Source organism: Anabas testudineus, chromosome 16, assembly GCF_900324465.2.
Source record: "Anabas testudineus chromosome 16, fAnaTes1.2, whole genome shotgun sequence".
In the NCBI taxonomy this organism is placed as follows: domain Eukaryota; kingdom Metazoa; phylum Chordata; class Actinopteri; order Anabantiformes; family Anabantidae; genus Anabas; species Anabas testudineus.
In genome coordinates, this window is record NC_046625.1 from 18,862,092 (window position 1) to 19,087,547 (window position 225,456).

The following is a 225,456-nucleotide window of genomic DNA, read 5'->3' on the forward strand; positions in this document are numbered from 1 at the left end:
TTAATTACTGTATGTATGACAACACGTGTATATGTGTGCATATTAACTGGCTTCTAACCCCCGCTTCATCATTATCAGGCCGCTCCATACATTATGGTCTAATTCAACTGGGGCAATTATTGCTTGGCTAACATGTACGGATGGATGTCTGAGAGCAGCAGGTCATAACAGTCATATTGTATTGGCCATATTAGCGAGTCAATAAGAGCCGAGGGCAGGTTGATTTAATTACACTAGTAGCTTGATTAGACTGCGTTCCCTGGAGTTAAGTACAGACTATATGTCATAATCATAATAATGGTGCAAATAATGAACAGGTCAAAGTAGTATCCCTTTGTGGTTTGTCATTGCTAATCATTGTGGTAAATGATTGCGTGATGATATGTATTTATACTGTGCCCATGGTGTTGGATTTATTGGGTTTTGACAAACTGTAACAAGAGAATAAAAAATGACTGCAGTGTGTTTTAAATATGGGAATAGCGGCACGTTTTTCTTTCCAACTAAAAAATGAATTGAGATTCTGCTTCGATTTGTGACACGTGAGAGTAAGGCATGCTCAAACGGCACCCTGGAGCTGAGATGGTCAGACCTCCTGAAACCATGATGGGGAGAAACAGCGCAGGAAGTGATTTGTTCTGTTACGCTCACAGACATAATGAAGTATCTCAGTCACAGCGAACTCCACATTCAGTCCTTTTCTTAAAATAAGTAAATAAAGAAATGAACGAGGTTAATGTTTATGTTGTCCCTGTTTGAAGATGAAGGATTACACACACCAAACCTGGCACAAAAGAATTAATTTGGAAATGTTATTTAGACATCATTTACATATAAATGTGTTTTGTATTAAAATAAAGAAATACAAATACACCATTTTGATTAATGACACCCTCAAGACTACAATTTACAATTAAAATGTTAAACAAGCTGATTATATTCGAGAACAATTTCTTCTTGACCTTTCCTCATTCAGAGTGTTGTTGGCTCTCAGCTGAAATTTCCCCTTGTCGTGTTTTACGTTTCTTCATATGTAACTACATTACACTATGCTTTATGTTAAAGCTGATAATGCAAGAAAAATTACAGCTGATCGCTGTTGTAATTAGATGTGAAAAGAAACTAAGTACATTTACTCAAGTACTTTTATTAGGTTGATATAGTTTTGGCATACTTGTACTTTATAGGTAAACAAAATGCATGCTGCTTCATACTTATAGCTCACTTCATTTTAGTGGTTAATCCTCATTTTTTACTCTTTTACTCTGATACAAGGTTCATAGTTTTTGCTTTTTTTTTTAATCAACTATCATGTTAAATAATCGGGTGTATTATTTTAAAAGAAACACCCTGCACGTTCTCGCAGATTTTAGATGCTGTGGCTCATTAGACCTACTCAAGTTGTCCATGTGCGACACTCTGGTGCTAATTAATGTGCTCATAATAAGAGAAGACTAAAATTAATATGTAGCACAAATAAATCATAACAAGTGTGAGGTGTGTTTCAACACTGAAACAGATGCTAAAAGACGTTTTACATCGTAACAGTGATGCTTTTATGTAATTGGTATGTTCACAACTTATTCTAATTACAACATAGAAGAATGAAAACAATTTGCTGAACTGTAGATAAATATGAAAATACCATGTCATGATAAATGAGATGAACTAACAAGTAAGGTCTGATGAAATAGTCTTAGCAGCTCCTGTGCATGTTCTGCATGCATAACTTAAATCTCTAATAATGTTCCATGTGTACAATAGTAGTTCTAGATTAAATCCCTTGTCTTACGTGTTTGGATGGAAAAGGACGACATTCCATAGTTGCTCACACAGGAAGGTGCGTCATGCCGTATCCACACGGTGGCAGCAAAGTTACAGATGTGCCCATCTGCATGTGTTCACATACATCCAGTGTGTCTCTGTAGGTGTGCGCATTTGGATGTGCATGCACACGTGTATACTGTCATGTTTGACAGCGCTGATCTGACCCATGCTAATGAACATCGGCGACGCGGCTGACACAGAGTGACACCAGGACAGGAAAAAGACCCTCTTCTCTCCAACGCCTCCATTTCTGGGCCTTTAAATAGCCCCACGTATCCTGCTGCATGTTTATTAGTCATGTATCAGACCAGCGGCTGATGGACACGGATGCTCATTACCAGTTAGTGTTGCCTCAGAAGAGACCAATCTGTGCCCCGTTAGGGTCGTCACTCAGAGGCAAACAGGCTTGACAGAGGCATGAGTTGAGCTTCAATAGGAAATGTTGCAGATTACATTTCACTGAATAAAAAAAGCTTTTTTTCTTATTTTCACAGAGAAATACATCCAGCATAACAGGCATACTGTTCCCACGAGAGTTTTGACTCATAATAATGTCTGTAGCTGTACTTTTACCCACCTCTTCTGCTATTTTCTCAGTAGGTCAGGTTACCTCACATCTGCATAAGTAACACACACACTGAGAGGGCCTGAGAGGCGGACCTGCTCCCATATTCTTCCTCGCATGACATCACGATGTCTGCTCTTAATTAAAAAGATGCGAATTGATAGTTCACATCTTATATATAATATGTGAATTTCAATTTTCCCTATCCCATTTCACTCATTTCAATGCAGCGTATCCAACTGTGGGATCAGTCACTGAGAAGTGGGCCCTGGGAGCAGAGCAGAAGGAACAGGGCTTTACAGTTCATGCACAGATTGAAGGATTGCAGTACAGTGTGAGGCAGCAGGTGCTTCTTATTAGGGAGGCTTCAGTGTGCAGTGATGGGGACACACTGAGCTGACGCCTCTGGGAAGAATCTTTGCACCAGTCATTTATACAAGGAAGAGGTAAAGTGTGGTAAGAGAAAGACATTGCTGTTAACCCCTCGATCATTTTTAACCTGTGAAATTTAGGTGCTCAACAAATACTTGGTGAATGTTAAATCACTCACTGCTGACACTACATGCTACATAACATCTACTAATATCTGTGTTCTCCACCAGATGGCACAAGACTCCATAACTCCATAAGGAAGTGCCTTTCCTTTTTGTAGTACGTCTCATTTTATGACTAAAAAAGATTTTATTTTATAGACATAATAGATCTCCTATACTCCTATATATACCTAGGAGTATATATATATAGGACTATAGCACTCATACTGTTACTATCACACGTAAAGTATGTTTTAATTCTCTATATGTCTTCAATAATTCTTTATGCTTTTGGATGACAGTATATATATAAAATAAAAAGTAAAATAATTAGTAGTAAAATAAGTTACTTCCCACTGAGCACTTAAAAAACATTTGTTGTCCAGTCTTTTCATTATGACATGTAGCTTGTGCAGTAGAGGAAAAACCACTGTGCAATACATTAATATTCCAGAAGGTGGTAGCAGCAACACATAAACTAACATAAGCAGTATGACAACGTAGGGAGGAGGGAGGGGGAAATTGTTTTGCAAATACCTGAAACCATTTACTGTTACACCCTTTATAACATAAAAAAAACACTTAAGTCTATCAACAATCAATAGCTGAAAGAATACAAAAACTGACTACTTTAACTGATGATGGTCATATTCTGAGGTGAACTCACGCGCAGTTGATGCATGAAAAAAGAGTTGGCAGGGCTGTTCCTAATGTTCTTGATGAATTTCTTTAGTATGTTATTGTGCAAGTGTGTATGCACGTGTGCCTAAATATGAAAAATATGAAAATAATAGCTTGTTTGTCAAATTCCTGTTGTCTCCGAAAATGTGTTTATATGTAACTACTTCTATTATTTCCTCTTTTCTAACTTATCCTCACATTGTCTGCTGTCTGCTGAACGAGTTTGCATTTGGATTATTTATTGGTGGCTGTATGCACAATATGTTTGTTATTTAGGGACAGGAAAAGTTTAAACAAAATGGGAACAAATTGATACAAGATGCTGCGAGGAGATGTTGCAAGAGTTTTGCACTTTTGGACAAATCTTTAAATACCATAAAGTTCTACTGAACTACGTTGGAAGCTCAGAATTCAAATAAACAAATCAATGAAGAGAAGGAACATTTTTAATTTAGTCAAGGCAAATTGTTACTGATTCTGATTGTACTTTTCACATATTAATAACAGAACCAGTCTGTTCAAGAGGAATAGACACCTAAAAACTGTTATAATAATTATATTAACTGTTATAAGAATATATATACTGACAAGTGAACTCTCACCTACAGCAACTCCATCCATGAAACTCTACTATTTAGTTTTACAGTAATACAGTAATTAAAAACAGTGCTTGCACCAAAGTCTAAATCAAATCATGACATCTGGAAAATACCAGTTTCTGAACCCCTCTCCTCAATCTTTGCCATGTGACTAATGTCGCTTCACAAAGGCTTTAACCACTAAAATAATGTCTTGATGAAGTTATAATACAGTGAACAAATATTCTGCCCCAATCCTGATTTCTTGTGTGTGTGTGTGTGTGTGTGTGTGTGTGTGTGTGTGTGTGTGTGTCTCATATTAAAACTGGTTCAACTAAATGTACCATGAAATAAAGGCAACCTAAGCAGACACAGCATTTTAAAGGTTAAGTGATGACCTGGTATGCCTGTTTAGGACAGTTGAATTCATGTTTCCCTTAATTATAGCAAGTTGTTATATAGTATATATACTATGTCTTCCAAAAAGTTCAACTTTTGACTAATCGGTACATTCATACACAATCCCATGAGGTGGGCCTTAGCAGTTGTTTTTACCTCATCACTGTCCCATGGGTGCCATTTCTACCCAGTTCCACACACAGCTGCAATGTCCTCGGATGTTTTCCTTGGATCTTTTGCGACTTCCTGGATGAGTCGTTGCTGGACTAATTTTCTAAGAGCGGCCACTTCTGGGAAAGTTCACTATCGTTCCAAGTCTTCTCCATGTGTGGACCATGTATCTCACTGTGGATCTGTGGAGTCCAATAGCTTTGTAACCCTTCATCTCTCAAGAAGGCTTAACAACTGATTATACAGCTAAGAAAATGGTTGGCACAGACAAAAACAACAATTTAAGGTGAACTTCTCATTTCTAGTTTGCCGGCTCTGGTGGGCTCAAGACGAACTCCTTGTTCAACACCAGACTTCAAAAGCTGAATCCGTCTCGAGCCACATCATGGAACCATAACTGAGGTATAACAACCTATCTGCTCCATGAGTTTCGTAACTGTCTGGATGTTTTTTTTTTTTTTTTTTTAAAGTCACCGCAGCAGACAGTCTAATGTGGAGTTAGGACGCAGATCTAGTTCATGTAAATACTTTCAGGGCAGATTTTCCACCTTAAGAATCTTGGACTTCGGTAAAGCAGACACGCGTACAGATAGATCCAGTAATGTGTTCCGTCGGGAAACCAATCAAGAGCCTGACCAACAAAAAAGTGAGAAATCTCATTCGTGCGGAGATCTCCACAGTCATGGCCTGGCATGGTTTTCTGGGAAGTGCGGGAAGCTGAGGTATTGAGTCACTCTAGACGACGGGTCAGGGTGGTTTCAGGCTGTTGGAAGAGAATTATGTCGGAGGGGCCACGGTGGAGTGTGTATTCTCAGCTGGGGTAGCAGGGATTCCCTCTGACAAGACCTTTGCTTTATTTTCTTATGGAGCATAGGGGGATGGGATGGTGCATGTGTGGAGGTGACGATGTGTGAAATTATATTGTCCAGATGTATTTACACATACAGCCTCGATTGCGAGCGTAGAGAGGACCATTATATTTGGCAACAAACTTGTCTTGACATGTGTGCACGTGTGTGAAGCATACATAGCTTTCTCTTTAGCTGTGCACATGTGGACGTTTCTCGGCATGCTTGTGTATTTTTCTTTGGCAACGTCGCGGCTCCTGATCTCCGTTTACTGGAGGATGATTATGGGCCCAGAAGGTTTCCCAGAAGCCATAGCCATTACGTAGATAGAGACGAGGTTGTGACACATGGGAGCTGTTGAGTAGCACTGCCTCCTGCTGCCGGGACGGACAAGCTAAAAAACCATGAAAGCATGCAGGCTTTCCACAGTCTTATATCTTTCAATGGAGGGGATGTGTCATAATCCCAAGGCCTACTGTGCCTCTATGGTATACAGTAAGGCAATATTGCACCATATCTTCTGGTAAATACACCGCATGCAGGAACGATGAACCCACCATACACATTTGCAGAAGAAAAAAAAAACATATGTAATACTTGTCAATAAACTGTACATCCAGACTAATACTTGAATGAATGAGAGCTGTATATTTAACGATCTTTGTGTACAAAAAAATGACTTTAGATGTGATTGGCAGCCAAGCCCTTTTAGAAAACACAGCAGTGTGCTTAGAGTTACCTGCCTTGCAATCTATGCCTGTCACTGTCAATAAGAAAACGCCCATCGCCAGGCAAGTGGGCACGCAATGCCGCCCTGTCCATTGAAAGTCAAGCCTGTCAGGGTTAATCCAGGATATACCTGGTGCTTGCACAGGACAGGAGAAGAGCATCCTGTTCATTGTATGAATGCATATGACTGTTGTTCACCACAGCTTTGCCCTAAATATTTTATTACACACACACACTCACAGGACAGTCCAACCAACACTGGTCATTGTTTTCTTGCTGGAAAGGATTTGGAGTACATGAATCCCCACATTTTGACTCACTCTGGAAGAAAATATGACAGAGTTTTAACTGAAAATGCTGATTTGTACTGCGGGGAGCAAATATGACTGTAACATTGGCAGGCACGAGTAAGAAACAAATAAAAAAATGAATCCCAGATCCCTGCAGTCGTTGAATACAAACTGGTAATTTGTAAATTGAGACTATTACTTACTGAAATTGTGCTTTTATAATAAACCATGCAAGTTATCAGCAGACACAGCAGCCAGTTTTCCTACTTGAGTTTGTTTCCTGGAGAGGGATCCCTCATTACACCATTATACTATTTGGTTTCAGCACAGAGGGTCCAAACTGCAGCATCAGGGTATTCCTCCTAGTTGGGATCACTGTCTGAGGTCAGGAACAGCACTGCAGGATTCAAGTGAAAAACATGCCACAAGATTAGATTTCCAGAGACTGGGGAGTTGCTTAAGGCTGCAGGGTGGAAGGGAATGACTTCAGATGGATTCACAGCAGGGCAGCGTGTTCCCTATGGAGCAGCACTTTATTATGTCTGGTTTCATCTAAACAGTGTTTTAATGGTGTAAAATGGACTGAGAGTAAAGGAAAACAGTTCCTCCACTCAAGCTGATGTGTGTATGCATACAGTTTGTTCGTTTGTGGAATTCAGACACCTGTGAGTCATTTTGACCTGATGAGTTTTTCATCCGGACACACGTGCAGTGATTTAGCCCATGTGTGTGTGTGTGCGTCGTGCACATGCAACGCATGTCAGTGTTCAGTGTTTGTCTGGTTGAACCTTGTAAAGGCCTTAAGGAGCAGAAAACCGCCCGAGGTAAAGCTGACATGCATCAGTGCTAGCAGCACACAGGTGATGTGAGCGACGTGAAGGTCAAGCTGAGTCGTCCACCACTTTAGCGAGGCACTGTGTGGCTTATTATTCATGTGATACATTGTCGACCCAGTCATATTAGCGCCAGATGAGGGTGAATCAAAGGAGTGGGCTGACTAATAACAGTGTGAATCACAGCATTTTTAACAAGGGTTTGAATGTGGTGTTGAATATTACTAAATGCAGGGAGGATTTTCTTGCTTAGGTAGCAGAGATGTCTTAGTGTTTTACACTGAATTCTGGATAGTAGTGTTTTTGATATTGATAGACTGGTGGGGATTTGGGTTAAACATCAATACTTATCAACACCTTGTATATATAAAGTAGTGAAGCGAAGCCTCTGGGTCCCATTTGAGAAGTCACAAAACCTCATTCAAATTGCCTTTGGCATTTGTAATAGTGCAAATGACTAAATATCCAGACTCCAGACTTTCTCTCCTCCTCTGCTAAACGTTTCATAAGGTTAAATAACTAGTTGCAAACTTTGTGTGTCTACTGTTTTGTTTGGTTTAAAGAGCTTTTTGCTGATAACAGGTGCCTGCAGTGGCTATACCAAGCAGAGTCAGACATAAATGAATATTGGAAAGAACAATACCAAGGCAGAACAAAATATTTCTTCAATAGAATAACTCTTTATATTGTATAATTTAAATACTAGTTAAAGTCAGTTAGTTACAGATTATTATGGGGTAAAACAGGGGCATTCCACTTTGGTGTGACAGGGAAAACATTTGGCCCATATAACAAAATGCCAATGTAAAACCTATAAAACATCCCACCCATATGCTGACACCGTGACCTTCCAACACCACCAGTGACACCAGTAAAAAGAGAAAAAATACCTCCCAACTGGACAGCGGCCATGGTTTCCAAGCAACTCGCACAAACAGCAGGAAACAGAAGAAGGGATCCCATCAGAGGGTCTGTAAAAAAGGAAGGCACTGACTAGAGACAGGAAAAGGGAGAAAAAAGAGGAAGAAGATGGGGGTTGGTCTTTCAACTGACCCCCACCACGAAAAGGCAGAAGGGGTTTTTTTCTTGACTCCTCGGTCAGAATAACTTTTGGCTGGTCTGCAACTGGAGTGTGACTTGCAGCACTGTGAGCCAGGATCAAACTATTTTTAATCTTTTTATGACATGTCAATACCAACACCAAGGACAGGTCACACAGCAAAATCGGTGTTACCGCGGTGCAAGCGGCCTGGGCCAAGCTTTCTCTGGATCAGTACATGTTTCGGCCCTGTACAGTAACTCGTTCTGCAGCAGAACTGAAGGGCGCTGGCTTCAGCTGACATCTTCCTGCTGCCAGTCAGTTGTCACACTTCTAGATTCTGTGAACGATATATTGCGCATGTTAAACTTGAGCTATAGTGGTAAAGAATGCAGCACTATGAGTTGATGGATAGGGTCCTATTTGAACTTGCTCAAGAAAATGTGGTCGTCTAAATGCCCTACCTGTCTGCCGCATGACAAAGTTAACACAGGCAGATCCCCTGAACTGTGAAAGTGCGCATGGATGGTTCAGAAGAATCCGGTGATGCATAACTTAGTTTGACACTGCATCTTGTCAATATCAACACAGTATGAGTGAATATGTTGATCTTATCTAGGTCAATCAAGAGAAAACACAGTGAGTCACCTTTAATTGAATGAATACTCTTTACAGGGTCAGTACAATTGACTAATAGGTGTTTCCATTATATGAGAAAAGAAAATCTGAAGATTACCAAGAAAATCCATCAAAGTACATTGTGTTGTGTTTAGAGCGGCCTTCCAGTAGGTCACTTAATTCAAACCAGCAGAACAAGACAGGCCTCAGTATAATGAAGGCCTCCACCTGGGCCTGGGTTACTTTCATAGTAAACAAAAAGTGTAAATGACAGAGTAGTATGGCAGTGTAGACGTTGGTTTGGTCAAAGTTTGGCATGTTGTTAGTACTAGAAAAAAAAGGTAATCAAAATCAATATATTTCTTAGAGCTGGGAGCAAGAAAGCACACAGCAAATATTGTGTTTTATGACCAAAGGCTCGGGAGATTTAGCCCCATTTGAAATCTGAAAGGTTGGCTTGATATGGAGCTAGTAAGAGAAAGGTCATAAGGGTCGCCAAAATCTTTTACCGAGTACAGCAAAATATCAGCAAGCTATGTTATGTTTGGAGGTAAATATGCTTCAAAGCTCATGTTAATGTGGAGACCCGTGTAAAGATTTTACTTTGAGCCAGTCACCAGTCAGAGAATTTTAATTATTATTTTCCCATTTTCTGTGATTTCATAGCGACATCTACCTGAAGCACTGGGAAGACTGTGGCAAAATGTAGAGTCCGGAGAGGGAGAACTGGGCAGAGCAGAGTGGATGGAGTTTGAGTCTCATGCTGATGTTAGTTTAAGTTGCATATCGTTGCTTCCACTCTTTGCCTCCAGACTTCGTGCCGTGCTAAGCTAACCATCCCCAGGCTCCAGCTTCAAACTCAATGAGCACACATGAGAGGGTCTCAATCCTCTCCTTTGATAATCAGCAAGAAATCTAATATATGAGTTTCCCAGAATGTGGAACTGGGTGTGGAATCAGAATTAGCTGAATGCGTTATAGCATATCACTGAGCCCCCCCAGCATGTCGTCTTCGAGTTGAATGAAACCGTAATGGAAACGATGACTGCTTGTGACAAATCGCCTCTCAGTATTTAGTTGACAAAATGATTCAAGATGCAGGGAGATTTGTGCAGCTTGGTGAGTGACCCTTTCACATAACCACGACCCTGGCTGTGCAGGCTGTGTTTTAATGTAGAGCAGCCAAGCTGGAGAACCCTGCAGTAAAAATGGACTTGGCATATATGCTTGGATTTAAATCACTGTAATGGACCTGGATGTGACAGTCATAGGCTAGAAAAATGAAACCATCCGACCTTATAATCCTATAAGCATTACTGGGATTGCAACAAAACTGAATGGACACACATTCACATACATATAAAAAAACAACAAAAAAAAAAACTGGGCTTACATCATACTGAATTGTTTGAAATTGACATTATGGTGCTCCTCAGATGTCTTGGCTGAATAATTATCTGCGTTAGAAGTGGTGCTGGAAAATTGTCTCATAGGTTATATGTCTTTGACCTATAGAAAGTGTTATTGGCCACAGGTTTTGAATTATCTACACATGTGGGTAAGATACAGTACCCATGGTGGAGCTCTTATCACAACTCACGCTGTCAGCAAAACAGGTCGTAGAAAAAACACTGACAGGGTGCAGTAATAGGCGTTAAGTTAGAAAAACAAAGTGCAGATATTTCAACCCTGTGGAACTGAATTTAATCTAGACGATAACAAACAGTGGAAAGCATTATCATACTTTCATCATTTTGCTGTGGTCTTATTTTTGAGGTTCTTGTTTTTTCTTTTCACTGTTTTCATTACATCTTTTTTTTTATTGTGTGGTTAGTTGAACTGACTTTGTGATAGAACTCAGTTGCACTAAGCAGGTGTCAATAGCTTTAAGTGGTGTATTAATCTCTCTTATGAGACAATTACATTTACAAAACATCTATCTTCAGTACATTATGTAAACAACAGTGACAAAGTACCAGCCCCTCACTGTTTCTTCCCTATTTTCTACTCGAATACAATCTTAGTCAACGCCCGTGTGACAATGACAGCCCTGCTCCTTTGGTTTACAAGCCAGACATGTACATTACTTCCTATTCATAAGAGGAATCTCTGAAAAAAGCCAGGGGCTAAACATACAGCAGTGTCCAGACATGCCTAAGATAGCTCCAAGCAGTTCTCCATTGTGAGCACAAGTATGCATTGGCATGCGTCTAAATACTAACAAGGGTGGGGGGGGGAAGCAGAAGTGAGGAAGTGTGTGTAACTGGTTGTGCGTGTGTGTCGTACTCATGCAGAAGGATGGAGCTCACCGCAGCCATTCACAACTTGCGTTGATTAACCGCTCACTTCTTCATTTAGTGCCAACGCCACTCACATCAGACGCCAATCAAAAGAGATGACTAGCGGCCACGTCTGCGGCCGCAGTAGCTGTCGCTGATGCTGTGGTGTTGTACGCGGCTGAGTAATAAACTTGTATCAACAGGGTGCATGTAAATGAGTGTTTACAGCTATTAAAAGCTGCCTGCTTCAAGTTACAACTCATAGAAAAAAAAAGAAAAAAAAACTTAGAAAATAGATAATAATAGTGCAGGGAACTCGAGATGCCAGAGTGCACATTTCCCCGGATATGTCAAACATGAATTATATGTTGTGAAAAGAGAGGATTAACTGTGCATCTTTGGGGAAAGAGCTTGGGTTTGCGGCCTTGGGTTTGTTGTATCACAAAGGTACATTTCTCCGTGTTTACCAGTGTTGTTATTGCCCATATCCACATTAATATTTGCTGCGTGCTGCGTGTTTTTTAGCATTCCTTTTATTTAGAAAAACAAATATGACATAGTTAAGATATGATAATTAATACTTATCAAGTTTCTTTCGTTTATTATGACTAACTCTTTTTATGAAAAGTTCTAAATAAACAGTTTGACCATGCCAAGATGGCTCCTGGGCCAAACCTCTAGTAGTAAACATTGCAAAAGTTGGCGTTTAGTACAAATCCACTCCTCTAATTTATTATATCATCAGTGATATTGGCAAACATTTCCAGTCACAGTGATGCACCACAGTGAAGCAATGTATCAAGAGAAGAAAACAAGAGCAGAACCTCAGGAAAACAAGAGTGAGGTTTGAACTTTGCATCAGATACTCTTAATTTGGACTTTGGCAGATAATGATGTTTGTGTGTGTATGACCAATAGCCTCGCCTTATGGAATGTCAAAATGAGGAAAAGGAGCAAAACACGGCACCAAACAGCCACTGCCCGATGTGTCTAAATGTAAAAGCAGCATGTGTCTGTTTACAGGCACGAGCGATGATGATATTCTGCGAAACGTGCAAACGGGGAGCAGGCCGCTCATAAATCTCTAATGCTCTCCGCAGACGTGTTGTGGCTGCTCGGGACACGCGGTGTCACAGGGCCAGATGCAGTAGCGCTATAAATTATAGTGCTGCATTTCTAGAAGTTGTAAAGTGAAGGCAAATTCCTCCAGATGCAAGGTAGATAGACCTAAAGGCATTTTGGAGCGCAGGCACCAAAATGAAACGCGGTCACGTGAGCATGGAGTGACAGAGTGGAATGAGAAGTTAGGATTTGGCACTTAATGCAGCTGCAACACTATGGACTGTGTAGTTAAACTGCAGCAGGGATTTAAACGTGTGTCTGAGTCACGCTACTACAAAAAGATCCATCCAGGCTTGTGAAATGCCACAGATAAAAAGGCAATGTTACTGAGTTAGTGTAGTTTTTCTACACATGAGAAGCGATACACCATCAGGTTTAAAGTTCTTTTAGTATTAACTCTTTAAGGCTATAATGTCAGTTCTGGTTTGAAGTGCCCTGGTTGTTGTCGACAGGCGTTGCAGCTAATGGTTCTTTACTCAGCAGCACAGAATCCATCAAGATAAGCCTTCAGACTGCCGTTGAACCGTGTTTTAAAACAGTTCAACAACGAGTGCAACCCCAGTCTGCTGACAGTGCCAATCAAGTTGTGCCGCTTACTCTTTCTTTTTTTTTTTTTTTTGTTGCTGTTGGTTTGTATCATAATTCATCTCCTAAAGTATGTGATGCTGCTTTTTCATCTTTGAGCTCACATGTGCACATCAGCCAAGCCACAGCCGACGCCAGAGAGCTACTGTAGGCAAAGAAAACACAGCGTACTATTACTTTCCCCCCCGAGCAGTCTGCTTACGCTTGCCCCACAGGCAACTTGCCCCCAAAAGGCGGTCTGCTTCTGATTATGTGTGATCATCCTCAAGCTTGCCAGCTACATTACAGACTCATGGGAGTTCTTTTTTTTCCCCTGAAAATCTGGCTCCCATTCAAAAGGAATTAAAGTGTAGCTTGTCTAAACCATTGTTGATTGCGTTTATGGAAGCTACCAGCACTCAACAATATTCCTCCTCAATTTGTTTTATGTTGCTGATTTATATTCCACAACACACATCAGCCATATCTAACCATATCTTGTCAAACAGCACGGCCTCCGAGTGTTTTGACCTTTCTGCATCCGTGTCATCAATGTAGAACTATCACCCTGATAAATGATAATAGGGGTGCAATTAAGAAACTAAGCTGTAGAGTGAACCTCAGTATTTTCCTTCAACATAGAGCAAAGCACAAGACGCTGCACCCGCAGATCGACTCGGGATCGGCTTGACCTAAAGTAGTGGAAAGCACAGATGAGGAACACAGGAGTGTTTGTGCTATCAGTGGTTCAGGATGGTTGTTTTGGGCGCAACTGGGAAACCGTATTTCCCTCAAATGCAAGGAAAACACATTTGGAAATGATATTTGATAGCGCGCAAGTTTTGCTTTCAATCACGGGCCTAAGGGTTGAATGTTCGAATAATGTTAATGATCATATAATAACACCACTGCCAACGTTAATGCGAAAGGTCATTATAGTCATATCAGTAGATGTGCTTAATTCCTGCGGGGAAGTTTATTGATAATCCAGAGAGAACACGGTCTAGTGTGGAATTACCTAGAAATAACATTTAAACACACGTTAATATGTTTAACATTGAAGCAGTGATGCAGGACAGATTATTAAAGAAAAATGTGGAATTTAAGATGTTAAACCAGCTCCATCCAGGATGTTGGAGTTTACCCACTGGAACTACAGCAACTTGTGCTTTGATCAGTAAGTTTCTATTATCAGTTTAAGAATTTAGGCTATAAAAGCCAAATTACTGTGTGTCTTGTTGTGAGTCTTTTTAATTTAAGACCATAAATAAATATTGTCATAGATAGATTTGACTGTAAATAAGGTTTACTTCAGTCCACGGCTGGTTAGAGTCTCTCTCTCTCTCCCTCTCTCTCTGTCTGGCTGTGTTTATATTTGAGTCTCTCTCTCGCACACACACACACACACACATGCGGAAACGCACCCACACACACACACACACACACATCTTACCCACCTCCCACCTCCTGCGATGGGATCCCAGGGTGGAAGACATCATCAGGCGGTCCAGGAGCTTGCAGGAGCCGGCCGCGTCATCCCTGGATGGGCGGCGCACTGAGCGGAGGACGGAGAGGGTTTTTCCAGCTTTAAAAGCACGGGAGCCGGCCCCTCTGATAAACCGCGCTGCGTCATCGACGTGGGGAGACTCTTGACAACCTTCTTTTGGCTGAAGAGAGCCAAACTCACCTCAGCCGCGGTCCCCGCAGCAGTCCCTACCTGCGCCCGTCTCCAGAGCCTTTAGCGTTCTCGTTGACTCCTCTGCTGCGCGCAACCCGCCGCGTCTTGGTTCCAGAGTTGTGCGCTCGATCCGCTCGAACCTCGCCGCGAAATTATGCTTTTATCATAACAGGTTAACAAACTCTTGCACTCCTGTCATCGGCTGAGGCGCCGCGTACAGTGTCACAGCCGGAGAAAGCGCGTCGCTTGTTGAATGCAGGATCCCCTCCGCCTGAGCGTTCATTCCAAGTTCAGCTTTGGAGCAACAGCTGGTAAGGAGCGGGGACTCCAGCTTCTCACCTCTCTATCCGCCGAGATGACGTCTGCAGAAGAAGGTACAATCTGATTCACTGTCATATGAATTTGCAGTTATTATTAATGTTACTACTTCTATTATTATTAATGTTATAATGTGTTAAAACCAGGTACTGCAGATAATATGAAATGACAGGGACCTTGTGCACGACTATAAAGTGTGGAAACATATGGAAAACTTCTATTGTAGAGTTAACGAGCTGTATTAACAAATACAACTTGTAAATAAATCTCTTTAAGAGGTTAGAAATTTGGAAAAAAAACATCATATTTCCCTCTTTTTTTTTTTTTTTTTTTTTTTTTTGTGGCACATTTTACAAAGATGTCACCAGAATAATAAATGACACTTGACTTTTTGCTCTTCTGTACATTAGCACTCACTCTAATATATACTGAGTGGGTACACTGAGCACCCATTTTACATCCACACCATTAGGTGTCTCCAGCTGTCTTCGCAGGTGTTTTTCATCAAGTGCAATAAATGTAGATGTGGTTACACTGCTGCTGTCACCTGCGCTCCTCTTGATAAGAGCTTCACGTCAACTTTAAATACTTTGACGGTGATGTTGAAAATTGTGGAATGTGTAATTCCCTATTGCAAAGAAAGATCAGAGGTCAGGGGTCAACTATAGAACAACCTCCAGAAGTAGCTAAAGATTCTGTGTTTTGCCTACAGGCACTTCAGCATGGACGATGAGCTTGTCAATAAAAGGAAAAATCTACCATTTGGGTTCTTTGATTAAGCATATATTAAGCAGTCACAAAAATTAGATCTGGTCCATCAGAGGTCGACTATCATCGACCTCTGATGAGTCTTAATTTACAGTCTTCTACTGCTGATGTCACTGGCTTCTTGTGGATTTTTGGAATTTCATTTTGTCTTTGAGGTTTCAGACGGACGGGTCTGATACACGGGCTGTATTATTATTCATTTCTGCTTCTCGATTCTAAGCCTTATAATTGGTAACAGATGCATGTGTGGAAGAGAGAGTGCTGTGATCTGTGCATTCACAGATACCGGGCAGCTTGCTTGACAAGGAGACGTGCTTAACCACACACAGCTTCAGCAGTATGCTGGGGGCTGCTTTAGTATTGCACATAAACATACAGTAGACACACTAGTGCACAGGAACACACACACACTCTACTACAGTAGTGTTTTGCCATCGCCCAAAGTCAGTCATGTGCATTACGTGCCCTCAGGGTTCTTAGTTCCACAGGCTGCAGATGACTTGTGCGGAGACCACCTATCTCTGCCTGAGGTCCCGTCAGTCTGAGCCCAGCCTAGACCACAATTCCTGTGGATAAACCCATCTATTCTTTAGTCACACTGGTTTGATTGTGGGAAGAAAGTGTTTTGAACGTGATAGTATAATTGAGAAAAATTGTAGAGACCAGAAAGAGCTATAATCTGTGTGATAATGTTCTCAAATCAACTCTGTTTACACCACAATTTGAATGCATCGCAAACAATTGTAGAGGCATTGCTTTGAGTGCAAGAGTGAGTCTTTTTTTTTTTATTCTTTGTTTCTCCCCGCAAATTATGATCTGGTATAATTTAGTTAGTTCAGCAGACATGACGCGTGTGACCTGGAAAAGCCAAGTTTCATGATCATGAAGCACACAAAAGTGAAAGTCCCAGTGTGTTTGAGTGGGTGTATGAAAAAGTGAAGTATGCTGCTTTGTAGTGCGCTGATCACACATACATTCAAAACAAAAAAAGAAAAAAAGAAAAAGAAAACTAACAGCTGCAACTCTACGCAAAATCAGTCAGGCCTTAAGTAAGGAGGTGTGTCACACCGGGTTGAGTGGGAAGAAGATTATCATCTGTTAGCGCTAGAAGTGAATAAACCAGACGACAAAAGCATCTCGGAGAGAACCGAGGGCTGACTAGTTCAAACTTAGTGTATAACCATTGGGGTGGAGATGAGTTTCCAGCATGAAGAGGAAGAGTTTGATTTCAGCTATATATTTGAGTACGGACAAGATGTCCAGAAAGAACCTGAGAGAGGTGGGTACTGCACAGCTGAGGTTTCTTTATTATACTGGGATCATTAGGAAAATGACTCGATGGCGTTTTCTGTGTTCAAACCCTGCAATAGAAGCTAATATGTTGCATTCTTCTATCCAAAAAACTGCATGTTAGATGTAATTTCAGTGAAAAATATGTTTTGCAAAATTTCAAAGAGTGCAAATTGCACTGTCCATAATGTGTTTGGTTGTTATTTACTTGATGCCTGTAAAAAGAGTGCTGGAGGCTTCATAGAACTTGAGGTATATTGAAAATAGAATAATACTCTCTGAAAATAGACTCTCATAAACTAATTTTAGACTGCTTGCCCATATATTATGTGGTGTGTGTGTGACAGATTCATCATTTCATGTGATGCACAGCGTTGTGGTTAACAAATATAGCACACTGCGTCAAGGGGAATGCCCCCTCGCTCAGTTTCAGGCTGAATGGTAGTCATTGACATTATCAATAAAAGACCGACATAAGGTTTACAACCATTGACACAGCAGCAAGTTACTTCAAAGCTAACCGTGGTATACCTGCCAGTCCGTATGTGCTCTCGCTGACTGATTATTGTATGACAATGCAGTTGCTGTCTGCTTGTGATTTTTTTTTTTTTTTTTCGTCTGCTTGCTGGTGCGTGCCCAGGGTGCGTGTACCACATTGCATCTGTGTGTAACGCTGGAGCAAACTCTTTGACTTAATCACAAGCTCAGAGCAATGTGAAAGTGCTGTCAGTTTTCCACAGGGGAGGGCCTAATTCACTCACTGAGTAATGCAATCAATCAAATAATGCAACCATCAGCGCTGCTGGAGGAATTCCTGTGGAGTACATATGACAGCAGGGTGTGCCAAATAGAGCCTTAGATGAACTGATCAAACAAACAGTGGCTGTGCAACTTGTGTCTATATTGTTACCACATACAGTTACAGCTTTGAGATAATTGCTATCCCCTCCAGATGTACAGTATATAAAGAAGGGAGGCAGTCAGTAGCTCCAAGACATATTGGTGAGATTTGTATAGGAGTATTGTTCTAAGATTTATTACTACCATAGTTTATAAATTGTGTGCTATACTTCCATACACTTAAAATTTACTTCTTTTTTTTTCAGATGCATACAGCTACACACCAAATGTAAGCCTGTCCCTACCCCTGGGCGTGGGAAACCCCTGTCTGGCCACCCAGTACCACACCTTACAGTCCAGTCCAATCATCTCAGTTTCATCATGCCACCAGATGGGCTACAACCTCCAAAATGACAACCATGCAGCATCAGGCTATTACTTTCCTCACAGCCTGAGACCCAACGGTGCCCCAGCCCTGGAAAGCCCCCGCATTGAGATCACTGCCTACAGCCAGTGCCCCGAGAATGAAGTAGAAGAGAGCAGCACTGAGGACCACTTCATCAAACGAGGTGTTAATTCCATTGTGACGCTGACACTGCCCAATGCAGACGGCTACCGTGATCCCAGCTGCCTTAGCCCTGCGAGCAGCATTTCCTCACGCAGCTGTAACTCAGAGGCATCCTCCTACGAGTCTGGTTTCTACAACTATGACAACTCTCCACAGAATTCCCCCTGGCAATCTCCATGTGTTTCTCCGAAAGGCTCATCCTCGCTTCTGTCCTGCCCACATTCAGGTGGACCTGCCGGGTCCCCTTACCACTCACCCTCCACTTCCCCTCAGATAGGAGCTATGGCCGAGGAAGGCTGGCCGGCTCAACATCGTGGCTCCAGGCCTAACTCTCCTTCCTGCAGTGGAGGCAGTGGGGGCACTGGCGGTGGTGGCGGCATGGGGAAGAGAAAGTACAGCTTTAATGGCACTAGCTACAATCAGACATCCTGCTCACCCAACCAGTCTCCAACCCCTTCTCCACATGGCTCACCCAGAGTCAGCATCACAGATGAAAACTGGCTCGCCAGCACTAACCAGTACACCAACTCCGCTATTGTGGCTGCCATCAATGCTCTAACCACAGATGGAGTGGTAGACATGGGGGAAGGAATCCCAATCAAGACTCGAAAGACCATGTTGGATCACTCACCCTCCATGAGCCTGAAGGTGGAGCCCGGTGGTGATGAGCTGGGTCCTGACGGGGAAATCTGCCATGAGGACTACCCATCCCGACTGGCCCTCAAAAAGGAGAACTACTGTGCAGGGTTCCTGGATGTGCCCCAGCATCTGTACTCCTGGTCCAAACCCAAGCCTTACCTCAGGTGGGTGGAGCTGCTCTGGCCTCTGCTGTGTCAAATAAACTCAGCAGTCCTGTACCAAATGTTCTCATACAAATCCACAAGATGAAACACTTTGTGACTTCAAAGATAATTGGACCAGCCAATGTAAAAAAAGAACCTAGAGTCTTGCCCCTGAATTTTTCTGAGGGGACGACAAGGTGCAGGTTCCTGGTTTTAGACATTCTGCTTAGGGACTGCTATTTTCCAGATGGTGCAAAACCGTTCAACCAATATCAACCCTACTGTACTGTGTTGTCTTTACGTTTCCACATTTAGTGTTGTTTATTTATTGTGAGGGAAATATTGTTTTTTGTTTTAATCTTCAAAGGCCATATCAAAAGGCAGAAATCCAAAGTTGCATGCTCTTCACTTCCAAAAAGAGTTCTCTTTGAAGATCAAAACTATTTCATAAATCATATTTCACAGTGAGGGATTGCAAAGCATATGTGTGCCACTATTACTGTAGCAACCCATACACAAACATTCACGCGCGCACACACACACATATAACACATAAAGGCATGCACTCAGCTATGTCATTGATTATTTTTTATTTTTGAGCAAGGTAATCTTTTTTCTCTTCCACTTGTCCCTTGTAGCTTCTTTTTTTTCCAAGTCAATAGCACACTTTCCTGTCGGAAATCAAGTGTTTGATTAAGATAGTGAGCAACAGGAAGTAATGGTGACAGGCCTGGCTGAAGGGGAAGCAGTCTGTGGGCTAATCAGCTGGCTCACTGCTCTGGTCTGTCGCGCCATCAGTCCATCTCTTTCTGTGGTGCTAACATGATGTCATGCACTGACTGGGCAGATAAAACCCTGTGGGGGGAAATCAGTTCGTTTTGGGTCAACAAACAGCCAGCAAGTTCCACAAAGATGCCCAAGATTGGTTTCAGTCGAGCCACCCTTCAGGTCAGGGATTTGCCTTTACCAGGCATCCGGCATAGAGAAATATTGTCTTGCAAATGTTTGTTTTGGTTTAGATAGCCCCACGGTGTTCACGTGGGAAGCTCTGCCCCTCCATCTTGAGAACAATGATGGTACAGGAGGTCTGCTCTGAGAAAGAGATACCATGCGCCAAGACAGATGCGCTGCTGACTTTTTATTCCACTGTATAACACAGTGTTTTCAATATCATATTTTAACAGATAATAATTGAATCACAAGAGAGACACTGATTACCAGTGTGTGTGACATTTGTTTTTGAGCTCTGTCACTTTCCTAAATGTGTTTCCACCTGGCCCACCATAATGTAAAACACAGTTGTTTCTAACCCAGCCATATTTATCTCCCATTTAGATTTCACGAGAAGGGCCACTAATTATTATACAAGCCCAAAGAAGTAAAAATGATGAAATGGAGAAAAATCAAGCCATTTGGATTACATGAAAGCATCCTAATTTAAGAATAATTTAAAGCAAGTTTCAAACCTTTTGATTTAGACTTGCTTGGCAGTGACAAACCATGGAAACACTACAACCTCCAAGGTTCTAGCTTGATAAATCAAATTTTAAGTATACAAAAATTAAAGGAAAATTAGGGATATGGATAATTGTCAGTGATTTTATTTTATTATTTTATGGAAATTTAAAATATAGCACTGACCAGAATGATCTACTGTAAATCTTTCATGTACTCATCAGTATTGTATCAATCTTTATTTTAATCATGTCATCTTATTGCAGTCCATCTCTGCCAGCTCTTGACTGGCAGCTTCCATCCTGCTCTGGTCCGTACAACCTACAGATCGAGGTGCAGCCAAAGTCCCACCACAGGGCCCACTATGAGACTGAAGGTAGCAGAGGGGCCGTGAAGGCGTTGTCTGGGGGACACCCAGTGGTACAGGTATGTCACCAGCACTGTGTCCAAACACAGAGTGGCATTTAAATGATATCTAAGACTCACTGTGCACATTAGTGTTTACAAGTTTAGATTTGTTCAGTCATATTACAAAATAGTATTTGAATCATTTGAAAATTTAATTCAAGTATTTATAACATTTTAAAAAATTAGGACCCATTGTGAAAGTAACCTATTTTATATAGACATAGTGTTCAAACTTGTTAAGCTCAGTTAATTACTGTATAGATTTTAAAAACACATCAGCCTTTTATGTAAATTTGCATAGCAGCCGTGCAGTACATACTGTATGTATGTTCCTGCTTACGCTTGTATGCTGTGTTATTAATGTTCCCTGAAGCCGGGAGTCAATCTACTGCTGCAAAAGGTCGCTCTGACTAGCAGTGCATGCTGACTCAATTAGTATAGAGCAGGACCATCGCCTCTCACTATTGTAGTTGGCAAACGCTTAAAGAGCACACGTCAGTCTCACCAGCAGTACAGAGCTCCTTTCTCTGTTATACTGTCATCACACTTCACTGACATCTAAGTTTGCTCAGGGTGGGGATTTAGTGGCGTGCGTGTCCTTAACGCTGAGGGTCAATTTTCATTTAATGCAGTCAATTCAAAATGAAAGCGTGTTTAATCTAATAATTCATCATGTTCATTTGCAACAGTTAAAGATTTCAGGTGGCTGATCTGCTGTTTGTCGTGCTAAATGAAAGCCAAAGCAAAGACTGCACCCACTGCGCATTAAATTGGACAAATGCAGTTTTAGGTTGGTGGTCAATGTTTGTCACTAATTTAGCATTTGATGTTGTTAGCACCGCAGCTCTTTTGTAAATAGATGTGTCAGCACATCCTGGTCTGTTCGATGTCAAAAGCACTTGACAGCTGTTGGTCAGTGTAATGTTATAAACAGGCCTGTCAACCTCCTGGCTTTCTCTGTAAATACAGGTAATGATTCATTACCTCTGTATATCAACATGCGGGTGATTCAACATTTTATCCTCACACCTCCCTGTGGGACTGACGGAGCTCAGTCTGCCACGCACAGCTGGCAGGTGCGACTGGTTTTGATTTAGTTTATGTCACTTTCTGACTCACTCTGGGGGCCAGAGAAAAAAGTCATGCATAAGCGTTCTGTGTGCATACACACTGTCCACATTTAGATTGATGATTTGGCTTGTATGTATCTATACTGCACAGGCACCAAATGTATTGCCAACTTTGCAAGGATGTTTTCAACATGTTTTTTGAGCAATTATTAGTAAGTAGTAGTCATGGAGAAACTATGATGACAGCTGCTTAACTGCACATCTCCCCTACTCGCATAGCAGGTCTTATTCTTGCTTCTTTAGCGAGGAGTGATTTATGCCTCTGATATTGCATGTGCAGTCAATTGGGATATCTGGAGGGTTCTTTAGCAGTGGAAACCACTAGAAGCATGGCAGTTGGCAGAAAGATAAATCTACAAGGATTAGGCAATCATCTGTACATGCTAGAGGGTAAAATAAAATAGTACTGTATGTGCAGAGAGTTTTTGCAGCATTCTAGTGCAACATTTCTCATATATCTGACTGTCTCACTCTCTCAATCTTTGTTGTAGTGTTGTGTGAAATTGTGTTGTTGTAATCTTGGAGCATAGGGCATGCTGTAGTCCCCTGTGCCCTGAGGTAATGAGTGGCAGCGCCTAGATGAGTGAAGTGCAGTCAAGGAGAATGAGTCAATAATGACACGGGGACTGCTGTAGGAAGCAGCTAAGGATGTGTGTGTGTGTGTGTGTGTGTGCTTAAGACTGGCTTGAGTAGAGAGAAAAAGAGAGAGAAGGGGCAGAATGAGGCACCAGGCAGCTGGGGCTTGGCTTGGCCGCCCCTGGAGATGCTTCTGTATCCTGCTGATTAGGACCTGGGTGGCCTTGAAGTTGCCTTAGCATGGTGGTGGTTTGGGTGTTGTGAAGGGGTGGTGATGGATAGGAGTCAGAATCCCAGCACCCACTGGACTCCACCTCCCCTTTTCACGCACTGCTGTCTCCCTCCCTACCCTCCCTGAAGAGCCTAAGGATGTCACTCCCTGTGAACCGTTCATCCCTCAACCATCTCCGAAACTAGAACCAGCAGGCCGCCCTGAGTTGAAGCCCATTCATCCACAGCTATATTGTTTTTTTAGCTCACGGATGATCAGACACACGCCGAATGAGTGATGGTGACATGTGTTGGAAAGCAACACTGACTGAAGGAGCAGCAAGATGAAAAACATGAAGGGATAGACTGTTTCTGCTGGTTACAATGTGCTCCAGAGACAGCAACTGACTGTCAAACCAATGTGCTCAACTGCTCATTTACTGTTGTTTTATGATTCAGTAACAAGAAGCAGTGTTTCTCTGACAGAGACATGGAAAGTCCAGAATCTCTTTGGTCTGACATCATCTTATCTGCAGCAGATCAACCACAACACATTCAGTGATAGCCACCATGCAGCATGGAAAGCTCATGGGTTGAGTGGGTGGGAAGAATGAAGTGTCTAAACTTTGGCCGCACACTGATGAAAACCTCTAGATTATGGGTTACCTTGACCTATTATCCCTCTACTGCTTGCACCGGCTCTCTGTGTCATTTATTCTGGACTCACTGTCTGTCTTTTCCTTCCAACCTAAGTATCTGCAGCCTTTCAACCTCCTCTCTCATTGTCGGTCCACGTTGTGACCCCCACTGCTGCTTTTCCACTTTATTTACTGCAGCAGACCACAACGCCATTACAGGGATCTAGGGTGCTCCATCGGCTCCTCTCACACTGTTCCAGACTCTCCCTTCTTTCACCACAGATATGCCAAATCACTACAGGATGATTTTCAAAGCCGTGCTCAGGAAAACCAGCAACCTGGTCTACCTTTGCTCGCAATACTGCCGTGACACTGATTGATGGCTTTTTCCAGAGAAGAACAGTGGGAAAAAAAGTCAAATTGTGCTAAACTACTTTCAGTAAGAATATATTGACCGAGGATGTGACCCAGCTCTGATGTAAAATGTGGGTTTAGCTGAAGATGTTGCACAAGCGTTTTCAGGGTCAGCCTCAGTCAGGAAGCATAAGACACCCACAAGGTTTTTGGTAACATCAGACATCAACACCTGTGGAGTATTAAACCTATTGCATGGCACACAGCACAGTCCTACAAATGAATAAGAACCGGCCTATAGGGCTTTCTCCCTCACACACACACACACTCTCTCTCTCACCCACTCTCTCATTAAGTCTAAAGCAGCAACAGGCATGGTGTAATTTCAGCAGGATGTGGCCGTCATCCTGATTAACATGTGCGTGACTTAATACCTATCTCCCTTCCCCTGTAACTGCATTTAATGCACATCAAATTTGCACCATGTTTCCACCACGACGACATAAAAGACCTTGGCAAACATGTGCTTCGTTCTTCATATGTGCGGTTTCCCTTTGGGATCCGGTGCTTGCCGGCTGCGTAATGTCTCAAAGAAAGCGCCTGATCTACAGCACTCTATACTGTACTGTAGCTGCTAATTGCTCATTAAATCTACTGCCGCCTCTTGTTTGATATTCAAAAGGCTTGGTTTACCCTGTAGTGCTGTTAGAGCTTAGTCAGGGCTATTATTCGTTACCCAAAGGGGTATTTATGCCACTCTTAAATTGTGGTTCTCCATCTGCGGGGCTTGCCGTACACTGGTATTGGGCTACCACTAATTACCAGCTAATAACACAGCAAAAAGTGCATCGTTTTCACTGGTTTAAGGTGATAACCAGACAGCCCACAGATTTATGAGGTAAGACACTGTGGGTAGTCATGCTATTGGGGGGCACAGTAGTTGTAATGTATCATCTTACTCTTATTCTCTGTAGGATTAGATGATATTTCTAATGGCAGGGGATCCTGGTAACAAACTCATTCTTTTTTTATATGGAATTTGGACCCTCACTAGTCTAGACATGGGCTAGTGCTTGAAACTATGCCCTAAATGACATAACACCGAAGTGCTCAGTTCAACAAAAACTTTGGGGGAAATAGCTGTTGGGTTGCTTATAAAAGGAGCAGCATTTGGAGCTATGGAAACACAGCACAATAAAAGATTGCATATGTTGCCTTATGCATTCAATTTGAGGCACTGGAGACATAGCAGGGTAGGAGGCTGATGGAGTAAAGTCTGGAAGGAGACAACTTGGATGAGTGTATATTTAATTGGGTACAGCAAAGACTGGCTGTGTGACTGTCAGCACTTGACAGAGAAAGGGAAGCATGATAATAGGAAAAAGCCTGAATCTGCTGTTGTAGTTCTCCTCCCCTGCTTGAGTGCCCCTCACCCCCCACCTCTCCTTGGCTTCTTTCAGTCATCTTCTCCTTCTCCTCTCCCCCAATTTTCTGCGCCACGTGGACTTCTACAAGTCAGGACATTTCTCCAGGCAGTGATGAAATCACTGCAGAGGGATATTATACAGCCCACTGCAGGCCTGTAGATTGTATTCACACTCAATTTCTAGCCTTCAAATTTACCAGTAAGTCATTATTAACATTAACTGTTCAAATCCTTTCTTTGAACAACTGAGGTCAGGTGCAGGCTACACTGAGAATGTCACTGTTACTAAAGAAATTGAGGAATAAATTATGCTATGGAAAAAAAAAAATGAAATACACATAATAAGCAGTTGAAAAAACACCCCCTGTCATTATTTTATCACAACTGACTTTTATTTAGTAAAGCAAATGAAAGACAAAAGGGGGGACTGTATCCCAAGGGCTGAAGCGTTACATCCCAGTGATGGATCTGCAGAGGTCTAAAGGCGACTGGGAGATAAATGGTGGAAAGTAGTTAGAATGCACCCTCCTCTTGCTTTTTAGCTCAACACCCTTCCACATCATCACAACTGACCCAGACAATACAGCTGCATGCAATTTAACAATTAATGCATCAGCTGCCATATCCACAATATTTTGCTTAAGATTCAGCTATCAAACATGTTGCCTATTCAACGGTGGCTTGCAGCAGAAGGTGTAAATGGACCTCTCTGACACAGTGGCAGAAGTTGGCACTCTGAGACAGCTGCAAATCAAGCCACCATTTCAACTCGGTTTAGAATATCTGAAAATAAATATACAGTACGTGTGCCAGATACAGCTCCAGCAAAGGAAGCTCATCTGGTCAAAATTAGCGAGTCTCTGGTCCAACCTCACAGGCTGAATTAGACACAAATTCAAAGCTGAGGTCACAGGTGTGTGTGTGTGTGTGTGCGTGTGTGTGTGTGCGTGTGTGTGTGTGTGAAGCCTCTGTCATCAGCCCACAATTAAAGTTTAAAACACTTTCCCCCAACTTATTCTCCCTTTGAGAATAAAACGAAGAAGTACGTTATACGCTCTGCTTGTGGTGTGCATTTGAGTAAGCACCACAGAAGTGTAGTAGAAGCGAACGTGGGGCCTTAGGGAGAGGGTCAGGGGAGCACATATGGTATAGGAATCAAGGGAGGTTGCCCAGGGGGGACAAAAACCGCCATCTTTTTGCTGCTGGGAAGACCAGCGTCACCAAGAGGATGATCTGACCTCATTTATCACTTCCTCCCCTCAGTGAGGTCACCACAGCTTTGAGCGGGGATGCCACTATCATGGTGTGCTACCGCAAGACTATAGCAGGGATAAAGGCACCCCCCACCCCATATCCCTCCTGTGTTTCTTGTGGGCCTCCTTTCAGCCACGTGGCGGCTGAGGTAATGGTTGGAGGTCACCGAGAAATTTAAAGAAGTCTACTGAGGCAAGACTGACAGACGACAAGGCTTTGTAGAAAGGCTGCCCGCATTTTATTAAATCATAAGGAAACGTCATGCAATTTAACGGTACAGCGTTTCAGATTTGTACCTCATGCTCAGCCATAGCCCTCTCATGTGTCGATACACAAGTAACTGGTAGCATGTGCAGCTTATGGATAATTACCTTTGGTGACACCGTAAGTAAAATATAACAAGCAGAGCGGGGTCTGCCAGTGAGATCACTGCATGATGAATTGGTCCCTCGGGATGCTAAGACTTCAAGACGCTCCTGACCTTGGCCTAACTCACTGATGATTAGCATGTGTGACTAGCTCACAGGTCAGGACAGCTGCTAGAGACAGTATGTGGAGCTGAAGAGAGAAAAACGACAATTGGAACTTAAGATGAATGACAGCCCCAGCTTTACCATTCCCTTTGCACACCCTTAATACCTGAATCAAAGGCCAAAAGCAGATAACCACTGGTGTTTAGATTTTTAAGACATATGGTTATATGCTCTACTCTGGCGACTAGAAGTATCCTATTTTTATTCACCATAATTAATACTGATATTTGTTTAACTGGGAGGAAAATAAGTGCATCCTCTGCCTTGTCCCAAATCCAAAAGATCTGTCATCGAGTGCAGACCAAAGGCATTTATTCTTCAAGTGCATTATCAGGCCAGACAACTTCTAATACAGTATCCAGACAAATTTGTTCTCAAAGTCATTAGGTGTCCATGACACCGTAGCACTAATTTCCACAGACTTCTAATGGCGTAGCTCTCCAGTCTTCCACCAACCTTCTTCTTCCTCGCACCCCTATCCCTGACCACCCTCACAAAGGTAATTATAAACCCATTAATCAGATTATGTCATAGGTTACATGTGGTCTGCATTTTGTTATATGACTCAGTCTGTTAGATAAATAACAGGGGTCTTTTATTCCACTCGACAACATCACTGTTTTCCCTCTGAGGGAGCTCAAAGAAAATTGGTCAGAAGCAATGTGTAATTGACCAATTTTGATGAGCCCTGGACTTGAGAAAGTGATCCCTCACAGGAAATGTCAAATGCGGTCAAACAGCCACCTGGGTGGATACGCGGTATAGGTCCACTTGATGAAAAATTAGACCTCTCGGTTTTCTGTGTACCAGATGGATTCTGCAGCTTCCTGACAGTTTTTAGGTTTGGAGAGATTTTTAAGGCCATACCAACATCTGCCCACACGACCATGGGACGACTTTGCACTGCAAAAAGAAAGCATGTCTTGGGAGGTCTTCAGGGGATGACTCCATTCTACCAGAAATCCACATTTGGTTGGCAGATTATTCTGGCCAGAAATGATTCACAAAGGATCACTTGTCCTTCACCACACTTTGGAATTTGCAACCCTGTCTGTTTAGATTTTTGAGCCATTGAACACTTAAATCATCACAATATGTTACTTTAGAGATTATCAGAACATGATCCAGGATGCTGAATATAAATTGGCAGTTATAGTTTATATTTGAAGTGATGTTGACCCCAAAGACAACAGTGCTTTTTTAAACTATGTATGGCTATAGAGTTTTTCTTCCCCCTTTTTTAAAGATTTGATCTTTTTATTAGTTCACCAGTAGCAGCTAATGGAGGCCTACTAGAGGAAGTGGTAGTTGTTTGAAGTGGTGGTTCTGATACAGGAGTCTCTTTCATCACAGTGGGACACTGTGTCTGAGTTTTAATGGAAATCATAATGCATGTTCATAATGCCCAGAGGCATAGGGGCTCTATCCTGTCTGCATGCCAAACTCCATGAAGTTTTTTGGTGTTACTTACTTATCACGTCAAGGTGTAAAGTTTGCTGAATTTGACAACTTCTGCACAGACAACACATGTAAATGTTGTATCTATTTGATGAAAACAAAAACAATAGCATGATTTTATTTATTATTTATACGTCGATGATTATTCCAAACAAGATCATATTCTGTCATACTGTATTTACACAAGGAAACTAATTTTAACCCAACCATCACTTTGATAATTGTTAAGGACTGTGGTGGATCTGACATCACTGTCCTCATTTCTTATTTTGTCTCTTTAAGACTGTCTTCCGAATGACTCATTATCGACTTTTTGGCATTTTTAAATAGCAGCAGTGAGTTTTTAATGACAAGTCAAGGGATGGAAGCCAGTCTCTCCATCAGCCATGTTTCTGTACCCAGGAGATGCCTTCCCCAGACAGACTCATGCACATCAAAACCTTTTTTTTCTTTTTTTTTTTACTCTCCCCTAAAGGAATGTAAAACCAGCAAAGACCAAAGAAGCAGGGTCTCCAAACCAACCAAAAAACAAACAAAGAAAAGGGGTTTATTTTTGCAGCCCGTCCACCATAACAGAACTATTACTAAAGGCCCCTTTAACTATCAGTAGTCGATGTGCTTACAATCTGTATTTCCTAAATGAGGGGTTGCCTGAAATGGGGCTCTTAAAACTTGATGTTGCCTCTCACCTGGGTCCCTTTGTTCTCCCGCCAGCTTTATGGCTACATGGAAAGCGAGCCGCTCACCCTGCAGCTGTTCATAGGGACCGCAGACGACCGCCTCCTGCGACCACATGCCTTCTACCAGGTTCACCGCATCACCGGCAAAACTGTCTCGACCGCCAGCCATGAAGTCATGCAATCCAACACCAAAATTTTGGAGATCCCTCTGCTGCCTGAAAACAACATGAGGGCCATGTGAGTGCTCCTAGACCTCCACACGTAGCCTATCCATCTTTTTCTTTCTACGTTTACTTCTAGTAACCCCTACTTTAAAATATGTACACATACTGTAAAGCATTCTTTCTCTCTGCACCTTTGCCATTGCTTTAACTCTACAAACAGAATGCCTGATGATAGGTACTGTGCAGCACACACTTCTAAATAGGCCTTCAAAATAGAGAGCTTTAGTCCTATGAGATGCTTGAATACAGAGGAGGTGAGATGGGTACTCAAAGTTCATGGATGACTTAATTCTGTCCAGTATGTGCAGGGATTTTAAAGGTAAAAGGTGAATATCCAAACTGGAGCCCACATGAGTGAAATAATAGTATTAGACCAGACCGGTAGGCTGCTGTATAACATTGTCCCATTACATTACGCTCAGCTAATATATCCATATTTCCAGCATGTTTTATTAAAAGGAACACAAAAGCCTAAAATTCATTTTTTTTTTTTGTTTTGTGGGTATTCACGGCCCTGGAGCCTGCACTGAACAAAGAAAGACCTTGCAATTGCATTAGGAAGTAGAGAACGGGCAAAAGCAAAACAATGTCAATTGATGGCCGTTAAAATGTATAAAGACATGAAAATGCACAGATTACTTCTGTTGCATAATTTATGCCTTGCACTCAAATGCTTAGTAAAACCATAGTGAATGTAAATTTTTTTGCAGCAGGTGTTTTCATAGTAGAAGTGAGAAGACGTGTAGGTGTTGTGATATTAATGACGGCAGGGACAGTGAACCAGCATTCACAATACCAGCATCCCCTAAACCCAAACAGCTAATTGGACAGCATTATTGTTATTAGACTCACCTGTGTTTATCCCACTGTGACATGTCAAACTGTCATCTGTGAACAAGGCCTGTTTTTTATTTTAAATTACCAACCAGCCTACCAGCAACTAGGCTAATTAGGGCAGTTCTCTGCTCATTATGACTAAATTAATGAACAGAAATGAACAGGAATTCAGTTTATTTCTTGGAAGTGAGATTAGAATCACATGAACAACTCAATTAAATGTAATCTTGGTTTACCTTGAAAACTGTAGCATTCGTTTGCTAGGCTAGGCTGAAGGAAACGAGCCTCGCCCAGCCCGGACATGCAGTAATCCAAGGACCTGTGCTCTGTGGTTTGTCCCGGCAATAGCCCCTGTCCTGGGGCTCCGTTCAGACTAGGCAGCAGTGAATTTATTGGACGTGGTCCCAGAACTCTGTGTTATGGATAAAGCAAATGTGTAGCTTACATAAGGTCCATACCTCTTATTGCACCACATGTTTATCCATCACTGTTTCAAAATACACTACTTCTGTTTATTTCTAAAATGAATTAATAATGATTCAGTGCATCTCTATCTTTTTAAGATGTGTTTTATTTTTTGTTTAAATGTTGACAATTATGAAGACATTTATGGGACATGGTTGTTTCCTGCCTGGACAGTAGCCTTCTTTGGTTGAGCATGATCGACTTTAACATTCATATTGCCTTATAATATAATTTTTGACAATACCACAAAATTCAAATATATAGTATCATATTTAAGGGCGCCCCTAACCCTTCCGATGAATATGATAAAATAAAATAAAAACATTCAAGGGTAAGTTTCTTTTCCCCTTTGCCAGCAGCACACATGTTAAAGGAAGACTGAAAGTTCTCTCCATCTCCCCTGACTGTCCTAAAGGTCAAAGACAAAGAAAAGCCCTTAACTGTCTCTTTCCACTGAACTGTTATACAGTCGTCTTGATAACGCAGCATCCATCTCGCTGCTCTTGTGCCAGCAATCATTTGCTCACTGTGTGGGATGCAGACATTTGAGAACTAGAGTCAAACTTTCAGACAGTTTTAGTCTGTCATTTGTTTTTCTCCTCAAGGAAAATGTACCTCATACACAGAAGGTAGCTTCATTTAAAGTAGCATATTCCTGTCCGCAAAAGGATCAGCGTACTGTATGTATGGTCATACTGTATCCGTCACTTTATCAGCAAGATAACCATTAGAATAACTGTTTGACTGCTATCCCTACTGTTACTACGAAGGTGTTGAATATTTAACTGTCCCACATTTCAGTTTATATAGCCCATGAAAACTAATCCATGACGTGCATTATTTTGTATTTAGCTCAAAACCAAGTGCACAACAGAATAGTTAAATCATGCAAGGCAGATAAGGAGTGTGTAGTCCATGATTTCTTTTTTTTTATATTCAGATTGTCCAAACCAAAGACAGGGGAGGGGAAAAATGAACTGGGATAAAACCTGACATTTACCATGTTCCAGGAGCAGTGCCCAAATAGCTACCATGTAAAATAACTGAAATGCCAAACCATATCCCATTTGTATTCCCTTACTTTTTTACCAGCCACATTAGCTTGTTTTTAATTCACAAAAGGCCATGTCTGAACATTTTCCACCAAGAAAAGGGAAAGTAAATTCACCCCTTTACCTCCCAATATGTGAAATGTAATAAATAAAGACGGACAGCTCTGAAAATCGTCTACTGCTACACGTGGCAATGATTAGGCTAACAGAGCTTTAAACTCTAAATGGATGAAGTGTGAGGTTTGAATGGTGTGAAGGGACTGGACAGGATTAGTGTACTCTTACAGCTTTAAAGTGACTTTGTGTATAGTGTCTGCAGCTGATGGAAGATTGTATGACAGGGATAAGCCAGTGACGTCCAATGATGTTCTCCAGAGAACTGCTAATTCTTGGACCAGTGTGACCATCTAAAACTGTGATGTGAGGTCACTGATGTCCAACTCTGCCTTTGATGATATGCTGGATTAATAACGACATGGTCACGCTCTAGTCAACTTCCAGTGCGTGATCTGTAACAACAGCAGGAACGTCTTTGCTGCTCAGCGCCTCTGGGACAAAGAATCAAATCTGGTCATACCAACCTTTGTCCACATTCTGTAGAAAATATCCTGTGCGATTATAACTTGTTGAATAGCAGAGAAAACATTGATTGATGCCTTTCTGAATAAATTGCTTTGCAGTAACATACAGAACTGCCTAGAAACCAAAAACACAAAAACACTGCATTGTTTATATAATGTCATCTTTGAAATATGATGTTCATTTTTTTCTCTTCACTGCCTCTGTCCCAGAATTGATTGTGCAGGCATTCTGAAGTTGCGTAATTCAGACATTGAGCTTCGCAAAGGGGAAACAGACATCGGACGTAAAAACACACGTGTGAGGCTGGTTTTCCGAGTGCACATCAACCAACCCAACGGCAGGACAGTGTCCCTACAGGCTGCCTCCAACCCCATTGAATGCTGTAAGTCTTAAACCCTAAGCCACAGAAATAAATTCACAAACTGGTATGCCCCTTTTCTGGGCTTTTCACTTGAGCAAAAGGTGGCATCTGTTGCTGTAATCCAATAAACCGAGCTACTATTTTATTACCTGCTGGGGCAAATTCAGTGGCTCTGCACCCAAAAAGCTTTATATGATAAAACCAATTTGCCAAAGCAATAGATGCATTGTACATGGTGCCAGACACACGTGTTATCTATCTCAGTTTACATTTTACAACTCAGTGCACAAGCCATTGTGGTAAGACTACCCAATTAGCACGGATTCCATAAAGGTCATTTGTCAGCCCCAGGTTTGGCACGATTGAATGAGTGCATTGAAAGACATTGCTGTTTCTTTGTCAATTATTTGTGTGTATATAAAGTATTTGTAATGTTATTTGCACCCAAGGAAGCCAATTAAAACTTGATGGCGACATTATTTTATTATGGTAGACTTTCATTTGAGTAAGTTCCCCATAACAGAAGCTTTCTTAAAACAGTTTATTAGTGCTTTAGAGAGCTCCTATCTTTAATTAGGCTATGGGATAATAGATTAAATACATGAATACGCGAAGATTAATGTACAACAGGGCACAGCGCTGAATGCACCTCGTTTGATTGTTGTGGTGGACAGGGGTCAGCATGGGAAGATGTTAATCTGTGTATACAGTGCATTGCATTTAACTGTGTAGTGGGCTGCATAGCCGCAGACCAGTCAGTCAGAGTGCTCATGCTGACCCGTGTCTACCACAAGACCAGGAGGATTTAATGTTGTGGCTCATCAGTGTGTGTGACTCTAGCTGGCTCATCAATTCCCAAAGGTCAGCATAGCTAACCACATTTATAGAAAGTAGAGACAGGTGGTTGGCCGTAGGCTTTTTAGTGGAAAATAATAACAAGCAATCTGACCGTGAAAATGTTGTTGATCAGTTTTCCACCTTTTTCTATGTAATTTAAAGAGCAGCTGTTGGCTAAAAACCTCTTAGCTAGGGTTCATGATATCATTATAATAAATTTGATTGCCTGTTTAGCTAACCAAGAACTGCTGATTTGCTGGCTGTGAACAGGGCTTGTGCTTCTCAACGTGAATGGAGAGCATTGAGGTTATATAGGTTCACACACTGCATTCAAATATATGTGTTTCCTTTTTACAGCCCAGCGCTCAGCACAGGAGCTTCCCTTGGTGGAGAAGCAGAGCGTGGACAGTTACCCTGCCACAGGAGGGAAGATGATGCTCCTGAGTGGCCTTAACTTCCTCCCTGACTCTAAGGTGGTGTTTGTTGAGAAGGCCCAGGGTAAGCTGCATCCCCATACCATGTGTATTGCCTCTCAATTTCCCCTCTTAATATCTCTTTCAAATGTCTCTTTGCCTTTCTGCCTCTGTCACATTTCCACAGTCTCTCCTCTCGTCAAAATAGAGCGAGCTTGCCAGAGAGCCACATGTGGTGTGCATTAAGCCACTATATTTTTAACCAAAGCGTATTTACATTCGCTGAAGTTTCCATTGCCCGTTCACTGGTGCTCACCACAAGTTAAGGAATGAATCACAACCAGGGCATGTGCAAAGTCTCCTTCGCTCACTTTCCCTCTCTACTTTACTGTCTCTCCCTCCCCTGACTCCCTTGCTGTTGACGTTTAACCCTCTCACTTGCTTTCACTAGCTCCCTCTCCCACCCGTATTCACCCTAGCTGCCTTTTACTGACTCATGGTTAAGAGGTTATTCCTTCCTTTGTCCACATTTTTTCAGACATGTGTTTCCTCTCTGCGTAGGAGGTAACAATGGTGAAAACACTGCTGATCAAGTTTGCATGAATGATCATTTCCTTGATTAAACCCACTAAATCAAAACAGTGGTCAAGCACAGTGGTACCTCTGAAGTCGTGTTGAAATAGGTCAGCTGCTAATTAAGATAATGAACATGTAACAAGTAAGAAGGCATAATGGAGGTGGTTGTGCTTCTTGTCTGTGGTAGTAACCACCCATTGATTTATTATAGATTTTATATCACCTGTTATTGGTGTTATGACACCACAAAAAATCTACCCCCCTGCATTTTCCTTCCTAGACCACAGTCTCTATAAGGACTTGAATCAATTTTATAAAATTAAAAAGAGAACATAACCTTCTTTGCACGTCAGAGAATGAATGTGTCTTATTCTTGCATCATGCACGCAGATATGTCTAACTCATTTGGGCTTTTATAGGCTTACAAGCTAAATATAGAGTTTGTCGTATACATTTTCAAACAACCATAAAAAGGCTCAAAACATGCAAGAAACCGGTTTTCCATTTTCTATAAATCACTGACAAAAAACAAAAACAAAAAAAAAAAAAAACAAAGAAGAAAATATGGTACCTGTGTACATTGAAAATAATGCCTTTCATCGAAAGGTTACGTTCTTAAATCGTGATGGTATGAATAGTATAGAAGAATAAAATAACACTTAACTTTTCAACTTGTTACCTGTTAAAGTTTAAATGAAATTTGATAATTACTTAGAAATAAGAAGACTGTCTGTCTGTCAGTCTGTTACTCTTTTCCTCACCTCTCCTTGTGGGGAAGTGGATGAACTTGGTAATATGGGGTCTCCCTCCTCCTGGCTTTACTTAGTCATGGAGGGGGACCCCTGGACAGGAGAGCTCATTCATACGCAACACCTTTTCCTCTCCACCCCTTGTAATATGAGACATATGACCCCTTGTAGGGCTCTCTCTCACTCTCTTCCTCTCTGTCTACCTTGGGTACTCTGTTTCCTCTTTTGCACTTTTTCACTCCCTCATCCCCTGTTCTTCTTACCTCTGCCCTCAATACCCGTTAAAGACATTAGCCGGGGGGAGCTCTGTGCTAGTGGGATCCCCATGCTCGTGCCTGCCATCGACATTTCAGTGGTTTGTTGTCCGTCTCTGTGGTGTCGAAGAAGACAGAGAGATCAAAAGCGAGATTGACTGTCTGCTACTTGGTCTGCTTTTATGTAAACTTTAATGACCCACCACTTCCAGGGTCTCCTAAGTCAAAGAGCCCATTACAAACAGATCTACATGCATAAAAACACAAAGGAACACACACATTCTTCACTAATAGCAAATATCTATGAGCAAGTATGAGTGTGGAAAATTACTTATGTCTAAGTATATGGCAAAGTATTGTCTTTTGGCATTTTAATCTGAGAATCCTGCTGTTTCATGAAGGTCTCGGACTCAATATTTCTCTGACTATTGATTTAGAAGGACTAAAGTGGGCTGAAGAAAAACAAAAGAGTCCAGTGAAATTATAGTTATATTACCGATTTATTCTATAACTTTGGTTTTATTTTCCTCTGGAAAAGTTCATGACTAAATGCACTCATGAAATACAGAGCATCTCATCACAATAATTAACACTTGCAGACATGTGCTCACACACACAGTGAAACACACACATGCGCAGATACGGCCAAGCTCTTTGTACAGCACAACACCAATCACTGCTTTTGCCACAGTGGTGACAGCCATTACTGTTGCTGCCATCAAAGGTCAGGACAGCTGCTCACTTTCCAAAATTGACTCCAATAAACACCTTCCAGAAAATTCCACAAATCCAAAGGAGCAACAGACGTTTTGTGAGAGCCCCAATCCAACTTGTGTGAATAATTATATACAGTTAAAATCATCCAAGTTGAGTCAGAGGGAGATCACACACAGCACAAAACCTATTAGCACAAATGAGACAACCATAAATCATAAAAACATGCATTTCTTAAACTGTTTCCATTTGCTTTCATACACTGTTTTTGCACAAACAGACCCCATTGCCGTTTTCTTTGAAAAATCTGTTGAAAATAATGGGACTCAACCATCGGTTTTCTGGTTAAGTAATGAGAACATTGACAGGACACCCAAAGAAATCCACTAGTCTTTGGCAAATCATTTCCACTTACTTTATATTATAGTTTTAAGGATTGGAACATTATTTTAAAAGTGACTAAATAAATGCCCGAAAGATAAACATCCACTAACCTCTAATGGAGATTTGGGGGAAAAACTACGCGGGACAAATTTGAAAAATACAGGTAATGACAGATTGTTTTTAAGCTAGATAATAAATAATAAATAAAGGGACGGGCTAATGAGCTGGCATCAGTGTTTCCAGCAAATTCCCCAAATGGCACGTTTGTATTCACCATAACCGTCCAGCGGTCAAAGTGATTACGAAAAGAGAACGTTAAAGGCAGGTGATGTTGTTGCTGAATGTGAAAATGACATCAAGTTAGGTATGAGAGAGAAGTGGATGCTTAGCTCGACTACTGGGCGATGACAATCGCGGCTGGCGAAATTTTCTTTTCAGGTTGTCCATTTGTCCCATTCTCATTAACGAGATATCTTGGGAACACATTTAGGGAATTTCTTCAAAAATTACTCACAGATGAACTGATTAGATTGTTGGTAGTCAAACTTTAAAAGTCAAGGTCACTGTGACCTTGTGTCTGTCCCATTTTCAGCGTCATAATATGACAGCAACATATATTGTGTCACTGAAGGCACACTAATTCAGAAAACACTCTGTCAATGCAACAAGTCAGCTGTATGGTTGATAGTTGGAGGACATGTTATAACCATAGTGTGAACATACAGTAGCATGTGCTTTTACATCTTAGACCAGTAGGTTTTCTATCTTTAAGAGAACTAGATAAATTGGACACACAATTTGTTTTTCACCTGTTGCATTGCTAAACTATTGTTTCCCTTCTGCTAGTCCTTAACTGCCACTTTAATCTCCCTTTCCTTCTCTATGTTGTTTTGATTGTGTATCTGTTCCCCCCCGAGATGTCCCTAGTATCAAATGAGCAGAGCTCATAGCTGTTGCTACTGCAGGAGACCTTAATTTGCCTTGAAAAATAATTACTTCAACTTTTCAAGTGCCGCATCCATCCCCACTGCTCCACTTCATCACCCACAGGATAACTGATGCAAACTCTGCGCATCCTACACATGAGTGCACGTGTGTGTTTGTTGTTGTGCATGTGCGTCCTCCGTCCCTGTTAGCCTGCGGGGCCTGTTTGCACTGTGCAGTAGGAAGTGTTTTCAGTGAGTCATCTGCAAGGGATTCCCTGTAGAAGGGGTGAAACGGAAAAAGGTAAGACCCTCAGAGGCCAGACAGAAGGAAGAGGGAGAGGGGAGGAAGAGGAGAGGCAGTAAAAGACAGTTTCCTTAGAAATCCTGCCTGAGACACCAGAGCACTTTGACCTTAGTTTAGTGAATAAACATTTTGGTCCTAAACAAAAAGATTGATGTATGCGACTTTTATAGATAAACATTATGTATTCTATCAGCGGATTATTTGATATTAATGCTTCCCTGTATTTTGTAGTTAAGATTAAGTTAGATAAAGACAGACTCAAGAACCTCAAGTCCACATTTTTGTTTTACTCATTATTTTCAGCCGTAACTATTGTTGACATGTATTTTTAATAGGCCATATCTTTTTTTTTTACTTTTTGTGAATGCACTATAAGAGCATTTACGAAACATTCCATCTTCTTTTGCATTGTTGTGCTTGGTTTCCTTTTTCAGTCATTCTTTCTTATACTTGTGTCCTGAGGTTGTGTCAGTATTTTGGTTCGCCCAAACTGTTCCTTTGGCACAGGAGTAGGAAGACATACCTGGCGCACCTATTGCAGTGTGTGTTCTGGCTTGCCCTGCTTTCCATGGATGGAATGAGTGCTAGAGGCAGGGAAAATATATATATAGAGAGAGACAGACAAATAGAGAGAGAGCGAGAGATGGGGAAAGCCTACACTCTGACTCAGAGGGGAGGTAAGGGAATTCCCTGGTGAGCTGGATAGTTTTTACATCTGGTTGGATTGGAGTGTTGCCTGGAACTCGGCAGCACCACACAGCCTGTGTGGTGGCTGCAGCAAGGAGAAGTCTGGTCTTCTCCACCTCTGCTTCAGGCAGGTCGAGCTCACAGCCAAGACCAAGATAATTCAGAGGTGTAGTGTAATCTCCAACATTAGGACAGTATGGTCCACAGCATTCCACAACAACAGGCTGAAATATTTGGATTCTCATTCCTTCGTACTTTGAGCAACCCTGGCCTTACGGTCTGTCATCTGTACGGTTAGAGCTCACTCACAGATTGTTTATACTTCACTGAACGCGTCAACCCTGGGCAAGTCTAAACACCAGACTTGTTGCATTGTACTTCTAGCGGTATGTCTAGACAACTTTTGGCTTTATGCTTTACACTTGGATAACCTGCTTGAAGGTTTGTAGTTGTGGCAGTGTAAGGTCAACCTCCACCCATGCCTCAGGTCACATATTAGACAAGTATGAGTTACAGTATTGTATCTTAGGTTGGAATACCACACCACAATCAGTGATAATGTATAATAATTGTTGTTCTAGGGTTTAATTTTTCATCCTCTGTTGTCTTCTCCCATGAACTCAAGCTATTTTAGACCTCTGGGAAGTGGAGAAAAAACAAAATATAGCCTCACTTCCTGATTAAAGGGGGGGATATATATTATTTGGCTGACTGAGTCTGTATTTTACTAATTTTCAGTGTCTACAAGAATAAAAAGTTAAACCTATCTGACTCAATAATAGAGTGAAGCATAAGTGAAATACAACAACACAACTACATCCTTCACGTCTATACATCAAAGCAATATATTGAGTCATACCTATACTGTAAAACTAGAATGCCTAGATTGTTCTGTGGCCTCCACTCTTTCGTCAGACCTGTTAGAACATGTTATCAAAAGTTGGTTTAAGTTGGAGAGAGGCTTTTTTTTTCCACAGTAATGTCACCCATTATATGATATGAATAGTGATAAATCTTCATGAAAAGTGCATGGGTTCAAACAGATGTAGTTAAATAGACCCTGCTCAAAGCCAAAACAGCATCTACCTGCAGTCCTCTTCACTACACAGTAGCTTCAAATTTGCAGCTAAAGGTTTGTAAGTACAATTTTTGCTGTTATCCTGGAAAATACGATGGAGCATACCATGGAGAGCACCCAAATCTCCTTCATGAACCATAGCTGTTGTCAAAATATTATACCATTGTAAAAGTCTGGAAGATCATCACTTCCGGTCTTTAGATAATTTGCAGACAATACCACACAGCTGAAGTCTTGATCATCCTGCTCAGTCTGCACCCTCAGGTCAGCTTACACGTTCCCTGTTGTACACCAGATATAACTCACTTCCTGACCGTAAATCCATCCCAAATCTCCTGTCAGGTCATAATTTATACAGTAGCCTCTCAATCCAAAGCAGACCCACATTTCTCCAGTTTTAGCTGTCCTCAGATTGGCAGAGACCAGGTGCGTCAGAGTGGAAAGCAGCTGTACCTCTACGATCAGTCATGGGGGAACCCCTTTGGCCTTTTGGCTTTGCTCCTCATTGGACAACAAAGTAATTGCCATGAAAATATGTGTAAAATTACTGAGGAATTTTCTGTCTGGGGAGCAGCAAATCAGTACTAAAATGGAAAATAAACTTGGCATGTGTAAACAGGAGTGAGAGAAAAATGCTCCTGAAAAGCATCTCTGGAAAAGCAACACAGCTGCAAAATATGTGTGGGTTGTTTTAGAAGAGAACTTCTGCAATTAAGCATATGAATCAAACTTTCCATTCTCAAAATATTAACGCGAACACTTCTTGGGCATTGGGAGCTCGTGTGCACAATACAAGACTTTTTAGAAAGGGAAAATCATCCCTGGCTGTCAGTGTAAAAAGAAAAAAAGAAAAAAACAGATAAGGTCACTGTGAGGACATCTAGGGCACTGCTCAGCTGGATGTGGCTTAAAGTAAATGAAAGCTATTAGTCTAATTGGGGTGTAGTTAGTATAAAACTACAGCAGCAGGTAAAAGCAGGCTCTCATTTTAACAATAACCAAAGTTATGTGACAAACGAGATGATTTGTTTCTGGGAGATTTGATCTAACAGCAACTGCGTTGCCGTGTTGTCTTCACATACACAGCATTGTGTTGTCAAGAACTGAAGCAAAGGTGAGTCCAAGTAACCTCGCCCTGGATGCGGTCTAATTGCCAGATGAATGAGTGTGTTGTCCTGGATGTCTGTGTTAGTGTTAGTCTTTGTGGATCCCATTTGCTCAAGTGAGTCATGTAGAGCAACAGGCAGATTGTAGAGTTGAGCCATAGAAAATAAAAGTGTGTGTTTATACGGTATGTGCTTGCACGTGTCCGATCGTTTCTTTGTTCTATTGTGATGAGATTATACCAAGACTTCCCAACACAGCTCCCATACCCCTTATTGTTTTGTGCGTTCCCCTCTTATCATTCAAACTGAAGGCCAGAACAAAGGTAGAGGATACTGTGGTTGCATGTGTGCATGTGTGCATGTGTCTGCATCTCTGCGTATGCATTTTGTGTGGGTGGAGGCTGTGTGAAGGAGGAGGTGTTGTCGGGAACAGAAGTGTTTTGCAGATGTTGCAGGGAAGAAGTAGTGAATGGAAAGTCCTGTGGTTATCAGCCGTACAGAGCTGTTTGACTCGCTAAGGTATGCCGCGCGTGGCCCCATCCCAACCTGGTCTTACTTTTAGATTTAGATTTGCAAAGTATGAACGAGCAATCATTAAAAAGTTTGGAACTAAGTGGTTCAGAGGTATAAAAAGCGGGATGAAAGATCCAGAGGAAGGTGGAGACAGGAGAAGGAGAGTTAGAAAAGCATGTTTACTAGTAGAGGTTGGGGCTGATGTCGTATTCTAAGGTTTCCCTCTTGGAGTGTCTCCCAGAGCGGAGGCGGGTGAGATTCCCTCTTGGTTCCCCTAGACGTAACATGAGGAACGCTCATCTCTGCCTGTCTCTCTGTCTCTCCCATTCTGCCTGACCTTCCCCTTCTCTTTGCACTCTCTAATTATCCTTCCATACTCTCACAACATCCCAGCACTACCTGCGCCTTATTCTTCGGCTCATCGCAGTCACCTGCCACGTGCACCGTGTCATTTGCGGTTCTATAGTCATATCACTGCTTTTATTCCCCCGTGATCCACAACATCCCCATCACTGCTTGGCACATTTCTGCATATGCAACTCTTTCCTCCCCGTTAAATAAAAAACCCTTATCTAACGCATCCACCATCTGTTTTTCTCTTCCCTTGCATTTTAATATGGCCATTTTGAAAAAAGATATCTACTGATGTTCACTCTCTGAATAATAAAGCTGACCACCCGCCCCCACAACCACAGTTCACCAATAATAAGCCAACCGCGACCAGGATCCTTTTATTCTTTCACTAGCCCCATGATGTGAAAAACATAATGCTTTGGGGATAAAAAAAAACAAGGGTTTTACATCTTCCAGAGCTGGTTCCAGAGCTATCAGTTATTTGGAAACTGACTCTGATTATCTTATCTGATGGCTTCCTGTCCCAGAAGCAAAGTGCAGCATATGGCTGTATCCATAAAGGCGCAGCTGCTGCTTAACCCACCAGCGTGCACAGTGCCCATACTACTGCCTCAATTGGTGTGCCACCGACACAAAGGTTGTTTTGTGTCACTTCTATTTCTGACAGCTCTAATGAGTCATCAGTTCTGAAAATCATGGCGCTGCGGTGGGTGCTGATTGCGCTAGCAGAGCCCAAAGCATCTGCTCGCTAAGGTGTGGCATAAAATCACAGAGAAAACCCAAAGAATGTGAGCTAAGCCTTTTCAGGCATCCAACAGCTGCAGTAGCTCACAGGGCTTTTACTGCATGGCAGCAAGGGAAGCCTCCTTACCACAACACGACGGAGATGAGAGGAAAGGGAGAACAAACGCTGCTGCGTTTTGGTGTTTTTTTTGTAATTTTACTGAACTGAGTTAAGAATAGACATAAGGGAGGAGAAAAAAAGTATCTAAACACACATTTAAGGAAGGGATCAAAACAGTGTAGAATTTAATGGAGACACTGGATAAGGGAGTGGGCAGTCTCAGCTAATGCATTTATTATTGTTATGTTACAAATCTAATATTATGTATTTATTATTGAATTCATAAAATCATGAATAATCCGTTTTTAAAACTTGTTTTAGTTCCAAACTAGGAGTTTAAAGAGCGGACGAAGTAGCAGAAGTCGAGACTAGCAAATGGTTTTGTTTGATTCATGATAATCAATATTAATCAATAATCTTTACTGACAATTTCTTTTAATGTCTTATTGTTTGAACATTGCTGTGTACTTTGATTTGCAGATTATATCCACTCTCCATTTCAAGTCCATCTCGTCTGTGTAACGATGCAGTTTATAACGAGCCATTGTATTTTATTGTGCTGTTAATAGATGGGCATCATCTGTGGGAGACAGAAGCCAAAGTTGACAAGGACTCCATCAAATCAGTAAGTGCACTTCACTGACGTGACTCATTGGAAATGCTCCTGCTGTCTTCAGTCCCACTCTCCCTTGACACTTTCTCTCACTTTCCTCTCCCTGTCTCCTCCTCATCTGTCCCCTGTAATGATGTAACCTTTGCTGAGGCATTACCAGCTGCAACAGAGACAATGAAGATTAGCCCATGCAATCCTGAATGGAATTTTCACAAAATCTCCGTACCCCCTTGGAAGCAAACAGAGGCTTGTTTTTGTTTTTTTTTTTGCATCCGACACTCTCAAAAACACACACAGGTTACAAAATGGAAGCGTGCCCACACTCACGCCACAGGCCTCCCAGCATAGCCAGACGTTTAGTTCACAGCAAAGTGTTGTGGGGTGTTGAGTTGGACCTAAACACCTCGTCTGCTGTGGACTCGTGCAGCCAAGAGTGGATTACGCCCTTGCGTTTACCTGCTGCTTTTCATGAGCGCTGTAATGAGAAAATGAACCGGCACTCTTATTTTACTGACTCTTCAGTCACACATTGAAAATGTGTTAATACAAAAAAGGAATCATCGAGAGAGGGAAGCAAATGTTGTTCTATGTGTCACAGATATTTGCTCGTGCTCTGGACTTAATTAAGACTTCACTGAGGTTTGTTAGGTCTGCTTTCAGTGTGGAGACTAAAGTACAGGATTGGTGAGAACCAGTTTGCTTGTGTGTGTTGACACTATGTTTTTTTTTGAATTGCTGATGCTTTTCATAAGTGGTGTCTCATCCTCCCCCCGTTCCCCACACCCTTCCCATTTTGGTGTAAACTAACTGAGGTAATTTGCACTCAGTCTAAAATAAACCATGTGAATCTAAATGCTGCAACTTGAGGGTGTTTTTCTCCTTGTTGATGCTGTTATTTCACTCAGGTAAATGACTTGGTTGCATCAGGAGAGTAAATATGGACTCTGATGTCTAATTATCCTGATGTGCTGTGGCTGGAGTCCCAGATGCTGGAAAATTAGCAGGCGCGCAAGGCTTGGCCACGGGCAGCGGTGTGGAGAGGCGAGGTCAATGAAAGACAAATACTGCAGTGTGTTTATTTGTAGATCTAACAAACAAGTGGGGAGAGACTGCAGGAGAACACTAGCTGCCTTCTTAGGTTGCCACCAGACTACTTTAAAGTGCTCCAGCCTGCCTTCCTGACTGTGTTTTTATTGCTGTCCAGAGTGTGCTTTCTTTCAATGGTTAGGATGGAGAGAGAAAGCCATGTGCACACACCTAATACACTCAATCAGCCACCTGCATGTTTTCATTGTCGTCATCTCGAGGGCAGACAGATCCCCACCCCCGACCGTGGCTGTCACCTTCCACTATGCACAGCTGTCACAGACCTAAAACCTGCTTCCTGTCTCATTCTAGCTTTGTTTAGACCCCAGAAAGAGAGAGGGACATCCCAGTAATTAGACCCAAAAGCTCAGACAAACTATCTCCAGGTTCTTTTGTCAGGAACAAACCAGTCTAAAGTTCACATCCGTCCAGACTTGCCGAGGTCTGGCCTGGGGGGGGAGGGGAGCAGGCTAGCCTATCCACAGGGAGGCACGGCTGTGCAAGCAAATAAGCCAGCTACCTCTGTCCTCCCGTGCTGTACAGAGACAAAGCTTAAGCCCTAGGGTTTTCTCAGACAAACACGGGCACTGGACCAACATCATGGGCTCTACTGCTGCGTCTACACAATTCAAACGAGCTCATCTAGACCAGATCCCAGGCCATCCTCTTGGAAATAAACATAACAGTTGATTAACTGATTAACCAGCAGGTAGTCCTATAGGGAACGTGAAGTAAGATGAGTACATTCAAAACTGTTTTCTTTTCTAATGGCATCAGCAACTGTCTTTTGCTGTAATAGGGGGAAATATCTCACTGTATCCATATCTGCATTTTAGAGTACTCTTGTTGTGGAGATCCCACCGTACAGGAACCAGAGAATATCCAGCCCAGTGAATGTTAACTTCTACGTCTGCAACGGCAAGAGAAAGAGGAGCCAGTACCAGCGCTTCACCTATCTGCCCCCAAATGGTAAGCATCATAAATATTTCCCATTATTATTAACACGTTGTCATTACCTCACATTGCTTTTGCCAAGCTCCACATTCTACTTACATAATGTCAAGTGTTTCTCCTGGTCTTGACATCCATTTACTACAGTTTACTGTAGCTGTCAACGTGCCATGTGAAATTTGTGACCAGTTTTCAGCCTGTGTTTTTGACATTATGGCTGGCACCACTTAGCTGCAGCCGGTGAGTGAGAGCTGTGAAGATGTGAAGCGTGTTTATTCTGTAGTGAGACCGCGTTCCCAAGCAATGAGGTGTACCTGCTGAGTGACACAGCCTCCAAGTGCTGTTGATGTAGTGAAGTCAATCCCCCAGTGACCTGACTTTCACACCCAAGCACACACAATGCCCCCCCAGTTCGCCATCCTAACACACATTTAACAGGTAGTGCTTTGCCCTGTCAGTCTTGTGGCAACCTGAAAACCCTCTGTGTGTTTATCATGTGTCCCTGGCCTCAGTGTTTATAGATGGCTTTCATGTTGGAATTTGAGGAATGTATTGGTGAGAGTTTAGAGAAGAGCTCAGCTTCAGCATTACTATTGACTGTGAGCTATTAACTTTTCACGTTGCACATATAAAATATCAACTCTGGTGTCCGTTTCAAGGATCCTCCTAGAGCACCATTATTTTATCTTTATGAATTCAAATATTGCTCAAGTAAACCTATAGTTTTTTGCCAGTTGAGCAGCCGGGACATGAGTGTCTTTCACCAGGATCTAAACAACAGTTTTTGGTGCCTGATCAATTAAAAGAGGTTTTAAATAACTGCCCACCTAAATTGTACCAGCTGGTTTAGAGACTCCAACCCTTCAGTTTACATGGCCCACCCCCCCCTCCTGTGATAATCCATTAGATCAAAACAATAGTATCTTGTTTTCATTGATCAGTCTAATGGGTCTAATGCTGCTGGGATATCATACCATTGTGTTTTAAGCCTTCAGCTGTTAATAAGATGTGGCATTTAGATTATCAGCACATGTATTTAAGGCCACAGGAGATAAGTGATGGATGTTTTGGAGGAGGTTCTGAGAGAAAGTAGACTAAGGCCCTATTTGAAGATGCCTGATTATATGATAATTGATTGCATGGTTGGTAACAAGACCAGTGCAGAGGAGACTAACTGTGGCCATATATAGCATATCAGTTTCATACACTGTATTGCCACAAAAAGAGAGAGAGAGAGATGTAGAAGCTTATCAGCCTCCACTATGCATCTCTAAGTCATTTCCCTGAGCATAAACACAGCTCTAATTAGAAGATGACTTGTGTGTTCTCTCTTTTGCTGCCAAGTAAACCACAAGTACAGCGTGGACCACACAAGCAGGGCCGATGTCCTCTCAAAGGAGCATAATTAACTCACAAGTGTTACAGCCAGAGAGATCATGCATTCCGGGCTCTTGAGTTCAATTTACAGCACGTATTTACTCCGCTTTTGAAGATGCACATTAAAGTATGCAACATCATGGTTTTCAAAAGAAATAGTCCGTTTTAAGATCAGCTGATGAGACAGACTTTCGGGGATGAAACAGTGGCAGGTGACGCCAAAACACACCAAGCAAAGCTGCAACAGGCTCTACCTAACATTAAGTCCCAGGGAGACTAAAGGGCTGTATTATAATCTAATGTATCATTACAGAGATTGAGTCCGGTGGTTGTAATTATAAATATGCATAGAAATATAAATAGTAATAATGTCATTTTTATTTCTTATTCATGATACAAGCTGTCATTGTGATTAATCAGTGCTTGTTGACTGAAAAGCATCCACAAAGAACACTGTATAAAGGCTCTAATCAGTGTAAACAGGCCCTCTGTAGTGATGATCACCGTAATACTTTCATGGTTTCAATACGGTAACAAAGAATGCGGAAATCCGAGCGAAGCTGTTTGCTTTTGAGGGTTTCAGTGTGTGTATCAACACAGAGAGAAACAATCAACATTGTGGCCAGGTACTTGGGGTGGGCTGGGGTGGAGGACACCCACACACTTGCGTATGCACACACACACACACACACACACACACTGTTGTCAACACCTTTTTGCTTGCTCGTATGAAAAGACTCTTCCGGCCTGCTGTCCCACTTCAAGCACAGTTGTGGTCTCAGATGTTGTTTAGCGAGAACATTTCTTTCACACTCTGGTGTCTGCTCATCTATAAAAAGGCAAACCCAAACCTTTAAATAGCCTGACTTGTTTGAAACAGCGGAAGGATGAAGCAAACACTCTGTGGGACACAGATGCGAATGAAAAACCACCTTCATTTTCCATTCAGATCACGTGACCACCCTGTTATTCTTTGACGCTAATACAAATGTAGTTGACACCTACTGTGACTGAACACTCATGCAGGCATTTACTTAAACTAAACGTGCAGCTGAAAAAAAAAAAAACTTTTCTATGCTGTATATTACTGATTATACTTAGAGACTATAGTATTGCAATAGAGATTAGACACGTATGCAGATTATGACATTCTCTCATCTTGCATTGGTTTCAGAATTAACAAAATGACCAGATATTGTCTGTAGTGGAAACATAGCTGCTCCCACTTCTGCTAGCTGACATACAAGGATCAGCTTCAATCATGCAAGTAAAGAAGCGTAGCACACCAGTTGAATCATTGCCATAATACGCAATGTGAGGTGAAAACAGGCTCTGAGCCATTCAGAAACATTCGTTTGTCAGTGTACACTGTCAGTAAGCTCATAGGTCAAGTGTCTTTAGGAAGAAAGCAGTCATTAATTTGTACTACAGTAAACAGAAGACCTCTAAGTCTCTAGAAGCATAACTTCTTAATCAAAAGGTCAATTAAAAAAAAGTTAAATATATAACATGTACACAGCAGTTGAGTCAAATTTATGTTTCTTATGAGTAATTGAGTATGAAGTGAAGCTGTCTTCAGCCTGTGGATCAAGAAGACATTTACTGTTGAGATGTACCATCAGCACAATTTGTGGTTCAAGCCTAAGTGGTTGTCTGTAATGTTGAGATGTACAAGTGTCCTCGTCTGGCTCCCTGAATGAGCCTCGCTTTTCCAAGCTCCCTTCCAGTCATTCTTGCGTGAGTAGAAACGTGACGTGTTGCTCTTCAAATAAAAAACAGTTTTTCACCAACCACATTAAACAACAAATGCCAAAAAAGTGCTGGCAGTAACGTAAGCTTGAGCAAAGAACTTCTCGGAACCCCTTTATTTTTACAGGCCGTTTGGAGATTCCTCTGTAATATCAAGTTCTATTCTTAACACAAATGGGTGCCGACTGCACTGGTTTGTGGTCAGAAAGCCAGAAACATGTTCTCTGACACATACAGGAAAAGTTAATGAACCTCACATTGTTCTTTTTTTCTAAATACACTGTCCAAAAAAAAATTCACCACCTGGATTTAACTAAGCAAATAGGTAAGAGCCTCCCACTGGATAATTACTGCATGGATGACAATGTTTCAGCTGCCAACAAGTTATTTCACTTTAACTGATGCAGAGAGTAGCTTCTTATTTCTTAAACAACCATGTCTGAAGACACATCCTGTTAAAAGAAGATGGAAAAGATGTTAATCTGTCTCAGAAGGGTCAAATTGGCATCAAGCAAAGAAATCATCTAAAAACATCTAAGGAGATTAATGAATCTACTAAAACTGAATGAAGAACTGTCCAGTTGAAGGTCATGTGGTCTGATGAGTCCAGATTTAGCCTGTTTCAGGGTGATGGGCGAACCAGAATAAGAAAAGAGGCGAGTGAAGTGATGCACCCATCATGCCTAGTGCATCATGCAGCTGACTACCTGAATATACTAAATGAGAATCTTTGAAATGTGCTGTAAAAGACTTAGTGTGACTTTCCCATCATTTATAAAAGATCTTGGCAAAAAAATCTATGCAGTTCTGGATGAGAATAAATGTTGTGACATTGCAAAAGCTTATTGAAATGATGCCACTGTGAGCGCGTGCCGTAATCAAAGCTAAAGGCGGTCCAATTAAATATTACAGTGTGTGACTTGTTTTTTTTGACCACAGTATGTGTAGTGACCAGATTGCCTACACAGTGGGACATGGTGCACCAGGTACCTCTGAGTTAATGAACCACCACCTGCTCCATGGTAAATGTCATTACTGATTCATGCCGTTCAGCATTTCTGCTGCGGCATGAGAACGTTGCCTGAGCTCTCAGAAAATAGAATCAAAACCTTTTGAAACCCAAAAGCCCCCATGTCCAGTGGCGACATGTACTTCTTGTGTGAGCCCAATTTGCTTGAGAAAATATGAGTGCTCAACAAAATACCCAGATTAGGCCTGATCAGTTTAATATGAGCAGGCAGAGGGGGGGACAGCCAGAGGTACAGAGAAACTATGTGCAGTGCAAAAACTATCCATGGGCCATAACCCACAGGTTGGAGGGAAACAGAAGCCAGCTGAAGCTGGGAGTCGTGCGGTGATTCTGTTTTCTCAGCTCACTTACAGTGTGGAAAGGAGACACGCAGATGGATGAAGCTGGAGGGAGGCCTCTGTTTACATCTGTAGCAGCTGAGCGAGAAGCTTGTAAAAATGTTTGAAACTGTTTGAAGAAAGAACTTTCAGTAGTCCGAAACGGTTTGATTCCCTATTTTGCCAGTGTTGCTCATAGTCAGATAATCAATCCACATGTAGGATGGAAGAAAAATAGCTGACTTCACGGGTCGTGAATAACCAACTCCTCACTAAAAGTACAAATGGAATACAAAGTGAAGCTGCAAATGACAAATGCATCGCATCCCTTCTGAGGTACAGCTGACCCGTCCTATTTCCCGAAATGAAAAGTTGGGTAAGATCACAGGCAGATAATGTTGTGATTAGTTTCGTCATCGTTTGGGAACCGGTGAACGCTACAGCAAGAGGAAGAGAATTGCTGAGGAAAGCAACTGTGGATATATTCCACACCATGTGACTAGCGTGTTATTCCCCAGGTTGTGTAGAGGAGGCCCGTGAATCATGGGACTCACCTTACGATTCTCCTCCAGACACCGGGCCTGGTCCCTGGGCTCCTAACAGCAGACACGGCTGACGTAAATGTGCTCCCCGCTGCGTTATCACCGCTCTACAGCTCAGCACCCCAGAGGCGACAGGCGTGATTAATGTCTTTTCAAATCCAACTCCTACAAAATAATAACAAATCGCCAAGGGCACACTAAACGCTTCATTCATCTCATCTGCACCCTTTACTTTTACTCTGGTTCAAAGGTTCTTTTGTTTACACATGCAAACACAAAGTTTAGAAAGACTTATTCATATTGACATCTGACGCCTTTGAGTAAATGTCACTTGGGCAAGTAGAAAGAAGAAAACCTCTTATTGGCTGGCATCAAGTGCTTACAACACCCATTAACATTTTAACAATGTGTAGAAATAGAAACAGTGCATTCATTGTGACTGTGGAGTATTTGCTATTCATCTGGGTATCTTAACACTACCCTGTTGGCTTACTCTGTACTTATATATTAACTCAGCAGTGAGCTTGTCCCTCTTCTTTTCTACATCCAGGCCATATTTTCCTGTATGTTACTGTTCTAACTTGAGACTGACTGAATTTTTAATTCATAATAAAAAATAACTTTTGTGTTTTTAATAACTTCTGTCGAGGGTGAACAGGAAGGATGTGATACTTATCAGTCCGAACTGATCAGGATGCAGTGCAGACAATCTGTGCTGGGTTTGAAATTAGAAGAGGCAGGATGATCAAGTGGGGTCATTGCACTCGCCTGCATTAGCTGAGGTTTGAAGCTCCTGAAACCACAGCTCTACAGTTCCTTTAGAAGCTCAGGCAGCCCAATCAAAATCTAATCATCTCCTTTTTTTTTCTTTTCTTTTTTGTTCATGCTCTCCTCCGAGCTTTTGGTCCTGAGAGAAACAATTACGTCTAGATTTGGGAGAAAACCTAGGGGTCCTAGGCTCCTCGAGCAGCAGCAACAGCAGCAGCAGCAGCAGCCCAGTGTTTTAAAGTAGTCTTTTTTGGATATCAGAGTTAGAGGAGAGTCCAAAGAAAATAGGTCTTATTCATTATTAGAGCCAGCTGTGGCTTTCCACACTGATGACTCAACCATTTTTCTTTCCCCACCATTCTTTTGCTTTTTTTTTCATGATGTGGTAAAGAGGGGTGGCGGGTGGGAAGCGAGAGGGTTTCTCTTCTAGAGGACTCTGCCAAGTTGACACCAAGCCCATATCCACTGGTGGTTGTTTGTTTGGATTATGGAGGGTACTGTGGCTGCTCACTGCTTTACTCAGCCTCACTCGTGTGCTCACTGTGCCACGTGGATCCCCTGCACGTTTTTTTTTTTTTTTTTAATATCTTCACCTTTCTTTCTACTTTTTTTTCCACCAGTGCCGATGATAAAGACAGAACCCAGTGATGAATATGATTCACGGGGGACTGCGGGCCTGCCCATGCATTCAAAGCCCTACTACAGCCAATCTAGGCTCACTCCCATCATGCCTGTATCTGATTCGGATGCCTGCCTGGTTGGTGGCTACTCTCCCTGTCCGCCTCGCCATGCTGCAATGCCAACATCATCCCCCAGCTCCAGCCCTACCCTGCATGACCTTTCCCCTGTGGCATACAGCAAGTGCCTCCCCAGCAGTCCCAGCCATGCAGTACTACCAGGTCCCATGGTTGCCCCAATTCAGGAGACCCCTGGCCACCCCAGCCTCGCCCATCCAGCCTCACCAGACCACAACACTTCCCTAGGGATGCTCCCTTCCCAGGGCAGCCCCAACCATCTCAACAGCCCGGGACCCCATGGTTACCACCCAGTCTATGCCAAGAGTAGCCCCTCGTCCTCCCCAGTATCCCACCCTTCAACTCCCGGTGGGACTGCTGAGAGCCCATTCATGCAGGCCTACAGCCCCAGTCATGCAGCAGCCAACTCAAGCCACGCTGGAGGGAGCTCACCTAGCCTTCTATCTGAGGATGCCAGCCCCCCTTCAATGGCCATCACCGTCAAACAAGAGCCCCAGGAACTGGACCAAATGTACCTAGATGATGGTGAGTGACCAGAAACAAGGTGCACATGTATTGTTTGCAAGCTTGATTTGATAATTTGTTCTATAAAGAGATGAAAGCTTATCTTGATGAGCTTTCTCTGCTTCCTCTCTCATGTCAAAAATGGCTGTTTACGTAGCACATTTATTTAACACCTTGTGCTTATCTGCAAGCCCCCACACATAGCTGCACCTCTCAGTATTTCCTGATGAAATTCTGGCAGCAGATTTACGTCAGATTTGTTTAATTTTAGACGTGGCAGATATGTTTGCTTTTCATGTAACGTGTGGTTGAGCTCATGTTGTCCGACCGGCTTTAAAACACTAAATTGCCTTGATGGGATTTTGAAACAATCTGTCAAAACATCAGAGCACCGAGGTCAGCCGGGGTGCAGCCGAACAAAAACAGTGGCACACGCTTAGAGATCCAAACTGTTGACACAACGACTAATGAAGGAAGCAAAACAATGGGTAGGGGTTTCCTGAACCAAGCCAGCCCCCCCTTCCCAGGGATGCTGGGAGGCAGGAGACAGAGGTTTTGTTTTCCCGTCTTTTCCCCGCGGAGTCTGCACCATGCGACTGTCGTCATCAGGGGAGACTGTGGGGTCACTGGTCTCCCTCTGGCAATGAAACCAGTCACACCCAAGAGACCATATGGTCGAGTTTATTGCCTCCCGTGTCCATCTCACATTATGTCTCTCAGGTCACCAACCTGTTATCTGTGTTAGCAGAGGCTCCACTTGTTGGTAGGATATATGTTCAGAGAACAGCAGCATGATTGCGTCAGTTTGAAATGTTAAAATCCCCCATCATCCTAATAGAGACGGGGGGAGGACAACTCCTTACTGAACTCATCAGTAAACCCATCCTGTGCACCTTTAGTTCAGTAAACTGACATAGTGTGTGCACGCTCGTGTTTATGCATGAGTGTGTGCGCGCACTTCACTCAACAGCTCTGGGAGTAGAAGGGTGATAGGCATGAGGGGACCAGGGGAGTTTTGCTGTGGAACTGTAATTGAGTTGAAATGCAGTTGTCAGCATATCTGTCAGCCCTGATGAGTCCCAATAGTCCTCACCTCATAAACACACAATACAGAGACAGGGGGTGTCTGTCTGTTATCAGCTCTATAAACCGATTTCCAACTTTTTCTTTTTTTCTCCATATTTACTTATCTCCTGTCTTCCTTTCTTAGGTACACAGCAATACTGAACACTCGGAAAATCTAATTTAAGCTATTTCTGACTAGTTTAATAGTGAATGCAGGCAGAAGCTTTGATTTCAACATAAATTGAATAAAGTGAAACTGTAGCTTTATTTTGTGTTTTCATTAGGTTTGGCAGGGGGTCCTTTTACAGCAATAGTATGAAGATACACCAAATGTACATAGCAGTGCTAAGGTGAAATCATGTAACCTTGTTTCTCTTTCCCATTACTCCATCCACTGTCACTTTAGCAGGCTCAATCTTCCTGCAGCTCAGTGGCCAGATATATTCAACCTGTGATTATAGTTGCATTAGGGACGCACAGGAATGTGTATTGATTGACCAAGGACAGTGAGGCAGCCCCTCAAAGTACCTCAACGTGCTGCCATTTTGCATCACCTAATGTCTGTGCAAGTATCTGTGGTGAGCTCCTGGAGTCCTGGTAAGTATGTGGTGGTAATACCATACTCCAAAAGCATCTGCTGCTCCCGGGCCCAGCCCTATACCAAACCCCTCAAATGAGCCCTAAGCTAAAATAAATAAGATCGGAAGGCAGCTCATGGCGCGTCCCGCTCCCCATCCACACGCATTACTGCTGTATGTTAGCAAGTTGAGCGCTCCATTAGAGAAGGAAGACAAGCGGATGACCTCACCACAGCAGCAGTGATTTAACGCCAGCCATGTAGAGTAGTGTTCCTCCTCAGCAATTGGGGTTGGTGATTTTGGAGTCTGCGGGAGCACACTTGATCTTCCCCAAGAGTGGAGTGCCTCCCACGCTCCAACTCCAAGGCCTCCGGCTCTCATCAGCCAGAGGAAATGTCTCTCTCTGGCCAGTCCCAGATTTTACACTGCCCCTGAGAAATCACTTAACTTATCAGTGATGGGCTACTGTACTGCAAGGAGTACGGTAAGTATGCAGGGAGTCTGCAATGTAAACCTCCTGACTGCCATACACAGTCCCCATTGTAATCTGCTGAACTTTTCCCTCTGCTGTGATTGAGGCCTACTAACTACAATGCAAGGCATGAAGTGAGGACTGTAGCGTCTGCAACAAGCTTTTATGGGAAAGAATCCAGTTGGCAATCAGATCCAACTTTGGAGCAGCCATTTCCATTCAGTGGCTCTCATACCTGGAAGTAAGGAAACAAGTTGAGGGAATGGAAGCAATAAGATGAAAACACCCAACACTGCAGAGAGACTCTGCCTCGTGGCATTGTTGACTCACCGTCGTAAACAATGCTTGATGGGGCCCAAATAAAACCAGACATTTCAGATATTTTATGCTTACTCACGGCCCACTCTCTGTGTTTTACAGGGCAAAGTGACTGTAAGCAAAACACCAATGAAATTACATCAGTGTATATAATGATAGATTTGATGAAAAACCCTAACGTTGGTCTTGTTAGCCATAGTTATTAAGCCAAAAAAAAAAGAAATGCTGAAATGATAACTGAGGCCAATTCTGCTTACATCATTCTTTTGTCTTAAACATCCACTGACACACAGGTCCATCGACATAGGCACATGAACTATGTTTTTGTGTTTGATCTTAGACCTGGCTTTTTTTTTTTTTTTTGCATTGCAAACCAGTGGACCCCTAGCCCTGGTGTTTGTAGGTATTTTGCAGTGGATATATATGTGTGTTTTTGTATGTGTGTGTATGTGTGTGGGTGGGTGCGTGGGTGTTTGGTCCTCTGAGGCTGCTGCCGTGTGTCCTGTCTCATTAGTTGCTGCTGTGATGGGTGATATCATGAAATGCAGCTGAATGCAACACACAGCAAAGCAACTAAAGCTAATCAGAGGGCCAGATTTCTACCAGCTGCCTCTCTGGGAAACAGAGGGCCCTTATTCCACAAAGTAAGAAAAACACAGAGTGCAACACAGCCTCTGCCGATTTCTGACATTTAACATATGTTAAGTGTTCTCTGATTGCCTCACGTTACTGGGTAGTTTTCTTTGTGATTGTTTCCTCCTCATTTGAAGATTTGTGCACTTGAACCTCTATCAGGATTGTTTTCTCAAACTGAAAACAGAATTGTTGTCGGGCCTCCTTTCCTACTTTACTCCCTCCAGTAGCAAAATAGACATTCTAACCTTTCAGAGGATCTCTGTCCACGGTTGATGCTTCAGAAGGCAATTTGAGGCTTTCATCATGGAAAATTTTACACATCCTGGAAAGTTGCCCAGACCCCAGGACTCCACAAAAACCCTAATGATGATTGAGAGCACGTCCACACCATACTGAAAACATGAAAACATGCTGAGTCGCTAACATTGGATGTGCCGCAAGGCTGGCTCTGGGATTGGAGGCAGAAGAGAGAGAGGATTTAGGGGGAGGGGTGTTCATTAAAGTGGATGTTGAAGTGTCTAATGGGACTCGCTAAAGTAGAGCTGCTCCTGTAGCTTCACACTGTATGTATTTGTGAGTGCGTTTGCCTCTGATAGTTGGTAGAGTCAGCGAGATGTTGAAGCACTGTCAGAGCCAGTGACAGCCTATGCTTTCACAACACTCCACCTCTGACACTGTGGCCTTTTGGGAGCAGGTCAAGCCCCAGCTAATAGTGTACAGAAAGAAAGGCTATCTTGTGGTTAAGTGCAATGCCAAGAACATAGTCTCCTTCTAGACATAGTGATATTGACAAGTACAAGAAGAACGGCAATGGCTTTTTTATTATTTATGACTAGAAAGTGGATGTGGATTTTTTTTTACTACTTGTTATTACTACCTTCTCATATTAGGAACCCTGTTTTTTTGGCAGCTCATGACATGGTGAGGTATAAGTAAATGTTTGGACTTGCTGGAGAAGTTTTGTAGCAAAAACTAATAGGCGGCTGAACTCTTGGTTTGAGAGTTCGGAATCAACGATCAAACTTTTGGGATCAACAATAGATTTGATTTAGTTTCTTCTCATTGGGGATCAAAATAGGCTCACATGTATTCTCCAGTATCAGTACTTGAAGGAGTGCCCTCACATGCATAAATGTAGATCTATGTACGGTACATTGGAAAAGATAAGCGCAGCCAATATCAGTGGTAAAAACAGACATTATACCCTGTAGCAGCACACAACTGGAAACTTGGAGTCATTCTTGTAAAGCAGATAACAGTCATGCTGAAACACATGAGTTTGTCATATAAAGGATGGAGGTTACAGTGGAAGTATAGTAATGGAACCCAGAGAATGTCTTGGTGTCCACATCATAGAAGACAAATACCTTTGCAGTTGAGCAGAAGTTCTCTGGATTATTTAAGAGCCCTTTGTTTCCTTCTACGTCTCTTTTATCTCTGTCCCATTGGCTGAACATGAGAGATTTGAGATTTCTGGTTGTAATCAGATTTTTGTTCTAACACATATTATGAGACCAACTCAAATTTAAACACTTTTACCCAAGATTGCTCGCAGTTTAGCAAATAATTGGACCCAATGGGTTACATCTGACAGTGGCAATGGGGTCACAGTATTAGCACTTTGATTTTCAGCTCTTTGTAAAACCATTTGGAATATTATTAGTTTTGATAAGTGCAGCAAGATAGCTCTGCGAGGTTTCAGTCCATTCATTACTGCAGTGTTCTGACTTTTACGCATATGTGTGTGTGATCTCCAGACCCTGGCAACAGAGCTAGGGGATCTGGTCTGGTTTCAGTCGCTCCGTCATAATATCCACAGTCACTGAGAAAGAATGTGTCTGCTGAAAGAGTGCAGCTAAATTATCTAAACAAATTGGGTTTCTTTTGTGTCTGGGATCTGATGCACGCACTTTACACTTTACATACATTTAGACTTGGATTCGAAACTTTAAAAGACTTTTTGGTTTATTTTGTCCAAATGTCAGAAATTACAGCGATCTGCTACTGTTAAGAACTTAAGAGTGTAATTTTCTTCCATTATTCCACTCTCTATTGCATTCTGGCATCACTAGCAATATGAACTTGCGTAAACTGTAAATTCAAAATATACAATACAATACAACAAACGAGGTAAAGCACATGCTTCCCAGTCCAGACTCATACTAGTCTATTGATTAAAGCTATATTCTTCCAGTTCATCATATGTCATTTATTTCATATAGATTCTCCTGACACAGCCATTTAGGGGCTCGGTTTATGTGGCTCACATTCTGAGGTTTAGGAAGCACGCGTTGAAAAGCCACCGAGCCACACGGCTCACAGCAGGTCGGGACTCAGACAGGGCCTGTGGCTTGGCTGGGATCGTCCTGTGTATGTATCTGTGATCATGGAGCTACCACCTCACGCCAGACACTCTCATTACTGATTCGTAATATGACAAATGTTAGTGTGGTTGACTGCTCTGACAGCATGATCACTGACTCTGTCTCCTACTCATAGAAGGCTTCAAACTCGTTATCTCTGCTTCGATTGAGACTGCATTTAGAATAAGCATCAGAATAAGCCTGTCTTTATCAGTGTTATCAGCTTGATTTCAGAAGTTATGGTAGGATAACTGCATATTATTGAGGTTTATTTGGGATTGAAAAGGATCCTCAGTCTTTGTAAACATTACATCACTGCTGTACCATGTTCCTCTATGGAGAAAAGTGATCCTACTGTGGTCGCCACAAACGCTGCACTGTCACAGAAACTGTAAATTTGCCTTGAATCTGAGATATTTGTTGCAGGCACAGTTGAATGTGGTTCAAAGACTGGATCCTCCATTTGACTGTAATAACCACACTGAGACGCTTGCCCCCTAACTGTTGCACTGATTTTGGATGTTATTTAGAGGATGTAAATACCTGCGGCATCAGTAAACAGGAGCAGGTCTCCGTCCCAGACCACTTAATAACAGCTCCCCATCTGAAATTTGTTAGCTCAGTGAAATAGTATCCTGTAGCGACGGATGTCAACAGAGAAGTCTGATCTAGCCCGGAGGGATGGGGAAAGCCGTTGGGTTTTGCAATCCTTGGCAGAGTTTGCCGTCTCCTCCATGTGCAGATACCTCAAAACGTAGAAGGCGGGGGAGACGATCATAAAGACAGGAGGAGAGTGCAGGGGGAAAGACAGAAAGCCACATGAAATAAGGATGCAGATAAAAAATTTGAAATAGTGAGAGTCCCAGCAGAATCAGTCTCAAGACTATAACCCAAAAGCACATGTCCCATTTCAGCGTTAAAGCCTGTTGACAAGCCACTCTAATTACATGTAGTGGTCTTCAGACAAAATAATGAATCTGTCAGATATATTTCTAACCATGTCTTTATCAATCTGCTCCATTTTTGTTCTTTTTTTAGACCCAATGGGTCACAAGTCACAAAATACTTTGGGGGATTTAGATTTCGGGGTCAGGAGATTCTCATCATGTCCTCACATCCAGGAATATTCAGCGAGCATGACAAGAAGCAGGTCAGCCATAGAAATAAAGGAGACAGACACACAGACAGACAGACAGACCGAGGGAAAGAGGGGAAAAACTGAGGTGGAAGAAAGTAGCATGCGATCTTGGTGAGTTTTTTTTTCCCCTGGCAACTTCTCTCATTGCCCCTGTTCTTCACACACACACACACACACACACACTTCATGCTCCTTTAGCAGCTGTTAAAACCAAAGCACTAAAAGTCAAATAAAGATAAACACTGCCAAAGTTAAAGATCACATTTTCTTCCTCTCCCACCGGCGGCTACTCGCAGTGCAGAGACTTACCAAGCAGTGGGTGAATGGGTTTACTTCAGGGGAGGGAATGATCATAACCACTGAACTGTAAGTGTCCTACTGTTGACATATGACCCTTGGCAGTTATAAACCTCAACGGGTCCCCCGACTACCCCCATTGTACTCAGCTGAGCTTAGTTCCTCTCCAAACAACAGCCTAACAACGAGGGAAATCCTTTCACGCTCAGTAAGCCTTTTTTTATAGTGTGAGGCATTGAGTGATTAAACGGTGAACGCGTACAGTGGTCCTACACAAACCTCTAAATTAAGGGCTTTAGCTCAACGTAATTTGAACTAACTGTTTAGTTGCGCTGAGATATCCCAGCTTTGAAGTGTTTATGCATTGTGAGCATCTTAAATTCACTAAAGGTTCAGGTATAACTGGAAACGCTTTATTTTAACCACCAAATCTAACCCCCACATCCCTTATTTAGCTTTTCCGAGCAGTAGCCCATATAAACACATGCTATACTGTTTATAACACACTTTGACATCATTGTAAGCTCATATAAGGTATTTATGGATTCAACTGCCAGCAACTACAACTCCCAAAAGTCATATAACAATTATAATAAGAAAACAAAATGACAACATAATGAGTAGGAATCTTTAGTTGGCGTCTTAAATATAGTTATGAATTATAAAGCTATTTATTAGTGACGTTGATTCACTATGCATATATACATTTCATCCATCTTCACGCACTGATGAAGGCAAGAGATTGCATTAATAGTCCCAGGAAACATTTTAGCAGAAGCTGGTGTAACTGACACACCAATAACACAAAGCCTAAATAAATACTTAATATTTGCTTGGAACAACAGTATAGTGTGTTATGAAGTATTTATTATTATACTTAATGTGTTCTCTTTAGATAGTTTATTATTAATAGCGTTGAAGTTATTAAAAGTTAACCTGTACATTATTTATCAACCATTAATAAAGCCAATCATTGCAATTTAGAAACACATTGATGAGGCCCTGCTAGAGATTGATATTGTTTTATGCCCTGAAAGTGACACTGTCAGGCCCCTCAAATCCATTCTGTCTAGTATAGAAAATACAGGAGTATAAAACAAGTCTCTCTGCCTACACAGTAAATCAGCCATGGCAGATCTGCAGGGAGCTTAGGCTGGAAAGCTGCGCTCCTAAACACTGTGTGAATGAAAATGTCACGTACGTTTTAATTAAATCAGTTAGATTTACCGCATGACAAGTAAGTAAAATAGCAGGTTCTTGTTTCTGTTAAGACGTTCAAGTGGCAGGTTCCCTCCCGAAGCCCCAGCAAATCTTAAAGAAATGAAGCAGCGCGAACAGAAGGAGGCGAAAATATGGTTCTATGATTTACAGGGGACAGAAAATGTCTCCGCTACTATCTGTGTAAGAATACCTCTGGATTTCGTCGTTAACTCTGAGAGAGCATACACCGTCTCCAGATGGACCAAAGTTTGTCTATAAAAATTTACGTGGTGTCAAAGTGGTGGTGAGGAGATAAGTGGAGCCTTTCTCCTGCCCCCCAGGCTGGTCTATGTGTAGAAGTCCACAAGTTGCCCTGAGGCGACCTCCTCCTCGCTCTCTTTGATTCCCCACAGAGGCTGAGGATTTAAAGTTATAGGGCAGCTCCCGGGGTCAGCAGACAGAGTTGATCAGATCACACCCGGCTGCAGTACAGAGTCACGTCACGAGAGCCCGGCAGGGTTGTTGGAAAGAGAGAGTCCATGTTCTTGTGTCCAGCAGCAGGTGATCTTTGAGATTCAGTTACCTTCAGTGTATAATACACTGCCTTTGCTGTGACAGCACAGTGAATCCTGCCCGCTGTCCAGCTTTCTAAGACTACTCAACGAGTGGGGATGTTACTTTAATCAGACAGGGATTTCCAATGTTGTAAATTTGCACTTACTGTAGTGCGCTTGCTTGATTTCCATAGAAAACAGTGAACGGCTGCCCAGCTTTAGCATCGCTGCAGCAGAAGACAGCGGACAACATGAACACTTTTACATGGATAGCACAGCAGAAGGTTAAGTAAAGGCCATAATGTGCTGCTACACGCACACACTCAAAAGGCAGACATGAAAAACAGGAAGGATCTATCTATGATGGATATTGAATAATAAAGCTCACATTGATGCGAGCCCTTTTGGACACAGAGAACAAGTTTCTCTTTATATAAATAAAATAAAACAATTCTGAAATCCCACGTTACAACTGACAGGCGACAGGTGATTTAAAGGAGCAGAGTACGAATGCGGCTATAAATTGTGTTATATGCAGGTGCACGGCCAAGTCCTCACTCAGACAGCTGCAGACCACTGACATATGATTCTTTCAATATGCTCTTTTCCTTTTTTTTTTTTTTTTGTGTCTCCTCTTGAAATCTCAAGCAGCCTGTATCGGTCTCAGCAGGAGCATACGTTTCTAATTCTGAATCAATCACAGCAAGTTTATCAGACGGCTGAGTTATTTTACCATAGCCATTGGTAATGAGCCATGCTATAAATCTGTCTCCTTTCATATCTCAATCACAAAGATGTGCGTGTTTCACACAGTTTGATGTACGCGCAGGCTCTGGTGTTTGCTTTATGCGGTTTATGCTTCACAATTGTGTGAAACTGAGCTTTTGATTTCTCCCAGCCCTCAGTCATCGACACACACTTCATGTCAGAAGTGCTTTGACTTCTTACTTTTATGTTTGCCTTGGATAAACACTTCTGAATCCAGCAGCTAAACAAATGCATTACACAGTCAGACTCAACTGTATAATCACAAGAAGTGAAAACATCATTTTGGAAGTATCTGCTCTCCACTTGTTGACGTCGCTGCTCAGTCGAACAGCACAGGCAGTAGCTACTTTGGCATCCTTTCCTTTTAACTGCTGCAAAAGGACAAGTGAATGAACAAGTGCACCTATAGTAGTTAGCATATTAGATATGTAGTTACCTTGGGGGTGACAAGATGATAAGTCTGGACAAATCTCTTTTATGGCATAGTTTATTGAATTGTGGAAAAAGATCCCACATCATTAAAAAAACGTGTGTTTTTGGATACATTCTGGAAAGTAGAATTCATTTTGTGTTTAAATATTGTTAATATACAGTCTGCCCTATATTCAAAACACTGTGACAATATATTTAGATTTTGTTATTATTTGCAATCCAGTCTGGACCAACTACGTCACCATTTCAGAGAAGTCAGTGATGAGGGCACTGGAGAGCAGCTCCAACCATGTAAACACCTCCCCTTCATCCTCCCTGGAGACCGACCTTGAGCAAGCACACCCGCAGCCTCCAGGGCCCAGAAGGGAAATGAGAGGAGGAGGAGGAGGAGGAGGAGAGGGAAGTGGCAGGCTCCTAAAAAGAGAGACAGAGTAAGGTGAGATAGGGAGAGGCACAGCACACCATGCAGGATCAAAGACAAAGGTTAAGCATGGCTGCAGCCAAAGTAAGCACATCAGCGGTGCTCCCTGTAAAAGCTGTTGTCTTTAGGTTTCCAATTTTGGACACAGCTGTTTTATTGTTCTCGACGCTGCATCTGAGGATTTCTAGTTCATTTTTTTTAATCTGTACAAAGCAGACGCCTAAAACTTTCATGAGTCAGGTCATTTGGTTTGGCGACGTGGTCCAACTCTTCTGAACAAGAAGAGAGCCCGAAAGCGTGTCCTCTGTAAAGCGAGCCACGTCGGAGACTCGCAGGTGGAGTTCCGAGCCCGGCTTCACTTAGTCTCTCCACATGAGGCTCACAGAATATGTCATTGTTGCTTCTCAAGGCTGCTCCAGCGCTCTCATCCAACTGAGGCCCCGGTCTAAAAACAGCAGCAGACGTATTGATTGGAAATCTCTTCAGTGACATCAGCGCACTCGCTGTTTACATTCCATACCTAATTTCTTCTTTTCCCTTTTGTCTCGAGAAGACAGATCAGATCACTCCTCCTTCTGGCATCCTTTTTCTAGCGCCTCGTGAGCGAGTTACGTTCTGATTTACAGACACACAGCGCTTCTGCTCCAATCTCTCGTACGTCCCATCTGTCCCAGCTCTCTTCTTCATTTTATCCCCTGTCAAAAGGGATACAAGATACAACATATTCTTTTCTGTACACTTTATATTTTTCACAAAGAGATATTTTTTTGGAGGAAATAATAAAGCAGATTTGTTGACAGACTTGTTGACACTTACCGTGTACTGGGACCATCTGTGAGGTTCAACCCCCAATGAGATCCAATGTGCTGACTGCAATAGGTGCACTTGTTTATTTCAAGTTCTTTATCTTGATCTGATGTTTAGCAGCATCTTTTAAGGGGCATACAAACTATATAATAACAGACATTAAATAGTTTTTTTCTCAAATGCCATACAGTAGACAGTAGCTTTGCAGCCTGCTGGTCTTTCTCTCAGGCTCTATGATTCTGCCAATCGGACGATAAGGCAATAGATACGGTAGCCTGAACCATGAGGCAAAAAATCTCCATGCATTCCAAACATTTCTATCAACTCCTCTTGACTTTGGCAGCCTGACAGTACAAAGATTCTCTTTAGGTGGGGCAAAGACAGGATTTTGATAAGTTAAGGAGTGCACATCTCCACCATTCCCATGGCAATTATGCCGTCACCCATGAGGTGTTGTTCACTCTTTCTATAACTTTACATCAACATCGTAAATTTCATTGGCTCATCGTTCTCCTCAGCAGTGTGAGACGGTGATTGGCTGTTGTCTGTGGCACAGCGGTGTGTCCACAGCTGCAGCTGGGCAGCTGTAAAAGCTCAGCTCCCAGAGTAAACTCAGATTTGTTTGAAAACAAGCTCTCGCTCCGCCCTATCTTGTTCACCTCTTCTTCTTCTACCTCTTCTTCTTCTACCTCTTCTTCTTCTTCTTCCCATTTCCTCTCGTCAGTTGTGGAGTGGTTCCACATGGGAGAGCCCAGGGGCTTCACACATCCACCGAGCCGTGGGGACAATATATGCTGTCGGTACATATCATCACATCATTAGGCCCAAAGGGATCCCTGCGATGGATTAGAAGCTGTCTACCTGCGGGGCTGAAATGAATTTATGAAGTACTTTATCATGATGAAGCATTAGTGGAACACTCTGTCTCTTTCCGTTTGTGTTTATCTGTGGGAATAATGATTGTGTCTCGCAACGTTCCGCTCTTTCATTTTCAGTCACTCCATCTTTATTTCTGTGTGTGTTCTGACCTTTGACCCCCCCCCCCCCCCATCCTTCTTCTGTTTTTCTGATTCTGGTGGTTATCAGCACAATAAAAGTGATGTCCACGCCTCTCCGTCCAGCCGTTTGAGCTGCGTGTGGGAGGCAGCAAATTGTCCATTAAGTGTTTCTGCTGAGGCAGAGAGAAGATTTGATATATGGGAAAACAAAAGGAATATGTAGAAGGAAATTCAATTGTCTCTCTCAAGCAAGTTTGAGCTTTAGTTTGGCTTCCACGCCGAATCAATTTCACATGAAAGCACAAGTTCAGATGAGGTTTAACTTTGAGTCTGTCTCGCTGCCTACTCTCGGTGAGCACTTGCACAGATTTGATGCCAGTGTTTATCTGTGTTTATGTGAAGGAGCTGCTATGACTCAGATGTACTTCCTCACATGCTGCGGGGAGGCTGAGTGCCACAATAGAAGGAAACTGCCTCCTCGTTCTCATTAACCTGACTTGCTACTACAAGAGGTGCAAGCGAGCAGAGGAAACGTTCCCCTTTTCTAAACTGTCAAAGTCCTTGACCCTGACACAGATGAAGTTCATTCACGCAGAGAAAGTGAGAGAAGTTCAGGAAGGTGTCCACCACTTCTTTAACATCAAAAGACCCCAAAGGAGAACAGACGTCCTTGGCAGGAAGTTTCCATTACAACCTTGAGTTCAGAGGTTGTGTTGTGGATAGTCAGCTGAGGGAAGCCAGGGGAAGGTGAAGTCACTGTGTGCCAGCTCGTTGCCAGTCAGACCTGATTTGGACGAAGCAGATCATGTTACGACAGCAGGAACCTCCGAGCTGCTCTCAGGCCTCGAGGCTCTGCATCTCGTCAGACCACAGGGTATCCTCTGTTCTGTGAGGAAGCCCAAGTGTTATTGAACCCCAATGCACAGTGCTCTCCTCTAACAATACTAACTAAATCCCCAGCGCAGGTCAGGTTCACGCTAAATTCTCAGAGCGGCAAAGTGAAGTCACCGTGCTGCCCAGAAGTTGCCCTAGTGTCTAGCCATCAAAGCTTCACGGTCAATATACTGTATGTGTAGTAGCAGTGTCACTTTAATTTGTCAGCACAAAAGATCATCCTTCATAACCTGTACCAGCACAAAGTACAGGTTATGAAACCTGGCAGGTTTACCTCACAATCGTACCTGACTGAGGCTAAAATCCTAGTTTCCAGGTGCTTTCTGAAGTGTTTGCAAAATCTTACCTCATATTGTTATAAAGCCCTTTAAGCTCAAAAGACCTGCTGCCAAGAAACACTGAGATCCTCAAGAGGCAGCTGCATTGTGCATTGAACTTGTTCGGCATGGCTGTACGGCATAATAGTAAAGCACAGTATGTCTGTGTCACTCTCACACCTGCCTGAAATAGATCCCCCAGCCAGACCAGCCCTAAGTATAAGTCCTGACAGGTCCGGACTGTATTAGCTCTACAGCTAATAAAGGATGTCACTCTGTTTAACTAAGACAAACCCTTTTTTTTTTCAGTAGGGGAATACTTGGAGCTCAGTTTTCCACTGTTTTGTTTATTCATGAGAGGGTACCCTCCCAGCTACAAGTTTCCATTATTAACCTGGCCAAGTGTAAAAAGAAAAAAAACATAACAAAACAAAAGTTTCCAGAGCTATGGAGAGGGATGCTAGGCCACCAAGAGCTATTTGTTTTTACATATCTATGAATCGTTCGTAGCACAACAATGCTGCATTTTTACAGCAGCATATACAGTTTGTGTGAGGAGAAAAATAACAGCCTGGCACGTTCTTCACCGTATTACAAGTAGCTTTACGAGGCCCAGTTTGCAGAGGAGATGTTGGAGATGTATACCTCTGCCCATCCGCACTAGGAGAGGGCTTGAATTTTTCGAGCCAAATTCCACTGTGAACAAAATGTTCCCCGTGTCTGATTGCCTTCCCCTGTGCTGCATATTTGCGGTTATCTAGTCGCTAGTCATAAAAGGTAAAAATGAAGCATTGTCATGTGGCATGAGTTCGACTTAAAAGGAAAGATTTTTCAAACCAGAATTGAGCCGAGTCGAATGTTTTTACAGATAAATAACTGAGGTAAATGAAATGATTGATGATGATGAGTAAATGATTGGATAAAAAATATCTTCAGCTAAATTGCATTTAAACTCCTGAAGAAGTGTTGCCAAAAAAAAACAAAAAAAAAACACATACTGCATTTGCATAAAGGCTTTTTATTCATCGCCTTTACCTGCACACACGTTTATCTGTCATTCATGTTTCTTTCTGTACAATTTCTTCATTTCCCAGAAGTTGTTGCCACAAAATAGTGAGAAGAGCTACCCCATTAAGCAGCTATAAATAGCATCTTGGTGTTGGCTTGTGGTGTAACAGTTGGCCACATCCTGCTTCTGAGATTCTCACATTGCCGTCACAGTGCAGAGATGAAAAACACAGAGGCCAGTGTTTCACCTTTCTTCTCTCTTTATCACTCATTTCTTCAGAATGGAACAACATCGGGCATGCCAATGGAAAATATTAGTTGATAAAGTGCAGCAAAATAACACCACAGTTAATATGTGGGCGGAGGAAACGTCACTATATTTACTGTGACTGAAAAGAAGAAACGAAGAAAGTGCTTTCCCTCCGTAGAAAAAGAAAGGGCCCTTTTGTTGGGTTTTCCCTTCCCTCCATCAAAATCACCTGGAGCTGTTTTCTCACCTTTGTCGAACAAATGTGAGCAGCCACATTCAAGTTTTATCATTTTAATTGTTACGAGCGCTCACGCTTCACTTGTGTCCCACGATAGCGGCGCTAAAAATAACCCCAGCATGTAAATGTGTGTTTAGCCCTGAGCAGAACAGAGTTGAAAACAGTGCCAGCAGTGTTGGCACAGGTTGGATTTTTCCAATGGGAGTTCCTCCTGTTTAGGGAGGTGAGTCCCAACCAGCTTGTTTGTGTGTGGGCGGATGACTGCATATAGAAAGCAGGGCATGCTATTATAGTAGTGTGTCCTACTTGTTGTTCAAATAACATATATATATGTACTGTATATATGTGTTGCTGTGCCATAGACTTCCTTTTCCCATATGGAAAACCAGTGACAAACAGTACTGAAAGTGTGTTCATCTTGTTTTTGTCTTAGGAATGTGTATGCTTTAATTTGTGCAGATGTTTCAGCATTCACCAAATAGTATCTAGTGATAACAAACTGCAGGCCCACTTTGAACCTCAGAGTGGGTGGACTTCCTGTCTCGGATGGTGGTTTTCTCTCTCTCTCTCTGTCTACATCAGCCGGCTTTATCGCGGCAAGCTCTATAACTCAGGAGCTTCTTGTTGTTTTGCAAAGCCACAGGGCTCAGGGTCCTCACCATCTTCAGTCACTTCCCTCTGTTTTGCCAAAGAACACAGGGCAGATAAAGGCAGGGGACTGATCTGTGTCTGCCCGAGTGTGGGAAAGGCGCGGGTACAGGAACTAGTGCAGGAAAGACAAGACGATGACTTAAATGTGTGTATGGAGTTGATATGAGTTTGAAACACTGGTAACAACATTGATATGTTTGGATAGTGACTACTGACATCCAGCATTTTTCAACATGTCCACATCTATGCCAAGTATTCAGTCGACTATTGTCTTAGTTCAAGTTTAATTTGCCATAGATACAGAAATAAAATGCCACATTTGATGTGGCATTATTGTTTTCTTTCTGCAGTTTTTCATTTCAGGTTTCCTATTTGCCAGCTCCTAACTTAAGAAATATGCAACATACAATCACCAAATAGAAATGATAAAGGCCAGATATAGACACGGTCATAGTAAAGAAGGCTGTTAATATTGTCCCTACAATGAGTCTTGCCACGAGAAACCCTTCATTCTACACTTCCTATAATGCAGCATGTGTTTGTCTTTAGACTAATTCAGCCTCACATTTGATCAGTTCTCACTGTGCTGCCAGTTCTAGTCAGTTATATTCATAAACCAGGTACTGACAACCTTCGTATCATATGTCTTATCTGTGTGACTTCTAGGAAAACTTACAGTAATTCTGTTTTAATGACTTTTATTAGTTGTCCCTGTGACTGGTCAATAATGATCTTCATATCTTCTTTTGTTTCCGCAGTAAACGAGATCATCAGGAACGACCTCTCCAGCATTTCAGTTCACACTCATGCATAGACGTGCTGAAATCATCTGCAGCAGCACACACACTCTCTCTCTCTCTCTCTCTCTCTTTCTCTCTTCTCATCAACAAAAAGAGGACACGAAAACCTAGAGATCCTGTTGATGGAGAGTATCGTCAGCCATCATCAGCTCCTCCTCACTCAAAGACTCGCTGCACACACACACACACGTTGACAATCACTGGCAAGCTCTGTTTGAATAAACAAATGAATGTTAGATTTACAGAAAAAGGGGAAGTGACATCAGGGGCAAAGTATACGACTACACTTGCCTTAATAATTTCACAGCAGCTGTTCTTCAGTGGACCAAACAGCTCAATGAGACTGAATTGCTCTTCAATCACGCTCTTCTGGCAAAATGACAATCTCCGTTTCCAGTGCGATCTGTATGTTAATGCATGGACAAGCTAATGGGACAATGCAAGTGTCACGCTTCAGCACGTTAGGCCATTTGTTTGTGCAGTCAGTCCGCAACAACCCAATCAGTGCCTTACAGCAGTGATACTGACAGCAAACGGCAGCAGCAGCAGTCAAACAAATGGTTCATTGTAACCCGAAGTGGAAGTTTTTATATGACATTTTTGTATCATTTCAATGATTTGTTTACAGGGAAGCAGGATAGAAAAAAAAAAAAAGGCTGGAAATGTGTAGGGAGTATGTGAATAGATTAGACATGTATTTTTTTGCTTGTTTACTTATTATCTCATTGTTCATTTATATTGAATGTATGATATTATTTTGTATAAACATGTATTTGAAAGTATGTATGCCTTACGCTTATATCATGCCGTTTGCTATTTAGCTTTGTCTTTTTTTTCCACTTGTCTTTCCCTGACTTTCCTTGAAAGTGATGATTCGCACCGCGTCTGTTACCATGCATTATGCTTTTCACCTTAGTGCCTATTTTTAAATCATCCTACCCCAAGTCTTCCAGTCCTCCACCCAGATCATGGCATTATGATGCACAGACAATCAGAGGAAAATACAATACATATCCCACGACAACGGTTCCTGGCTGCAGGGGCTTATAAACACAGGTAGCAGAGTTTTCTCCCCCCCCCCAGCTATCTGATAGAACAATGGTGTGTTTACCTGCTCTATTTCAATGAGAATACTCCTGGACAACGTATATTGTCTGTTACTTCTTGCACTGCAGGTTGCCATGTAAATAGGCACAGGCATAATCTGAGTATGCGGCAGGTTAAGTTATACTTACCATGCGGGTGAGTTGGCAGGACTGTTACTTACAGCTGGCAATAATTGATCTAAGTAAACCAAAGGATTTTATCTTTGGTGATATTATTGTCCACTATTTTCTGTCGAGGAATTTTAGCATAGAAAAGCTCCCAATACAAAAACAAAACAAAAAAAAAAAAAAAACATCAGAAAAAAAAGAACATAATGCACTTTACCATAGAACCACAGCAGGCTTTTTTCTTGCTTCCAGACCAAATACTATAGACTTATTTCCGTGTCGTGTCACAAGCGCACCCACAACGACTCTTCTTTTCAAACAGCTGTTATCTGTCTTTTGGAGCATGCACACTCTACTAATGTTGTGGATCATTTAGCTGACAGTAGCTTCCAATATAGCTTCCTAATCCATTTTTGGACGTATATTATAATAGCATGAGTAAACTGTATGAATAAGGTTTCTATTTTGTGCCTTACTCGTTTTCTTGGCTTCAAGATCGTTCGCAACTCTATGATGCTTTTATGTGTAGGCACAAGGTGAAACATGTTTCTCTTTAATATGAAATATTTATGAAAAATGAAATGTGTTTTAAGTGCATTTAATGTGTTCTCAACAATGAATTAATAAATGGCATACTGGTGACCATGAATAACTTCATCTTTCAATTCTTTTGGTGTTACATTTAAATTTGCACAAGTATATTAGTGTTTTTCAAAGGCTTTTAACTAGGTGCATCACTGTACTTCTTTTATTTTTTAACAGTAATTATTTTTCATAACTATTTAAAAACCAGTGTTTAAAAAAAAAGCATCTTTTACTGCTGGAAATTATTTTATTTTCATTATCTCATCTACTTTCGTTTTTTTTCACACTTTCTCCTCAGTTGATGCTAAAATAATATTTTGATTTTGGATGAAAATATTAAAGTAAGTAGGTTTTGGCCTGCCACTTAATTTAAAGTGATTTCTAAAACACAATTGTTGAAGTTACTTCACCTAAACTTTACATCTTACATATGTTTCATTTTCCATTATCACTGGTATTTGTTCCTTCACTTCTTTTTCAAACTGAAATGCAAACAAACTCCTCACTGTGCTTCAGCACGATAAAAAGCAACGAGCGGCTGATATGCCAAGTACAAGCAGAGGCCTGTGTGTGTTCCGGTGAGTATTGTTAGTGGTGGGTAGTTATGAGTGAAACAGCTCCTCGCCATGGGAGCTGTGCCACGCTCTTGTGTACCACCTGCCAGTCCTCCAGACTTTTTCCATCCAGCAAAGTTATGAGGCTCCCATCCCCATAGTGACAGAAGGCAGGCCTAGGCGGTGCTCCCCTGTACGACCGTGGCAGGCCCAAAATAGCCCCACTATTTACAGATGCAGCCACGCCCCTTTTTCCTGGCACCCTGTTCTTCTTACCTTAGTCTTCCTCTGACAGTGCCGTACCCTTTGACACAGTGGAGAGATGATTCCTGGCCGCAGTTTCCACTACCGAAGCAGCAGTCAAGTCGGGACACCAACTAAATGGAATATCAATCGTGTTAAATCCAATTCAGTTTCACAATGTACTGACAAGGCCTGTTTCAGGTTAAGAAGCACACATGAAGTATTTTACACATGATTTTTCCATCGAAGGTTTCATATCAATAAATAGTTGTGCATTCTGTTCGTGTAGAAGAATGCAACAGCAGCAGCTCCATCTGTACACAATAACTTCGTACTGTGCTGCTCGTGTGGCTCTAACGCATCACTCGTGGATGCTCATGCACTGCTCTGCCTTCGAAGCTAATCTGCCAGGAAAATGGTTAAATGACAGTTTTCTTAAAAGGAGGGTTGATTTTTTAAAATTTAATTTTAGACATTTGCACAGCAGGTAGCTACATGGCCTCTTAGGTTAAAGCTGCTGTACAATATATGATATCCAAATGTGAAATATCCTATTTTGTTTTCCTTTTTCTAGGTTTTTAATGATGTTGCAAAGGAAGATCTGTAGCCTCTGTGACTCAGCATCCCTTGCAAACCACAGCGTCACTTGCAGCACGTGCCATTTTCTCCCTGAGGTCCACATGCACACACCACCTGGCAGAGGGCACGACTTCGAAGTTTCATTGCACGGATTTATAGTGTCTTTATGGTCTCACTTCCTCCTCCATTGTATTCCCACAGAACCCTTGATTTGGGCTTTTTTAAAAGCAGTGCACACACGCACATTGCTAGAGATCCTGCGCTCTTCTCCCATCGGCCATCTGGAGGCAGTAAATTCTCAGTTTACCTGTGTTATGAAAGGCATGTTGAGAGAACAATGGGGGGGCTTTAAAAGATGCTTTAAGATATAATTGCTTGACCATACTGAGGGACCTTTGATAGTGGTGACCCATAATCACGTTCTACATTTTCTTTTTTAACCCTTGAGCATGTTTTTTATGACTTTTTTCTTCACCAGCATTTGTCAGGTGACTATAAACAGTCTGTCTTATGAATTACCTGTAAGATGATAAAGACAGAAAAGGGAGACTGTAAACAGGTGTTTTTTCAATTTGTTTAGGGCGCGGTCTTCTGGCCTCGCAGGTGTACGTGGACCCCTTTCATGGGATTGTTTCACATGTGACAAGATCAGCCAGCAGATGACCCGCAGACACGGTCACATCGCTGCAGATGCACAGACAAATCACCTTTTTAAAAGACACTTTAAGAGACACTCAGAAAGGCCTCGGCAGATGGGGCCTGGAAAATCTCGTGGCGTCTTTTATTCTCCATCTGCAATCATTCAACTCGATCCGCTCTATTCTTTTGTGATGCGTGAAATGTTGTGCAAGGATTTATAAAAAAATTTGCGGCGGGACAGATGTTTGAGCTCAAGATACGTGAAAAGTGAGAATTAGCTTTAGGTGTCTGTTTATGCCATTACGCGCGTGACACGTGACACGTGACTTCTCTATTCTCCACTTCAAAGTCGATGCTTTCAATCTCCATTCTAGCTCAATCTGAGAGCTCTTTTTCTTCATGGAAAAGATGTCCCAGGCAATCATTCTTCCATTGTTTGCTGTAAATGTTTCGGTACATATGCAGAATGTTTATGTTGAAGTACATTGTAGCGCACATTAGGGATGCTCTTAATGGCCTACAGTAAAAGCCCTTGCTAGTCAAGAGTTCAGGCAGGTGCAGACTCTTACAGTAGATAAAGGAGCCTGGCACTGGAGATGAGTTCACGACAATCACTGTGAGGCTTTTAGACGCCTTCTCCAAGCTCAATCTTCATTTCCCCTGACACTGATTTTGCAATAAGGATCCGGAGAAAAGGGGAATGTCCATCTATTCATTTTAATGATCCCTCATTATTGACTGCTGGCAGGGAGGGGGTGGGCAAAGGTAATGATTCTTTGTCTTTGCTGGCCAATCACTCCTCTTAAAGAAATAAGACTCTAAATAAGGCCACTAATGGATGCCCAGTGTGACCTAAAGCTGACCCCACATACAACCCGTGCAGACTGACTTCCCGACATGAAGCATCGAGAATCTGCTGCTTTAGTTATTTGACTTTTTTTTGTCTGTAAGTTGGTTACAATCCACCCCGTAAATGTCCAGCCGCAAATTCCATGTGGTCTGTAAATATTGATTGAAATAAATTATCCGATGTCGCTGAAGGTATGTTCTTAGGCACGCTTCTTAACTCTATTTATTAAAGACATCCAAATCAATTGATGGTGATACAGTAGGTAGAGAGAAAATACCTGGGTCAGAGGAGCCTGATTAGAATAAAAGATTACAAACAGTATCAAATAAATACACTTTTCTGCCAAGGATTTTATGATCACTCTCAAAAGATGAATATCAGCATAACAGCTACTCCACAATCTGCTTAGCATCACATCTAAAACTATATATCTTGCTAGTTCAGAAAATCTAAAGTGTGCAAGTAACCTCAGTGACAAATAGTTCTACAGCTGGTTATGTACAGGACACAGATAACCTGGAAACACAAAACAAAAATCACCTGCTTCCTGTTTAATTCTTAACTAATCTAACCGGCTGCTTGCTGCATCCTCACATTTACACCGCAAACATGAAAGAGCTGTCAGTCGTCTGATCTGCCTCGACAGAAGACAGCAAACTACAACATTTCCCAAAATGTCCAACTACTTCCCATAAACCTTCTCCCACCAAACTTTGAAAGCGTGCATTTTAGAGCTCCCTTTTTGACTGTAATTCAGGCCTTGTGATTTACACAGTATCAATTATTCTGCTCTCTGTTCATAGCACAGGAAACGCTGAGAGTAGATCATTTAGCCTTTATGTTAATGTTTATGTGTTCTGTATGCGTGTGTGCATCGGAGTCGGTCTTAGCTGTCATCAGTCTGTCAAGGTAATGAACCCTACTTTACTGCAGCCTCCAACAGCTCTTTAAGGCATACTTCACACCACTGAAGAAATACACTCAGGTATTAGTTGTTCTGCCAGGATGGTCCACTGGTTGATGGGTGGGCGGGGATGTTATTAGGAGCATTCATCTACAAGGCTCCCCAAGCCATACTATACTGAAACTGACCACAAGACAACCCTATCATCTTCAAAGATTACCTGTCTCCTGCACTGTATATGAATGTTTTATCATAAAAGCTTTTCTTTTTTGCTAAGTGCCTCCTTGAGTGTTTGCTTTCAACTTTTGATTACTTTATGTCTTGTTGCGAAGGAGAAAAAAGAAAAGGCCCATTTGAATATAATGGACTTAACGGGAAAGCTAGTCTCTGTAGCTTCATCCGAAGGATATAGCGCCGTGGTGTAATCCAACACAGTGGGTGTTAAAAAAGTTTGGACAGAGCCGGTGCCTTCGGAGTTCTCGTCTGGAGGAGAGATGCTCGAAGAAGGCCGAGCAGGTGGAGAGAGTCAAAGGCAAAAAAACAGACATGACACAATCATATAAATAAAACAGCATGGTTGGGTTTGTATGGGATCCATGTGTTTCCGTCTGCGGGGGGAATATGGGATGTCATGCGTTACGGTGTAAAAAGACTCATTTACAACCATTAAAAGCAGCTCAATTCATCTGTGCATTTGATGTCTTGGCTCGCATCTCATTTGGCTATTTTTTTTTATACGTACGACAGCTGAGGTTCTCTTTTATAAAGTCTCAAGTCATTTAGAAGAAAAAATATTGTTTCTCTCTTATGGTCTAGACGTTGACTTTTCCAGGCCTTAGCCCCCCTCCTCCACGTCCCGGTGTGAGGGGGGGAATGGTCGATTGCATAACGGCAGGCGAGACTTGATCGTTCCTGGCCTTCTCACAAAATTCAATCATTCTCCGCATACTCCAATCCCATGATGGCCCATTAAAGAGCAGCACGGGCTAGGATTTCCCCTCATGTGTTTTAAATTGAAATTACGGTCACAAAGTCTGCCATGTGCATGAGTCGAGGAAGACAAGGAGCTTAGGGAAAAGGAGATATCAAAAGAAGAGGTTGAGAGAGGCAGGCAGAGAGAGGGAAAGGGAAACGGCACTCTGCCGCATTCTCTCGTTACGTTACAAGTGTCATCCTGCCACCCACGTTCATCAGAGGTAGACAGCCCACCCGTCTGAAGGATTTGGATCATTTCATCACATTTCAGAAAACAAATGTATTGCTAAATATTTCTCCCTACTAAACTTTTGCTCAAATGATTCTGTCTCCAGCTTTTAAACTCAGCACAGCAGCATATGTCACAGGATGTATGGGAGGAGATAAGGAGAACAGTATGAGACATCAGGAGGTTATGACCCCAGATATTCTCTGAGGAACCACTTGGATCTGAATCAGACTGACTAGTCGTGAGTTTGTCATTCCAATTTATCTCCATGGACTCCCTAGAAACATACCATACCTCAACCATCACAACTACATCTGTCTGATCTCCATGCTTAGCCTAACCTCTCAACAATGGTTTACAACAAAATGACTTCACACACACACACACACACGAACATGGATAAGACACTAACATGCATAAGACCTGCTATGATTTAGTGTGAGGAGGATGTGAGGCAGAAACCCCAGAGAGATGCATCACTCCTCCACCTCAGCTGAGGATGAGCAATCTGTGCTTCTTATCACATAAAACACTTTGGGCAGGATTTCAGTTTTTCAATCAAGTGTGAAGTCTCAATTCAAAAGAAATCCAACGTATTTATTCAACCTCTGAGAACCAAATAATTTCCTGTTGTCCTGTTTTAGTTAATGCAACAAATCTGAAGTTGCGTTTTTACATTTTAGTATTTCTGCAGATTAAAACTGTAGCAGGTTAGACAGTTTAAGTTTGACAGCAGCTGCTGCTTCAGGGCCTCGTGATGATCTGTTGATCATAGAGTGACATCTAGTGTTGATTTTAAAGAGATGCAGGAAACCAGCACACGTTCTTCACTACATCTACAGTCATAGCCTAGTGGAAAAAAACATATACACCTTAAAAAAAAAAGGTGTGTACATACTATATTTGGCTCATTCTGCTGCAATTGGGAAATGTGAAAAACATTTTCCAATTCCCTGGTAAGTTGGCATTAAAATACACCAATGATTAATAATAAAAAGAACCAAACTAATCAGATATGTTAATGCAAAGCTATAATATGGCTTCCATACAATTTATCTGTATTATCTATTTATTATTAATTAATAATTAGGCATCGCCATGCAAGCTGAAGTACCTTTGAATCATCTTTGGTCCTGAAATCCAATAGTGAACATTTTATTTTAAATCAGTGAGTCAGGCCCTTAAACTCCAATTTGTAAAAATGAGTATCACGATATGATGAGTTGCTGATTTAACATGTAAATACACTTGAATAGTTTCACATGTCATATAGAATTGATATCTTATGTATGACATAAGATGTATTGGAAAGATTGCAACTGTTTTGTAATGTAACTAGGTCAAATTGATAGACTGCAGCAGGGCTGAACTGCAAATTATTTTTAATATTTTTCTTCCTGTTTTGAGTGATCGACCTATTTTGTGGGAAAGGTGGGCAAAACATTATTTTTTAAATGATGATCACAAAAAAAATTTGCTTCACAGTACTTTGCATCACTGTAATAGCACAGTTAAGATCATAGGTGTCTGCTCTGTCGTAGCCAAGATAGTGTTTTGGTGTTTTGGTTCAAAAATACAACTTTCCTCTTAACTTTCAGACACTGCCTGTAACTTCTGGCTCTAGTTTGAATAAGAAATGATGCTGCCAATTATACAAGTCATTTAAAAAAAACAAACAAACAAAAAAAAAAAAAAAAAAATTCAACATGATTAGCAGTATAATGCACTTATTTATGCAGCAATAAAACAAATAATTCATTTATTATTTATTTTTTTACACTTACACAGTAAGATATACTGCATATAACTAGTTGTAAACCATGATGTACAGAAAAAAAACAAAAAAAAAAAAACACACACAAATCTTTCAATCTCAAATTAAGGCACATTTTACAGCCAAAGATCTTTCAATTAAACTTTGACATTGTGTTTCAAGTAAAATAGTATTTAGTTAGTCTTGTGTGAAATGACATCCACACTGTCATTTCAGCTCTGTGTGGAGCTACCCCGTCCCTCAATATATACAGATATCAATATGAATAAATGTTTTGCCTGATGAAAGCCAAACAAAAGGATAAAACAAAACAAAGAACACCATGGAGTGATATAGTAGATGTCTCAGTTCTGTTGAAACAAGTCGGAATAACGTAAAGCTCAGTACAGCGATTTCAGTGTTAATAAAAGTGCAATCTGCCAATGTTGCACAGTAGTGTTCAAGCTAAAACCTTTAGTGTCTACATTGGGCACTTTGTGTTGCAAGCATCCCCTGACTTGAAAAGTTCATGGACGCTGACCAGTGGGAACATGGATATGGCACCAACCATGGAGCCAAGCTGCACTACTGCTCCACACCACACCAGGGCACTGTGGCCCTCATTCCTCAGAATCACACCGATGATGACTTTCACATAGGACAGGGACAGCACAAACAGGATCCAGGCCAACACCTGCAGCAAAAAAAGGTGAATTTGATGCACTGCAAATAAAACACACAGATGATACAGAGTTCCTGATATACAGATATCATCAAGGCTGCAGGAGTGTCCTGGTCAGACCTCAGAGTTAGTTTGTAATAAAACTCTTATTGCATTTTGTTTAGCTGAGTTTTTAACTTTATTGGACAACGTGGCGCATGAAAACAATGTGGAATATTCATTTATAAGGGAAAATCATACTGTTTGTGAGGTCACAAGCCCAGATAAAGAGAAACAGACTCCAATAAGTTTGTGATGAAAAGTTTTTACAGATTTAAAGATTTTTAAGCAACTGTGTAAAAACTGTAAAAGTATATTTCACAGTCTACAGAAAACCGATTTATATCCCAGATTATTAAAAGAAATTGGTCTTACTATGACAACAGTTCCAGATGTACTGTGTACCAGCACGGGGCAGGGACTCAGAGCAGCCATGGCCATGATGTAGGCTGCAAATCCGGTTCCAAACATGGTCAAGAAACCCATGAAGACGAGAGACCTGGAAATAAGGATTGAAGTGTGGGGTAAAACGTCGTCATAGAAAACAGAATCATGTTAAAATACACCCAGTGCTCACTTCTAAGGTTCAACCACAACTCTAGTGACATGTACAAGCTGCAATTATGGCTGAACATACAATATTCCTTCAAATTTACAATTGTATATGTTGCAGGAGTCCTTCTTACATTATTGGCATACACATGGCGATGAAGCAGGCCACTGGGTTAGCAACGGCCGCCATGGTGGCAGCTAGATGGTAGGCTTTGTTCCCATAAGGCAGACAGGAGTAGGTCTGAACTGAGGGTAGCACTGCATTAGTCAGAGCGTTAACCCAGGCCAGCACGACAAAGATGAACACAACTTCAAAACTGCTGTATGTCCCCCTTCCAAAAGAGCTCCTGGGTTCCCTCCTGACGCCCTCCAGGGGACTGATCATTGGCTTCTGCTCTGGTGTCTGGGCGTGCAGAGACAGACCTTGTTCTCCCTTCCCGGGGGCCAGGTCACCACTGAAGTACAAGTCATTCTTCCTCTCCCGAGCCACAGCTGGGTGATAGTTGAGTAGAACAAAGGCTACCAGGCACACAACCATCATAGCACTGAGGAATAGGAAGAAGACCTGGGCAGAGAATTTAGCCGGCTGATAAATAGCTTCCAGCGCTGAAATGCCAACCATAGTGGAATTGTCCACTGTTTTGTTGGCTGTCAAAGTGGCATTCTGACAGTGGACAACACCAACACCTTGAATCAGAGCCACCAGTGCAGGCACCAGACCACTGAGGCCTTCACCCACAAAGTAAGTGGTGAGGTACTGAGGATGCAGCCGCATCATGAAAGGCAGAAAAGTAACAGAGGAAGTGCAGTCTACTACAGACAGCAAGAAGCTTAACACCAGCAGGGGCACGCTATGCAGAGAGCCTCCTATTGTTATCGTTTGCCTCCAGAAGAAAGCTAGCAGGAAGGTAGCAACAATCCCCAATCCTACAATGCAATAGATGACCGGCTGCTCATCCAGAGCCCCGGGGCGGAAGCGGTGCATCAGGGTGATGAAGAGAGGGCCTATGTTGGCCATCTGGATCAGGATGGTGAGGTAGGCGGGCAAGTACCAGCGCTCTGGGATTTCTGGTACGATCAGGGGGAGTTCCACCCACATCCCATTGATGGCCACCCAGGAACCCATACCGAACAGGCACGCCAGCACGTGGGTCCGGAGTGACATGATGAAATAGGAATGAATTAAACCAGTAACGAAGATGTGCAAAATCTGAAAAAAAAAAAAAAAACACAAAGACGACCAATTTATTTAATTGAATCATTTCAGTTTATTAATTTATTTAAAACTATAGCGTGAGCTTTCAGTTATTCTGACTATATTACACATATGGGTTATGTAACATTTATATTCATAGTGTATTTGCATGTGTACCTAGTTGTGTGTAACTGGACCCTTGCATAAGACTTAATTCAGCATTGTAGCACGCTAACATGTGTGTACAGTATTTGCACTGAACACAAAGTACAGCTGAGGCTCATGAGAACATCATTACTGAGGCTTTAGAGACATAAGCCAAACAAAGGTTGGACTAGTTTTCACAGGGTGGTGGTACAGCGCATCCAAAGTTAAGGGATCACCACAACATCAGCTCTGCAAGCAGAATGACATTACAAGAAGTGGTCAACCCTATGAAAGCCTATAAACATAGCAAATGTATTGTGTCTAAACATGTCCCTCAGTTGTCAGTGAATACCAAGGCTTGTGTCCATGTGACTCTTAATGACCTTCCCAGTCTGTCCCTGCCTCTTACTTTATCCCTCTCTCATGTCGTCCCTGGCAAGGGGTGTCTGACCTTTCACACACTGACACACTGCTCCAAAAGAAAGCACCATGTGATAGTGACGTAAGCACATGGACATGGAATATGATTGTAAATTAAAGTAAACAGTGTATTATATTATACTATACTATATTAAGATTTTGCAGATTTGTTGTTCAAGTTGCCCCTAAAGTCTTTTAGTAAGAGTCAGAGAAATGTTTCAAGGGTAAAAAGGTTCCTTTATGGATGGAAAGAAAGCACCACCAAGGTTTTAAAGGCAGTTCCTAAATTAAAATGACATCAAAATCAAAATGAAAAATAACACAAGATTAAAACAGATATTTATTATTTAAAACATTTCTATCAGTCATTCAGAAACAGGGAGGTATTGCTGACTATAACACGAGGTAACGCTGATGAAACTTCCTCCTAACTGCATCTAATGTCTCAAATCGAACACAGTATATCATCACACTTTTCATCACTTTACACAGTAAGAGAAGCAGATGGATTTATAGACTTTGACCTTGTGGTTTCAGGATAACAAATAGACTGTTTATGGGATGACATGGCAATTGAGCAATCCTCACTTCCTCCATACAACAGCTCTGCTGTAAACCGTTGGTTTCAGAATATAACAGAATGTAGCATCTTACCGTGTTCAGCACACACCCGGCAAGAGACTACTTCCTTCTTTTCATTCAAAAACCTTTTGGATCATTGTGATCCCAATTTCTTCTGTTACATCAGTGTGTGTGTGTATGTATCCCCTCCCCTGTTTCTCCTACACACAGTGCCCTTAAGCTTTCATTCAGCTTCCGTGTTTCTGCTGTACTTCACAAGGGAGGGATTGCACAGGCGCACATGTGCTCTGCCTCCACGAGGTTTGATCCGCTTTCTTACTGCAGGCCGGTTTCAACCTCAGAAAGCCATGTGCTCTCTTCCCCTCAGCCTGAGCCCCGCAATAGGACGGAAGAGAATGTAAAGGGGAGGGCTCAATAGGACGAGCTCCTCCTTTCATTCCTCCCTTCCCCCCAACCAGCACACGACCTTGTGTTCTGCCCTCCTGTTTTGCATAAACTGCAGCTATCATGCTGCATCACCATATTTTTCATCTTTGATATGAAAATAATTAGTTTACTCACCTGAAAAGACCAGTCTGTCGTGATTAACATCAGCAGCGCACACACAACACCACAATTTACATTTTAAATCAGAGATTATATAGAGAGAGAACTTAAAAGACAGCTTTTAGTAAGGTGTCTGTGCAGAGTAAAAACTTTCTCAGGTCAGGACCATCATCGGGTCAAAATGTACATCGTGACTAAAAAGGTCAGCAGATATCTACGACATTCTGGTCAAGTGGATGCCTTTCTCACAAATTTATAATAACATTGTCTGAAGACAGTCAAATCAGTATTTTGTTTTCAAGGTTGTCTGATATGGTTACTGCTACAAACATAGAACTTGCTAAACTCCAGGTGTATTCTGACAGTGAGTCTGACAAATCATTCTTTGGTTGTTAAAAATAAAAAAATTTGGTATTTGGTTGTATTTAGTTGATTACTAAACTCATTTTCCATTTGGCAGTTTTCCTCTTTGTAGGATCACACAACCCAACTCAACACAGAACATCATGAACTGTCTGAACTGTCTATTAATTAAGTAATTAATTAAAGTGCACAACGTGTTAAACATTTTAAACTGCATCCATTCATCCCTCTAAATTACATGAGATACACACCTGCTTGTGGCAATAACAGTGAAGAGTCAGTCCTGGCGAGAGGTTATCCAAGTGCAGTGGGGAAAGTGTGCTGAGGGATACTCTGCTCAGTCGCTCAGTGTTAGAACAGTGGCCTTCAGATGTTTCTGTCTGTGCATATTGGCTTGAGTGCTTTGTACTTTACCAGTGTAGATCTCTGGATTTATGTCATGTGACTACAAAGGGCTGAGCCAGAGGTCCACTTGAGGAGCCAAAGTTCTCCGAAGCGGTGGTAGGCGGAGAAAGAGAACACGAAAATGTAAGAAGGAAAGAGAGCAGAGATGGGAAAATATTCCAGGAGACATGAGTCTGCTACATGAACATAAAGGGAGAGGGTAGTGCCAGCTTGGGTAGAGGGTGAGAGAGGGCAGCTTAGCCAACCAGAAGATGACTTCGGACAGCTTTCTGTGATTTCTGAGTGGGTGTTTCGTTGGAGTCAGACTGGCTTTTGTTCAGCACAAATTCCAGCTCAAATGAATGACCCCTGTTGGGCACTTGCACACACCTCTGCACTTATTGTGAGGGCTCTGCATGCTCTCATGTTCCAACAACAAAATTCTTTCGTCTTCGAGAGTGTTATGAGAGAGATTATTTGAGGTTCCCTGGGTGTGAAATCAAAATGTAGACCGCCTTTGCTGGCAAATATCAATTAAACATATATGTTTTTCCTAAAATGTTTTGTTGATTTTGACCAATTTGTACAAGGTGTCAGGTGTATTGATATCAGCTCCGCTTTTTACATATTGATCATTATGTTATACTGGATCAAAGAAAGTTTAAGTACTTTGAAGTGGTTCAAAGTCTGGTTATCCTTAGCAAAGTGAATTTTTTCATTTGTAGTCAGTAAACCTCCTTTTTGGTTTGTCTCTGCTGAGCCGTGGTGTTCCTCAAGGATCCATCATTGGCCCTACTTGTTCTGTATGCAAATGTTATCACTAATAGCAGACACTATTTAACTGTGTAGTCATTGAGATAATTTGCAGATGTATGTTCTACTAAAGAGAAATGAAGAAAAAGGGTAATTTTATTTAGTTTGGTAACATTTGTTTGTTATATTAATGGTTGAGCTGATGCAGTCTCACATGTTCAACTTGTACAAAACCTAGCTGCTAAACTTTTAGAAGACAAGATCGTATCAGCTCTGTTTTAAGCATTCTTCACCGGTTACCAGCCCGTTGCAGAACTGGTTTTTACTCATGGTTCATCGCTCTCATTCTATTGTTCAGCAGTTCAGTCCACAATGCGTGAACATTGTATTTACATTTTTTAATACACTGCTCAGTACTTATTTACCACAAGGAAACAGACATTATACTCTGTGGTTGTAATGTCTGTTTGGGCCTCCCCCCAGTTGACTATACAACACATGAAATGACAAAATGAACCAAATCTCCACAGATGAAAACTGTGCTTTGCAAAACTGAAAATGATCACTTCATGTTAGATGTATGTTTATTATCGGGAGGCATAGACACTGCTGTCCAGTCACAGGATGGTGTTGTTTTGAAGAAACTTCAAGACTGTACAGGGCACTCCTGTGACCTGGAGCAATGGTGACTATTTGTGCAGTAAGTACAATACGTCGCTTTCTTTCTCAAAACTGCTGGGGCTCTGTGTTTAAACAAATATGTCTGTGTTTTTAGGACTGGGTGTGCTGTGCTAGTGAGTCTGAAAGATTCGCTTGTTAGACATCAACAGGAAGGCAGCCTGAACTGGTTATCCATAGATGTTGCACCTGACCTTTATCCTCATTTTGCTGGTATGCATTCTTTCTCTTTGAATGCTTATTTTTCATAATGTAACAAGACAGATTTTACTTTTACCTAATAGAACTTTTAGTATTTGATCACAGTCTCCTTAAAGACCAACGTAATGCACAAAATTGATAGGAAAAAAAAAAGATAATTTCCATTTTGAATATTTCGGGGTTTTTTTAAGTTGCAATAATCAATATACTTACAGTGTAATTTAAACCAATGTGTTATATGAAAATGTGTAATGTGAATATTTGGAGCTTTGTAGCTATGTTAGGTAAATTATTTTGGGTTTTCTTTCACAAGAAACTTTTCTTGTGAACTGCATTTCCACTGCATCTATTTTAATGAACATGATTAGTGGCTAGTTAGTTTCATCTCTGTCCAAACAACACATGAATGCAGCCCCGTTTAATAATGATCTTAGGAAATATTTTCAATTTTATTACAAAAAGATAAGCAAGTGGAAGGTAAAGTTATTAGAGACATTGATCTACAGTTGAACTAAATTAGACACAGGTTAGAACGAGTGCTGGGTACAGAAAGATTTACAGTACAGAAAGATTAGGGTGCATAGCAATACAAGTGAAATCTGGATATTGGAATTGTACAGTACAGTAAATCATCGGCCTTCTCCAAACACCACCACATCGAGGCCAAGAGGAAAAGGTACTTTATCATGTAAAAACATTTTTCACTTTAAAAAATGTCTTTTGACAACTGCATAGACCAGATGCAATTAAGTACGTAAGCTAGCATCTCCAACCTCAGACAGGACAGAGTCGCTTTACACAGTCGATAACATATTGTGAAGTATTTACTGCTCTATAATGAAACCAGAGAATAAAAGCCAGCCACTCTGTGCAGTGGACTGACGGTGCTACTTCACTCTCAGGTACATGTATATCAATATTATTTGCACACGATTCATATTGGTATTTTCACTGTTGAAAAAAAGATGGAAGATGGAAAATCTTCTTACTGGATTGGAAATAAAAAAATAAAAACATGTTTAAAAATGATTTTTAAAAAAACTGGACAGGGACCAAAAGGAAAAAAAAAAACAGTGTTCAACCAGACGCTCTGGTAAAATCTCATGCATTGAGATTTGTGAAAATTTTTAACACACACAATAATTATAGCTTGTGTGTGAAAAGGAATTTTCTTAATCGTGGCATTTGCCAGAATCCCCACTTAACAAAGCAACCTACATCTAGTGTAGATGAACAAAAAGTGCATTTTTATGAAAAGAATGTGCTAAAAAAAAAACATTTCTAGGAAGTACAGCGTTAAAAAATAAAAATACGAAATGAAAAATAACACATCTACAATTTCACAGTAACGTTCCATAGACATACAGACATCTAAATGCAAAAGCCAATCCTGAGAAAATAATCTCTACAAATCAACAATGACCTGCCGTACATCGCTTCAATGTTCATTACATAATCTCCAGTGTCTTAAACATCCTTACAATAAAGGATGATAAAAAAAATACACAATTATCTTAAAAACACATCATAAGGTAAAAGACAAAAAACAGCGTGGCCCGGCCAACAACGTCATCTTCATGGAATGAAATAAAAATTAAAATAGTTATCACAAAGATGAAGGACAGCATACTGTACCCTTCACATCGTCAGGGTTTTGGTATATGTGTTTTTTTTTTGGACGTTCAGTGGGGCCCGATAGCTTCACAGACTAGATACAAATGTGTTGAAGCTAGTCACTGTTTAAATACGCCACATTACTGCTGATGACAGAGCGTTACTCTGTTCTGGTACTGTCTGACTTTGCTCAGTGCTTTACAGCTACAAAAAAGAACAAGCTGGAAAAAACTGATTCAAGCAAGGCTCCGGCTATCATGCAGTAAGTATCCATGCAGAACTTCTTAAATCCTACTCTCTACTTTATGCAAAAGGGACAAAAAATATTGTCTTATATCTGGACTGACGTGGTGTGCATACATTTTCTTCACGACTCTCAGAGCAACAGACCCTTTAGCATCACCTCTGGTGACCCTCTCATTTTTCCATCAGTGTTAGATTTTCAGATGTGACTCATATCACTGTAGTTCTGCTTATCACTCTGTTTCTGGGGCCCAAGGCTGTGTTTGGGCTCAGCACTGCAGCATACACATGGTGTTCAGGGGCTGAGGTAATCATGTGGGTAACTTCTCAGCTTCATCTACAGAGTTAAAAAAGAGTGAAAACTGTTAAAGTTGGGTTAAGTAGCTTGTGTATACACTGAAAATTGTAATTCTGCAGGATGCAGACTAGAAACCAACTAAGGTGACTAGCTGACCTGATGGTGAAGGAGAATTGTCCTCCCCTGTTGTGACGAAGTGTAGATCAGACCCCAAAGCAGCAATGGAGCTCCTGGGACGAATGCAGCGGTCACCTGAGAAACTTCTGCGAAGTAAAGCCTAAAGCAGAACATGTTTGACTCATTAGAGTAACTCTATTCACCATTCAACTCATTAAAGATACTACTACAGATATTGGTCTGCAGACACACACACTTACACGCAATATTAAAAGAGAAAAACACTCAACACACACACACACACACACACAATATGACACAACAAATGGACAGTATACTTTATATAGGGGTTAGAGAAAGCTTTAAATAGTAAGGTCTTCACAGTCACCAAATACATCCTAAATTTGTGAGCTAGCACATTAGCTTCTGCATATAACTTCCAACACTGTTCAACATGGTCCAAAAAGTCATGTCAGGCAGTGAACCTAAGCATTTAGTCCCATAACCCATAATTAGAAATTAGGAACTGCAGATTTGCTGCCCTCTTTATTCCTTACAGTCATGGCATTATTGAGTAATATCATGCCATGTCATGGCATTATACTGTATGCAGTATAGTATAGTGTGCACTCATAATATTTAGTAAAATGTAGATAAACTGATTCTCATCAAAGAAAAGGTAAGAAAAAGATGTTGCTGCAGCTAGTATCCCACCTTGCGTGTCATGGGGCTGGTGGGGGCAGAGGCACTGCTATAGAGGCTGAGGCTGGAGTTGGACCTACTGACAGTCAAACCCTTTGATGTACTTCCTGCCGGGGACAAATACTTCTCCTTGATCTTCAGGTTGGTTCGACCTTTTACTGTTGGTAACACAGCAGAGGGATAAACAATGCAGAAGAGTAAAAATCAATAAAACTCAGTTAAAATATATTAACGGAGTGATCATCAATCATTGTTGAACCCTTTTACTAACAAATAAAAAAGACAGTAGTATTGTAGAAGTAGCTGTGCTGACATGCACTGTACTCCGAGAAGTACACCGACCTCTGCAGGGATCATTCTTGACCAGGAACTCGTCTAGAGCCGTCCAGCCGCCTCCCACTCTGACCATCAACGTGCTACGCAGGATACGAACCATCCGCAATTGTTGGGAATCTCCAAACTGCAGCAAACACAGAATACAGTTTATCATCTAGAATCCATAACTACACAAACAGACCAGAAACACACATTCACAGGATATGAATTTTTTTTTTTTTCATTAAGACTATATGCAATGACTCACCCTGTATCTATTGGCACTAATTTGCTCCACTTGGAACCTCTTGGGACAGTTGCACTGTGATACTTGACGACTCACCTGAAGCAGTCAAAACAAGTGGCACAATGCAGTAATTACACCATTTGAACAAATTCAATGCATGTGTTTCCGTCCCTTACCTCTTCGTTGATTTGATCTGCATCTAGTGTTTTCCTGTAGGGATCTCTGCTGGGGTGGAGTGTGCTCACAAACTCGTAGTAGTCTATATAACCATCACTGTTCATGTCAAAGATATTTGCTACTGCATTCATCTCCAGAGAGTTGGTGGGAAATTCTATAACAGTGAGATATAAAGCCAAGAGACTGTAGACCATGTACATGTAATCACACTGTGTTTTCAAATCGATACACAAAGGTCACAGTGCTGAAATGATTCATAGCATGTGGGTCTTACTGGAGGCCAGGACATAATCGATGAACTCCTTCTGAGTGATGCGTCCATCCTGGTCCCGGTCGACGCTCCGAAACACATCTAAGATCCGTGACTTCAGGTGACTTATCCACTGAATGTAACGCTTTCGCCACATGTTGAAGTCGAAGTTTGCAAATTCTTCCATCTGTGAAGAAATGCACAATGTCCCAACTTCAGCCAAAGCTGGAATCATTCGAGGAGCTAAACCTAGAATTTCCAATAATAGTTTCGGCCGCATCGAATGGCAGCGGGACCTGTTAACCCTTTTCTTTATTTATCATACATGTATTTTAAACAGAGACAATAACCTCTTTGAGTGTTTGCTGGTGTTGCTCCAGACGGTTTTGTCTCGCCACAGCCAGGAGCCAAAGCTTCTGCCACTGACTGACCAGCTGACTGAGCTGTGGGGTCTGGGGGTCAAGGTGCTCCAGGGGAACTGGTACAGCCGGCTGCAGCTTCAGAGTACTCCTCCTCTCTGGATGGAGAAAGAGAAAAAGAGACGTGTTATCAGCTCAGGGAGCTAAAGCTGTTAATGCTGATATTACCGTTTTAACTTTGCTGTTTAACTATATATGACTTTGGTTTACTTGTGAGCGGCCGTTTGCGTGGGGAAACTTGCTGCTTAGAAATGCTTTTGTGTTTGCAGGATTTTGTAGCATTTTCAACCTCTGGGAACTTTTTATTCAACTCCTCCATGAACACCTTCAGAAACAAAGGATCAACAGTAAGATGCCATCCTTGAGATTCACTGTCTTATTGTTGCTTGCGCAGTAAGAATGCAGTATGTATGAGAAAAAAACATACCGTGTGCTGATCAATAAGTTCTTGGTTCTGCTCTGTAGTCTCAGGCAAAGGCTCTTGTTCTCTGAGGTTCAGTGCTTCCTCTGCTGAGGAGATCCAGTCCAGAAGTCTCTGAACGTCCTCTTTCTCTGCCTCCAGTGCTGCCAAGCTCGTCTGGATCTTATGTCCCTGCTGCCGGGCCCAGGTCTGAACCTGAGGAGCAAACAGGAAAGGGAAGAAATATTAGTCCCATCTGGATTTCCCCTCAAAATTTGTTTAATTTCAGTGTTTATTGATAGAGGGTTTGAGTGTTATCAAACATTATTGCTTTTTTTTTTTTTTTTTTGCTAAGCAAGAGTTTAATTCATAGCAGAAATAAAATTCAATATAGTGTATTATGTGGGTACACAGGCTCACTCACCTCCTCATAACGGGTCTTTGTGACACTGAGCCACGATTTGAGGGTGATTATGGAGTCTGGATGACAGGAAGCAAGGATCTCCTCACCCAGACACTGGATGTTCTCTAAATCCACCGCCTGAGCCTGCAACGCACTCATTGACTCCTATGGAGAGCACAGAAAATAAAAAAATAGAACTTTTCAGTTCAGTTTTATCCAGAAACACACATGTGGAATAAGCCAGTGCCTTAGAAGTATGGATTTGGATAAAATCATTTGCTCTCACACACATACACACACAGAAGAAAGAAAGCACAACTATCATACAATTAACTCTTCATCATAATTTGTTAAGTAGTCTGGTAAATAGATCAGATAAGCATCTGAGTAGCTTCATGGTCAAAGTCTTTGTTCTCCAACTGGGTGAACTGGGTTTAAGCTGCCCTTGAGTAAATAACTGAATCCTTATCAGCACCAGGCCGTTTTTTTGTACCAGACCCTGACCTCTAACCTCTCTTGGAGCGAGATGGAAAAAAGCAACGTTCCTACATAGAGTAATAGTATCAGTAAGTATGACCAACCTTGTGCTGTTTGCAGAAGGCAAGCAAAGCTTCCTCCTCCTCAGGTATCACACCATATTTCAGTGTTCTCTCTGCCTCAGTAAGGCGCTCCATGAATGAGTGGACAAGGCCATCAAATTTCTCAGCCTAATGAAAACAAAGACAACTGGTGTGAGACCTTGTGTACATATTAACTCATCAGTGGTAAATATGAACTGGTTGTCGACTCCTAGTATGAATGTGTTTCCATATGTATAAAAAGGTGTTTTAAACTGGAAAAGTACCTGCTGAAGTGCAGCTTCCAGCCTGTCCTGCTTGTTGACTGATAGTTTGCATACAGCCTCCCAGCGGCCCTCAAGTTCACTCATCTGCTCCTGCAGCCAGTGAGCATCAGCTGTGCTGCTCCTGGTCAGATCCCTCACAGAGCGCTTAAGGGTCCTAATGCATCCGGCTCGCTTCCCCAACTCCTTTTGGAACGCCTGAGAGAGAAAAGTAACAGCTGAGAACAAGACATTAACTACAGAACAGCACTGTGATTAAAAATACTAAGTGTAGGATAAGATAAGAGTTATTATATATATATATATATATATATATATATATATATATAAAATATAAGAGTTAGATATTGTAAAATCACAATTGTATGACTGCTAGTAAAGAAAGCATCACTGAGAAAACAGCATTGCAGATTCCACTCAGAGGGTGAGGTTACTACTTATTTCAACTCACACTAAATTTTTACACACACATTATCATCACCCGGCTGCAAATAGACCATGTACTGTGTACATATGTGCCACAATATATTACATTTGTTCCACTGATTGCACAGTGCAGCAGGTGTTGTACCTTGTGTTTGTCTATCAGGTTGTTCACCACGTCTTTGTCTCCACCGACAGGAACATCCTCAGCCAGTTGGGGCTCTGCTCTGTACAGCCAGTCATTTAGTGCTTGGAGAGCATCAGTGAATCTGCCTGAGAATAGTAGCGCCTCCTCCAACTTGTGTTGTCTGAGAAAAAAGAAAAAAAAAACAAACAACAACACATAAACATCTGAATGAACTGATGTTTTCCCTTTAACACGTTAGTGGGTACGCGCGTACGTACCTCTCCATAGACTTGCCACTGATGGTGTCCCACGTGTCTTTGAGTTCCGCCAGTAGGTTTTCCAGATGTTGTCTATCATGGCTGGTTTGAGCTCTTTCGTGGAGGGTGCGGCCACTCTTCAGCGTGGCCTCGTACATGGGTCTCTTTGACCTGAGCAGTTTCTGAAACTCCTGATTGCAAAATAAGTGATCAGTAAGAGCAAACATGTAGTATGTAAACAAGTTGTATTCACAGGAAAGTCTACTGCACCTTCTGTTCAGTCAGTTGTTGTTTAATCTCCTCATGAGTCACAGCAATCTCTTTGTGTGTGTCTAATGTCTGTTCTACTTCAGCCATCCAGTCCACTAACAGGCACCAAGATTCATTGAACTAAAATATGCAAAATAAAGAAAGATATTAGAGAAACCTTGGGTCAAGTTGGAGAAGGATGTTGAAGTTGATGTACAGCAGTAATGTACCTGTTTAGCATTCTTTTTGACCTCCTCCAGCATCCGGCCTCTCTCTAAAGTACACTGTTGTAACTTTTTGTAGCGGTCCTGGATGGTCATGATGAGGTTATGAATGACATCACAGTCCTCCTTCCTGCTCAGTTCAGTCAGTCTACAGCCTATGTTCTCCACTGTGAGCTTCTTCTCACCGTACCCATTGACCTCATTCACTAATGCCTGTACAAACAAAAGCATTTCATTAATGGAACTCCATGGAGCAGCTGACCTACAGTATCTCTGCATCAGATGCAGACGGATCTTAAGAATACAGCAGGTGTAAATCGACTTACTCTGTGATCCTGGAGCTGAGTGCAAACTGTGTCCAGAACAAAACTGGGAGCAGGAAGGAGCCCAGTAGACTCTTCACACTTGCTCATCTTAGTGAGGAGTTCCTGGACACTACAGTGAAACTCCTTGGCCAGACTCATACCCTCTATAAGCTTAGCCTGTGGGGTAAATATTGCACTGTAATATAGCCGCACACTTAACTGAGGCAGTACATGATAAATATATAAAAGTTAATAACCTTTCGCTCCTGGACTTTGCTATAAACAGACGCCCATTTCTGGTCCAGAATAGATAGGTTATGTTCAGTGGTTGATCCCCGCACTACATTGCTGCTCTCTAGCATTCTGTGGATGGCATTCTTCACATCTGTGTAGGTGTGCAGCTTTGACTCCATCTCATTGCATAACTCCTGCCGCAGGGTGAAACCAAAATCAAAAGTTATTTAGAAAATAAATATTTCTCTTTTAATTTCTCATGTATCTCTTTATTTAATGCTTTTGTCTCACCAAATGTGCACTGAGCCTTTCGCTGGCAGAGTCTGGCATCCCCCACATGGTCTTGAAGGAGGATAATCTCAGGTCTGTGTTCTCCAGCCACTGAAGGAGATCCTGGATCTCCATTGTTACATCTTGGACCTGCAAAAAAACAGTGTAGATTTCTAAAAAAAACTCAGTTACAGTGTAGTTTTTATCAAAGAGCATTAATTTCTTGGTATTATATTTTATTTGAGTAAAGTGTATTATGTGAGATATGATTTACATTGCAAAATTCTTGTTAAACATGGCTTTCATGCATTTCCTCAAAACACGTATACACTGTCACCACAAGAGGGGGCCATGACACAATGCATAAAATACACTACAGCTGAACAAATTCAGCAGTTTATTGTACCGCTAATCAATAACTACATACACAGTATGGTTATGTATTATCTTTGTGCTTCGTGCCTTTGCATTAAATTAACAGAAATAAGGGAGTTTGATTTTCTTTCATCCATCTTCACCTGACTCAGTCTGTTCTCTAGCTCCAGCTGCCTGCGCTCAGTCTCACAGCGGACAAACTCCCAGCTTTCATTGAGTTGCTCTAGTCGCGACTGAATACCATGTGGACTGTCTCCAGACCCAACCTCCAGCAGCCCCCTGCCTGCCTGGTTGAGGGACTCCATCGTGCGTACATGGGACATGACATCATTACGCAAGACCTTAGAGAAGAAAGAAGCCTCAAAAGTTAAACATTTAGCATGATCTTATTGTCAGTTAAAATCAAATGTGTTTTCTGGTCTTAGCTGTGTCTGGCAGTTCAGACAAAGACATACACTGTTGTTACAATAGATTATTTCTAGCAGTATGTTCAGTGGGTAAAGAATAAATTACCACAAATAATACATGGAGTACTGATACTGATGGACGCGATGGTGAACAAGTTCCGAAACAAAACGCTGTTATTTATTCAAGGCTCTGTGTCCACTTTTATCTAGTAGATAAACCCACAGGTCTATGACAAACTGAATTACAGGGTGTTACAATTACTGCAGGGTTACGCATACCTCCAAAGTCTGAAAGACCTTTGAGACATTAGAGCCTCTTGCTAGCCATGCAGCTCTACATCAAAGCACTTGATATATTTATGACAACACAAATATTCAATTGTATAAGACTAGCACTTACCTTGTGTTTGGCCAGGTCTATTTCACAGGACTGCAGGTCAATGCTTATTGGCTGGCTGCCCTGCAGTTGTTCAGCAGTTCGGGAAAGCCATGTGTGCATCTCATCCAGTGTGTTTTGGAACTGACCCAGACCTAGCAGAGCACACTCCAACTGATGCTGTAAGCAATTGAGTGGACAGCAGATGACTTAGCATAATAGTGTATGTGGCAGCTGGACTGGGGACAGGCCTTGTGACTTATGCAAATAATTTACTTTATAATGCTTTATTAAATTATATTAATATCAATATTACACAATGTTATCTGCATATTCTCACCTGTCTGTTGACAGTCTCTGATTCCAGACTGTCCCAGCGTTGTCTGAAGTCACACAGTGGTGAGACTGAGCCTGGGCGCTCCGACCCTGGAGAAAGCCGGCACACAAAGCGATGGTTCAGACTTTCTATCTCGATCTTCTTCTGGTAAAGTTCTCGTTTAAATTCCTGAGGGAAAGAATGAAGCACACTGGACTCAAATTCTAGACTCATACTCTCATACATTTCTCTGTTATCACGACTGACTGCACACGTATTCAAAATATACTATATAAGTATAAATCAGAACCAGCGACCATTACATTTGCTCTCAGTGATAGTTCTGGTAATTTGGTGTACAAACTCACCTTGAGATCACATAACTGCTCTTTGACTGATTCCAGGTCTGTTTCCACCATGAATTCCTCAGTAGACCTCAGCTCAGCTGACTTCAACCACTCAAAAAGACCCTTTTGGTAAAACAATGACAGATAAGCTCGACGAAATAAGTTAAGGTCATGTAAATCAGAAGAATAAAACACTGCCATTTTCCCTGGCTAGATGCCATGACATGCTTGTGTCAGGCAGCAGCAGCCTGTTTGATATGGCTTCGATACTGATCAAATATATACACAAACCTGCATAGTGTCTTGATAGTGTAATGCCATCTGCAAGGACTCCTCCAGCTTTTTGTGGCATTCATTCCAGAGTTTGCTCAAGTTGTTCCATGTGCAATAGAGCTTCAAGGCAGCAAAAGAGAGGGTGTTAAATTCATCAGTACATCTTTATGAAAGAATAACGTTTTTTGTTTTATTTAACTTATAGCTCACTTCGTCTAGGCTCTTTGTGACATCTGGTTTGTCTGTATCCCCACATGCTGACATAAGGTCCATGCCCACAATGCCAAGGGTGTCCAGGTCTCCCTGCAAACTATCAATATCCTCCCTGAGAGTCTATAAGTGGATTAAATAAAAAATGTTAGCAAGTGTCATGCTAAATAATTCTACATAACAACATGGGCTTCTTAAGTTCCAGTGTTTCCATACAAACCTGCATGGTTTCAAGACTTTGGCGGATGGTTTCAGAGTCTGTCCGACTAGCATTGAGGTCTAAAACTGCCTGCTGAGCATCAGTAAGAGCAGCCGTGACATCATTGACATCACTCCAGAACTTCATAGCGAGATCCAAGAGTTTGAGCAGCCAACTTTCCCTCTCCTGGGCCTGAGTGTGTGTCTCATCCCACAGCTGGGACAGACTTGACACCTGCTCCTGGATTGCTAAGATCACAATATACAGCGAGAATGTTGCTTAGAATCATCCTGTTCTCTACTTATAGCCCCACATGTAGTAGGAGAATATCTGAAAAGATGAGCACCTGTGCCGATGGATCCATCACCGGCTGCCCGGGTATTAGCCAACAGCTCATCTGCCTGCGTTTTAACACTGCTAAGGCCCAGCTCCAGCTTGGACAACTCTGCCAGGGTGTGCTTGTTGTCTTGTAACTGCTCCTGGATCCTCGGGGTGAGGCCTTGAAGTGGTGTGGGAGTCTGTATACGACTGCGCAGGCGGTCAAGACTCTCTCTGATAAGGGTCATCCTCTCATTCAGCTACAGGAACAAGAGAACATACACAGTTGTGTGCATTGGTGATATGGTGTAAAGTGTTGGACACTGTTCTGGATTATCAAAGTATCTTACCTGTGTAAATCGAGGCAAGGACTCCTCAAGTAGACTGGCAGTCTCTCTGACCCGGTCTCTTATGGTTCTGTGCTGCTCCTCGGCCTCTGTAGCCCTGAGACAGAAGCTGTCCCCCTGAATCTGGTTTAGTTCTGACAAGCGTTTTGCCAAAGAGCATAAGCGTGCAATTAAGGGCCTGTGTTCCGCTATGGACTCCCTCAGACCCTTAGCACAGAAGATAGAAAAAGAAAGGTTTTATAACAATGCAGAGTTCTTTTTTTTTCCCAACAGAACCTGGCTTGAGTTTAATCCTTTAAATGGGTAGAAGAAGACTGGTAAAAAAAAAATCTCACTGTCTCACTTTTCAAGGCATATCTGACAGAACAGAAATGTCATTATAGTACACCGGTGGTAGAGTAACCCTGTCAGGAAGTACATTAGTACACTAATGAACTGTGCTTGAACAGAACAGCTCATTTACCCAAAGAAAATGTTGGCACACTGTAAAGCACACAAGGACTTCTTTGTTGAAGTGGACAAAAAACGGGATAATAAGAAAAAACTGGCACTCTAATGTGGAGAGGCAGGTTTCCCCTACCTGCAAGAGGTCCTGTTGTTCCCGAAATGCTTCATAGCTAATTGTGCTCAGGGAGAGCTGCCCAATAAGGGCTTGAGTTTCCTCAAGCCAGGGCGAGACCTCGGCAAAGCCCTCTGAGAACTGGAGAAGAAGCGACTGAGCATGCTCAAGCTGCAGAACCACATGGGAATTGGTGGCTGAGGTGGTGTTGCATTGCTCCTGCAATACATCTATTGGGGTCTGCATGGAGAGGTGAAAGAAAAATGAATCAATCTAAAAAACCTAAGTGGAGCAACCAGTACAATAGTGAAGCTCATACCCGAAGATCGCCTGTTTCTCCCTCATCGCTGTATGTCATCAGAATTTCAGAAATCTTCACCATCTTCTCAATGTTGAACCTGTGCTGGAGAATCTCCACTGCTAAAATCTACTCAGGAGACAAACACATCAAACTATTCACATACCAAACACCATTTTAATACAGTACATGTACTGTATAAAAGTTCTTCTTGTTATTGTTATCATTGGGCCCATTCAAGGATTTGTGTAACATCCCGACCTTCTGCTCATAGAGTTGTTCTGCTATGACCTCTGGATCCAGAGTAATGGTTTTCAGCTTTTCAAGACTCAGCGCTGTGTCTCTGAACCAAGCCATCTCCTTCACCACCGCCTGTTCCAGCTGTCAGGAATATACTGTATGTTAGCACCGTACTAAAAACACAATTACTGAAGTAATTAACTAATAAACCTTGCAGTTAGCAGGAGATGTTAAAGAGATGTTAAAAATATAATATTATTGCTAAATTGTTCCTTTTTACTTTTGGCAACATAACAGTTGAATATCACAACAAAAAGTTCAAGTTGGTAAACTAAAATAACTGTAACTGATATTAATATAATTTAACTGTATGGAGAAAATAATTATCTGTTGTTTCTAAAGCAAACTTAATCTGTGTTTACGTCGTAGCTCCCCTCATTTATAGTCACGTGATGTGTTCTTGTGTTAAAAGCCTAAAAAGCCTCTCGATGGTTCGTGTTAGTGTTGCGTGGGAACATGGCGGTACCCTCTGTTTCTCAGCCGCACACAGCACTGCGTCACCCGCATGTGCCTGCGCTCCTGCTGCTCCTGCTGCTCCTGCTGCAGCCAGCAGCTCCCTCTCGATGCGGCCCAGCCACAGATGGAGGTCCTCCTGGCTGGAGGTGCAGCGATTAGAAGCCTCCATGGCCTGCTCTAACCTCTGCAACACATCCAGACTGCTTAAACTCAGCACAGAGCAACGGATACGCAGAGCATCCATCTTCTCCTGCACCTGTTGGGCTTCCTCTTCTGAAATCACAAACAAATGCGAAATCACAGGGTAGGACCGTGGAACTGTATTGCTATGTATGCAGATCTTGCAGGCATTGTTATAAGTAAATACAAATATATTATATAATATATTTCCAACCACAGCAAATAGATTTATAACATGCAGTAAACATTACCTGAAATTGCTTCCATCAGATCACGACCTGACTTCTGTATTTTTCCTAGCTCAGCAGTTTTCACTTGAATCTCTTCAACAATAGCCTAAAAAAAAAGTAAAGGTATATATGTATTCAAGCAAAATGGCCAACATGTACAGTGGTATCCATACAGTTGAACCAAACACTGGAGATTTCTAACCTTGGCCCGATCTGTAGCCTCTGAGAGATGTAGCATCACTCTTTCTGCATTGCGTAGTTCAGCTAGGGTCTGCTCCACGGATATGAGCCATTGCTGGAAGCTGTCTACTCCTTCCTGAAAGAGTTTGGCCCTGGGCAGAATAAGCTCCAGGCTCGCCCTCCTACCAACAACAAAACGTCCAGTGATTGTTAACATTAGTGAGTAAGAGTTGCATCATTGAGAATGTTGTACCAAATGAAACTGTGCCACTGCCAATAAAAGTAGTCGACCTTTGCTCTGCCTCCACCTGTAAGGTCTCCCACTTCTGTTTGAGAGTGGTGAGCTTGACCTTCGCCTGCTCCCCCTCTTCTACAAGTTGAGACTCTACTAGGCAAGGGCCCTTTAACATCACAGAGTCCATACTATGCCGGCGGTCTGTTAAGAGGCGCTGCAAGAGCTATAAAACAGAACATAGTGGTAGAGGGTTAAAAAGAGAACAATGTATTTTACTATTCAACATGACCCCGTTACTGTCACTGTTTTCATCCGTTATTAAAGAAAATGTTTACATTTGAGAGAAATCTTCTCACCTGGAGCAATAATTAATGTATATCAAAGCCCTGTTCTTGTTGGTTTCCCTGCTTTTGTGTCAGTGTGGAGGAAGCCCTGTCTCACATGTCACTCTTGCATTGTTAAACCAGGCAGGTTTCACCTCATCGAAACAGCTCACAATAGGTGTGATTACAGTTGAAAGATAAGAGACTTCCCTGCTTTTTTAAATACCCTCGGGAAATGTTCACAAAGCCTTACTGAGGCTCATTGTGGCTGTGAATGCCACCCTTTCATTGCTGAATAGAGATGGATTTATATTATGATATGACACTGTTTTATTGTCACTTCACATTGAAATCCATCTTCATGAAGGGAGCAGTTTAGCATTTCTATGACCTCAGAATACTTTTATGTAGGTAATTAATTACACTCCCCTAGTATAGCACTGCAAAGATGTCTTTTTGAACAAAGAATGATAATGTTGTCAGTCATAACACACCTTTTGTTCTTGGAGCTGTGCTTTTACCACTTTCACCTCTGATGATGGGCTTTTTTGATTGGCTGTGAGCTCTTCTATCTCACAGACCCATGTTAGCAAGGCTTGCAGATTTTGTAGAAATGTATCTGAATCTGTAGATGCATCCTTCAGTGCTAGAGCGGGTCTTGTTCCCTGAGAAAGACCATTATAAAATATCAGCTTACATAGTATATGCATTTATGAAAATAGGTGATGATCAGTTTCACAGGAAGAGAAAAGGTTTTAGGTTAAAAACATACCCTCCACCTGTCCAGGCATGAATCCTGGTCTGAGCTTGAGTGACCATCGCTCTGGAGCTGCAAAATAGACAGTTCACATGTTGTTTCAAGTTAGATGCACTGTCATAGATTCAAAATACAGCTTTTTAACAAGAGAGACCAAAGGTGAAGAAATTCGATGAGAAATGTAAGTTTAGTTGAGTAGAGGAAAAAATGAAATTGAAGACAGAGGAGATTTGTTGTGGATGAAATTTGGTGGTTTTTATCAACCTCAGCGAGTTCCTCTGCCACTCCATTCAGGACTCTAACAGTTCTAGTAATTATTGGATCCCCTCCTTTATCTCCGGATGGATACTCGGTCACTTCCACGATTTCGGTTACAATCGTCTCTGTCACCTCAGTCACCTCTGTAACCTCGCGTGACGCCACAGTCTTCCAGGACCAGGGGCTTCCTTCTCTAGAGTCCCTCCTTTGGAAGCTGGCCCTCCTCTCTGCAGCATTCTTATCTGGGTGAGCCAGGGGGGACCTAGCATACTCTGGAGGTACTGTTCTCCTTGTTAGTGTTCCATTTCGTGAGGTTTTCACTGGGGAAGGGCTGCTGTGCCAAGCATTATCCAGAGTACTGGTGCTCCTGATTGTGGAGGCAGGAGAGCTGCGTAGTGGTTTGTCTGAAATCGGGGTAATAGTTCCCACTTCCCTCTTATAATCAATTTCCTGTACATCCTTCTCCTTCTCCACTTCTCTATCCTTACTTGTATCTTCTGTGGCTTTGTCTTTGGCAGCCTCTTCTTGTTTGGCCTCCCCATGTTGCTCTGGGGGTTGCCACTCTCTTCGGCGTTGGTAGCATTCCTTCAGGAAGCCATCGTCTGACCTCACATGCTTGGACTTCTGACCCAAGCAGCTGGGCCGGCTGATGAGGTTACCCATAATCCTTCAGCCCAGAGGCTAGTGAGGTAATAGGTGAGGTAAGGCCCCTTGGCCATGCATGCAGGAGATCCTTCAGCTACCTAAAATAAGACAAGGGTGCTCTGAGTCATCATGCAGTGAACAGTTGCTCATTGTGCAAACCACATGCAATACATACTGCTGCTGTTTATTGCTTAAAAGCGCAACATTCATGCTTCAATGTCAATAAGTACAAAATGCCACAGATTATATTTTAATAAAACTGCTATGAGACAAAGATGAAACCATTCTCCAACATCCATTATTTGCTCATTTCAGTGCCAACATTGGCCTTTTCTTGGCATCGAAAACCCAGCAGAGATACTTGGCTTGGATATTCCCCTTCCTTTGTCTTCCCTTTGACCACATACACACATGCTCCCCTCTATCTCACATCACCAAATGAAATATTCTGGGCTTAAAAATCAATGTGACAGGCTTGTCGAGGATCCTACTGTTGAGGCTGGCACGGAAAACTGATGGCAATCAGCCAACACTTTCTCTAACCCAGCCTAGACGAGTCCTGGGAAACCCATCAAAGATTTGATCAAATATGACAACCATAAAAACGCAGACATCCCCTTATTTCTCTAGGGTGACAATAAGAGGGGGAGTAGGAACACGGTGGCATGGGAGTTGTTAGGGGAAAACAGACAGCCAATTGCGTACCTTATGGTACCCGTTTGAATGGAATGGAACTGCTCTGACAGCACTACCGGACTTTTGCAAAACAAATATACATGTTTATCATATTGTTTGCCAACTACTGCTGGTAGGATTCCAGTCTTTCTTACAACTTACACAAATCTGGATCGAGCAATGATTGCTGCAGCATTTTATTTGCCTGAAATTAGTATATTACTGAAAACACTGAAACTGAACATTGTGTCAGTTGTGTCTGCATCCTTCTCAGCTGAATGCCTTAATTGTTTTGACAGAGGGGTTAAAGGTGAATACAATTATCTTGGTCTACAGGAGCTGAGGTAAGCCCATGAGGAAATCACAGGGAGGGTTCCTGTTGAGGCTGAGTCCTCACACTGTGGCAGTGTTGCACTGGTCCATTCAGAATTATACAGGTCACCTCAGGTCATGCTCAGTGACTACAGATCTGCTGGGGGGCAATATGGTTTAACAAAAAGGAAATTTGAATGTTGGGTCCTCAGGCTACTGGGGATGAGTTTTTGTTTTTTTTCCAGGCTTGAAATTGCAGCAGAGGTGCCTTTGAGGTATGGGTAGGCTACAGTTACTGTTCGTGCAGCAGCCATGCTGTAGCTAGATAAAATAATGCTGAATATGCATCTCTTGTATCTTAACCTGAGGTTAGACACAATGAAACCCTTCAGCCATGTTACTATCCATATGAGATTTGATGTGTGCCTAAAAATATAAATCTAATTAGAATTAGCATATGTTGTAGCTTTTAACTAAATGAAAATCTAAAAATGACCTAGTTTGATATGATGCAGTAGTAATTACCAACATCATGCATGTCTCTGCTGAGCAGATGATGCAGTCAGGGGATCCACAGGGGAGTACACAGTCAGATCAGAGAGTGGTGCCCAGACAAAGCCCCAGTCCCAAGATCAATGATTACCCAGTTAGCTCAGATCACTGCCCAGTGGTCTCCTGAGGAGGGCAGAGAGAGTGTCTGTGGCCGTGTCCACATGGGTTAACAATTCAAGAGAGAGGGCGTGCCGTGTCTGGTTACTGCACCACATGTGAGGTTGTTTGCCAAATTACACGGTTGCTTCTACATTTGGCGGTTTTACAGTGCTGTGTGAGGATATGCTGGGTAGTTTTATTATAGTGCACATTCTGTTCATACACAATATTTTTATTAATATTTTTAGATTTAGGTCACTTGCGGTAGGTATTGAAATGTTACATACCTACAAAGTGATCGTCATTCAAGAATAATTTTATAAGCGGTATTCAGTCATAGTATGAAAGAATATAACAATGCCATGACCTACATTATTCCAACATCAGAGCAAACAACAAAAATCCTCTTAATATGCCTCCAGCCTGTACCTGATATGCAGTGGTCTGCTCACTTTCAAGCACAACAATACTAGATCGAGAACTAGGGAACCAGAGAACCACTCTACCATTCAACTCATATTGCAGATGACCTAATCAGCTCATCTCTTAAGCTATTTTGAAATTACCCTTAATTCAGCCCTGCCCTTTCTTTGCTCTCAGTAAAGATTTATGATACATGACAGCAGTCCATTTCCTGATGAATCTGATTATTCCCATAGTATAGGGGCTTCTCTATGTTATGGCAAATGAAATGAACATCTCAGAGGTATTGACTGGAGGAAAACTAATATGTAATTGTCATTGTTAATGTATGTGTAGATATAAAAGCCTTGTGGGCACCTTAAATGTCAAAATACTACACAAAAGATCTGATGTTTATATGATTCAAGAAGCTCTGTATGGGTGGGTTTTTAATTAGTAGCAGAACAATATTCATCAATCACAACAGTAAAGCCCCATAATGTTGTGCCACTGCTGTGTCAGTCTCTGTTCAGGGGAGGTCCTGAAGTAGTAATCATGATGGTGGGCCCTAATGGCAGCTGTGCATTCACCCATGAGGCTCATAACATTTTAGGGTGGATATTTTACAAGGTACCGTGTTCATCTCAAAGACAGTCCTCTAAACATTAAACATAAAGAAACTGTATTTAATCAAATGTCAGCACAGCTTTGGCAAAATGAAAAGGGCTATACCTCCTGGGGTGTGTTAAAATGTTGTTATGACTATTGATCATTTCATATAATGAAGTCTAACTTGATACAACAATGTTCACAAATTTGACCTAATAAAAGATACTCACATCACAATGATCCATTCACACTAATGTTGTTTGTTCTGGCAAATGTCACTTCCCACTGCACTTGTATTTTTCACTTAGTAAAAATAAGTGAAGAAAATCCCATGGTCAGAACTTATGCACTGTCACACAGCTCCTTAGTTCAATCACTGACCATCAAAATCCACAAACGAACTCTCTCTAAGGCAATGCTGTGTTACTGGCAGTTTTGGCGGTTTGAATCTTACTTGAACAACACTTACCCCGAAACACAGTTGAGCGCAACAGCATGAGTAAAGGAATCCAGCCAGTCCTCAATTACCATTCAAAAAGAAGAGAAAGGGGGAAAAAAATGCAACTTCGTCTGAGCATCCTTTGAATGGCCTCCCAACTCCAACATCCCAAACTTAAGGTTCCTCACACACGCACACACATGCTTGCTCCCTCCAACAAACACTCAATCAAGTCCACTCATTCACACTTGCTTACATACAAACACACTTTCTAAGCACACTCACGCATGCCCTGATAACTCATGCTTTTCCGTTGCCCACAGACACAGGCAAACAATGTCCTCCTCTCCCTTCACAGCGCACCCCTCCCCTCCCCTCTCTTCACTTCCCCTCCCACCAGCTCTGCTCCTCTCCCTTTCTTCTTTGTTGTGGGAGCCGCGATAGAGGAATTTCTTCCTTGTTAACGCTGCCGATGGGATAGTGCACCCAGATGGAGACAATGTATTCCAACGGCTCAGTTGAACTCCCACAGTTCCCAGCCAAGAACAGATTTCACATGGAGGTCAGATTGTGCCAGTTCCATATTGTGACAAGGCGATGGCATTCTCACCAATGCTTGTGCTGCTCAGGTTGCTCCTGTACCAGGCAGCTAGGCGGCAAAGTGCCTCCTTTACCTTCCCCAGGCTTTTTCTCTCACCCTCTCCCCCTTCTCATCCAACAAAGCCCCTCCTCTGGGTCTTACTGTGGCTCACAAACTCCATGCTGCTTCTGCTTGAAAAATGGTGTGGGTGGGGGGCAAAAAAGGAGAGTTTTCTAAAGACCCCTGGGCCGCCCTTGAAACATTCACATGTTAAGTGACAGCTGCCTCACTGCCGATTCCCTCTTTCGATGGCGAAGTGCAGGCTACAAAAGCAAGTACCCACACCCACTCTGCAACCCACCCTCTTACACATTCACCCCCAACCCCCTTGCAGTCCCTTCTTCTCCATTCAGAGTCAGTGCAGCAGTCTCCACAGCAGCAACAAAGACAACTAATTACTGTAAAACATCTCAGATTACTTTTCAACTCACTCCCAGCCATTGCAATCCCAGCTAATAAACAAAGAAGCTGGAGGAAACACAAACTAGAGAGCAATGGGGCATAATGCTGTCTTTTTCTCTACTTGTGGCATTGGAAAGCAAAGGAAGAACCCCTATGGTGAAATGGTAGCATGCCCCATTTCAATAAGTCACAATATTTGCCTTAGAAATGCAACAAACCAAGCATAATGTATGCAAACATTATTACAGGAACATTTAAACATATTATAAGTTTTTCCCCTAAATACCTTCAGGTTGTTATTCAGCAACATGATACAGCTCTACATTCGTGATAATACATTTGTTTAGATGGATTAAAACACACCAAACTGTGTGTACAGGTGACAAGTGGTGTTCACGCCCAAATCTTGTCCTTTTTCATTTCTTTCCTTCTGTCTTTCCCCAGTCAACCACATAATCTACCAATCGACTAATCCACCAAATGCACACATGCATGTACAGTACACACCCACACACACTTTCTCTCTCTCACTCACTCTGCTTTGTCAGTAAACATGCGCACACACACACACACGCATGCATGCACATACCCGCTACTCAGCCACTCTACCTAATGGTCAAGGTCAGTGGGATGAGTTAAAGGAGAAAGCATCAGAGGGAACAGAGACCTCGCCTTCTTCTTCTGAAGAACCTGCATGGATTTTACTGAACTGAAACAATAAATGAGATTTAATCTGTCAGTACACCTCAAAATTTCATTCATTTGTTCATGTTTCTTCCTGTCTGCATTCCTCTGTACAGGTCCATATATCAACTAATAAAATGTCATATAATCAATACCACTCTCTCCAGTGTAATTGGCCTACAGTGTTACATGTGAGTGAAACTGTCTTTCAGTCTGTCAATGCAAACTAAGTTAATTTGACATGAAATGTGTGACGAGTCCTGATTTATTCAGTTTGGGCCACAGGATCATGATGTAACACCATTAACAAATGCTTGGGTTCAGTGTACCAAATGGGAGCGGGATATGCCGCTTTCTGAATAAATTAATAAATTTAACCCCTGTGTATTCCAGTGCTGATCTAAGAGTTCTCTGTCCATACAGTATTTACTTGTACCCAAGCATATATATGTGCCTATGAAGCCTGGAGATGTACATGATCAGACAGTATTAACACTCTGGCTGACAGTTTAGCAGTTTAGCTGTAAACAATACACAGATAGCTGTTTCTCTGGGTCACTTTGAGAGCTAATGTCTTTAGCTGTTTAATGAGTAAGTAAGGCCCACATTCCCCCGTCCGCCTTTTGTTTATCTGAAAGGAGCTGGCAGTGATGTGGCACCACTTTGCCAGGAAGACACTGTTGTAGAGCCATGACACCTGATCCTGGCATTCAGCATCCTTCATCCCCCTCTGTACTAATTAAATGATTTTGCCAAATCGCTCCTCTCCATTTCACAGTAGGTGCACCCAGAGGTTCGCACACAGTTCTTGAAAAGACAAGAGCTGATGTGACTGAAGAGCCACTGGCATACTGAACTAAGCTGCTCCCGGAGCATGGCAAGATTTGTAGCTGGTGAAATTAGCTCACCTTTCCTTCAGCAGCCCTGATTATCCAACCAACGTGCAATAGAGTGGATGCAGGTTAGGAGACAGAATATAGTGAGTGTCCAAATAATGTAATTCTATATTAGTATCCAATAGGAGCAACAATTTTATCTCAGGTTCCCTGTACCAAAGCATCAAAATAATAATAATAAGAAGAAGAAGAATTTTACAGGCTTGTTTCCCCCTCCTCTGCTATCTCAACATTTCTGCTGCCTTCAAATTAAATAAGACCTCAATGGCTCCTCTACAGAGCATGGTAATTAGCCCTCTTCATGAGAAATTCAAAAAAACAGGGGGTCTCTTTTAAGGGTCAAACCAGAAGCACTATTCAGTGTGCACACTGTCATTTATCACCAAAAGAGGTTTCTTCCAAGAAAAGTGGATGAAAGGCTGGTGGGCTTCCCTACTGGGTTGCTCAGGCCCCACTGGGCTGCCTGGATACTGGAAATCACGGTCATGGGTAAGAGGATTTAGCCACTTGGGATAGAGGAGTTCAACCACATCATCTGCTCCTTGTTTGATTCAGCTGCTCCCAGGAAGAGACGATTTACAGCTATATATCTGCATTTTCCATTGAGCACAGGAAGGCACGGGCAATAAAGGAAGAAACACTACATTGCCATTAACCCCGATAAAGTGTGTGAATCAAAATATCTCTTGTGGGAGAGATTACCTGAAGTGCCATGAGATGAAAATCTATTTAACACACCAAGAAAGAGGAGAAACATTCCAGATTTAATGCTCATTTGTCTTGCAGGTGATTTGCAGTAAAACCCTTCACTCTTGGCGTCATAACCTTTTTATTTCTTAAGGTTATGATAGCATCAGAGAGCAGGACAATCTGTTTGCTGGCTGTCAGAAAAAGAGAGAGAGAAGAGGATAGAAAACAGTGATGTCTCTCACCCCTCTTCCTATTCCTGGTAGGTTGTGTGTACTAAGCTTATTTGGGATGCAGCATCTGTGACAGAGCTAGGGAAACCAGAGACCTTTGAGACACAGACAGCCTTTATCCACACGGACAACATCAGCAGGGGGGTGGGGAAACAGAAAGAAGAACTTTTGACCTTTGCTTGACAGTCACAGTGAAGAGATGTTGTTTTGACTTGTGATTGACATAGTGTTCAGACACGGTGAAAAACTAGAGCTAGAATTGCTGTCAGATCATGACCTAATTTGACTATAACTCGTGTGTAGAGATTCAATGTTCACAGCTTCTGTCTCTCGTGCTGACAAAGACAGACTTCGCCATTTACTTGAACCAGTATGGTTATTGAATAAAAATTAATGTTGTAATTAATTACCCAAATGTGCTTTAATGAATTGCTTGTGTCTGCTCTGTTAAATCTATTCATATTTAGACCAATGTATTCGTAGTTTCCTGGTCCATAAGGTATGAATTCGCATGTCATTTCCATTTTAAATGATTTTTGTCCTTATGCTTAACAACCTCCAACTGGAGGCTCATACAGCATGTACCAGTATCATGTATAAACAGTTTAACATGTGCCAATGCATGCCTTGTGTTAATGAGCAGGTGTCTGCCTCCCTCCTGTGTATTGTATAAGGGTCTGTATACGGGGGTCTTCTTGGGGATGCCCTTATTCATGCTAACTAACGAGTCCCTCAGGCCCAGACTCAAAGCAGCAGTGCCGCAGACCTACCTGTCAAAGGTCGGTGACAGCATGTAGCACGTTAAATGCATGGTAGAGATGAAAGGACACTCCCTTATTTCACCCACACCGGATTTAAAATGAAAGCTTTTAAAACATTACTAGATATTTGTGCGTGTCTTACATGAGAGTCCCCTGTGAAACACTAGTTTCTTTAAAACTAAGAATTTTTAACTGAGAAGAAAATGTCCTGTTGTTTAAAAGGGTGTGCACACAGATTGTATTTTGTCTTGGTCCTTTCAGTCAGTTAATGACACAGACATCTAGTTAGGACACAGGTCACAGCTTTTTGGAGAAGGGATCAGTAAGCCTTCATTAGGGATATATGAGTCAGTTATTACCGAACCATGCAGCTTAACTACAAAGCTGTATTATTTAAATGCCTAATGTTAGATTGTCTGTCAGTTGATGCTGCACAATAGATGAAACTCAATAACAACTCTGTACTAAAAGGCTTAAATTAGTTCTTTCATTGCCAAAACACATGAGCAGTATTCAACCATTACATTACAATGGGGAAAGAGACAAGTTAGCTGACATTAGCACTGCAAAACATTTTTAAATACTTGAATATTTTTCACAATTTCATTGTATTTGCACTATTTAAACTGTCATTTAAGTGCCAAGAAATGACCTAACTCTGCTCTAATACACAAAAAGTTTAAAAACCTTGTTTCAAGAATGTACCATTAAATTTACCATGACTGCTATTCAACAAAAGTTACAAGGCCTGAGTTTCAAAAGTTTGTCCCCCCAGAATAGCCAGAGATTTTTTTTAACCCAAGCACTAAAACAATTATTGGTTTCAGCTCTGTTAAATCCTTGAATAAATAAAAATATAAACGCTTGTAAGACAAAATCTACAGTGGTTTTCAGTAAATACCACAATAGTCAGATCAGTGCTCTTACCATACAGCTCCTGCCTTTCTTTTTTCCTGCCCTCTTTGCCTCTTCCTCCCATCTGAATCTAATGTCTTTTCAGAGTGTGCGCTCATGTGTGCAGAGGGCCTCCACTGCTGAGCACTTTTCTAGCCTGGCCGTCCAGACCAGGCACAATAGAGCCTGATTCCCCAGACGCTGTGTTCCCCTGTGGCCTAAAGAAGTCTCCCTGCAGGAGTGGAAGAGGACCACCTCAGAATCCATCTGACGTTGAGTTTGAAAAACCTCCACAATCCCTTTCCTCCTATTTGTAATTCTTTTATGTGTCAGTATTTGACATGTATATATCACTGGGTAATTTTTCTTTTCTTTTTTCCTTTCTTTGCTCTCAACCAACATATCCTTTTGGTTACTGATCTGCACTGATTTCCACAGGGAAAGTAGATTTATGCAGCGTGTTGAGGCTCCATGGGGAAAATTAAATAGAACCTGCACCATAAGGGAAGAAAATTATATACTTTAGTTGTATACAAGTCAATAACCTTATTGTTCATCTTGTTCGTTATGTTAGAGTATAGAAGCACATTGATTTCAGCTGTAGTAACTGAGAGAGAGACAAGACAGACGGATTTTGTCGGTCCAAAAATTCTTTTTGAATTGAATGAGAGGTTTTGTACCAAGAGTTGGAACATCTTGAACATGTGCATGAAGAAGAGAAAGCAAGCAAGGTAGCGAGAGACAACAACAGGAAGTCTCACAGTAAAGTCAACTGACCCTGGGGTCCAAAGGAGGTAGCCTCATCTCCATGCACTTCAGCCACTGTCTCAGCGCTCTGATTTGACCCCTGAACTCACTCTGCCACTGGCTCAAGTCCTCCACCTCCCTCCTAAAACAAAAGAGAAATATAAGGTGTACTGTAGGATGTTATACTTCTCAGATTTTACAGTTTATCTTTAAATATAACAAGGTAAATGAATCATGTTTACTAAAATGACTAAATCCAGCCACACACACAGTACATCAGCAATCAAATGCCTTAATATTCACAAGTAAATATTGAGGATTGGTGAAACAGTTTTCTATATAACACTATATTTTGTATTATCTGTTTGATAAAAGTATACTTTTAAACTCTGCAAGAACGCAGTTTAAGCAGTTTTGTTTTTGTATCTTCTATCTTTTTTGTTGTATATGAATTTTGAATGACTTTTTAAAGCAAAGTACAAAACTTAGTAAACAGACACAGTCATAGCCTGCACTACAGCAGCATGAGTTAAAACAATAATGTAACATGTGCTCATCGGTTGAAGACATTAAATATCTCATTAGGGAGGCATCTTCTCTTTCTGGATTGGAACTTTTGTTTTCTTGCTCCAGGTGTGTGACCTGTCTTTGTGTAAATGGAGACGCATCGGTCTACAAAGCTGATACAGCTGGTCAACTGTGGTCACATGCTGCACGTTTTACTTCAGCTGACTGTTGGTGGTCACTTTCAATCCTGCATGATTTAGTCCTTTAGAATAGTTTTCTCTATTTGAAAGTGCCTCTGTATAAACGTAATGAAGCATTAGTATACTGCATAGGCAAACCCAATCTCCAGATACAGTAAGTCTAAACTTATAAAAATCTATTTAAAATTCCAGTAGAACTTTTATAATCCTTTGGAACTAGAGGATACTAATTGTTGCAGTTGCAACACCACACTGTTGTAGGACATGTAGAATGAAACTGTGCGTTGCCCCGCAGAAAGATCTGCTATACTGCTTCCCAGGAAAAGACAATGCCATTACAGCAACATGTCTCTCTTCCTAGTATATGCCTCTGCATATTAGGAAGCTGAACACATTTGCAAGTCACCCATGCTGTGATGATGATGCTGCTTAATGCCATCTCAGGTGGCTTTCACTGATTTCACTGTAGATGTTGTTTTTCACCTTTGATTGACACTTCTCTCACAATGAAAATCTTTGCACTTTCATAAATAAAGGTTCAAGATTTTAGTTTCAATTGCATAATTTTTAAAAAAAATGTTATATGTTGTTTCTCATTTTGTCAAGGAAACAAGTTACCTGTAGGGATAATATGAGGAAGATGGAACGATAGTCTTACACATTAGTCTTACACATTAGCATACCCAGAATTCTGATCCTGTGTAGTAGGTGTTGATGATCCGAACAAATCACTGTCTTTATCCTGCAAGCAACCATTTGGAAAAACAAATGGATCAGTTTTTGTTTTTTCTTCTGTTGCTTCTGTTACATCAAAACAGCAGTTTATTATTTTACATACAGGGGGATATGATGATGTGTATCTAGACGGTTCACTGTGTTCTTACCTCGCTGCCTCCAGTTACTGATAAAGGGAGAGCTGGGAGTGAGAGGGTCAGATCTGAGTAGTCAAAGGAGCCAAGTGAGGAATTCTGGGAGGTGAATGTCCCGTTGCTCCTGTTGACAGCCTCCTCCATCAAGCTTGGTGACTGATGTTGGCAGAGTGAAATATGCACAGTATGCATGAAGAAAATGTATGTAAATGCATCTCATGAAACAGAAACACTTTATGATAGCACTTTGCTTTGATGTTTTTCTGCTTGACTTAGGTTTTGTTTTGCTTGCCTTGTTCCTCACTTGTAAGTCACTTTAGATAAAAGCGTCTGCCAAATGACTAAATGTAAATGCAAATGTAAATACACATGCATTCTGTACCAGTAATGTTAATATGAAAAATGATAATGAATTATGTGAATCCTACCAACATTTTGGGCATAAAAACCAAAAAGATGTGGTTTGCACAGCTGCAGTAGGCGACAGCGCTACTGTGGGGCTTTGTTATCTTGTCCAAGGACACCTCGATGTGTGGCCAGGAGGAACCAGTATTTAAACCAGGGGTTTATAGATGAATGCTCCATTTGTAGACCAAATATTGGATCAAGTACCTGTGTGTCATTTGACTTGTTAGTTCCCCTTGGGATGGTCAAACACTGCCCTCATGTGGTCACATACTGCTTTTTTCCTTTAACTGGCGAGCCACTAGGTTCAATTTACACTATTGCTTTATATCAACACAGACCTTGCACAGAATAATAATGTTTGGTTTTGTTCATTATATATATATATATATATATAAATATATATATATATATGTAATATTCTTTATATTTAGTGCAGTAGAAAGGAAGGTTAATATTGTAAAAAATGTTACTTGTATATTTATAGTATGTATATACACCTTAATATACACTATGTACAAGTTATTAAGTTAGTCAGTTACTACAACATTGAGTGTTGTGATTGACATATACACTGCCCATCAAAAAAAAGAAAAAAAAAAGAAAAATCCACCTGGATTTAACTAAGTAAATAAAGTAAGAGCCTCCTATTGGACAATTACTGCATGGATGATTATTTTTTAGTTGTCTTAGTTTCTGTTGTGACATTGCAGAAACATATCAAAACAATGCCAAAGCGAAAATGTGCTGTTATCAAAGCTAAAGCTGTCCAAAAAATTTTAGAGTGTGACCTTAGACAGGCAGCGTATGTGCACATATTTAATCTTAAAATAGCTTCATATGCAAGATATTGATGTATGAATGACAAGAGGGCCTCTTCAGAGCATATTTATTTACAACATAGTGTTATATTCAGAACATAAAACCATATCCACTCACCATATCATTAAAAGCAAAATATAACCCACTAAAAAAACTAAAATGAATTAGTTTAACTAATTTGTAATGTATTGCTAAAATTTAAATCAGCACACTTTTATCTGTCTTCAGTTATATTACATCAGCATTTTCCCAAATATCCTTTGTAAAGTTAGTAAGCATGCAAAGAAAATGTATAATATCAAAAACATGTTGAAAACAAAATAAAAAAAAAATGTACACAGGAAAAAATACCTTAAAGATGCATAAAAGAAAGATGTGCTGTGGACTATAAGCAAAATATAGTTTCACACAGCTTTTTAGTTTAAAAAGGAAATCTGTGGCAAATGTCAACTGAAATGAGTTAATTTCATATAATTCATACATTCATGTAATGCGGTGTATTAAATATGGCAATTCTCCCAATTTGAATTTAATTTGCAGTCGAAGATAATACAAAAACATAATCAGTGGACTGGAGAAATAAAGTTGCACATTAATCCAAATTTAAATGAAATAATGTACATCCAAATGTGTGATGTGATTTTGGGGAGTATTCCTCTTAAAAATCTGGATATAACAATATACAGTAAATATCGCTATTAGCATTCAAATAATAAATACATGAAAAAAGGTCATGAATGAAGAGTGTTCCTAGAAAGACATCCCAAGATGATGTTGACTCAGCCTCAGCTTTCTTCAAATGTGATGCACAATGGAAGAAATGGTATATCTATAAATAAAACAAACATAACTATGAATTAAAACAAATCATGCAATGAGAACTTAAATAGAAATAGCAAGAATTGGAAATTAAATCAAAATAAACGTTGATGAATTGAAATCAAAATGTTATAATTTTAGAATGTTACAAACCATACCTGTACAACCATGTGAGGATGACATGGACTCAAAAATCCATCCAAGTTGAGGGGACTGTATGTGTTAGCCAGCTGAGTATCTGTGCTCTGATTTTGGTTTCTGAAGGACTGAGGCAGCTGTCAGAAACAAGAGGTAAAAAAAAAAAAAACCGTCAGCCATAATGTGAAATATAAATAGGAATAGTTGACTAGTGAACAGGGTGGTGTGTAGTATAGGGGAAATTTACACAAATCAGAGGCATAATGGCTGTGAGATGTGATAAAGTTTAACTGAAGAAAACACAACACAACAAAACAATCACATAGACAACAAATTAATTTCAACTTACAAGAACTAAAATAACTTGGCAGGTCTGTGTGGGAGATCAGGATCAAGTCTGACATCATCCTGGGATTTATCAGGAACACTTGGGAGTGTGTAAAACAATGGCGTAATGAAAGGATGCAAAAGTCCACTGAATATAAATGAATACAAAGTAAAGACAGATGTGGAACTGGTTTCAGAACAGTCTACATAATTTTAATTCTGGCACTTCTTATCAGTGTAACTTTTTGGTAGTGTTTCAGTTTTTAGTGTCTTATAAATGTATTTTACTGGGTATGTTATTTGGGCACCCAGACAATATTAAACCTAAAATCAATAACAAATAATATGTCCATACTCCATACATTCATAAATTTGATGTTATTGTGTATTTTAAACTTTAGAACTATTTTGATATAAGATATCTAATTAGTACTGTCAAAAGATAAAAGTAGACACATTGTGAATTTCAAAGAAAACTGAATACTGGAAAAATATTTAGGTTTGACACACATTATGTATATATTAGTTTCAGGAAGAACAAGTATACAACATTTTAACATTTGTAAAATCAAAAGTATAAAGTCACTATAAAACAGCAGAAATGTCATGCTTTGCTTTGAAAAATATAAACTACCTGGAAATCAGAACTCAAGGAAATTGATATTTAATATTTCTAGCCATGTTTGGTTATGTGATCTCGTATGAGCTTATATATTAAAATATTTAATAGCCTGGGGAATTTTTGATGTTACTACGGCAGAATAAGGCAGAATAAATAAAAAATTCTTTCTTACTATAACTATTTTATTTTTTCCTTTGAGAAATGCAACTGTAAAGTACATTAGTATTGTTGGTTTTTAGAAGTTAGAAAGACAACTAGCTAATCAGAATCTGCGGCTGTAGCTAGTTGCAGAGGATGTGTATGAGGAAGATGAGAAGTTCATGCTAAAGCCAGAACCAGCATCAAAACTGCCTCTCCTGGAGCCTGATCGGGATCCAGTCCTTGATCCTGTCCGGGAGCCATAGGCTGAGCCAGAGCCACTAACATTGTAGGGACTGTAGAGGCCTTTGCTGGACTGTGAGGAGGCTTCCAGTAGTCTCAATCCAGATCCTTCCTCGACCATGCTTCTGTCCATGGCATCTTTAAAGGAAATCTTCAGTTTGGTTTTTGGACATGTCAGATATTTGGAATAAGCACCAACATCTCTCAGTTTCTGGGCAGTGCGGGCATCGATTGTGCCCTTCCTGATGGATTCATCTAGAGATACTCTGCCCTTGACATCAGGCTCAATAAGTCCACCAGTCAGATACTGGACCTCAAGGAAACGCTGACCAGCCTCATAATACAACCAGCCCTTCTTTAGAGCCTGGGAGGCAGACATCTTCACTTTAGTTCTGGGGTCTTCAAATCCATTGAATGCTTTTTGAGCCAGATTGAGGCGTTCAACCATGGCTTTATCCACAAGGCCTTTTTCCGCAGCACTAGTGACTGAAAATCTTTCTCCAGTTGCTGGGTCAATTATACCTCCTGAGCATGCTTGGGCCTCTAGCAATCTTTGGCCTGTGATGTTGTCTACCAGGTTTCTGTGAATTGCTTCAGTGACAGACACCTTCTCCAATGTGTCTGTGTCCAATATTCCAGCTACTGGGACAGTCTCCTCCACTGGGTCATTCCATATGACTGCAGGGGCTTTGATGGAAGGTATAGGGCTCATAGGAGTGGAGTAAGTGGAACCACTGGTGGAACCAAAGGAGGAGGAGCGTGATCGGAAGCCTCCCATGTTCCCAGAAAGCATGTCAGCAAATTCTGTGATGGACAGGTTTCCAGCTCGGTATGTGTCAAGGGAATTCTGGTCAATGAGGCCACGTGTAAGAGCATCATCAACATCATACTGTCTTCCTGACCTCCTGTCAATGATAATGGATTTGACAGTACCATCAGAGGACGTCATGGTGATCTCTTCCCATTCACATTCCTGCTCTGCAAGCTCCATGTAGGTTTGATGGTCAATGAGTCCCTTCCTGTAGGCCTCATACACAGTCATTTCTTTGCCTGTCTCTGGGTCTACAATGACAACTCTGCGTTTACGAACTGAGGATTTGGAGGAGGTCTTCCTTTCTCGTTTCTTTTCTTTCAGTAGCAGGAGCACCAGGCCAGTGTCAGGATCAGTTATGCACCTCTCCATGAGCTGGAGGTAGGTCAGATTTTCTTCAGTGTTGGGATCAAAGAAGCCTTTAGTGTCATCAGATGGATCTGACAGGATCTCATTCATTTCCTCATCAAAGAAGCCACGTTTATAGGCCACCTCAACTGGCAGACGGTGACTTTCCTCTGGATCAATGATTCCACCAGTTGCAATCTGAGCTTCCAGGAGACGGATGCCATGATCTTTCAGAATGAGCCCCTTTTTCATGGCCTGGAACAGGGAAATTGTCTTGCCTGTATAAGGATCTCTATATCCTGTCACTGCACGTTCAGCAGAGAGAAGCTTGTCTTTGAATTCTGGGCCTACAGTCCCCATACTTACTGCTTCGTTGACAGTTAGTTTGAGGTTTTTAATTGGATCAGTGATGTAACCTGTGGCTGCCTGTGCCTCAAGGAGTTCAAATGCAGTGCCTGGCCGTATTATGTTCTTTTTCATAGCCTGGTAAATTGATAGACGTTCCTTTGTAGACTCTAAATATACACCAGCAATACAGCTTGTGCCCTGAAGATACCTTGATAGCCTCTTGGTTACCTCCTCCAATGAAATTAGACCTTCATTCAGTTCAGTGACAGTCTGCTGATCAATGATTTCTGAGATGAGTAGCTCCTCTATTGTGATTTGTTTCCTCAGACCCTTGACAGTCAGCCTCTTGTCTCCCAGGGGGAGCAGACGCAATCCACCATCCAACTTACATCTCTTGAGGAGCTGTGCATATGACAGTTTCTCATTAGAGACAGGGTCAATGAATCCTTGTACATCATTCAGTCTCTCATTGGTTTCCTTGTTGATGTAACCTCTTTGAATGGCAATATCTGCTGGCAGGTGGAACTGGAATTCAGGATCAATAATACCACCAGTGGAAGTTTGAGCCTCCAACATCTTCAGAGCATACTGCTCTGGAACAAGGTCCTTTTTCATGGCCTGGAAAAGAGATATTACTTTCCCACTGTATGGATCTTTGTATCCTGTCACTGCTCTTTCAGCCGACAGTAGTTTATCATGGATCTCAGGACCAACGACACCCTTACAAACAGCTTCATCAACAGTGAGTGTCTCATTCTTTATTGGATCAACAATGAATCCTGTAGCAGCTTGTGCTTCTAGGAGGCTGAGAGCCATTTCTGGTTGAACAAAACCTCTCTTCATTGCTTGGTATACACTCATTTTGGAGCCCGAGTCAGTTGTGAAGCCTGCAACACACCCTGTGCCATAGAGATACTGTTTCACACTGGTCATCTCCATTATATCACGGATATCCCTCTTTCCCTGTTTAAGAAGGTTGTACGTCTCAAAATCAATAATGCGTGCACTGTAGAGCTCCTCGATAGTTATCCTTCTCCTTATGGTTTTATATGACAGTGGATCACTTTTGATGATCTCTCTCTGCTCCATGATCTCAATAATAATGATGATCATCCGCTCTTTAGTGATTTTACCAGAGCGATATTCATCAATGAGCTTCTGCCTCTCTGTTTCAGGAAGGAAATTTGAATTTATGACATCCCAGAGGTTCATTGGTTTTTCAGCAAGTCCCTCAATTGGAATGTCAATTTGAGTGTTAGACAGTTCGCTCTGTGTTTGTTCCTCGGTGTAAAGGTATGTCTTTTCTACAACAGTCGGAGACTGAGGTTTGGATAGGGGGAGGATGTAAAACCCTGTTTCTGGATCTCTTTGGCACTTGTCTTTAAGTTGCTTGTAAGTTACATTTTCATCTGTTTCTGGGTCTGAGAAAGCCTTGTTATCATCAGAAGGTACAGAGAGGGTCTTTGCAATATCTTTGCTGAAAATGTTCTTCTGATATGCAGCATCAGTTGGAACACGGTGGCTGTTTACAGGGTCAATGATTCCTCCACTAACCATCTGTGCCTCCAACAGTGGCATGGCATGCTCATTCAGAATGAGATCTTTTTGCATTGCTTCAAAAAGGGAAATTTTGTTGCCTGTGAATGGATCTTTATAGCCAGTGACAGGTTTTTCTGCAGAGAGGAGTTTTTCATGTAGTTCTGGACCAACAAGACCTGCCTTCACTGCCTCATCTACTGACAGGCACTGGTTCTTCACTGGATCTACAATGAAACCAGTGGCAGCCTGGGCCTCAAGAAGTGAAATACCTGTGTTGGGTCTGAGGAGCTTTTTCTTCATTGCCTGGTAAATGCTTATTTTCTCTTTTGTTGGCTGCAGGTAGATGCCAGCAATGCTCTCAGATCCCTGGAGGTATTTATTGACATTGGGATTCTCACTTACTTGTTTTGGTGTTGTTTTGCCTTGTTGAAGGAGATCAAAGGTTGGTTTGTCAATGATTTTGGAATCATACAATGAACTTGCTGGGACGGGGGCCCTGAGTCCCTTGAAGCTGGACTGTTCTTGTTTCTTGGCTTCCTTCTCATGTACAACTGTGATAACAATCTTTATTATCTTTTCAATTGTAATCTTTCCTGACCTAAACTGTCTGAGCAGGTCAAGCCTTTGTTCCTCAGTGAGATATTCAGAATTTATTATTTCCCAGATCGTCATTTTCCTGCCCTTAAATGGTCCAGAGTCAATCTCCACTGTGGCCTGAGTCATAGCTTCTTTTGTCTGGGCTTCAGTGTATGTTGGCTCATCCTTTGCACTAATTGCATCATCAGAAAGAGGAAGGAGACGGACACCAGTTTTCTTGTCAGTGACACATCTATTCAAGAGCTGTGAGTATGTGACCTTCTCTTTTGTGTTGGGGTCAAAGAAACATTTCGTTTCATCAGTTGGGCTGCTCAGAATTTGTTTAAATTCGTCGTCAAAATAATTTCTCTTGCAGGCCAAATCATGAGGAATACGATGGCTCTTTACTGGATCAATTATTCCACCAGTGGTCATTTGGGCATCAAGCAGTCGGATTCCTTGTTCTTTAGGTATGAGATCTTTTTTCATTGCCTGGAACAGAGATACAGTCTTACCAGTATAAGGATCTTTGTAACCTGTAACAGCTCTCTCTGCAGACAGGAGCTTTTCATGCAGTTCGGGACCAACAACACCTGCTTTTACTGCTTCATCAACAGTATAATTCTGATTATGAACAGGGTCAACGACATAGCCTGTTCCTGCTTGGGCTTCAAGCATATTTAAGGCAGGCCCTGGCCTCATCATGTCTTTCTTCATAGCATCATAGAAGGACATTGTTTCCTTGGATGAGTCAATAACTACGCCTGCAATGCAGTTTGTACCCTTCAGTGATTTGTGAACAGGCTCCATTTCAGACACCTCTCTGACTGTCTTATTGCCCTTCTGCAATGCATTGTACAGATCTTTATCAATGATTTTGGATTCCAAGAGATCAGTGGCGGGGACAGGTGCTCTCAGACCATCAAAGGTAATCTCATTCTTCTTCTCTTTCTCCTCTGCCACAGTAATCACAATCTTAATGATTTTTTCAATTGTGATTTTGCCTGTCTTGTATTGACGGAGGAGGTCCTTCTTCTGGTCTTCAGTGAAATACTCAGAATTGATTATTTCCCAAATGGTGACTGTCTTTCCCTTAAACCTTCCAAATGGCACAGAAACAGTTGTTTTGTTGAAAACATCCTTGGTCTCTTCCTCTGTGTAAATTCTTGAGCACTGAGCAGCTTTATCTGTGATTGGCAGGAGCAGCAGGCCTGTGTCAGGGTCAGTGGTGCATCTCGCCATCAACTCAGAATATGTCAAAGGTTCCTGTGTGCTGGGATCGAAGTATCCTTTTATGTCATCTGAAGGATTCTCCATTATCTTATTCATTTCTGCATCATACTGTTGCTGCTTGTAGGCTATTTCATTGGTTACACGATGACTATTAATAGGGTCAATGATGCCGCCTGTTGCAAGCTGAGCCTCAAGCACCCTGATGGCATGATCATGCTCCATGAGACCCTTCTTCATAGCCTCAAAGACAGAGATCTTTCCACCAGTGTAAGGATCCTTGTATCCAACAACAGCCCTCTCAGCTGAAAGCATTTTGTTGTGCAGTTCAGGGCCAATCAAACCTTCCTTCACAGCCTCATTAACAGAAAGTTTCTGGTTCTTAATGGGGTCTAAAATGTAACCTGTTGCTGCTTGGGCTTCAAGAAGGATCATGGCTGTGCCTGGAGTAATCTTCTTCTCTTTTGATGCTTGATATATGGACATCTTTTGATTAGATGGTGTCAAAACACCAGCAATGCCATTTTTTCCTTTAAGAACTCTTTTTAGATTTTCAGTTTCACCAAGCTCTTGCACAGTGGTTTTACCATTTTTCAGCAAGTCAAACTCCTTCTTGGGTAAAATACCGATGTCATGAAGTCTTGTTGCAGGTACCTTATCACGGATGCCATCAAAAGCCAATGGATCTGGTTTCTTTCCCACACTATCTACTACATCGCCAGCATTTTGGCCATTAAGAAATGTCTCAACCACTGTTACATGCTTTTCTGTGATGGTTAGGTTTTTCTGTGCTTCCTCAAGCTGCTGCAGTTTCTCACGCAGTTTCTGGTTCTCTTCTGCAAGAACTCTTTCCTGCTCTAGTCTCTTCTTTTCTAACTCCTGCATTTCTTTTTGCTTATTAAGCATATCTTTCTCAGCTGCTTTCTGCTTATTTACGGCTGCATCCATAGTAGCTTGAAGGTTCTTCTTCTCCTGCTCCATCTGCAGTCTCAGGTGTTCCTGTTCATCTTTAAGAGCCTTGGCCTTTTTGACTTCCTCTTCAAACTGGTTCTCCAGCCTCCGTTTCTCATCTTCAATTAGCTTCTCCTTCTTTAACAGCATCTCTTTTTCTGTCAGGAATGTCTGCTGAAGCACTGTCAACTCGCGCTCAATCTGTTTCTGCTGTGCATCAGCCATCTGATAGGGAGAAAAAACGAAAAGCATAAGTTGCAATAGCTTGGTGGTATGCACACACATCAAATTCTTTACATGTTTAGGTGGTACGTTTTTATATTGTGTATTTCATTTGTTATTAACAAAATTTGTACAGTGCACTTTGCTTTTGCACATGGAGATAAATTGAAGGAGGGTTTATTTATTGGTGATGGAATTATTTGGTTTTTTATTTGATCGTGAGTCTTTTTCAAGCATTTGTTTTTATTTTTAAGATGTTATTACATTGCCATTTATTTATTTATTACCCTGCAATTACTTTTATTACTGTACATTATTAAGTTCAGAGCAACTATGAGGATGGCATTCCTCAACTAAGCAGCTAACAAAAATGTGTGGCATAAATACAATTCTGGTACTGTTCAGTGGGTTATGAAGCAATGGGTCTGACAAAGTTTAGGGGTGCACTGATCCAATATTCAGTGTTATTGCAAGGGGAGCACAAATATAATTCGATCTGATACATCACAGATGCTTTGTTTTAAAGTCATAACTGCAGTTATAAAAACAGCAGCAGACTGCAAGCTAACTAAGCATTTGGCTTACCCTCAACACTCCTGTTGTATGTGAGGACGATTCGTTTCTTTCTCTTGTAAAAATGAACTATTCTCGTCTTGTTCATGATGTGCCAGTCTTTGAAAAAAAATTGCTCTAATATTGTATCAACGGTCAGATAACACCAGTAACAAAGTGTCCGAACGTGTCGCAGTTTTACTTTGACCATGCAAGTGGGCAACAGAGGATTTGGGATTTTTGTTGTTTTTCTCAAATAGGTTATTGTTCATTATCCATTCATGCTAATTGTGCCACTGTGGTAGACAGGTTTTTGATGGCATATTTGACACTCAACTTTTGTTTAAAGTGTTTCTACATTAACTGCAATGAGTGAGAGGGGTTTTATGCCTCCAAGGTGATATAGCCTATGTATGCTTTTCAGATGGCTAGGTAAGCCCATTGCATTCTCTCGCCAAATTTGTTTCTATCACATTAGTTGTTTAAGAAAGGGAAAAGGATGGTATTGGATTGGTATTGGCAGATACTTAAGGTTGCAGTATCAGGATTTTTAAGAATTATTTTATAAACTGACTGAAATCTCATTAAACAATTATTGGGTAAAAAATAAATCAGGGTTCGCCATTTTTTGTGTTAAATTATTGGTAGCTCTCTGGTAGATACAGATTTATTTTATTATTATTATTCTTTTTTTAAACAAGGTACAGAATTTAGATACACAACATACAGCACAATGCATAGTTTGTGCTATTTGTTGCACACTAATATACCAGTGGCAAGAAAAAGTATGTCAACCTTTTGAAATTTCATGGTTTTCTGCATTCATTTGTCATAAAATATGATCTGATCTTCATCTAAGAGCAAGCGTATTAATAATAAATACAGTTAATTGATAAATACAATGTGCCTAGGGTAATAACACAAAAAATGTTGAGTTTGCTCTGCACAAGAAGAATATGCGATGTGAGCCATGCTTCACCAAAAGGAGCTTTTCAAAAAATTCTTTCGGATAATGTGAGAATGTCTGTACATCAGCTGAATAATTCGCATGATGTAACAGGACAATGACCCTAAACTCACAACAGAATGGCTTCAGAAAACAAAATCCACCTTTTAGAGTGGCCAAGTCAGAGCCACAAGAGGGTTCATATGCTGTTTTCTCTAGCACCATGAGGTTTTTATGGTTGTTCTCAATAAAGACATGAAAGATCAGAATTGTTTTGTGTTATTATTTTAGGCACATTATATTTTTTAATACTCTTGCTCTTAGATAAAGATCAGATCACATTTTAAGAGTAATTAATGCAGAAAACCATGAAATTCCAAAAGGTTCACATACTTTTTCTTGCCACTGATAACATGGTGATGTAAATTTTATTTACAATGAATAGGCAGCGCAAGTGGAAACTGGACTGTAGGAAATTTAATTTTTTCAATTCTGTGTTTTTTATGTTTTTTATTCTGCAAATATGCCAACCATGACAAAGGCAGTGGAACATTCTCTTAAAGCACATCAAGCATTGCCATCATTTTTTCTGGAGCATGTGTTCTGGTAAATCTGTGGCTGTGTGCACTAGAATGTCTGATGCAAGATGCAACTCGGTTTGGAAACTGAAAGAAACATGAAGCAAGTCTTAAAATGGAGAAACATTCCAGGAAATAAGGGGGCATTCAGAACGTGATCTGCATGAGCACAGTGCACTGTCAATTAAAATCATATTTAAAATAAAAAAATATGGATTCATGAGTTTAATAAAAGAGGGATAGAGGAAATACGAGAAAAGGTGTGTTAGTTTTCAGATAGTTAACAATGACATAAGCTGCTCTGTTATGCCATTTTTGACACAATACCTCTTTAGACTTATATTGAAGTTCTTCAGCCTCCTTTTTCAGTCTAGTCTTCTCGTTCTCAAGGTCTGCGATTGCTTTACGTAAATCATCAGCTTCCTTACTGGTATTTAGTCTCTCGACTTCCAGTTTTTTCACCTCAGTCATTTTTTCTTTGGTGGCAATTTCCGTCTCATGCAGACGGGCGGCAACTGCATCCGCCTGTTTCTTGAATTTTTTGGCCTCTTCTTCAGCTTTGGCTTGAGATTCACTGAGCTGAGAAACCTGAAGTTTGAGTTTTTCGGCTTCAGCTATGATCTCTAATTGCCTTTTCCTCTCTGCCTCAAGTGACTTCTGGTATTCCTCTGTTTCCTCCTCCAGACGTTGTTGCATTAGTTGCTTATCCTCCAGCAGCTTTTGTGCCTGCTCCTGAGCCAAATCCTTCTGCCTTTGAAGCATTTCTGCCTCAGCCCTGAACCTAGATGCCTCTTGTATGGCTTGCATTTTCTCTTTAAGCATTTTCTCTGCAAGAGCTCGTTGCTGATTGAGGTCTTCTTCTGCAATTTGTCTCAAGCGTGCAGCTTCTTGGGCTTCTATACTGAGTCTAGCAGCATCTTCTGCAAGTTTTTTCATATTTTCAGCCTCCTCTGCGAGGAATTTTTGAGTGTTATCTTTGTCTTTCTTGATGAGGCGCTGGTTTTCCTCTTCAATTCTAATTTTCAGTTTGAGTAGTTCCTCCATCTGAATCTTGACTTTAAATAATTCTTCTTCCACCTGGCCCTTTTGTTTCACAGCGTCATCGACCTCATCCTTCAACCGCTGCAGCTCTTCATCCAAGACGGATTTCTGTTTGTCAGTTTCGTCAAGCTTAAGTTTTACCTTTGTGAGCTCTTGTTCCACTTGGAACTTCTGTTTTAGTGTTTGCTCTGCAAGTTTTTTGTGCTTAGCCATTTCTTCATCCGCTTGTTGCTTCTGCTTGAGTGCTGCAGCTTCTGCTTGTGCTAGTTTAGCAGCTTCAAACTCAGCCTCCTTCCTTAGCCTCTCAGCATCGTCCTGAGCTTTAGCTTGGTTTGCAGCTTCTTGCTCAGCAGCCACTCTTTGTCGTTCTGCTTCCTCTGCTTGTTGGCGAAGGAGAGCTGCCTCTCTTTCTGCCTTCTCCTTAGCAGCCTCAGCCTCTCTGGCAAGTGCCTTGGCTTTCTCATATTCTTCCTTAAGCTTGTTCTGCATGATGCTATCTTCCTTCTGTTGAGCAAGGACACTTTGGACGTGCTGCTCAGCAACATTGCATTTTAGGGCTGCTTGTTGAGCTGCAACAATCTGTTTTTCTGCTTCTTTTTCGGCCTCATTTTTCTGATTTCGGACTTCATCTGCTTTCTTTTTCAGACGCTCAAGCTCTTCTTGGGCCGCCTTGCGTTGCCTGGCGGCCTCTTCCTCTGCAGCAGCGATCTTCTTAACTTTGTCCTCTGCTTCCTTTCTCCTCATCTCCTCCTCAAGGACAAGCTTCCTTAGTTTCTCGGCCTCCTCCTCTGCTCTGAGCTTGCTTTGTTGAGTTTCCTCTGCGATATTTTTCAGTTTGTTCAGCTCTAGCTCTAGATCGAGTTTTCCAGATGAAGCCTTTTCAAAGTTGAGCTTAAGAATTCTGATTTCCTCTTCAACAACTCTCCTCTGTTTGAGTGTGTCATCCACTATTGCCTTTTGTCTTTCCATTTCAGCCTCAGATGATTTTTTGAGTAAAACTATCTTTTCTTCAATGTCTAGCTTGTGCTGGTTGGCCTGATCTTCAAGGAGTTTCCTCTGGTATGCCTCATCCTCAGCTTGTCGGCGGAGCCTTTCATTCTCTGCCTCCTTCTCCTTAAGGGCAATTTCTGCCTCTGTCTTCAAACGAGTGGCATCACTGATTGCAGTCAGCTTCTCTTTGAGAATCCTCTCAGCCTCTGACCTCTGGCGAGCTGCCTCTTCTTCAGCAAGTTGCCTCTGATGCTTAGCTTCTTCTGCAATGGCTCTAAGCTTTCCTGCTTCCTCAGCCAGATCCCTCAACTTGGCGGCTTCAGCTTCAAGAAGTTGTTTGCTCTTCTCTGTGTTGGACATGGTCTCCTTTTCTGCCTTAGACTTCAGCTGAATAAGTATATCCATTTCACTTCTCACTTTGGCCAGTTCGTCCTCCAGCTGTTTCCTTTCCTGTTGAGCTGCAATGACTTCATTCTTTAGGCGATAAAGTTCATCTTCAAGGAGGGATCTCTGCTGTTCTGCATTGTCAAAATCAGCCCTAAGTCGAATGAGCTCCTGTTCTGCAGTGAGTTTCTGCTGAGCTGTACTCTCAGCTAACTTCCTCTGCCTCTCAAGCTCATTTTCGGCCATATCTTTCTGCTTTAGGGCTGACTCTTCTGCTTTGGCTCTCTTTTTAGCCTCACGCTCAGCGTCCTCCTTTTGTTTCTCAGCTTCTTCTTGAGCAAGACTCTTTTTGTGAGCTTCTTCTTCAGCCTGAAGTCTGAGACGAAGGGCTTCATTAGCTTTTTGCCTCCACTTCTCAAGCTCCTTTTCTGACTCTCCCCTGGCATTTTCGGCATCCTCTTGTTGCTTCTTTAGACGTTCTGCTTCTTGTTGCAGCTGAAGGACAGCGCCATGCTCTTGTTTAAGTGATTCCTCCAACTTTGACACATTTTCCGCAAAGGACATGTGTTTTCTCCGGAGCTCAGCAGCAGCACTCATCTGGGCTGCCTCATGAGCAAGTTTGATTTGTCTCTCCTTTTCAATCTCTGCATGCTTTACTTGCCTTTCAGCTTCCTCCGCTTGCATTCGGAGAATTTCAAGATCTTCCAGAGCTTTTAGCTTTTCACTAGCAGCTTTCCTCTCTGCCTCAGATTTGCGTTTGAGTTCCTCTTCTGCAATGCGCTTCTTCTGGGTCTCTTCATTGACTTGTTTGCGGAGTTTCTCAGCTTCCTCTTGGGCCGCCTTTCTGAGTCTTTCGGCTTCATCTGCTCTATCACGAAGTTGCTGGAGCTCAGCTTCTGCAGTAAATTTTTGCTTTACTGTTGTCTCAAGTTGGATTCTAATGAGGTGGATTTCCTCCTCAATCTTGACTCTGCTTTTAAGAGCTTCCTCCACCTGTTGACTTTTGTCCTTGATCTGCTGTTCTGAGAGGTTTTTAAGCTCATGCAGTTCCAGCTGGATATTTGTCTTTTGCTTTTCTGCGTCAACAGCAGCGATTTCTCTCTTGCTTACTTCTTCCTGCATTCTGAGCTTCAGCTCTTGAGCCTCTTTCTCAGCCTTGGCAATGGCCTTTGCGTGAACTTCAGCTAACTGCTTCTGTTTGTCTAACTCAGCCTGCATCTCGGCCATTTTTTTCTGCTCTTCCGCTTTGAGTTTCTCTGCAGCTTTCTGCATTAGTGGAAGCAAATGGTAAAGAAAGGATTATAATCAAGCATGACAGGTTAAAGGTAACACTTTACATTAACCAGCTCAAAACAGTGTGGCCTAAAATTGTAATTACTATGGTAATCACAGCTTATTCACACTGGAATTAGAGCAACTTAATGTACAGTATTACCAAGGCAATGTTAATGTTAAAATCAGCTTAAAGATCAATCATTAGATGCAAATTAGATTAACATTCATGAAAGTAATGTTAAAGTCACGATGCAATGAACACAATTCATGACAAGACAATTCAGGAAAAAAATGGATGATGTATGAATTAATGTATGGAAACAAAACATCACTTCACAACACAGCAAGGAAATCATATGGCATGCAACCATAGCTGTAGCACAAATTGTTTTCCTACTTAATTATGATTCCAATTTTATGTCAAAGTTTACAATTATACCTTTATGTTAGTTAAATTGTTTAAAATATTTTGAATTTAATTTCAGCATTTATTGCTACATGGCAGAAAGATTTGAATTTTCTACTATGAGCAGTATTATAATTATCTCCACACATATTATTTTCTATTTAATAATGTGATTAAGTTGCTTGAATTCAGTAAGGAGTTCTGCGTATTAGGCCTCTCATGTCTACTCCATGCTAAAAATACATGTTATGTATCTGTACTAATTTCTATGCTGACTGTGCACAAAGTGTGGGATTGTTTAGACTAAATGCTTTTAGTATTATTCACACCATTCACTTAGACTGTTATTTATCTCATCCCATGCACAAGGGGTTCTTTAAATTACTGTTTGCACTGTTTGTAACAAAATGGAAAGGAAAGGAAAGTCAAAACTAACAGGTTCAGATGTCATTGTAAGTAAGGAAACCAGCACTGAAGTGCAATAAGAAAACATATATAGACAGTATATTTAAGTAGGGAGAAAGTAGTAGTTACTAGGAGAAAATACTGTATGTTACAATAATTCTATAAAAGGCTGCAGTAAAGGCAAGAAAATAAATATGCAACGAAAGGCCATGAAAATGCAGAGAGATGACAAAATGATTATAGAGCAAAGTAGGTACCTGAAATTTACCTCTGAATTGCTCAAACATGTTAAGCACTCATCATGTCAAAGCACTGGCAAGCAGTTAAGAAAAGTAAAGAAACACAACATTAGAGTTATAAAATAATCTTGTGTTAATGTAGTAAACAGAGGCTGGAGGTATAATAAAAAAAGGGGAAACCAGGCTGAGTCTTAACTTTGATTTTAACCTCAGAAAATAAAGTGGCAGGAAGAACAAGAGGGAAAAAGAAAATCAACAGAAGTAAAAGAACTCCCCTGTTATGGCACAAAACACAAACTTAATGGAAATGGAGTATCTAATACATGGATGAACATACACTGTGCTTTATTCATTCTTTCTAGTTTTACACATTTAGAGTTCTATATAAGTCTCAGTGAGGCTTCCAAGAAAATAATCAACTTTGATACTGTATTTGCTTCAGTGTAAACACACTCAAACCTAATGTCTTGGTGTGCTCACTACTGACACCATGGAATATGTTCCAGCTACAGCATGCCAATGTTTCATGCATTCCCATTGCAAAGGAACTATTTGTCACCCGTACATTAATGTAACATGTGTGTGACATAGAGCAAAGTGCGTGCGTGCATGCATTTTGGTGATCAGCAGGTAAATTTGTTTGGTGATTGGTTGATTGGTTAGGGTAATGTTAGGATTTAGTTTGTTTGGGACCCATGGACAGTTGTCACGCACCTCCTCGTCCTCCAAGCGGCGCTGTGTGTCGGTGATGAACTTGATGTACTGACTAGTCAGAGTCATCAGTTCACTGTACCTGGTTCTCAGTGTTACATACTATTACAGGGAGAAAGAAACAACAAAGTCAGTTTTTATACATGTAATATAACGTTCACAGTGGTACTCGTTAATCATACTGCATTTTCTAGAAATTGTATTGGTTGTATAGGGTTGTGGAAAACATGCCTCCTGAATGATGTTGTCAGAAGCAGAATCCAGTTTGGTTTTCTTCAAGGGGGAAACAAGGGGCTCGACCTGAGCTTTGTAGGCAACCAGCTGGAGTTCGTAGTCCTATTGGAGTAAATACAGATGATTTTATTTTAACAGCTAATCTCCAAATTTCAATATTTGCATGACTAATGCAAACGAATATAGTTTAACGCTCACCTTGATGGTATCAATGTATGCTTTAGCATATTTTTGACATTCCTCAACTTTGTCTTTGTTCTTCTCAATCTCCTCCAGCAGTTTCTGTTTTGGAAAAGGTTCAAACTTAAAGTTAAACTCGCCAGTTTAATGAGAATGCAATTAAAAGAATGTGAATAACGTCAAGTGATACACAGCATACCTTCTCCTGGGCAAGCTGCTCTTTCAGAGTTTTGCTGTCAGTGATGGGCACAGCCTGGATGGTTTCCTGCCTTTGCTTGGCGTCTGCAATCCAGCGAATCAGCCAATCGTAACTTTCGCGGTAGTAGCCCAGTTGGCGGCCCAGCTGCTCTAGTTCCCTCTGGCGAAGGTCGATTTGGGTGAACACAGCCTTCCAGCGGTCCTGGAGACTTGACAGGTGCTGGCGGTATTGGTCGAGCTCAGCATCGCGCTCACTGTGCACACGAGACATCTTGTCACTAACAGTAGAGGCTTTCTTCAGCTCCTCTTCCAGGGAATCAAACACTGGCTGTTCACCCTCAGCTTCAGCTCGCATTTTCTGTAGGTTTTAAAGAAAACAAAAAGCGGATTAGCAGTGAGCCAGCATGGTCAACATGATCAGAAACAGATGCAGATTAATGTCTAGCAAAATAATCATGTTACCCTTAGATTTGTTCTGTAAGTCTCTACTTCCTTGACATCATTGGGCACAGTGTGAACGCCGCGCAGGGAGTCCTCATACTGCTTGAGAACTCCCTCAGCACCCTGCGTGTTACGGATGACCATTTCCACAGTCTTCAGCCTGGGGCAAGAAACAATAAGTCCATAAAAGAGGGCACTGGGGAATTAGATAGTGGTGTACTATCTTTGAAGAGCAAGTAAATGTGGACTCACTTTTCGAGATAAACGGAAGAGAGCATGTGGGCATGATCCATCTTCTGGACGGTGAGGTCAAGCTCTGATCGCAGCACAGGAGCAGAGGCAGATGGCTGAGGGGAATTCAAGATGTCTTGTGTCTTTACAGAAACCTTATCAAGGTCCTTCTTGAGGCCATCAAGCTCCACGTGCACTTTCTGTAAAACGGGGAAAGAAAAGAGTTAAAAATAAAGAGTCGATACGATTTTGCAAAACAAAAGAACTGACAACAATCCCTAAGAAGTGCGATGACTTTTACATGATTTATACTATGCTGCAATAAACCTTAAATATTTAAGTGAACCTGTGATGGGATGTTTTTGTGTAAGGAGTGGCCAGAGGCACTCTGCAGAATCTTAACAAATCTCAGTTCAGCTGTAGTAGGAATGTAGCCGGTTGGGCTGAAATCTCTGCACCTCTCACTCAGCAGCAGCTTCAAACCTACACTGACTGCAGCTCTATCTCAATTTCTTTAATCTTTACTTCCTCACCACTTCTCCACCCTACTACACGTATTCTAGCACAGTATCATTGCAGCCAGTTTTAAAACCTTCTTTCAAATATGATGCAAACATATACTCTGACCTGTCAACTCCAAACTAGTGGCGCACAACATTAAATACTGCACAGAAGCCTGTGTCTCTGATGTGTTGTTAGTTTTATAGTAATTAGGTTAATATATAAAAATCTATTTGACATGGATGTGATTTTTCTTCAGCACACATAAAATGAATACAGTACCGACTGCTCTGTTGTCTTTTGAATACAGTCTTTCAGGGGCTCCTTTTCCATAGGTTTGCGTATGCGAGCCACAGTCCGATTCTCACAGTCTTCTATGCGCAGGCGCAAGTCCTTGACCTCAGAGATGTAGTTCTTACACAGAGTCTCATCCTGTTGACCTGTGTAGAAGAAAGAGCATTAGTTTAGTGGAATAATAAAATGAAAACAAGTGTATTTGGCCTAAAAGACGAACGTTTTGTTGACATGACACATCATATGCTGTCATGTACTGTATGCAAACCGATATTGATGTGATAGGAAATGTTCACTCAGTTTTGTTTTTGTTTTTTCCAACTCTCAATCAACTGCTCTACTCCAGTGCATTTTAGCACAGTCGTACTGTTCATGCAGTCCTTCATGTGTTGTCTCAAACACATGCGAATACATATCCACTGCAGTATACTCAATGCATTCAATGTACAGCAAGTATTTTATATCATTGTAATCACACTAAGGCAATATTGCTGCATGACAAAATGCACAATGTACTTGAGTTTATTTTGGAGCAGAACTGCAAAAAAGAAACAAAAGCTACTTGGAACCCAAAACAACATGCAGTCACACAGGACTCCAAATTAAACACTAGTGGTTAAACACTATATTTTACATCCAAAGCTTAAACGTATGATGAGCAGTAGCCGTAGCTTTGACTTTCTTTACATCACTCACCTCTGCGCCTAACAACCATTACTCCTGAAAGGTGAATTGACAGCACAAAGTTGCCATATAGTACACTTGTATGTTCCTTTAACATATCTGTAAATGATCCTACCCTAACTGTTTTAGGAGGAACTTAATTCACCTTTCTCCATGGAGCGAAGCAGGTTGTCAAAATGCTGGGTTGACTTGGTGTAGTCCTCCTCGATCTGCATGCGGTCATCAGGGCCGAAGAGCTTCGAGTCCTGGCTGTCACGCATGAAATCCTGGTAGTGGAGCTCCAGGTTCCTCAATATCAGCCTGTATTCCTCTGGTTTCATGGTTTTTAACTGCACAGGATGAGGATGCAGGACATAATGAGTGGAATTCACACTTTCAGGAGACTGATGCTTTAATCTAATCTAATCTGATTTAATCAGATTTTTTTTTTTGGTTTGGTTTGGAGATGTCACTACCCACCATGGTGATGTTCCAGGAGCGTATCTGTGTGAAGTCTCTCATCAGGTACTGCCATGAAAGCAAACTCTTCATGTCTGTGTGCAGGATCTGCCACATGGTTATCATTTGTTGATGGCTTCCTTCCAGACTGGTGCAGGACAGGAATAAAAACAGCATTTAAACAGCTGCAAGACTTAAAACCAAGCAGGCTCGTAGCTGCCACAGAGGTGACAACTTTTATGTTGCCGTACTATCTTCTCACCTGGACACGCTGTCTACGGCCTCCTTGTTGACTGGAGGTACTATGAAGCAGACAGAAGGCACCACCGCCTCATTTCCTGAGCGGTTCAGGACCTTCCACTTGAAAGGCTGGGAGTTGTTGAGGAGGGCACACTCATCTCCTTTATGGACAGTAATCTGAAACAGAATCCAGGATTAAGAGTTAAAGATGTTAAATAAGACAAACTCAGGATAACGACGATGACCTCTTTGACCAGCAGGTGTTCTTACCTCCTGCTGCTTAAAGTCACAGACCGCCTGTATGGGCAGTTTGCCTTTAATGGGGGTGGTGGGGTTACGTGGTTTCAGCTGGATGATGGACTTAGCTCTCTTGTTCAGGCCGGCCACCAGGGTCTTAAATTCATTTAGCTGTTCTTTCTCTTCCTGTTGAAAACAAAACCAAACTGGATTAGGTTAATATAATTCTCAAATCATGAGCAGTAGGAAAACTTCATCATCATCTTAATGCACTTGTAAATATGTTTAAGGCAATCAGTCATCACTCACAACAGCATCCTGCAGCAGGTCCTCCAGGCGCGTGGCCGTCGTGGAGTGATCGCAGCTGAATTTCTTTTTCATGTTCTCTTGCATTTTTTTCAGTTTGTCCTGAGCTTCATTCACATCAGCAAAGAACTGCAAGAAAAAAACATCACATGTGAAGCAGAGAAAGTGAAAACCTAGTTTTATGATGGATGTTTACAGATGGATCCTTATTTTGTCACTGTTCCATACCTGGTAGTAGGCTGTGTTTTCTTTGAGATGAGCTTCAATACAGCAGCACAGCTGGAGGATCCAGCTCCACTGAGTCTGCAGAGCTGCTGTGAAGGCCTGGAATGGACAAATAAGACATGGCATTGGATTAAATGAGGATTCACTCAGTAGCTTTTACACTGTATATAGATTTGTGTGTGTGTGTGTGTGTGTGTGTGTGTGTGTGTGTGTGTGTGTGTGTGTGTGTGTGTGTGTGTGTGTGTGTGTGTGTGTGTGTGTGTGGTGTATCTACTAGTAAGTAGTACGTTGTAATTACCTCAACTGTCTTCTTGCCAGGATGTCCATCCTTGACAAGTCTGTCTCCCAAGGCCTGGATGTCATTGACCTTCTTTTCTCTCAGTTCCAGCTCTCGCATGAGACCCTGAAGAATGCACATGGAAAAGTTAGTTACCATCTTTGGAGAAAAAAAATTAATTCATTTCAATAAAGATTTCAATAAAGACATACGGAGTAGTTGTCCTTCTTAGCAGTCATGTTGGTGTTTCTATCACTCCAGTCAAAGTTGACCTCCTCCTCCTCTTTGTCATTTAACCACATCAGTTCCTTAGTGGCAGCGCTAACAAAGGCATTGAGAGAATCCAAGTTCCTTAAGCGGGACTTGGAAGAGTTCTGGAAAAAAAAATATCAACAGCTGATTAAAAAGTCTGTACTTAGATACTAACAAGTGTGAATCTATTAAAGTACAGATCAGTATTTGGAACATGGAAATATTCACCAGTAGTTTGGCGTACTGAAGGTCCAGTCTTCCCAGGTATTCTCTGTACTTCCCTCTACTGACTTGAGATAGTTGGCCCTGATAATGCAAAATATGCAACAAAAGTTATTTTTGAATCAAAAACACAATGTCAGGACAGTTCAGTAATCTTTTTGGGTGGTGGACTTCTACCTCGTCAGCCTTGGCCCGTTCAATCTTGGATCGGAAGTCCTCCACAGTCTGGTGCAGGCCTCTGTGGCTGCCCAGCTGGGACTCCACAGAGGGTTGATCAGATCCCCACTCAGCTTCATCAATGCGACGCTGGTTCTCCTCTACCCACTCCAGGAGATCTTGGACGTAGCGCAGGGTGACGTCATCAAACTCAGGACGGACCTTCATGCTGGATTGCGATTGAGTGGGACTTAAATGGCTAGCCAGGACAGGAGTCGCAGCGGACTTCAGACGAAGGTTGTAATCGCTGCGCAGGTTCACCAGGCGCTCATGGATTCGGAAGACCCTGTGGAGACGAAAAATGTTTTTCAGTGCTTGGCTGACATGCTTGAACTGCTGTTGAATAAGGTGCATTGTTTTAAAAGACGACTTGAATGTAAAACATATGGCCCCCACCTGCGATACATCTCTTCAGCCCGAGGGTGGCGCCCATCCTTGAGTATTTGTACATCATTGAAGAGCAGACGAATTGTGTTGTCTGCCTTGTTCAGCTCTCTGTCCACCTCTGCCGTGTGCTGAGGAGGTTTCCCTGCGTTAAGCAGACGAATGTCCTGGAGGGAAGAAACAAGTCAATCTTCTTTTCAAATGACACAAGTGTACACTGCTACATCCACAAACTGTCAAATATTAGTTTAGCATATGAAAAGATTTGAGGACAATCAGGATCCTTGAACTATGGAATTAACGAGTCTCACTGCCTAACAAACATGATGTTTGTCCATTATTCTGTGTCTACATAGTCCTCATCCAGGACTCACCGTCTGCAGCAGGGACTCCAGGTGGCTGAGTTGCTCATCACACGATCCTGACTCCATCTGGACTTTTCCAACTATTCTCTGGAGTCTCTCAAGTCTAGAGAACATCAAATAAAATACAATTGTAATAAACCTGGATAGCTTCTAAGGTTGTAGCAGAAGATTAGATTAGAATATACAATCCTTTTTTTTTCAATATATATATTGTTGAGAACACACTAGTTAACATCCCCATCCTTTACTGGTCTAAAAACCTACTACACAGCTGCATAACATTTAGACTAGCATGATGTAGTAACTCACGGCCACCTGCGTAGCAGCAAGTACTCCAGTTTATGTGGGTCAGTCACAAACGCCATTTCTAAATCGAACATGGATTAAAGTTCTACACGAGAGACTGTTCTTCTCACACTCCCACTGTGTCTTAGGGAAATACTCTGCCACTAAGCAGCTCACAGTGAGACAAAAATGTCTCCGTTTTCTGACAAAGACATCCAGTCTGCTGGTTCACTCATTCCAGAAGTCGGAGCCATAAACAACTCTATCAGACCGGACGGGTCTTGTGACAGGAACCCATTCCATTTCTGCAGTGTGTCGCCACAGTCTTCTCATTATTCCTCGCTCTTCTGTACAGCTCTGTCTTTGCTTCTGCTGCATCTATTGTTTCAGTAAATTTAGTACAACTGAAACTTTACATTATTCCAAACACCTTATTATTGCTCACCTTTCAAACTCTATCCTTAAAAGCCGCTCTCTCTCGAGGATAGCAACATGGAGTCGACCCCATTCCTTCTCCACATCAATGGGATGGTAACCTGGAGGGACTTTCACCTGACCGGCATGCACAGCACTCTGTGAGCAAGTAGAGGTGCAACGTGTCAGTCATTAATCACAACAGGAAACCAATGAATGTGGTATAACATGAAATGATACATGAGTGAGCTTGCCTCAAATGTCTGGTAGATTTGCTTAGACCGGGTTTTGTCAGACTCTTTCACTGGCAGCTCCGTCTCCTTAAACTTTAAGAACTGGCGCCAAAGAAGCTACAGAAAAGGTACACGGAAGAAACATTTGCAATTAATATCTCGTTTTTTTATTTATTTGAAGTTGTAATCCTTCTAACTTGTACAATCCTAAATGTGTATGTGCACATTAAAGAACCACACTGTGCTGCAGCTGTAATGCTCTGCATAAAGTGAGGTGCCACCTGGTTCTCCTGAGGATTAAGTCCAACATGCTCTGCCTTTTGACTTCAGCACCAGCACTTCAGTATCACAACGTAGACGAGGTTAAAGCTCTGGCATATTATCTGCTAATCAACAGCACATCGACTCACCTCGATCTCCTCGTAGCTGGCAGGGAACTGCCTCTCCTCAAAGATCACAACATGGTGGCGGATCCACTGGATCAGTAGAGTCACTAGCTCGTAGTACTCCCGCCAGCGCAGCTCTAGCTCCTGCAGCCAGCACAGCAAGAAAAATTAGCTGGGAAGTTAACAACAACAGACAGGAGGGCTCTTCTTCTCTCGTGTCTCAATGTTCGATCACTTAGAGACCATGCTAAACTCTATTAGGCTGCAACAATCCAGCCCCTGTGTGAGTGGACAAGGAGTCCGAAAGCAGACATAGTTGATAACAATCCCCAGCATTCACGAGACTGTATAATCTACCATGAAATAGATTTTACAGTTAGCGAACAAATGTGTGACATATGAGTCATATTTGGCTTTTGCACTGTAAACACCACAAGCTGCCAATTTCCTTCCATCAGTCTCCTCAGGTTCACAAGACTTCTGTTGCTCTTTGAAGTTCTGGTAGCAGTGAAAAATGCGGCACACTTAAGTTTATTTAAGAGTCACATGCCCTTTCAGTTTTTATTAAATGTGATCAAGCATTCAATCCAATCACATTGGAGCAATCAATTGCATTACCCTGAATATTTTAGATAAGGTTCATAAACCACATTGTACTTACATTAGCACTGCTGCCATCATGCACGTCACCACGAGGCATGGCGTCATACAAGGATGATACATAAGTGATGATGGACTTCTCATCAGGATGTGCAACATCGACATCTGGAAGGATAAGGTGAAGTTGTGTTATGTGCCATCTCATTATGGCGTGTTGCTAATTAATTATTATTGCACAGCTACATTATTATAAGAATAAACAAACAAGTCTGACAATAATAGTTTTACCTTCAGGGTCCAGTAGGCGTGTCACTCCCAGGTCTCTCTCCGCTACATTGAAGGCCTGTTCCAGGTTCTCCAGGTTGGTTTGTCGGTACACTTTGCCCATGTCAATGAGTCTGGGACTAGAAGAACACAGAAATGGATGGTCAGTCGTCAACAGACTCTCTTTGAGTTCAGTGCTGGGCCTGACTATTATCTATAGTATAAGTAGATACATTCCCAAAGAGTTTTCATAAAAGTACCACATGTTACCCTTGTATCGGAGATGTGAGAAAAGTAACATTACGTACTTTTGATGCATATACTGGTACATACATGTATCCAGAGCCTATTGCACATGACACCAACATCAAGAAAATTAAAAATTAAACTGAACTTGAATGGCTCATAATGGCAGGCTAAATGTCACACATATGAATTAATTAAGTCTGTGCAGGCCTGCACACTGACATGGTATGATATGCAATATATTAGCAGTGAAAGGGTTTTGAAGACCTTCTGCCAATGGCTATATGCTGCAAAAGAGCACATCTGTACACTTTCTGACAAAACTGTACCAACACCTGCCTTTTTGTCCTCTGGGTGTTTGACTCTGGCAGATGTCAGAGCATCTATAAGTGGAATGTAATTCATAAAGCAGCTAACGCATTAAGCTGACACTTTTTAAGTCGGCAGCCAGCCACAACTTGACTTAGAAGAGACAAAAGTTCACATCCTCCAGGGATCAGAGCAGCATGCCCTCTAATGTGTGCACGCATACTTGAAATACATTGAAGAACTATGTCTACCAGTACCACATTGTAGCAGTTTAAATACATTACCAAATGCATACAAATACACAATAAGCTAATGGTGATAGTTAGTAATGAACTTTAGAAGCAGACTCATACAGCTCTCTGATGCACAGAGTGGAATGGCCCTCATTTTGTCCATAAACAGTAGAAGGCTTCACATGGCGGATTTCACGAACAGAGTACTGCTTCATTGACCTAGGGGTGCTGCTCATCATCTCGGCCTCTCTTCCGTGAAAGCTATGAGACCTCCATCCGTGGCCCAGTTCATCACTGCTAGAGCGGATCCCCGAGCTGCTCGAACCCCACCCTGAGTCCCAGGAGGACCCCTCTGATGGGATATCCTCACACAACATGACCACACGGTTGTCCATGTCGCTGACAGATTGGGACACACGACCAGTGAAGCCCACGCTTCCCTTCTTCTGCTTTGACTTCTTCTTTAGATTGAGCATCTTAAAATCTGCAGGTCCTTCCCCAGTAAAAAAGGCTGTGGTGCTGCAGTCAGTCAGTCAACCAATCTTTAGATGGTTGCATATAAATCCACCCCGTGCATTGTCTCATGTCTTATAATCATTTGAAGATCCTTTTAATCCTTCTGCAGAGCTGGTGAAATGACAAAGCCTCCTAGTGGTACAGCCAAGTTACTGCTTTCATCAAGCTTTTCTACATGAAAATTCAACTGCTAGTTACGTAAATCCCATTTGTAAACCTTCACACATCTACATAAACTATAGATAATTGGGAAAAATTGGTCTGAATGAACGCGTACAGTATTCCACACTCGGATACCCTGAGATATACCTAGGCACGAAGTGACACCACAGTTTTCATATAACACAGTTACGCCCATACACCACACCCCTGACCTTTATGAAAGGCAGTGCTAATCCAGTCTCAGGTATCTCCAAAAAAAAAAAAGGAAAAAAGGAGAAAGAAAAGGCAGATACACGCTCAAGTTTAAGAAAACTTGTCCCTGCAGGCATCTCTTTCTTTCTTTCTAGTGTGAAAGCTCTAAATAACTACATCTTTGCAAGCATTTAACTTTCACTCATCTAATACCTCTTCTATTTGCTTTCTGGACTCTGTGTGAGTCCCTTTGTTATATCACCTGAAAAGAAAACCAACCAACGGCAAATTGTATTGACAAATCTTCCTGAGAAATAAATGCACATTCATTTCCCAGAATGCCACCACACAAAGCTAACCCTTACCCACTAATTCTACTGCAAAGACTCACAACAGCTTAGTGGGAATGAGCGTATTTTGATGTTTTGATTTCACTTTTTAATACTGTGTTCCCACCAATTTAATAAGCTAATCATATTTAATAAAGGAATTATTATTTTAACCCAGCACCAAAGGAGATACAGTATTACTCATAGTCAACGCCTACCAGAGGTATTTGTAGCCCTAAGGCCTCAAACATTCAAAGTGAAGCATTAAGACAGATTTATTGAAGGAGAATGAGAAAAGAAGCGCAGCATGGCACATATAGATATAAAGAAGCTCTGCAATATCAAATCTATAACATACAACTAATGGTCTTTCCAATAAATAAATAATAAAACAATAATCCGATATGATACCATAAAAAGCCAGGTCATGTCTAAATTTAGTTGAGGATTAGACACATCTAGTCAACGCCAAGAGCAGAATTTAACTACAGTCTGATATTATGAGGCATAATCTGGCATTAGAAAGCATGCCATGGTTCCAATCCTGCATATGATGATGATCTGTCAAGACAAGACCTAGCATCTCAGTGGGTGGGATCGCACAATGTCACAAAATAAAACCATGCCTCTTTTTTCAGCTCCAGGATTATCATTACATTTGTGCAACAAAGTGGCCACACTCACTAGTTCTTGTGGATGACAGCATTGAAGAGTTTGCCGTCCCTCCAGCTGGTGGTGAAGTTGTCACAGCGGATGCCCTGGTAGCCCTCCGTCATCCTCTGGGACCAGAGCAGCAGCTTCTCCTTGGCTGTCATGTCCTCAGACTGGCCATTGACCTGAATATCTGAGATCTGAGACAACATATACAGACAGGATGTTAACCAATAGGAGAGCAGAAGATTTGTAGAAAATACTGATGGAATGTAGAAAAAATTAGTCATTAGTGGAAACCAAAACGTGCCATGTCAATTTAATTACCCAACACCGATAAGGTAGTCTGGTATATGGCATCGACATTTGATTGACTTGATATCTTTCTTGGTTGAACTGTCTGTCAGTGTAGTATTAATTGAAGTGTTACATGAGTTCTGCCTGGGAAAATGCCACTGTGTCTGTGGAATCCAAATTTCAGGATAGGAAAGATGACTCATAGGCATCAGGTTTTCCATTTTGTGTGTGTTTGTGTGTACACGTGAACGTCTGCTTACTTCAGAGCCTACTGAATATTGTTCTTTTCTGTGTAGATAAAATTAATTTGGTGTAATCATACGATTTATGGTAAGAAGGTAATTTTACTGGCCCCTTGATCTTTATGACTAACTGGCAACCCCATCCCAGCTATCTTCTATTTCTATCCTATAATAGTATAAAGACTCTGGGAAAATTGTTTTTATTAACAGGGCACAATAGCTACTTCACCAGAGCATCTCTCCAAACCGCACCACTCTGTCTTTTATTTTGTATGCCAAGCCACATCTTTTTTGCAACTTGAATCTGATATTAGAGGGTGTGGCTCGGCCCATTAGGCCGATGCCTAGGGATTTCTCCCTCGATACACTGGCATACACGGGAAAAGCAGCAAAAGGCCTGGGTTTATGGGATGTGGTTGCTTAACGTCAACAAAATCTGAGTCTGACACACCCTCCCTTTGGGAGAGTGACTCATACCTATGCACCCTGATTGTTTTTTATTATACTGTGCATGAATTCTTCACAGGACACTAAATACTTGGCTGCCGTGTTAGTATGTCATGATAGCCCTAACCACCTCTAAGAATCTGGTATGAATTATCCCATCTTTGATTAGACAATGTGCTTATTGAGATGAATTTTGAAGAGCAGAATCCCCTCTGATTGTTCCAAGGAGATGAGAAATGGCAGCTGACAGGTGCAGATCCCAGAGACAGAGGTATTGAGCGATAATATGATAAAAACACAACACTGACTGAGGAGGAGACCTGGAAGTGGAGGATGATGGTCCATATTAACCCCAAAGTCAGCTTGGGGTTTCCATCGGCTATGTCATCATTTCTGATGTTAACCAGCTTGACCTGGGAAAACAAAACAGTCATATCAGTGCTTATAACATCCCCCCCGAATACACAGATACAAGGGATTTTCACTGCGTAGCCATGTTTTCAAAATTCAACATAGAATTTTAGCAGTCGTACCTGCCGATGTTTGAGGAAATCCAGTGCTATCTGTACATTCTGCAGTTTGTGGAATCGCATGCGGCCTTTCTCCCTGGGCTGCAGAGGACAAAGAAACAATAAAAGGGTGATTAGTTACGTGATATGCACCAGACTGTACTGGACTACTGATGGTTTTTGGATGGTGGAAAGCATCCGATCAAAACGGCCAATGGATAAGAAGAAAAACTGAAAAACAAATGTGGGATGACTAAAACTGAAGAATGCGTGAAGATGGATGGGTTCAGTTTATATTATACCCATAGATACTGTATTCTGTGTTGATTTTCTTACTGCTTTCTAGGCTTAGTCCTGTTCTTCATCACTATCCCACAAAGAGGTCAAAAGGGAACATGAGGCATGTAAAAAAAGCCTTTAGTATACCTAATTTCAGCAGTGGGGATTTGCATCGGCTGAGCCAATAACAGGGTTTTGCATGATTTATTCCATCCAATGATGGCAGGCTAAGCCACGCTGGTGTTGCACAAAATCTTTTGTCTTTTGAATTTCAAATGCATGTAAATCAATACACCAGTCTGCAATAAAATGTAAAGTAAAACTAAAGACAAGGTTCCCAAAAAATATAAAAAAGAAAAAAGAATTTCAAAAAGCAAAAATGCAAAGAGTATTTAAAGGTAAAGCAAGCAAGGATGACAGAAAGGAAAAAGCCAGCAAATGCAAACAAGTTACCATGCAGAGCCAAATCACTGAAGTCTGAAAAAACAGGAACATGTCTATTGCAACTAACAAAGCCACTCACCAAGCGAACACTCCTGACCACGTCTCTCTCCCTCAGCTTGGCCCAGCAAGAGCAGGGCAAAGAGAGGAGGCAAGTCACGGCAAAGATCAGAAAACACAGAGGAAGGTTAAAGGAAGGAGTCGAGGGAGAGGAGGAAGAAGAAGAGGAAGAGTAGGAAAGAAGAACCATAGGTCAGATAGATAAAAAGTTAGAACACACACACACACACACACACACAGGCCAAAGTGGCGTTAATGTGTTTAGACTATGGAAGCACTCAGAAGATGAGCAGAGCGATGGACAACAGCAGCAGAGAAGCTTCTGTGCAAAGCCAAGGACCAAGGACATATGTTACAGCATCCTGATGTTGGCTTTGAAATGAATGTTGTGTGTAAGCTTTGAGATTTGAGCTGGGTAAAGGCCGTAATACATGAGGTGTCTGAGCAAGGCAAGTCAGAGAAAGACATCACAGACTCAGGGGTTAGTAAGTCTGTTTAGCAAAGTTCAGCTCAGGTTAAGCCTGTGACTAACAACTTGTTTTAGGATCACTTAAGTTAAGCACTCCTAATGTAATGTAATTATTATTACTAATTATAATGTAATTAGTCTGGATTAGGTTTTGGTGTGGAGGATGGAAGATGCTCGAGGTAAGTAAATGCGTAGCTGAGGTGTACACCACGCTCAGAGCCATACTCACCAGTGTTTCCCCAGACAGGACCTCCAACAGAGAGATCAGGTTATGTCCATCTCGTAGGTCTTCATACAGGTCTGTTACGTGACGCTGTGACTGCCAGGAGACACCAAAAAGACATTATTTTAGTTAGAAGTCTGGACCCAAGCACAGAAAGGACCACACGTCTCTCCTGAGGAGAGCTGCTCTACTAACTCTAGAACCAGTCACTGATAGTTGGTGCAGTTTCTGATCTTATCTTCAGAAAATAGGCTGTTAATGGCCGCAATGCGATGCATGGTCTCCAGGGTTTTGTACTGAAAGACAAGCTGAGAATTGGTCTGGCAACATGCTACCCCTGGTCATACAGAAATGATGGCCAAATGACAAGCTTGGATTTCATGATCTTAAAATGACTATTGTCTCAGTTGAAAGAGGTCATTGTACTGATTCTAAATTTGCTACCAAGCTGTGTTATAAAAGTCTTTCTGCAGTGCCCAAAGCGTTCTCTCCACAAGTACAATTCTACACAGGTCAGGAATGCATAGCCGTAAGCCAAGCAGTTTGGACTCCAAATGCCAAACGGCAGCAGTCATCCCTGACATGTGATGGATGGGACTGTGAACAAAAAGCAGGTCAGTGGTGTAACAAAGGTGCCCTTGTTGGTGCTACAAACACAAAACTGCCTATTTTAAGATGGTGTTTTACTCTTTACAGTCAAAAATAGGATGTTTTGCTCATTGTGATTTCAACCACACACTGTGGGAGAGAGAAAATGTGAGGAGACAGGTGGAGAAACAAATGAGGGAAGGAACAGTCTCCATGCAAGCCAGACACTGACAGACTGCCTGTCCTGCTCAAACATGCTGACACTGTACCTACCTCTCCCCTCCGATGCTGGGCCAAGATGAATGAATGAGAACATGGAGTAATGGAGAAAGGTAAAGGATGGAAAAAAAAAGAGGATGAAGACAGAAAAGAACGATTGTGAAATGAATAACAATGATTTAAATAGAAGTAAAATGTAGGCGATTCAATGAACATGATGGTATGTGAAGAAGGAGGATGAAACAGGATAGTTTAAATAGGCATCTCACTGCAGCCTTCAGCTAAAGTCAGCGCTCTACTGGGTGTGTTTGGCCATGGGAGAGACATGGAGGGGAAATTTCCCATGCAAGTTACAACAGTGGCTGATTTAAGTTGGTGAGAGTGTCAACTGAGTTATCCAACCTTTGATTTGCTCCTCCCTGCCTGCAGAGCAGAGCTGAGGATACAGCTTGGCTTTTAGGGTAGTGAAAGTCATCAACACTGTGGCCACTAGGGTTCACTGTGCACACACTGGAAATGAGTGTGTTTAATCATTCATATCCACCATACAGCAGTATGATTGTTCATTTCCCGTATTCAGATGAAGAATTTTAGGATTATCCAGTAGTCTGTCTCTTTGGGGTGTACTCAAGAGTAATCTATTAACACCCCTCAATTACTTTGTACTAAAGAGGCTGTGGCCGTGCTTCATGTGATCAACTGAAAGGTGCTGTAGGCGTGACGCTACAAATTGCCCTCTCAGAGTAAAAAAAGAGCTGCCCTGTAAACCTTTCAAGATGAATTTCATTACGACTGACAGTCCCTTATTGCCGCCTCTTCCATGCTGTCTGCAAACAAAACACTTAACATGCTTCAAGTTTTAATCTGGCGCAGGTCCTCTCAACTCTCCAGGTGATCGTTGAAAGACATTTGTAAACTGCAGTATTTTTAGCCTAGAAACATGGATTTTTTGTTCTATAGCTGGTCCAACGTTTCACTCTATCTTAAACAATAGAGATTTACTGAGCAGGGGAAACCACTCAATGGCCCTGCCATAGGCTGCACCCAACCTATAGTCTGCCTGTCACGCCAACCATTAAGCCAATAAATCAGTTTAACCTTAGCAGGGCAGTCATGGAGTTAACACTTCCCATACCAATATGTGCCTTTTTCTTTAACTTCAATTGTTTCTTTTCAATAGTTATGTGTGCAAAACAAATCTTTTGTTACATTTTAAAAAGGGAAAACTGAAAGCATTATCAATGTGAATCCTTATGAAAACTCCCCGTCATCAATGCATGTCTTTCAGTTTAAGCCGGGCATGAACGCAGGTAGCCACTCAGACCAAGAAGTCTGCACAGCACATGTGCTACCGTTGGCCTTAACCACCACAGTCTCTGGACCGAGACCAGGATTTGCCTTTTCAGAACAGTCTAAGTGTCTCCAGATGTCTATGACTCACCCTCCAGAATTCCCAGTGCACACTTAAGAGAAACAAGAGAGAATAAGTTATATTCTGCCAACGGTGGCGCTGCACATTCATGGAAAGGAAAACATTCTTTGTGTTTGTTTTTCCTCTCTTGTTTAATTTCTAATAAAAAAAAAAGATGAATGGCTCTGTGTCTGCAGAACATTCGCATAATGTGGAGGCACTTAATGTGATGAGGTTGTAAAAGTATCGCTGCCAGTGGGACTTTCCTGGAAGAAAAGTGGCACAAGCAGGAGTGCCGTATCTTTACTGCTTTGTGGAGGGATACAATGTTTAGCGTAATATGGGCTAATTTATCACCTCTTATGAGGAACTCCAGAGTGAGGAATATGACATGTTTGACCTTACTCCCACCCTCATCTGTCTACCTCCCTGAATGTGTGATGCATTGGGGCCTTTCGAGCTGTGGTTTAAGGACAGAGCGTGAGGCAGGTGAGAGTGGACCAGTGCTGATGGATGGATGGTCTCTTGGCTGATGACAGAGCGGCCTTCTGGTAAGCGCAATGTTAGCGACCTAGTGTGAAACAATAACTGACAAGCCATATGTACATATAGGCAGACAGTTGTGGGATGTCAGTAATAACATACTCAGTATCACTTACAGTGCACAGGTGAGGGAGGGGTTAGATCATATGTGTCAAACTCAAGGCCTGCGGGCCACATCCGACCCAGCATATTATTATATCTACCGGGATCACTTTCGACAACAAACAAACTGCAGATCCCATAATGCAGCGCGATAGCTGCCACACTAAATGATAGTCTACTGCGATCATTACCACACCAATTACGTCAGATCAATCAAGCGTCTGTTGATGTATACAACCCTTATTTCAAGTCACAGCCAGCTCCAAACGACGGCCAAACGAAAAGTTGATTCTGACAACAACATTTTGCATCTTGCATAAAAGCAGTGCTTTTAAAATATTTACATTATCTCATAAAAACGTCTTATGCAAACCTTGCAAAAGACATTATCCCCCATTGTTATTATCTCCCATCATTATGCAGATTGTAAATCTACATTCTTACCAACAAAAGCAGACCATCTATTTTTAAATATACTGTATACATTCTAAAAATAGAAAGTGATAATAACCCCTCTACATTTGAGATGACAACATTTATTCATTTGCATCATGTAGTAGACCTGACAATCCAGTTGACGACTAAGTAAACAAATACCTGTAGTTGTAGTACGCAGGTCTTCCCATAATCAGTGAAATGTAATGCATGAATGTAGCTTGTTGATAAAAACGAAAGCTTGAACCATGGAGCACGGTACAGTGGGCATGTGTGGGCAGGAATGTGAACATCAGTCTGTATTTAGAGTACAACAAGGACAAGAGAAAGTTGATAAGAGGCTCTTACCTTTATCAAATGCTTGTTCACCCATTTTGTAAAGGTCTTTTTCTGCACTCGATCGCGTTCATCTGTGAAAACGGAGAGGACACAGTTAAACTTCTGCAGTATGAAAAGTCGAACATTTAAAATTGTTTTTTTGTCAATGTAACATGAGGATCACTCTAATCCTATTCCTGGGCAGCCTGTGACAGAAAACTCATTTATTTCACGTAAAAACAGTAAACAAAAGAGCAAATCCCCCAAGATTCCAGACGCTTTCTTTAGGACAAAACATATTTATCATTGGGTGGAAAAAAAAGCTTACTGATTCATTCCTGCATCTGAGTCAGACCACATCAGAGCACATTCATTGTTGGCAGATGCACCCCTATTGTCTAGGTAATGTTTCTTTGCAAGGTCATGTCTCGCTTTAACACCGATGCCAGCTGCCAAAGTAAAAAATTCCAAAGTGCCAAGACGCTCTGCAAGATTACCCCAAGACATGATTTTACTATTAGAGGGTGCAGTTTTCCAGCAAGACACAACAAGATCTTGGTGAGGAACACACCTAGTAAGACAACAAATGTGCATACACCCGCTTAGTTTTGCATTCCAATAGGAGTTCAAGGCAAAAACCACAAGGTGTGTCGGTGCAGCCTTTATTATGGTCACAGTGGATGGATCTGTCTGTGTCCAACCCTCTGAGGTGAACCCGTGTTATTGATCGTTTGTGGTTACTGAACAAGTGACGGGACGACAAGTGGCACCATGACAGCTTATCTCTCTCACTCTGTCACACATCAAGTACGTCTTTCCACATGGAGGCAGAAAGAACTATACTCTGTCTTATCAGTTTAAAGGGAGTGACCTCACTGTCTGTGACTGTATAATGACACACCCAACAATAAATAGCAAAGGGCAGTGATTCAACACCAACAGTACATGTCCTGATGATACATTCGCAAGAACGTTTCCATGGAAATCACCTCCTCCTCATTTATCATTTCAGAACCAATACGGACTGAGGTTGACTATGTGACCACTGTCGTCCTACTTCACGTCCAAAGTGCAAAATGTCACAAACGCTGGACGTGCGACCACACCAAACTGTGTTTCTGAAGGGAAGGGGGGTGAACTCTGACCTGCGGTTGCTTCATTCTGTTCACACCACATTAATCTACCCAGAATTAACTAGTGTGACTCTTTGGACTCCTTGCTATTTATAAGGGAAGGGTATATGAGTGGATCGGGGTTGATAGGGGCTGTGTCACATGTCAACAGACATAGACAGGATCACAGTGGCACGAAAGTCATTAGCAGCGGTGGAAAGTGTAGTGCTAAACATTAACACACTATTAATTATAATATTAAAGTAATAAGTATTAAACACTTTTACTACATACAGTAATTTCTGGTACCCACGTGAGGCTGCTATCAGTGTTCAGAAAAAGAAACAAAACAATCACACTAACAGAATCAATGAGGATTCATGAAGGCATCTCCTGTGCAGCACTACACGGTGAAGCAGGGCTTTGACTGAATAATCCATTTAGTGAAAAGGGGAAACGCAACACATCATTCGTGCTATTGTAGCTGCAGCTGAAAACAAACAGACTGTAGCCACAGTGACTCACTCAGCCTAAAACACACACGTTACACAAGTAAAATTGTGAATGGACTTTGCTGACCAATACAGAGCGAGGAGGCTGTTGATTCATTAGAAAAGGCAAATGTCCATATTTGAGTTATTCTGGGAGGAAACACTGGACAGCACAATAAAAATAAACTGCTGCAGATCATGTCCTGACATTCAAACGCGCCGGTCTAAATAACAAAAGTCACCACCTCCTCCTTTTGGAATCTGACAGTTGAGCTTACTGATGCACAAAATCATGCATTATTCAACATGCTAACCAATTAAGCCTGAACATTAACCTTGTCATGCTATCGCAGACACAAGCCTACAACCTGAGCCTGTGCCTATCCAGCACTGGATAGTGCTGAAATGACACAAAGTGCTTCTGTCACCTCTTCCTGGAAAACACTTGCCCCAGCAGCTTCTCACACACACATCAGAACAAACAGATCAAGAAGACTCGCTATTTCCCATCAACTGCCACCATACTGGTACCTTTCCTGCCGTCCGTAGCCTTCAGCATCCCCTGGTAATAGCCTTCATCTGAGGGCATCCTGTCTCTGCCCAAGCTGTCAGTGGAGAAATTCCTGTACCTCTGCTGCTGATAAGTCATTGCCACTGTTTGTCAGTGCACAGAACAATAAACTTAATGATAAAATATCCTTGGCAGATTCCTCCCTTGAGAGGAGCTTCTGCTTTACTTGCGACTATCTGCCCCACTGGCCCTCAGTTCGTCTTGGAGTTTGCAGCCCTGTGGTCACAATCCACTCAGCACGTCACAAACCTATGATTTCTCTCCTCTTCTTTCCCTTCAACCTCCTCACTCCCTCATTGGGTTCGGCTCTGCCCTTCTTTTTCCTCCTTAAGTCTTTTTTTTTTTTTCCCTCTTCTCCAGTTCACTCTAATCCTTTCACAGCAAATGGTGCCTGTGGGCTATGAAGTCTGGGCCTGTCCTCATGTGTGTGATGTGCGAGTGTGTATTTAGTGGCAGTAGCGTGTAGAAGACATAGTGGGCAGGGCTCTGAACACACCCCTTCCTCTTTCAGTCCGCGGCGAGAAAGAAGAAGTAGAGGCGGAGAAGGACGAGGTGTGGTCAACCTGGATGTACTATCACTTAATCGCTTCGCTTGCGCAACACACAAGTGCACAAGCTGAGTCACTAGCAACAATAAAAAATCATAAAAGCTAGTGCTCATAACCTTTTTATGCTTAAAATTGAACTAAATAGCATTTTAATTATCAATTTATGACGTCTGGTCAGAAGTGAAAAAGATATGCAAAGAAAGCCTAAAAGAAGTGTAAGAAGTATAAAGTTTCCCATTCACACACACATACACATACAGTACAACATTCCTCAGACATTTCACATCATCAATTACTCACTATGACCAAAACGGCGTGAAGATGGACACAAGATTTTCAAAAGTGCTGCTATGGATTCCAAACAGGATGTAGATCACACACCCTGCACATCACTGAGTCACTGGGAAATTTAGCCTACAGCAGCTCAGTCTTTGTGTAGAATAAAAAAAAAACTGTTTCAGGAAAGGTATAATGCCTGTAATGATTTCTTTTATATGTGTTGTGAAGCATAATTTGCTTTAACCAAAAAGCAATTTTTCAGCCTTTACGCATTTCCTATTCCGTGGTATTAAATTCAAACAAACTGGAGCCCACAGGATGCATCAGTTCCTGTAAACCAGGCGGTTTGGGGTTAAAACCGACAATGTGTGAACAGTATTTGATATTATTACTTGGGGTTTTCTTTCCGGAAAGTTCTAAGCACTTTTCTAGGATCACATCCGGGATAGAAAGTTATTTTTCCACATATGATAAAAAATAAAAATAAAAATGCAATTTGGACTATTCAGTAAGTTGTTACATCCAAATAACAAGTAAGAATGTTTTGGCAGTTTAATCAGCACCTTCTGTTAAAATCATCCTGCACACCTTTTGCTAAACAGTAAAAAAACTGTGTTATTTAAAAAAAAAAAAAGGAAAGAAGATGCTAAAATGTAGCATGATGAGACATAGACAGACTCAGTCAGTGAGACATTATGTTTATAATGGCTAATGTGAGGTAGTATTAGTTAAAATTACCACTATAAACTGCCATTAATACATATAATAAATTCAACATGGTGAGACTAAGTGTCCAAAGTCCTGTATTTACTGAGAGTTCATCTAAGGACTCTGGGTCTTAGTTAGACTGTCCCTCCATAATATGCCTCTATATGGCCAATGTATGCTGGCAGGTAATCTGGAGGGCAGGGTGTGTCCTATCTGTGCTAAATCCTGCCCATCTAGCCTGGAGGTAGGTTTATATCCCTTTTCCCCCACTCTCATTGACATCACTCTAAAACCATTTTTCCCCCCTTCCAGAGTACAAGCTGCTGAACATAGCCTGTATGAACATGAAGGTACTTAATGTGTCAGTGTAAGTGTGCCTGTGCATGCGTGTGTGTGTGTGTGTGCCATGCGTTGACTCAAGCCGAGCCACGTTAGCAAATTTGGAGACACACCTCTGTAGTTCCATACAATGTCTCGGCAAGCAGAGGAATTAAGGAGTGGTACAGTATGTGGGAAGGCAATTAAATGTTAAAAAGCAAAGGAATGACAGTCAATGGAGAATTTACTTTGGAAATCTGACAGGTTTTCATTTTGGAAATGCTTTTACCTGCACAGTCTTTAGGCTATAAATGCAGTTATTTGCTTTATAAACAACTTCAATGGGTAGGCCAATTCTTAGAAAGTAGAATAGCGTTGGATAGAACAAGATAAAATAGAACATAACTGGTTTCTCTGCATATCATATCAGAGATGCACGGGCAACATTAGATGGTGACGGACGCCTCCCGACACTCACGTGGGAAACACTCGACACAGGACACTCAAACGAGTGAAAGTGTGGAACATCTTAGTCATGAGATCTTTGCTCCAGAGAGGAGACATATCATTAAGGTCTCAACATGCTTATTACTCTGCTCCCTCTGCTGGCTTCATCAAAACCAGATGGGACCCTTTTTATATGCTGAGAGAGATTTTTTTTTGTCAATTCTGAGGTCTGATGATCTGACGTTTTCTCATTGAAGTGACAGGGATGCTGGGTTTCTTCTTCTTGTGTTATCAAACTGTCTTTTTTACTGTCAAACAATGCGCAAACCTAATAGTTACCTATTTATAACAGAATACGTAGTGACTGGTGGATGGATACATTCAGATGTAAAATTGAAATGGATTTAGAGCCTCCGAGTCTTTGATTGTAATCCATTCAATGAGGTTGACATTTTTGGTTTCTAGTGACATGATGCCACAACTATTGGATGGAACTGGTGTGAAATTAGTTTCATTCATTCCCCCCTGAGGATCAATTACACTAACTCTGTCCCCATAGTGGCTGAAGTGGAACCACTGACAGCCAATTCAAGACAAGTAAGCATGTTATTGCGCTACATTATTGTGGTGAATAGGGAAAACATCATGGTAAATATCAGCATGTCCAGGTTGTTACTGTGACCACACATCATGACTCTGTGAGTTTTTAGCTCCCTGTGCCTGGTTGTAGATAGTTTGGTATAATTACCATAAACAGATCTCACCACCGACATCTTGGTTTAGTTCTGTCCCACACGAGTGCTGGCGGTTTCTAAGACCACTTTCCCCATAAACCATTTTTGCTGTTTCTTGCTTCCTGATTAGTGTTTAAAAAACACCCTGTGTTTGTGCCTATTTCCAATCTATATAAGGCATCTTTGCCTTTTCTGAATACTTATGGCAGGACTTGCAGCCATTTAGCTTTAGACCAGACTGTATTTTAAAGCTAGAGGAGCTTGATTCCCAAACAAGCAAGCAAACAAATTAGAGGAGAGAAGAATTCTAAGAATGTGTAATTATGGTTTTTCAAAGTGCTGAACTGCAGCGTAAATACGAGGGTTTAGACAGAGGGAGCACAGATGACACCTCTCACTGTTGATGATGAAAAAGCAGAAGGGATTTGCACCCAGAGGTTACGTTACATGTCTCCTTTATCTTCCTCTCCCTCTTTTTTTTTTACTCATCTGCCCCTTTAACCCTCGTGGTATCTCACTGAGGTGAAAGTTAAGCATTTATTGCAATATCTAGCCACCACACCCTGCAGGGAAAGGAATGTTGATAAAACTAGGAACAAGCTAAACACACCCAGGGTTATTGCCTTGGTTGTTCAGCAAAGAGGAGGCGAAGGAGTAGGAGGTGGGGAAGGAGGAGGAGAAACTTGAAACTTCAACACAGGTTGAATCGTACTTCTGCTGGGCAAACAAAGCCAGCTGAGAAAGAAACAGTGACCGGGAGAGAGAGAGAGAGAGAGAGCGATAACTGGCAGCATGGCTCTCCTGAGCTAAAGAAACCTCCATGGAAAGTCCCACATCTGGGTTTGTGTCACTTCTAATGTCTATTTTGGTGAATTCTAATGCAACAGCTAAATAGGGGACATTGAAACTGGCACAGTGGCCAGAGGGTTACCTTTAAAACAGTATTTGTCTCCCTCTGCAGGTGAGAGCAATGAAAGATGTCACTTCAATCGGGGAGCATTCACTGTGTCAGCGTACCTCAATGTAGATGCTTTTCCTGGCAATTTACAGCAGATGTGTCTGTATAAGGTCCAGATCATGCTGATTTTATATTCATGCACATTTTTTCTTTTTCTATAGTGCTCATTGCTGTGCTGTTTGTTCAGTGCTTACTTATAACTACCTAGATACCTTTTTTCAAGAAACTGGAAACATCCAACTATATGGAACAATCCTGAGAAAAAAACAAACAATTTTTTTCTTATTATTCTACTCAATAAAATCTCCCAAAAGCCCCAGAAAAGAAGAGCGAGAATTGAATTTTATTACTTAAGAGTACTACTTATCAAAAGTCTGCATTATCAAAACCAGGAACAGTGACAGTGACAGTAAAGTTCTGTGGTCCTCACAACAACTAAGTATCTTCATTACTGGGCCTAAGCCTAATGTACTGAAGGTTCCTCATTTTCTTGCCATCCATTAATCCATCATGACATGTGGTATTTACATATGCTGTCTCACTCCTGCCAGTTTCCAAACGCCCATGCAAATGTGGAAAAAGGGGAACCTGAGCTGTGTTTCTATGACAACACCCATAAACACACAGAACCATGTGGCTCAGTGGTGACTGTGACTGACTATTACTCATGTCTGTATTTTTAGACCGAGGAGTCTCCAGTAACTGACCAATGTGATGTGGAAAGGAAAACACCAAGTCATCCACCCACCAAACTCCACTCCTATCTGAAAGTCAGGAGAGGTGTGGACTAGTTTGACCACTAGGTGGCAGCACATCCCAACCATGCGAGGCTGTCTATCAGGTAGAAACTAACACTATTAAAATATCTGGCTGTACCATATAATAAAAAAGAGCACAAGTTTTAAGTTTACAACAAGATACGCATGTTAAGAAATATATTTTTAACACAATGCCTAAAAGAAAAATGACCTAGCTAATGATCAACTATGCACAGTATATTGCACCATAATATACTTGTGCAGCAGCATTTGCATTTGCTTCATTTAGAGCAACATCCATCCTCAAATAAATGGTGGAGATGATCTACAAATAATGTGTAGGTTGCCACTGATCACACTGCTATACAGTAGATAAATGCATCATATCTACTGTCGTTCTGTGTAATGTGCTATTTGACATATGACACACATTTTTTCGATTTCTCCTACATTTTATGTTGGATGTAACAAGCACATTGCGTGAGACAGTACATCACTCATCTTATTGTTGGGTTTATTGCAGCAGCATGAGCAGCAGCTACAGGCGATTCTCTGTACATACATGTTGCAAAGAGCCTATAATTAAACAGCTCGTGAGTATTTGCCAGAACTGCTCTGCATTTCTCCTTTCTAATATTATTTATTGCCAGAATCAGAACTAGTTTTGTTCTCTGACCAAGTAGATGTTCACATAAAAAGGAATCTGCTTGGCAATATAATAACGCACTGAACTGTGTGACAAACTCCGACATTGTATAATAGTATTTTTAAATTATGTTTTTCTTTTATTATTATTAGTATTATTTTAGGTTTTTTTTTTTAGCATAACCAAACATCAACCTAAAACATGTAACACATTTTGTAGTTTCTCTGAGCATGCCTCTAGCAGCAACAGCCCTGCGGTGTCACTATGCTAAAAACACTCCTCACTGCAGTAACTCCTCCCCACCTAGCCCACAGGTCTCTACACTCACCTGCACAGCACATCTTACTATACAGATATCTGCTCCTTTCTCCGTACAAGCTCATCTCATGCAAATAACTCCCTCGCTCGGGTTTCCATAACGTAGCCATTATGATCCTGATGGAGACATGCACAGAGTGTGTCCCTCTGTGTCTCAGACACACTGTGCAGCTGCTGTGAGGTGACTTTAAAAAATAAAACACACAGGAAACACTTTCTAACAGATGAAAGCCGGATGGTTTGCCCTGCCCATTTCATTTCTGGACAAACCAAAAGATGACAGACAGGTAACTCCACATTATTTTAATGCTATCTTTGCTCCAGCTGTTTTTTTTTTTTTTTTGTCTTTTGATGACCCAGTGATTAATATTTGTTTAGTGTTAACAAGATCATCTAAAATTGGACCTGTGACTGTTTTATGTAAAGATAAAAGTGTTCTTTGTCATAATAATTTAATCTGTTTATCATTAACTGACACTGTCCAAAAAGCAGGTGCTACAGAGCCTGAGGGAGTGTTGTTGTATCTAACTGCTCTCATGATATTGTCGTATTTTTATGGCAGTTTTAATGCAGCCCTGAAGCAACAGATAAAGGTTCATTTGCGTTCTTTGTTTCTTTCTTTCATTTTCACTCTCTTCTGGGCTTTCCACAGCCAGTTTGAAAATCTACATTGTATAAGATCAAACAAGAAACACTGACCATATCACAGAGAAGGGTTAATGATAGGTAATGATTCTATGCATGGTACAAAGAAGCCGACTCGGACAACACACACCTGCTGTCGCCAGCCAACAGTTTACGACAGGACACAGCTGAGCTGTCTCTTAGGGAGAATTAAAAGCAAAAGTGACCTAAATGTGCTGTGTTCAGTTCTTAAAGGACACCGACCTTTGACCCAGGGTGACTCTCTGATCTCCACACTGGACACGGTCACTCACAGAGCATCTTTTGCTTGGATATCATTGGACTGAATGGCAAAGGACTGGAAGTTCAGTTCTTCCTGGCAAACATAAAATGTCATTACACTGAACCAGTCTTGATGGTGCATGAACTACTGTAGCTGCTAAATCTCTAATGGAGGTCACAAAGGGGTTTAAATAAACCCCCAGCACAGGACTGGATGTGTTTCCGTAGTCGCAGTGATGTTCATCAATAAAGTCGGCTCTTGATGAACAGCCTGCATTGTCCGTGCAAATTTTTGTCTCTCATCAGGGTTTGTTCCAGAGGACAAGACAAGGGTGTCCAAAGCCCTTTTGGGTTTCTATGAGTCCCTGAAGCATAAGGTCACCCTGAGGTGCACGCCATCTAGCCTACTTTGCATTCATGGAAAAAATACACGCACTCACTGAGAGAGAGAGAGAGAGAGAGAGGGAGAGAGAGAGAGAGACACTGGCTTCCACAAAGTAGAAGCTTGACTGTGGGAGTCCTGTCTGTTTCCAGGAAGAATGCTGGCTTTTCCACAAACCAAAGCCAGAACTCAACCACCGCTGCCCACACAGCTCTGTGAGGATATAACATCCATCTCTAAAAGAGCATTTGTTTGGCAGTGTGTGTGTGTGTGTGTGTGTGTGTGCAATCCCACGACACATTCTCAGCTCTCTTCTGCCGTATATAAGAGATGGAGTGTGAGCTTTCTTACGTTAAAAGGGGCCACCTGTCCAATCTGTTACTGGCTATGAAAATAACAAACCAATTATGCAAAGCGACTACTTCGTAACTGCATGGGGTAAAACCCAACGTTCTAAAACATCCACCATTCAACAGGGATGGTAATATGCATATCCTATCAACTCAGAGGATGATTGTGAGTTTGAGTCTAAAGAAAGCTGGTAAAGTAAAGTACAGTACATCCTGGGGGGCTCCTGGGGTTGAAATACCAACACTGGCAGTCTGTGGGAAGTGAAAACAAACACAGATGCAATGTCAAAGGTCATTGAGAGAATGCCGACTGATGCATCTTGTGTGCGACACTGAATATTTACAGTCCAACTCAGCGCCCACTTGCTTGTGACCTTTCGTCTGACTCCATTCTGACACGGCTGGAAAAGAGTTACCACCATGTTCCCACCTTTGCACGCACTGCACGCCATAAAGGATCTGAATCTAAATGAACAGCGGCCAGGAGTAGATGAGATGCCAGTGAAACCTCAGGAAGAGGACCTACTAAGTGGACAGAGGACAGAGCTGTCATCATGCAGTATGGACACCAGTGAAATAGGGGGACAGTTACGACAGGAAAACACCACGACAGGCCAGGACAGAAGAGCGCAGGTCAGCAGTGACAGCAGCTGCATTTAGCTCTTTGGAATATCAAATAATAAAACTTTATCAGATTGAACATTCCAGACTAAATGTCAGCGTGAAGTAAACAACAGTAAATTAACCAAATGCCCACACAAATATTAGCTATCAGAGATCAGACTGATGCTTATGTATAACTAGACCAATTTAAATAGTATGCAACATATTATGAGGGATGATGCATTATATATTGTTTAACTGTCAAAAGTTACCCTCTCATCCTGATTCAGGATTGAAACTTGAAATGTTTATATGAATGGTGGACAGACTGACAGACAGATCATCTCCTTGACTAGCACTACTACTGTAGTGTGGCTTAAAATTCAGGCTGAGCACAGTTCCAGTATAAAACAGCTTAATATGTATCTGCAGCATTATCAGAGGGCAACTTGTGGTTCTGCGCCGCCATGTTGGTCCAGGGTAAATCCAAGACAAAGTCATGAAAGCGTTGCCACTGAGCACATGTGGATTCAGGTCTTTTGTGGAGTTGTCTGTTAGTTCAGAGTCTGGCAGAGACTCCAATCCAGCAGGTGTATTAAACCGGTGCTGGGAGGTACTATTCATGTTAATGATGAGACACTAGGACAGCACACATACACACACCCACACATACACAGGCGTTTGATCCCTAACCAAACAAGACTAGACAGGTTTGGGAGGAACCATTGAAAGGCTTTGTTCCAATAGCACTCATCATCCGTTCCACTAAACTATTTAATTATTGAAGTGGAACAAGTTGGACCCTCGACTGGTTTGCTTCCGTGTACCTTGACATGTCAGATTGTCAGTCTCAATGCACACAAGCCAGTACGACATGTACCAAATCAAAAGCCTTCCACTGTGTCACACAGTAACGGCTAATCCCTTTGCAGCTTTGCATAAGTACGGACACTTCAATCAGCGGGCATCAACATGGCACCATGAAAACTAACATGGACAGGGGGCACCTTCAGCTGGTCACACTGCAAAAAGACACATTTACTAATGAACATGAACCTGTGTGTGGGACTGGCAGTGCCTCCAAATTTACATCTCAGTGACAAAACTAACATGAGAATAAGCATAATACAGAGAGACCTGAGCTATTAATGCAGCATTAACACTGAAATCAACAACGAATGTGTAAAACTCAGAGAGACAAACACAGAAAGAAAGCAAACACTACTGTAGCATGCAGCTACTCAAAGACTTTATTGCTCTTCTTGTTGTCTGTTTAAGCTTTAAAAGCTCCATTTTAATATCCTGCAGGTCTCTTACCTTGTCTCTGTTTTCTAAAGTGCCAAAATATAATCAGGGAGACTAAGTGCCCCACGACCACAAGGGCAGGGAGAGTGGATCCTGGGGGGCTTACAGGCATTTGTTGTTGGGACAGAGAGATGAGGTAGAGGGGCTTAAGGGGACGAGACCAGGCTGTGGTGACAGGTGGTCCTTCACTGAGAGGGGAAACGGGGAGTGGGGTGACATGGGCGTGGCAGCAGGGACATTTAAAAAGACAGAAGACACCACTAATTTCCTTAGATTGAAGCTGCTACTGAAAGACTTCTTCTGGTCTGCTCCTTTATGATGAAAGCAGACTGTACCCTCCTAATGTCCTTCATAAGTAAGTCAGTAAGTTGTATTGGATTAAGGAAAATGTGTGTCTTGTTTTTAACAAACCATAACAAGAAGAGAAATGATCAAACAGCAGCATTTTCCAAGTCTACAGCCTCTGTACAGTTTAATTTGCTGCAGTGTAGCAGGATGAAGAATCATTTCATTGTGCTGCTCCTGATGCCTCTGACACACCGCTCAACTAGTTCATGTGATCATCGGGTTACTATCTGCATTCTTAGCTGATAACGAATTTCTACAGAACATTGTCAAGCCCAATTGAGCGATGATAGGCATTAATATCCCTGGGCAAGTCCAACGTGTTTGCCATTGTTTGATCCAACCCATCTAAAGTAAAGGATTTTATGATTACATCAACTTTCTATTGTATGTAGTAAAACCACAGCAAACTGGTGACACCGTAATAATAAAAATAAATAAAAGTACTAATAAGCCCTATCTTTATGTATGACACAACCACAATAGCAAACGCACTTCAGCAGATGCCGTAGGATTGTATTAGACCATAGCAGGTGGTCGTGGTTTTACAGCTATCTGAAATAGCCCAGACAGACACACATGGCTGTCTGACACACACCTCAAAAACAAAAATGCTTTGGAATAAACCCGACTTTATGTAAGCCAGCCTTGTTTGTTGATGTCCGTCCGATGCCAGACAAACAGGAAAGACACCTCCTAGAGGAGGGAAGAAGGGGGTGACATTTCCCCCACTGTCCTCACCCCCTTCTACCTACATACCACCAAATAAAGGAAAATACAGAAGGCTGCCAGCCACTAGTAATTCAAGTCAGTCACATTGTGAACGCGTTTAAATATGGAATACAATCTGTGCCGCGGTAGCTGAAGGCTAGAGTCCAGTAAATGTGAACGTGTGTGTATTGTGTCCGTGAGAGTATGTGCAACGACTTCACACGGTTCGTAAAGCCACATTGACAGGCAGCAGCCAGACAGACAAACACCGTGAGACACAGACAGACACAGCCACAGCAACCCCACTCTATGGACCTACCGGGTATGATCTTCATCTAAGAGACTGTACGGAGAGGAGGAGGAGGAGGAGGAGCAGAGTGAAGAAAAAGAGTGCTGGACAGAGGTGGAATGAGGAGATAGCAGAGCCTCCTGTTTGTTTGCTCTGAACTGCCTTGTTTCTCGCTTGTGTTGAATTTAGACAAGCCGTGCCTGCTGCTTGGATCTGTCAGCCTGCTCTCCCGTGGCCAGGGGAGGAGGGTTGTCAAGCCATGCCTGGAGAAGGGGGCAGGGGCGAGGGGCTCAGAGAGCTGAGAGAGGTGGGTGGCCGGGGGGGGGGGAGAGGGCTAGAGCTGACTGAGGGTTATAAATATCCACCAGATCCAGATGATCACACAGTGTCACAGTTAGAAACTTATGAAAGCGCTCTGGCGGGACATTTGGCTACACTAACCCCTTAGAAACACTTCCCGAGCACACGCCCCCCCCCCTCTCTCTTCGACCCTCAATCTCTCTGATGATGCTGTTGGCATAATTATTATGAGATATACAGTTACAGCTCACCGCCAGAAAACACATATTACGTGAGTGCTTTGCTCTACAACATGACTAACATATGCTGGAGTCTCCACTTCCACATAATAATGTCGACACATATAAAAGTAGACTCCTCGTGATTTTGACATAAGGTTGTAATGTAATGGAGTTGCAGAAAGCAGCTATTTCTTAGCTGTTTTTTTGTGCGATGCTCATTTTGCACACTGCTAATTCTTCTCCTCTAGGAATTTCAGCTTTGTCTCTTATTACCCACTTGGCACATTAATTACAATAAGATTGATGCCCTGTGTCTGACATTAAAACTGTAAAGCAGATGTGTTAAACTGGATATGGTCGTTGACTTTATAGAGAACGCACTGGCAGGAACATTAGGAGGGCAGAAATAGCAACAAAGCCAGTAGAAATAAAAACAGAGACCTAACACCCTGATAGCATATTGATTGAAATCAGACAGCCTTGTACTAAATGCCCATCACTAGACTGGAGTTTAGGGATGGACAAACTAAGAGCATGGCCAGAGCTCTCAGCGTGATCTCAGTTCATCCCCAAATTGCTTCTGGGACCCAGCAATGCACAGCATTCTCTAAATATAGCAGCTTCTAATATATGCATATGGCTTTGTCAATTGTAGCGTTGACAACTGGTTCAATTTTCCTGTAATGCTAAAAGCACTCAGTGTTTGGATAGTAGAGCTGGGATAGTCTTCTCTCGTGAACATCGACACTATAGATGGATCTCCTGCGTGAAATGCAGACATCTATACTGAGAAACCGGGGGGGGGGATTAATAGAAGATCGCAAAGAATTCCCCTTTAACATCCTCATGTGACTTCATGAACTCTTGAACTTAACAAGCGCTTCATGCACATTCATTATCATGGTAGGACACACAGACAAAATGTATTCTTAAACTGCCCCATGCAGGATCCATATAGTGCATTTTCTAAACATGGGGCTTCTCTTGAGAAAAGGCTCAGTACGTAGAGTGAGCCTGTATTATATGAATTGAATTGGGTGAACCCCTAAAACACCCAACAGGATCCTAATCAAGTGGAGGTTGAAAACCTCTCTCACACAGCTGAAGTCGTGTTAGTCAGCCCTTCCTATGAGGCCCAACATGTACTGTGGGAAATGACTAATGTCATAACCATCTTGGCAAAAGCCTCAATATATTCCACATGTGATCGATCTATCTGGTTCTGGGGCTGGGACCGCCTACAGTTAACTCCTATATTGCTCGAAGAGATTTCTTACTCTGCATCATTATCCAGGCTCTAGACGTGATGTTGCAACACACTGCCATTAAATTTTATATCACACGCCCGGCTCCTGCCAGTGCGACAGTTCAAATTGGCAACTAAAACACCTACAGTATGTTGGAAGATCAAAAACAACTGGCACATGGGGATAGATTTTGATACGGATTCTAATTACACTAAGTAATCATAGGATTATATTTGTTTTATCCTGCCCATCAAGAATTTTACAGAAGCTGTTTGGGACTGTTTTCAGCACTGGCACAGACATGCATGCATACCATTTCTTCATTGCCAGACTATTTTACTTTGTGCACCTGTATCTCACTTTATGTAATGTAGACCGGTATGTCATCCCAAGTCCAATAAAATACTAGAAGCGATTTCATAAGTGGAGTCAGCAGTCAAAGATAAGCCACAGTAGTTAAGGTCATTTTTTGAGCAAGCATAACTACAAATTCTACTTAAGCTGCCAACTCACAAAACAGTCTATTGATAGAGAGCATGAATTTCAAGCAGTTGTTATGTCCCTCGTTCTTTTTCCTTTTTTTCCATCTCAAAAAGGTCACACTCACATAATTCAAGCCTTCACTTGTAAGAATGGTGCGGTTGAGTCATAACTTTAAAATGATGTGCCACCATAATGAGAGGCGCAGAGCTGCAGCATGCTGTAGCTGTTCATTTAGTCTATCACACAAGATTGCACTGGGCATGAATGCAGAGATGAAAGGAGGACCTGAGGACCTTGGTGGCATGTCTGGGATGTGATTTAGTCTAATTGCCTCTGGTGCCATGTGTGGGCAGAGTTTAAATAGCTTCCCAAGCATGTCCAGCTCATTCAAAATGGCAAAAATGGTTGTTGAACAGTTTTTTTTTTTTTTTGCACATGCAGCACATTCAACAGAAAATCAAAGTGTTCCACTGAAATTGAAAGCAGCTTTAGAAGTCCTGAATTTGAAAGTAACATTTTTGTGGCATAAGTCAGTTGCTTTTCAGATACTTTCCTTGTTCCTCATTTTCACGTCTCTGATGCGCTGGAGCAGCACAAACATAGACATACTTAACTGCACCTACGTGCCAAAGTGTAACTGAGTCTTTTGGCAGCCATTTAATTAGAGAACATGCCAAGAATACCACACTCACAGGGATGAGAGCGCTAAGAAGTAATGTCTGTAAAGCCTCGTTTTTCTGGCGTGAAGACAGAAGAAAAACGATCTTCCAAAAGTGGCTGAAGCAAAGTATCACTGAAAAAACACGAAAACGGGTTTACCCACTACGTGATGTGAATTATGCATTAGTGGGAGGTGTATCTGTACACCCCCAGAGGTAGATGAAGCATCTCTGACAGATAACAATATAGTTAATGGACAGCAGATGTCAGCAGTGGGTCAACAAACACTGTGGTCATCAGATAAACCTGCACTGCTGCATCCATATCTGATAACTTCAACTGCATGTGATGTGTACTGTGCATGTGAGACGTATCACTTTTATCTAACTGCAGTGTGGACTGATGAGTAGCGCAAATCAAATAAAAGAAGCTGCTAATTGAATCCAGATCCACTGTCACATGTGGAACTAAACAAACACACCCATGGAGCTCTGAGCAAGCTATTCCAACTTCCTGACTCTTTGTCTCTCGCTCACACCCTCCACAGACAACGCCCATGTGAAGTCCCTGATACACACCCTCGTTGGGTTACAAAACTGCAAATGACAGTCAAAACAATATCTTATTCTACTTATGGAAGTTGGGAAATATTAGACATTGTCCAAAAACTGGAGTCACGTGAACATCCTTCAGGTCTGTGATTTAATATGAGCAATGCCAGTTTCACTTCAGCAGAACCAACCACACCATCACATGGTGTTTCTAGACTTTTGCAACATTCCTATTCAAGATTTAGCAAAGGAGGCCAGCATACAGTACCGTTATCACATTGTCTACATACCATTACAAAGTGGTATGCAAGGAGCAACGCTATCACAAATGCAAGAGAGGGTGAAAAAACAGAACCAAGCAAATAACCACAGAGCATAACCCAGGGCCAAGAACACAGTATTATTGCAGAACAGAAGAGAATTGCTCCCAACAGCACCACACCTCCCTCACTTATCTTCTCAGTCTGGCTTTAACTAACGTACAGCTGTCTCTACAGGGAACAGGCGAGGCTGAATCTCAGCAAACAGCCCCACCTTGCTTGAATGACTGCAGGTCGTCATAATCTCATTTGGCAAACACTCAGAGATGGCTCCAGAGATTACTGTTTCCACTAAAACCCGTACAGAGCTCAATTTATTACCTAACAGAGATGAAACTTCCCACCCTGTAGAAAAATTGTAGGTCTGCACTTTGATTTGTTTTGCAAAATTAGTACTGATGCACATAAACAGGGTGTGAAGATTACTTAATGTTGCAAAGTTTGTTATAATGTTCACCTGTCATTATTTGTGGAAGACAAACTCGTGTCCTAATGGCTGTGTAGAATCTGACAGTGTGAGAAAAACACTGCAGGGTGTGCTTGTATTAGTATTACTAATACTTTATTTATTTAGCACAAATACAGTACATTTAACTTTCAGCCATATATCAATGGACTCTTCTCACCATTTCATTGAAACTATTCATAAAGAGAGACAGCATCTAGTTCACATGACAAAATAGAGGCTGTGCTCTCTAATATGCAACTTAAACCCATAAACTGTAATCATATTGCTTTAAATAATGCTTTGGAAAATAAGTCAGAGACAAGCGATTACAGTATGGGAATGTTCTTCCCCATATGAAATACTATAAGTACATGACAATGCAGAAGGTCAACAACAGAGCTGTCATCAAAGACCCCACCTTGCTCCCATGCTTCAAAGAAAGGTGGAGAACTCGGAGCGAGAGCAATTACATCACATGCACTGAGTGAGCAAGACAAGGCAGGAAGTAGGTTAATTGGCACGCTTTCAAACAAACCTTCAATGAAGTTTGGCCAAGTCTTCACTTCTGGCTCCTCCAATGAGTGGTCCCAGTCTGCCTCAGGTGAGGCTCCCTGCACCTTTACTTCCGCCGCCCCCGACAACAGGGCCCGCTCTATGGCAAGCTGTTCCAGAACATCCAGGTCCAGGTCCTCTCCTTCCACCTCAGGTTGCACAGGGGGCGGAGGTGTCTGCCCCTCAGTTGCCTCAGGACTAACTAGCTGCTTCACCTCAATGATCTCTTCTACTACTACAATTTTCCTCTTCATATTGGCCTCGTCTATGTCAGAGTTTATGGACTCACAAGTGTGCCCCAGGTGAGGCTGGTCCGGCTGGGCAGCTGCGGGTGTGGCAGTGGCAGAGGGTGTGTCCTCCTTCTTGTCCTTCTTCTTCTCTTCCTCCTGCTTAAAGGCCTCACAAACAGAGAGCCTTGTCTCTGTGCTGCGCTCTGTTGCCTGAGCGGCCGAACGTTGTGCAACTCTGGGAGGCTCCTCTTGCTTGACTAAGGGGCTGGTCTGTGCCTGAGCTACAGCTGCCTCTGCTCTCACTGCTGGTGCTGCTGACGCTAATTCTCCGGCTGCGGGTGCTTCCCTCGCAGTGGAGGATGTTTTTGGTTTCGGAACCTCCCGCTTGATTTTTTCTGCAAAGAGCGGAGCTGGCTCCACCTCCCCTTTGTCTGCTGGGGCCTCAAAGAGCACAGCTGCTGCCTGCTTAGTTTCCTCACTGCACATTCCTTGAGGAGTCATCTTTAGAGAAACATTTATTTCAGTCAGTTCAGAGGCCGTGACAGGGCTCTCTTTAACACTGGCCTCGGGCAATGAGGTAATGTCAGTGGATGGCAATGCTTCAGGCAAAATAACAGGCGTTGTGTTTGTTTTCTCTGATACTGGTGCCTTAGCCTGCTTTTTCCCTTTACCTTTCTTCTTACTCTTTGAAGATTCCTCTGCAGCTTCCCCTGTGTTTATTGGGGATTTAGTGTCAACTGTGGGCTTCTCAGATTCCGGCAGTGATGCAGGGGTTTTCTCTTCACGTTGGGAGCTTTCTAGATCCACCAGAGTGATTTTCTGCACTGTCACTGTTTCCACTTTGGAAACAGTTATTTTCTCAGATTTCAATTGCTCCATGTGGGGCAACATAACATTTAACTCACCCTTAGGGGACACTGGTCCCTGTGTAATCTTGCTGACATTCGTTCCCTCAACCTTCTGTTTTACTTGTGCGTCAAGTTTTTCCTGTGGCACTGATGGCAGTGTGGACGGTTGTTCCTGGACTTCCTCCTTTGGCCCTCCCCTTTGTTCAGGGATTTCTTTTATTTGCTCTGTATCAATATGTTTTTCAGCACTAGCAGGTGATGTCCCCTCAGTCTTTATGGTTGCAGTAACAGAAGATTTTACCTCCTTTACCTTTGAGTCAGGTGATTCCTCAGCACTGACAGTCTTTGATGTGTCACGTGCTGCTTTCTTTTTCTTTCTTTTTGATTTTGAACTTCCTTCAACCACCAGTTTAGTTTCCTTATCCTCCTCTGTGGCAACGACATTTTGACTGTGCCCGAGTGAAGATGAGTCTTTTTGCACTGATGCGGGGTCCTGTATTGAGTCTGTTGAGACTTGCACTATTTTTTCATCTTTATTGACACGAGCAGCCATCCTTACATCAGCTTTCTCTTGTTTTGTAATCTTCTCTGTTACTGTAATTTTCTCTGTGGCTGGTTTTACCACTTCACTATTGGTCTTAGGTGCTGTGAGACTTGCACCAACGGTGGTTGTAACTTCAAGTATTGAGGATTCAGTCACTGCACCAGTTTTATGAAGAACTTCACTAGTTTTAGGCTTTTCTGAGAGATTCACCGAGGATGGTTTAGCATCAGTGGTCTCCTGAGTCACTTTGACTTTGCAAGGTTCCTTTTCTGCATTGTTGGTTTCCACTGGTGTGCTTGTGGTGACACTGGGTTTAGTGGTCTCCTGAGTGACAGATACTTTGGTGGTTTTCTTAACCTTCTCGTTATCAGTTTTAGATTCAACTGGAGCCACTTTTTTTACTTCAGCAGGTTCAACTAATTCCTTAGTAGCCTTTGTTTTCTTCATCTTCTCTTCCTTCACATGTTTTATGTGGGCCTGACTGGTAGTATCAGTAACAGTAAGAAATACAGAAGATTCCTGAGTAGATGCCATTGTACTAACTGCCTGGGGCTTCCTTTTATCAGTTGCAGTATCAACTTCAGTCTTCAACTTGGGAGATTTAACTTGATCCACAAGTGATTTCTTTGTGTTCTCTTCCACAACATCTTTATTGACAGGTTTTGTGATGATGGGGGTAGCTGTGACAGCATCAGTAAGGATACTTGTGGTCTTCTGGGTAGCAGTCATTGATAGGCTGCTTACTTGTTGGGACTGTACTTTAGCAGTTTCACCTGTAGCCTTGATCTCTCCAGTTTTAATTTGACTGACAATCACCTTTTTTGTCTTCTCCTCTTTTATTTTTGTATTGATATGCGTTGTGATGACTGAATTGCTTGTGACCAAGTCACTAGACTTAACAGAATCTATTTCATCAGTGATCTTGGGCTTGTCTTTAATTGTTTTCAGTGACGGGGTTTCAGCTGGATGTTGCTTCAGCTTTGATGTTGTACCACCTGTAGCCTCAGTGACAGCAGGCACAGCTGATGGTAGGGCTGTTTTTGTGGACAGTGATGTTACAGTAGACTGCAATACATCCTGTTTCAAAGCTGCTGTCTGAATAGGGGCAGCATTTGGCACCTTCTCCTTTTGGACCTCAAACACTCTTCTCTCCCGGGAAGTTGTTACTGGTCTCTCTCTGCTCATTTCAGGCTGCTGATAGGACACCCTTTTCACCTTGCTCTCTTCCATCACTGCTGCTTCATTTTGGAAGTTTCCTTTCCTGGACATAGTCTGAGATTGGTCCTCTCCTTCCGCCTCCCATGATGCTTTTGGCCTGACTGGTGCTGCAGCCAATGGACGGCCCCTGAATCTAGGGGTCCTATCAGAGTATCGCTCTCTTTCTCCTGGAGCCATCATGCTATGGCGGTAGCCTTGACGCTCAGCCAGTGCCTCTTCACTTTCTACTTCACCCCTGCGTCCTGGCTTAGGAACATAAGATGTTGGACCTTCCACAGATTGAGTCCTTGCACCCCGGGCAATGGCTAGGGTGGCAGCTGGCTTCCTTACCCTTTGCAAAGAGGCTGGAACAATCTCAGCAGGCAGGTGGAGGTAGTCACGCAGGTAAACAATACCCTCATTGGTCAGGTACCAGTAAAAATGTCTCCAAGCAAATGTCTCCTTCACATGGCCCCTGGACTTAAGAGACCCCATGGCACGGATTACTTGTAGGTTGCTTACACCTTGTACCTCAGGGTGCTTGATCTGAGGCCTCTTGTCCTTTTTGGCCACCATGACACCATCTCGAAACAAGACTTCATAGATGGCCTTCAGGTCCCGCAGGGGCATCAGCATTCCAGCAACCATTGTGCTTTATGCCAGTATACACTCTCAAAGTAAAACTAAAATGCACAACATCAAAGAAAGACAAATTAGACCGTCTCACGTCTTGCTGTGTGAAAGAATCCAGTGGCAAAACCAGCTGTCACATGGTTCTTAATAGAATGAGATAAAATGAAAGATCAAATCTAATGTGTTTTCTTACTTTTCTCTCTTGTTCTTGCTGGTCCTTTCGCTATCTTGAAGAAAAAAATATTCCTCTGTGAAATCTGACTCAAATAAAGTCAAAAGTGTGCTGTTCTCCCAACATTCAGCGGGAAAGAACAGACTCCGCTCTGCCGAGATGGCAATGACAGAATGGAAGAGAAGCAGCGTGTGTGAGAGAGAGAGAGCGAGCGAGAAAGAGAGAGAGAGGTACACTTCTCAGTACGGCTCCTCCTCCTTTCTCTCTCTATTTCTTAGGGGAAAACTGGCATGGAAAAAAATTCTCACTAAAGTAAATAGTACAGAAGGAAGTATAAAGCAAAAAAAAAAGTAAAGCCTGCAATAAAGTGATTAAACTAATCAAAGAGTTAACATTAGATGAATGGAGCCGCACACACTGAAGTATGTTTCACATGTTCTTTATCTCTGTGACTTTTACGGAGACACCCACCCACAAATGAAAGCACACACCTCCTACATAACATGTAAATACCTCTAAACAGACACTACGAGAAGCTGACACACACCCTTTGGCAAGTCACACACTAGCTCAATGAATGGATCGTTCCAAACAGTGATTGTAAAACAGCGGACAAGCTTGCATACAGTATATGATTGATGCTGTGCAGCGATTCACTGGGCATAGGTTGTGAAGTCAAAAGTGTCCAATTTTACACATTTCCAAGTTGACTTATCTGCACGTACTCTAATGTTTTCAGTTCTAATGTCACATGATTATATAAAGACTGGTGATATTTTGAGAGAAAATATATTCATGTACTGTTTTCTGCTCCGCGTTTCAGACAGAGACACTTTACCGATCTTATTTATGGGCAACACGGGAAAAGGCAAAACTATTAAATCACAGTGGTAGTTTGATACAACCCACACAGATATAGTCTAACAGAAATAATATCCAGATCAATTCTATTAATATCTGTGTTTGTTTAGACGGTCACCAAGCCACCAAGTGAAGGGAACTACATAGACTAATCAGTGCTACTTTTTGTGGCTCATTAAAGTGATGCAACGGCCTGTAAAGCACCCTCAAGTCGTGTTGCTGCTCTTAACAGCTAACATTAGAGCTTCATGCCTCAGTTTATCTTGGAAACAAGAATCTGTCTTGCACGACTATATAAAGAAGTGTACATTATACTGTAGCTAACCTTTTCAGCTCTCTCAGGAACAGGAACATGATATCACCTTTCTATCCCTAGATCACTCCTCTCTTCTGTACATCTGTCTACCGTTCGTCTCTCTGTGTCATTGAGAGTGTCCTGTCACGGTCGGTGTCAAGTGAAAGTCGAACTCGAAGGAAAACTGACTGTTGCTAGATAGAGCAGGGGAGTATATGTTAAGTGAAGTCACTGAAAAGATAAGCACCTACACTACAGAAGAGCGGCGTAAGCAGACATTGCTGTGCTGGGACACAGCAATTTGGTTGCAAAATTATAGCAGTGGTGAATGAGCAGCAATGGAATGATGCCTTCTGCCTGCAGCTTTAAACCACACACACTAATACACTGGCGGAAAACTGTTTTCATTTAATTCGCCATGGCAACAGTCAAATGAAGTGAGCCAGTTCTGAGTAAGCCACATATCCGCTTTCAGAGCTGCAGCGGACCAGCCGTCCATAAATCAGCTGGAGCGGACAGCTGGACGACACTTTCATTTGTCAGAGCATTATTTGCAAAGACACTGATCAGAAACAAACTATAAGCCTACAGTAAAGTTTCCATCAGCAATCAAGCGAGTAAAATATGAACACATTACAATAAGGACATTAGCTTATTCGTTCAGCTCCATTGAGTTGCAGAGTTTTGGCACTGCAGGACAGAACCTCTCTACCTTTACTAATTCTGTCCAATACCTTTCCCATGACAGTTCTCTGAAATGTGTCCAGTCCGACTAGGAGGTGATGCCCCAGGCCATGTACTCCACCTATAGCAGATATGCTCTAAAACATACTGTGCCTCCTGATGTTATCTTTAGTCGGATAACTAAGTTAATGATTCAGGCTGACGGCAGGGACGAGCTGTCAAAGGAGGTATACAGAAACTTTCAGGTTGAGTGTGCTAGAAAGACATTCCTTTGTATTGTGAAATAAATGTTTTATGGTTGACATGCTGCAGTTTGTCTGACAGTGAGGTAGCTGTGTGTGTGAGTGTGCACGCATATAAGTGTTTAAGTCACATTAAGTTGGTTATGTACTACACTGATGAATTTCTGTTGGCAGACAGTAAGTGTGCACATGCCAGTCAATTACTGTATAAATTAAAACTCAAGTGCACAAAGTGCTTAGTGAACTACAAACTTCCTACAGTCTTAATCTGGTTGGAAGCCCAGTCCCTTCATCCAGTTCAAATATTAAATTATATTATTATATTATTATTCCACTATGAGAAGGATGTAGGCTCATTTTTTTAACTAATGATATTTAATTCTGGAGACCATAAACAGATATTGTAACAGCAGCCATCCACAAATGGAAGCATGATATGACTGACTGGAGCAGATAAAAGAGTAATAAGACCTCAGGGAAGAGGGTCTGAATAGTTTATTGGTGAGGAGTCCTCTTCTGCCTCGAAGTTTCAGGCTCTACAAGTACCAGAATAGACTTGTCAGCACGATCTGACCGTGGCTGGCGAGTGTCCCACTGTAACGGCCTGCAGCTCAGCGCTCTATTGGCCCTGCACACGTGCACTCCACTCTGATATAAGATCCATGCCTGACTGTGCCCACTTTCAGGCAAAGCAAAGGTCAGCAAAGCCTTCCTTACCCTCTAATGTATGTGCTTACATTACAAGTGAGTGGAGTCTAACGAACAAAAGATGTGTCCCCCTAATTAAAGACATATGCACAAAAAATGGAGTTGATCGTCATCAATGATGTCCCTTTCTATATCCAAAATCATGACAGGCACTTTTGTAGTCATGACAAATCATTCAGCAATGCACAAGAACCTTTTTTTTATCTGGACGATAAGCCTATTTTTATTTTAACAGCTTGTGTCCTGGCTGGTTATACTTAGGAGAGTGACTCCTCTGTCGTGGACAGCTGTGCCCCCTGAAGAGCTGACGTGTTAGAGCACAAACACCTTTGACCCAGGAATCTGCCAAAGTTAGCGACCACCGTAACAGCTTTACATGTAGTTTAGGGTTTGTTACCGCAGTAGGTACAGGATTTCCTAAGAGTCAGTTTTCATTCTTAATAGTTAACAAATTTAGCAAACTATTGATACATTCATTCCTTTAATTAGTGCAATAGCTACTATCCTGTAAATTACTGGAAACATGTCTTCGCAGAATGAAATTGCACTGTGGTGGGTATAAAAATATGCACTTAAAAATAGCTTTTTTCAAATTTTCAATATATCTTCTGTCTCAGGCCTGAGCAAACGTCCACTTTTAATGCGTAATTATTGAAATTGTGAATAGCAAATCCCTCCGGAACACGTTTGTAATTTTGGACTATAAATAAACTCGACTTGTTGGCTGTGTCTATTGTAACTTGCTGACCAATTGCATGTGAGGCCTTAGTGGTCCGGCAGGCAGAGAAAGTAGGCTTTGAAATGTAGGCTTTGAAATGCAAGATGGACACAGTTTCATAGATTAACCTCTGGCATTATCTCGTCTCTGGGTACTGGGGGTGTAAATAGGATGATACAGGGGCCCTAACAATTGATCACTTGAAGAGAACTTTGCCCCACATGCACATAGAAACCACAGACAGTTTGAGAGGTAGCTAGAAGAAAGAAAAAAAAACAACACTGTGTACTGTACAGAAAAATGTACCAGCAAACACAAACACACACAAGTGTAATAAACCACAAATTGGCTGCAAACAAAGAAGCACTGTGTGTTAGGAGCCAGTGAACAGAGAGGGAGTCTGAGAGGTGTCTTTGGCATTCCTCACACTGCCAGAAAAATAATCAACTGTTCTTGGATAACTGAGGTAAAACCAAGGGGCAAATTTGTGGTACAAGAAGGAATAGTTTTTTTTCTCTGTTCACAGCTGAAGGGCACAAACAATACACTCATGTTCTGAAATCAATCAAGACATTACGGGAACTGCTCTTGTTTTGGCAGCCTAAACTTTCCCTGTCTCATAAATATCTTTAGAGTTACAAAAAGCTTGTTAAAAGGAACTGTGGTCTTGAACCTTTGTTTTCTACAAGAAGATATGGGCAAAGGACTGAATTTTCTGGAAAACTGAATACTTTTGTAGAACAGTCTACTGTGCAAGGAGAGAAAAAAGGCCAACTCTAATGTACATAAATGCACATGGAAAGTCTCAAAACTGGCATGTGCTTGAGGTAAAAATGACTTTGCTTGTGTTCCCAACTCCACGAGTCACGGACCACACCGACTTCTCCTTTTCCAGAGTGGAAAGAAATGAAGTCACAGCTTATGCCTACCTTTGGCCTCATTTGGGAGAACCCAAACAGCCAAGTCCCTTTCATTCTTACTAGCTGTCACTCAACAAGCTGTCTGTCATCCGTTGTGGAGTGCTAGAGAGTTCCACGCCCCCCTACAGCCTCTGAAATTTTAACAAGAGCCGACCCATGACGGGGCAAATTGAGTCAAACTGAAAGCACAAGCAGCAGTGTGAAGGATTCACCATGTAACACCACCAACAACACTGACTGGACAATGTTCTTAGCAACTGATGCAGAAGACACAAAGTATTAATCACAGCAACTTCTAACATTTAGTATCCAGCACTCTGGGAAACAAAGATACAAATTTCATCCTGCAATATACTGTGCACAAAGCAGAATATGTCCTCTCCATTCTGATTTAAAAGTCGCAGAAGACAACATTTGGTAGTAAATTCTCCAAACAGCCAACGCTTTCTGCTGTAAATAAGTTCCAGCAGTGAGATCTGGACAGAAAATTTGAACCAGCCCCTGACTCTCTCTTGTTCTTTTTCCTGTGAAAGCTGTATGCCAACTCAGCTAAATGGCAGCCAGGGATCAGAATCAGCATGCAAGAGATGGATTGCACCATTTAGGAGCTACAATGGTTTAAGTGATGTTGCACAAGACAGATCCACAATGTCTTTAACTCCTTGTTTAACTCTTCAGGTTCCAAAATGTGAAAAATGACTCGCTGTCCATAACTTGCCTGCACGTCTTCAGGACAAAAACTTTGATCCAGTCAGTTGGCGCACTCATATCTTGCATCGGTTTCCAGTAGACTCTTATCAACACTTACCTTTTCTTGGGCTTAGCCAGAAACGATCTCCAAGGAGATCTCCTCTGTCCATACTACTTTGATCTAACATATTATATAATGGCTTCCAACACACAACAGCCTTTTTCTGATTTCAGTCAAACCCACACTGCTACTCTTTCTTTCACCCTTGTGAGACCCAATGGCCGTCCACATGGCATGTAAGATGGGACTAAAACAGAGAAGGGATTGGATTGGAGGGGTACATTCAGGGTAGGGAGGGATGTTTGTGTGAAAAGAACAAGGGAATCTTTTCATCTCTGGCCCATAAATGCAGAGGAACATCTACACTATAAATCTGAAGGTCTTGCCAGACTGGACATATCCTCCCTGCTGCCTCGGATACCCTGCACCATGTCCTATACATCTGAGGACGCCCTCGCTTTTTGCTGGCATCAGAGAGAGACACACACTGGATGCCTTGTTCAAGAAACCTTGCAAATTATAGGCACGGAGATTAAAATGAAGGGTGGGCACAGAAAAAAAGGACAAAAAAAAAAACGAAATTGAGAAAAACAGAAAACAAAGAACTGAGAGCCAGTCTGCAAAAGGCACCATAAAGGCGTCCAAGATGCACCCAACAACAGCTCCGGCTTTGTCTCTTGCATACTTATAGCTCGGTTTATGGGGAGCAATTAAGCCTTTTGTAAGTCGATAAAAAGCAGTGAGTTAATCTTAGAACTAGAGTCAGGTATTACCAAAACAAAAGAGACAGTGCAACCATGTAGCTTTCATCCAGATGACCTTTTAATCAAACAGGTGTAGCCATATTTTAGGAACTGTGAGTCAACATGTTTCATCTAATAACTTTTTTTTTTAGATCATTTCTGGCTTATTTCCAATGCGTTTAATAGATACTAAAGGCTAAGGTAAAGTTTAGACTGAACTGAATAGACATTCTGTACAGTGCAGATTTGTTTAGACCAACATGTGGGGAACTGAACTTGTTAAAACATAATCCTGCTTTAATTAAACGTCAATTTGTGTCAAGACTACAGTGCGCCCTGGCCACTCCTCTGTCTCCTTGATGTAAATGACAGGATAATTGAGGATTTTCAACAAAGGACAATGAGTTCAGACACAACATTGCCTTAAATGATATATTTTTTAGCACAACTCTTGTTGTTTTACTTGTGCTTCTCTTTAACACTCGCATGGACATGTACATTAAGAATTACCCGTATATGTAATTGTGGGCACAGTGGCCCAGAAGAAATTCATTCTTATCTATTTCCAGTGTAAGAGATATAAGGAACAAATTTGACACACTGAAACTAATAAGATATTTCAGCTGTTAGAGTTAGATTTATCACCTGGTTATTTATTTTGGTATGAAACTCCTCCTCCCTGTTCTCAGCAAAAATAAATAATTAGAAATACTGAAATAACACTGGATATCCATTTTATAATGGCTGAAACTTAAAATAGCCTTTTTCTTTCCTTTCAGTGTATATTCAGACATGTGTATATTGAATGACAACAGTATTTGACAAACTGTGAACTGATCCTAGGTATCAGGAATTATAACTACTGCTTGAATGGCAGGTGACCCAAAATGGAGCTGCACAGTGTTTGGTGAGGGCAGTATAAAATGGCTACAGGGAGTGGCAGGTGTGGCGGTGCCAGCCAACACGGACCAGCCACACAGAGTTACTGACTGCTATGAGTTTAGGCAAGCCCACTCACCCCTCCCTTACACTGTTTGCTTGAAAAAGCAGCCACAGAGGAGACATATGAGTGAGCGTGAAGAAAGCAAGGGCAGCACACATGAATGAAAACATGTCCCAAACAATGAAATAAAGTCACGCATTTGATTTAAAAAACAACAAAAAAAAAAAAAGATTCTTTTGATTATTTTCCTGCATGAGTCAATGTTTGCAAGCCTCGCATGGGCGTGGACGTGCAAGGGTTTGGTTGCTGTAGCAACGCAGCCCACAGGTTAGGCAAAAACGTGTGCCGTCCATGGCTGAAGTAGTGAGGAACATGGGCTTGCTGCTGCTGCTGCTGCTGCTGCTGCTGCTGCTACGGGCAACCAGCTCTCAAACAACAAAACTGGACACAGGATCCTGACTCTGGGCTTCCTGAATGGCTGCCACAATGTGCGGATTTGCATTGTAACCTGAGGAGGCTCAGCTTTATTTTTAGATATGCATCCTGACAATCAGCCTTGAATAAAATACAAACACACACTGCAGGTGTCTCATCACACATATATACATAAATAGATAAATATATAACACATACACATATGCATCTGCTCTTAAAAAGAATCACATGAAGGTGATTCATCATCCTCTCACGCCCATAAACTCCTCCATCTGGAGAGAATGAATCAGTTCAATTCTTTCTTTCCTCAGAGTGTAGAGAGAGAGAAAAAAAAAAGTCTGCATGGGCTCCTGCTTTCGTGAAGGAAAGACTTGCAGTTAACTTGGTGTGGCCGTGGCTGACGAAAGAAAAGGGCTATTTTCCCCACTGCTGTGGAGTCCAGTTGCAGACAACAGTGACTCACCATCATTACCATCTCTGCAACTTTTAATACTACTGGCTTTCACTGAGCTCAACAACCCACAGGGGGCTCATGTAACTGCAGCACGCAGGAAAGGGAACATCTGTGACAGTCACAGACAACATGACATCTTAAATTCAGGCTCCTTCACTTTTTATTTACAAAAAAAACGATCAAGACTCAAGTCTCAAAGTGCTCTTGTGCTGTCTGAAGAGGAAAAACTTCCTGAAATCCAGTCATTCCAGAGTTGAGAGGTGAGGATAGAAAACCTCCCCAGCAACATGACAGACAAGTATGAAGTGAATCAAATCCAGACTGTCTCAACACAACTGCTTTTCAGCTCCAGCAATTCTGTAAACTATATTTACTACATGCCCATTCATGCAACAACTTATGGAATGATGCTGGGCTTGAGTCTAACTCGACAACAAGAAGAAGAAGACAGATTTTAGTCTGCAGGTTCAGAGCTTCACCTAGTGGAAGGAGTGTAAGAACTGAGTTTTGAGTTATTCTTCACAACCAGTGAAGAATAACTCAATTCAGTGTCAGGTGATCAATGTGCATGATCAAAGTAGCAGTAATAAACTACTTCACTACACCACACCCCTGTTTCCTTTTGCCTAAGCTTGTTGTAAATTCAAACTGCTTTTATTTTACACAGGCTATTCATTGACTATGACAATTCCAGTGTCCTTGCTGCTGCAGGAGATGGCATTTCACTTTCCTTTTTTTCTTGATCTTATCAGCATCACATGGCTGGATTGGCTCCACATCCTGTTTTTCCACTGTGACACTTACAACTAAAACTTTATCCCTGAAGAGAGAAATAACAGTCCAAACAATGGGCAGGCTTCCCTTCCCAAACCGTAATAAAAAACCAGAGAGCAGAGAGCAGGGGCTGCTCCGACACTCAACAATAGTGTGATTTAATTTACATCACATGAGCACAGGCACTAAAAAGTCTAAAAGAACTCCACTAAGAAAAGCCCAGTGAGGCTATAGTCATAGAAAGAGTATGGTAACAGTTTGTCCTTGAGGTGGGTGGCCACTGCTGGAACAGAATAGCACAGTAACTACAGCCTATCAGGTTACTCCTCCTAACAGCTCGGGAATTGCTTGTTTTTGCACCTTAGCAACAAAAATCACACTTTGAGCTTTGCAAGCATTTGCTGTAATTAATACATCATTTAATGTACTGCTAAAAGCTACATGTGCACGTTTGCTTCACTATGTCGAGCAGGAAAACTGCATGAACAGTACACTCTTGTGGTAAAACTGAGGGCTGTTTCCTTGAAACATGCTACAGGGTAATTACGTATTATACCAGCTATATCAGATACCAGCGTGTCTTTAGGAAGGTAATTCAAGCCACCATGGTCACCTTTAACAATGGACTACCTCGCTTTGTAAGGTTGCCAAAGCAGCTCATGTGAGGTGTCACCAGGTCTTCGCAAGAGTAATTACTCACCCTTGGGTGATGAAATATGAACCACTGTGCGCTGGTAACAGTATAACTATACCAATCTATAACAATCTTATACACACACACACACACACACACACACACTTACGTTCTCTGCATTTATGTTTTTTGAGTAAAGTTCAGTGAGCAACTGAAGAGCCATTGTTTGTCCAGACCCAACGCTACAACTACACACCCAAACACTCATTTCAGCAATATCTGATGGTAAATCTGCGCTTATCAAGACGTTTACACTTCCTTTACAGCAGATATCATCACAGGCTGATAGCAATGACTCTCCAATGCTCTGTAAACATTGTTAAAACACGTCAAAGCACCTCTAATAAATGGACCTGTCACATGTCAAACTTCGTCGTTCTCCTTTTATTCCACACACAGAGGAGTTTACACTCAGTTGTTGAGGAGTGTAACCCGTTGATGGGTTTATGATACTGGTTGTAAAACATTCCAGGTGTACTTCAGAGGAGACTAACAGCCTGTAAGGGCAGGTATTGACCCAGCCCTTCAGTTGCTTAAGAGCTGTGAATCTTTCAAAGATCCACAAACCAGTGCAATGTCACCCCACTGGCCACTCTAAATAAATCTGTTTATGTATTTCCTGTGTGGAACGGCACACCCATGATGCTGATGTTGGATTAATTTAATCAGGGTACTTAATAGTTTAGAGCTTCAGATGTTCCAGACCATCCTCCAACAGCAGTGAACGAACAGAAAAAGAGAAGAGGGGAGCACTCACCTGAAAGAGAAAACAAACAGACAAAATATGAGTGTAATCAGAGCTGTAAATACAAGAAGGGTTAACAATATCATAAGCTGCTCTATGTAATAGATACAACAGTGTTAGGAATATAAAGACGGGTACAGTTGAGTTAGATTAATACTGCATTATTAAACTTCAATCAGCAAAGCGAGAAAGAGAAACTGTTCCATGTGTGCTGCATTAGCAGGGTGCACAAAGAATGAATCTGGCCTCTGACATTTACAGCAAGTGGAGGGGAATTTTCCTCCACATCCCGGAACGAGCTTAGTATCTGTTTGACAAAGAGCGGATTCACACTATAATGTTTCAACAGTCAGGCAAGTTCATCTCCTCACAACGGAGAAGAGACGTACGTCCTGTAATCACACGTGTGCAAGATGCAAGATCATTGGAATTACATGGAACACATGGAGAGGAAAACATCGGGTTGACTGGTTAATATCACCATCTACTGGACAGGCAGAACATAAGCAAGTTGATAAATAAGTGAGAATTTCTACTGTTTACAACATGACAATAAGTCCTATTTTAGCCATCTTCCAAAATAATGTGCCATCAGATCATAAAATAATCTACACCCATTAAGATATAAATGAAAAAATATCTTAAAACAAATAAATGAAGAAGAATATTCAGCTATGATGATGTATTTCAGACCACTTTGGTAATGCAACTATTTTAGATCACAGGCCCAAACCTTACAGCTCTCCTGTGTAATGGGGTCCCACCACCGTGCACCCGACACTTACCACCCACATTGTCCCACTACTGTGCAACACATTACATGTGAGAGACGTATGAGCACCAGCTTCCAGCCATCAGCCCTGCTAGCGTTTCTCCTGGGTAACCAACACTGTGTTAAATCAACACCTGACACGACTTTGACATCGGTGATCCAGGAAATATTCTGCTCTAAAATAGGACGTGTCCAACTCTTGGTATGGTTTTCAACAGCTGACAGTCACTGCTCGAGTGTTTATGATGAATATTTATGGTGAATATTTTACACAGTATAGCTTCAAACTATGTTCTAATGAAGTAATAACCTTTTATTGGCCAGGTTTTTAGTGCCCATGGATTTACATTTCACAGTTTGTATATGTGTCTTTAATGTTTATGTGTTGATTTGAGGACATTACTCCCTGATTAACAACAATCCAACTATACCGCTACTTTATTTTACACACACTAGAAAGTTAGATTTAAGATGTTAAATGTTTTAAGATATAGGAGACAATATAAATACATAACTTCAAGCTGCAATTATCTTCTTGATTTTTTAATTAATTTGGTCTAGAAATGTAAAATGGTTTATAAACTGCTGAACTAACTGCTCAACTAATCAAATTCAGTTTGGGAACAGACACATTTTCAACATAGAACAACAGGATGTCAGAGGGAGAATCCTCTGGAACATCCCATCATCATCATCATCATCATCATCATCATCATCATATTTCCTGAATGCTGACACATTAAAACGCTGGGTGTCAAGGACATCAAGATGCAGAGGCAGAGGTTTGATTTATTTTTTCCTTCTTTAATCCAAAGCCTTGGAGCACATGTACAGTAGGTCAAAGATGAAGTCAGTTTATGAACTGTGATGGAGGTTACATTTGAGCTGATAATATAATAGTTTATCTCAGGCTGTAGATTTTATCAGCACATAGAGTTACAGAACAGGCTCCACCTACTGATAAAGACAATGTAATGCAGTTAAAAACTCTGGAAGAGGTGCTTTAAAGTGCAATGCAGTGAATAACATATGAAAGAAGGGTTTTTTTACTCTTTAGTCTGAGATGACAGCATGAGTGGCAGCCACCTGTTACCAGTTAATGCTCCATTTAATGTTTAATTCCAATTTCTTAGCCACATCTGATCTTTTAGTGTTGATGGTTCACATTAATGTTTGGAGGTGATGTGTGTCCAGCTCCAGTGGAAACAACATTGAGGTTTCAAACTATTACGCATATGCAGGCAATTAAAAAAAAGCCAATGTTAACGTACACAGAAGTAACAAGCAAACACACATTTCCACCAGCTTCAGAAAGCTGCTCTCGCCTTTCTTCTCTGTTCTAGTGCAGCATTAGGAGCACCGGCCACTGCCAGACAAACCTCCACAGGCCAAACACTCAGACACACACACACACACACACAGTACAGCACTTCTTCTCACTCTGTGGGAGGTCTTTGGATCATGCTGCGGCCTGATGGAAGCTCAGTGGGAACTCTTTTTCTTGGTAATCTCAGCGAGTGTGACAGCAAAAAGGTTTTTGAGTAAGAAAAGGAAAAATCCCCCCTCTGTGGACTCCGGACTGAGCGTCAGCAGCTTGACAACGTCACACCCTGCAGAACACAGGGAAGTAATAGCTGCTGAAGCAGGGACATAAACTGGCAATTTAGGGAGCAGCAAGCGAAGAGGAGACAGTAAATCTGTGCAGGAACACATGGCCACATCAGCATCCGTCCAGTAGAGTTCCACCGCGAAGGATTTAATCGTTAATGCAGCAGAGGTTAATGCTGTAACCCCTTTGCCACTAAAAACTACTACACTTTAGCTCTACTTAAGGTCTATTATGCATTAAAACGGAAAACATGCAGGCGATTTGTTTTTACTGTTTAGTTCTGTTCAGGTGTCACCACAAAACAGAGCACTAACACTAAGACCAGGAGGATTGCATGAGAATAACATGTTTTGGAGCAAGGACAATAAACCTCCACACAGTAATTACCAGCTCTAAACATTTTGTCCTATGTTCCCTATATGAGCAGGCTGCAATATGTGGATGACACACTGATCCAGTGATGAACACAGGAGTTGGACAACAAACTTCAGGCAACGTGCAAAAAAAAAAAAAAAGAAATTGCCAACAGCTTCATTGTATCATTCATACAAGGGTTTTATTCCACGCAAATGAGCATAACTTGCCGCTAAATACTCACTAGAAACTCTAAATGACTTAATTAATTATTAATTTAATAATACTGTGAATGACAAATTAATATTTAACTCACTCTCCTGCTCCACTACAACTGCTGCTTCACCAAGTGGAACAACAACACATTCACAGGTATGACCCTAGTGCAGTCCCACCCACAGACATTCTCTCTCCATCTGCTCTCCACCTGTATCACTTTACCTCTGGGCTTGGCTACCTGTCCCCTTTCTCTTCTTACAGCTCCACTTCTGTTCTGTTATGCACAACAGCGTGGCTCACCTTTGCTCGAGTAGAATGCCTCCATGCCCAACATTATGTCTCGAGAACTTTGGAACAGCAACCGGCAGCTTTCCTTCACAGGGCTAACCCCGTCTGTGCTTTTTGATCTCGCCGTGTCACGCCGGATCTTTAACTTACTCTCACTCTCTCTTTGTGCTCTTTCTCCGCTCTCGCTTTCAAAACACGTTATGCCGTGGAGATCATCAGAATGGTAGCCCCCACCCCTTCTTCGCAGGTCAGAGCCGCCCTTCGTAATAATTCCTCTGTCTGTGTGCATGTGGGTGTGTATATATAGCACTTAAAGTGTGGAGGAAAAAAAAGAGCTAAAATTTCAAAAGCACCAACAAAGGGTGTGAAGTTGAAAGGCAACAAAGAGCAAGAGTGAAAGGGTTCAATTAAATCTGGCACAAGTGCTGCTGCAGTGACAAAGGAAATATATAATTCCATAACTGCAGTCACATTTGAGTGTTCATGAGGCTGAATTCAAGGTTTGCACGCAGCTTCGAGAGGGACAAAACACATTTGCATCTAATGTATCGAGATAGTGTGTCTGCGAAATGGCTCAAAACTGTCTTGCTCTGCAGACGTGTCGAGAAAAAAAAAAAGTCTTCGTGGCAATCAAAGAAAGCAGTCTTTTCTGAAGAGAGAGACAAGACCACAGTGTCTTGACCACAGAGGCAGGGGGCTGCAGCTCTTAACTCCACTGGACTAGAGCCACATGCTGCAGTGACAGCGACATTGTAGTGAGGCAATACGTCTGAAGAGGAATGAACATTTGTGCTTTGTGCAATTTACAGTAAAGACAGGGTGTCAGTGAAGGAAAAGTCTGTCAAAGTTTTATTTGCATTCACCTCAGCCATGTAAATACTAAAATCTTGTAATGTTCGAGCTGGTGTGGGTGGATGTAGAAAAGCTACACAACTGAATTATATCCTGTATGTGGTGTAAATACCAGCTGCTGTTACAGTGTATAAAGGTGCAGCCTCTTCACACAGCAGTTTAACAGAATGTCCATGCAAAGGGTTGATGATTAACACGTTCATAAAGTAAGTGCAGCATAGCACCACACACATTAACCCAAGGTGGAGATATCAGGAGTGAACCCAGGAGTGAGTACTGTGCACTTCACTTACAGGTGGCTCCAATGTTTTATGTTCTGAAACAGCTAGTATAGGTTTCTGAAGGTAATGAATGGTACTTAGCTGAATGTGGGTGAACTCAATTTAAATTGTAACTACAGTATTTAGGTAGTTGTCCTACAGTAATTGGACATGAACGTTTAGTCCTGTCTGTCCTCAAGTCCTCTCTCAGCCTACTAACTCTCTGAAAGACATCTAAGGCAGCCGTCTGATATTTATTCACTTTTCACACATCCAGGTAAGAACATTTTTCAAAAGGTCACACCCATCAGCACTGAGCATGCTCCAAACTGGGACTTTCACCCTCTAACATCAAACTATACACCAGCACAAAGCCTCACAGCTTGTATTGGCTTCTCTGTTACTAATATGAAGTGAACTCTGTCAACAAACATCTGCAAAGATTAAGAAATGCTGTGCAAAGATTAGAAAGAAATATGTTTGGGGGGGGGTTTATCGTTACAGTGTTGACAGCTGTTGTCTGTTGTACTATTGTTATACTAAGTTTTCCTATCATGTAGCAGAAAACTGCTAATGGAAGTCATGTGGTTTCTGTACAGAGTACAGACAGAGAAATCTCGCTAGAGATGGAAACTGATGTACATGCATAAGAATTATCTTCACAAAGGCCAGGAACACAACTCCAAATGAATCATGAGTCATCCACTCAGGACACCTGAGCTACAAACACACACACTGATAGGTTTTTACCTTTTGACCAGATATAATCAACATGGAAAAGTAAACCCTGCGCCAGGAGACTCCTTCCAGTCTTTGGCTTCTGTCTGTTTGCCATCAGGAAGACACTAAGCTGAATCCCAGATGTGGAGCTTCAGATACACAATTAGGCCATTGGAGGTCCTTTCGCCTGGGTCTCACTGTCACCAGAAATAACAACAGAGAGGGGGGAAACTACCCATGATGCATTTCCTTGCAGAGATGAAGGGGCATATGTCACAGGAATGTCCTGAATTGTGTACAAATCGTTTACAGGATAGTGGAGAAGGGTGTGAACTGAGCACTCAGTGTAGTATGTGGGTGTAAAGTGATGTTCCAGGTTACAAAAGTAAAGACAACAATGTGAGTTTTACTAAAAAATAATAGAAATATGTGGGGAATGTCCAGCATGTTGCTTGATAGGAAAGGTTAAGAATTCACTGCTGCTGTACCACAGCTGTAACACGCTAAACAAAGACACATAACAACCAGCTGAGGAATCTGATGGAATTCCCATGTGGTGGAATACAAGAAAAAAAAGAGGAGGAGATGATGGAGGGGCTATTCCACAAATCATCGATAACAGGAGACACACAATCCATTGTCCTGTCTTCTAAAACAGACCACACAGATCAGACCACACGTCGGACTATCTTGCAGCATTTGTGCAAAGACACAAGCTCAACCATTCCTGACAAATTCAACTGGCTGCATATGAATGCAACACTATTATAGCAATGTACACAAACAAGTGAACCTATACCACTCTGTTTGTTGCTGTTTTCACTTGTCGACACACAAACATCTCTGTTTCACTACCTTGAACACAGGAAGAGCATCATTTGCAAGGACTTTTATCTTGACATCCCTTAACTGCCAGTCAGTGTGAGCCACGTCTTCGTAGTTGGAAATGTATGCCATCATCCTCTGAGTCATTTGTTGATTGTTTATTCTCTCTTTTTTGATAAAGTGATCCAAATAAATAAAACCAGATAAGCATGTGAATCCTCATGAGGATTGCTCAGTGAGTCACATCCTGTCTGAACTATCTAGTTTAAGTAGCTGCTGTTTAGCTGTCAGTCTCCGCTACCAGTCAACTATGGGAAATTTAAGACCTGGCATGCATGGATGGGTAGTGGAGAAAACCTCACACTCACCCTGCATTATAACTTATCTATATGCGTTTTAAAAAGGCCTGTTGCAGTGGGAGATCATCAACTGTCCCCTTAAATTCTTACCCTCAGATTTAATTAACCAGAGCCTCAGTCCCGTCCTCTGGCATTCAGCTTTCGTCCCACAATTTGTTGACTTATTTGACATTTTTCCAGCTCTGTCTATGATCACAGACTAAATATTTGTAGCCACCCTAATATCATACTTTACTTTAGAACTACAGTGAACAATAGTGATTTTTTATCCAGGCATCTTTGACCCTGAACAAACAAACAAATCCATTTCCACCCAAAGTAGTATGGCTGCACACTAGAACAGAATACGTTTCATGGATTTCACCAGGTTATCTAAAAAAAATGCAACTTCCTGAGTCTTCAAAAGCCTTCTGCAACCTTTCCTTCCTGTCTTTGTGCTCTGTTTCTTCAGTTGTATCAGCAAGATCCAACACATAAAACAGGAGCCTAAGGAGCAGCACTTACAAGAAACAATTAGTAAAGTTAGACAGTTGAGTAGTAGACCAGGTACTAGTAGTGACTACATAGAATATCTAACAGCAAAGGACTACTACATCAAATCAGTCATTGTAAGTCTCAGGTCAAACTACTACCCAGTGTCACAGTCCAAAGTAAACCTAGCACTCTGATGTCAGATGAGTATGCATCATTGTCCCATGCTGTGGCGCCTCCTCTTGTCTGGGAGCAAACACACGCCTGCAACCATCCTGAATGCCCTCTCTAATCATTCAACTGGTGATAACGCGATCAGCCAGTTTGTTACTGGCACTGCTCAGCATTCACATGAATGCACGATGACGGCAGGACAGAGACACACTTCAGAGGGAGTTCACACAGACCTGTGAATGCTGACACAACAACATGTGATTATGACAAAAAATTATATCCTGAAAAAAACAGAAACAAAAAACACTGATGACACAATGTGTGATGCATTTTTAACCAAATCTCACATATCTTTTTTTTTTCTTTAGACATAAAACCTACATGGAAGAACAAAGACAGTGAACTCTCAGAGGTCTGAAGTAAACCACCACAACAGAGCTGGGAAACACCCAGACGCAGTCTAACACTTACTCCATGGGACTACCTCCCCTCTGTTTACCTTCCATAATGTTAGACATCACAAACAGCGTGGAATGTCCCCTTTGCCACACATCCTGTGATGTCCTGTCCGGGAAGCAGAGGCGCATTAGAGTATAGGAAGAAGGTAACAAGAGCCTACATTCATGTGCTCTCCATGTCAGGAATGGGACTCTGTCCTGCAGGTAAGTGGCTGAAATTCTTTGGCCATGGCACAAAACACGGAAATTCCCTGAATACGTACAAGGGATTCCCTCTGACTCTGGTTAAGGCAGTGCATGTACTGTACACATACTGTAGTACGCCGACTGAATGTGCCAGTGTTGTTTTAATAAGAGCCAAAGGAGGAAGGTGGGGGACACTCACTGTAAGAGTATTTCAGCACAGTGAAAGAACTGCAGTATTTCAGAGGTGAATCTTAAGTTTAAACTCCAGTGTTTTAGCATAAATGTTTAAATATTTTATATATTGTGTCTTTCCAATATGCTGGAATGCAAAACAGACACTTATACATTCCTAATATTTTGTGCATAATAAAAATAGATTACCACACAAGGACCTCACCCTGTTTCTCAGTGGACCAATGAAATTGTGTTTGTTTGCATATTAACCATGTCTTTGCTCCTAATTAGCAATCATGAATGTGTAACTGTAAGACTACAAGCGGCTATTGAACGGTATGCTGTGAAAGGATAACCCCTTTTCACATAATAAACTGTTTCAGACCTTCAAACTAAATCTAACAGAAAACAAAGGGAAGCTGAGCAAACACAAACGAGAATATTCAAATATTAATTGCAGTAAATATTTAAATAAGTAAAGGAAACACGTTTAATACCAATTACATCTGGAACACTGTCCACAAATGGAGAAGATGAGGAACAATAGTGAACCATCCTGAATTAAACAACCTTCCAAGCACATCCAGCAAGTCTCAAAAGATCCAAGCAAACCACCTGAGGACCTGCAGGTTTTCATGACCACTGCTAACCCTATTTAGCCACAACACACCTAGATGACTTTGAAACCTTTTAGGAGACTTTTCTGTTGACAGATGAGTCAAAAAAAAGGGGAAAAGATAGCCAGCTGATGCTGGCCAATACTGGTTGCATTTCTAAACTGTGGAACCTCAGTGTGAGACCATGTTTCTTATTCTTGTTACAAATAATAGTGTGGCAAAAAGAAACTTGTCATAGTTGTTGCCACGTTGGTAGAAAAGTGATTTAAGCAGCTTGTTTAACGCTAACTCACCTCTTTGACACATTAAAGGTAAATGTGGTCTATAAACACACAGTTTATCTTAAACGTCAGAGGTTACATAATACCATGGAATCCAATAAATCACAGATGCTTCAAGGAGCAGAGTTTCTCAGAAACAAATAAAGCATCATAAAAGAGCTGTGAAGACAGAGATAAATACCGAGAAGTTCAGAGATGTTCTTTCCCTTAACACGAGACAGCTGTTCTGTTATGCTTGCCATGAACAGGGTGCGGGATGCTGCAGCGCTCACTGTAACGCCTTTAGAAGCTGTCTGCTAAGATACAGCGGGAAGGCCGCAGAGGTTGATAAGGCTGCAGATCCTCCCTGAGGAAGTGCAACAGGGACAGAAATCGATCCTAAGATGATATGGGGAGACACAGAGAGCGAGAGAGAGATAGAGAGAGAGAGAGAGACTACTGGAAAGATCCCATCAATTATATGTGCTGTGCATCTGACAGCTTCCTGGAAGTTGAGCCTTTCGGCCTCTGCACATTATCTGTTTTCTGCTTCTACACCAGCGCTAGTGTATGCACACATGTATGGATGAGCAGTGTTGTTAACAATATCACCCTCTCACCTCGATATAATGAAATAGCAGTAGTCTGATGAAGCAAACAATGAGGCGCCTCAAAAAGCTTTCTGTTACTGGGAACGTGTTAAGACACACACCAAGTTCACCATAAGAACCTGTGAATGTCATTCTAAAAACATTTATCCTGGGACACCGATGAACCTGAGATGTGAGACGTTTTCTTCATGCATCAATCGTGATGTTTTGATAATAAATACTGTCTGGCTTCTCCTAGTGTCTGGGAATTATGTAATCCTACGATGCAAAATACTGCTCCTGAGAACAACAGCATTAAGGTATCATGAGCAAATCAATACAGTATGACCACATCAGTTCTCCACTGCAATTCACCCATTACAGCTGACCGCTGCTTAATGGAATCGTGACACGAGATCACATTTTGTCTTGCTTTGGGAGTCTCGTAAGGGAAGGCAACCGACACCAGCACAGCAGACCATCGATGAAGGCAAATACAACTCTGTTATTTTATTCTCATGCCCTACATGTTGAGAAATGCTTTCATATCTTCATGGGGAGCCTGGGCTGGGCTGGGCTTTACAGCAAATAGCTGATTCACTGTAAAGTCCTTTCATGCATTGTATAATGTTCTGTACAAGTAAACACGAATGGACTCGTGTTGCCCTTTGTCTGCTGTCTGCCTGCTTGTGTAATGTAGGTACAGTATGTACATGTATGCTTGTGTGTACGCATTGTATGTCTGTCTGATTGTTTAATCAGCTAATCTGTATGACTCACACTGCTGACCATCAGCTCTATCCAATAGAATAATATCTATATAATATATAATCAAACTCTTTCTCTCCGATATTTTCTGTTAGTCATCGTTATTAGGCAACAGGAACTGAAGCAACACATGTGCACAACTTGTTCTGAGAGTAAAACCTGACAGGTGACATGCTGAAAAAGGCGTAACTATAGGAACACGCGGAGCGTTGATAACACACACTGCCTGTCACACACACTGACACACTGCACATGAGTAAGAGCGGAGCTGCCCATTCATTAAGCCCAAGTTGAACCACTTATTTTAACTGAGTTGAGATGAGATGAAGTTCGGCTGTGCACGGCGGCTTTGCATGGCAAATGTGAGGTCCGACTACACCTAAATACCTGGTCTGTATTTGTCTGTTCAAACAAGCTGGGACACAGTGACACACTTTCTAGGCCAGCGGGAGACAGTAGGCAAACACTCTAGTTTGCCCAAAGTCACTATTCACGTAACATAATTGTGAAGCAGATTTGAACGTTTTTGAGTCGGGGGACATTCTGAGCTTCCGCTGATTTTCAAACAATGCCACAGTCAGACACCCCTCCCTGTCCGCCTTCCTATGGAGACACAATAGCACAACAAATTCTCCACCTTATTCTTTACTGTTCAGCATGTTAATCCCACATTAAACACAGTCAAACACTCTTTTTTCCCCCCATGTTTCATTCTGTAAATCGAAATCAGAAGATGGGCATACCTTTCAGAGAAGTAATCTCATTTTGGATAGACCTCGGAGTGTCCATTGTGACTTTGTGGCCTCCTCGTGAAGAATGATGACAATGAGTTCTGCAGATACTTCAAAGTGTGGCCTCCTGCGATCTGTGAAATCTGAGGAGACTCGTCTTTCTCAAGTTTTAGCAAATCAGAGTCTTTCCTGTCTCTCTTCAGTCACTTTCCTCCTCTCTCTCTCAAACTGTTTTGGTTCCTGTGATACTCCATGTGCACACACACACATACACGCAAACATTTGTGTGTATGTGTGTGTGCAGGAATCTACAGGGTGCACAGCTCCTCCCTAGGTCCCGCCTCTTCTTCCACCTCCTCTGTTCACATAAAACTGGCTTTGCAGTCAGGTACTGCACAGTACAGTCAGTCAGATAGCTGCCTGCTGTGCCAGTAACCAGCCAGCCTCAGGTTGTAGATCTATTGCTCTAGTCATACATGAATGACATTAGGATACAAGTACACACAAAACACAGGATGAAGCAAGGGGTGTTCATTTGTTGAGTAAATGACATAGAGTGTAGTGTTTGTAGAGACAGAAAATCCCAGCACCACACCCAGGATGAGCCTGCTGCTTACACAGAGCGAGCATACAGTCAACATGTGGAGAGACAATACAACTCGTTCCCACACGGGTTAACTTAGCTAATCACATATCTGCCTCTTGTGAGCATCTTATCATATTATGAGACAGCTCTCATTCAAATTTAGCGGTGGATGGATCATTTGTCTGCACCTTCCAAAACTGTAAAAAAATAAATAAATGAATAAATCTGTTTAAATATTATGGTTAGAGTTGAAGTAAGTAATACCTTTATGCAATAACTTTACGACCTATTTAGGGCAGTAGAAACAAATTCCCAGTAGAATCACAGCATGGCCATCTAGTGAATCTGGGAATAAGTTGGGGTTAGGGTATACAAACCCAGACAAAAGACAGTGGAATGATATCTAGCTGTACAATTTCATATCTGCAGGTATGCTAGTAATGTAATAAAGAATAAAATGCCTTCAAGCACTGTTTCTTCTTGAAGTGGTCTGCCAATTTATTGGGCTCGAGGAGGAGACAGAAACAAGTAATGTGAGTCTGTGTTCAGTTACTAGAACCTGTCCTAAAACCTGATGAAATGCTCGGTCCAAACGTATACACTTAGTCAATAAACCACTTCCTTTATACTCACTGGCTGCTCTTCCATTTTGAATATTCATGTCGCCAAGCAAGCCCTGCATGTGTCCAGTAGCACAGGCTGCAGAGCCACAGGAAATGAATTTGAGTGAACCAAATAAAGTAAAAAGATGGCAAATCAATCCCTCCTCTCATAATCTGTGAGCCTGTGTCTCGGCTCAGACAGCAGGCGGCCTTGTTGCAGAGTTATTACTTTATTCAGCTCTTGTATGGGCTCTTGTGCTTAATGAAGGCTGTCTGGAGGAAACGAGTGACACATTTTTGGCATCGGGGAACATGGAACACTACTGTAGCGCTTCTGCACTGTCGAGGAGGAATTATGTGTGTATGAGCGTTTGGGGTTTTTCAGGTGTTCAGAAGTGAACAGCTTATGGAAGCGATTGCTAGTCCCTGCAAATTTGTTTTTATACAACCAAATGACACACCCACAAAAATAAGCATTTGGATTTATTTATTTCATTTACAGACGCGCCCTGCCGTGTGTCTTTTTGTCTGCTGAATGGTGTGACTGCTTGCTTTGGCTGACATCATTAGCCCTCTGGACCTATGCCTGAGCCTGCCTTTCCATACCCAGTCCTTGTCAGTGTGACATGTTCCATTAAGGACCGTCACAGTGACCAGCGTAACTACGTGTAGGTACAGTAAGAATAAAGGACCGATGCATTTTCATCAGCATAAAACATAAATACATAAAACTACACCTCCATTGAAAAGCTAGTAGGCTTAGCTATGAGTGTCAGTGTAAATCTTGGCAAGGACCTGAAAGGAGGAAATTAACTCTTTTAACAAATCAGGAAATGAGCAATATGTGTTTGTGTATTTGATTTGCCAACACGACTCATGTTTATGCATTTAGTAATTAAGTGGCTCTGCTGTGCCGTGGGAGGTCTGCCAACAGCATACACACTAACACATGGCCTGGAGCTGGATACTGAGTCACTGATAATGCCTCTAATTGCAGGAATGAATTCCTCGATTGAAGGGAATAATAGAAATCTAATAGTGAGGCTTAGCTGCGGGATGCAATACAAATCTGCGAGTAAGCTGTCTCTGAGTGTGCGCTAACTCTTCTGCTGGTTGCAGGGACAAATCTTTCAGCCACTAAAAGCATTTCATAACTTGGGTCTTGGGGTGAAATGAAAGTAATGAGGAGCGGGGCTTTTGTCCTGATAGCCCCGAATGAGCTGGGGTTTGTTTTTGTGCAGCATCACATGATGGCAGCTAAGCTGATTCAATCAGCTTTTTCCCTAACAAACAATGACAATCAGCACCCAGAAAATACTGTTGGATTCTGTTAGACAGTCCCTTCTTATGCCTTTAAAAACATTTTACAACCTTAGAGGCACCGCGATCTTGCAACATCAAACATTTAGAGTCATATTGAAAACAGAATATGACGGCCTACAGACAATGCTCCCAGGAGCAACACCACAAATAACGGATAATGAACAAAGAGGTTCTGACTCTACACGGCAGCACTGTCCTGCACGCAAGCAGTGGATTTCACAGACCTGTTTACGCTCAGCTCGATTGCTCACAGCCCCTCTGCTCAATCTACCATCAGACTGGTGGCCTGCTGTGGACATCCAGACAAAACATTCCTTCTGTCTGAGGTCATCCAGCCACTCAAATCTCTGACCCAATGTACCGGCTTAAAGTTCTGGGTAGCAGTCAGCAGGAGACCAGCATCCCCACCAACAGAGTCACTGTCTGTGTTAGATAGTGATAAAATAGTAAAGCCAGTAAACTGAACACAGATCACTGTCTGTGTGTGAAGGAGGAATGACTGTACTGACACGTTGGAAGACTTTCTTCACAGTGCAAGTAACATTTTACTGTTTTGCCACATCGTATTTTCATTGTTGTTTAGGTTTATACTTTATTAACCTAAAACCATCCCACAGTTTTTATATAATACAAAATTTTATTGTTCTACATGATATGTGTGTATAAAAAACAGAAAAAGGACACATACGGTACGTCTATGTTGACAGGCAAACAGTACGCAGCTGTTTAAACCTCTATAGTGAGGACGTTTTCCTGATACATGTAAGACTGCTGAGGAATTCTAGGACTCGAGTCGGAGGAGAAGCAAAACACGCAGCATATGACCCCTACAGGTTTCCTCCCATGTTCCACTCTTCATGACCTAAGACCAGGTCCTGAGGGAGCCTCTACGCTGTGTGAGGTCACTCCTTGTACAGGTTTGGATAAATTAGACCAGGGAGGCAGACACTGGGAGGTTCTGCTCCGAGTCACGTCCTATTTGCAGAAGGGAGAGGAGGAAGATCTGAATGAAATGAAAATACAGTAGTTTCTCTAATGGACAGGAAGCAAACCCACGCTGATTTACTGACTTTAACACAGTCAGCTGGACCTGCACCAAGAACATCACTGGAGAGATGCTGTCATTTTCGCTTTATATAGACTCAGCCATCAGCTTCTGAGAATAAGGAGGCTAAACCACAGTTAGCTTGAAAGATCATTTCAGAATCCACCGATCACCTCCAAGATATTTGACATATAAAACGGACAATAATCATCACAGATTACACAACCGACTCTGAACCTCCTCAGAAGTCCATCCCTCTGCTCGGATGTTATGAGTACAACGATCCACTAGGGGCTGTGCTTACCCTGTAAAGCCCAAATAAGCTTAGGCAGCGCACGGTAAAGAGACGTAAGAAAAACAGACAGCAGTCAAAATATTAAAATCTTTTAATTACAAGAATGTGCCATTGATCGTGAACAATACATGAAATCTAAATGGTTAATCATGTCTCACTCAAATCACCATACTCAAGAGCACTAATAAATGTTAGAGTAACATACAGAAAGAGAGAAAATCATGAACTATGGATTGTACACTAGGTAATATTTAAAAGTGGAACATGGTTCCTTTTATAAGATATTCACTAACCCTGCCAGGGACACCACCAGGAAAGTGTACAGTGAATGCTCACATGGAGTGGGAAACGCTGTCTGTGCCAAGCAATGACTCCCATGGACCTTTACGGAAAGTACATAGAGCTGGCAGTGTGTGTGTGTGTGTGTGTGTGTGTGTGTGTGTGTGTGTGTGTGTGTGTGTGTGTGTGTGTGTAAAACAAACCCAACAGTTGCCTGGAAAAGTGTGACTCTCATCGCCATTCAAACCAGTCCAGTTTTACTGAACGTCACAGGTGCTAAGTTTACTAAAAGAAGATGTTACAATCAGCTCGGAGGCAGGCGCTGTAATCTGTCACACTGTTTCTGAGAAGAGGGAGACGAGAGGGGAATCATGACTGCACGTGCTGCACCGGCATGTGAGTGTGTCCATTGCACATTTAGCGAACATGGATTTAAGAGCTTGAAAGGGGAATGAGGGAGATCATAGTTTCATTTTCATTTCAGAATTTCAGTTTTAATAACTGTCAGTTGCAGTTTGCCATCATAATCAGTAAATAACAGTCTGCAGTATAAAAGTGTTTAATTATTAATGAACCAAGTGAGCTGGAGAATAAGTATCACCCTGTTGTTTTAGCTCTAATATGTCTTTGAATATATCAGTATGATTCACACTTAGGTAGTGTGCCATTTAATTGGCAGGCAGTTTTGGAGACCAAACATAAAACCTCTGACAGCAGGCCCGCCGTCTCATCTTACACGTCTTCCCATCTGAACAAACTACTGCTGAGCGTGAAATCAACCACATACCAGATCGATGCTAAGTGAGAGGAAGACTCCTCTGCCCCTTAACTTCACGCTCTGTGCTTTCTGCTTCTTAATTTCTGCTTGTGTCTCTTCCTTCTCTCAGTGTCACTTCAGCACTTTGACTTTTCTCCTTCCTGTCTTGTAACTCTCCCACACTCTCTGGGTGCGTTGTCATCTTTTTCTGTCTCCACTGAACATGCACAGGGACTTTCTGCTGAGGGGGCGCCACGGTGGCTACTGGCTGCAACACTCCCAGGATAGGTGGTGAGACTTGTCCAACATGTCTGACAGAGTTACATCAATTCTTCCAGAGACCTTTCACCAGCCCCCAAAACTGACACCAAGATGTAGAGTATGTCTCTAACCCACCAGTGAGAACAGCTGGAACAACTTTGCATGAGACAGGTGAAATATTCCACACCCATACACCGTACCCACTTTTCAAGCTTCTCAAAATTCAACTGCGGCCTGAATAAAAGTTGCTGAAGAGCAACAAGAGGTCTGCCGTGCTGTTATTTCCCAACACAACAAAGTTCAGCCGTGTCAAAGAGCAGCGACGGCACTGCAGGAAGACTAGAATTAGCAGTGATTCACGATCAGAAAACAAACAGTGGGGTGCTTTTTATTTTTTCTTTTCCAGTTTTTCAGTTTGACCTGTGGTTAGAGGAAACACAGGCACACCCTTCAGAGACCCAGTGGTCAACAGACACATGAGGCCCTGTTTAGTTTTACAGCAATCAGTCATCTCAGAAGCTACTTTATCTATGAAGGACATCATCTCTTTTACGTAACTCCAGTTTGTGCAACCCTTTTTCGGTGAGACCAGATTCAGCCACGCCATTTAGGGTAGTTTTTAACAAAATGTGTCTCCTGTGAAAGCCGAAGAGAATTTGACACTGGAAGGTATTTGGAGCTGCTAACACGCACACATCTCTCCTCCGTCTTTGGTATCTCCGACCAAAAGAGATTAAGCGATCTGCTAACAGAGTAGAATGTAACGTGTTATTCCCTCGTGCATGTTTGTAGTCCCCCGACAGTGTGTGTGTGTGTGTGTGTTTGGAAATACAAGTCAGTGTGTGTGTGCATACACGTGGGGAACATTGGCTGTTGTCAGCTGTTTGGGGTGACCTGCTGTGACATTCCTTTGTCGGCAGCGACTGTCACACAAACCGGCTCCAGTTGCCCTGAATACCACCGACCACCAATAAACTCTTTGCCTTTCCGTGTGAGAAAATGACAGCGCCGACCGAGAAATAGAGTCTGACTCTCTCGCACATCATTACCTGTTAATACACATCACGAGTGAAGGGGAACTTCCAAGTGTAGCTCACTTAGTAATCCCCCTAAACTCCATTTAAGTCCTATTAGCAATAAAGCTGAAATGTTTCCACTTGCTCTCTTTTTATTCAATGGGAATAAATTACTTCTGCTATCAAAAACTTCTTGTGATCCCTCACAGGGTGCTCCTTCACAGTGGACACACAGATTTCTAGTAACTCCAGCCACAGTGGAACAGATGGTAATTCACTTACTGTACGAGTGTGTGAGCCAACTTGTACACAGTCAGCTTTCACCGTCCCTATTTCTCTGCTTTCTTTGAAACTATACAAATGGTTCTGTGTTTACTATGACAAAGATGACTGAGAAACTACATAGCGCTACTGTCACACAGCATTCTCTGCAACCATTTCCGAAATAAGGAATGGGATTAAATTCAAGGTCAATTTGAGCACTTGAATACAGATGAAATTGGCAAAACAGCTTTTGTTTGAGATCAAACATGCCTTTTCAATAATGAATTCCAGAATTGTGTCAGGAAATGGCCAAACACCTGTCAGTGTGTGGTGAAAATAACACCCGCACCAACAGGCTGTAGAAATTCCAACACTTAAATTTAGAACTAAGGATTTTTTCGGGCCTGAGAAAGGCTTCAGTAAACGTTAGACCCAGTTAAATGTTGAGAATGTGGAAAAAGACTCGAGACACAATGGGTAACAAATGGACTTTGCATTAAAGTCTGAGGATTCATGATTTTTGTTTTCTTTCTTCAACACCTCTAAATTTGGTTATCCATCTCTATTTCTCTCAAACACATGCACTGTGTCCAAGCACACGCACACACACACACACAATCCTGAAATGTCCAGTTTTAAAGCTCATCGGAAAGGGGAGGGTTGGGAAACGAGGGGGAGGAAACGCTCTCCCTGTTTTGGAGGTGGTGAATCCTCTGCTTTTTAAAAGACCTTCTACAGTAGTATGTTGTAACAATGGCATGCGTGTGTGCGTGTGTGTGTGAGTGCGTGTGTAGAAAGCTGTAGCACATCAGGATGTTTTTGATTTCGCTTTTAAATCTTTATAGCTCACTGGAGCCTTGCAGTAACAATCCCAGACTAATACTGGGCTTAATAACGCGTCCCAGCCCTGCCCTACAGTACAAAGCAGGAGGAGACACACAGATTCTTTGTGTCAGACAACCCAGGTGTTACAACCTCACTGTTTTCCACACAAATGTGTTTTCCACACCATTTTTCCGCCAAAGCCACAAAGCCATGTGTTTCAACCCTTGTAAAAGCCAGGAAGAAACTCTAAACGCTTAAATACCACAGCAGCCCTGGTTGGTGTAAAAAGAGCAGTAAGGCAGTAAGTCTGAAAGTCCAACAGTGGCAGGCTGTAAACCGAAAGGTCTGGAGATGGCATGTGATGCATGAAGGCATTATGAAGTGACAGCCGCCAGTCAATCTGCTAGTTAGGAAGTTATTATGCAGACTGAGTGCAAACAAGACATCCAATTAAACAGGACCATCAGCACATTGCTACTGTGCAGATACACATCTGTCTGAGTCAGCAACGCTCAGGCAGGAGGTGGACTTTGGAAACAGGCTGGAGTCAAGGTTGGATTTAGAGAAAACATACAATTTATCACACTTTAAGACTTGAGTTCATTTGAACAGTGTCTATGGTCCTCCTTTTTCCGTTTCCAAGAAATAAAAGTAGCGAGATGATAATAAAGGTTGAAAACAAGACAGTAGTTTAGCCAAATCACCTGGGTTACTGTCTCACTGCCCCTGTTTCTTCCTGTTCCATCTAAGTCCTTTTAGATATTTTGCTTTATTACAGATTTCTGCACTTAACTTGGTGAGTGAAAAGTTAAAATTACTCACAGGAGAGACGGCCAAAACAAAACAAATATGACCAAAATTGTTTGAAACAGGGATTACCATTTAGCTGATGACTCACTTCCTGCCTTCAAAACCCCGAGTTCCCAGACAAGAGTTATCTCTTAGGAATTACTGTCATCTCTTCATGTGCGTATCACATGGTACTGAATACACCTCAGCATCGAACCTCACTCCATTGTCTGAACATGTAACCGTTTTCTATTCCAACACCAAAGGTTCAGACGTTGAAGAACAGCAGCTTCTGTTCTGCAAAACTGTTATGTGTTTGACAGAAAGCCCATTCGATTGGAGAAGCATCCCTCCAGAGTTTCTCTCTCTCTCCCTCCCTTAAAAGGAATCCTAACACAGGGGAGTTTATCACGAACTGCCCCAAACTAACCCCTGACCTGAGCTGTGTGTTACTGCTGATCTATCCCAGGCAGCAGGATGCTGAAACACATGCAAAATAAAATAAATAAATATACAGCAAAAAAAAAGAAGAAGGAGAAGAAGGAACACCGTCTTTTTTTTTTTCTTCTTCTCTCATTTGCTCTCACAGGACAGCAGCAAAGCAGCATGACTAAAGGGACAAAGCTGAGCACTTCCTAACACACCGCACACGCACTGGGCACACGCTGCATGAGTTCAATGTGTTTAACAGAAATACAGTATAGCTCCATTAATGTGTTTTTCTTTCTTTGTATGCCAACCTTACTGACAGACTCAGTAAGGTCCCATGTCCTGCGTCATCAAGCTACTGTACCTGGACGTACACACATGCCACCACAGAGTTTTCTACCAATGTCCTACTTTTACCTGGCGCTGTCGTCTGCGTATGGCTGACCTGAATATGAATCCAGCACTGTTTGTAGAAGCAGTGGTCAGAGTGGGCTCCAGCTAAAGAACAATACTGCAGTGGCAGAAGGAAAATACACTGCACATATTTTCTTGATTTTTGATGATGTCATGTATAATAAAAGAACTTTCCTGAATAGAGCATATGAAGAACATATATTCTGTAATGCTTTAAGGCCATGTCATCATTCAGAATCCTGCCTAATGTAAGACACATATTGAAGTATAAGACATAAGGAACCCAGCACCGTCATATGAAACATCACGCCGAACCACAAACTAGATGAATGTATTTGGATCCACACATCCTCCCACCACAACACAGAATACCAGCAAAGCTCTTAACCTACAGCTACTGCAGGTTAAGAGCTTTTCTCAAGAGCACTCCAACATGAATAGTTCTCACTGACACTTGCGGCACACAGCCAGCATAAAGACGACGTGTGAAGTATATGATGGCCAAAAAGAAAAGATCCAGTGACCGGTCGCAAGCCGGTGTGTGTGAGATGGGAAAACACGATCTGCTAGGTGACACTCATCACTTTTAAACAGGCAACACCCGCCAAGAGGTCTTAATATACATTAGTTATGTATGCACACGCACACACACACACACACTAACATGCTCAGTTGTCTCGCGGCTTTTTAAAGAGTTCATTCATTCACAAATGTGTGTGACAAACGACTTCCCACACCACTTCCCAGTGTGCACATTGACACATACTGTAAATAGAGTCCACTACAGTCACTCATAAAGACAGTTGTGCCCTATGTATGTATTAGCCTAAAAGGTGTGGTGATAATAGAAGCTTTTACTCCTTAGGACATGTACACAGCAAACATTAAGATTTATCAGATTTATTCACATACGGTTTGGATTCTTGTTTCCCTCTATACACATCAAAGCTCCGCTGTTGAATAATTCACAAATGCTTGATTTTTCAGCCAAGAAGAAAGTGGAATTTAAATTACTCTTCTCTACAATCAAGGCTGCCAAAAATAACTGCTTAATTGGCTGGCTCAATATGGCCGTGGCTATATATAGGGGATATTTTCAGCCCTGTGGGGGCTTTCAACACACACACACTGAGGCAAAATATGGATGCCAGCCGTGGTTGTGCACCCTCGGCAGTCCACCCGTCATGCACTATGGCAATCCCCCACTCAGGTGGCCCAGTAACATCGGCATCAGCTGCTAGCATAAATTGCATTAGGGGAGAGTGGGAAGATGGCCAGGTCCTTACCGTCCAGCCAGTTACAATTTAGGACAGGCAGAGAGGCAGCAGTGGACGTATAATTAGAAAGAGCAGACTGATCTACTATAATCACATTTTAACCAATTTGGAAAATATCAAATCTAACATGATTTTAAATACTTTATTAGATATTACCACTTTAATCTGGAGACATCGGTGTAGTATGATCAAGAAATGAGACTGGAGGGGAATTTTTCTTACATTATGTGCCCTCACATGAATGTAGGCCGACAGCCTAAACGTCCTCTTTGCAGTTTATGCCGATAATGGGACCAGTCAAGTTAGAATAATCTGGCATTCAGATAAGCAAACACCTGCACCTGAAAGTGTGGTTCTTAATCTACAGGGCATGAATGATCCTAGGCAAATCATTTCTTTGCATGGCAGCATGTTTGGAGATACCATGGGACAGCTTTCTAACGTCTAGCGAGGGTTTTACATATCAGCCGTAGTTGTAGCCTGTCAAATGGCTGTAGCCATCCAAATGAGAGCACATTTCAAAATGGATCACCGTGTTCCTTACATGTGAAATATCCTAAAGCAATAGCAATCTTAGCATAGTTTTTGGTGCACTGTGTGTTGAATAATCATAAAGACAAATCTGTTGGAGAGAAAAATGCACAGTTAAATGCACAATAAAACTGGGGCAAGGTGAGGAAGACAAGAACAAGGAAAGGCGTATGGGATAGTGTGTTGTCTTCTTCAAGGATACAGATGAGAATCTCGGCAGCACAGACGCTCACGCTTCCGACAACCTTGTGAATATTTACGAACCAAATACTTTCCATTATCAAGCAACTGCAGGTGCATCAACACAAACAGCCTAGACATCCACACTGCAGATTATTACAGCCAATTAGCATCTACAGTACAAAATGTGCACAAGTTTTACAAGTCTCTCTATAGTTTTCCAGCCTCTACAGGACCTCAGCTGTCAGATTTAGTACAGAAACTTGTTTTTATTTTTTTTTTTTTTTATTGGAATATGACGAAGTCAGACAGCGCTCCCATTGGCTGTGTCATCACTGTGCCTTAATAAGGAGAGGAGGACCTCAGAGGAGCGCGGACGCTGTTGAGGAAGGAACTCGGAGGAACGTCTGGAACATAAACACCTGCCACACAGCCAGCTCCTGCTTCCCATTACCTCCTGGTGGAGAAACATTACTACAAACACAGAGATCTGACACACGCTGATGCACATGCAAACACACATAGCACCGTGCTCATTCCGGTGGTTCAGTTATCAAAGTGAATGTGATAATATTGTTGCTAAGACCGGTTTGTGGCCCTCTTCCATTCTCTGGCATGGTGACGTTTAATTACGCAGGAGATCACTTCACTCCTTCTACAGTATAGTCGCCAAAACCCCTTAAAATCTGGTTTGACTTGATAACAGTACACAGCCCCGGTTTATGTGTCACAGAGCTATTTCCCTTTGTGAGTTTCCTACCAAATCTCACCTAATGATACACAGTGAAGCAGCCAGGAGCAGCCGCAAATACAATACCACTGGCAATGGCCCTGTTTGTCGACAGTGATTATATAAACATCTAAAAATAATGTATCATCTGTAATCATACAGATGCAAAAACTACAGCGCAAAGCATCATTTAAAAAAAAAAAGACATATGAGATGGCCAGACAAATAGACACTCTCACAGAGACAAACATGCTGATGCACAGAAAACAAGAGAGAGTGATTCAGCACAAGCCCCGGTCACTGGATTCTCACCACGAGAGAAAAAAGGAAAACTGGGGCAGTATTTATAGAGGAGCTCTCACTCGTCCTGATGTTCTGTTACAAGCAGCAGATGGGGGGGGGGTATCTACTGGAAGGAAAAGTGGAAGAATACGAACGTAGGAGACGTGACAGGAATGAAACCTAAACGACAGCATGAAATGAAAGCACCTCGAGGATACTGCTGACACCTCGTGAGGTGGCAGGATGATGTGTTGCTTGGATGTGGGTTTTGCTTTCACCTTTGAGATCTAACTCGAGCGTTTCCCCCAAATCTCCATCCTCCCCTCTGTCTCCATCTTAATGTCCTTACTGCTCGGAGATTTCCAAAAAAAGGAAAGTATGTAAAATAATCCAGCGAAGGCATGTGAGGCTGCTCACTGGATGAGATGAAGGGATAAAGGGATAAAATGGGATGAAAACTTGAGAAGAAAAGCATGAAGTCCCTGAGGTGTAATAATGAATTTCACTGTTGCTCACCAGCACCTGTCCTGTGTGACTGGAGACGGGGTAACAATCAGCAGCGCCCTCCGACTTAAACTCAGCCCTTCTCTTAGTCTCGCCGAGGTCAGAGGTCAGCAGAGCCTGTTTGTTGCTATGGTCACATATCAAAGTGGAGCACTCCTGTAAATCCACCGGACTCGCGCACACACGCGGAGAGGCAGGGCAGGAAGACTGACAGCAAACATGTGCGCCAATCAATAAAGCGCTCAGCGGTCAAGGGATGCTGTGTGTATGGCTGCCGCTCACACACACACACACACACACACACACACACACACACACACACACACACAGCAAGGTGCATATGCAAACAGTCACATGTTTGCACCTGTGCAGGGTCTGATAATAAAACAAATGAAGACAAATGAATAAAGCCCGTCCCCTACAAACACACACACACACTCTTCCGTCACTGTCCTGCAGTACCGTAGCTGTCATCACCGAACCACGAGTGCCTACCTTTATACTTCTCTCTGACGTTTTCATAAGCCTGGATGAAGTCCTGCTCCTCGGCGTTGGGAGGCAGGTAGGCGGGTTCGTACATGGCCATGCCGGCTCTCTCTCTTCTTCTTCTCCTCCTCCTCCTCCTCCTCCTCGTGAGGTTAGCTTTTTCCTCTGTGTTGCCTGGATGTGTGGTAGACAGCTTGTGCTGTCCTCCGTCTGCTCTCAGAGCTGTGTGTGAACTCTCCACAGCACTCAACTTCATTCCACAGCCCCGAGCCACACACAGACACACACCCCCTTTCTCTCTCTTCCATACCCTCCCATAGCCTGGCTCAGAAATACTAATATAAATGTCAGGCCCCTCCTCTTAAAGACACACAGGCTGGACCAGCATGTGTGCTGCTTGCCAAGCACAAGCACAGCAGCAAGGTAAGCAGAGCAGCAGCATAAGGCTCTCTAACACTTCAAATGAATTAGACTGTGATGGATGGTAAGTAGATTGTGTAAGACCACTGAAAGCCCACTTTCCCTGTCACACAAGTGCCAGAAAAATCTTAACGCTCTCAACACTAAAAAGTACAACAAGGGTTGGTATATCAGCCTGAAAAATTAACCCAATGAATTCAAAAAACTGGACTTGGTGACTTGCAAAATGACAGAAAAGCAGCGCTCACAAACACAATAAAGCAATAATATACTTACTCTGAAAGGAAACAGAAATGTATACTGGAGCATTACTTTTAACCACTAACATTATTTCTGTAGATTATTATGGGGATTTGTGTGGTCTTATTCCACGGTTGGCCTTAGAGATAAGTTTGTGTTATGACTGCTACTGGCTGTTATTTCACATCGGAATCCAGTGAGTCACGGAGGTGCCACCAGATGCCATACTACACAGCTAATCACGGTTCACGTGGTAGGAGGAATACTGACGAGGAAATCCATGCTAACAGTTAGATAAATAAAGACCTGGATTCAACTTCGTGACCTCAGCTGCCCCAGACAAAAACTAGGAGGAGAGTGTGATGTGTGATCAGCGACACTCTTACAATTTTAAAGGAAGTCCCACGATTTCTTTTTCCCTTCACACACACACAGTATGTGGACGTCTGTAACTATAGTGTGGCAGTTTATCCACAAAATGTAGTTTTACTAGGTTTAGACGTAATATATTATAAAATGTTATAGTGAATTTTGTTTACTCAACATAAGGTATCACAATGTTTTTCTAACAAATAAACTAAATTAGCATCAGAACCTTCAAATGTTTCTTCTAATTAAATTGCATGAATGCTCTGTCATTACTTATTATGTCATGAATAGCTAAGACTATTTCAGTTATTGATTTTTACAACCTAATTGAATCATTCTACATAAATAGTAAGCATCCAGTCGCTGCAGCACTTTAGTTAGCCATCCAGTTTGTGTGTTATTTTCCTGCCAGTCGCTGAGAGACTTGCTGCCTGCAGAGCGATGAATACATTTAAAGGAAGTTGCAGTGTAGATATGCCCTTGACATCCACCAGAAACACTGTGCAGCCACTGAATATTCACCAGATGTCCCCCCTGACCAGCAAAGCTGACGACAGTCCAGAGCAAAATAAATTATAGTTAGAAAAACAAGGTCATCGGAATTAAAAGTAGCTGCTTGATTGCTGTGCCAATAAATGATAAATTCATACAGGCTAATTTGATTAATAACAGTTCTGTTGGAGCACAAAAATATATTTGTGCATATTCTGTGGCTCAGGCCAGTAAGACTGTGTTTGAATATGTAAAAACTCTGGCATGTCTTGCTGAGGAGTTTTATGATGACACGCCTCATAAAAATGATGAGGAAAGTAAAGACGATAATTCCCCTGCAGTATTTCCCTCATTTCCTTCAGGAATCTGTCGTAGTACAATAGTGAGGATATAATGTAGGGAACAGGAAAATCCCCTCAGCTCAGCCTGACTATCAGACATTTCTTTGGCCAAGGACGAACTAACGTCAGCCAGGACACTTTCCTGAGAGGAAATACGATAAGTCCACTCCAAACTCTCTGCTGCTGCTGCTGCTGCTGCTGCTGCAGAGGTGTGTGTGTGTGCGTGTGTGTGCATCTGTACAATATACTCATTCAACCAGGATATTCTACTACTGGAGTTGGACACACACTGTGTGTCCCTCATGCTTTCTCAATAGTTTAGGCTCAACTGTAGATCTTTTTTCTACTCTACTGTACTCCATCGATTAGACCAGAGATATATGACAGTTTTGACAGCTATAGGATAAACAGAGACAGAGCACAGTCAACATAACCCCCTCCTGAGGCAGCATTAAACAGCTAAATGCAGACGGGAGAAGCATCTGACAGATGAAACTGCACAGAATTATCAAGTGAAGCCAGTGGCCGTGTGTGTGTGTGTGTGTGTGTGTGTGTGTGTGTGTGTGTGTGTCCGTGTGTGTGTCCGTGTGTGTGTGTCCGTGTGTGTGTGTGTCCGTGTGTGTGTGTGTATTCAGGTAAATATTACTCTGACATCAGTATTATATTGCTGGCTGATGGGTAATGGTTAAGACTAAACGTTTTACAACCTCTGCCCTCCACCACTATTCACTCTCGCTGGTTCTGAATTGCACCACCTCATTTTCACGCACACACACACACACACACACTAAACAGAGTGGAGACACTTAATTTTGTCACTTGCCGCTTTCTGGATCATTCTAGCTTTCCGTCCACTCCCAAGCAGCTGGACAGCTATATCTAGCTTCGTGACGTGTGTTTATTTAGCTACGCCTTGACTTTAAATGGCTCGTGATCTTGAAATGTAAATGAGTCCGATAAAAGCTGATGAAAGAAGGAATTCAAGTATGTGAAAATGTGTGTGTGCATTTGTGTGTGTGTTCATGTGTGAAGCCAAATTTCATTCAACAATACTTGACAGGTGCAAAAAAAACACATATTGTATTCTTTAACTTTTATAGCAAACATTGTACCAGCTCTCCACATTAGAGGATGTAAAAGTGTGGGTGCAGGCTCCAATGTGTAACATGTGTGTACGGTTTATGCACTCCTGCCTCATGTGCACATACTCTGTGTGTGCATTTGCATTTCATTTGACACTTGGTCCCAGAGGATGAATCGCACACAACAAACACCGGTCAAATTCAAAAGGTCCTCTGAATCTTAAAATGTGGGATGTATTATTAGGGTAATATGTTATTATGTTTATTTATGTATTTTATTTATTTAATGATGAGCACATTGCATTCCCTAGTGGTTAGAGAAGCTTTCAAGCTGGTCGGATTATGTTTACTCACATTCTGGTGGATTCGACCGATGCTTCATTGTTAACATTAGAAACCTTTTTCATAGCACTCACTTCTGAGAACGTGATGCCAGTTTTTCTGAATTGTAACATATCGTTTATGTGGATGTGTCAAAAGGGGATAACAGAAGCACACAGACACAGACAGGCAGGAGTTAATTGCAAGCAAACAGCCAGAGTCAAGATGACAAACCAATTAACAACAGTGTGACAGCTGTTATTGTGGGAGACTTTCAGTCCTGCTCTCACTTAAACATGACTTTTTTTTTCCTGCTGGATTTTGATGCAATAAAAATGATCTTGAGAGTAAAAACACAATTAGAAACTGAAAGAAATCTCGCTGTGCTTCTTTAATTCTTTGCATTTCTACGTACCTAATGTGCTCCCCAGTATAGCTCTGAGCCACTTTGTCTAAATCAGACCTGTGTTACTGTCAGTGCCAGACATCAGACTATGACTGAAAGCCATGACGTCTAGAGGTCCATCTGCTATAGCAAACATTTAACATCTGATCCTTGCATGTGATGTTCAGTTCAAAGACAGCTTCCCGCCTCCTTCCTTCTCCTGACCAACACAACAACTGTAGGTCAGTGTATGACCTGCTCATCACCATTTTTGAGGCTTGACACAATTCTCTGTCAGTTATCCAGGGCGAGGGCTAGACTGTTCCAGTATAGTGCAATCATGTTGCAATGTTGCTGTAATAATAGCAACACTATGGGATAGTCAAACACTGAAACAGGCCTGGCTCCCTCTTCTGGATATCCACAACAGAAACAAATACAAAGCACATGAAGGGCCAGCTATGCTATTGCTTGTTTGGATCTGTGCTGTGGTTCGGCATTCTTTCCCTGACACAGCGTGTAATGTGGAAAGACATAAAGGTCACATCTGTAAAAGGAAATGGTATCAGTAAAGCCATTCTGCCTGATAGACATGTCATCGAGTGTAAAACGTTGGCTGTTGTCTGTGGAAATAAGGCAAAGCTCTGTGACGCAAGGAGCACAAGAAATTCACTATGTAGTCGACAGTATTTGAGACGGGCGTGGGAAATGAGACACATTTTCCAAAAGCTGTGATGACGCTCCAGAATGAAATCCTTTCCATGCACCAGGTCCTTTAATAAAAAAAAAATAAACCACCTGCTGGGCAAAGAGGAGGCAATATCTGTGTTGTCAGAGCTAAAGCTAAGGTGAGATGACATTTAATAAGCTATTGTAGTGCTTCTGAAACTGCAGCTGAGGTCCAAGAAGAGGAAAACCTAAAGAAAACACACACTGATAAATGGAATTAGGGATACAAAGAGGTTTAATATAAATGAATCAGACCAACAGACCATAACTGCATGGAATAATGTGATAAAATGCCAATGTATTCATGTGTGATGCTGCCATTAAATTTGTATTATAGCACTATTACGAAAGCCGCCTGAGGGCAAGAGGCTTCGAACATGTCTGTGGTGTAACTGTCAGTAGTATTATGGGTGCATTTGTGTAGAGGAAGATTTACACTGGGAAGAGGGGGCATCTTTTCTCTGGTCCTGTCACACTGGGTACTTCTAACATGAGGAACAGCCTGTGGAGGACCCCATGATTCCCAATACAGCCGGTAATATAAAATACTAGGCTCTGTTCATCTACGTGCATTTCTACCACAGTAAATCTCCCCCGCTTACTCCTTATGTGCACATGGAAGAGGGAGTGTGTGTGCAGTGTCATCTCAGTATCATATCATAGCTTCTCCATAATGAATAATTGAGGAGTACTCCGCAGGGATGTTTGCGGTTTTAAGCACAGCTTGGACTCACGAGGCCAGAAGCACACGAACCAGGTCTGTAAGAGCAGGCGACGTTTTACAACTGTTAACCCCAAACTAGCATAACACACCTAAATCTAAATGTCTGAATGAACTGCAAGAGGTCAAGCTGCACTGTGGGTAATGTACGTGCAAAGATTTTTTTTTTTTTTTTGGTTATAAAACAAACAGTATCACCTGCTTATGATTATCACTGGGATGGTGAACATCCACTAAAACCATCATCAGCTTTAAGCCACTCAATAAGCTCATGCAACGTAGTTCAACAACGTACACACCACACACACACCACTCAGTGGGTAACTTAATACTGGAACAAGGTGCCTGTCTTCACAGCAGGAATGTTAAAGGAAGGTGTCAGAATGGTCACACACAAGGATGCCATAAATATCTGTGTGTGTGTGTGTGTGTGTGTGTGTGTGTGTGTGTGTGTGTGTGTGTGTGTGTGTGTTTTGGCCGTGGCACAAGTGTCATTGGCGAGGATGAAACTGGTATAAGCTCTAACCATCTGAGTATTTGGGGTTAGTGGAAAAATACTAATTCAAATGAAGTGAACTGTACCCCTGAACTGTTGCATCAACAGTCATCCACAAGGTGGCAGAGTGGTGTCTCTGACATACTGAGTTATGTTGGAGCAGTGTGGTGTCAGCCCTTGAGGACCAGTCTCATGAGTGCACTGAGAATGATATAGTTCAGTGCAGTACATAAAGTACATTCCTCTGACTAATACCACAGTTGACCTCTGACCTCTTCCGATCCTCCTGCATTGACCTCACAGATATATTGTGGACCATAAATCTGTTCTACAGCTGACTAACTGGAGAACTTTCAACCTTCATCCAGTGGCTTGTGAACGAGGGTACAGGGGAAGGCTGTATTATTTCAGCAGGTACCCAGTACCAGGACACAGCAGGGAAAAATCTAATCTATAATACTGTTAACCATATGGAGGTCTGAGTGGAAAAAAAATGATTTAAGAAATAAACTTGTTATTGCAATTCTAGACAGCCCCTATTCACAACCTGCAGGGTAATAAGATCCACTGGTATTTAAATGAAGCCCTCACTTAACACCAGGTCTTAAAAAGCTCTCAGTCTCAGCTTTCAGGTGTTGCTCCCACAGCTGATTAGAACAGTGTCCGTCTGCTCGAACACGTAATTAGAAAGACAAATGTAATTTCAAATCTGATTCAGATTTGAAGTAGTGCGCTTGAGGGACAGCTTGAGCAGTACGGCAGCTTGAGCTCATCTAACCTACACAACCACAGCCTTAGGCACACACACTACACACACACACACACACAAACCACCACCAGTACACAGACCTTAGAGCTACACAGGAAAATATTCTTCGAGGAAATAAATGCTCAACTTTGTCATGTTATACTGGAGCAAAGCCAGCTCTTTGGGACTCAGACACAAACAAGAAATCATTGTTTCAGCTCAGCGATGTCCGGTGCACACCTTGCATCTTTTGTCAACTAGGACAAAGAACTGCACTCATGGTTCTACTTTGATGTCTGTGCATTTCTGCTTTCATCCATTTTATTTCTGGATGTTTCATTCATTTAAAGTTTATAGGACTGTCTGTGTCTACAGAGGAGCAAGGAAGTACAGTGCAGAGCTGCAGCAGGGTATCAATAACAAGAACTGTGTATAGTCCATATCTAATGTCCTTCCATGCCCCCGTATGCTCATTTAGAAGTATATGCATTCTATAGCAGCAGGTTTAACAGCAGTTAGCTAACCTCACCCACGGGTGCTGACAGAGCCTGACCTAGCCTTCTGATAAACAGAGGAAGCCACATGGGAGAACACTACTCCAAACTATATACTCCACTGATGGTGCAAGGCAGGTTTAACTGTGATATTCTCCGTTACGGCCATCATAATTTTACAGTCTCATCATTTCTGCGATTCTAAATTGACTGCTGAGTCACTAATGGAGGCTCCACTTGGAAATAACCTTAAACACATTTTCAGAATTGATGTGATGCAGTTTCTTTTTTGCATATCCGCAGACATTAAATCTGTTATAAGCCAATATTAGCTGACGGTTTCATCGGCTCCACTATGCTAGAGGCAGTGTAATGTGTTTCACTAGGTCGTTATAAAGACGTGTGTTAAAAGCAAGAACATTATTATAGGATTTATAATACTCAGGATTGAATTAACGTATCAAGTGACTACTGTAATATATTATTGATACAAGTCATGTTACTGAGGTGGTCCTGATAATTACTTCTAATAAGGAATGATCATAACTTAGCTTTTTAATTCATGCTGATTCATAATTCATGAGGTCTTCACTGACTGTGAACTACTTGACTGTGTCTAACTCTTGGTCACACTGACAGCACAGCTAACATGTACTGTAAATAAATACTGCGTTTCCAGCATCCCTACAGTTGAACTGGACAGGATCCCACAGCCTTGTTTGAGCAGAAGGAGCCACACCTCGCTCCTGGAAAACCACAGTCTCTACGTATAAAGGCCTATCACCAGTTTACAAAAGAAAAAAAAGAATTAACTTACTCGTGTATGTACACACTTATGCTATTTGGTTTCCTTTTTCAAACAATGTATCACTTACAAAGTTAATTGTTGCTCTATGACCAGACAGAAGAGCAAAAATACTATTATAAACTAACAATGTGTGTTAAAACTAGACAAAGTAATTCTGTGCACATTTTAAATGTCAACTTCGGTGAACTCTGAAACATACATTTCCATTGTCAACAACAGTCTATTTATCTTGGGCTAACCTGCTAACCTTTGACACAAGCCAACCTGAGACGACTGGACAGTCCAAAATGATAGAACCTCAGTTTATTAGCTGTTTTACACAAACATATACTGTATATTATTAAACTATGTCAACTTATATTCCTTTTAAACGACTGAGCTAGTGAGTCAGGAGGAAGTTCCCCAGAGCCAGTATGTCCCCATGCAGCCTGTGAATAGTCCATCAGCCTAAACTACCACTGAAGATCAAAAAAAAAAGTTTGATTAAAGCAGATACAACTTAAGAATGCAATATACCTGCAATACGTATTACAGCCCTCTCTGCTGGATCCAGGACCTCCCCCGAGGTTGACTTGGAGCGTTTGACCCTCTGGTGTTTCGACAGGTTCCAGGGTAGGGTATCTCCATGACATGGGACACTGCTCCTCTCTCCATAGTAGCTGTCCTCCAGCGGGGTTCGATCACTGCGTCTGTCTTTTCGGGTTGCCATCAGCTATTTAACAGAGAGACAAAGAAGTTTGAGATGAACTGCAATTAAGCTGTGTTCACATCTATGTATATAAATCACATATTGAACGTTGGTAATGATTAGTGGTCCAGGTTACTGAGTGAGTGTTATGGCTAAAGGTGTCCAAGGCTTCCAAAACTAGATTAAAAAAATCTACAGGTTTAATTTTGTAAGTATTACAAAGCCAACCATGGTCAATTGTTCCTTTTCTGTCCTGTGAGCTCATCCTTCTAATGTTTAACCGACACTGAAATGTGTGGGGAGATAAAAATTTCAATAGGCTTAACGTTACAAGTGCCATAAAATGCAAAAATGCTGAGCTCAACACAGGGCACTTTGTGCAATATTATCAGCATCGTGTGGAGATGCCTGAAGGAAGAGGCTCCCTGTCCGTGATAACGGCACACACAGACCTTCACCAGTTTACATGCAAAATACATGAATTAAGTAACAGCCATAAAAAGCATTTAGCAGCCAACTCTGCACAAGTCGAGGACCGTCAGCATAACTGATGTGTGCAGGGTTGCACAGCTGCTTCACAGGCTTTGTTCTGACTATTTATCAGACGCTCGCTGGTGCCCTTAGGTTAAAACGTTTACCACTCATTTGCAGCATCAATTTTTAAACAGCGACGGAGCAAAATACAAATCACCTGTGTCCCAATATAATACCACACCTCTCTACACGTGACATGATGCTCGTCACAGCACTGCCCCGAGAAATCAGCCTAATGAAATATACAAAATATGAAGATCAAATTAACCTTGCTACTTCAGCAGATGAGCAAACTCTAAAACACTACTATGTGGCATACAGACGTTGGCAAAGGTTAATGACTTGGATACACTGCAACAAACACCGATGATCTATGTCAACACAGAGTAACTGAGACCTCATAAAAAGAGGTGTTTGCTGAAAGGCTCACTGAGGTGACAGCACCTGTCACTTTCTGCCATGATACTAATTAATACTGTGCTAAAGTAAATATTTTAAGTGAGCTCAAGAAGCATGCTCCAGTTCACTACAACAGCTACTTGCTGCAAAACATGTGCATTTGTGGGAATAATTTGAGCAATGAAATAAATTTAGTGAAATGACAGTGACTCACCCACTGTGGGAGATAATTGTGTGCTCGAGCACCTGCAGCCCAGCACTGTAACAATGAGTGACCGTAACATCAAACACACACTCAGCTGACCTGAGCTCACACATCAGTCCAGTGCAAAGTCATCCCTGTAAATGTGGCAGTCCAGCTGACCCCAAGATGTCATTAGGAAACAGGCTACGAGTTTCTCAAACATTCTGCAAATAATATAATCAGAGCTGCTTTGATTATTTGTTTCCAACTCCAAACAGTACGTATGTAGCGTAGATTGTTCCCAGGGCAAAGGTTTACACTGTTCACCTTTGACACATGATGTAAATGGTGATAGCTGTGTCTGCTTTGCTGTCTCCACTAAACACAGTAACAGTAACGGCACACAAAAACAATCAAATGTATGATCTGTCACAGTAGTCAAATATCTAACAGATGATCCTCTAATGGAAACTATTTCATCAAGGCTAGTGTAGTTTGCCTCTGCCTCTGTTTTTTTGTTGTTGTTTTTTGTTGTGCACCTTGATGTCTCCAGCAACCTGCGACTCCCAACTCCTGGCCTGATGCACCTGCAGCAAACTGCCCTCAAAAGCTGGATGACTGTTAGGATGAGGCCAAGTTAATACCAGACTAGTTAAATACTTCCCCAAACCCACTACCGGTGCGATCATTGATTGCCTTACCTCACTGCTGTGCTGGATCAGTGCGTAAAAGCCTGTCAAACCGCCATGAACGCACGTACCACTGCTCCAGCCGCAGTCCGGCAGGTTATCGCCAACCAAAACAAACAAAGTCGCAGAAAGAGCGTGTGTTCCGGTCGGTAGTGTTGAAATAGCCACTCCTTATGACGGGAGGCAGGGCTGTGGGAGGCTGGAGAGACGAGCCGCCTCGCAGAATCCGCAGTCATCTGTGATGTTTCTCTAGTCCCGCTCGGTGCACGGCGACACATCTGAATTCAAACGTCTGCAATAACTTACGCGTCGGCGACGTGACAACCACAACGCCGCCAATCGCTGCGTGTGACCTTCATCATAGCAGAGACATAAAGACAAGCAGGTGACTCCACGTCTCCAGCAGCAGCAGCAGCAGCAGCAGCAGCGACGAGTGCTGCGGTGAAGAGCTGCATGACTCACTCATCGATTAGTTTGCCTGAGAGTCCAGGACTGAGCGGTGGTGTGTCTGCAGCACAGACACATCTGCAGAGGGCAGATCCCAACTTTAAGGATGAAAGGCAGCACTGATGGGGTTAATAATAATATATATCATACTATTTACTGCACATCTCCAAAGTCTGACTGTCCCACGTGACGCAATGAAGCGTTTAGTTGAAATTTGGACCCTGCAAACACACAGTGACGTCATGCCGGGGACGCTCCCAGTGAATTGCATTGTTAACCTGTGCTGCAGGCAATAGAAAGAGCAGCTAACTTACAACTGCAATATGTAAATCTGTAACTCAGAAGACAAGGAGAAAATTCAAAACATGGTATTAAGTTATAGATTTCCCTAAGGATCCAACACAAGGCCATAATGAGCATCACCGGGACAGCATTTCACCCTGCTTTATGCTGTGCTGTGTAATGCTCAAGTTAAAGGCTCATCCATTACAGATTCACAAGAGTTCTGTTTTCAGCTGAGGCAGCTGAGCGTGCAGAGGTGTGTAGGTCGGTCCACCATCCTAAAATCACTGAGCTGAAAAGTTTTGCCTGGGATCTTTTTAGTTGATGTGAGGAGACCACTAGACATCGCCCGCTTGCAGAGTGCACTAGACCAGGAGGAGGGAGTTCAGGTGAACCTGATGTATGATAAAGGTTTAGGAACCAGTCAGGTTCCTAAACATGTTCAGAAAGTTGAATATATATTCAATGTGATGTTAAAATTAGTCTCACAATGAAAGAATGTTTCAGAAATCAATTAAAGAGCATCTGAGTTTTTAATGTGTGGACATCTGAACATATTTAACCTGCACAAGTCTGTCAGAGAGTTCGGTTAGAGTTCTCATCATAACTGTGACTCACGGCACACATTGCTTCGTTTAAAAAGGGTTTACAAGTCAAGGGGGTGGTGGAACTGTAGACCTGCTTGTTAAATAGGCACTGCTATAGAAAATATACTGAAACTCAATATACTTCGAACAACACTTGGATATTAGCAGTTATCTGTGTGAAATTAACATTCATTTACCAGGTTTCTGTTCCAATGGAATCAATCAATCAATTGAATCGGGATTTCTAGAAAATTAACAAAAGAAATTCAAATGGACACGTTTCCAATTCTTTTGGTGTTCATTATGAAAATGTGATAATATGGCACTTTTGTTGTGTTTATTTTAAGTAGGTTACTCCTCATCACTCCATCTGTTGTCATGAGCCACTGCTAGCAGAAGCTTGAGTGCCAAATAACTCGCATAGCTTTATCGCATTCTTTTATACACCAACCTTTCCACCTTTCTAATTACGTTTTGGAACTATTTCAACTTTATTTCTGAATTTCCAACCTTAGCACTCAGGTTTCTCTGTGCAAATTAAAAAGCACATGACTTACTGTTAAAACATTAGAACTACAATATCCAGGCCCATTCCTAAGCATGTGGGTAGACTTTATACTTTATTGATTACTGTAAAATGGTAGTAAACTGTAAATGTTTCAGTTGATTATGCTGTTCTCAGATCATATATTACACCACCACAATGTAGTCTAAGGCCCATTAGTGCAGGCTTATGGAAAAGCACTGGGGTGTCTAGACAGGGTCAAACTCCAGTGCAGAGGTCAGGTAATATGTCTGCAAATGTGTGAAGCAGCCCTTTAATATTTCCTACAAATGCACCCAGTTGTTAATGTGATTGTTGACTGGGCTCCCAGAGTACACTGGCTTGTGCAGCCTCAGTGGCTGGGGTCTTTTGGACATCACAGTCATTGGGCAACCACTCTAACGACTGCACCTACAAAACAGTAATGTCAGTCGTCTGAGATTTTACTGTTTATGTCTGTGTAGTGTTGGTTTAACACTTAATTTGAGCGATGGGCACTTTCATACTTTGAGATGAAAACAAGGACAAAATTGATAGACTTGTCTGAAACGCTTGCTCTCAAGACACGTCATCAGTGTATTCCCTCGGATCTGTTCTGATCTTGTCAGTGGCAGAAATCTCTATTACCTCACAGATGCGTACAGCTTGCTGCAGCACATAAGCCATGGTCACATTCAGTGGAACTAGATAAATCATACCACAGTGAGGAGAACTGTTGAGATGTATTTCAACTGGTTCATGAGTGACTTTAACACGTGGTGTTTTTTTTTTATTTGACAAAAGCTTCAATGAGACTGTACAGATTGTACAGATTGTTTAGGCCATTTCAAAACAAATCCTCAGCTATTCTTTTCATTTCAAATACATCAGACTAATAAAAGCACCTGAGTCTTTTTCATTGTTACACAAAGAAGCTAGCCTCTCTTGACAAATGCAGCAAGCTGACACCCTGTACAGCATTACCTTGGCAGAAGAACACCTGAACAACGTTTTGAGGCCATGTATTGAAACATCATGTTCAGCTGGTCACATTGTAAACATGTGTTGGTGTTTGTTTGTTTTTCCACATTTGCATGAAATATTGCTTATTGTAGTACTGCACAATGCAGCACAGCATTTTTTTTATGTTTGTTCTTATCTAAAAAGTATAATATCTTATTTTCATCCTCTTAAAATTTCATATGCAACATTTACAAATGACTACACAGCATCATTTTGTATACTTTGTATACAACTTTGTATATATACACGCAGAAAAAAACAAATGCTAACTAAACATCTGAAGGTTAAATGTATATTCCAGTGATTGATGTTGATATTCTTCCACTGCACTGAAACTGTGAAGCAAGTCTCTCTGTCAGCCATTAACATTTCTCTCTCCCTTGTCTGGTGTCTCCTAGCTACTCTTTATTGCTCCTCACTCTTCCTGCCCAGTCTGGAGCCTTTATTTGGTCCTGCCAAGATAACAACAGAGCTAAACAGCTCTAGTAGGTTTTGCTTTCTACTTTTTGCCTCCTATTTGTATGTGGGCGTTAATGAGAACACAGATTTACTTGCAGAATATAGACGTCATTACAAGAGCAACACTGCCCTCCAGTGGAAATATATAGGAAACCTTATCCTGAAAGTGGGATTGAGTTCTAGGCAGGTCATGGTCACAAAGCCTCAGACATAACATTTGCCACATCAGTAAAGATCATCTCAATTCCTCAACCACTCAGCACAACTCCAGGCATTTGCTTCCTTACCCAACAGAAATACCACCTCAGCCACTGTGAGGCTTGTTCTGTTTAAAGCATCATAAGGCTCTTATTTTTTTTTTTTATGTGTTTGTGTGATGGAAGGCGCATATTTTCAGAGCGCAATCAGAGCCATAAAGCCAAGTAATGACGGAAATCTGGAAAGCTATGGCAAATGTTATGTTCGGGCTATAAGATTTACATAAACAATAAATGGAATGACTGAACGCTTCTCTGCAATGACTCACTTTTGGAGCACACTGCATCACTGGAGAGTCTGTGTGTGTGTGCGCAGTAAGGAAGCAGCAGCCGGGGTTTGAGATATGTTTTCTGTAACCTACTGTATGATTGTGTGTCAAAAATATTAAAGTGGATATATAATTTGATTATTATTAACAGACAAACACATTTGCACACGCATAATCGCAGCACACTGGCATGCAGACATAATAATACATAATACACATACATAGCAATACACCCGCAAGTCCACACACACACACACACACACACACAAGTCTTGGGCAAAACCACATGCACACACAGGAGCACTCACTCGCCATAAACCACATTCATACACACACGCACAACTCTCCACTATTGGTCCAGAACCAGACACCGCATGCCAGTGCACCTCGCTCTCTGAGCCACAGGCCGCAGGAGTAGAAGAAGAAACAGATGGGTACCAGCTGTTTGGATGAGAGCCTCGGGTACACAGCTACTGTATTGCAACACGCGCATAAACACATGCATGCATGAGCACGAACACTCGAGTTGTTTAACTGCAGCGACTGACTCTACTCCTTCTGGTGTGCACTCGCATTCAATTTACAAGTAGCCTACGTGTTTGTGCTCTGCAGATACGAGGCCGTCGACTCGAGCTCAAAAAAACAAAAAAAGTTCACTGCACTGGTGCAGGAGGAGCTGGCAGAGATAAAAAACAAAGCTGAAAATGAGAGTGAGTTTTGGACACGACATGGGTGAGATGAATGTGACTGTTGGTACGTGTCCACTGGAAATAGGCAACTGTTAACACATACAGTGTGGTGAAATGTCCAAGCTATACATTAATACCACTATAAATATAATATTTGCATACACATATTTAATTGTCTCATTTCACATCTACTGCATGTAAGGATAGAGCGATACGCACAAATGTCTCAGCTGACTGCGTAATATACTGCAGCAATACTATGATCAGTGGTGTAAAGTGGCTAGTTTTCCTAACAACCTCTGTTCCCTCCACATCAAGTTTACCGTCCACAATGAGGCCGTACACACGATGTTGATCATTCAATTCAGGATTCCCCTTTTTCTTTCCTTCTGTGTGTTTTCTTCCTGAACCCAGTATTTCTGATCCAACATCAGCTATCATCTTTCTTCCTATGAGTCAACTGAGGTGATGACTCCTTCAGCTCATTACAACATGACTTGCTCAAACCAAAACCCTTCTTAAGCCCGAGATGCGTGTTCCCTCTGTCTGAATGCTATTAGTTACAGTCAGTGGTTGTTCCCTCTTTTCACTTTAAAGACAGTACATCTCATTAAGTAAGAATATGGCATTGTGTGAAGTACGGTGAAGTTAAATTCATCAGGATTTCAGGCTGCTGTGACAGTCCTGCCACTACAAAGGTGGCATTAAGCATAGCAGAACACCATCTGCACAGCTTATTGGCATCCTGAAGCAGCATTCAGTGCTGTACCAGCTATTGAACACAGGGCAGGGACAAATGGAAATAGCATTGTTGTATATGGTTGGCCACGATCGTCCTGTGACTTCCAGCTTCAGTGCTGATGTGGTCTGGCCGTGTGGGTTTTGAGGGCAAACCGGAGTAACAGTAGTCTGGTTCGGGATCTTTTACCATCTCTAAGCCAACAGGATGTCTTTAATGAACCACAGTGTGTTTGAACTGTCGCATCTCGCCCATGCAGCAGTCTAGCCCCCATCGCTGGCGTGCACGACTTGAAAAAAAGGAAGGCGCGGTGAAATAAGAAGCATGCTAGTAACTGAAGATGTATCACATCCAGGAAACGCTGAATCCAACACAAGGACCACAAATCAAGTGTTGGCCAGAAAAGAAGGGAACATCTTAGGGTAATGTATTGTGGAGCTTTTAAGTAACTGGGGCAACCCTGTTGTTGTTGTGCCCAGGAAAGTGTCTTACGCTTCCCTGCAGCAAATGTCTTCATGTCAGTTTTGGTGCAACCTCAGCATCAGATTGCAGGCTGCAGTTGCTTGTTGATTCATTTCTGCGGGTTTCAGGGAAACACTGTTGTTTGCCACAGGTTCCGCTGCCCCGGGATGCGTCTGGCTTGATTTCCAGTTGCTGGTTAGGGAGTTTACCTGTTACGTCCACAAGATGGTGTTGCTGTTGTATCATATAACTGACCGTGCTGCTTTGCCAGCTATTGTGGCAGCAACAAAGAGAAAACAAGCTCACATCATTATCACAATATCAGCAAACTGCGGTGATGGTTCAGTAACTCTGAGTGTTCATATGCTGCATATTGTTTCAATTATTCCAAACTGTTGTTCCAGACCATGCCATAGGAAAATGCTCAAAATACTCCATGTTTGATCTTGTGGGCTCTTGTGAAACTGGAAATGAATGGTGATTAACTATAATGATGATCATCGTGGTGAAAGGTTTTGTGCCACAGGTTATTTGACTGTGTGAGCCAGTGTGCATAGAAAAAGGCCTAAAAAAGAAAAACCTTAGCAACTAGTACTGAGTCACTAGCCGATCAAAACAAGATAAAGACCTTTTTACAGTCAGCACATGAACTTGTTTCGTATTAAATCAGAAGTGTGTCCATTCAGAAACGAGCTGTTTGCGTTTCCACTTTGCGTGGCAGCCGGAGACAAATGAACTGATGAAGTCTAGCTCCGTTTTATTTGCGTGTGTTCGTGTGGTACTGCAGCGTAGCGGCTTGGTAGTGCTGAGTGAGAAAGAGGGATATGGCTATGATTAAAGTAGGCACTAAAGCAAAGGTGGTAATTGTGATCGTAAACACCCACTTTTTCATTTGTCCCCCTAATGAATCATTCCTGTTTATTCTGAGCAGCTAATTCATCAGACAAACTGCATCCTCTCTCAGCCAGCATGAGGGTTTAGCACCCTTCTGATCCTCCTTTCATAGGATGGCAAAGATTTTGAACTACTGGAACGGTACCAGTATTATAGAGCCTCCCAGCCTGGACTGGTGTGCCTCCAGCTGTGAGCTGTGTCAGCATGCGTGCTTGCAATTCCAGTTTATTTAGTTACATTTGGGTCTAAAATGAATCAAATTTAAATAAATCATGTCCAGAAATGCTGGGATCTACTCCGTAGTCATGAAATACACAACATGTCCAATTCTCTCCTGGTTTCCAAGGACATGACTTCATTGTTCCTGATGTTAGCTGCAGCACTGATACACCACCATTCAAATGTTTGGGCTCAGGTTTCAGCTGTGCTAATATATGTGAGTGATAAGGACGTTTCTAAGTGACCCCAAATGTTTGAGGAGTGACGCATATATTGTTTTCTTCACGTCACCCCGTGTTGGAGTGGACACGGGGTTCGTCTATTCAGCCACGATGACTGCTTACTGTATCCTCACAAACAAACCTGAAACATAAAGCACATTTCTCCCAGGAGAGCACTGTCAGAGCTGAATAGCACAGAGAAGAACACTCAATACAAAGTTGGAAAAGAATCATCGTCATGTTTCTAAAAACTGATGTATAGGTTTCAACCAAAGGTTCAAATTTCATGGAGGCTTTTCAGAGGAACACTCAGTTTTAGAGGCCATACTGCATGACTGCCACAAAAAAGAACAGAGAGAGACAGATTTTTTATCAAATTATCGCTGATATTGCACTGAAATGTAAAAAGTTTCATACGTTTCTTATCATTTATAGTAGTAGAGAACCCCGATCTCCAACATATCCAACCCCCAGTCTCTCTCTAATTTGAACTCTGAGTCTTAAACACACGCAAAACACTCTTACAGCAGTACAAAAAGATGTAGTGTCTTTAGCCTTTGGGAATATAGGATCATAAAAATGTGTTTATTATAGCAGCTGAGATAGGGAAGAGTAAAACCCAGGGTCATGAAGAAGTCAGGTCTATGTCTTAGCTCCACAGTAATTTTTTCTCTATTTGCCTGCAATTAACCCTGGAAATATGATCCTGTTGGGTCCTCTGGTCTCTGGTTGTGTTTTTATGAAGGTACATAACACTGAAGGACGGAGCTGTCACGCCGTCCAGACCCACTCGTGCTGTACTGCTGATTTTGGCTCTGCCAGGATCTTTTCACACCCTGCTGCAGTGCGGGGAGTCAGACAGAAGAGACGTAAAGCCAAAGCCACCGGCGGATCACTATCGTTAAATATTAGGAGGGGAAACCCGCTGTTGCTTTTCTAATCAGGGCTAGGGTGGAGAAAAAGTCACAGGTTATTCTGCCGGGACATTAAACTCTGGGATGCTTGGATCGAGTATCGCAGGGCTGGTGTGTTTGATTTGTGTTTTAATGAGTCGTGTCCTCGCTCTGCAGTATAACAGGACCTACAATGTCACAAAGAGCAAAACATATAAACAACTTATCAACTCAGCTTAAGTTTGATAGATGCTTTATTATGACTGGAAGTGTTTAACTAAAAATTAGGCCTGCCCTCTGGCTGCCCAGATTAAGATCTGTTTAACATTCTTCTCTTTACCAACATATATCTATTAAGCCGTCTGCATTTCCAGTTCAAGCCCACTTTTAAACAAGATTATTTTCGACTTCGCCGCTCACCCGGTACAAGGAACATTAATTTATTGGAATCCTTTGAAGAGGGGACACGGCGAAGGCGCTCCCAGTCGGTGTGTGTTACGTTCACCTTTCTGAGGCAAAATGCTGTGTGGCAAGTTTGACATGGCGAATGAAAGGACTAACACAGAATGTCAGGTAGGAAATAGACAGGCTACAGGGCCAAAGCAATCAGGAAAACCTGGTCCAGCACTAGGCATGACTTCAATAAAATACCTCCAGTCCTACTTTTAAAAGCATTAGTCCAGGGCAAATTAAAAACTAGAGCGCAGTTAAAAGAAATCACTGTGTAAATGTTAGCATGTGGAAGTTTTGCTTTTCCTTTTCCCTCTTTTTCCCTTCCTCCTAGCTGAACAAAGAATGCCCCAGAGGCAGAGCTGCGCAGCTGCTCAATATTACTATGTCCATGTGTTTTAAATAAGGCCCCATTATAATCAAAATCATAAAAAAGGTAATGTGGTCCTCTTAAACATTTAAATTTGAGCTAACCGATGTAGAGTTCAAGCTTTTTTTTTTTTTTTTTTTGGGGGGGGGGGGGGGGGGTTCCTAATTGAATTAATCTTTGGAAGAAACAGATTAAGCAACCATCAAAGAAGCCATTATCTATAACAAATATGTTGCTGGATTGAAAGTATTTAAAGCAATAGCACTTGTAATTTGGGGGCTATTACGAGTTGTATTTATCTAAATGGTTTGTGTTTGCCTTTTAACCAGATGATGCAGGCGGGGGGAAATGTCTCTGCTATGCAAGAAGAATTCGTTTACAGATGATACAAAAGGATTATGGTCGACGCAATCAGCTGTAGCACATCGAAAAGTGTGTGAGGTAGAATAATTTCCAGCAAACTCAAAAGTGCGTAGGCTTTGCAGCTGCACAATAGTAGCACTCTATGTCAGTGCCATTGTTTTTATATTTCCTTTTCTTTCTATCTTATATTTCTTATCTATAGCAATTTCCAGTAAGCAGGTACAGTAGTACAGTAGATACCAACCTGACTATTACTATTACTATCTACTATTGTAGAAAAGAAAACAGAAATACACTTGATGAAACAGCTTACTTGTTTAAACAGCTTGTAGTAGCCAGAAGAGGTCGCGCAAAGTGGCTTTGAAATGAATTAATTTTGGAACACGAAGCCAAAAAGCCAAATTGTGGATGGAGCCTACTGGTCTGTAGAAGTCTGCTATGCTCAACCCTTTAGTTAAAAGTCACTGAGGGTGTCGCCTCACACCAGGGCAGATGAGTTTCCACAGGAGGAACGAAGATGTCTGGCCAAATCCACTTTTCCCCCTTATTAAAATGGATATTTCCGAGCTGTCAGAGGCTGAAGTCTGGGCTTACAGAGACTCTCTCCGACTTCTCGCTGACAGTGGTCTTAATTTCCCTATAGGTTCGATATCTTCTGTGCCCCCCCCCCCCTGTGTGGTATAGTTCCGAATGACTCCTAGCACACACTAATTTACTGAGACTCGACACTGTTTTGGGTCTATGGTGCGATTCCCACGTTCCAGCTGAGAAAATATATCATTAGTCCCTCATCGTGTAATGCTTGCCACGTTACATTATAAAAAGCTGGGTGTAAAGCGGCATGGATAAAATAGGAGCAATTTCCAATGTGTCTCATTTTGACCGCCTGCTTTGGTTGTTAAGAATTTGAAAAGGGGACAAGATGCGGTGTTGAAAAGGCCTTTTTTGCTTACTAAATACTCCTGGTTGGCTGGGAGACTAAGCATTTCCATTGCAAATGTCTCCAAAAACGTATTACAGGCACACGAGTGCAAGTCTTTACGAGCCTGCCTTGAACGTTATGTGGATTAATTAACTTTCCAGGCAAATTAAGATTCCATGCTAATTGTAGTCTAGGTATGGCATCTGGACAGAAGATGGGTAATGCACAAACACGTCTGTTCCCCCACAGATAGTATATCTGACGCGCTTGATAAAGAAGAACCGGTTGGTTTACAGCCCAGAGATCGAGCAACTTCACAGCCGGCTGACTTGCACAGGACTGTCACTGAGGGCTGCTTGTGTGTGTTGCTCTGTCATTACGCACCGAGAGCGAGTGAAGACCCTTTTTTGGCACAAGACCACAGTTTTCTGGCTTTTTCACTTCACAAACATTTTTACAGGCGTGTGACCGAGCAGGCCGCAACAGGCAGCTCTGTCACCCTAAAACAACCACCCCGCAGGGCCACACGAGACAGCCAAATATATCGCCTCCCAGGAAGCATAAAAAAAAGAAAACAGAAAAAGAAAAAGAAAGAAAACTTCAGAGTGCGGCTGGTTATCTTGTGGCTTCATTAACGAATAATACAGGACACAGTGATGGCAAATTAGAGGCCAATGTAAGCCCTTTGACTTGATGCTATGTACAGCAGGCTTTACCATATGCTGACCACAACACAAACGGCCTCTTACATCATCAATGTCATATTGTACACTCGGCGACACCACTTCACATACTCGTGTTTACTCTCTGTTCACCCGTCTATTTAGTGCTCCTACCTATCCACAGGACTTACTGTAGAAACCATCTTCTGCATCTCCATCCTTCTATTTTCAAAATCACAAGCGCACAAGTCATTCATGTGGCAGCAATTTGGGCCGGCCGACACCCAGCGAGTGGTGAACGTGCCTGACCCCCTTTCTGCCCCCTCCAGCCCCCCCAACACCCTCTGGAAAGCCACATCTATGGCAGGAGGCTTCAGAGCTCTGACTGGTGGCCACAGCCTGTTAAAGCCATGCCTTCAGGACTGTGCATAGGCTGCATTAAAGAATCGGAGGCATTACAGGTTACAAAATTATGTTCTGCATACACATGTACATCCCACCTAAACCAGTAACAATTTACTCTTATTTATTTAACACGTACGACACTTTTCAGAAGCTCTTTAATCCTTTTTTTACAAGATTACTGTGCAGTTTTCATAGACCTTTCTAGAAAGCATCGGTGCTAGTATGTTGCCATCTTAATGAAAGTCATGTAAGCATCCACATTACTTAGCATATAATTAAAATAAATGAAACCAGCATGCCTTTGCAGCAGTATCTGTTATTTATATCTTCTTTCAGAGTGAGTGGGAAAAGAATAAAAAGATCTTAAAGTAAAATCCATTGATGCATTTATTGCATTCTCATAGGAAACAGAATGGCAGTTTAACATTTTCTCTGGTTTACAGTAGCAGAACCCGGGGTTTGTTAGTGCACAGGCTCCAGTTAAATTGTTTCATTGCCGCAGAAAAGCGGTGCCCTCTGACTCCGTGCAGAAGACATCATGCGCTTACAAGCTCTCACAATAAAACCCAAGCGCACTGTAACAAGCCCAGCTTTGTTTCTAATACATCCGAGTGAAAACATTTATTGGACTAATCACAATGGTCTCCAATTGGATTTTCTTCCTGTGTTGCATATGCTTTGGCAAAGTTCCCAGTATTGTGTCAAAACATCTTGCTATTCGTGAGTGTGGTACCAAGTGGCAGGCATGATGATAGGAAGGAACAAAAAGAAAAACAGATGGGAGAAAATAAGGAATCATGGATCAAGCATTAGCAATACCCATCACATCTTCTCTTCTGAATCGCACTTGACTTTTCACCGGGGAAAAAAAAACAAATCTTTAAAGGTTATCGTAACTTTCCTGGCCAATATCTTCCATGAGTTACATCTATGTACACAGAACATACAAAATCAGCGTGTGTACAGAGTGTACACAGTATTTAGTGCAGTGCACTGTGTATGTATGTTATATACTTAGAAGAGCACTGCTGTCACTAAAATTAGAACTTGACCTCAACTTATTCCATTTCCATTTCCAGATTATGGATCCTTCTGTAAACGTGCCTAATTCATGAACAGGTATTGTATTTTCAATTATCTGAGTGAAGAGCGGTGAATACCTTGAGCTAATTGGTGTCAATGTTTTTTGCCTACAAAGTTTTCCACAGAGAAAGAGAAAATAAACAGGCTAACAATGCTGAACAGGAACCATGGCATTCAGTGCCACTTTCAGTGCCACTTTTGTTGTGGCTGCTGCTACCTTTGTGCCTGTGAAAGGTGCTGCAGAGGGTGAGTATGCCTGCACCAACTAACATCTGCATACATATCCATACTATATGATCACAGAAGACACAGGACAGTTGGGAAATCACAGGTGTATGTATATATGTTTGTCGTACAACTAATCACAGTTAACAAGCTGATTTCAGACTGTAAGGAGTTTCTAATGAGTAACTTTTCATAATGCGTGTCAAGTTGTGAATAAACTGTCATCGTAGGATAAATAAACTATGCTTTATTTCTATGTTAGAACTGTTTTGTATTTAATCTAGAAGAGAGAGAGTTCTCATGAATTACACATGCAGGCCCAAATACTGGGGTGTAAAGGAAGTAACATCTCCCCCGGTCTCCCCCACAAACTAATATTTCAAGGGTGGTCTGCTGTCCAAGTGTGAACCGGGCCAAGCACAGCTCTACTGTAGTCGTTGCTTGTTATCCAGTACAGTACAGGGAGGTATGGCATCCAGCCATGGTGGTATGCATGCTATTGTGTTACTTTCAGCATGGCTGGATCACACTTCACAATTATAATGACCACGAAGGTCAAATAAACGGTCTGGTGTTAATTCAGTGCAGAAATGATTAGGGAACACACAGACGCAGATGGACTTTGTGATAGTTTTGAACGGCGAAACAACACACAGAGAGGTCAACATGTTGCAAGTGACAAGCAGAACAATGCCTCCTGGAACCCATGGTTCCCATTTAAGCCTGTGTTATTGCAATTTAATTACCCTCACACACGCGCGCTCGTGCAAATACTCACACATGCATGTATGTACACACAGAAACGCACCCATCTGCTCACATTCACGCATACACAGACTACCAGACTGGAGCCTGGCGGACTCCTACACTGATCCCACCCTCATGAAGCCATGCAGGGGGCTAAGCAGCATGCCAGGCCTGCCTCACGCCCAGACAGATGCCCGTTGTACGCCCCCATACCAACAGAGCTGCTGCCAAACCACACAAGGAGACAGTGAATAGGAGCAGAGGGTTCTGTTCAGATTCGTCTCTCACACGCAGACACACACACACACACACACACACACACACACACACGCACACGCACACACATGCACATGCACATGCACATGAAATACTATGCATGCATGCAGCAGTAAGGGGCCTGTTCAACAGAACACCAATAGGCTACATTAGCTCTTTAAATCTTCAAAACTAGTGTTTTGGGTTATAGAAGTAGTCACTGGATGTTGCCGTTGTTTTCCATTTGATTAGTTCACAATCTTAACAGGATGTATTCATTCAGAAACCAATGCAAGACACTACAGATCTTCACTAAGACACAACCTGAGACACTTAGACTCTAGACTCTCCCTAGCAGTTCTGTGAATCTATGCACACATGGGACATGGGAGTATAAATATAAGATGTTCAAAATGTTGTTTAGCATGTTAACTTTCCCTAATTATCGCCGAACACAAAGCACATTTTATTTTGAATCAAAACATTGACCAACAATTGCCATGGAGCCTATTGCTGAACTTTGAATGCCGAACACAACAACATGTAATCAAATGCAAAATATTCCATCATTCTTCGCTATTTTCCTATGAACACTTATTAGTCAACTTTCCTCTGTGGTTGGCAAAGTGGATTTTGCAAACCGCAACTTAATTTACAGGCTCATTCCTATATAGTGAATGATGTATTGTGAGTAATACTTTTTTAAAATTAATATTCAACACTGCACTTTCTATTTTGCTCTCTGGTAATGTCGTTTTTGATTGGATCCAGAGGGACACATTACATACAATATTGCCTGTAATAACTCATTTGACTGCAATTGTTTCAGACTCTTAACCGACACATTAGTCATCACTTTCTACAGTTAATCACTTAAACCAGCAACAGCAGAGAGAGGAGTGTGAACCAGAGGCTCCACCGCAGGTCACACTCCACAGCAAAGGCTGGGAGCCATTCACACACATACACATACACACACACACACTTACACAATCAAGGCTGGGAAACACTGACATGAGGTCAAGACCTCCCCTACAGCTGAGTTGATTAAACACTTCTCTACAACCCACACACTGCCCAATAAAATCTGTTGTGCTAAGGGATGATGACTGTGTTGCGCTCACTGGGAGCATCACTGGCTCCAGGCTTCCCAGAGAGCCCAGCCCACCAAGTGAGACAGAGGTACAACACCCTGAGGCAGTGGCTCCACTTCCACCTACTCGCTGTGCCCTGGGGGAGCAATCAACCTGGCTTCTTATAAGCAGGATAATGCCTGTTTGTACATGTGTATATGTATGAATGAATATTTCCTTCACAGACCCTCCACTTTGAGGCAAAGGTTGCTTCAGTACCATGGCACTGCATAATCCAGACCTGAATGAAAGCAGCAGTGTGGGGGGGGGGATAAACATTCCTGGACAATGAGACCCTCCTTTACCCCCTGCTGTACTCACATCCACTTAAAATCTGATTACCCACAATTCAACACTTGGCTTAAGCGAGTACCCCCCCCCGGATGAGGTGCAGTGCCACTACAAAATAACATATCCCCACTCTTAAAAGCCACAAGTGTCAGCTATGGCTCGGATACAACCCTTGTGGACCCTTATTGAGCACATTACATTCAATGCAACTGGTCTTAATATACTTTAATAAGGCCTGTTTTGGATTAATTCTCTCTTGAAACCGGTAGTAATGCGGCTACTAGGCACGTATAAAAATTGAATGAATGGCACAGGGCTGCCAGAGACTCAGGAGGGGGAAAATAGGAATCCTTGTGGATTTGTCCTCAACAGCTGGCTCATGAGCCCAATATAATGGTTGTGCCCATGGCTCTCAGAGCACCAGTAAGAGGAAATATTTGCCCAGTCTGTAATGTGTTTAAGGTGCACATTATGATTCAGTCCAGGTCATAAAGCCTTGAATGTCACATCCTGAGTGGAAGGACAGAGCTGTTCCACCTATATTCCCCTCAAGTGAAAAGGGACAATGGCTTTGTGTTTTTTTTTTTTGTTTTTTGCTTTTATTTTTGAATGTCAGTGTAAGAGAGAGAAAAAATGTGGGGTTAAATAATAGCACCCATAGGAGGCACAACACCAGGTTCATATAGCAATGCCTGTCTGTTCCTCATAATGGATGGTGATAAAAAATGTCTCTTCCCCTGGGGTCCTCCACTACACCTGCTGTTATGTAGTCACAGAAAGCCAACCTTAGGAAGTGACTCATAAATATTACCCCATTTGCTGTCTGAGAATAAAAAAAAACTTAATATATATTGGTAATATCAATGCACAAGGTGAACATAACATGAATCGTTTTCCTTTCCTGCCCCGTTGAGGTCAGACAGACGTGGAGGAGCGTCATTATTTGCACACATTTAGCAGGGCAGTTCCAGTTCTTTTTTTTCATCGTTCTGTTTCGTCTCTCTACAAAACAAAACAAATGACTGTCACACAAGATTAGCTTTTATTGAAGAACATATTTATTTCTGGGTTTAACTTGTTACCTAGCAACTCAGGGCAAAGCCAAAATCTAAACTGAGAGTTGACTTTGGATTGCACCATTGCAATTAGGAGCGAGTTTAGTAGTAAAAGTCACCCATTAATGCCACCATTTAGCAGGCTTGTACACACTATGATGGCTAACATATGGCAAACTTGTTCAAAATATTGAGATCTACTTGTCCTTTGACACCACTGTGTTCTTACTCATTGCTGTTTCGGCTTGTGCCAAACACCGTGGCTAACCCATGTGATGATTAATGATTCCAGATTTCCCTCAGCT

The 225,456-nt window shown here is 41.9% G+C and overlaps 4 protein-coding genes and 1 long non-coding RNA gene across 12 annotated transcripts; 1 reads left to right on the plus strand and 4 right to left on the minus strand.

The window, feature by feature from the left end:
• Positions 1 to 14,583: 14,583 nt before the first annotated feature.
• Positions 14,584 to 69,998, plus strand: LOC113171082 (nuclear factor of activated T-cells, cytoplasmic 1-like). The gene is made up of 10 exons (XM_026373458.1): positions 14,584 to 15,128; positions 18,237 to 19,341; positions 21,042 to 21,201; positions 29,477 to 29,679; positions 32,812 to 32,984; positions 34,158 to 34,298; positions 43,272 to 43,327; positions 45,238 to 45,370; positions 51,756 to 52,415; positions 68,558 to 69,998. The coding sequence occupies exons 1-10, from the start codon at positions 15,008 to 15,010 to the stop codon at positions 68,611 to 68,613; spliced, it is 2,808 nt and encodes a 935-aa protein (XP_026229243.1). The 5' UTR covers positions 14,584 to 15,007; the 3' UTR covers positions 68,614 to 69,998.
• Positions 69,999 to 77,113: 7,115 nt separating this feature from the next.
• LOC113168884 (riboflavin transporter 2-like) lies at positions 77,114 to 81,040 on the minus strand. Its single transcript, XM_026369941.1, has 4 exons — positions 80,814 to 81,040; positions 78,532 to 79,607; positions 78,221 to 78,344; positions 77,114 to 77,818 (listed from the first exon to the last, which is right to left on the minus strand). Exons 2-4 carry the CDS (start codon positions 79,560 to 79,562, stop codon positions 77,606 to 77,608), a joined length of 1,368 nt encoding a protein of 455 aa, XP_026225726.1. The 5' UTR covers positions 79,563 to 79,607; positions 80,814 to 81,040; the 3' UTR covers positions 77,114 to 77,605.
• A 4,311-nt stretch (positions 81,041 to 85,351) lies between these two features.
• macf1b (microtubule actin crosslinking factor 1b) lies at positions 85,352 to 97,574 on the minus strand. Its single transcript, XM_026370863.1, has 36 exons — positions 97,444 to 97,574; positions 97,175 to 97,334; positions 96,994 to 97,078; positions 96,573 to 96,835; positions 96,068 to 96,187; positions 95,828 to 95,935; positions 95,530 to 95,748; positions 94,953 to 95,156; positions 94,631 to 94,862; positions 94,306 to 94,532; positions 94,086 to 94,208; positions 93,894 to 93,995; positions 93,624 to 93,725; positions 93,280 to 93,444; positions 92,964 to 93,119; positions 92,300 to 92,497; positions 91,803 to 91,931; positions 91,535 to 91,705; positions 91,299 to 91,454; positions 90,979 to 91,185; positions 90,770 to 90,889; positions 90,521 to 90,690; positions 90,264 to 90,423; positions 89,696 to 89,890; positions 89,433 to 89,558; positions 88,873 to 89,016; positions 88,476 to 88,664; positions 88,259 to 88,373; positions 87,980 to 88,146; positions 87,654 to 87,816; positions 87,379 to 87,533; positions 87,224 to 87,298; positions 86,983 to 87,100; positions 86,653 to 86,798; positions 85,978 to 86,098; positions 85,352 to 85,860 (listed from the first exon to the last, which is right to left on the minus strand). The coding sequence occupies exons 1-36, from the start codon at positions 97,572 to 97,574 to the stop codon at positions 85,835 to 85,837; spliced, it is 5,448 nt and encodes a 1,815-aa protein (XP_026226648.1). The 3' UTR covers positions 85,352 to 85,834.
• Positions 97,575 to 98,300: 726 nt separating this feature from the next.
• Positions 98,301 to 108,529, minus strand: LOC113169710. The gene is made up of 3 exons (XR_003299578.1): positions 108,433 to 108,529; positions 98,483 to 98,539; positions 98,301 to 98,375 (listed from the first exon to the last, which is right to left on the minus strand). It is a non-coding gene; the product is annotated as an uncharacterized LOC113169710 (long non-coding RNA).
• A 2,726-nt stretch (positions 108,530 to 111,255) lies between these two features.
• Positions 111,256 to 199,285, minus strand: plecb (plectin b). Of its 8 annotated transcripts, none has more exons than XM_026371326.1 (35): positions 165,579 to 165,715; positions 161,917 to 165,435; positions 144,403 to 144,464; positions 140,763 to 140,852; positions 139,309 to 139,386; positions 139,096 to 139,188; positions 137,823 to 137,989; positions 135,176 to 135,291; positions 134,949 to 135,052; positions 134,312 to 134,431; positions 133,923 to 134,018; positions 133,700 to 133,827; positions 132,979 to 133,072; positions 132,617 to 132,771; positions 132,182 to 132,506; positions 132,011 to 132,088; positions 131,743 to 131,904; positions 131,552 to 131,656; positions 131,257 to 131,352; positions 131,032 to 131,157; positions 130,756 to 130,908; positions 130,508 to 130,662; positions 130,267 to 130,393; positions 129,953 to 130,136; positions 129,112 to 129,269; positions 128,350 to 128,528; positions 128,119 to 128,257; positions 127,658 to 128,014; positions 127,477 to 127,560; positions 127,276 to 127,380; positions 127,048 to 127,146; positions 121,921 to 125,274; positions 112,512 to 119,520; positions 112,183 to 112,299; positions 111,256 to 112,034 (listed from the first exon to the last, which is right to left on the minus strand). In XM_026371326.1, the coding sequence occupies exons 2-33, from the start codon at positions 165,398 to 165,400 to the stop codon at positions 113,374 to 113,376; spliced, it is 16,920 nt and encodes a 5,639-aa protein (XP_026227111.1). In that variant the 5' UTR covers positions 165,401 to 165,435; positions 165,579 to 165,715; the 3' UTR covers positions 111,256 to 112,034; positions 112,183 to 112,299; positions 112,512 to 113,373. The 8 variants fall into 8 exon arrangements, with proteins under 8 accessions (XP_026227111.1, XP_026227110.1, XP_026227116.1 ...); XM_026371325.1 differs by having other exon boundaries at positions 139,084 to 139,188; XM_026371331.1 differs by lacking the exons at positions 161,917 to 165,435; positions 165,579 to 165,715 and adding an exon at positions 199,096 to 199,285 and having other exon boundaries at positions 139,084 to 139,188.
• Positions 199,286 to 225,456: the final 26,171 nt, after the last annotated feature.

What these genes read in the sequence shown, in the direction of transcription:
- LOC113171082 (XM_026373458.1), top strand. Translation starts at nt 15,008, where the DNA reads ATGCAGGATCCCCTCCGCCTGAGCGTTCATTCCAAGTTCAGCTTTGGA. An exon ending in GGGGACACCCAGTGGTACAG is followed by an intron (nt 21,202 to 29,476) that starts GTATGTCACCAG and finishes TTCTCCCGCCAG; the next exon opens with CTTTATGGCTACATGGAAAG. An exon ending in CACCTATCTGCCCCCAAATG is followed by an intron (nt 45,371 to 51,755) that starts GTAAGCATCATA and finishes TTTTTCCACCAG; the next exon opens with TGCCGATGATAAAGACAGAA.
- LOC113168884 (XM_026369941.1), bottom strand. Translation starts at nt 79,562, where the DNA reads ATGTCACTCCGGACCCACGTGCTGGCGTGCCTGTTCGGTATGGGTTCC. An exon ending in GCCATGTGTATGCCAATAAT is followed by an intron (nt 78,345 to 78,531) that starts GTAAGAAGGACT and finishes CCTTATTTCCAG; the next exon opens with GTCTCTCGTCTTCATGGGTT. An exon ending in CATCTGGAACTGTTGTCATA is followed by an intron (nt 77,819 to 78,220) that starts GTAAGACCAATT and finishes TTTTTGCTGCAG; the next exon opens with GTGTTGGCCTGGATCCTGTT.
- macf1b (XM_026370863.1), bottom strand. Translation starts at nt 97,574, where the DNA reads ATGGACTCTGTGATGTTAAAGGGCCCTTGCCTAGTAGAGTCTCAACTT. An exon ending in AAAGGCTCAGTGCACATTTG is followed by an intron (nt 91,706 to 91,802) that starts GTGAGACAAAAG and finishes ACCCTGCGGCAG; the next exon opens with GAGTTATGCAATGAGATGGA. An exon ending in CTCAGCTCCAGGATCACAGA is followed by an intron (nt 91,186 to 91,298) that starts GTAAGTCGATTT and finishes TTGTTTGTACAG; the next exon opens with GCATTAGTGAATGAGGTCAA.
- plecb (XM_026371325.1), bottom strand. Translation starts at nt 165,400, where the DNA reads ATGGTTGCTGGAATGCTGATGCCCCTGCGGGACCTGAAGGCCATCTAT. An exon ending in TGGAGTCCCTGCTGCAGACG is followed by an intron (nt 132,772 to 132,978) that starts GTGAGTCCTGGA and finishes TCTTCCCTCCAG; the next exon opens with GACATTCGTCTGCTTAACGC. An exon ending in CTAAGAAGGACAACTACTCC is followed by an intron (nt 131,657 to 131,742) that starts GTATGTCTTTAT and finishes TGCATTCTTCAG; the next exon opens with GGTCTCATGCGAGAGCTGGA.